The following is a 217,052-nucleotide window of genomic DNA, read 5'->3' on the forward strand; positions in this document are numbered from 1 at the left end:
CTACAACTTCACCGTAGTCCAGTTGTTCTCCACTGTGGGTAACTTCATCTCCAGGAGGCATTTAGCAACTTCTGGACATATTTTTGGTTGTCATAATAGGGGGAAGGTTGCTACAGTCATCTAGGTACTAGGGCCAGGGGTGCTACTCCACAGCCAAGCATGCACAGGGCTGTTCCCTATTCCAGGGAATTATCAGCCCAAACTCTCAACTTTGTTGAGGTTGAGAAACGCTTCGGTAACCTCTGAGGTTTATTGAGCAGCTGCCATGCACTGCGTGGGTGCTAAGAATAGAGTGGGAAGCGAAGCAGATCCATTCTCTGCTCACCCAGTGCCCATAGCAAGTGGCATCCTGATTCTTATCAGTGGCTCCCCTGAGCACCAAGATCTAAGAGCAGTGAAGGTAGGGGCTGCTGTACCCACAGGAGGGTCTCCAGGACAACCAGCCACCCAGGAGCCTGAGCAGGAGGAGCCTGTAGGAAGTCAGCTGAAAGTCAGGTTAAGAAAGTGGCAGAGGCTGCTCATAGGCACCAGCTTTGTCTCCATCTTCCTCCTTCGTCATGCAAAGTGCTTCTGTGAACTTCATGAGCATGGGGTTCTTAAGGCCCATTGGGTAGAGGCTTTAGGAACCCCATGATCGTGCTGCACCCAGCCAGGCTCCATCTCACAGACAGGTCCTTGGCATGGCCTATCTTGAGTCTGGTGTAGCTTTTTTTCAAAAATTGCCTTCTTATCTCCTCTCTCAGCTAATTGGTTCCTTCATTCACTTACTTATAACAAACATTTAATGAGAATACATATGTGTAAAGACCTAGATTTAGGTTTTAATTACGAGTAGTTCTTATTGGATGCATATTCCAGACCCATTTTAGAAATGGAAAATGTGAGATGAAATAACTTGTTACAGGTCACTTTTCTTTTACTCTGGAGCCCATAATCATTGCCCCTGTAGTGATTTCTCTCCTTCTCTTTCATGTACTCAACCAATATTTATGGAGGATCCACTGTGTGCTGGGCATGCACTGAGCACCAGGGCTATGATAGTGGACAAGACAGATTTCATTTCTGCTGTTATTACCTACATTGTATTAGTCTGTTCTCTTGCTGCTAATAAAGACATACCTGAGGCTGGGTAATTTATAAAGGAAAGAAATTTAATGGAATCACAGTTCCACATGGCTAGGGAGGGCTGCCAATCATGGCAGAAGGCAAATGAGGAGCAAAGTTATCTCTTACTTGACTGCAGGCAAGAGAGAGCTTGCGGAGGGGAACTACCCTTTATGAAATCATGAGATCTCATCAGACTTACTATCATGAGAACAGCATGGGAAACACCTGCCCCTCATGATTCAATTACCTCCCACTGGGTCCCTCTCATGATGTGTGGGAATTATGGGAGCTACAGTTCAAGATAAGATTTGGGTGGGGACACAGCCAAACCATATCACACATTTTCAACTACTTTATGGAAACTCCCCCTGGAGAGCCCACCTCAAGTTCTCCAGGTCCCAAGCCAGCCTTCTTCTAGAATCTTCTCCCCATCCCTCCCATTCTTCAGAGGGAGTCTCAAAAAGATTTTCTTGGTTATTGCTGCATGAAATATTTTTGAGTGAGACATTTCAAGGTGAGCATTGTACACAGCACATTATGCAAACCAACACATCAGAGGATGGCTGGTGTCATATCTGCTTGAAAGCTTTCAGCCCCAAACACTTTGGCATTCCTGCCATTTCTGCCAAAAACAACTTCGGAGAGAGGCTGGGGAAGGAGGCTAGGTGAGATATGTTGGATTCCAGAGATTCAAGTCAGCACTGATGTGACTGTGAGTTACCACACAGAGCTGGGGTGCCCGAAGGAAGAGACCCTCTTTCTGCCGAGATGTGGTTTTATAAGGAAAGAGAGACATTTCCACTTCTGAGTGGCTTTAGGGGGTATAGACATGCCAATCTTCAGCACATCTTACCTACCTAAAAATTTCCATCTTTTGCTGTCAAAACAAGTCATATCTTAAAGACCACACACACAGAGAAAGTTGGCTTCTCTACTTCATATCCAGAAAGTTCTCAGGGAGAAAATATGTAGCACTAAGGTGAATAGAAGTCAATGTAGCCAGGCACGGTGGCTCATGCCTGTAATCCCAGCATTCTGGGAGGCCAAGACGGGTGGATCACCTGAGGTCAAGAGTTCAAGACCAGCCTGGCCAACATGTTGAAACCCTGTCTCTACTGAAAATACAAAAATTAGCTGCGCGTGGTGGCAGGTGCCCGTAATCCCAGCTATTCAGGAGGCTGAGATAGGAGAATCGATTGAACCTGGGAGGCAGAGGTTGCAGTGAGCTGAGATCGCACCACTGCACTCCAGCCTGGGTGACAAGAGTGAAACTCCGTCTCAAAAAAAAAAAAAGGAAAAGAAAAAGAAAAAAAGGTAAAAAAAGAAAGTCAATGTAAATCTGTGGAGCCTCTATTTACATATTTCTTTTTACTGTGTTCTTAAAACATCCCCTCAGCATATGACTATGATCAGAGGCTGAGTGTAATGGAAGTGTTCACTTCTAGAACTTTCTCTCTGTAAGGACAGGAAGAGAATATATATGTGGAATGGACTGATGGATATTGTTCATTGTCAAGTTTGGCCTACATCCAGAGACCATAAATGTCACTCTTCTATCACTGAGTGAAGAAAATCATGCACTTCAGAGGCAGAAAGGGCTTGGGACCTCCAGGCCAGGGATTCCCATTATAGACTCTGCCATTTCATAACTTCATAACCCTGGGAAGGTTCCTCGGCTTCTCTCAGCCTCACTTTCCTCATCTAGAAAATGAAGGTGAGACTCCTACCAGATGGAGTTGTGGGGTATTCACGAGACAATGGAGCAAAACCACTGGCACATAGTGGGTGATCCATAATGGTGGCTCCTGGCCACTTGTACTACAGACACAAACAAACAAAACCAAAAACCTTCCACAGTTAGAGAGTTTTCACTGGGAATTTTGACTTCCCTCTACAATTCAGTCTCCTGCTGTGGACTTTAAGTGGTCAGTGGTGTTGAACAACTATTATCTAACTATTGGCATAGTATTAAGAGATTCAGAGATATTGACCAACGTCAGTGTTTCAGGACCCTTAATAATGGGTGGGTTTCATGATTCCATTGTCAAGATGAGCTCATTTCTGCTCAGAAGATTAAATAATTGGCCCTGAGACTGGTTATCTATCAGCAGAGGCAAACTTTGTGCTGAGATCCAGGTCACTCTTCCATGGTAGAGGCAAAACTCCTTCCAGTTCTGCCAGTGACCACAGGCCAGGAGTGAACTCAAACCAGCAACTATGGGCCTGGAGGAGTTTAAGGAGGCTTTGGGTCTGTTCTCCAATGTTCTTGCCAACCCATAACAAACCTGATGACTGTTGAGTGACTCCTGGAGGAGATTATTAGTCTTTTTCTATCTCAGGGCTATGTTATATATGTGGAGGAGGGGGCCACAGGGCTGAGAACCTGTGTAGACCTTAACGGAAAATATCCTTTCTTTGCTGTGGCTTGAAGGAGCTTGGGGAGGGTCTGGAATGTTGCTTCAGTGCTCTTGGAGTTGGTGGTAAGGTTCACAGGTCAGGCCCCAGCCCCCATCCTACAATGACCCCACCCTCTTGGACATTTCTCTAACATGCCAAGCATGATCCCTGTCATGGGAATGGAAGTGCCATGAAGACAGGGATTTCTTTTTTCTCTTTCCTTCATTGCTATTTCTCACCTATGGTAGAGTTCCTGGCAAAAAGAAGGGACAAATAGGATTGAATAAATAGATTAACCATGATTTCAGGGCATATGTTCTGACTGGTCCCTCTGTTTGGAACATTCTTACCCAGGAGAGTTTCCTGGCTAAAAAGAGATTCCTCTTTTTAGGTCTAAGCTCAAAAGTAACCTCCACAGAGAGGCTTTTCCTCTCCACCCCATCTAAAGCTCATTACCCTTGATCACTTTATCCCCTTCCCTTGCTTTAATAGTCTTCTCTATCGTGTATCATGTATCATGAGCTCATCATCACTTTTCCCACTGTTCCATAAGGGCAGAACACTCGTCTCTTGTACATCCATTGCTGTATCTCTGGCACCTGGAACACAACCTGGCGTGAGTCAGTGCTCTGTAAGTTATGTGTTGAGTGAGTGAGTGAATGAATAAATCCACTATCCATGGGAAAAGCTTGGAACAGTGCTTGCTCATAGCAGGTAAGAGATAAGTGTTCGTTTTATTGATGATCATGATGACATCCAAATGTCACTCTGAGGCTGTGGCACTGTGGATTGGCCTCTGACATCCTCAGTGTGCCTCCCAGTAGGTTGGTGAATGTAAAAGGCTTTCCTTCCACCCCACCTGCCATTCCTCCCTGCCACCATCAGACATGCTAAAGAACAGTGCTTTCGTCAGCTTCTGCTCCTCCTTTCCCTGGTTGTGGAATTGTGACAAGGCATTGGAGACAGTTCATCCTCTCTCCCCCACTCTTAAAATACAACTTTCAGATCCTTCATACTAACATATAAATGAATAACGGCAGTCTCATCCCTGCATCCCATCCGATCCCAGACACCTGACCCTTCCCAGAATCTGAAACTTCGCACCTATTCACTTTCATTCATATTATCAAATGCCCAAAGTGCCTCCACTTTGCCCCATTTTATTCCTACAGATACTCTTTCCAAAATCCAGCTCCACTATTACCTCCCCTGTCACACTCAAGCCCAGATCTTACAGCAGTTTCTGCCTCCTCTCTCTGGTTTTCCTTGTAGCCCTCTCCCCCTTCCTTTACAGCCCTTATCTTGGGCCACTGTACTTAACTAGGCCTTTCTTCTCCAAGAATGAAGAATGAAGAAATGAAACTCATTTCTTCTCCAGAAATGAGCTTTGCAAGGCTGGGGTCCTTCGGGTAGGGGAGGGAATGGGCAGCTCTGACATGAATCAGTAGCGGAGGTTCCTCAACCCTGTAGACTCAGCTGTCAGAGCTCCTGGGTTCCAATCCTACCAGCCCTCTTACCATCTATGAGTCCCTGACAAATGATTTAATCACGCTATATACCAGGTGTCCCACCTGAAAACAGGGATCCTAGTTATTATACTTCAATAAGCACCAAACACCACTGACCAATGGATACAATTATAAAGAAGGATTCTGGAAAGAGATAACTTGGGAAGGGTGGGGAACTGGAAGTTCCTATTTAGATTGTTTTTCCATTGATATACGGGGACTACTTAATGAGTTTATTTGGGACCAGACACAGAGAAACCAAGTAATGTTTGAATGTATTTCTGAAAAACACCCAGAGTTTTATTACCATTAATTCAGCAGAAAGTTCGTTGCACTGAAATTATCACTCTGGCTCATTCAGCTCAAAGACTCTTCACTGCTCAAACACATAGCTGTGTGGGCCATGGAAATACATGCTGCAGGAAACAGCCTCTGAACATCACATCCAAGAAAAATAAGGCAAATTCCAAAAGACAAAAGCAAAAATTACAAAACCTGTTTAAATATTTCGTTACAGTCACTTAGCACAAAAGTTCATATTTTGGGGGGACTGTAGAGAGCTTTATAGTATACAGAGGGACTTACGACATGACATCTCTTAAAGGAACCCGTTCTCTTTTGACCTCATTAGCATGACGTGTCCTGCACTATGCTGAGGAAGAATGTGCAGAGAGAGCTCCAAGTCTCTCCACAGAACTCCAGGGCAGTCTTCCTCTGGTTTGCCATATCTGGGTCCTCCACACACTCGGGAGCTCTGGTGGCCATGGTCTGGGTCACTGCTAGGCTAGAGGGGGTGGTCTCTTTGCCCTTGATGTGCTCCCTGGGAGACATCTCTGTTTTCTCCTTCCTGGGCTTTGTGTTCCCAAACAGAGTGGAGCTGACTAGCTTAAGACTGGATTCTGGAAAATCCTTTCTGCACACTCTGGTTTTCACGGCTGTCTTGGAATATCTACAGATGTCTTTCTGTGAGCGCAGATTCCGGGCAACTTGTTTCCAATAGACTCTCTCATCCTTGAGCTTTAGGCATGAGGTTGGATTGCCAGCAAAGACACAGGAAAATTCATGGTCCAATCGAGTGCACTCAACCTTGAGAGAGATGCCCTCCTCCTGCTCAGTAGCAGCCCATCTGCAGTTGGCTTGGTCTTTGGTGACAAACTTGCCTTTGTTCCCGGGCCTGCTTTTCTGCTTAATCTGGGTGTTGCCCAGAGTGTCCTTTTGTTCTGAGACCACTTTGCTGTGAAGTCCATTCTTCACTTTTTTTTTCCCCTCCACCAGGAGCACCTGAGCAGCCAGTAGGAGGAAGGAGAGCAGGGTGAGGCTACGGATCCTCATGGCTGCAGCTGGGCGGGCACCTGTTTGACAAAAGGCAGGTGAGTCAGTGGCAGGCAGCAGTTCAGCTGTGCAGGACTACACACTGGCCTCCCCCTACCCTGACAGGTGCCTACCTGATTTCAGAGTAGACCAAGAACGCTTCTGGCTCCTGGAGTCACTAGACAAACAGCCTGTCTACTCACATTTCCACTTGACTTGAGTCTTGAGTGTCACAAAACTACCACTCTTTGGAGCCTCACAAACTCTCATTTATCATTTATTCACTTATTAACTCCTGCATCTGCTCACTCCTCACTCTTTCATTCACTCATTCAACAAGCATTTACTGAGCACCTACTATATGCCCCCCACCAGACTAGGTGTTGAAGAAATCACCATGATTGAGAAAGCCTCAGATTTGAAAGAGATTAGAGGCCACTCTTTGGGAGAATTTAAATAGCATTGATCAGGGAATCTATCCCATCATCTCTGTTTCTGATCTGAAACAAGTTACTGCTCCAAACTTTCTTTCAGCTCCAAAGGGCTGGATTTCTATCTCATGACTCCATATGGACACAGATGCCCAAAATGAGAAAAGACGTGACAGATGCCCAAAATGAGAAAGGACGTGGTAAGCATCATGAAAGGTGATGTTGACCCAGAGTTGAACATGCCTGGGGTTTGGGTGGGGTGGGTGGGGTTGTGGGGGTTGGGGGAGCTTTTTGTGGGGAAGTAAGAGTTTAAGGAAAGGTGTGAGGTGGGGTGGTTGTCTGATTTGCCTGGGTAAAGTGAATCAGGGTGGAGACAGGTGAATTTCAACCAGATAGTTCACACTGCAAGATCGAAGACAAGGATCATGAGAAATCATTGAATCAATAGGATGAACACCAACGTCACACTGAACTGCATGGATCTGATCACGTGCACAATAAAAACCCATGCTTAACAGAAGAAGAGAAGTCAATTTCTATATGACACCTCCTGTGTGCTAAGTACCGGTCTAGGGTTTGATTCCCACCTTGTGAAATCCACACAAGAGCCCTTCCAGGTAGCTATTAATATGTCATCCCAGGTGACAGCTCTGACTCTTAAGGCTCAGACAGGTAAGTAAATTGCTCAGGATCTCATAGTGGGCAAGTTCAAAGCTGGTATGGGTAGCCAGATCAATCTCCTTATTCCTTTCTGTCACCCTTGGTTGATCACTTTTTGCTTTTCACATTTACTCTGCCCTTTAAAAACATTGCCAAAGAATAAGAAAAACAACTATGAGCAATGACAATTTAGTTTGATATAACACATAATGATAAGATGATTTGTATTATTTGTGCTCCATTTAAAACAAAACACAGAATTTTTTATAAAAAGAGGCAGACCCAGGAAATGGTCCTGATCTGATTTCTACCCTAGAAGTTGGCCATCTTCTAGGGTTAAGGAGGAGAAAGACAATCACAAAAGGGCGGAGAACAGCAATAAATGGTGAAGAGGAGACTGGATATGCCAGAAAAACACCCAGTCATTTCTCACGGCCCTGGGGCTCAGCCCCCACCTGCCCATAATGGAATGCAGGCCCAAAGAACTCCAGGCCCTTGGTGGAGTGAGAAGTGGCAGCAGGTAATAAAGCTGTTAAAGGAGCGAGGCTCTTACCTTGTTCTGAGCACACGGATCCAGGGCAATCCCAGGCGGTGGGAGTGAATTGCAGGCTGCAGCTGTCTCAGGTAGAGTGCAAGGGGGGTAGACTATTCAACAGGAGCCAGGCTGACTGGGTTTTTATAACACTCACTGGGTTTTTACAACACTGTGGCACATTACTCACAGCTCCTCCCAGCCACGCCCCTCCGAGGGAGCCGGTTCCTGCAGGGAAAGTGCTGGATGTAATCCAGTGAAAAGGGGGGTTACCTGCATGCCATCAAACGCTTCCTCTAGGCCCTTCCCTGTCCACCATGTGGCCAGGATAGGAGGACAACTCAGCCTCACAATGACCCTCCTTGATGGGGAGAGGACCCCAGCAGTGATGTCTATGGAGGAGTAAAATAACTATAATGACATGATCCGAGCTGCCAAACTACCGAGCCCATTTTACCTGAGTTCTCCTTTTCCCTCATCACATCCACTCTAGTAGGGAGCGCAATGATTATTCCTCTTTTACAAAAGCAGGAATTGATTCTGGAGATATGTAATAGCTTGTCCAAGTTCACAGAGGCAGGAAAACGAAGATCTCAAAATTAAATGTGAGGTTCTCTACATCCATGTTCTCATCTCTTCCTGCCTGCCACTCTCAATAAATCTTTGTTGAATGGGTGACTGAAGTTGCCGAAGTTTTCTTAGTGTCTGAGCTCCTTTTTCCATCTGAAGTTACTACATAAGCAGAGGATACCCTAATTCCAGAGGCAGGGAAATTTACATTAAAAACTCCCTCTTTTTTATCAGGGAATTCTACCAGGCTCTGAGAGGCTGGTAAACAGGGAATTTTTAATATAAGATTACTGTTGTAAATACTTACCTTCAGGTCTCATTCAGAGAGCTCAGGCTGCCCTGCCTGCTACAGGCACAGTCCCACACCAGAATGACTCAGGTGGAATTCTGGCCACAGCATGTGTTTAGCTGAGTGCTATGCCCAAACCACTTAGCCTCTCCCATCATCCATTTGCAGTGTGCTGACAATAACAATGTCTCCTTTACAGCTGCATACTAAATTTTTACTGGGCTAAGCTGTTATCATAAAGTGGAGCAGAATCGTTTTGCCTCATGATAGGGTCTTAAGTTGTATTCTTTGAAAACAGACATTTGTTATTTACATATGCAGCATTTAAAAAGAAACTCACTTCTACAGGGAAGATGTGGCTCTCATTATATATTATCACCTCACCTTTCATAGATTTTCAGAAGAAGAAATTGTTCACTTTTCCTTAATTCAGCCATAAGAAAACTATTGTTTAGTGTGATATTAAATGGCAACTGACTTTTGGGTTTGAGATAAGGCAATAGGGAGTGATGGGGACTGTGGCAAACTAGAGAGTCTCTGCCTCCATAGAGGTCAACACTCATCTCCAATTGACTGAGAAAATGCAGGGATTAGGCTCAGTATTGTCACACTGTCTGATTTTTAAAGTGACATCCCCAAATCCAGATGTGTTTATATGAAATTGGTTGGCACCTAATTAAAATTTTCTAAAAATAAAGCTGTAGCTCAACACTATGCAGGCCAAAACTTGTAACTGTGTTTGGATTTTATGAACGATCCACCTGTTTGAGAATTCCTTGGTCATAGCTATAGATGTTGACCGATTTACTCAGAGGCTCAGTCTCTGCATGAATCTGTTGGAAGCAGCCATTTCTGAAGCTGTGTGCCTCTCTCCTAAAATTGCCTCACCCAGGGGTCCGTCCTCACTATCCTCACAAACACCCCGCTGAGGCCCTGACGTCCACGAACAGGCTCTCTCATGTGGTATTTTGGAGGATTATTTGGACATAGGCAAGGCAAAGCTGCTTTGCTCAACAAGGGGAGTCTCCTACGAAATGGAAAATTCTACTTGATCCTTGGGAAGCAGGCAGATTCTTTCTGGAGGCAGATTGCAGTTGGAACACAAAACATATTTACAAGGAAACATGCGGACTCTGGGGTCTTTCTGGGAAGTGCTTCTCTGAGCTTTGCCAGGTAACACTGCACATTCCCCACTGGCTCCTTGTGGCCCTTCCCCTTCCTGTGACTCCCATCCCAGCGTCTGCTTTGCTCTTTCCCTTCTAGACTCAGCAGCACAGCATCAGAGCAGGCTGTGGGGCAGTCACCTCCTTGGCTCATCCTGCCATTCCAACCTCATTTCCAGGTACTCACACGCAGACACATAAATACACATACACACTGACACACATACAAAGACACACCCAAACACACACTGACACACCCAAACACACTCAAAGACACTACACTCATAGACACACAGAGACACACACATACTGACACATAGACACATTCACACACATACTCATAGGCACACACACAGAATCACACACAGTGACACTGACACACACACAGAGACAGACACACACACACATGCACACACACTGCAGTCTGGCCACACTGAAACCCTGTCCCACCATTTGCAGATATTCCATGCATGCGCCCACTTCCTGCCTTTGCCTCTGCTGTTCCCTGCACTTGGGATCCCCTTCCCTTCCTTCTCTGCCTGGCACACACCGCCTCATCCTTCAAGGCCAGGCTCCAATGTGAGCCCCTCTCTGTTGGTGTCATTGGCTCCTGACGCCCTGCATGCCACCCACATCTTTATGAATGTCCACGGGGAGAAATGCACACTTCCCCCAATGAGCTTACAGCGTGCCAGGCACTGTGCTAAGGCTGTTTCCCAAGCTTCCTTCACATCTCCATGAACTAAGGAAACGATGTCCTTTTCCAGTGGCTCTGGGGAGACTGCAGAGGACATGGAGCCCCAGCCACGCAGTGCATAGAAGGTTCCAATAACTTCAGGCCCCTCCACCTCCCCATGCTCCCAGCACTGAGGGGCTCTGTAACTCTTGGGGATGAATACATAAAGGCCCATTTCACAAGAACCCCAGGAGGAAAGTCGGCCCAGGTCCTCATGGGACAGATGTGGAGGCAAGGCTTAGGGGGACTAAGCACAGTGTCTGACACACAATTAGAGAAGAATTGTCTGGAGGCCGCTGCTATTATTCTAAACGCAAATGAGGCAATGTACGCATACATTGATAAATTGTGGAATTCTCCTCTCTTTGCCCCTTCATACCTTCCCTTTAAATTTTTTTTTTAAAGTTTTAGAATAATTTTAGGTTTACAGAGAATTGCAAAGATAGTTATCATTCCAATTCTCACCTGGGTTCCCTGTTTACCTGTTACATTACTATGGTACGTTTGTCACAACTAACAAATATTGATACATTATTGTCAATTGAAGTCCATACTTTATTCAGACTTGCTTAGGATTTACCTGTTGTTCTAGTTTTTATTATTATTATTATTATTGACAGACTTTATTTTTTAGAGTAGTTTTATGCTCATAGCACAATTGGGTGGAAAGTATCAAAAGTCCCATGTACCCCTCCCCACACGCAGGCACAGTCTCCCCCACCTTCAACATCATGAACCAGGGTAGTACATTTGCTGTAAGCAATAAACCTACATTAACATGTCATTAACACCCAATGTCCATCGTTTCCATTAGGTTCACTCTAAGTGCTGTACATTCTTTGGGTTTTGAGAAATGTATAATGACATGCATAATATCAATTAACTAAGAAAGGTGTAATGACGGTACCCACCATTATGGTATCATACACGATAGTTTAGCTGCCCTAAAAATTCTCTGTGTTCTGCCTACTTACCACTCCATCCCCTACAACCCCAGGCAACTGCTCCTCCTTTTACTGTCTCCTCAGTTTTGCCTTTTTAAGAATTTCATATAGTTGGAATCACACAGTATGTAACCTTTTTATATTGACTTTTTTACCTAGTAATATGCACTTAAGGTTTCTCTATGTTTTTCATAACTTGATAGCACATTTCTCTTAAGTGCTGATAAAATTCCAATGATTGGATATATCCAAGTCCCTTTATTCATTCACCTACTACTAAAATTCCATTATTGGATGTACCCGAGTTCATTTGTTCATTCATCTAGGACATTTTGGATGCCTCTAAATTTTGACAATGATGAATAGAGCTGCTAATAAACATGCATGTGCAGGTTTGGTGTAGACTTAAATTTTCAGCTCCTAATGTTCTTTTTCTGTCCAGGATCCCAACATAACACCAGGTTGCATTTAGTGATCGTGACTTTTTGGGTTCTTCTTGGCTATGGCTGTTTCTCAGATGTTGCTTGTTTTTGATGACTATGGCAGTTTGCAGAAGAATTGGTTAGGTGTTTTGAGAATGTCCTTAATTTGGAAATTGTCTGGCATGTTCTGGTTAGATTGGGATCATGTTATTCTTCTCATGATCACACAAAACTTAAATGATGAATGCTTTCTTTGGGATTGTGAAAGGAAGTCTGAACACAATTGGTAAAAACACACTGGCTAAGGCTGGTAATTGAATGCATGTCTGGTCACCCGCTGGGGATTTGAAGTTCAGAAGCTGATTTTACTCTCATGCCTGTTACTAGCACATAGCTTCTTGACCTAGAGGCCTGGCCCTACTTATGCAGTCACCAGAGATTATTCATATAATGGGTGCAATTTGGTTCTGAGGTAAGTCTTAACTGTGCCAAACTTATTGCCAGGCCAAAGTTGTCAAAAATCAACCCTTCCTTCAAAGGTTACTTTACAAACAGACATAGCAAATGCTGAGCTGCTGCACTAAAGCAATATTAATTTGTTGGGCAAATAATGTGCATTAAAATACATTTATTATCAGAAAATAAGGAAATTGGGCTAAGCAAACATCAGTAAAATCTAATTCGTCTGGCAAAAAGCATTAATCTTAGAACTACTCAAGAATATTTGCTTCTGGGAGGCCAGGGCAGGCGGATCATGAGGTCAGGAGATCGAGACCATCCTGGCTAACATGGTGAAACCCTGTCTCTACTAAAAACACACACACACACACAAAATTAGCTAGGCATGGTGGCGGGTGCCTGTAGTCCCAGCTACTCAGGAGGCTGAGGCAGGAGAATGGCGTGAACCCAGGAAGCGGAGCTTGCAGTGAGCCGAGATGTGCCACTGCACTCCAACCTGAGCAACAAAGTGAGACAAAAAAAAAAAAAGAATATTTGCATTCCAAATTTAAAGTGCTCATTCATCATGAGATTTCAGGATTCCTGTTCAGGACAATGAAAGTTTTATTTCTTTAGAAAATGAAGAGATAGCAGAGTGTGGATTCAATAGTATTGGGTATGATTGCAAGGTGAAAACCTATTAAGTTTATTTACTTTAGAAAGAATGTTGTTATTAACCACATAATATTAACACATTTCTTAACTTTTATTTTAGGTTCAGAGGGTACATGTGTAGATTTGTTACGTGGGTAAATTGCATGTCACTGAGGTTTGCTGTACAAATGATCTTGTCACTCAGGTAGTGAGCATAGTACCCAGTAGGTAGCTTTTCTAACCTTGCCCCCCTCCCTTTCTCCCCACTCTAGTAGTCTCCAGCCCTATTTTTGCCATCTTTATGTCCACGCTTACCTAATATTTAGCTCCTTCTCTTTTTTTTTTCTTTCCGAGACAAAGTCTTGCTCTGTCACCCAGGCTAGAGTGCAGTGGCACGATCTTGGCTCACTGCAACCTCCACCTTCTGGCTTCAAGCAGTTCTCCTGCCTCAGCCTTCCGAGCAGCTGGGATTACAGGCACCTGCCACCATGCCTGGCTAATTTTTTTATTTTTAGTAGACACGGGGTTTCACCATGGTGGCCAGGCTGCTCTCGAACTCATGATCCGCCTGCCTCGGCCTCCCAAAGTGTTGGGATTATAGTCGTGAGCCACTGTGCCCGGCCTAGCTCCTTCTCTTATAAGTGAGAACATGCAGTATTTGGTTTTCTATTCTTGTATTAATTTGTTTAGGATAATAGCCTCCAGCTGCATCCATGTTACTGCAAAGGACACAATTCATTATTTTTTTGTGGCTGCATAGATAGTATCCCATGATGTATATGTACCACATTTTCTTTTATCAATTCACCTTTGATGGGCATCCAGGTTGATTCCATGTTTTTGCTGTTGTGAATAGTACCACAATGAACATATGAGTGCATATTGTTTTTTTAAAATTTTTATTTATTTACTTTTTTGTAGAATGATTTTCATTTGGGTATATACCCGGCAGTGGAATCGTATCAACATGTTTTTAGAAACAATGTTTAATGGTTGGTTCTGATTCTCAGCACATTTGAAACCTAACTACAATTTTTGTGTTAGGTTAAATCATACGAAACTACTATTTGCAGTATGTCAAAAATGCTAGAATATCAGCCATTTGAATGAAACCACTTAATAATAATAGGTATTTTTTCTCAAGTAATAGGGCTATTTCAAAGCCTTTTACAGTGTTTTCTTTTGTAAAAGTTTCTTTTTTTAGCTCTTCTATAATCAATTGCCCCTACAAATCAAGTTTTTTGATCACTTCTTTGCTTTTTGGATCTTTGTTTTTAAGTAAATCATTCTTAAACAGTCAAACACCCTTTAAAGAGGTCTGTGTCTTTTGGAAAACATTTTTCAAGGTGCCCCCACATACATGCACGTAAGAAAGCACTCATATATACACACCCATTCCCACACACATGCTCACACATCACAAAACCCCACACAAGTGCACATTTCTATATGCCACCTCTACTTCCCTTCCTATCTTGGAGAAAAAGAAGGACCTAGAGAGTCTCCCTTTTGGATTTTCAGCCTCTAGTCCATGTGTGCTACAAAGAGCAACAGTTGCTCCCTTGGAAAGCTGAAAAAGGGAGAAGGTAAGCTGCCCTTTCTTAGTGTTAAGGCTGCGAGTCACGAGGCACATTGGCTTATGACCACATCCCTTTCTTCACATGAAGAGATGACAATATTTAGAAAAACCAAACCAGAAAAGCACCTCTGAAAAGACCTGTAAGGGCATTCAGCGCTGAAGGATACCAAATTTGATTCCAAATTTGGAATCAAATGGGTGAGTATCTTCAGAGGGTCCTAATGCTCAGGGTCCTAATGCTCAGGGGCCCAACAGTCAATGTCAACCCGTGATGGACTGATCAAGGAGGACCTCACCTCAAAGAAGGATACCTTTCTGTGCTGAATGCCCTTACACAAAGAGCAAAAGGACTCACACATGTGGCATGCTGCTTAGGAGAAGACAAGAATGAGCAGGGGAATGAGACTCTGCAAGGCTGGACCCTAATGCGACCTCATTTCTACTACCTCTCAGTCATTTTTTCATTCATCCTAAAAGCACGCATGAAGCACCTACTATATCCAGGCCCTCAGTGTTAATGATTGCCTGGAAGTGCAGTCAAGAAAAATGGTCCTTACCCTTGAGGAGTTAGCAGACAATAGGGGAAAAGTCAAGGGTATCAGTCATGACCATACAGAGGTTAATGACTATGTTGGAGGGAAAGCTGTGGTGCTTTGAATTGGGACATCTAACCTACCAGAGGCAGACAAGAATTTCTCTAGAGCCTGCAATTATGCAAACACAGCTCAACAGTGGGGGAAAGGGGATGTTATCTCTTCAGTCATTATCCAGTAACCACTTTCAGCAAGGTGAAATATCAGACACTCAAGGGAAGATAAGATGAACATGGTTTGGCTCCTTTTCCTAGACCTGACCAGGTGAGTCTATGGCTCACACTTTGATGATTGCTGTAGTGGTGATACCTCATCACTCCGACGTTTTGACATCAAATTAAGGGTGATGTTGTCTGGGGTGGTGTTATTTTTGTGATAAACTTCTGAGTAAGGGCCATGTCCACTTGGAAGGCCATATCTTTCCCTACTAAGTACCCAATGGAGTTGATGTGAGTCTTACCATTGGCCATGTTTGGTTAAAGCAATGGCTTATTAGGAGGGTGTGAGCCATTGGATCATAAATTAATGAAAGAACCCAGACTGACTTCTTAGTACATTTTCTGTTGCTATAACTGAATACTTGAGACCAAGTAGTTATAAAGAAAAGGACTTTATTCGACTCACTGTTCTGGATGGTGGGAAGTTTAAGATCGGGCAGCTGCATCTGGGAAGGGCTTCATGCTGCAACATAGCATGGTGGATAGCATCAAGTGGTGAGAATGCCTGTGAGAACAGTGAACAGGCATGTGCAAAGGAAACCAAACACAAATGGGACCTAGCCTTATAACAACCCACTCTTGTGTTAACTAATCTACTCTCATGAGAGTGAGAAGTCATTCCCACAAGACAACATTAATCCTTTAATGAAGACAGATCCCTCATGACCCAAATGCCTGTAATTGTCCCACCACCTCTCAGCATCATTACACTGGGGACCATGCCTCTATATGAGTTTTGTTGGGAAGGCACAGACCAAGAGTAATAAAATCAAAAGTCAACAGAATGGTGTGCAGGATGACACTAGGTAGCTTCAATTATGATAGAAGAAATCAGTCTCATATCTGCCTAGCCCTTGGGACAATTTATGGTAATTGATACCTGTAGAGTTTGGGCCCTATATTTGGCCTCCTCCCCTTATGTGATGGAGGCAAGATGGAATTTTTATAAAGACACCTTAAGTCCTGGGCAAAAAAGAAACTCATTTAGGTGTTTATCTGATGGCCTGAAATTTTAAAAGAAGTTGTTTGAGGAGGCCATTATGTATCTCAACAACACCAGTTTTCTGAGACCTATAATCTCCTGTAGCACAATGACATCTACCAGGTGACTGAGAATGAACAAAGCTACAACCCTATAGAGATAGAATATGCCCAAGGACCCAGTATTGGCACCATCCCGTCTAAGATGGCCTCAGTAGCTGTGTGAAGCTTGTGGGTACTGTACTTATGACCCAAAACATAATGAGTATAGAGGGTCATGGGCTCAGGTCACAATAGCAGCAAGGCCAGTAACAACAAAGAGATTTGCCCATATAGCAATATTTAAGATTTCTAGGAGTCACAGTTTTCCACAGGGAGACACCCTACACCCCGCCGCCAACCATTAGAGATGGGCCTGTCTAAATTTGGAATCAAATGGGTGAGTATCTTCACAGAGTCCCAATGCTCAGGGGCCCAACAGTCAACGTCAACCCGTGATGGACTGTTTAAGGAGGACCTCACTTGTCCAGGACTTTGTCCACCAGAGTAAGAGAAGATTTGTTACAAGAAGGGAGTTGTGCCTGGGCCTGAATGCCCAGCTCCTGAATGCTCTGTGGTGAGCCCTGTGTACGGTCTTGGCAGGCAGGTCATCAGTCTCGGTGCCCTCAAAGCACCCTAGGGGCAGCCACTCCCTGCTCCTCCTCTCTCCAGGAAGCGTTTACTGTACTAATTACCCAAATTGCCTGCTTAACCTCACATCTGCCTGGTCACTTGGTCCAATAAGGTGTGCACTGGGGACCTCTCTCACTCCCAATGGTACTACTCTACCTGTGTAAAGCAAGATCTGAGTTCCTTCCCTTGCCACAGTTTAGACTAGAAAACTGTGAAAGGTCACAGCAGAGGTAGCACAAGGCAATGGCAGCCAAAGCACAGGCACCCCACCGGCCAGCAGTGCCCTCCCAGGTAGAGCTAATTCCTCCCTGGATTAGCTAATTCCTAAACATAATACTGTATATGTGGTTGGCACAGTCAGCTAACGAGCCAAGAGCAGCAGGAGGCACGGTCCTTGTGGAACACTGAGTCACCTTGCCAGCTGCTCAACTGTCCCAAAATGTACCTGTGGGATTTTAACTCATGAACGTGACTGAATGATGACACAAAGAGGCTGGTGCCATTGAAAAAATAATTTACTACAGTTACCTCCTCCCCGCACCCCCGTATCTACAGGTTTCACATTTGTGGATTCAATCAACTGCAGATCAAAAATATTTTTTAAAAAATTGAAAAAAAACCGTGAAAAATAATGCAAATAAATAATACACTATAACAATGACTTACATAGCACTTATGTTGTATTAGGTATTGTAAGTAATCTAGAGATGACTTAAAGTATACAGGAAGATGTGCATAGGTTATATGCAAATACTATGCCATTTTATAGAGGGGACTTGAGCATCTGCAAATTTGAGTACCCATGGAGGTCCTGGAACTAATCCTCCTTAAATACCCAGGCATGACTGTATTCACCTTTCCAAAGAGAAGGAGCATGCCACAGCACACAGGGCTTCAGCAGGAGAAACATGAGGTTTGGGTCAGGTGGTGAAAGCAGGAGTGAGGGAACACCTAGGCCAGAGCCCTTATCATCGTTTCCGAGGGAAAGTTGAGGCTGGATGGAGAATATGGTCTCGGATGTGCTGGTTTTAATAATTCCAGCAGGCTCTGGGGCACGTGGTGTGTCTGTCTGGTCCTATCTCCAGGTAGATTTAGGGTAAGGGTTAATACTGGCTTGGTATGTGAGAGTTAGATAAAGGGAATGGTTGGTTTACATGTGACAGGCGTGATCCCAAACATACTGTGTCATCTTTAGGAATTAGCTAACCCAGGGAGGGTCTGTCTCTCCCTGAATTTATCAGGTTCCCAAAGGTATCAAAACAGCATGAGTTGAAAAAATTAAAGCCCATGATTAATACGACCACCCAGTCTCATAGATTAAGGAACCTGAATGTCACCATCATGCTTGGTTTTGTATCACCTCAGCTTTTCTCCGCATTTGTACTTTGTTTTCTCAGACTAATTTTCTCTACTTCGTGGGAAACACGGGTGTCACCAGTTCCAAGCCAAGCAGAAGCGCGAACAATCCCAGGCAGAGATATGATAGGTTGGTCTTGAGTCGCATTCCTGCCATTGGACTTGTCAACCATGGCCAAAGAGCAGGATTCTATGATGAATGGCCCAGGCCTCTGAAACATGCAGTTGGGTTTGGAGGAGGAGCAACTATTCTCCCAGAAGGAGAGCGCTGTTCCCAGAAGGGAGAGAACCTATAATGTAAATGCCTGCGCTGGAAGAAAGCTACGGATAAGGTCAACAAAGAGGTTTGCGGGGGAACATTCAAGGTTTCACCTTAGGCTTCATCCAGACCAGGGGCTGTCAACCTTGCCAAGGATGAGGATCCTCTTACAACATCCACACTCTGTGCAGACCTGCCCGTCGCAGCACTCAATCACAAACTGTGACTGAGAAACAATGTGATGGTAAGAGTGACAGCAGCTACCACTTGAGCTATTACTCCTTGGAATTTGTGTGGATAATCTCATGTAATCCTTGAATCATGCTTAGGAGACAGGTACTGTTATTATTCACATTATGGAGAGGAGAAAATAAAAGATCACTCAAAACCAGACAGCTAGTGAACGGTGGGCCAGAGTCCAAAACAGGTCATTGATTCAAAAAAATGTATTCACTTAACCTATGTTATCAAAAACTGCCACATGGCCGGGCGCGGTGGCTCATGCCTGTAATCCCAACACTTTGGGAAGCCGAGGCAGGTGGATCACCTGAAGTCAGGAGTTAGAAACCAGCCTGGCAAACATAGTGAAACCCCGTCTCTCCTGAAAATACAAAAATTAGCCTGACCTGATGGTGGGCACCTGTATTCCCAGCTACTTAGGAGGCTGAGGCAGGAGAATCGCTTGAACCCAGGAGACAGAGGTTGCACTGAGCCAAGATTGCACCACTGCACCCCAGCCTGGGCAGCAAAGTGAGACTCTATCAAAAAAAGAAAAAAGAAAAAAAAAAGTGGCACAATAGTACATGGGATTGGTAATGCCTTTAAATACAGTTGCATTTCATTTACCACAATGCTATCTACGATCATTTGAAAATGAATTGTACGTTTGTTTACAATAAATGTTACTAATTTTTATTTTTTCTTTTAAAATATTTTTTAGGCCTGGTACGGTGGCTCATGCCTGTAATCCCTGCGCTTTGGGAGGCTGAGGCAGGGAGATCACTTGAGGCCAGGAGTTTGAGACCGGCCTGGCCAACATGGAAAAACTTTCTCTTTAATAAAAATACAAAAATTAGCTGGTAGGGATGGTGGTGAGCCCCTGTAACCCAGCTACTTGGGAGGCTGAGTCTTGAGAATCACTTAAACCTGAGAGGCAGAGATTGCAGTCAGCCAAGATCACACCACTGCACTCCAGCCTGGAAAGACTCCATCTCTAAATAAATAAATAAATAAATAAATAAATAAATAAATAAATAAATATTTTTTAGAGACAGGGTCTCACTCTATCACCTAGGCCAGCATGCAGTGGCACAATTATGGCTCACTGCAGCCTTGAATTCCTGGGCTCCTGTGATTCTTCCACCTCAGCCTCCCAAGTAGTTAGGACTGCAGGCACACACCATCACACCCAGCTAAGTTTAAAGTTTTTTTTGTAGAGACAGGGTCTCATTTTGTTGCCCAGACTTGTCTTGAACTCCTGGACTCAGGTGATCCTCCTGCTTTGGCCTCCAAAGCACTGAGATTATAGCCACTGTGCCTGGCAATATGTTGCTAATTTAATGGCCTCATGAATCCCTACATCTCCCCCTTCTAGCCCAATGTCTTCTATTCTCCCTACCCCAAGCCAGGCCCTGCTCTGGAGCCCTTTGGGGTCACTACTTGGAAAACTCTGAGATAACACAGGCTGCCGCTCCTGAATGACCAAGGGGAAGAAATTCCACTGGGGCACTGGGAGAGGAAAAACAGCATAGGCATCCCATAACCAGCTCATCCTGAGAACTTGTACACCATTTCAAACATGGCAGAGACAAACCCTACAGAAGGACGGTGTCATCTGAGTGTGACAAAGGGAGGGATAGAGAATTAGACTCCGGCCCATGGGGCAGGTTTGATTTAGTAACGTGGTCCCCCTTCTTTCAATGTAAATGATCTGAAAACAAAAAACGGGCCAGAAACCTGTTTCACTCTCCCTTTAAAACAATTATCTGAATAAATTCAACAACTTAATTTGTCTTAGGCTTAGAACTTACACTAACAAAATGTTGTGACAAATTTTCATATTTAGCAGTGATGTGATTTCATATTTTGCAGTGATCAGGCTGATTTTGGCTCATGTCTTTCCCAGATTTGGTTGCAAGACTCCTATTTCCAGTTTTCAGAAGCATCTGTGACTCCATTGAGATAGCATGTGGCAACCTTATCCAGGAAGACCAGTCTGATGTATGAAGAGTTTTTCCTTCCTGTTTCATCAAGTTTATCTGTCCACCTGATTTATAATCATACTATGCATCTGCATAGCACAATATCATTGTCAAAGCCCTTCACTGTGTATTATTACTATATTAGATCTTTTTAAAATTATTTTATTTATTTGTTTGTTTGTTTATTTATTTTTGCAGAGACAGCATCTTGCTATTTTGCTCAGGCTGGTCCTGAACTCCTGGACTCCAGCAATCCTCCTGTGTTGGCCTCCCAAAGTCCTGGGATTACAGGCATGAGCCACTGCTCCCAGCCCCATCTGATCTCGATAGTGCTCAATAAGGAGTAGCCATTATTATCACCTGAAATAAAGATGAGGAAACTGACTTCTTCAGTGACTTCCCTCAAGTTTGTTGAAGTGTTTCATTTCAACAAGTACTTGTTTGCTAAAGTTAGGCCCAGCTCTCCCATTCTAGTAGAGAAAATACAGTATTTTTTTCTTACTCTGGTGGAAAAAGATGAAAAGTGATACCACAATCCAAAACTAAATCTGGCAGTAACTGATGCATGCTTCTAGGAAGAGTCCAGCAGAAAGCTGCACAGGGGAAATCTTGGTACCTCTTCAGTTCACAGCCTGACCTGGTTTGGCTTCGAGAAGCAGAGAGGACCACAGAAAAGGAGAGAAAGAAAGGGAACAGATACTTCCAGGGAGGTGTGAGACAAAGGGTGAGTAATTCAAAGGCTAGAGAGGGATGGAGAATATGTGCTCACATAAAACAGGTCACTCTCATTTAATAGGTCTAAAGACTTTCTCAGCTCTAATTTCTAGGGTGTCAATAGCTAATGACTTCATGGTAAGGTAAGAAAGATGTTGTTTAAGGAACAGCTACAAAACCTCCCAGCTGCCTACAGAAAGGCATTAGGCTTGATCTAGAGGCAAAATATGTCCTTTAAGAGTTCCTCTGTGCTGATTATTAACTGTAATCATTGTGGGGCACAAAAATATGTTACATATTAGTAGTTAGAAACACAACAAAGGATTTTTAGTTTTTTTTTATTTCTATAGATTTTTGGAAAACCGGTGGTATTTGGTTACATGAATAAGTTTTTTAGTGGTGATTTGTGAGATTTTGGTGCACCCATCTCACAAGCAGAATACACTGAACCCAGTTTGTACTCTTTTATCCCTCACCCCCTCCCAACCCTTTCCCCCTGAGTCCCCAGAGTCCACTGTGTCATTCTTATGCCTGGTGTATTAGTTTGTTTTCATGCTGCTGATAAAGACATACCTGAGACTGGGAAGAAAAAGAGGTTTAATTGGACTTACAGTTCCACATGGCTGGGGAGGCCTCAGAATCATGACAGGAGGCAAAAGGCACTTCTTACATGGTGGCAGTAAGAGAAAATGGGGAAGAAGCAGAAGCCAAAATCCCTGATAAACCCATCACATCTCATGAAACTTATTAACTACCGTGAGAATAGCATGGGAAAGACCATCCCCCATGATTCAATTACCTTCCCCTGGGTCCCTCCCACAACACATGGGAATTCTGGGAGATACAATTCAAGTTGAGATTTCAGTGGGAACACAGCTGAATCTTATTATTCTGCCACTGCCCCCTCTAAATCTCATGTCCTTGAATTTCAAAACCAATCATGCCTTCCAAACAGTCCCCCAAAGTCTTAACTCATTTCAGCATTAACCCAAAAGTTGACAGTATGAAGTCTCATCTGAGACAAGGCAAGTCCCTTTTGCCTATGAGCCTGTAAAAGCAAGCTAGTTACTTCCTAGATACAATGGGGGTATAGGTATTGGGTAAATACAGCTGTTCCAAATGGGAGAAATTGACCAAAAGAAAGGGGTTACAGGGCCCATGCAAGTCCAAAATCCAGCCAGGCAGTCAAATTTTAAAGCTCCAAAATGATCTCCTTTGACTCCAGGTCTCACATCCAGATCACACTGACACAAGAGGTAGGTTCTCATGGTCTTGGGCAGCTCTGTCCCTGTGGCTTTGTAGAGTACAGCCTCCCTCCTGGCTGCTTTCATGGGCTGACGCTGAGTGTCTGCAGCTTTTCCAGGCACACAACAGTGCAAGCTGTTGGTGGATCTACCATTCTGGGGTCTGTAGGACAGTGGCCCTCTTCTCACAGCTCCACTAGGCAGTGCCCTAGTAGGGACTATGTGTGGGGGCTCCAACCCCACATTTCCCTTCTGCACTGCCCCAGCAAAAGTTCTCCAAGAAGGCCCCACTCCTACAGCAAACTTTTGCCTGGGCATCCAGGCATTTCCATACATCTTCAGAAATCTAGGTGGAGGTTCCCAAACCTCAGCTCTTGACTTCTGTGCATCTGCAGGCTCAACACTGTAGGAGATCAGTCAGAGTGGTGGGAGAAATTATAGGCAAAGGGCACAAACCTTCTGAAAGGTCAGAAGGCTCTGCAAAGCTTTGGGGAGAATAAGATAAAGGCAGCTGTTCTCTTACCCTGAGGCAGAGGGTGAGAAGTAGGTACAAGGGAGTGCAGGGGAATTTATCTAAATAGGCTTGTTTACTCATTTTGACCAGAAAAAGACCTTTGATCATCCACGCATGTGACCTGTTCCCTAAAAGGAGAATAATAAATGTTAATTACCCACAGACTGTGTTTGCTCCAGGCTTTCGGCATTATGCCTCTACTAAATAAAAGCAAGCAGCTCCAGCTTATCGAGGCTGCTCTTTTCTTTGGTCCCTAGTGCCAGCAGCCCCCTAGCTGCTCTTATACTGCATGCCTGTGTCTGAGTACTCCTTTCATCTGTCGCTTGGCCAGGGTCTGCGGGATGGACCCAGCAGCTGGTGCCCCTGTGAGACTCAAAGCTTCCAAGGCTTGAGGCTTTCACCCTCTGAAGCCACAGCCTGAGCTTTACATTGGCCCCTTTCAGCCATGGCTGGAGCAGCTGGAATACAGGTCACCAAGTCCCAAGGCTGCACACAGCATGGGGACCCTGGGCCTGGCCCTTTAAACCACTTTTTCCTTCTGGACCTCTGGGCCTGTGATGGGAGGGGCTGCCCTGAAGGTCTCTGACATGGCCTGGAGACATGTTCCCCACGGCCTTGGGAATTAACATTAGGCTCCTTGCTACTTATGCAAATTTCTGCAGCTGGCTTGAATTTCTCCCCAGAAAATGGGTTTTTATTTTCTATCGTATAGTCAGGCTGCAAACTTTCCAAACTTGCATGCTCTGCTTCTCTTTTAAAACTGAATGCCTTTAACAGTACCCGAGTCACCTCTTGAATGCTTTGCTGCTTAGAAATTTCTTCCACCAGATTCCCTAAATCATCTTTCTCAAGTTCAATCTCTAGGGCAGGGGCAAAATGCCACCAGTCTCTTTGCTAAAACATAACAAGAGTCACCTTTGCTCCAGTTCCCAACAAGTTCCTCATTTCCATCTGAGACCACCTCAGCCTGGATTTATTGTCCATATTGCTACCAGCATTTTGGACAAAGCCATTCAACAAGTCTCTAGGAAGTGACAAACTTTCCCACATTTTCCTGTCTTCTTCTGAGTCCTCCAAACTGTTCCAACCTCTTCCTGTTACCCAGTTCCAAAGTCGCTTCCACATTTTTGGGTATCTTTTCAGCAACGCTCCACTGTACTGGTACCAATTTACTGTATTAGTCGATTTTCACACTGCTGATAAAGACATACTTGAGACTGGGAAGGAAAAGAGGTTTAATTGAACTTACAGTTCCACATGGCTGGGGAGGCCTTAGAATCATGGTGGGAGGTGAAAGGCACTTCTTACATGGTGGTGGCAAGAGAAAATGAGGAAGAAGCAAAAGCAGAAACCCCTGATAAATCCATCAGATTTCATGAGACTTATTAAACATCATGAGAATAGTACGGAAAAAAGACTGGGCCCCATGATTCAATTACCTCCCCCTGGGTCCCTCCTGCAACACATTGGGAATTCTGGAAGATACAATTCAAGTTGAGATTTGGGTGGGGATAGGGCCAAACTGTGTCACCTAGCAAAGGATTTTTATGCTCATATTTTTCTTAGCCATTTTATTCAAAGCAGTTAGATGCCATAATTTATGCATCATCTGGAATCACTTAAATTCTTTCTGCAGAAGGTGTGATTGATAATTGTGAAAAATGTCAATAATTGTCCTAGTGTCCAAAATGCCCCCCAAATCCAATAACCTTTGAATTGCTGAATGTAAGTGCAGGAATGTATAGTGGAGATCATGTAGGTCAATGCCACCAGTTTAAATCCATCCATTTGATTAATTGGACAAATATTTGCCTTATTTGTAAAAACTAAAGCCCCACCTGTCAGGGTCCCCTCAAGTACTAAGGGCAGAATTGAAAATGCACAGATTTCTCATATTAAATGGAAGTGGAACACTTCATAGGGCAAGTCTGGTCTCATAGATAATTCTCCTTACACAAGTAAGTTGAGACCTCACCTTTAGGGTCTTCTTGTCCCTGTCTTGATTACTCACAGGGACAGCTTTTGACTACCTGGAGACCACTCCCAGGAAGTCTGTGAGGATGCTGGGGCTTGGTTTACTGAAGACTAAAAGTGCTGGTGTCCACCTGGTGGCAGCAGCCATCTAGCCCTAGAGACAACTCTGGAAGAGCTACTGCAGGAGGAGCCCATAGCCCAATGAGCTATATGGAAAGCCATCACCTTTGCCTTATTCAGTGCTCGTAAGAACCAGACATGCCTTTTTCACCTACTCTTGGTTACAGCCAGCAAGCTGTCTGGTTGGTGACAACTGGCTGGTATATTAAGGACACTCCTCTATGGGGCTATAAGCTATTGATAGCCACTACTGCAGCCTCAGGAGACATTTTTGTAACCCTTGTGGATGCCATGGAAAGGATGCATATGAGGTGAGACAACATGAAACCAAGTGGGTGACTGGACCCTCCAGCCCTGGTGGCCAGCATCACTGCCTCAATCCATTATTGGACTGGAGATGGTAATCTTGCCACTAACACAATAGGCTCAAAAGTTAAACCTCATCTGAGTGCCACAGAGAATAAAATGGCCTACTGGGACTGTGGTTCCTCTGGTTCCTCTCCACAATTTAGCTCTGGGGGTGGGGCCTGACTTTGTCTGGCAAATACAAAACATTGGTCCTCTGCTGTCACCTGGTGGCCATTACTGGTATGCAGTGGTAATTGACAACTGTCATCATGGAGTTGCCATTCTGTGAAGCTGGCAGATTCCGGCCACACCATAGTGGCACTGGAGACTATTCTCTGCTTGGCTTTGTATCCGGTTCACTTGTAGTTAGACGATGCCGTACTGTTCACAGCAATGGTGCCCCCAGTAGTGGGCTAATGGACAAAACATTCAATGCACATTTCATGTCCTTGGTCTCAGGTTGGCGTCATTTTTAAGTGGTAAGATAGACTTTGGAAGATGTGACTGAGAAAATTGCTAGACAGATGATGTTATCTGCACTGTGGCCTACACGTCTTTAGCAGACAATGTGAGCATTACATGCAGCTGCTCCTCAGAGGAAACATTCCCCTTGGAGGAGGTGTTTGGAGAAAATCAGGACAGAAAAGGCAGGGATTCAGGGAGATCGGTTCTCTCTGTCTATGATTTCACTATAAAATCTCTCAACCACTGCTCTTTTTCTTTTTCTTTTTTTTTAAATTGACCCTACCACCTGGGAATCTTCACTGGTTTCATCATTATTTGACACCATCAGTGACAACACAAAGAGGGTGACTCCAATCTGTTGCTTCTACCACCCCCTGGTTTGGCTTATTGAATACGGAAGATCATATGATTAATTGCTAGAATTTGTGCACCGTAATGAACTCTTTCAGTGGCTGAGATCTACTACTGTGCCCAGCCCTCATGACTGGTGACCCATCGATGAGGAAGGCCTGGGTGTGGGTGAGTACTTGATTAATAAAGATGGATGTAGCAGTTACTGAATTAGAACAAATAGATTATGTCACTGTCGAAGGAAAGGAGCACCCCCAGTATTAGGGAGAAACCACCCTTTACATTTCAGTGTATAAACCAATTTCAGTTCATTTTTTTGTATCAAGTAATAGTAGATATTCATATTTTTGTTATGGATATGCTGTTATTTCAGTACCTTTTGGTGAAAAGAATTTCCTTTTCTTTTTTAAAATTTCTTTATAAAATTCAAATAAAATACGTATATCATAAAATATGCCATCTTAACAATTTGAAGCGTATAATTTGGTAGTACTAATTACATTTGTTATGCAACCATCACTGCTGTCCACTTCAAGAACTCTTTTAATCTTATAAAACTAAAACTCTATAAACATTAAACTAACTTCCCATTCTCACCTCACCATAGTCTCTGGCAGCCAACATTCTACTTTTGGTATCTGTGATTTTTGACTAGTCTAGGTACCTCATATCAGTGGAATCGTGCAGTATTTGTCTTTTGTGACTGGCTTATTTTATCTGGCATAATGTACTCATGGTTCGTCCATATTGTAGCCTATGTCAGAATTATCTGCTTTAAGGTTTAACAAAGACTTTCCTTTTAGGATGACTGAAATATTGCTTGGCCAATGTTACTCTGCATAGAACACATGGAAATGTTGAAATACACATTTCTGGGCCTCACCCCAGATACTCTGGTTCAGTTTGTCTGTGGTGGGGCCTGAGAATTAGCATTTTTTTTGAGATGGAGTCCTGTTCTGTCGCTCAGGCTGGAGTGCAGGGGCATGATTTTGGCTCATTGCAACCTCCGCCTCCCTGGTTCAAGTGATTTTCCTGCCTCAGCCTCCTGAGTAGCTGGGATTACAGGCACCTACCGCCACGCCCAGCTATTTTTTGTATTTTTTAGTAGAGATAGGGTTTCGCCATGTTGGCCAGGTTTGTCTCAAACTCTTGGCCTAAGGTCATCTGCCCTCCTCGGCCTCTCAAAGGGCTGGGATTACAGGCACGAGCCACCGCCCCCGGCCAAGAATTAGCATTTCTAAAGCTCCCCAGCAGAAGCAGATGCCTCTGGCCCACCTGTCACCCTTTGGGTAGCACAGATTTTTCATCTTTAAAATCACTGGTCAGCTATATGGTGATGTTAGTTCAAAATGTTGGTGAAAAATGGTCTGTGACAAATCCCAGCCTATCCTGTGATGTTTACAAATTGAACGCCATGAGCGTTAGAATTGGGTGAACCTGGATTTCTCTGCTGTCCTGACTCTTAACAAGCTGTGTACAACTCCCCTCTCCAGACTTTCAAGTCCCTTGGTTTATAATTGGGAATAAAACTACTTACCTCCTAGGGATGTAGTGAGAGCTACATGAGGGGGTGAGTGAAAGGCTCAGAGCCCTTATAAGAAATAGACTTGGTATGTCACAGTAGATGCTTGATGTATATATATTTTAGAAACTCAACCCCAGCAAACGTCCCCTGGCTGCCCCCACCCACCGCCTTCTGTGTCATCTCCAACACTCATCAATGTGTTGTCTTGGTTTCCACTACTTCACTGCACTTCTAAGATGTGAAACCTAGTTGGTTAGTTCATGTCTCCCCTATCCAATGTGTTGCACAGTGCCTGGGACATAGTTGATGATGAATAAATATTTCTTAATTGTGTGAACTACGTATAGAGGCCATATTAGTAGTCTTCAACTCAGGTTACACATAGAATTGCCTGGAAATTACTTAGGATACACCCCAGAGATTCTAATTCAATTACTTAAGGGCGGTGTTTCTCAAACTTGGCTGCATATTAGAGTCACCAGGTGAAATGTAAAATTGCACATGCTCAGGCCCCATCCCTGGCCAGTTACACCATAACCTCTGGTGCTGACGTCCAAGCACCAGTGTTTTTGAAAAGTTGCCCCAGGTGACTCCATTATGTAGCTAGGGTTGGGCACTGCTGGGCTAGATGGGGAAACAATTTAAGTACATCAAGAGTGGACTAGTGGGCCAGGTACAGTGGCTCATGCCTGTAATCCCAGCACTTTGGGAGGTCGAGGCGGGCGGATCACCTGAGGTCAGGAGTTCGAGACCAGCCTGGCCAACATGGTGAAACCTTGTCTCTACTAAAAATACAAAAATTAGCTGGGCATGGTGGCACATGCCCGTAATCCCAGCTACTCGGGAGGCTAAGGCAGGAGAATCACTTGAACCCGGGAGGCGGAGGTTGCAGTGAGCCGAGATTGCACCACTGCCCTCCAGCCTGGGTGACAGAGCGAGACCCATCTCGAATAAATAAATAGCCATTAAAAAAAAAGAGAGAGAGTAGACTATTAATGTGTTCTTAGGTAAGACAAATACGAAATTAAGAAGAGAGTGAGTCACTTTTCGCATATGTCTAATAAAATCTAATTTTCTTCCTTTCCAACTCTGTTGATTAATTTAATTGCTGAGTGTACAGGGTTGTTCTCTTTCAGGTTCACTTCTCTATCTTTTTAGCTAGTTGCTATTGCTGCATGATGGCTGTGCTGGGTTGAATAGTGCCCACCAAAAATTTATGTCCATTCGGAATCTGTGAATATGATCTTATTTGGGAATCGGGTGTTTGCAGACATGATGGAGTTAAGATAAGGTCTTTCTTGATTAGGATGGACCCTAACCCAATGGCCCTTATCAGGAGAGGGAAATTTGACACACACGCAAGGGAAAATTCCATGTGAAGACAGAGGCAGGGATTAGAGTGATATGTCTATAAGCCAAGGAATGTCAGGATTCCAGCAACTTTAAGAAACTGAGAGAGAGGCATTGAACAGATTTTCCCTGAGACCCTCCAGGAGAAACTAACTTTGGTGACATCTTGAGGCACCTCTTGCCTCCATCACTGTGAGAGAACACGCTTCTGTTGCTCTAAGCCACCTAGTCTGTGTAATGCACGATGGCACCCTGAATAAAATAATAGTGACGTCATGGGTATACATGATCTCTATAGCATCTAGGTATCGCGCTCATTAAGAAGACTGAAGTCGTATTTCTGAAATCATTCTTTTATTTTGCACACACATACCTGCTATTTACTGAACTTTCTCTAACTCCAAGTCCATGTTACCATGCAATGAAATGTGACAAATTCACGTCCTGCTCAGAAGGCTAAACTGGAAATTCATGAATGCATTACGTATTTAAACTTTCATAGAAGGCTCAGATCAACAAAGCAAAACTTCTACAGATAATAAGTAGATGTGTATGCTTGTCACTCTTGCGCCCATCAGCACCTGTTCCCTATCATATTGCTGAACTCTGCAAACGCCAGAAAGGAAGCTTTCTTTTCCAAACTTCAGAGAAGCTGCAGATCAAGAATTTGGGCAGTTGCATCTGATTAGAAACTCTCTTCTTCCAGTGTGAGAACGTTGGACTGAAAGCGGCATAATATAAAAAGAGATGGTTCTCTGTCAGGGAGAGGTCAGCTCTAAAAAAAAAAAAAAAAGGAAGGGACGAGAAATTCTTTGTTAGTTGTTACGGGTTGAATTGTTTGAATTGTGTCCCTCCCAAAACCTAAAAACCGTAGACTTAAGTCCTAACCTCCAGTACCTCAGGGAGCGTTTGTATTTAAAGATAGGGGCCATTAAAGAGGTGGTTAAGGTAAAATGGGGCTGTTTGGGTGGGACTTCACTCAGTGTGAATGGTATCTTAACAAAAAGAGATGAGGACACAGATCCACGCAGAGGAATGACAGCGAGAAGGCTGCCATCTATGAGTCAAGGAGAGAGTCCTCAGAAGACACCAATCCTGCTGACACCTTGATCTTGGAATTTCTGTCTCCAATTGTGAGAAAATATATTTCTGCTGTTTAAGCCACCCATTCTGTGGTATTTTGCTATGGCAGCCCTAGCAAGCTAATACAGTGGTCCTATGCAGCTTATCTGCAGGATCAAGATATTGTTTTAAGCTTTAGCGCCTGTATGCATCTGTATATACGCTGTACATCTGTCAGTATAAATAGTCATAGATGGATGTCTAAATGGGTACTCTTCTGTTGACATTGTTTATCTCTGTGTGGTGGGATTATGGATGAAGTTTTAAAATTCTTTGTATTTTTCTGTTGTGTTTGAATTTTTCAAATGATTTGTATGTCTTATTTGTAGAAAGACTAAAAAAATCACTTTTAAAAGAAAAAAAAAAGGACCTCCCCTCAATAGTAACTTGTTTTGGCTTAAGTGTCCCCTTTTCTCCTCTGGGACAGATCTGAAATATTAAACAAGCAGAAAACCTCCAGCCCAGAACAGCAGACACCAAAACAACTTTGTTGTGAACCAACATTTCTTGCTGCCTGGGTGCTTGTAGAAAGAGCCTTATGTGTTTGGTGGTATTCATTATCAAAGTGCTATTTATCAGGAAATCTGCTGTGTTCCTATTTTTCTTACATAGATAATATGAAAAAACCTCAGAAACTCTCCTTTTAAACTCAAAGTGCACAAATAAGACTGGAATCCCATGTAAATGAACTCTTTGCTGGTGTGCAAAATTAATGAAAGCTGCTACATTTAAGGACAGAGATCAGTAATAAGCCTTATTTCCACAAGAAAAAGTTTGGTCTTTTAAAAGCAATACTTGGAGTTGATTAAATCTGTTATTATTAATTAGATTTTCTCCTCTGGGATGAACAAAAAACAATTAAAGGCTTTGAGAGCTGTGAGAAAGACTTTGAAGATTATTTGACTCAAACTTTCCTCAGTGCACAACACTCCCCACCCTAACTTGACTGTAGGAGAAAAAACTGAGAACAAGACGGGGTGTGGCGACACGTCCACCATGACAAAGCACCTCGGCCACAAACGGCTGCAGCAAAGGCTTGGTTCATTAGGAAACGTTACCCGGCAGAATTCCAAAGGCCTCAGTTTAACAGTGATGTGGTCCCATCACAAGAAGATTCTCAACCTTGGCTGCACATTCAAATCACTTGGGGGGGAGTTTTAAAAGTCCACATTCCTGCGCTACTATGTTGGAGACATAGATGGAACGGTCTGGCGAGGGGCCTGGGCATCAGCATTTTTAGAGCTCCTTGTAGGTGATTCCTATGCAACTCCAGGGTCAAGTGCCACTCCAGATGAACCACCTCATCTACTCTACTCTGCAACAGACAGCCTCAAACCCACCCCCAAACACACGCTGAGACTCTGATGTGGTCGCAGCAGCTGTGAAAGTGCTAAGTGCCTCTCACGTAGTCTCTGTATATAAGTATATATACGTAGTCTCTGTATATAAAAGTAAAGGAAAGGGTGTTACCTGTAGGGGTCTTTCACCTGTCACCCTCGGAAGAAGCTGATGAGAAAGGCGCACAGGGCCTGGAAGGGTTTCCAACAATGCTCCCAGGCCTTCTTCTTTGCTTCCTCATTCCCTCCGGGCCTGGGTCCAGGCTGGGTAGGTTTGGCTGTGGGTCGGGTGGTGGGTTTGGCTTTTCCCAGCTCTTCCATCGAGTCCTTTCCCAGCTGTGTTGCTTCTGTGAGTTTCACTGTGGCCTTGGGCCTCAGAGATGGCGTTCCAGCCTCAGGCTGCTGGTTGGGCTCTGGGCTGCCCTTGAGGCTGGAAGTCACCCGCTGCATGTGGGCCTGGGGCCCAGCCTCCCTACACACGGATGGCCTCAGCACCGGGGCCCCCTTGCACGCATGGTGAAGGCGCCTCAGCTCCTGCAGGGCTTGATTCCAGTAAGGTTTGGGGTCAGCAGCAAAAGCCTGGCACATGCTGGGCTGCCCCCTGTACTCACACCAGTATGTCTGGTCTGTGTTGCGGCAGTCGACGCGAAGCCAGACTTCTCCAGCACCTTGCCCCAAGCTGCTGGGGCGCATAGTGCAGGAATCTCTCCCTCCAGTCTGGAAATGGAATTCCTCCCCAATGCTTCCTTGCTTTTGCCTCGGGGCCTGACCCAAAGTCCCCAGGCAGGACAAGGTCACCAGCAGGAGGCAGGGGATGAACTTCATGGCGATACTCCGATAAACTTGCATGCAACCCTGCACCAGGAGAGAGAACACAAGTGGGACGAGTCACCCTTTAAAGGGTGCTGCACAAAAGACTCTTTCTCTGCAAGGGTGGGGAGGATGTTTTGCAGCAAATGAGAAACATGCCCACAGACCTTAGACACGTAACACTTGGCAAGGGCAGAGCAGCCACCAGGGGCCGCCCACCACAAGCAAAGGGAATGGTTTTCCTGAGTGCCTCAGAGAGATCTGTCCCAGCCCTGTCACGCACAAAGCACTACACACAGCTTTGGGGCTGAGGGTTTTACAGTTTTCCAACCACAGGGAGCTTGCTCTAAAATTGGCCCTTGTACGGGAACAGCCTTCTTTGTCAACACTTGGTATATGCCAAGGTGTGGCAGTGGAATTCTGGAAATTGAGGTTTGCAGCTGGGAGTCTGGGCTGCCTAGAGGCTCCCTCCTGCTCCCTGGAATCCCCATCTTGGGGGGACCATGGGTTTACTTAATCCAAAGGAAGCCAGAATTTAATGAGCCTAGGTGTTATGAGATGGCCTAGCAAATGCAAAAAAGACTATGTGAGGTTGTGTGAGGATGTGTGTGCCAGAGGGACACAGAGACACTCCCCCTCCCACCCACCGAGCTGAGAGTCACCTGGTGTGGCCTCTGTGGGGCTGTCCCGCCATCACCGTGGCCACAGGCCACAGTGCTGCAATGTTCACTTCCCTTCTTATTGCATGCCTTACAATTGCACCAACTGAATGATGACGAGGAAGGCATGCAAATATATGTTCACACTGGGATTCAGTCTGTTTCAGACCATGAATTCTATTTCAAATTCAATTGAAATAACACAGTTTTAATTATATCACAGGAAAATATGATTTTAAATATTATTATTATTGTTCTAAAATAGAAAAAAATAAATTGAAAATAACTTTTGATTCTGTGTCAAGAATCATAGTTTGGTATGGTCATAACTGTCTTTTGATGACCCTTCCAGAGGGCACTGTGGAGTGGACTAAAGGTGGCAATTTGCTGCTAGGAATAGGGTTGACGGATGTTGGGGGACTAGTTTGAATGTGAGGGATTTATCTTGGCGATCCCACGTAGGGTAGTTGGTACCTGGCACAGCCTTCCTTCCACCTGGATATCCTGAGTCCTGAGAAGACCTAGTAGGGCTGGAACTAAAGCCAGGCTGAGCTTCGGCAGCCACTGTGTGTGTAGCAGTGAGAGCCTTCCAGAAGAGGGCATCACCCCAGGTGGGGAGCAGAGGAAGCTTCCAAGAAGTGGTGCCAAACCTTCAAGACAAGTCAGTCAATTTGTCAGGTTGAGAAAGGGTAAAGGGCAGGTGTTATGTTTATTTGTTTGTTTGTTTTGGCCTCATTCTGTCACCTAGACCGGATTGCACTGGTGTAATTATAGCTCACTGTAGCCTCCAACTCCTGGGCTCAATTACTTCTCCTGCCTCAGCCTCTCAAGTAACTGGGACTACAGGCATGGGCTGCCACACCCAGCTACACTTTAAATTTTAAATTTTTAGGGACAGGGTCTCACTCTGTTGTCCAGGCCGATCTCAAACTCCAGGCCTCAAGCAATCCTCCTGCTTCCTTGTCCTCTGCAGTCACTGGAATTACAGCTGTGAACCACCACAACCAGCTAAAGGTAGGTTTTTTTTTTTTTTTTTCACACAGTCTTACTTTGCCACCCAGGCTGGAGTGCAGTGGCACAATCTTGGCTCACTGCAACCTCCACCTCCCAGGTTCAAGCAATTGTCCTGCCTCAGCCACCTGAGTAGTTGGGATTACAGGCGCCTACCACCACGCCAGGCTAATTTTTGTGTTTTTAGCAGAGATGGGGTTTCACGACATTGGCCAGCCTGGCCTCAAACTCCTAACAAGTGATCCGCCCACTTCAGCCTCCCTAAGTGCTGAGATTACAGGCACGAGCCACTGTGTCTGGCCAAGGGCAGATTCTTAAGGCAGGATAATGCTTCCTGTAAAGGAGTGATCCTGGAGTGCAGGTTTATGGACTGCTGAAATGTCAAGGGCAAGGAGGCAGTGGTGAGAATCAGGCTGGAGAGGTGACTCAGGGTGGGGTCCGCAGCCCCCATACCAATCCACAGGGCCAGTTCTAAGACAGAGGCTTGCCCTTTGTGTGCTTCCAACTCAGGAGCCCCTGGAGTCAACAGCACTCCAAGCCAGGCTCCATGTCGTGGCCACAGGAAGGCAGGTGTTCAGCTCCAACCTCCTTTCCCCCACCCACCACAGTGTTGCAGGGAACAGCTTGCTAGACCCATCTAGCCGCCCTGAGGTTATGGCCAGCCCTTTTCAATGCCCTAGTGAGGCTGAGTTTACCCTGCAATGGGAACTTATAAGAGCTCTAATCACGCTCTTCCTCTTTTTGCTTTTGGGACAAGCCAAACCTCAAGACCTTTGCACTAGTGCCCACTGCCTGAATATCTTTTCCTTGAACATCGCATGCCTGCCTTCTCCCTGCCACCTTCACAGAGGCCTTCCCTCGCTATACAATGTAAATGAGCTCTTCTGTTCCTCTATCACTTCATCCTGCTTTAATCCTCTTGAAGGCAGTGATTTCTCTCTTTTTTTTGAGACGGAGTTTTGCTCTGTCTCCCAGGCTGGAGTGCAATGGCATGATCTCGGCTCACTGCAACCTCCGCCTCCTGGGTTCAAGCAATTCTCCTGTCTCAGCCTCCCGAGTAGCTGGGACTATAGGCACATGCCACCACACCTGGCTAATTTTTGTATTTTTAGTAGAGACAAGGTTTCACCATATTGGTCAGGCTGGTCTTGAACTCCTGACCTCGGATTATCCACCTGCCTTGGCCTCCCAAAGTGCTGGGATTACAGGCGTGAGCCACCATGCCCAGCCCAATTTCTCTTCTTTCTTATTTGCTTGTTCATCTTTTAAGTGTGGAGTGTCATGATCAGATTTGCACTGTAAGAGACTGCTGTGTTGAGAAAGGATTGGTGGACAGGGGGACTGTGCACAGGGAGGGTAGTGGGCAAGCTGGCTCTGTATGGGCTGAGTTGCTGTAACAAAAAGACCTTCTCTATTATGAACCAGTCTTCCAGGTTCATGCCTGGAAGTTCTTCAAATTTAACACATGCCTTCCAAGGTTTGTTTGATTGCTGCCATTTCCAGTGGAACAAGTCCAGGATCTGCAGTTTTGTCTTAGTAGACACTTCACTTACTTACTGCTGGCCTAAGCCTAGTCACTCAGCCACATCTAGCTGCAAGGGAGGCTGGGAAATACAGTCCCCACCAGGTAGCCTATGTCTAGCCAAAACTCAGGGGGCTGGAAGCCTAAAAGAAAGAGGGGAATGCCTCGCTAGCCAAGAGACATTATGAAAACTGTAAGAGGATCTCATCAGTGGGGATGGAGAGGAAGGCTTGGTGACCAAGGGTGGATGGAAGGGAGGGGGAAAGCAGACTTAAGAGATTCCTACAGCTCCAGTGATAGGGTGAAGGTGGAGAAATTCAAGAAAGGGAACATGGTGGGGAGAACCTGTAGCGATGTGCAGGTCAGGACAGTGGTTTAAGGCAGGGGCCACAAACTGTGGCCCATGTGGCCTGCTTTTGTAATTTTTGAAGAACACGGCAATATCTATTCACTTACGTATTGCCTATGGCTACTTTTGTGCTACAACAGAGTTGAGGAGACATAGGCCACATGGCCCAGAAAGCAAAATATATTCACTGACCCTTTTCAGAGAAAGGTTGCCAACCTCTGGTTTAAGGTGCATCTGGGTGGAGACATGTCATGAACACAGGGTTGGCTGGAGCTCTATGTGACGAGAGAACCAAAGGGAGCAGGTGAGGTGATGAGTGAATGAAATTACCCAAGGAGAGAGTGAGGGGCGGACCAGGAGAGAACCTGCCAATGCCACCTAAATTTAAGAACTGGAGAGATGAGTGTTGGAAGGAGACTGAGGAATAGACAGCCATGCCCCAAGAGGACACTAGAGAGGGCTCTTTTGGGAGCCTGAAGGGAGATCTTTGTAAAGGGGATGTGTTCACAAAAGTCAAGTCCTCGGTGACCCCGACAGGAGCCCTTCAGGAGTGGTGGGGACAGAAGGCAGGTCACAGGAGTTGAAGAACCAATGGAAATGAGAAAGTGGACATAGAGATGTGTCGAGAGTTCTTTCAAGGAAATTATTTCCAAAGAGAGAGGGAAAAAAGAAAACATCTTGTACTACCAGGCTGAGTGTGCAGTGGGGTTGAGGAAAGGCTGATTTGTTTTTTTTCTTTTTTGAGACAGAGTCTCGCTCTCTCAGCAGGCTGGAGTGCAGTGGCGTGATCTCAGCCCACTGCAACCTCTGCCTTCCAGGTTCAAGCGATTCTCCTGCCTCAGCTTCCCGAGTAGCTGGGACTACAGGTGCCCGCCACCACGCCCAGCTAATTTTTGTATTTTTAGTAGAGATGGGGTTTCATTGTGTTAGCCAGGATGGTCTCGATCCCCTGACCTCATGATCCACCCCCCTCGGCCTCCCAAAGTGTTGGGATTACAGGCGTGAGCCACTGTGCCCGGCCAGGCTGATTTATTTTATTTTTTTTTTTTTAGCAAAGATAAGAACTTTAGGACCATATCCTTCCATTGTGTTTGGTGATTTGAGATACTGAAAAATAAATAAATAAAAGTTGCAAGAGTGACACTAGGAGTATTAAGTTGGCTTGAATAACTTGAATTAATATTTAAATGGGTGATACAAAAATCAGGTTTTCAAAAAATGGGAAGTTAAGAGATAATTTCCTCCAGAAGAATTATACACTATATAGTCTTGTTTAAATTGCAAGCCTCTTGTGTGTTGTTTTAAAAAAATTCATTTTTACTGGTGTATGTTTAGGATTACATCAGGCAAAGTAGAGTTTGCCTATAGTTGGTATCCAATTGTGTATATTGTGACCTGGACAGTTCCCTAAGAAATGATGACTTCAGATCTGAAGAAGATCTAAAATATAGCCCACTTTGACCTTGACCTTGAATTACTTCTGTATAATGGGCCCTTTAATAATAATTAATGGAATTCACAAATAACATATGCTCAAATTTCATCATCTAAGTTGTGAGTCGCTGGATCTACTCAAGGAAGTAACATACAGACCATGTTTTCCAAGTTCCTTTTTATTGAAATGAATCAGAACTGCAATCTGCACATGAAAAGACCTGGGGGGAATGCCTACATCTGGAATTTCATTACGTCAACGTTAAATTTTGTCCGACCAGTTTTTCATTGCTGATCACTTTTGATAATGACAGATCCAACATGAAACTCCTGAAGCAAATGAATATTTACCTTGTGCTTTCATGTAAATTTAGGGACCAAACTCAAAGGTTTCATCCATGCTGGACACCAGATCTAAGAATTGTGACAGGATCTTCTCATATTTCATTTTAGAACACTTGATACTAGTCTGATGATACTCATGTTAGCTGCACTCCAATTAATGTTTATCCTAATGCAACAGAAAACTCTGTTAAACTGTACACCGTAATTGGCATCTGTTAAAACAACTCCACTTTTGAACGAACAGCATTTCTTTCTCTCAAGATCTCTCTCTCTCTTTTGAATTTGCCAGATGTAGTTATGCAGGTTTCTCTATGATTGCTTTTGCATGCCATTTCCAAGTGGAACATGGCCAATCTCTGATAAAGTATAATAGATGAAAATCTCTGCGCGAAGGATATGCTGTAGGTTTCACACACTTTTAGTGAAAATGGATTATTTTCAACAGCACCAAGAAGTCAATGGTGACTTATTTAGCTCATTTAGAAGAAAGTCCTATAATACTCATTTGTTTAAAAAATTCTGTGGTAACAAAAGGTATATACACCATTTACTGTACACAAAATGCATCTTTCCTGTAAACTGGTGTGTGTTTAGCACACTCCACACATGGCAATATGTTAGAACCTAGCCATCACATTTGATAGAGTTTTGATAGAAATGCATCCAATGGGAACAAACACCCCATATGTTGTAGTGTCTAAATAGAAACTCAGTGTAAAAAAGTAAAAAACAAAAATAGACAGGAAGGGAGGGAGTCATCCTTGAATAGTGATGGACCATGGACTATAACGTGATTGTGTTCATTCTTAAAGCACTACCCAGAGACCAATGGTGCCGTTTCCTTGGTGCCCGCCTGAGTCACTACGTTGCCACTGGCGTTGCTCCTGGATTTGGAAAGTCCTTGTAGACCCAGAAACTACCAAAAATCTGTGATCCTTTCCACTTTGAGAATCCTGATGCTGAAATGAAAGTTAAACACAATTTTAGAAATTGCTTTTGAATTAATAAAGAGAAAACCAGGAATGCATAATCCTAAAATGGTCCCCACCAGGAGCCTAAGAACTAAGGAAAATATAAACTCGTTCAAGAGGCACAGCAATATGTTTGTTGCAAAGCAATCTGTTAAAATATAGCAATATAGAAAAAATCTTTGTGGTGTTTATTTATTTTATTTTATTTTATTTTATTTTTTGAGAGGGAGTCTCACTCTGTCGCCCAGGCTGGAGTGCAATGGCGCGATCTCGGCTCACTGCAACCTCCATCTCCCGGGTTTAAGCCTCAGCCTCCCAAGTAGCTGGGACTATAGGCACCTGCCACCATGCCTGGCTAATTTTTATATTTTTTAGTAGAGATGGGGTTTCTCCATGTTGGCCAGGCTGGTCTCGAACTCCTAACCCCAAGTGATCTGCCCACCTCAGCTTCCCAAAGGGCTGGGATTACAGGCATGGGCCACCACGCCCAGCCAGAAAAAAATTTTAAGTCCATAATACTCAAGGTACGTGGTTGGTACACAGATTTCTATATTTTTGTTTGTTTGTTTTTTTAGAGATAGGGTTTCACTACATTTTCCAAGCTGGAGTGCATGAGTGTGTTGGCTATTCACAGGTATAATCATGGTTCACTGCATTTTGAACTCCTGGGCTCAAGCAATCCTTCTACCACAGCCTCCCACCCCAGTAGCTGGGACTACAGGCAGGTACCACCATGCCTGGCTTATTTTTTTACTCTAAAAACACACTTTCTTTTCTTTTTTTTTTTGTAATGGAGTCTCACTCTGTTGCCCACGCTGGAGTGCAGTGGTGTGATCTCGGCTCACTGCAACCTCTGCCTCCCAGGTTGAAGCGATTCTCCTGCCTTGGCCTCCTGAGTAGCTGAGATTACAGGCAGGATTACAGGGGCCCCCCACCACACCCGGCTAACTTTTTTTAGTAGAGACAGGGTTTCACCATGTTGGCCAGGTTGGTTTTGAATTCCTGACCTCAAGCGATCTGCCCGCCTCGGCCTCCCATAGTGCTGGGATTACAGGCGTGAGCCACCGCACCAGCCCTTATTTTTTTACTTAAAAAATCTTATCTTTTTAAGTAAAAAAATTTTATTTTTTTAATATACACACACATACTCACTGTGTGTGGTTATATATATATATATAAATACACACACATTTATATAGCAATGCATATATATACAGAGAGGGTCATTGTATTGTATGTATACATGCAGTCGTCCCTCTGGATCCATGTGGGATTGGTTCCAGGACCCCTACACACATCCTCCTACATACTGTATATCATCTCTAGATTACTCAAAATACCTAATACAATGTAAGTGTTATGTAAGTAGCTGTTACACTGTATTGTTTTTATTATTTTATTTTTGTACTGTTATTTAAAAAAAATTTTTTTAGAGTATTTTTGATCCACAGTTGGTTGAATCGGTGGATGTGGAACCTGCAGGTACAGAGGGTGGACTGGAAATATAAAATATCTTGTCTAATATACTGATCTAGATTTCCTACTTAATGTGGCAATGTATTAGGAATAGCTATGTTTTGATGTTCTAAAAACTAAAAACTATATTCCTGTAGATTCTCTTCAATGAAAGCATCAAACTTACCTCAAGCAGTTTCAACATCAGCTATCAATGCTGTGATGGGCTAAAAAACAAAAAAATAAAGAAATATAATACCCCCAACAAAGCTGCGGGTGGTTTCATCACCTCTGTGCTAAGAAGCAGGCATGTGACTAAAGGTACAACGAATATAAACCACACCTCATAAAGTTTATCAAGAAGAATGTGTCAGACAAAACCCTGGTTACTCTAGCTTCTGTTTGTATTGCTTTTAAAAACAGCATAGAAGATAAAGAGGATAAACAGACTATGACAAGTAAGAATTGTGAATGTTCACAATCTAAGGTTAAAAGTGTTAAGAGTCACTAAGAATACGTGTTGAAGACATTAGACCAGCGGCAACACAGCAGTACACATGTCTACCACAAGAGTCTTTCTAAAGTTTGCTTCTAGGACAGAAGACAGAAGCAAATGGAAGTTCCGCAGGGACCTTGTTACAACTACAAATTTCTGGGTGTAAGATCAGGCAGTGCACATGGCCTCTAAGTGGCTCTCTGGGTGAACCATCAACAGTAGCCCTAGTGTCCTCTAAAGTGACTCTGCGATAATGGCCTTGACAACCAAAAAGGTATACGCCAGGGGGAGACTAGTGAACTCCATCTGGAAGGTCGGCAGTTTCAACTCTGGCACACCCTGCCCGACTGTGACTTCAGGTGGATCACAACCCCTCTGAACCTGCAGGATCCACCCTGCCTCACTGCAGTGCTGCATCAGACACATGAGGTTGGGGGAGGACAGCACGGAGGACGTCAGGGCACCTGCCAGGCAAGACATTCCTTCTAAAGTTTCTCACTTTAGAAAGTGCACATGCTTGGTTCTGTGTGCCTCTTCTTGCACTACCCTTTATGCTTTTGGTAAAGAAACAAACTCTTTATTGAAAGGGCTCAAAGGGCCCCTGGAAAAGGGTGCAAGCAGGGGCTGGCTCAATCTCTTGTTACTGTCCACCTCACCAGGACCTGGAGCTGAACATTATGAAGGACTGTAGGCTCTGGCAATCATTTCTAAAGAACATCTACATTTGCGTTATTGAGCAGAGGGATGCTGGGCACACTAACAGGATCACTGGTTCTTCTCCTGCCTAGCATTGCCTCTCCTCCAGACAGTATATCCATCCTATCCTGGAAGAGAGGGAACTCTGGAGACCTCAGAAGCAGGAAATGAGCAAAACAAGCCAATTTAAGCACTGTCTTAGTATGTTTTCTGCTGCTATAACAGAATATCAGAGACTGGGTAACTTACAAAGAAAAAAATATGTTTTTCACAGTTCTGAAGGCCACGAAGTCCAAGAGCCTGGTGCTGGCATCTGGTGAGGGCTTTCATGATGCATCATCCCATAATGGAAGGGCAAATGAGTGCAAGAGACAGACAGGGAATGGGGTCGAGCTTCCTCCTTTTATCAGGAGCCCACTCCCATGATAATGGCATTAATCCATTTATGAAGGCAGAGCTCTCATGACCTAACCACCTGTCCAAGGTCTCACCTGTTAATATAGTCACAATGTCAATTAAATCTCAACATGAGTTTAGGAGGGGACAATGAAACTATAGCAAGTAACTAAAACTAATCCTGGAAGCTCCTGATGGAAGAGAAACAAAGGGCCTTAGGTGAGACCATAACTGGAGGATACATTTCTTCAGGCCATTAGGATTTGGGCTCTGAATGATAACTTCCTGGGTGCCCAACACAATAAAGTAATAAAATAAAGAGGGCCAATACATGACATCTGAGACTCTCCTGTCTCCAGAGTAGACATCACACACTGATGACAGCACTTTTGAGTCAGTCTGGATTAAACCTCCAGATTTCAATCAACACAACACAACAGGGCTCTGGGCAACCTGACAACAGAGAGAAGTTGGCCCAGGAGGTGGACTCTGTTTGTCAATGATGCACTATCCCCTTCACAGAAAAAGGAAGGTCCTGGCCCCCGAAGAAACTGAAACATCACACAAGGGAAGGGGCTCCAAGCACCCTCTACAAGACCTATGCAGCCAGAACCTACACAGGTGAGGGTCAGCTGCTGTTTATGTAGCATTCCCCGGGATCCACCTGCTTCCTCCTCTAGGCTGCAGAGGTGCAGCCATGCGGACCCCTCCTACTTCTATCTAAGAATCTGGCCAAGCGCGGTGGCTCATGCCTGTAATCTAGCAATTTGGGTAGGTCACTTGAGGTCAGGAGTTCAAGACCAGCCTGGCCAATATAGTGAGACTCCATCTCTACTAATAACAGAAAAATTAGCTGAGCACGGTGGTGTGTGCCTGTAATCCCGGCTACTCAGTAGGCTGAAGCACAAGAATCGCTTGAACCCAGGAGGTGGAGGTTGCAGTGAGCCGAGATCACACCACTGCATTCCAGCCTGTGTGACAGAGTGGAATCTGTGTCTCAAACAACAACAACAGCAAAGAATCTACAGAGCATACACAATGAACACCATCTACAGCCGAACTAGCAAGAAGGTGGTTCACAGACATATTTTGTTGGGCCCCCATGGTGTTTTTCCTCCACATTGTTTGCTAACATTGAAAAGGGTAATTTCATATGAAAATCAGATTTCTCTCCTTTTCAGATAGAGTTTCTAGCAACATTTGCCTCTTATTTGTTCCCCTTTCTGCCAATTTGATAGTCTTCAGAGTGAAGACTGGGAAAAATAATCAAATTTTTCTGTGGTCTTTCCACCCGTTTTGGGAACTTTTATTTGCCCACCTGCCCTTTGGGAGAATAGGAGAAATAGCTCAAATCATAGCTTGGCCCTGGCTAGCTGTAGAGACCTGGGCATGGCCTACACGTCCCTGAGTCTATCTCCAAAAGACAGACAACAGGGCGGTGACGACAGCCATAGAGGGCCGATGTGGGGACTGCGCAGGATGAGGCAGGGTGGTCATCCTGCCCGGTTCCTAGGGCTGCTGGACCAACACTGGTGTTTGTTTGCTCTCAAGCCTTTGTGATCTCACAGGAAGCAACTTTCTCTCCTGATCTCTGATCTCAGAGCTAGAAAGAGTAAGTTTACACACACACATACAGACACACACACACACTCTCTCTCTCTTTTTCTCTCTCTCTCTCTAAAGAACTCCCTAGCAGCCGAAAGATCGCAATCCGAGTGACCTCTAGTGATCCATGAAAGGCCAGGAAGAAGGTTCAGAAACGAGTCACCCAATATTTCCTGAAATGAAAATGCCTCCACTTGCTCCGCAGACTGTGGGAGACAGAAGCATCGTTGGAAAAAAAAATCCAGGCTTATGTAGGTTTATATGAAAGTCTATTAACTTTTCCTTCAAACAAAAGCAAACAGCCACAGACTGTATAATGGACTAATTACAGTGTGTGTGTGTTTAAGAAATAAATAGAAATAAAAGAAAAAGAGACCAAAAAAAAAAAACTAGTTTATGAAACTGAGTTTGCCACTCAGAAGCAGCCCACTTCATGGTTCTTATTTAAGAGAATTCTCCTGGGAAACGCTCCATGAAGCAATATTAGTTGTCAAACTGCTCCTCACTTGGTAAGTACTAGTGTCCTGGTTTGCAGAAGGCTTTTCTTTCGTTCTTACATTAAATAAATTTTTTTCTTCATTTATAAACACAGAGTCTTGCTGTGTTGCCCAGGCTGGTTTTGAACTCCTGGGCTCAAGTGATCCTCCATCCTCAGGCTCCCAAAGTGCTGGGATTAAAGGCGTGAGCCACCGCATCAGCCAGAAGGCTTTTCTAAAATAGCCAAGCACCTTCTCTTTGCACTGATCATTTTCCTCCTAAACCTAGCTTTGTCCTGAAATGCAGGCAACACCTGAAAACTGTTGGCGATAAACATTGGGGGAAATCACAGTCTCAAGCTGTGTGAAGGAGGCACCAATTCGGGCTCATTTGTACAGAAGGTATCACGAGGTGTCGGCTAATATCCAGAGCCCAGCTGGTGTCATCAATGGAAGCTAAGTGGAGCTGGCTCAGCTAACAGACTAGAGCCACACTTAGTTATCTTCTGAATCACCTTTGGGTTCCTTCCATTGGAAATGTCAAGGTAATAAGAAAAGATTATGGTTATTATAGTGAACCACAAACCCTTAAATAAGGGTTTACAATGGTCAAAGGGTGAATGTTTTGCCTTGTTACCTCATTGAACCCTCACAACCCTATGCAAACAAGGCTCTTATTTTTATTTATTTATTGAGACGGAGTCTCACTCTGTCATCCTGGATGGAGTGCGGTGGTGCAATCTCAGCTCACTGCAACCTCCGCCTCCCGGGTTCAAGTGATTCTCCTGCCTCAGCCTCCCAAGTAGCTGGTATTACAGGTGCCCGCCACTACGCCCAGCTAATTTTTTGTATTTTTAGTAGAGATGAGGTTTCACCATGTTGGCCAGGCTGGTCTCAAACTCCTGACATTGTGATTTGCCTGCCTTGGCCTCCCAAAGTGCTGGGATTACAGGCGTGAGCCACCACACCCAGCCTCAAAGCTCTTATTATTCCCTCCTTCTACAAGTGAGAAAACTGAGGCTCAAGGACATTACATTAGCACTTCCACAATGACACATGGAGGCAGAGCTAGAATCCACTCCAACTCAGACCCCTGGGACCTCTAGGAGGGTCTGGGTGGAAAAGAAAGGTGTCCCAATGTCCCTAGAGTTTCTGGGATGTCATTTCCTAACCTTCTGCAAATAAACCAAATCAAAACTATGATTCTTCACTGACTGCCTGTAGACGGGCTGAACATCCAGGAGACTTGCCAGGGTTCCCACTGGAGGTGGGTGTGCAGGAATGAAAACAAGTCTCGATTTAATTGTTACCATGAAAGATGCTTCAGCGAAACTCACATAAGGTGTCACTCAGTCTTTGGGATTCTTCTCTTACTGAAACAAAACACTTCAACCCACCCTTGGAGCTCTACTATAGAACACAGAATATAGAAAGTAGAAAAAAATTCAAATGTGCTGTGGACCGTTAAGGAATGACGTCCAACATTAGTATATCCCTAGCCCCAGGCTTCACAGGTGTATGAAGTGCTAGGCCCTTCACAAAGACAAGTCCTTCCAATGTCTGTTGTAAGCAGAATGACCATAGAATCATCCTAAAGCTTCATTTATGTATTTAATAGAACAATGGCATTTAATCTAGTTTGAATTTCAACACTAACAGCCCAAGATGAAATGTTCATTAGCAAGTGAGATGAGTGGCATTTCTCAACACCGACTAGGGCTGTTTTCTAACATTTTCCTGTTTTCCATCATTATCATGTCTTTTTTCTTGTACAGCAAGTTAAATCCAAGAGTTATCAAGTCTTATGCTGTTCCAGCAATGTGGGTAAAAACTAGTAAAAAAGGAGAGCTACGACAAGCTTCTTGAGCCTAGAGAATTAAGTCTCCGACGCTACACGCAGGACATCTGTGGCACTAATAGGTGCTCGGTTATTCTCTTATTGATGCTAGAACTGGAAGTCTACCCTCCTTTGTGGGAAAGGTCTCATGTGGTGGCATAAGACAGAAGACAGCTGACGCCTGCCTATTTCCAGCACTCAGATCTGAAGCTGGGAATTAGCCAGAGTCCAGCTGGCTGTGATGATCATGCCTAAGTGACAAAGGTCTGTGGCAGTACTGGTGTGCTGAGAGGACCCTGGCATCTCAAAGGCTGTCTTGTCAACTTGCACACTGACACCTCCCTTTCAATTGCAGGAGGACTTATTGGATGCAGCACATTCTTCCAGGCCTACCAGTGCATCTGCTTCTCAGGGAGCCGCGGAGTTGTGCCTTCTAGATTCCCTTTTAGGAATGACTTGCCTCCAGCTGGGGGCAGCATGGTCAGCAGAGAGCCTCCAGCTGTCAGAGCCTACCACTCTGACAGCAGAGCCTACAGCTCTACGGCAGTGCTGCTCCAGCCCTGGGAGCAGTGACTGGGGGAGGAGGGGCTGCAAAGACTTAGCTAATCTGTAATGATTAGCCCAGTGTGGGCAACTCCCTACAGGCCATGCTTGATCCAGAGCTCCTGCCTAGTCGGGCCAAGGCTTTGGCAGGCCAACCTTGACTTCTCCCCCTTTCTTTCACAACCATGGCTCCTCATAAACATCCTGCACTCCAAACTCCGTTTGAGCACTGCTTCCAGAAAGCCTGCCTGTGGCAGCCTCCACCCAGGCTTGCGTCTCTCTCTCTAGCATCTTCCAGGCAGCCTGGATGACTCTTCTTAGAACAGAGAGTACTTTCAGTGCCTTCACAACCAACAGGCAAACACCAGGAAGCAATTCTACAAATTCAAAGCAGTCCTAGAAGATCCAATGTTAGGGCAACATAGGTAATTGAGAACAGCTGTCCTCTGATCTTGAAAATTTCAGTCCATATATATAAGACACCCTCCAAGCATGCTATACCACAAAAAGGAAGGCCAGGACATTATGCAGGCAGCCGTACTGTCTACTCTCCCCAGAGCACACCTGGCTAATTGATACTTAAATCGATCTTCACCTCTGTCACAACACAGCACTCTAGCCACCAAGCCTTGCATACTGGAAGTATCAGATGAGATGAAGTCAATTTGCCATTTCATGACTTTATTCATTTATTTAGAGACGGAGTCTCCCTCTGTCACCCAGGCTGGAATGCAGTGGCATGATCTCAGCTCACTGCAACCTCTGCCTCCCGGGTTCAAGTGATTCTCCTGCCTCAGCCTCCCAAGTAGCAGGGACTACAGGTGTGTGCCACCATACCTGGCTAATTTTTTGTATTTTTAGTAGAGACAAGGTTTCACCGTGTTAGCCAGGATGGTCTTGATCTCCTGACCTCGCGATCCACCCGCCTTGGCTTCCCAATGTGCTGGGATTACAGGCATGAGCCACCGCGCCTGGCCAAGAACTTGATTTTTTTAATCATCACCATTTCTGCTCTGATCATACATTGACGTCGTAATCACGGTGACGCTTTAGGTCATGAAGGCAAAGCCCTCATTAGTCTCTCATTAACGCCCTTAGAGAATAGACCCCAAGGAGCCAGCTTGCCCTTTCCGCCATGTGAGGATTTGGCAAGACAACGCCACCTATGAGAAAGTGGTCCTTCACTGGACACCGAATCTGATGGCAACTTGATCTTGTATTCCAGCCTCCAGAACTGTGAGAAATAAACCCTGATGGTTATAAGCTACCCAGTTTAAGGCATTTCATTATAGCAGCTGGAAATTGCACTCAGATAACTTCTCTTCACCTAAATGGAAAATTATAATGAAAAGTTCTGATTTTTTTACAATGTTCAAAGTTTTAAGTTCAGGAAGCCATTTACCTCTTGAAAGGACAAATTTTAATGACTTTCTGGTTCTGTTCATCTTGAAATCTGACCAAGGTGGAGCATCAACTGCTACTAGGTAATATTGCTTAAGATAAGGATGTGCCTGACTGGTAAGCAGCTTCTGGCCTGGGAGGCTCTAAATATAAATACCTGGTGTGAAGCCAAAGCTGTGGGCTTCCCTGAATGTGGGCACTTTTAACTGGATGCCTCCCATGTGGAGCGTGGGCCTTCTAAGATGGATCTCCCCCATGCACCAACGTTAGACTCACCCTTTTGCATCTGAGACATCACTGTGGGGAGCGGGCTCGGGGGAGCACTGGCGGGCCAGCTGTATGGGTGTGGGAAGGATCACGCCCACTGAAGAGGACAGCCCACTGCTGCCCTGCTGCCCTGCACACTATGTCTCCACCTCTTATAAGCAGATAGGTCCCTGGCTGACGTGTGGGTCTGAATTCTTAGTAGAGCCTCAGAAGAGGACTGACCTCTGGCAAGCAAAGCTCAGAGTTACCTGACATATGATATATCCAGAACCACAGAAGCTCCTTAATTCTAAGGATTAGAATTCATAAAGATTTTGGAGGAATAATTGAGGTTCTTTTTCTGGTTGGTTACAGTTAATTTATTGGAAGGAAGGAAAAAAGGAAGGAAGGAAGGAAGGAAGGAAGGAAAGAAGGAAGGAAGGAAAAGCTTTGAAAACTGTAACTACTCAGTTTATTTGGTGCAGAGAAATTCTAAATGCAAGGTATGCATGCATTTATTCTGTAATGATCTACAGCCATACATAGCATTTTAAGATGACACCAAATTTTAGTTGCTGAATAATTCCATTGTTTAGAAATCGACTGCACATTTAAACTCATAGCATCATGGAACACTATGTAGAGCATGATTGGAGACTAGCATTGATAAAGTATCATACAGAGAGAAGTGAAGGCATCAGCAGCATGCAGAAAATTCAGTGCTGATCTATAGGAGATGAGACAGTTTATCACAGGGCGGGCATGCACTTCCAGACTTTGCTTTACCTTGTCATAACAGGATTGTGAATACCATATACATGATCTTTATGATAACCATTATTACCATTTTCCATACTGCAACAGAAATAAATACACCAAAAACACCATGTTATCTCTAAGATGAAGTATTTACATCATGGATTACAAAGACAATGTAATGGTCATGAAAAGTATGTAACAATTTGTTTAAAAAAAAGACAAACGAGTAATTGACATTTTGCTCCTTTTAAACTTCAAAGACCAAATGACTACTTTATAGATGAATAAACTTAACATATAAAATTTCATTAATTAATCAAGTATTTCTTGAGCACCTTCTATGTGCCAACCCTCTTTTTAAGACCACTGCAATTTATTTTTGCCTGGACAGATCTCCTGTTTCTACATAATTTTAAGATGTTAATAACTTAATTTTTAAAGCCCATTACATAATAATATCAACCTCCCCCATCCCATCTAGGAATATAGTTTTTTTAAAAAGGCTTACTTTTTCATGGGTATAGTTTCAACACTATAAAATACAAAAAAGGGAGATAAAATTAATTTTTTTAATTATTATGAAAGCTCAGCAACTACATCCCCCAAATATTTACTCTAACACGGATACTGACAGTGCAAATTCAGGAAAGACCCATGTTGAAAGATGAGTGAAGTGAAAAATGAGGCATACACATTCACCAGACACAGAATGAGGGGCAGACTACAGAGCCAAAATGGAAAGTGTAAAAACAGTTATCATAAAGTGAAATGCCAGGTCCCCGAGAGAGAGGAACTGCAAACAAGAAATAAAAAGGCTGGTTAGGGAAGCTGAGAGGATTAAGCAAGAGGAAAAAAGTAGTTAAAACAAGTATAGAAAAATCAGTACCAAGAAAAAAAAAAATTCACCTGAACAGAAGTGACCCAACTACTACTAAAAAAAAAAAAAAAAAAAAAAAAAGAAATCAACTTTAACCTCATCAGAACTCATCTTTAGCAACTCTTTGAAGACAGCACCACCTAGAAAATGACCCCCACATCTGTGGAAGCCCTTATACTTACTCATCATACACATCCTCCGAATCCATTCGACGATAGTACTTAGCCAGTTTTACCGCAAAAATTAGAGCCGGAAGTAAAAATACAGTAGCTTTTCCTATGCCAAACCAAAACAAATTCTAGGAAAAAAAAAATCAGAAGAATTAAATGTTTGAAGATAAGAAATGGGAAAAACAGTTGTTCGGGGGAATTTTTTTTTTTTTTTTTTGGAATTTTTAAAAATGAGTTGTCATTTTGTTCTTTAAAACAATTTGAGAATGTCATGTGGACCAGGCACTGTGTGAAGTGCTATGCACATTGTTAGGATTCATTTCATCTTTCTAAAAACCTTGAGTAGATCCTATTATTATGTTTATTTTACAAACGAGGAGCAGAAACAGCAAGTGGTAAAGCCAGGATGCGAATCTAGGCCACTCCAACCCAACTTCTAACCACCCCAAACAGATTCCCTTTGTTGCCCGACCATCCAGTAATCAGAGCATGGATGGCCAGCAGGTTTGAGTTTCAGTCCCTCTTATGAGTTGTTATTTATTTATTTATTTATTTATTTATTTATTTATTTATTATTTTAGACAGAATCTCACTCTGTCCCCCAGGCTAGAGTGCAGTGGTGCGATCTCGGCTCACTGCAAGCTCCGCCTCCTGGGTTCATGCATTCTCCTGCCTCAGCCTCCTGAGTAGCTGGGGCTACAGGCGTCCGCCACCATGCCTAGCTAATTTTTTGTATTTTTAGTAGAGACGGGGTTTCACCGGGTTAGCCAGGATGGTCTCGATCCCCTGAACTCATTATCTGCCCACCTCGGCCTCCCGAAGTGCTGAGATTACAGGCGTGAGCCACCGCGCCCGGCTGAGTTGTTTGTTATTAAGATGACAAATTAGCCAGGTGTGGTGGCTCATTCCTGTAATCTCAGCACTTTGGGAGGCCGAGGCAGGCGGATCACGAGGTTAGGAGATCGAGACCATTCTGGCCAACATAGTGAAACCCCGTCTCTACTAAAAATAGACAAAAAATTAGCCAGGCATGGTGGTGTGTGCCTGTAATCCCAGCTACTCGGGAGGCTGAGGCAGGAGAATCAGGTGAACCCAGGAGGCAGAGGTTGCAGTGAACCGAGATCGCACCACCGCACTCCAGCCTGGGCAACAGAACGAGACTCCATCTCAAAAAAAAGAAAAAAAAAAAAAAGATGACAAATTAACCCTTCTGGCTTTGTTCTGCATCTGAGCAGCTGAGATGCTTGCATCTTCATTCCATAACATTACTGTGTCAAGAAGTTAGAAACAACGCTTACTGCATGCTAGGGTCTCAATCAATGTTCCACGTTTAATTTAACCAATCTTGAAGGTATATAGAAGGTAGATGACCATGTTTTGTCTAAAGAGCATGTTAAAGTATCCTTTTTTAAATAGTTGCCAACATTTTAAAGTCAGATTTCACATGTAAACCTGGATTTACATCCTTTCTTGAAAATTCTAAAGTTCCATCTCTTAACAATGAACCCTTATTCCCACAAAGCAAGAGTCTGGAAGTGGTTCTTCCTTCAAGGGGACATTTGTCCTCAGTGGTGACACAGTCTATACCACTCACATCTGCAAGGTGATATTCCAAATGATGTAACCTTATGGACCAATCACGACAAACACACAATGTATAGATGTCACGGGCTGAATGCCACTCTGGCCAGCATCCTACACTTGGCCTGCTATGTAAATCTACAACCTGCCAACTTCCTACGTAAGTTCGAGTCTGACAATATCCCTGCCTTAGGATAATGCTGTCAGTAACACTAGAACGACTCTCCCCAGCCCACCACGAGGCCAAATGCCACTTGGAAATAACACCTGCTTCACCCTCACAGCTTGACCCTGCATTTCTGCTTTGCTCCTGGCTGAGTTCAGAATTACAGAGGTGGCACCACCTCTTGGCTCCTAACTTCCAGTCAATTTGTTCCCCCTTCCCTCTATGTTCTGTTAGATTTCTGTTTTCAACCTTGTCTTGAGAAGCTTTATAACTTTATAACAACCTTATCTTTTTTCTGGAAGCTGCCTCAATCCTTTTGGGGACAATTGAGATACAAAATAAACATGTTAGCTAGCCCACAGTCTATCTTATTGACTAAATGGATGCCCAGAGCTCTTCCTTACGATGTAAACCCTCTGCTACACAGCTCCAGCCTATGATCTTCCTGAGCAGCCTCTAGGCCTCCCCTCTGTCCCTGGTGATCTGTGGAAAGGCATCTGGTGGCTATGTGGTTCGACTGAATGTGGTGGGTGGTGGAGGCTGGACATAGAGAGACGTCAATTCAGAATCAAGCAGGTTGGCTCTGGACTCCCCTAATGAAGGCTTCAGCCAAAGCTGGCGGCAGGGGCCACCAAGCACAGGACAAGAAAAGTAGTTGCAAGAAGAAGTAAGCATCCAGGAAGCAGGGCCTAGGGTCTGCATGGTTGGGTCGGAGGCAGAATCCTTTTCACTCAGGCATGAAAGACCCTCCAGCAGACAGATGGACAAGTGAACGAGGGAGGTGGACAGACAGGGCAATAGGGATGAACTGTGACAGAGAGCTACCTGACAATGCATCAGTGATACTCTGTGCCAGGTATTATGCCAGACAACAGGGACACAGCCTTGAATGCACTGGTGACTCATGGAGTGGAGAGTCTAGAGTGTGCTGGAGAGACAGGTCTTAATCAAAGAAACATATAAATATGTAACTGAAACAGCAATAACATCTCTAAAGGAAAAGCATAGAGTTCTACAGGAATGAGGAAAACGGAGCTCAGCCTAGTTTTGGGGATCAGAAAAGGCTTCCTGGAAAAAAGACATGTTTGAGCTAAGACCTGAAGGCGGAACAACAATAGTAGTGAATATTCATTGAGTGCTGATGTTCCAACAGCGTGAAGGGCTTCACATGTGACCTCTCATTGAATCATCAAAACAGCCCATGTAGGCGAGGAACTCAGAAAATTTCAGGAATTTTTCAAAGTCACAGAGTTCTGAAAATGTAGAAGTGGAATTTTCATTCAGAGTTCATGTTCTCCACCATTGTGTTACCAGACCTGGAGGAGTTAGGTCTTAAAGTGGGGAGTGGGTAGGTGGGAAGCGGAAGAGGAGAGAGAAAGAGAAAGGTGGCGTGTGCCCATCTCCAGTCCAGGCAGAAGAAACGGCATGTGCATGGGCCCTAAGGTGGGGAAATCGAGATTTACTTGATGAAGTGAAAGAAGATGAGTATGTCTGGAGCACAGAAAGAAAGGCGGGCAGGCAGAGAGCACACAGTGACATCTGGAATGGGGAGGCTCAGCCATGCAGAGCCTAGTATGGGTTATGAGGAATCCTGATCTTTAGATAGCAATGGGAAGCCACTGAGGTGCTTTCAGCAGAGGGAGAGGATCCACTCACAGAGAGTCAGCATCTGTTGAGGAGGGAACAGAGCTGAGGATTAAGCCTGATTAACTGGAACTTACCATTCCAATAGTCACATTTCTAAGGGCTTTTTAATGACAAATGAAATTTGGTGCAACTTTGGGGTTGTATATGTAGTTGTACTGAGTATTCTTTTGAAGATGAGAAATCTGCACACCCGTGACTGTCTTTCTGATTATTCTGAACTAATAGGAGTTTTCTCCCTGCAGGTCTCCTGACTCATAAATATAATCCTAGTGAGGAAAGAAGATAACCGCCCAGAACTTTGACTTTTCTAGTCTATTAGCATCTTAATACACTGATCAAAATATTACATTTTAGGTTTTGGATTCTCTCAAGCAGAAAACAAATATTATAATGTATATCATAATCCAGAAAAACAACCAAAGATGATGGATTCATTGTGTCTTCTTTTGAAAGATGAAATCTTACCAGGGGGTCGATAATGTAGCTACACAGAAAGACATCAACAGCAGTATCTAGAGCGGTGGCCACAGGTTTGCACGATGCCACTTTCTCACTGATCTAGGGGGGTGGAAACACAGGGAAACTTTGAGCCGCATCCACAAAAACCCACGGGAATGAGACGTGCCATTTACTTTTGACTTGGTGTCACAAAAAGGATCTCCATGTCCTCTAAGACAGGGATCCCCAACTCCCGGGTCACAGATGGATACCAGCTAGTACCGGTCCACGGCCTGTTAGGAACTGGGCTCCACAGCAGGAGGTGAGTGGCGGGTGAGCAAGCAAAGCTTCACCTGTATTTACAGCTGCTCCTCATCTCTTATGTTACTGCCTGAGCTCCGCCTCCTGTCGGAGCAGCAGCAGCACTAGATTCTCATAGGAGCATGAACCCTATTGTGGAACTGCACATGCGAGGAATCTCAATTGTGCTCCTTATGAGAATCTAATGCCTGATGATCTGTCACTGTCTCCCATTACTCCCAGATAGGACCATCTAGTTGCAGGAAAACAAGCACAGGTCTCCCACTGATTCTACACTATGGTGAGTTGCATAATTATTTCATTATATATTACAATGTATTAATAATAGAAATAAAGTGCACTATAAATGTAATACCCTTGAATCATCCTGAAACTACCTCCACCCTCGGCCTGTGGAAAAACTGCCTTCCACTAAACCAGTCCCTGGTGCCAAAAAGGTTGGGGACTGCTGCTCTAAGACATGGAACTGACAGCTGATGTGCATGGATGAGTTCTGCACATACAGTTACAGTCAGCCCTCCATATCCCTGAATTCTGCATCCATGGATTCAACCAATCATAGATTAAAACATATTCAGAAAACAATGGATAGTTGCATCTTTACTGAACATGTACAGACTTTTTTAAATACAGTATACCAACTATTTACATAGCATGTACATTGTATTAGGTATTATAAGTAATCTAAAGAGATTTAAAGCACACAGGAGGATGTGCATAGGTTATGTGCAAATAACTATATCTTTTATATAAGGGACTTGAGCACCCAAGGATTTTGGTATCTGCACGGGACTCCGGAACAAATAACCCACGGATACTGAGGGACAATTGTATATATTTTAAAGCAAGATCCTTATTCTCTCTGAGCCTTGGTTTTCAGTTTCCTCATTTGTTTTGGAACAGTGAGACCCAACCTACAGGACTCTGAGAGAATTAAAAAGTTCTCGTGCCCAGCATAGTGTTTTAGTTCAAATTTGTTACCTGGCCCCTTTGTTACCTGAAAAAGGGGGTGGGAAGCAAATGGAAGAACTGCATATGGCAAAGGTGAGCAAAGGGGACCAGGAGGTGGCTATCCTCTGACCTGGTGGGAAGCCCCAGAAGTCTTGGTCCTGCACATCAATGTCCTTTCACTTACTTCCTACCAAATTATGGGAAATTTAATTTTATTTCTTCCAGATTTTACCCTAGAAAATGGCTATCCTGAAACTTGACCCCCCTTAACATTCATAAAAGATAAACTACTTACAGAGAACTCGATCCACTGCAGATAATGTTCAAAATATCCTATTATTGTTCTCCCATACTTCTTAGTTTCCTGGAAAGAAACAAAAGATGAGTAGAAGCATTAAAATGATGACAGCATACTTAAACATTATAAATATTTAATCTGTAACATTCAAGTGCCCACTTATGGACATGCTTACTTTAAAAAAGAAGGCTCACCTCAATAATAACAGAGGAAGTATTGTTTGTGATGAAGTTCTGAGCAAAATCCAGAGAAGCTAGAATCCTAGTTACTCTCTCCTGAAAGACACAGCCACAGTTATCAGGGTATCAAGTCATAGAAAGTTTTAATTAGACAATTTGCATATTGATTCAAGTGCTGTAACTCAGCTCTGCAACACCATGACCTGGACCTGCTAGTTAAGAGGAAGACAGAACCCACCCAGCCCCCTGAGGGCAGGGAAGGAGATGAGCTGAAAGTGAGCATTTACTCTAGCCCAGACACTGGGCTAGTCCTTGATAGGAATGGCCTTGCTGGACTTGCTGGAAATTCACAAAGAGGCAGGAAGGAAGGTACTGTTTGTTAGGTTCCCTTCACAAATGAGGCAGTTCATCCTCTTCAAGGTCACCATGCTGGGGAAACATACGACAATGCTGGGATTTGCACCGAACTTTTTTTTTTTTCACTGCAAAACCCATAGTCTTTGCACCACAACACAAGCAAAGACGAGTCCTCTGCCAACCCACATGGCAGCTTGGTGCAAATTGGAAATGGGGCCTTTTCTGCCCAGGGACCTCAGGGCACAGAGCCTGGCGACTGAGTCAATGGCCAGTTTCTGCCCTCAACTAACCCCCTTTGCTGGGCCCCTCATGAAAGGCCTTGCACCACTGCACACCCTCGCCCTGTTCACAGAGGTAGCAAAGCACCTGCACGTAGTCACTGGTGTGTTTCCAGGTTCCCCTGGCTTGAGACACACACCTGTGAAATGGCAAATGTGATCAGAGGCATAGCGAGGGTCCTGGAGCAGAGTAAATCTAAACAGCTTCAAAGGAGCTGAGCCATGATGTTGGTCTCACTGAGAAAAGTGGAAGGAGGAACATTTAGTTTTATCCTGTGGGGCTGATACCCAAAACCTCTCATGTACAGACTATTCCGTTCAATGAAAAAATATCTTCTGAGTTGCCCATTGGTACTGTGGATACAAGATGAATACAACCCAGCCTTGCAGCTCTGTGTCTGCTGAGGGAATGCTTGCAGCCCACACATGGCCCCTGTGGTAGGTAGATTGCATTAGCTGTTCAGGATTATTGATATGCTCCTTGGATGGCTTCCCAGAGCGTGGAGTATACTTCCCCAGCCAGACGACGATGGGTGTGACCCTGTGACTTGCTTTGGCCAATGGAACGCTGGTGAAGGGGCAGGGTGCCCATTCTGAGCTTAAAGGACAACCTGTGCCTCCACTCATCCCCTGAACTCCTGTCCTCCACTATGAGGACATGAGGTGCCCCAGACAGGAGCTGCTCCTTCAGGCTGGGTCTCTCAATGGGAAGATGTGTAGAGAAGCCTGTTGTCAAACCAGCAGGGAAAATGAACATTTATACTTAGAAGGCACTGAGGTTTGGGATTGTGTGTTAGGCAGCATTATCTCTGTGAAAGGGACCAATGTACCTTCTAAGCTTGCATCCTACACATCAAAACATAGATTTCACCTATGTATCTAATAGCCTGCTAAGATGAGGTCTGCACTTAGAGAAGTACTTGTAGAAAGGAAATAGCAGGAAAGCCCAATTTGCTATTTAAAATAGGTAGATAACTGAGGCTTTTTTTTTTTAACTTAAAGTACCTACAAAAATCCACATTTCTAGCATTCTTTGTGTGGTATTTTATAACAAAACCCCATGACAGAAAACAAAGTAAACCCTTACCAACAATCCATTCCCTGTGCGTTGAAGTATCTTGACACTTTGGTATAGAGTGCTCTGGCAAGAAACATAGATAATATTTCCAAAATTATTACATGAAGCAGCAAGATCACATACCTTGTGTCCTCCCTTCCCACAAGATAGCCATCAAATCTGTCTTTACACCGTAATGGTTTCATTCTAGAAAAAATAACCAACACAATTAACAATGTGTACTTTCTTTTTTTTTTTTTTTTTGAGATGGAGTCTAGCTCTGTCACCAGGCTGGAGTGCAGTGGCACGATCTCGGCTCACTGCAAGCTCCGCTTCCTGGGTTCATGCCATTCTCCTGCCTCAGCCTCCTGAGTAGCTGGGACTACAGGCGTCCGCCACCACGCCCGGCTAATTTTTTGTATTTTTAGTAGAGACGGGGTTTCACCGTGTTAGCCAAGATGGTCTCGATCTCCTGACCTGGTGATCCACCTGCCTGGGCCTCCCAAAGTGCTGGGATTATAGGCGTGAGCCACCGTGCCTGGCCAACAATGTGTACTTTCTATGCCTCTGGTGTAAGAAAACCTGAAGAAAACATTGGATACATATCCTAAAGCTGTGAAGAACAGCAAATCACATGCGAGGCATCCAAGAAATCCCTTTGAATTAGGTTTGATCAAAGTGGAAGGCATTATTTAAAGCAGAGCCTGCCCCGCAAGAGTGGTTAACCTGAATGGTTTAGACTGGAGGTTGACAAACTTTATCTGTAAAAGACCAGAGTAAACACTTTAGGTTTTATCTGCCATAGTCCCAACTACTCAACTTTGTCCTTGTAATCAAAAGCAGCCACAGAGAGTTTGCAAATGAGTGGGTGTGGCCATATTCCAATAAAATTTTATTTACAGAAACTGCTGGTAGGCTGAATTTAGCCTGCAGGCTGTAGTTTGCAGGGTCCCTAGTTTGCCAACCCCTGGTTTAGATCATAGGTCTCAGGTAGGAAGCACTTTGCCTATTTGTGGACAGGTTGCCCTAGCTCTGAAAAGGCCAAAGGGTCCTGTGTACTTGGACAAAAAGCATTTAAAAAAATGCAAAACCAGCTTAAAATGTTAACAAATTTGTGTTAGGCATAAACCAGTTACAGAAAATTGTAAATAGCACTGGACACAAATTAAGAAAATTCAGTGACAGGACTTTGTGAATAATCTAATAAATTAGGAAATCAAGAGAAAAAAAAGAGTATTGGAAACTAGTTCTGGGAAGTTCAGTGGTTGGGATGTTTGGATGTTTGGATGTTGGAGCTAAGTGGATTTACTTGCTTGTCCAAACCTGAGCAAGCTGATTCAGTAACCCAGTTTCCACACACTTCTCTCCTTGATGGCTACAAATACGGCCCACACACAAGCATAATATAATAATTCCTCCTCTTTACTGAGATCCTCTGAGGTCAGGTCCTTCATTTCCATGAACAGGTAAGAGCAAGGCAGTTATTGATCCCAACATTTTTAGATGAGGAAACTGAGAAGCTACAATAGTTTGGAGAGCCAGAAGCAGAATTTAAAACCAGGTCTGTCTAACTCCAAAGCCCACATTCTTTCTTTGTTAGAAACTGCCTTTATTGCATTAAGAAAAGAAGCCAGAAGGTGGTGAGAAGCAAATGGAAAGGATGGAAGAGAGGAGAGACGAAGCAACGCCCATCGAGACAGCAGACAGGGCTAAGTGGATCTACACAGAGAAGCACTTAACCTCACCTTCACATATTTCTAGACAAAGCTTGGAGAAAAAGAATCAAGTGAGTCCACAGCATTGTAGCTAAATGCGGGACATAGGAGGGCCTGCTCACAGCAATGGAAACTAGAGCAAGGTGGAAGAGACAGCCACAGATTTTATCTAACTGTTCACACTCAAATGAAAAACGGAATGGAATAAGCAGAAGAGGGAGGTGCAATTATTTTGTCTAAAGGCCAGCTCAACTTCTGGGGCTGAAGCCAGTCAGCTGGGACCTATGAGAGATGAGCAAGTGTCATGAGGCTAAATGAGAGCCAACTAGCTGCAGTAGATTTTGCTCAGGTCACAGTGAAATACAATACGTTGTTGACTGTTACCAGTGATTGTTCTATAGGAAGGACTCGTTGCTGGTGAATCGTTTTAATAGTTTGTGCATCTCTTTTCAGGGAGTTCCTCAAATTTCCTGGGGGCTACAAAAAGAATAAAAAACAAAGATCAACACCATCTTTCCAGACTCAAAGCACTCTCGCTATCCTCAGGGGCCCTGTGTAGCCAGGAGGGCTGCCATGACATAAGCATGCAATGATGGCTGTGAGTGGGCATGGGGGCTGGTGTGAGGGACAGTGCCAAGACACCCTCCTTCAAAGCACAGAACCATGGACTCTCAGCAATAACCCACACCCAAGAGACCTTCCTGAGTGCCAGAGACTGTGTTCTTTCCACCTCACCATGATACAGCCACTCTCAGTTTCCCATTTTACAGGTGAGAAAACCAAGGACCCACAGAGAAATTTTTATTTAACCCACACTCAATGAGTGTTTAATTTATTAATGAATAACAATCCTATAAGGTAGATACCATTACCCCATTTTACAGATGAGGAAACTAAGGCAGAAAGGAGAAGTAACTTGCCTAAGCTCCTATCCCGAGTCAAGACTTAGACCCAGGTCTTCTTCAAGAGCCCAGGTTCCTCGTCACCATGGCATGCTGCTTCTTGGATGGGGCTGGTTAAGGCCAAGTAGTCACCAACCAGCAGAGGAGTTGAAAGGGGAAGCTTATGGGGCTGGGGTGGTACCTCTGCCTTCCCTCATCACTTACTATTGGTAATTCAAAGCAACACATGAAATCTTCCTCCCACAGCCCCAGGTACTATTTCCTACAGCAGGAAAACAACCTGTGTGCATGGGCGGGTGTGTTTAGAAGTGGAGGGGTTAACAGAGGTGGAAACAGATCCAGAGCTAAAGTAGTGAGGGTGCCCGGACTCAGAGCAGAGGGTGGAAGGCTGCAGTCATCTTGAGATAGAAGGCAGGTGGGACTCCAAACCAGATTGAAGACGGGCAGAAACCAGAAAGAGGAGCCCAAAGCACCTCGCCCTGTCCATCACCATAAGGCATGCCCGCCAGCGCCATGACAGCTAACCATTGCCATGGCAACACTGGGAAGTTACCACTCATTTTCTAGCTATTTCTGAACAACCTGCCACTTAATTAGCATTCCATTGAAAGTGATTATAAATAAGACTACAAAACTGTCCCTAGGCTGCTACTTTTTGCACACCGCCTATGGGGTAGCCCCCCTCCAGAAGAGCAGTCTCTGAGCTGTAACCCTGCCACTGCCTCAATAAAGCAGGTTTCACCTGCCCTGCATCAACCCGACACCATCCTGGCAACATTCAAGGCTCAGAGGGGTTTGAGCCACATGGCAATGGCTGTGGACAGAAATGTAATGACACGCACAAGAGAGGCGTTTATGAACAAGGGATTACTCACAGTGTGAGGAACGTCTCCAGCAGCTTCCCTAAGAATGGTACTGACATTTGACATCTACAACTACTACAGTATTTAACCGGACGATTTGAACTCACCAAACTGTTTGCTTTTGCTTCTAGATCATATGCAAATGATAAAAGATTCACTCCTGCGGGGGATTTACCAGTCTACAATAGAAGTGAAAAAAATTGTCTTATGGATATGGGATCTTTAAGCCTTCACACAACATCTAGTAGGCAACAGATAAAACATGGATTCATAATCATAAAGTAATCATGTGAGGTCAGAAACTCTTAAACAGGTGGCAACATTTGCATCCTTATTTATACATATAAAGCCATATTTTTATTCAATCATATTATTCAACTATGAAAAGGAATGAAGTGCTGATAATGTTATAACATGGATGAACAGCAAAAACATGCTCAGTGAAAGAAGCCAGACACAAAAGATTATGTGTTATATAATCTTTTTTTTTTTTTTTTTAATACCCAGACTAGGTAAATCCATCTAAAGAGACCACAGATGAGCCAGGCACGGAGGTTCACGCCTGTAATTCCAGCACTTTGGGAGGCCGAGGTGGGCGGATCACAAGGTCAAGGGATCGAGACTATCCTGGCAAACATGGTGAAACCCCGTCTCTACTAAAAATACAAAAAAAGTTAGCTGGGCGTGGTGGCAGGCGCCTGTAGTCCCAGCTACTCGGGAGGCTGAGGTAGGAGAATCACTTGAACCCAGGAGGTGGAGGTTGCAGTGAGCCGAGATTGCACCACTGCACTCCAGCCTGGTGACAGAGCGAGACTCCGTCTCAAAAAAAAAAAAAAAAAAAAAAAAAAAAAAAAATACCACAGATGGGTGGTTGGGTGGTTGCCAAGGGTTTGGGGAGGAGGAAATGGGGGCAACTGCTTTGGGGTTTGCTTTAGGGTGATGAAAATGTCTTGAAACTACAGGAACTACAGAAGTAGTTGTGCAGCACTGTGAATGTACTCAATGCCACCGAATTGCTCACTTTAAAATAGTCTTACATTATGTGAATCTCATCTTAATAAAAAATCAAAGGCAAAACAGAAATACACATCTGACACTTTAATTTCTCCTAAAGGATCAAGCATGAACACATGTGTCATACCTGAGCCAAGTAGCTGTCATAATTCATTCTGTCTATTCCACAAGCAGCAAAATCCTGAAGGTTTTTTCTTCCTGCTGCACCCAACAGAAAGATATTAAGATTTACCTTCAGACTTTCCAATTCACTGCTTATGCTTCCAGTATGCTGCGAAAAAAGGAAGTTACAAATCAGTCCCTTATTCTCCAAGAATGTCACAAACCAAATGCTTTAAAAGAGCAATAAAAGCTGGATGTGGTGGCTCATGCCTGCAATCCTAGCACTTTGGGAGGCTGAGGTGGGAGGATCGCTTGAGCTCGGGAGTTCAAAACCAGCCAGGGCAACATAAAGAGACCTTGTCTCTATTTAAAAAAAAATTTTAAACATAAATTTAAAAAATAAATAAAAAATAAAGAGCAATCAAACCACAAAAGACAAAAAAAAATGTGCAAGCACTTGACTGGCATCTCTTCCTGGTACTTCCCATCTTGTTCATTTTCCATCTCTTTCTCTATGGGTCCCATGGCTTCTAAGCCTCCAGCTTTGACAAACAGAGAAGCTGAAAGGGACAGGGTAGGCTGGCATTCCAGGGAAGGGACGAGTACACACAACAGCTGGGAGTAGGAAGAAATGGGAGATATCATTTGGGGAACGGTGTTCAGTTACTTGGGCAAAGATTATGGAAACACGGTCGTTGATTCAGGGTTGTACTGATAGTCAGCAGTTTCCAGCAGCATGGAGTGCCTGCACGTCCCAGGCAACCTCTCCAACTGCCATCCACCATAGCACACAGAGAAGTGACCCACAGCTCGACGGGCATCTATTTAGGGTTTGGTTACAAAATTATGTCTGCTTAATGTATATGTATGGACTATTTAGGGAAGATAATAAACATTTCATATACAGCTTTCAAATAGAGCTTTTCGCATTTGAAAACCATCAAGCCATCATGGCCTCATGGTAACTCTAGCAGCAGTGGGCAAGCTGTGGGGGCTTGGGAATAGCCTCTTCCCTTGGGATCCCTTTGTTTCTGCCCTCATTCTGGAAACCCAAAAGAGAGATGACAGTCTAGATTCTTTCTGGCAGAACGTCAGAAGAGGCCTCCAGGTACGGGGAGTGGGGTTGGTCTAGGTTAACGGCACCCTAGGCCTGGGCAGCTGAAACTCTTGCTCTTTCTTCAGGCCAGTGTGCTCTGGAATGGTCTTTCCTCCAAATCTTAAGACTCAAGACTGGGGTGTGGGCTCTGGCAAAAGAAAAGAGGAGGTTCTGTCGGCTTCCATCCTCTGCTTTAGTTCACACTGGAGTCCTGGGGCCACCTTGTGACTCATAAGGAAGGAGGACGGTATGGACCATGCTCCTCCACACTGAGCGCCCAATTTCAGGGACTGGCAGAAAAGGAGGCTGGTCTTGGAGTGAGAGGCTTCCTGAGGAACAAATAGGGATTGTTCCCACAAAAACGTCTATACTCAGCAAAATGACTTCTTTCCCTGTGAAGTGTCCACAGTGAGACCCCTCTAGAGGCTCTCGCATAATCCACTAGGAAAACTCAAACCACAAGAAAGACTGGTCGGGCAGTGAGAAAACGTTTTGGAACCAAATAGAGGTGAAGGTTACACAGCCATGTAAATATACCAAACATCACTTTTAAATAGATAATTTTATCTTATGCAAATTTCATCTCAATTTCCAGAAAAGAAAGAAAGACACCTAGATTTGGTGAAGGAATGTGTTATGTTGATTCCATGATGAGTTCTAATTACCTCATTAATGTTGAGACGTTCACTGATATTGAAGCTGTTCTGCAGGTGAAGAGTGCCGTAAGTGCCTCTATTTTTTTTGCAGTCACTGTGGGAATGAACAGAGAAATTAGGACCTAGAAAAGCTGTTGCAGCTACCTGTGTCCACCACTGAAGATGAGGAGAAAGGCTCACTGTTTCTCCTTGTTTAATCTGTGAACACAGAAGTGGGGCTGCGTGCCCCCAGTGGCCACACAAATCCCCCAGCACCCACCACTTCTGACTTCTTGCCTTGCTTTACTAACAGTCCTGTTCTTGGAAGAGATGCAATAGGATTGATGAATATATCTTTCCATCTGTCTCCTACATGCTCTAGTTCTGCGGTGGACCACAAGGTTACAGATTGGGAAGAAATAAATTCTCATTAAAAAGAAAAACAATACTTGCTAGAAAGAGATGCACTGCAGAGTAGATTATGAACTTCATTAAATGATTCAATGAAGCTCCTGCCAAGAACATTTCTCCTCTGTATTTCCAGGCCCGAGCGGCACTGACTAAATATACGCTTAGATGTATATCCTCATGGTGAGGACAGAGATAGGGAGGAGACACAGACATCTCGATGGTCAGCACAGTTTGGCTGTAACCCAAGTCAGCCCCCTGGGTGAAATGGCCTCACCTCACCATGCCTCAATCATATCTCTAAAATAGGAAAATTTGACTTTTTTAGACTTGACTGAGCTAAGAAGGGTAGGCCTCATTGGATGTGTATTCCTGCCACAAAAATAGCGGCATCCAGGAATGTGGCATCTCTTCCTTGCCACAGCAGCCAGGGCCCTCTAGGCCTGAGGGATGCCTGGAAGAAGCAACTTTCCCACATCCCTAGGAGGTGTGATCCTTCCCTCCAGAGAACAAGCGGGTTGGTGTTGTTGGAACTTAGAGCCTGATGCATGAACAACCAGAGGTAAAACTAGAGGGCTCTGCAGGAGCCAGAATCACAAGGAGCTAGCATGCCAGGCTGAGACACTTGGCTTTGTCCTCTCAGCCTAGGGGTGGTGAACAGGTTTAACTGTACAGAGAAAAGCCAATGGATTGCTAATGTATGCCTAGAGCACGCTGTCCAGAAGGAGCCTGAGGCTCCCTGGGCTAAGCAGAAGACCTCAGTTGACTATCAATGTCTACCCTGAGTATGGGGGATGGGCACTGGATACTTGTTAGCTGCCTCTGCCAGAGGCAATGGAGAAACTTAGGTAGGAAGTGACACATGTGGTTGGGTCACATCACATCATGCTTGGAGGTTTGGAGGATGGAATGGGAACAAGGAGACCAGTTGGAAGGAGAGAGAGAGAGAGAGAAAGAAGACGATGAAGAAGATGAAGAAGAAGGAGGAGGAGGAGGAGAAGAAGAAGATTTAGGAAAGATTTAGAAGACAAAGCCTACGAGTAACATTTATAAGTTCATTCTGAGTGTTGTCTCAGGGCTCCAGAAGCTCAATTTTCACTGCCATGGGCTGAATAATGGAAACGAGGACTTTTCTCTGTCCTTTAACTTTGTATTTGGCCCCAAAGTGGTAGTGGGATTTTTGAAAGCTCCCGAAGAGTAGCCTACTGCCCCTACCTCCCTGCCTTTGTCTGTGTCCCTTGGCCTGGGTACCTTTTTCCTTCTTGGTCCAGCCAGTCCCCACTAACCTACTAAGATCAGCTTAGGTGCCATTTCCCTCAGGTAGTCCTTCCTAATCCCTCCATTCCCACACTGCATAAGACACCCTCCTTGGGGCTTCTAGAGTAGCCTCAATACATTTCTGTCACCTGTAAGTATCACTGTATTCTAGAACACTTCTTTACAGATCTAACTCCCTGCTAGGTTTTCCTTGACAGTAGGACCAGAGTCTAATTCAATTTTGTATAATATCTCAGGTATACCATTACCACAGGTGCTCATATAATAATAAAAGCAGTTGTTAGTATGGTACTTAGCTCGCTTTACACCAGGTGCTCATAAAATAATAAAAGTAGTTAGTATGGTACCTAGCTCACAGAGTGGTGTGGATATTAAAGAAGTTTACACATCCGAGGTGTTTCCATCAGTCTTGGCATACAGAAAGCACCATGCAGGTGCTAGCTCTTAGCATTTTGTTAAATTACCACTATCACCACTTAGCATAATATTTATTAGGTAATAGAAATAAACAGTAATGGCCGGGCTTGGGGCTCACGCCTGTAATCCCAACACTTTGGGAGGCCGAGGTGGGTGAATCACCTGAGGTCAAGAGTTTGAGACCAGCCTGACCAACATGGTGAAACCCCATCTCTACTAAAAATACAAAAATTAGCCAGGCGTGGTGACAGACACCTGTCCCAGCTACTCAGGAGGCTGAGGCAGGAGAATCGCTTGAACCCAGGAGGCAGAGGTTGCAGTGAGCTGAGATGGTGCCATTACACTCCAGCCCGGGTGATAGAGCAAGACTCCATCTCAGAAAATAAATAAATACATAAATAAATAAATACTTAGTAATGACACAGCTATATTTGTTTTAAAATAACTTCTGTGGTTTGGCTACAGCAACTAATGATCATTGATTAATTAAATGTGTGCATATTTCAAAATATTTTTAAAAAGTACAAAAAGAACCTTGCAATACCTAAAAGTATAACAAATTCACAAAATGCTTAAGAAGTCTCTTGAGATGGCGAATACTACTAAGCTATATAATAACGCTAGGCATAGGGTTAATACTTGCTTAAAATTGCATAAAGGAACTCTGAGAGAGTAATAAGAACACTAAGAATGGTGGTTCACATGTAGGGCATGGAAGGGCTTCTGTGTCTATGACTTATGAAGTGTTCTGCTCTCAATGTGAGTCACTATCGCCCTGTTATTTTTAGTTTCATTCACTATGAACACACCATGTTAACACACACATCCTCCGGCCCTTTGGTCTCACAGTGGGAGAAATAAGTGTCACCAGTGTTTAAAAAGCATCCTGTGAACTGATTTCAAATACTCTTAAAGTGACTCCCTTCCCTACGGCTCATAGCATAGAGCTGCCCATGGGTTCACACCTAAGATCAGACACCTACGACTACCAGCCATCAGACTAGGAGCCCATTTCACCACTGAGCAAAAGCAGTCACTACACAGCGAGCTAAGAGAAATGCATTTCAATGAAACATATATATATATATGAAATGCAAACATATATATATATATGAAATGCATTTCTCTTAGCTCACTGTGTAGTGTCTGCTTTTGCCCAGTGGTGAAATGGGCTCCTAGTCTGATGGCCGGTAGTATACATCACCTGAGGTCAGGAGTTGTTATATATATAGAGAGAGAGTTTTTTTGTTTTCTTTTTTCCTGAGAGAAAGTCTCACTCTGTTGCCCGGCTGGAGTGCAGTGGCACGATCTTGGCTCACTGCAACCTGCGTCTCCCTGGTTCAAGCAATTCTCTTGTCTCAGCCTCCTGAGTAGCTGAGTCTACAGGTACATGCCACCATGACCGGCTCATTTTTGTATTTCATTTTTAGTAGAGATGGGGTTTCACCATATTGGTCAGTCTGGTCTCGAACTCCTGACCTCAGGTGATCCACCTGCCTCAGCCTCCCAAAGTGCTGGGATTACAGGCATGAGCCACTATGGCCAGCCTAGATGAACAATATTAAGAACAGGTATTGTTTATCAAGTCCAAATGATGTGTCAGGCACCGTTCGAATCTCATGTATCTTACTTAACCCTAAAACAACCCCAGGGTCAGATTCCTATGACCATGACCCCCGTGGAACAGAGATGTGGAATTGCCCAGGGCACAGAGCCTCCAGGAGGGGGCCGGGGTCAGAGCCCAGGAGTCCTGACAGCAGACAGCTCTCCAACTGCATTGCCTTCCTCCTATCAGTGATCCAAATCACTGAATCACCTGTTCACTATTCTTGTTGGATGGCTTTTACTTAGAGCAATGTGGTTCTTGAACAAGATCTCTCATGGGGTCCCGTTAGTGCATCGTAGGGTCACCTTAACTAGTGAGTTCCAGAGATTACTGGAGAGCAAGACCTTGAAACATCACCATTCCAAGGTCTCAAAGGCTTTCAGTAGAAGGAATATATTTTTGATCTAATTTCTACTGTGTCTTTAAAATACTACAGGACAGCTTATCTCTGAAACAGGAAAGTCATATAATTAAGATTTAAAAACACTTCAAATGCAAAATTCTCATTCCAGAAAAAGAACATCTTAAATAGCAAAATGTATAATGCAAATATTGATACCTGTAAACTTGTTCAAAAGTGAGCTTCATTTTTGATTTATTAAATAGCTTCCCAGAGAGATAGTATTCCCAGTCTTCATTTAGTAAGTAGGGTGTATCCAAAACCTAGAACACATTAGGAAGTATTTTCGAAAAATCAGTTTTACACTAACATACATACTAATATAATAAAATTAATATTCTGTTGAATATATTTTGGAAATTTTTCATAACATTATTTTTCTGGTTGATTTCCAACTTATAACCAGAAAATAATAGTATAATTGGAATAAATCAATTTATTATATTTATTGATGGGTAGCATCAATCAAAATTATTAAAATTACTTTTTTTGAGAACTTTTTTTTTTTGAGACAGAGTCTTGCTCTGTTGCCCAGGCTGGAGCGCAGTGGCGCGATCTTGGCTCACTGCAACCCCCCCCTTCCGGGTTAAAATGATTCTCCTGTCTCAGCCTCCCGAGTAGTTAGGACTACAGGCGCCACCACTGCCTGGCTAGTTTTGTAGTTTTAGTAGAAACGGCATTTCTAGTAGAAACGGCATTTCACCATGTTGGCCAGGCTGATCTTGAATTCCTGACCTCAGGTGATCCACCCACCTCAGCATCCCAAAGTGCTGGGATTACAGGCGTGAGCCACCACGCCGAGAACTCTTTAATCTTTATCTTAATAAAACAAACATATAAATAGAAGCAGAGTAGACCATTTGATCAGAATAGCTAATATACAGCCATTAAGTGGTATACCCAGTGCTGCGCTATTTCTCTCTCTGGACAAAATGTATTAAAATTCACACACTTGGCCGGGCACGGTGGCTCATGCCTGTAATCCCAGCACTTTGGGAGGCCAAGGTGGGCAGATCACGAGGTCAGGAGATCGAGACCATCCTGGCTAACGTGGTGAAACCCCGTCTCTACTAAAAATACAAAAAATTAGCCGCGCGTGGTGGCGGGCACCTGTAGTTCCAGCTACTCGGGAGGCTGAGGCATGAGAATGGCACGAAACCGGGAAGCGGAGCTGGCAGTGAGCCTAGATAGCACCACTGCACTCCAGCCTGGGTGACAGAGTGAGACTCCGTCTTAAAAAAAAAAAAAAATTCACACACTCTCTGCCTCTGCATCATACATATTTAAGATGGGCAAATCAATGCATGACTGTATGCGCTTGAGAAGTAGAAATGGTTTTGAAATATCCCGTACTTAAGAAAAATTATCTTTGAATGATTCGACACTCTACAGGAGATAATGATGCCTGGCTTGATGTCTTTCTTTTATCAAAAGGCCAAATGGAGATCATTTGACCTGCTGGTGATCTCAACTTAATCTCCCTCGACCAGTGAAATAACTAAAATACTGTGACAACAGTATTCTCCTGATTTCATAACAGATCTTAGGCAGAAAAATGTATATACAATGAAAGAGTGAAATAGAAATATATTTTAAAAATCAGAATCTGGAGGAAAAAAAAACACAGAAAAGCCACAATTAGAAGCCAGACACTTACAACAAAATTTCGTCATTAATGAAGAAAGCAAAACTGCCAACTGGTCCCCCAGAGTCGGTGGGAGTTGGACTGAGAGGGAGAAAGCAAAGCTTGAATTCATTTCCTGGTGGCACTACCAGACGTGTGCCAGGTCAGCCCTCTGCCACGAGTCATCCGCTTATCAGTCTCTTTCCCTTAAAATTTAGGGCTCATCTGTGTGGACACCTCTGTCACCTGGGAATCTCCCAGGGTGTGTGGGAGGAACCTGGGAACTGATCTTCTGATGTTCCCAGCCACATTTGGAAACTACTGCTGAGGAAAATTCTTTTCTCCCCAAATACTGCAATCCACATTGAGCGGCAGGACTTTAACTCCTGGCCCTGATTTCGCTTATGATCAGAAAATAAGGACGCTCCCATATTTTTTTTTCTCTTACAAATAGAAAGGATCTACTGAATTTATTGAATATTTGAAAATTTATTGAATTTAATAATTTCAAGAAATTTACTGAATTTAAACCAAACTGCTTATAAGTTTGCACTGCTCTTAAAGTAACGCACAATATATGAAGAAATCCAAGTTTCTGTTCAAGTCCTTTCATAATGGGTAGAAAATCATATTTACCCGGAATAATTCCTTGCTCGTGTAAGGTTCACAGATCAGTTTTTCCACATTTGCACCAAAGACAAAGGTAAGAACCACAATGATCATCAATATCCAGCAAAAGAGGAAACTTAATCCAACTCCACTGGAAAAAAATATAAAGTTAGTAATTCAACAAAGAATGATTCAATATTACCTGTTGATACTTACTAAATCTACCTATACTCTATAAAATAGCCCTGGGGTCTTCAGCGTTATTCAGGTGAAACAGATCATCCACCTAGGAGTGACACAGGGCTTGGGGACCTGGAGAGGGGCAGCTCCAGGACAGGCAAGGCTACACTGGATGGGGGCCCGGGGACCTGGGGAGGGGCAGCTCCAGAGCAGGCGGGGGATCACTGGATAGGGGCCTGGGGACCTGGGGAGGGACAGCTCCAGGGCAGGCGGGGATGTACTGTATAGGGGCCTGGGGACCCACGAGGGGTAGCCAATAAGGGGCTGAAAGCACACGAGGAGCACAACCCGACTTCTCTCTGAACGCAAGCACTCTTGGCACAGTGTAAAGGATAGACTGGACAGGTGCCAACGTGGATGGGACATCATTGCAGAGGCTGTTATCATGGCCCATGAGGGTGGCCTAAGGGGGCAGGATTGGTGGAGAGTTGGTGGATGATGGAGATGTAATATAGGAGACACAGGAGGCATAATGTAGGAGGCAGCAGGACTCGGAAAGCGCTGAACACGAGAGGTAGAGGCAAGGAAGGGCTCCAAGGGCAGTGCCAGGGAGCGCTGATGCTCTGGAAGGAAAGAGAAGATGGGCTGGATGTTGGTCTTGTTGCCAGAGACACTGAATGGAAAGACTGTGTAGGAGTCAGTATGTTTGGAGCTCAGGTATCTGGGTTTCGGATGTACCTTAGGGAGCCAGCAGCTTAGCCATGGTCATTTATCCCCAGGGCTGGCTTGGAGAGAGGAACAGCCTACGGCTGGGTCTGGAAGACTTCAGCATTTACAAAGATGGGTGGTGGAAGGAGGGGCCAGCAAACCAGACCAAGATGAGGAGGCAGAGAAGTAGGAAGGCAACTATGTGGGTGTGATGCCACCTAGGGGACAAAAGGAGTGTTTGCAGGAGGAAGGAATGGTCGGCTGTCACCAACCAATGTGCTGTCTGCATTGCACAGAGAGGTCACTGCCAACTTGAAACAAGTGCAGTCATGGGGGAGGAAACCACATCGGAGTGGAGCGGAGAGTCAGCAGGAGAGGAGGGCACAGGCAGCAAGCGCAGATCACTCCTCTGAGAGCCTGTGTGGGGGAAGGAAAGCTATAGGGAAGAGGCAGTGTGGGTAAAGAGTTTCTGCTTTTATTTCTGAAGAAGGGAGAGAACAGAGCCTGGTTAAGTGTTGAGTGAAAGTCAAGGAGACAGGAAGAGAACAAAGACATGGAAAAGAAAGGGGATGATCCATTTTATCAGGATCAGGGAAAGGAATGGAATTGAGAAAATAGCTGGCGGGATCAACCTGAGCAGGCAGGAATCCCTCTGCTTCTGGCACTGCAGAGAAGGGATGGATGTGTTTGAGAGCAGGTGTGTTTGGAAGTTTGATGATGGGAAGTTGCATGATGGCTTCTATTTTCTCCGAGAAGAAGGAGGTAAAGCCATCTGCTGAGAGAGGGGTGAAGTAGAGGAAGATGGATGTATCAGAGTGAAAAGACTGTTGCAGGAAAGTGTGGGGGGTGTTGAAAAAGAAAAAAAAGAGAAAGAGATGGAACTATGGCAAGTCCATTTGAGACAGGAGATCCTAAGTTTGTAGGGATACCCAATGTAGCCGGTGCGTAGCTTTTCTCTAGCAGTGCTTAGCTGTCTAGATGTAGACATAGAGAGAGAACAAACTCTTAAATCGATCTAGGTGCAGTTGCCAAATCAAGTACCATCACTGGTGCACACTAGGAAGGAGCCTCAGAAGGGTGTGGGCTGATGCTCGCAATCACCACAGCATCCCCTCCTAAGGGCACGATTCTCCCCTTTGCCTGCAGATGCCAAAGCCATAATTACAATATTTGTGTATCTTCACTAAAATAAATAGCAAGTAATGTTCATTGGAAAGGCCTAGGTCAGCCTGACTTTCTCTGACCTACAAGGCTTCTGAGTCTGGGAGAGCACAAAGAAGAAGTGAGTGAGGGCCGCGCCAGGATCCCTGTCTGAGCATGTGTGTCTGTGTGTTGGAGTTAAACAACTCATATAAACCAAGACAGCTGTCTAAAAAGAGCACCATGACTCTTACTCTAAATCGCATACAGTCACTATCTCCAGCCTTTATTTTCTAAATATGCACATTCCTAGATCAGGGGTAGGGGAACCACTGCCCAAGGTCTGTTTTTCTAAGGTTAGTGAGATAATGGCTAATGTGTACTGAAAATATTGAAAAGGAGGAAGAGGAGGGGGAGAAGAAGAGTAAGATGAAAGAGCAAAAGAAGGTGAAAAAGAACAAGAATATGCGACAAAGACTGTGTATGGCCAACAGAACCTAAAATATTTATTACTTGGCCCTTCTTGGGAAAAGCTTGCTGACTAACCCCTGATTTGCACAGTTAGGATAATACATGCATCATTTTCTGACCCCCTTTCAAATGCATTATCTTAGAAACTTTTGTCAACAAATCAGGACTGTCACCTAGTTATCACTTCAGGGGCCATGTGATCTTCCACACATGGATGTGTCATAACTCACTTGGCCACTCTTCTACAGCTGGACATGTAGGCTGTTTCCAGTGCTTCACTATCATAACTAATACTGCAAAACACCTCCCTCTTCATGATGATTTCTTCACAGTTTGGCTTACTTCCTTCACCTAGATTTCCCAAAATGGAAATTATTGGGCAAAGAGCATCATGGTCTTTTTACAGCCCTTGCTATATAGCCTGACAAACTGCTTTCCATAACCTCAGAAACTGCCACCAGCCATAGGAATGTGCCCAGTTTGTGATACCTGTGGCTGCTCTTGGCATTGTTGTCAATACCTAAAATGGGAAGTTTTATGATGGGCTTCAAATCACGAGATGCTTATGCCTCTGTTAGATCTCCTTATCTCTGGAGAGGCCTCCTACGCCCCCCTGCAACAGATAATACATTCACCACTGCATCTATTCAGCTGCTGAAATGCTCCTGGGGCCAGGGGTAGCGGCTCACACCTGTAATCCCAACACATTGGGAGGCTGAGGTCGGAGGATCTCTTGAGACCAGGAATTCAAGACCAATCTGGGCAACAAAGCGAGACTGTCTCCACGAAAATAAAATTAAAATAAAATGCTTCTGGGACCATCTGAAGATAAAAGATCAGAGCAGAGCCAGGGCTCTCTGACTTTCCTCCTTCCAGATCTTTCACTGGTATCCTTTTGGGAGGTAAGAATTCCTGCTTGGTTTTGAAAGAGACCATGCTCTTGATTGGATGCTGTCACCATTTTTAAAGAGCAGGTGGTGTTTTGGTTGCAACAAAACTACACATACTCTTTCTGGTTTCTACAAGCAAGTAAACAGTTTTAAAAAAAGAAACTGCATTCTTCTAATTAGTCTGATTAGACTGACGACGCTTGTATCATCTCCTCCTTTTGCAATTATCCAGTTGTTTACCAGATACCTCAAGAAGTAGAGAATTCTGCCAAGCACAGCAAAGCGTGCCATGCTGACTGGTGGCATTCAACAATAAAGAAATCATAGCCACCCTAAGTCTGCAGACTCCTTGAAATGAATCGAACAACATCTGACAGTTACCAGCCTTCTTCCTGCTGCTGAGATGAATCCTATGGCCTCCATGCCACAGGTCTCCATGTCTATAGAATTAGCTACTAAGGTAGCTTTTAGCCTCCATCAATTTGTTGATGATTTCTCTGTTTTATTTTTTCTTTCTTTGAAGCTTGATATCACATTTTTGGTTGTATCCCTTTAAAAAGTGTGAATAAAATTTCGATGAGGGGTGCACCATTTTTCAGAGCAATTTACCCTACCTTTCAAGTAGTTAAAAAAGATGGAAATATATGTATATACACACACCCCACCAAAACACTAACAAACAACCAAGTATCAGGGTTGTTAAATTTGTAACATTAAACTAAAAATCAATTAAACATTAAAAGTAATGGCAAAAACTGCAATTACTTTTACACCAACCTAATCTTCTGTTTAATGTATTTTTGTGTATCTGTGTACATTTGAACAAGAAGGGAAGACAAATTCGTTTTTCCTTGTGGATGTGATTTCTCCTTTTTTTCTTCTCTGTCCAGAGGTACTTGCAGCTAATCTTTCTTTCTTTCTTTCTTTTTCTTTCTTTCTTCCTTCCTTCCTTTCTCTTTCTTTTTTTCTTTCTTTCTTTATTTCTTGCTCTCTCTTTTCTTTTTTTTGACAGAGTCTCACTCTGTCGCCCAGGTTGGAGTGCAGTTGGCACAATCTCGGCTCACTGTAACCTTTGCCTCCTGGGTTCAGGTGATTCTCGTGCCTCAGCTTCCCAAGTAGCTGGGATTACAGGTGTGCACCATCATGCCCGGCTAATTTTTGTATTTTTAGTAGACATGGGGTTTCACCATGTTGGTCAGGCTGGTCTCAAACTCCTGGCCTCAAGTGATCTGCCTGTCTCGGCCTCCCAAAGTGTTGGGATTACAGGCGTGAGCCATCGTGCCCAAACAAATATAATTTCTTAAGCTTTGGCCTGTGAGCATCTAGGCTTCTGTTTGTGTGGAGTTCTTTGTCCAGCCCTGGTAGACCTCAGATCATTAGCTCTAAGGTGATTTTAAGACTCTAGTTTGTAAAGGCCTATACCATACTGGAGCCTAATTATTGTAGGGAAAGGATTTAGAATCATAGCTTGTAAGAAGCCTGATTTATTGTTCCAGTAACCCAAAGTTTTTTGTTTGTTTGTTTGGGGTGTGTGTGTGTGTGAAAATTTGGTTTGAAGACCCAAAGTTTTAAAAAACAAATTAATCAAATTAATGTACAGCACCTGCTCTCCAGCCCGCTCACTCACAGCCCCGTGCTAGTGACTTAAGTGGATAAATGAGAGAACACGACTCAGGTTTTGGTTCTTCACTCCCCAAAGGAATTGTTTCAAACCTTAACCACTGACCTAGAGCCCCATCTCACTCCCTACTGCTGATTCTTCATGATCTTATCAAAAAGAGAATATTGACTTAGAACCCACACAGCTCTCTCTCTGCAGAGCATTCAAAGCCATTACACCACATCCTAGCTTACATTTCTGGCTCTGGCCCCAGTTGCACCTGGCTCATGCCTGCTATGCTTTGTCGTACCCATAGAGTCAAAGGTTTTTCAAAGACACTAACTTGGAGGTGAATGTCTTTAAAGCAGGGACAGTCGCTCCAGTCTTCTGCCGCAGGCGTACCTCTCCCTGCTGCCTCACACCTGTTCTCACGCCTAATCTAGGCTACTTGTCTAAATCCTAAGGGTTCTGCCTTGGCAGCCTTAGTTCTAAATCAAGTTTCTAGAGTTTCAAGCTAGCAATACTGCTGACCAATACTGCTGTCCCACAAGAGATTGGCTCAGCCTCTGGTGAGTGAATGAATGAATGAATGAATGACAAATAAAAAGAAGGAACAATAGAAATCAAGAAAGCAAGTCTAGCTGCTTTTAAAAGGAGCCTGCCATATATAAATAGCGTGCTTAAGCTGGTCTATCAAAATGCAAGTAATTTAGTGTTGTTGTTGTTGTTGTTTGTTTTTAATGTTTAGGCTTGACAGAAGTACCCAAATCAAGGAAGGTCCCATCACAGCAGGATCTCTCCTCCTCGCGACCTGGGAGCTGGAACCCCGCGTACGTGGCCCAGAGGGCACTGGGTTCATGTAACACCAGAGTCAGCACACAGTCTCTCTCCTGCATTCCCACTCCCACATGACAGAGAGGAGCAGACACTCACACCATGAGGAAGACGCCTCCGGTGTTGGAGACACAGCCTCGGGTGGTCGGGGTGGCATGCCTGTCATAGCCGCACACGCCACACAGTAAGCCCAGGTAGTAAAAAATCACGATGAGGGTCAGCAGAGAGCAGATGACCAGGCCACCCAGCCACCTGGAGAGGCAAGCACAGTGTTAGTATACATGACACAGGTGACGCCACCCTAACACAAAAGCTGCTGGACTAAGGCTGGAGCCGATGAGTTATTCTTGGCTTCTAAAATCAGAGTCTTCTATCAATTCCTCAGAGGACAATAATGTTGAGTGAAAAGATCCCTTCACACCCTTTGTCTTCCAATTCAACCAGCGGAGAAACTTTTATTTTGATTCTAGGTTTGCATTGTTCCTGGTGGTCATGGGATCATTGCTTCCTTCCTTTGCCTTGATTCCCACGGGTGTCACACAGGGTTCATAAGCACGGCACACTGAGCTGCTCCAAGGCTACTGATGAAAACACCCTTAAGATTTTTATGTTCTTTTAAGGCCTCTGATGTTCTAAGTGCCTATTATAATAATGAAGGCATATGGCTAGATCATGATTAGACTACAGATAAAGAAATACTGGATTCTTTTCCCTGGCCTTTTTCTAAAATATTTTGTGGTTGCAGAAATATTTGGGGCCACTGTGTTCTTTACTGAACCAGATTACATGGCAGATGCATGGGGTATTTAGAATTTTATGAGCATCCTAAATCAAATGCCTGCAGAATGCAAATCTCAATTTCATAATGGTCCTGCGAGACATTTTAGGATAATAGATCCTCAATTAGGCCTTACTGGCATTCCCGGAAGGTAGAACAACCTTTCCCGGCAGCAAGAGGCATTCAAGGGTAGTAATGCTTCCCAACATTTAAGACACTAAAAAACAAAGAATTTACTTCTGCTTGGTGCCTCTTGACAAAAGTCACCACTGAAGCTTTTCATTCAATTAAGAGCAATCTCAGTAATTATAGTAATAGCCACAGGCAGCCATTCTGGGGAGGTTTGTTGCAGACAGTGAGGGCACAAAATTAAATAAGCCATGGAGGCTGGCCTCAGAAAACTTTTAGAGTTAAAGGAGCATCTGCTTAGTTAATTTTCTTTTTAAGATAAGCTCATGGTGTCAGGGCAGGGGGAAAAGGAAGGGAGATGGATGGCAGTCAGGTAGACAGGTAATGGTACTATTCTTTCTCGTTTGTGAAGCTCTGATCTCTAATGAGATTATAAGTTCACTGAGAAAGGGTCTGCCTTCTGTTTGTTCTGAGACTTGCTGGGGTGGCCTAGCCCCACAAGGGAATCATGGCAGGTGCTCCCCGGAGCTTGTTGTTTGTGGGGCGATGACAAAAAGCAGAGCCAGATGGAGCTTCAAAACCTACCTCTGCCGTATGCTAGCTGGCCTTAAGGAAGTCACTTCACTTCCCTGAGCCCGTCTCCTTGTCTAGAAAACAGGGTTGTAAATGGAACACAGGCCAGGGGATTTTTGTGAGTATTAAAAGAAATGTGCAGAAAGTGCTTGGTGGGCACACTGAAACTGTCCCATAAATGGTAGCAACTGCTATAATTTTAATTACGTATCTTGTGGTCTTGTATAAGAAATAATCCACATGATAATGAGTCTCTGGACTCCCCATGGGCTTGGGAGATATAAAGGGTTGCTGAGCTCTTCAGAGAGAGAAGTGCATCTTACATAATAGATGATCCTCTAAATTTCTTGAGCCTCCAAGTCCTTCCCTCCCCAGGGCTCTGACTGGGATGTCCACCACCCTCACCCCGGGCCAAACCCCACCACTCGCATTTTCTAATGGGACAACCAGTGGGCACCACAGCCACTCACCTAAGCTCTGGGAGCAATTCACTGGTTTCAAGGCATAGCTAAGAAAAGGATGCTCTTTCAGTAAGAACCAACCTCTGCATATTTATTTTATAAACCAATGTTTATATTGGTTTATAAAATAGAAAAGAATATTTCCCAGATGTCCTTCTTAATTACTTTTAAGCTTTAAAATCTCATTACATGCCTGGTTTGATAATTATAACTAGTATTCCAGAAACCACTAATGACATCAAAGTTGCAAATTATCAAGTATTTGGCTCACGAAGGTCCAGTCTTCAACTTAAAAATAAACGTGGACTGCTTTACAAATTTGCATATCATCTGTACACAGGAGTCATGCGAAACTTCTATGCGTTGTTCCAATTTTAGTATATGTGCTGCCTGGTCTAAGCGAGCACTTCAAATTCTAATGAACATAAACTGCGGTTGACATATATCAGGTCATGGCCTCCTTGTACAATTTGCTCTCATAAGATTATCCTGGTGCTAATGTCAGATTTTTATCTCGTTCTCTACAAAGCTCACTCTCGTAGTTCACCAGCTCCAAGGAGACACTCACCAGTATGAATCATACTCTTCCAATGTAGGTAAATTTCTGTGGATGTAACTTTCAGTGTTATTAACATAAACAGAGAATTCTGAGAGTATATCCTGAATAGGAAGACGCTGAGTTACATTGTCGATATCTGAACCAATGGAATTCAAGACCCTTTTGATACCTGAAAACAAAGATACCTTTTGTTATGCATTTGCAAACATGGAGGAAATAGAAACTTTGTTTTGGAACCAAACAGAAAAGCCTGAACCACCTTTAGTTTTTCTCATGTTATGTATGTGTTTAAAATATGGTAAGATTCTTCAACAAGCATGAATATAGCCAAGACCATCGAAAAGCAATTACTTAACAAAACAGCAAGCTGTGAGCACTGACTTTAATGAGATGGTACTGAAGTCAAGCCAGTTTCCTTCTTCCACTTACTTTACTTAAAGTAGATCAAGTGATTAAAATGCATGGTGTGCAGACTATGTGCCAGGCACTTTTATAAATAGTAACTCATTTATTTCACTGAGGTAGATATTCTCATTCCCCATTTTACTAACAGCGACCTGGAGGCTCACAGAGATTCAATTAATTGCCCAGGGGTCTTTTAGAGAAAGCTCTGGTAACAGGATTGAAATTCGGGGGTATCTGACTCTAAAGTCCCCCTTACATGCTTTTGGGAAAATAAATAATAATTTCTCCCTCTAAGAAATGGTATTCAGGGCCGGGCACAGTGGCTCACACCCGTAATCCCAGCACTTTGGGAGTCTGAGGTGGGAGGATCACCTGAGGTCAGAAGTTCGAGACCAGCCTGACCAACATGGCAAAACCCCATCTCTACTAAAAATACAAAAATTACCCAGTTGTGGTGGCGCATGCCTGTAACTCGGGAGGCTGAGGCAGAAGAATCACTTGAACCTGGGAGGCAGAGGTTTCAGTGAGCCAAGATTGCGCCATTCATTGTACTCCAGCCTGGGTGACACAGCAAGACCCGCTCTCAAAAAAAAAAAAAAAAGTCTTCAGGAACAGACTAATTCTCAAGGCCCATTTAAAAAACAAACAAACAGAAAAACACAAGTGACTCTGGGTGATATTTTTGTTAAAATTTTACCTGACTGATACAAATTGAGACATCTTAGGAAGTACATCTGTGTCTTTTCTATGCAAAAACCAATAGTAGTCTCAGTGGCCAGTTTCTTTTGCTCAGTCGTAATTTCTCAGACAGAAGTTAAGTTCAAAGAAAACCAGCTTTCTGGAGAGTGTCCATCACAACAGGTCCTAAAATCAACTCACCTTGGGTGCAGGATTTCACCTGAACCAATGCTCACATGAGTTCTGAAGGTGGCTGTATCCAAGTGATTCTTGACACGGACATACTAAGAACACACTAATCAGTTAAAAGTCCACTGATCCTGCAAGAGAGGTAAATCTCTTTGCAGCAGCAGAGAGACAAGATTAGCAGTTCTCAAAATATTATCCTGAGGCTCCCGGTGAACTTCAGGTAGAGAATAGAATGGTAGCTTGGTCCAAAACGTAATCACATAAAAATGGCAAGAAACTTTTTGTTTTCTTTTTGAGACAGGATCTCTCTGTATTGCCCAGGCTGGAGTGCAGTGGCATGATCATGGCTCACTGCAGCCTCAACCTCTTGGGCTCAAGGATCCTCCCACCTCAGCCTCCCAAGTAGCTGGGACTACAGGTGTGTACCACCATGTTCAGCTAATTTTTTATGATTTTACTTTTTGTAGAGATGGGAAGATGGAATCTCACCATGTTGCTCCTGGGCTCAAGATATCCTCCTGCCTCAGCCTCCCAAAGTGCTGGGATTATAGCAGTGAGCCACCACACCCGGCCCTGGAAACTTTTTTAAAGTTTGTTTTTCACATAGCTATGACATCTAGAAATCAAAGACACAGAAGCGAGCAACAGAGTGTCAGGTGTTTGGGTGTGACTCGTTAAGAAAGGACTGTTACTCCTTGGGGGCTCATTGCCTTCTCCAAATAGCTCGTGTGTGAAAACACCTGAGGATCCTTGGCCAAAAATGACTCAGTGGGTCTCTTGGTTACTTCTGAGATTTTGAGAGATGGGGAATGCAGCCTTCCCATGTTCTAGGAGCAGCTCCTAGGGCCCCTGCCTGCTTCTCAGCCTGGCTTGCCCTCACGCACGACATGGCTCCGTGACTTTGCTGCTCTGACGACTGTCTATGTGGCTGGTGTCCTCTCTTGGCATATACCCTCTTCAAACCTCTCTCGATGTCCCCTTTTCCAGGCAGCCTCCCACTAGCCTCTCCTCACCTTGTTTTCCTGACACAAACCTGGTCATGGTGCCAGAGTGTGACAACAAGTTTGTGTACACATGGCTGGCTAAAGGACAAGCAGGACTCATGGCTTATGCATCTCACAGCCCAGTGCCTGGCAGAGCCTGGCACAGAGTTGGCACTAAATAATTTGTTCAGGTTGGGATGAGACAACCTAAACACGAGAGCAAAGGACATGAAACTGAACACCTGCTATCCAGGCTGACAGAGCGGCACTGGCCCGGCTCTAGGAAGACACTGGCTTGTGCTCAGGCAATGGCACCATGCACCATGGGCCGCACTCAATGCACGCAGCACAATTTGCTGTGTCAGACTTACAAGGAAGGGCTGCATGTACGGGAAGGAGAGGTCCAGAGAGGGGAAACCAAAAAATTAAACACAGAGATTAGTGAGCAGGTGGCTGTCAGACATACAGCATGCATCAGCCTTCAGAGGTTAGCACATGAAAGTCTGAACCCTGTCCTTAATATCTTAATATTTTCAAGTAGAATCTTATATTATGCAAAAGGAAACCCACAACACATCTAAAGTGTTATGTAGCAAGATAAAACACTTTTCTACTCAAACTCTTCATGGGTCAAAAAAACACTGTTAGGGAAAAATAATCAAGTATCTCTAACATAATATTTAAAAACCACTTACTCAACAGTTAAAAGCAGCACTAAAATGATTTTTAAAAGAAATAGAAGATAGCTTTACATAGCTTCAGAGATTTCTTTTCTTTTCTTTCTTTTTTGTTTGTTTGTTTTTGTTTTTTTTTTGAGAGAGAGTCGCCCAGGCTGGAGTGCAGTGGCGCGATCTCGGCTCACTGCAACCTCCTCCTCCTGGGTTCAAGTGACTCTCCTGCCTCAGCCTCCCGAGTAGCTGGGGTTACAGGGGTGCACAACCACGCCTGGCTAATTTTTGTATTTTTAGTAGAGATAGGGTTTCACCATGTTGGCCAGGCTGATCTCGAACTCCTGACCTCAGGTGATCTACCCGCCTTGGCCTCCCAAAGTGCTGGGATTGCAGGCGTGAGCCACTGCGCCCAGCCCAGAGATTACTTCTCCAAGCAAATAATCCAGGTTTGTCTCTAACCTTGCACAAAGAACTGCTTCCACTGCATTCTCTCCCTCTGTACGTTCACCCCAAATCCCATAACCCAAATACAGCATGATTCAGTAATTTGGGTAGAATCCTCTCTACATTGATTCTGTCTCTCCAAAATTGTAAGCAACCTTAGGAGACTAAAATACTACTGCCTCAGCATCAGCGGACAGACTAAAATCTTCCTAATAGACAAAATAAATTCTTTTACACAGTATTCCTTTAAAAAGTTTGATTTTGGCCAGGCGTGGTGGCTCACGCCTATAATCCCAGCACTTTGGGAGGCCGAGGCGGGTGGATCACGAGGTCAGGAGATCGAGACCATCCTGGCTAACACAGTGAAACCCCATCTCTACTAAAAATACAAAAAAATTAGCCGGGTGTGGTGGCGGGCACCTGTAGTCCCAGCTACTCAGGAGGCTGAGGCAGGAGAATGGCGTGAACCCGGGAGGCGGAGCTTGCAGTGAGCCGAGATTGTGCCACTGCACTCCAGCCTGGGCGACAGAGCAAGACTCCGTCTCAAAAAAAAAAAAAAAAAAAAAAAAAAACTTTGATCTTAAGTTTGTTTAGAAAATATAATAATCTACAGTTTTTCTCTTCAGTGAAAATCAGAATGAGTTTCCAAACTGTGGCTGCTGTAAGATCTGAAGGCGCACACTCTGGGGACCTGGATCACACTGTGGCTGTCAACCATGTGGCAGCTGCTGGCTGGGCTGGATGATGTTTATCAGTGTTCAATAACAGGTTTGTTCTTGTTTTTAAATCTCCGAATGACACAATTGTAAAACTCTGATATTTGTTTAGTTTTGACAGTTTTAATGAGAAACTGTTTTTTTTAAGAGGAAAAGAACAATGCAATACTTGGCAACACATTTCTCTGTACTGACCTTCCAATCACAAAATCACCTCAAACTGTGAATCTCACCTGCTACGACAGTTGTGGTTTGGCGTTGTACTCTGTCAGGTATATCATTAAGGGATTGATAGCCCTGAAAAATATTTCAAAATAAAAGGATGTACACAGTTAAGTCAAAGACTAGTTGACTAGTCACTCATTTTGCAACTTAGTACGAGTAGAGAGGCAAAATAAAAATATAACATTCATCTTAAGGGTGAAATGATCATTATATGGTCATCAAGAGTCTAAAAAAATCCCCTTTAGAGAGCATTGTCTTTAAATTATATCAATCAAAGGTCGTGTTAGAAGTTTTTCATATAGGGGGTCCCCATAATTTTAAAGTCAACATATTTACACAGAGCCTAGGTACTATTATGGGTACACACATTTATACCAGTGGTTCTCAACTGGGAGAAATTTTGTTCTCAACTAGGGTATGTTTGGCAAAGTCTGGAGACATTTTGGTTATCACAGTTGTGGGGTGCTGCTGGGATTGTGTGGGGAGAGGCCAGGGATGCTAATAAATACCCAACCATGCACAGGAGAGCCCCCGCCGCTAACAGCCATGCACAGTGTCACCAGTGCTGAGGTTAAGAGACCCTGATCGGTACAATATCCCATGGGCAGACAGAAAGTGAATTTCTAAAAACAGAATCTTACTTTCTAATTAAAAATAAAATTAGAAATATACTCTAACCGAAAAAAAAAATGTCCTAAAGCATGGCTTACAGAGGATACAACTGTGGTGAGGATAAAACAAAAACAAAAAACAACCGTGCCAAGCGATAGGGCTTTGGGGCTAAACCCCCCATGAGAGGGAAATATCATTATTTCCAAATAATTCAACTAAACGTGCAGCCTTTCCTCTGGAAGAGGTTTAGTGGGTGTTTCTTCACTGTCTGCTGGTGTACTTAGCCGTCTGCCAGGGAAAAGTACAGCACTTTCAACCTTCATAAGATTTATGGTGCCAGCCAGTTTCCACCTTAGCCTAGCTACATCAGATGTCACAAAATGAACATCCATGACTTCCGTTTCCTCCAAGGAGACTAAGCTACTCAGCACACCAGTGCTTGTGTTGGTTTTCTATATGCCTGACTCCTTGACATTCATCTGTGTCTGGACTTGCAGATGTCATGGGGGGTTTCATAGCTGGAAGGTGTCTTACAGATCTCCCGGTTCAATGCCTTCTTTAACAAATGAAGTAACACCAGAGTGCAAAGACCAAGAAATTTTGAATAACTTGTTTAAGGGACCACTTACTTTGTCAGTAAGTAAGCATCTGGTAAACACATGTAGACAAGTGTTTAATCCATTTATGCTGAAGGTTGCAAATATTTTTTGTGAAAAATCAGAACCTGATGATGACATTTGGCAGTAGGATATAAATAACTCCCACAAGCTTAGCGTTCCAATAATGGAACACTAGGCATAAATGGGTTAATAGAGATTTGAGACTTTTTACATCCATCCTAAAAGACAGAGTTAAAAATAAAACTATTCTCTCATTTTCCCATAGGCCCAGGCACTCTTCTGAACAATAATCTAAAAAGAAATATTTATTGCATACTCAGTATCTATTAGTTGAATAAACAGCAAGATTTGGTAAGCTACTGGGGAAATCAGGGAATTCCAGACCAATGCTGTCCCTGCGTTTTTGGGGGTTTACAGTCCAGTGGTGGGAAGGGAGACATTAAAGAAATAATTACAGTTATGAGGAAATTAACAGAGAATATTTGCAATGCTGCAAGAATGTATTAAAAAGGGTTTGACCTAGTCAAGAAGCCCAGGAAAGGCCTGTTAAGAAGGTGATATATGGACTGGGCGTGATGGCTCATGCCTGTAATCCCAGCACTTTGGGAGGCCGAGGCGGGTGGATCACCTGAGGTCAGGAATTCGAGACCAGCCTGGCCAACATGGCAAAACCCCATCTCTACTAAAAGTACAAAAATTAGCAGGGTGTGGTGGCGCGTGCCTGTTATCCCAGCTACTCGGGAGGCTGAGGCATGAGAATCGCTTGAACCTGGGAGGCAGAGGTTGCAGTGACCTAAGATCATGCCACTGCACTCCAGCCTGGGCAACAGCACAAGACTCCATCTCAAAAAAAAAAAAAAAAAAAAGAAGTAGAAGGTGATATATGAAGCTTAAAAAACTAAGTAGCGGCCGGGTGTGGTGGCTCATGCCTGTAATCCCAGCACTTTGGAAGGCCAAGGGGGGCAGATCACTTGAGGTCAGGAGTTCGAGGCCAGCCTGGCCAACATGGTGAAACCTCATCTCCACTAAAAATACAAAACTCAGCCAGGCATGGTGGCGCACAGCTGTGATCCCAGCTACTCAACAGGCTGAGGCAGGAGAATCGCTTGAACCCGGGAGGCAGAGGTTGCGGTGAGCCGAGATCGCACCACTGTACTCCATCCTGGGTGACAGAGGGGGATTCCACCTCAAAAAACAAAACAAAACAAAACAAAAAAACAACTAAGTAGCTAGCTACTTGGAGGGGGGAAAAGAAGAGAGTGCCAAGCAGAGGGAAGAGCATGTGCAAATGCGTGAAGGTGGGTAAGAGCAAAAAGAAAACCAGTATAGCTGACTCACTGGCAGAGGGGGACAGCATTTTGTATCAGAATCAGTGTGGGGTTCAGCATTACACCCACTAAATTCTGAGGCCTAGGAAAGCAGAGGTCATGTTCTTCTTGATCTCTCATGGTCTTAGCATGCCACTTTACACATCACAGATGCTTAACAAAAATTCTGGGGACTGGAAGGATGAACACAATTGCCTGGAAGATAATAGCTATCACCCTTCTTGGCAACCTTTCTCTAGAATTTCACTGCTTTTTTGCTATTTCCTATTTTCTTATGTACTAGTCCGCCCTTTAAAATGATATAAAATCAGTGATTGTATTTTTTCCAAAAGCATACCTGTTGGACCAGGCCATCCAAATCTGTCCTAAGAACGTTATTAACGTTGTCAAGTTCTGCATCCACGGGTGGAAGCTGAAAATTTATAAAACAAAATATAAGACAAGGTTGTTACCTTCAAAACAATTCCTCATGAAGAAAGAAGTCATTGTATATCCAAGTCCCAAAGCATCTATACTACAGGGTACAATCGCAGTTTCTTTTGAACAATAGAGTTTTATTTGGGAAAAACACAGCTCAGACCCTCCTTGACAAGCACTAATTTTTTGATGTCTGGAGGTCTCTTGCTGTAATCAGCTAAAAAAAAGAGGCAAAGAAATGTAACACAAATGTAATATATATGACTTCACAATTTCAAATACTAAAGATGGTTCAATAAAATGGTAAACAACCTTTTTAAAGTCACTTTTAAAAGCAATGTAGTCAGTGGTTATATTAGTGAGTAATCTGGAATCGTTTTTCCACTTACAGTATTATATATGGATTTGAAGTGCTCTAGCTCCTACCAATACCGGGACGAACATCATATGCCTCTCACATGATGTCCAAGAACATAATATCACTACTGTGATATTTCCCTGGCAAATATGAGTAACTTTAATCCCAAGAAAACATCAAACAACCCTAAACTGAAGACCATTCTACAAAGTAAATGGCCTGTTCAAAAATGTCTGTGTCACAAAAGAAAAGACATACTTAGAAACTGTTCCAGATTAACAGGAATGAAAGAGACATGACAATAAATGACAATGTGTGATCCTGGCCTGGACCCGGGACTGGAAAAAGAGAAGATAGTTATAAAAGGCATTTCTGGAAAGATCAACATTTGAATGGACACTGTGGATTAAGTGGTAGTGTCGGGTCAATGTTATCCTAATTTTGATCATTATATAATGATTATGTAAAGTTAGGAAGGACAATAAAATATTTAGGGGTAAAAAGGCATGATGATGTCTATAACTTATCCCCAACTTACCTTTTGAGAAAAGAACAAAATGCATATTATTTTATGCATGTATATATTAAATGATATGAACAGACAGATAAACTGATAAAATATGATAAAGCAAATGGTGCAAAATCGTGACCCTTGAAGAATGTGGCCAAAGGGTGTGAACAGGGATCCATGCATTCATCTTGCAAGTTTTCCACATGTTTGACACATATTAAAAATAAAAAGTGCACCCCAAAAGGATCTATCTCAAACAACTCAGTTGCAACTAAGCTCTAAAAAACTGTTCAATCAAAAATGATTATAGTGATATCCAGACACAGATGTTGCAGGTGAAATGTCTGAAAAACAATGGAATGAAATGTAAAAGTGAGAAAAATGTATCTATACTAAAATGTTATTTTATATAAAATGTGAGGTGTCCGGGCGTGGTGGCTCATGCCTGTAATCCCAGAACTTTGGGAGGCTGAGGCAGGCAGATAACTTGAGGTCAGGAGTTTGAGACCAGCCTGGCCAACATGGCGTAACCCTGTCTCTACTAAAAATACGAAAATTAGCCAGGCATGGTGGCGGGTGCCTGTAATCTCAGCTACTCAGGAGGCTGAGGCAAGAGAATCACTTGAACACGAGAGGTTGGAGGTTGCAGTGGGCTGAGATCGTGCCACTGCACTCCAGCCTGGGCAACAGAGTGAGACTCCATCTCAAAAAAAAAAGTGAGGTGTGTATGTAACTAAATAAGTTAGACATCATTAATAGACATGGTCATTTTACCTGTATCTCAGAACTTCATGTAATCCAAGTTGTTCCAAATTCTTTTTAAAAAATCTTTTCTTTGGAAAAATGGAATTTTCTTCTATTTCAGTATACATGGCTAATAGACTACGCACATATTTAAAATTTTTTTAATTCCTAAAGGTCTACATGAATATATTCTGTTTCCTTTTTTCTTTGTAAAGTTGAATTAATTCTGATATGTTTCATTCAATGGCAGAGAACTCTCATGAAGCGGTTCCCTTTTACTCCTTTGCTCCTGCTGTGGTCATTCCAATATGGTGATCAAATGACACAAGAAGGCTGACAGAGGCCAGGGGCTAACTGTTCTCCAAGTCAGGCCACCATGCACTGGATAGGTCACCCACGCTTAGCCTTGCCCGGCAATCCCCAGCATGCAGCCCTTGACCATGGCAAGCTCATGCCTGCTCACCTGCCTCAGTTCAGGGTTGCTATTCAGCTGGCTTAGAGACAATCTGATGCTGTTGCAGGTTTCACTTGATGGACGCACCAAGCACAGAGGGTCATTGAGAGATGACCGCAGGCTAGTTTTCACACTGGTCAGACTGCTGCTAAGCTGTGTACTTTGTTGGTGCAAGCTCTTCAAGGTGCTGTTCATGTTCTCCAACGCCTCTTTGGTCTCCTTGATCGCTATGGAAACACAGCCCGCTTCAGAACACACATGCCAACTCCCTCCTCATCTACAAAAGTGTGTCTAAAGGGACTTGGGATGGACTGGTAAATGACTTTAGATGGCAGTGAGAGGGACACACTGCAAGGGGCAGTCTGAGAGGGGAATACAGGAGCATCGCTAGGCTGCTCTAACAGCTGCTCCAACTAGGTCCACTCTTCCACTTGGGGTCTCTTTCCAACAAGAAGCAGGGGGCAAGCACCAACCCAGGAGCATGATGGGGACACCTCAATGCAGCATTAACTGGCCAGCAGTGGCCAGCAAAGTTGTCACCACCCAGCCTCGAAGGGCTCAGTCCAAACAAGTCAATCCCAGCAGTGTAAATGCACATCAAAATGGATTACGCCCAGATATATTTTAGCTCTATTTATTCTAAGAGTTGGAATCAAAACTAGCACAGTAGTTAAGAGCACGGTTTTAGATTCAGGCAGGTCTAGGCATGGATCTCAGCTTTGCTATTTGCTGTGTGACTAAAAATAGGCTCCTGAACCACTCTGAGCCAATTTCCTCATCTTCAAGTACTGAAACACCACCACATTCATCATGCAACATGGAGGTTAGATCAGTCAGATGAAAATACCTCAAAGGCAGTGGTCTGTTTAATTTTGGAAGCCCTACCCCCTAGGACACATTCTCATACAGAGAGTACCCAACTAACAATAGTTCAATTTATGATGTCTCAACTTTATGTTAGTGGAAAGCTATATGCATTCAGTTAAAATCGTACTTCGAATTTTGAATTTTGAACTTTCCCAGGCTAGTGATATGTGACAGGGTACTCTCTTGCAGTGGCAGCGAGCCACAGCTCTCAGTCAGCCATGCAATCAAGAGGGCAAACAATGCATATTCTACAGTGTATTAAAAGCATTTTCCACTTACAATGTTTTCAGTTCACCATGGGTTTATTGGGATGTAACCCCCACTGTGTATGTGGAGGGGCATCTAGTACTAGGAAACCCAGAAGAATTGTTTGCTATCCTGATCTATCTGGATGGTGGAGCTACCTATACATGACTAGGGAGGTAGGGAATTACAACTTTTTTCTACAGTGGCTTAAAGCCACAGCAGTAAAAGATGTGAAATTTAAATTAGAGGGCATTGCTCTTCTTCTAAGCAAATAAATCTTCTTGGTCAGGTCTTTGCTCTGTGGTTCACAGAACAGATGGTGGAGGATCAAGCTGCAATTGGGTGTTTCAAGGAAAAGAATGAATGCCCTTAAAAACTGGCTTCCCCACCCTTTCCTGGCAGCCACATAACAGAAAATACTTGAGTGTTAAAACTACACACACACACACACACACATTTTAAAAATGTTTCTGTGTTGAGTCTAGCCAAAAGTAGCCCGAGGTTGCATCCCAGTTCTGCTTCTACCCTGCTATAGCACATCTGGCAAACTCTCACTTCTCAGGACCTCGGTCTCATCTATAAATTAGGGAGTGTGTTGGGTCACCTCCTGGTTACTAGAAGAGTCTGATTCCAGGTTGTGCCCTAATAGCTTGTGGGGCTGAGCTCTTAGGAGATGGTCTCCCCCATGCTCACTAGGTCTGGTTAGATACTGCAACCTAGCTTTGAGGATGTACCCAGAGACCTGGGGAGGCTTCCAGAATTGAACTATATCCTCCTTGGTCTCAAATTTCTATCACTTTACCTGAATAGAAAACCTTAAACTCTGCTTCAAACAGCATTTTCTCTTGAATTTCAGTCTAATCATAGCTTAACAATATTTAAGGTTGTAATAATATTCAGGACTATCGAAGAGCACCCTGGGTATCAGTTTTTCATCTCTCCCACCTATCATCCAGTATTGTCGGTGAAGCATGAAGTCTGGTGTCTGGCTCATAGCAGAAGCTCAATAAATATTAACCACAGCAAAACAAAAAAGAACTCAGCTGCAACCAGAAATACACAGAAGTACATCAGAAATACACTGAAATACCCAGAAATACACAGAAGAACACAGAAGAGCAGGCTAAAACACACTTCATGTTTTAATGTTCTGTGGTTTACTCCTCACAGCCCTTTTCACTTTGACTTCAAGATAAGTTATCTTAAGGCAAGAACCACCACCACCACCACCACCACCACCACCACCACCACCACCACCACCAACAACAACAACAGAGAATGACAGGTGATAAAATAAATGCGTGGCCCAGGAAATGTGTATTAAGCACTGTTCATAGCCATTCTAGCCTATGGATAATATTCTGTCATGTCACAGGGAGAACTCAGAAGTAATAAATACATGTTTTCCAAAAGCTTCAAAGTATTTTATGTCTATAAACTATTAACTGGGTTGTAACTCTGGGAGTCAGTCCAGGCCCACCAGGATCATACATGTTATGTATCTGAAATAAGTGGAAAAGATATCTAAGGTTCTCAATTTTAGTTAATTACCATTTTGCCAGCCCATAGTATATTTCCTTTATAGGTCCTGATCTGCAGTCCAAATGTGATTTGCACACCAAAACAACTGCATGCTTCTGCTCTCTCCAAAACCCACTAAACACATAGGGCTGCAAATCATTTTTAGCAAAAAAAAAAAAAAAAAAAAAAAAATTGCTGGAGTAGTTTATTAAGCATGTCTTAAGAAGTTCTGGCAACACCAGAGGCTAAATTTTAACTTATTCCAGCTGAATTAAAAAAACAAAAAAAAGAACTTTAATAATAACACAGGAGGCACTGAAGAGAAAAAGAGAATCTTTGAGTTATCTTTTACCTAAAAAGTACTATAATTCAGTTACTAAAAATTGCAAGAACATTGGGCAAAAAGTAAAGGTATGCATCAACCACAGTCCATCATTCATATACTTTTGCCCAGCCTTCACTGTTACTTAATTTGGGGCTGGAAGAGACCTTGGATCTCTTCAATATTGCGAACATAATATATGTGATCTCTTCAACATTGCAGTCACATAATATATGTGAGCTTGGTGGGCCTGGAATGACTCCCAGAGTTACAACCCAGTTAATATGTTATAGACATAAAATACTTTGAAGCTTTTGGAAAACAAAAAGATCTTGTTCAATATTGCAAACGCACTGCTGCACGAGGGATCCAGGCTGCAGTGTTGCCTGGCATCATCTGGGGCCATGTGAGCACTGGAATCCCAGATTTCCAATTCTCCCTCCAGAGGTGCACGTGTTGCCTCCTTGTGGATGTCACCACAACACCCTCCATCTTAACACTCTTCAAGGTACTAAGTCCCATCTAGGGTGGTCCAGGTAACACGGGCTCTTGCTAGAACGGGGTCTGAATCCCAACTCCACCACTTCCCCCAGCTACCCAATTGCTATGGACTGAAGTATGTCTCCCCCAGATTCGTATGTTGAAGCCCTAACCACTGATGTGAAGTTTAGGGAGGTAACTAACGTTAAATAAGGTCATAAGGGTGGGTCCCTAATCCAACAGAACTGATGTTCTTACAAGAAGAGGAAGGGACATCAGAGATGAGTGTCCCAGACAGGAAATGAGACTGGAATGATGGACAGGGGCCAGGTGTGCAAGGAAGAAAGGAGTAGGGGAGAGAGGGAAGGAGAAAGGAAGGAAGGAGGGAAGGAGGGAAGAAGGGAAGGAGAGAAAGAAAGAAAGGGAGGGAGGGAGGGAGGGTGGAAGGAAAGAAAGAAGGAATGGAGAAGCCACGTGGAAAAAACCAGGACAGGAAGGCAGGAGGCAATGGTCTCTGAGGTCATATCCCTTCTCTGGGCCTCCGTTTCCTTGCCTGGAAAGAAAATGGTTGGTAATGAAGAGAACAGATGTCTAGAGAAATCTAAGCCATAAACAACAGAGGATGTTGTTCGTGATGTTATTGTCGATGTTGAGAATGTTGTTGTTGGCTGGACCCTTTGCAGGGTCAAGGAGAAAGGGAAGGAAAGGCCTTTCAATTAGTTAGGACTCATCTTAACAACTCCTGGCCTGTTCTGCACGTCCTCCAGTTTCTGCACATTTGTCTCAGTTGTTGAACTATAAGGCATGCCAAAAGGAACTGGAATAATTTTCCAATTTCCACGCAATTCTCTTCTTTATGGACTATGTTCTCAGGGATGCTAGCTCATGAAAGTAAAATTCATATTGGCAAAATGAGTGTTTTACATAGATGTAATTGTCCTCTCTATCAAGTACCTAGCAAGGACATTTTTCTCAACATTAGGAAGGGCCTAGGAGGTCTTTTTTCATTACAGTGGAGCATGCAGTTTATTAAAATCAGTATATCTGTCACTTATACCATTGACCATGGAGGCTTAAGATATATATGTATATTTCTTGCTTCTAAGTTTCTCTTTCAGGAAGGAAAAAGGAATCAATTTCCCTCTGATTGACCTAAATGTCTATAGGTTCCTCGTCTTCTGTATCAGGGTCAACAAATTTTTCTATAAAAGGCCAGATAGATGGTAAATATTTTAGGCTTTGTGGGTTACACTATGTCTCTTCCAACGACTCAACTCTGCCATCATAGCACGAAAACGGCCACAGATGGTATCTAAACAAATGCGTATGGCTGTGTTCCGATAAAACTGTGTTTAAAAAACAGGTGGTGGGCCCCTAACAAATTCTGCCCCTATCATCTGAAATGGCAACAGCTTTGGCACAAGCTTTAATAAAGAGCACCACCAAGCTATTGCAACACAGTGTCTTGACCTGAACTGTCTGCATGGCCACGGACGGTGGCTCTCCCCAAGCCAGCTCTCAGGGAACAAGAAAAGAGTGAGCGAGCCTGCCAAGCCCAGGGACTCCTGGATGGAACTTTCTTTGGTCATTTTTGCCCACTGCTTACCTGTTGCCATGGACTTAATCTCATCAAGAACGGGGATGATGTTGGGTCTCAGTCGGTCAAGAATTCCGCCTCCTAGCACTGAACTGATACCTACATGCAAATAAGCACAAAGATGGTGAGGGTGGCCTCTGCTCATCTCTCCACCCCTCCCTCATTCTCTCCACACTGCCTCAAGCCCCTCCTGCCGCAAAACCCATTTGCATCCTGGACCCTGTCTAGGGGTCAGACTCGTGTATGGAGATTTCTCTTCAGGGTCTCCGCACCAACTGTTCCCCAGTGAAAAATTAATCACTACAGACTCACAGACCTGGTATTTACTTATACCAGGAGCATGGTGTTATCATCTTGACCTGTGTGTAACTCTCTGTGTATCTAATCTCTTCAGCTAGACGGGAGTTCGCACCCAGACTGCACTCTGGTGGGGGCTGTTGTGAGCGTTACGGGACGCTTAGAGGCATCCCTGGCTTTGACACACTAGATGTTGGTAGCACTGTCCCCACCCCACCTTCACCTCATTGTGACAACCCAAAATGTCTCCAGATGTCACCAAATGTGCCAAACATCACCCCCCGGTTGAGAAGCACTAAGCTAAACCGTGGCGTGCAGGGTTGAGCCCTCTCCATCCAGCCATTTCTGAAGCCACCGGTTTCTCTGAGGAGCTGGCTGCGTCTGTGCAGGGCACCTGGCAGGAAAACAATCTTTCCCTCACGAAGGAAATGGAGAATGAGCGCTTGCGACTGCAAGAATGCTAAAGCTTTCCAGTAAGTGTAAAATGAAAAAACAAAAGGTCCTGCTGCCTGTGAAACAGATGCCTTCGATGAGGGCTAGATTCTAATCGCTGAGTAACAAATGACACATTGGCAATAAGGCTAGGGAATCATCTTTCTGTCTTCCCCCAACTTTCACGTACATCATTTCTTAGTCCATGTTTTATGGGAGATGAGTCAAAACAAAGAAAAAAAAATGTGAAGCAACTTTAAATTTTACTCACTGTTCAGATCTGTGAACGCCTTGTCCTTGGTAGTGTTGTACTGGGCCAATATATATTTGATTTGCTGAAAAAAGAACATTCTGTGAAACCTCCCATTCTAAGGTCCAAAGGCAATAAAAGGGCAAAAAGAGATTTAATATACAAAAGTTTTCCTGAATCAGGACATTTTCAGGTAACCAGCAAGTTCCTAGAAACCTTTCTGCTTTCTGACAAGTTGGAACCCATGAGCATCACACATTTAGGCTGCTTCCTGCCCAGACACTTTTTAAAACGATGTTCTGAATAGGTAATTCCTCAACATACTTCTGGAATACAGAAGAAAGGGGACTTCCTCTCCCATCCCCACCCTTCAACCATCCCATTGCCCTTCTCTAAAGACAATTTGTGTGTCCGTGAGTATGTGTACGTGTGTGTGTGTGTGTGTGATAGAGACTGTGCTTGTGTGTCCTTCCCAAGGAATTCGATATACCTATGCAGACATTAGCAAATGGATGTTTATAAAGCTGGATGGTTTCATTACAAGAGTAACTTTGTGCAAGTGATGGAAAGTTAACTATACTGCCAAAAAGAAAGGATAATAAGGCCCAAAAACTTTTATTTTTAAAAAAATCATAAGAACCTTAAAAGTGTTAAGTCCTTCTATAATACGTACTGTAATGTTAAGTTATATCTCAATAAAATAAAAACACCAATTCTGAAATTCGGCTTTTGTACTCTTGAAAATCACTTTCCAGGGCTTTATTTATTCATCCAGGACATTAACAGATAACACCAGTCTACGCTGATTCACTGTGTTTCTAGAAGGTCTGAATGAGATTCCAAATATACACAGGAACTCCAAAAAACCAAAAATATAAAGCATCGCGGTACATAGAGATGATGGTTTTTACCTCTGGAGTTTCATTCAAGAGAGTTCGCAAGTCCTTGAAATTGCTATCTGCCAGTTTCCGACTCCTTTTGATCCGGGTTCTTACCTGGTGATTTGCCACAAAACCATAGAAGATGCCAATGCTGCAGGAAAAGGCAGAGAGAAGAAAGAGCATTTACTCTGTGGTCCATGGTTCTTTGTTCAGGTCCAGGCAGCAGAGCAGGAGTCAGGGAGGAGCCCGCAGAAGGACTGGCCTTTCCTCTCCCGCTGCCCTCTCCTCCCACATCCTTCCCACCGCCATCCCACAGTCAAACCACCACCCACGTAGGGGCTACAAAACAGGACTCAGTCCTCTCAGAGGAGGCAAATTTCCATTCTGTTCAAAATGACTCTCGTCAATGGAACAATGTTCACAACAAATTGTGGAGGAAATAGGTGCAAAAAGGTTATGAGGCAGCATGCATGGTCCAGTCCCATTCCTGTCCTCATGTGAATGTGTGTACACACCCTCCTGTGTGAACATATGCATGTGTGTGAACACACACACACACACACACACACACACTTCTGCTCCCTGACCCCCCAAAGAAGGCTATAGAAAAAAACATCAAAATGGTCAGAGTACTTGGGCTTCTAAGGCTTTTGGTTTCTCTAATTGTCTGTTAGTGCCTGTATTGTCCAGGTTGGAAAGTAACATGAGTTACTTTAGCATTAAAATGCTATGTGAGAAGCCACATACAACAGAGCATCTATGTGTTATTTCATCTACAGAAAGTGCAAAAACCAGTGAAACGGTGGTGCTGGAAGTCAGTGGTTATGCCCAGAGCAGGGGTGGAATGGCAGAGTACTCTGTTCGTGGGTGGATTCACTTCATGGACACTTACGCATATGTACTTGTGAAAAGGACACTTTCCTCCATGTGAAATATACTTCAAAAAAAGCTGCAAAAACGCCATATGAAAGGCATCTTACAGGAAAGCCTTCTCTATGCGAAAAAACCAAAACGTCTTTTTTCAAGCCATCTAAAATGTCTAATGTAATAATTTTTAAGGGCTCTTACTGTTGACTAGTTACTAATAATCCTTTGACTTAAAATAATTTGACCAATTGGCCTGTTTTTGTGGCAAAAAACGTTCAATTAGAAGGTGCTAATTGCCAAGGGTCTGTTGAATTTGGCCACTAGATGGCAGTAAGGAATTACATAAACATAGCCGAACTTTTTTTTTTTTTTTTTTTTTTTTTTTTTTACTTGCAGAAGCTAGTAACAAACTTGTTAGTTTGTAATCATCCAGTGGAAGATGTAGATATGGTTTTAGAACTAAGTTTTGCAAATAATAGGCAAACTTTAAAAACATATCAGATGCAGAAAATCAATACACTGCCTCTTCAGCAAAAGCAATGTCTTGAGGCTTTATCTGTGCATATAATTACGGGTAGGATGACCAAACATCCCATTTTTTGTACCTAAAATCCCATGTCCCGTTTCTCCATCCTGGGTAAATGCGGACAGTTATTCACCCCACTTATAGTATAAATACATTCCAAGGAGCATTGGTTCATTACTGGTTTCAAAACATACTTTTCCATTGCAGTATAACATAGGTCCATTAGGTTTCCCAAAATGCTCCAAAAAAGTCTATATAATATAACGTTGAGGAATATTTCCTATGGTTAACAAGTTGCAGTGTACTAAATACTAGACTAGGGGCACAAGATTTGGGTTCTGGGTCCTGTCCTGCCACCACCGTACTGTACAAGCCAAAGAAAATCACTTTCTTTCTGTGGACTCCAGTTAGTACCTCCAAACTGAAAAGATCAGTTTAGATCTTTAGGTGTAATTAGATAAATTAGATCCAATCTAACTTAGATTAGATAAGTGCTTCTCAAGCTGTAAAGGAGAGTAGTACTGGATGTACACGTTCTCTAAGATTTTTAAGTTTGGGTTAATTCTGATGGTAATCTTATAAAATAAATATTAACAATATTCTGTCCCATTTGGAATGACTGCCTTATAATTTGTCCTAAATTTGCATTGGTATTTTGGGAGTCAATGCACTATAGCAATAAGAGTTATGAAATCAGGCACTCATGCCAAAGAGGTCAAATGACTCAAAATAATGATTTTGGAGTTTTGTGAAGAAGAAACACACACACACACACACACACACACAAAAGTTGAGTCAGCAATGCACCTGGAGCTTGCTGCCATGCCAAATTCAAAACATTCTAGACCATGACGAGTCAGGCTCACCACCTGAACATACCTGATGTTCACAATGGGGACTCTTGCTCTCTCTTCCCAGCATGTCCAGATTATTTTATTCACTCGTCAGATTCCAGATATAAGAAGTCAAAGTGAACTTGGGAGAAAAGCACCAGTCCAAGTCCACTTTCACTTGACCCTCACTGACCCCTCCACCCATCCCCAAGAGGGAGAAGAACCTCCTTGCCTTGAACTCCCAGAGGCTCTCCCTTTAATTCTGATGGGATATGTCTCACTTCACACTCTAATTTGTCTTTATTCTTATCTATGTTTAATTTTCCTAAAAAGAGGTGGAAACTACTTCTTTGTTAACTTTGTATAATGCAGTCTTGTCTACACCGGGTGCTCCATGAAGGTGAGTTTAGGGGTCAAGCTTTGGTTTCATTTGGGCTATTTAGAAGACTGGCTGTATGTCTAAGTGTGAGTCAGAAACTGTCTTTGTGCCTTTATTGAATAAATGTCCTTACTCACAAGATCATCAGTCAGTGAATGAATTGCAATACAACATTTCACTACAACACTCGATTTCAATGCTACATATTTTAGACCTACATTTCCACTAATCGATAATAGATCTAATTAAAATTAAAGCATTGATAATTTTTTTAAAAAACTCTACTAAGCTGGGTGTGGTGGCACACGCCTGTAATCCTAGCTACTCGGGACACCGAGATGGGATAATCACTTGAGCCCAGGAGTTCCAAGTCCAGCATGGGCAATATAGCAAGACCCCATTATTAAAGAGAAAAAGAAAAAAAATCTCTACAAGTATAATTATAGAGTAGAAGTTAGTGATTTTCAAAGCTGATTTTCAGACTAATGCACAAAGTAAATTTTGTATTTAAATTCTAATGCCTGGGTAAGCAGGCAGAAAGCATTAAGGAAAAATTGGGTAGCATGGGGTCATGCGAGCTAGGAGATCAAAAATGGGCTGGAGGGGCAGCTAAATCTGCAGGTCTCAAAAGCACCACCATGATGGCAGATAAATATTACTGTATCTTCCCATTATCCACAAAAATCTGGGAATCTGGATTCTTATGTGAAATCTCCCAATTTTTAAATATTAGCAACTAACAAAAAAAATTTAAATACTATGCAGACCAACGGATGGTCTCCATGTGCAATCTCAAATTTAAACCTATTCAAACACAAATAAAGAACAAAGAAATTATGCTTTGAGGTATTGATTTAGACACTCCCTGTTGTTCAGTGTATTTTTTGAGCAAAAAGAAAAGTATGTGAATAAATATTTTTATTTGAACAACCTCCAGTCAATTATTAGAATATAAGGATACTAAGAGACATTTACCTAACACAAAAAGGAAATCATATTTCAGTGAATATCAGTTCTCTGGCATTTGACATAAATGCCTTTAAACAATCTAAAACATATGCTTTTAAGTAGTACAACAAAATCTCTTGGAATTTTTAGCAGAAGATAGGAATTTTTATTTTTATGGCCTTACATCTTCCATATTTTATTATGGAAAAACCAATTTTCTCACATATACACTTACAAGTAAATAAGCTTTTTACAGAGTAAGGCTAAACCTTACTTTTAAACCTTTTCTTTAAAACTTGTAACTGTATTGCTCTTATCAATTTCTACTGATTTAATAAAATTAGCCAAAGAAAGCCAAACAAATGCTTTCAGTCTATAACAGATCTCTTATTAAAAAACAGAAAAATTACATTTAAACTGTAGTAACCAGACCTCATTCACATGAAGAAAGTTTCATGATTTTCAGGACTGCTACATCTAGCTCAATCTTTTTTCCACAACCTTGTAGCCTCCCATTCAGGAACTGGCAATCACATCCTAGTATAAAATGAACTTTGAAAATAGCCAGCTTCCTGAAAATGCCTGGAATTCAATTCACCATGGGAATTATTAGCAAGACTGGCTTATCATACTCAGAAACTTAGAAACATACAAAGGAAGTCAAGTCATGGTTTTTTTTTTCCTTCCATAACCTTTATGAGAAATGCAGCGGTGACAAGCAAAAAGAAAGAAAGGAGAAGAAACTTGGCTTTTTCTGGAGTAAGACACATCTGCTTAACAGTCTACAGTGAGAGGTGGAAATTCGATCTTGTGCTGATGGTCAAACAGACTGCATAAACATATGTCACTGTCTACGGAATTCTCACATTCCACAGCTGCCTCTGGGAACCCTCAGAGAAAGAACATGCCCACGTAGATTGCACATCTGCTAGGGCATCTTTCTCCTTAACACCTATGTCTTCCCTTCACCCCCTAAAGAAAAGATTTACATTTTTTAAAATAAAAAAGGATGCTCAAAACTAACTTGAAAACCAACTGCATTTAATTTTAACATTTTGAGCCACAAAATGAAATTGAGTCCAATAAAAGGCAGGTGGACTGCTCTGGGTTTCTGAAAGAATTTTTTAAAAATCATATGCAAAGATTATTTCTCAATAGTGTCCCATCTCCACTGAAGTCAATGTCAGCTAGAGGCCCTGCATTAAACAAGAGAGAGTCCACTCTCCTATCTTTCCCTCCACTTCCTTTCTTTCCCTTTCTGCCTTCCAATTTTGTTGACATTCTTTTCCTTCTTATTTTTATCTAATCTTCTGGTTTTGTTGACATTCTTTCTTCTCCTGTCTAGCTACTCATAATAGAGAAATCTTAACTTTCCCCAGGTCTTTAATCCTCCTGCCTAGCTTGGATTACTTGCAAACAATATGTAGGTATTATGCAACTCATGATGTTTAAGGTATTTGCAAACCAGTGGGGGTTTCAAAAGGAAGCCATTAAAATAGCTACCGTAAATCAAAAAGTTCAAGGCAAAGAAGCTTAAATTCTCATCAGAATTTAAAGTGAGAAAAAAAAAATTCACATACTACTCTTATTTAAGCCTATTTATAATTTATATATAAATTCAATGTGCTATATGAAATCATATTAGTTTTAGTTTTGTCACAATCTCAGCTGATCAATTTTGGTTTAATTATATTGAAATCTAAAATTACAATTTTCACATTAATGTTTTACTTGGGTGGGGAAAAAAATTGTTTTAACTGAATGTGTAGGAGGGTATAGAATCACAGCATGCATTTTTAAAAAGAATTTTCTAAATTAAAATATACTTAGAAAAAAACATATATTGATTTGATAGGTCTGAGTTCTCAAGAATTAACAAAACGGTAGCTTTCATTTTATATATAAATGGAAGCCAAGTTTATTTTTTACTTTGTAGCTTTATTGTTGATATATTTTGGCATTTTCAACATAATGTAAATAACTCAATCAGCTGAGAGTGAACTATAACATGCATAACACATAACTATATGTAATGCAAATAAAAGTTCAATTTTGAAAAAGAAACCCATTGTAGTGGCTAGGCACGGTGGCTCACGCCTATAATCCTAGCACTTTGGGAGGTCGAGGAGGGCAGATCATTTGAGGCCAGGAGTTTGAGACCAGCCTGGCCAACATGGTGAAACCCCGTCTCTACTAAAAATACAAAAATTTGCCGGGCCTGGTGGCGCATGCTTGTAATCCCAGCTACTAGGAAGGCTGAGGCACAAGAATGACTTGAACCCGGGAGGCGGAGGTTGGAGTGAGCCGTGATAGCGCCACTGCACTCCAGCCTGGGTGACACAGCGAGATTCTGTCTCAAAAAAAGAAAGAAACCCAATATATTGGAAACTGATTATTACACATGTAAACACTTATTCAGGTAAATAAATAACTACATTCAATAAAGAATTTTCCTGAAATTATACTATATGTATTGACATCAAGTGAAAATTATTAACTTGTTAAAGAAGTAATCATTCTAACTAGAAGCCCTAAGGGCAATATTTTCAGATGATGCTTTCACATCCGAGTTTCATCTTTGAGGTCCAGGGTGTATGGAGCGGGTAAACATGGCTGTGCAAGTGTCCAGACAAATGCGGCGTGTAAGTTTCAGGCTTACAGAAAACACACCAGGGATCCCCGGTGGGTTTGACAGGTTTCAGGGCTGTAACTGAGATTCTTCTGGTAGCTGAAAAGGAGGTAACTACCCCTATAACTAGGAGTCTGTGCATTCCTTAGAGTATATCAAATACAAAGCAGAGAGAGACAGGGACATCTGGAATGACCACTACTGACCTGATCCCAAACTGCCTCTCAAAATCAAATGTGAAAAAAACAGTAAGGATCAAATGATTTTTGGAGACACAGAGGAAGAGACAGACAGTGACAGAAAAATACAGAGAGGCAAGGAGAGACAGAAAAGAGAAAAGGGAAGAAAAGAAAGAGAGAGAGAGAGACTGACAGGCAGAGATGCCCACACCCCAATGTCATGGAGACAAAACAAGTAACTCTCAGGCTAACCAACAATGCATGAAGTCAGCTAACACATTCACTTGGGTCTTGTTTACACACATATATAGTTAAGGTCGATTATTCCACTATTATGAGCAAAAGTATGTCTTTGCTTAAATAGTCACTGCCCTGGAGTAAGTGGTAATGCATTGGCCTTTGTCCGTTGTGAAGATTTTTTTGTCACTGTTCAAGTTTTAGTTAAGTTAATTCAATAGGTAATACCCGAGCCTGGTACATAACCAAAAGAGACAAAAAGCCCAGCTACAGCAAGAAATGAGTTTCCTTCCTTCCCCTCCACAACCCTCAATTTCCTTTCCAGAGGCAACCACTGTTGCCAGTTTCTTGTCAACCCTTTCACATCCCATCTGCTCTAAAATATGACCCAGTGCTTGTGTCTCCTTCCTGATCTTTTTTTTTTTTTTTTTAACATAGTTACCATGTTCTACACATGGTCTGCAACGTGCTTTTTTCACTTCATCTGTCATGGTGACTGGTATCAACAAATCCAGAGCTGCCCAGTCCTCTTCAATGGGGTACACTGCATTCCGATGAGTGGTCACCCTAAGCCATACACATCTTATCAGACCCCTGCTGGTGGCCACACTTAAAGGCTTTCCTTCTTGGGTTTGCAGCTAGAACTCCAACTCACAGGACTTACTGTTTTCTGCTAAAATTCCTGAATATCACTTCCTTACTAAAACTTGAAAAAAATCTTACGGTTACTGAGCACATGTGGTGTTTGGAGAAACAACAAAGAGAATGCTGTTGGCCAACCCTTGCTGTGCCTTCGTGTCATAGGCACATTTATTTCTGCTGCTGCATGAAACAGTGGCGGAATGAATGAGGAAATGTGGAACAATAACCAAGCAACATAACAAGGGAACACCGTTGTGGCGCACGTTCTTCAGACGAGCAATCTAATTTGGATTCGAAAAAATGTCATCTTACAAGCAATGTATTTCTGATCTGCCAGTCAACCGGAAAACTTTTGAAAGCAGCAGACACTGCAGCAGGAACACCCTAAATCGTGAAGTGTGTTCCAGACTTAAGGGAGGGTAGCGGATTAACAGCACATAAAAGAAAACTGAGTTTATTATTAGAAAGTCAGTTGCATTCTACAATATTTTCAAATTTCCAAATTCAGGGACTGCATCTGTCCATCAAGATTCCTTTGGACTCAACTAGCAAATCAACTTGCAGATCCATCTCTCTTTTCTGCATGCTGCCTGTCTGCAAATAGCTAATTAAGAGGAGTCTGCTGTGCTGGGAGGTCAATCCTTTCTGCAGTCCAAGATTTCTCAGGATACCTTCAAGAGGAAAAAAATACCAAAGGGCTGGCTCATCAGCTCAGCTGGGGCAGCTTCATTACAACGCTAATGTCTGATGATAATGAGATCCTTTCGAATCACTCTAGACAAGCACTTGTGTTCTCTCTTTTCTGTTTGGTGGGTTTTTTTTTTTCATTGTTGCTATTTTGTTTAGTTTTAAACTCATGGTTTAACCACAAAAATATGAGACACTCTTCATCAGCCTAAAACACAATCAGTTGTTGTCCAAGATTGTACTTGCCTTATTATTATACAAATCACCAAGAGGGAGATTGCAAAGCATTTCCTCAGGAAGGGCCCATTTTCCTTCTGTCGCTGGTGCATTTCTCCACCACATTTGTTACAGCAACGACACATACAAAAGAAATACCCCACCAGAGGCATCAGAATAATAAACAGCAGCCCCAGGACACAGCATAGAATAATCCCTGCTTCATAGTAGACAATCTGCAATTCAAACAAAAGAAACAGCACATATTGTAACACAAAATAACAAGTAGAACATTCCATGGTGTACAAAGTTCTTTTTTTTTTTTTTTTTGAGACAGGGTCTCGCTCTGTTGCCCAGGCTGGAGTGCAGTGGCACGATCTCGGCTCACTGCAACCTCTGCCTCCTGGGTTCAAGCAATTCTTGGGCCTCAGCCTCCCGAGTACTGTATTTTTAGTAGAGACAGGGTTTCACCATGTTGTCCAGGCTGGTCTTGTCTTGAACTCCTGGCCTCAAGCAATCTACCTGCCTCAGCCTCCCAAAGTGCTGGGATTACAGGTGTAAGCCACTGCACCTGGCCATGTTTCATTTTTTTAACCTATCTGCCATCATTAGTTGAATCTGAATGTGTACATATATATATATATATATATATATATATATATGGTTTTTTTCCATTTTGAAGCTCCTTTTTGAAACAGAGGAAGCAGAGAATTGAGTTATTAAATACATGGCCAAGTTCTTACTGGAAGATGTCTTTCAACCCCTAGGAAGATGTCTAAATGCTAGTTTGAGCTGCAAATGGTTTAATTTTAACCCCAAAGGTATTTTGTTTGTTTTTAAATGGATCAATAAATCTTGGCAGGAGTACTTGCATAACAATCTACATATAAGGTGCTTTACACACTGCACAAATAGAAGTTAAAGATTCAAAGCACTTTGGATTGGCTGGCAAACAATTACTCAAGAATCTGGAATGTATCTTAATTTAGAAAAAAGGCTCAGACTCTAAGTCAGGCACGTTAAACACAGGCCAGTCACAAGGTTCCTCCTCTGATACACTGGAAATAATAATACGTACCTTGTCAAGTCATTGTGAAAATTAGAGATAATGCATGATTAGAAATAATGTGACAAAGGACCAAGTACTGAGTAGACACTTAACAAAGGTGCCTCTCATGCCACGCCCAGGAGCCAGATCCACAGTGAAGGACCGCCCTTGGCAGTCCGTGTCTCAGACAGTTCCTGAGTTCCTAGGAACAGCACAATTTCTAGATACAATCATGTGACCTAAACATATTTTCATAATCACTGCTGACTTTATTCCGGGATAAACGAAAATTAATGCAACTAGATGATGAAACTTGATGTCATTCCAATTCATGCATGTAGCTGCTTATATTTCTAAAGAATGGCAGAAAATTGCAAGTTGGCAGTTTGCAACTAAATGGACAATCTAGACAGCTGCGAATTCTGAAGCCAAGCTGAGCAAAGGAAAATAAAACACGAGTCTTGTTCCTGGGAGCAAATGTGATGTCTTGGAGGAGAGACCTGCTTTACATCTCAGCAGGGGGCTTCCAGGTCCCTAAAGTGGATGGTGTCACATTAGCATTAACTTCATAAACATATTGTGAGGGACAAATAACTAAATGACTGAATGTGAAAACAACTAGCCAAGTGTCCAGCACACAGTAGATATTCAATAAATGGTAGTTAACTCTATGAGCAAATGCTCAAGACTAGTAAATCTGGTGCATCTGGCACTTGAATATTATCTACTTCCATATTAAAATTAAATTGCTTAAAAAAAAAAGTGGCTGAATCTTGCTGCGTTCATCAAGTATGTGCTCACGCTTAAGCTAACCCCCATCCCATGTCCACGAAGAGGCATTATTAGGGGACTTAACCCTTCCTCGAGGACCAATATCACTTGTCAGTTAAGAAACCAGCCCAGACATTCCAAATTCTTACTTACGTATTCTTCCATCATTTCTCAGCAAATATTCTAAATTGTTTACTAAAGAAATGTAAATTCTATCTGAATTCCAGGAGACACTGAACCAAAACCCAGGAGAGAAGATATATTGAAATGTTTTAAATGCACTAATTTTAGCTTTAAATACAACTTGTACATTTGATAACACAGCCTTTCTAATGTTACTGACTAAATATCAGGCAGTATCAGGAACAAGATAGGGCATTTCAAGAGTTCACTTCTAGGCCGACTAGACGAAGGCCTGTCACTACTTAAACTGTTTTTTGATACACCAAGATCTTCCAGTGCTTTGTTGACATTAGATGTCAACATCTAAATATTACAGAGATATCTTTCTTAAAAGAGAAGGTTAAAAGTGATGGCAAAAACAGAAATGAAACGGATCATTTAAAAATCTTCACAGTGAGGATGACAGTGAAGAACAGAAAGGCTTTCCAAGAGCAACTTGAAATAGCAGACAAGGACTTTACCTTTAGACCTAAGATTACAGTTTCTGGCTGTAGAAGTCAACGCAGGTGAGGAATTTTGGCAGAGGCAGCATGCATCAAGAAAACAGACAGAAAAAGTTATGAGTGATCAACCATAACCAAGAACATTCATATCCCACAAGGAGGAAATCGGGTGATAGAAGGATAAACATGAGAAAGGAATATAAAACTTGAGTGTGAATTCAAGAAACAGTGTTTTAAGTTGCTTTGAGTTCTGAAATTTACATTTGCATTTACATTTGGATTTCCCAAAAGGTTCTTAATCCGTATGCTAATCGGTTACGCAAAGGAGAATTAGAGGGGAAGTTACAAATGCGTAACACACTAACCATGTGATCTTCATAAAATAGAGAATCAGATCTGAGAACTCCAGAACCAACGGCAGCATCTTCCCAAGTGCCCTTTTCTAAAATAAAAATCTGATGGTGTTATTCCCATGCTTAAAGCGATCAACAGATTCCCACCATTTTTATTCCAAACATCTCAATGTTTGATTTTAAATGTCCTTTTGTGGCAAAATAAAATTAGGTGGCTCTATGTCATTTTCTAGATCACTTTTTTGAAATATTCTGGTCCAGGAAATCTAAAAGTGTAGAAACTATTGCCTCAGCTGGCAGATCTTCACAGATCTGAGGGAACACCATTTGTGATGGGAATCACTTTTAAATGAGGCATCCAAAATACTGGGACTCGGGGGCAGTTCAGATATACCTGCCTCTGGGGTCACACAGGGCATTTTAAATGATCCCGGTCTCCCTTTCTTGGGGAAGGGGCATGCAGGCTTGTTACCAACCAGGGCACAAGCTCCCAAGCTCACCAGACATAAAGAAGCACCTCACAGTGTGTGTTAAAGAAAAACACTGACTCCCGGGCTCCTCTGCTACAGCACATGAGTCAGAAGATATGGGTAAGACCAGGAATCTGTGTTCCCTGAGCCTCCCAAATAAACGACTTGCCCTGGAGTCATTGGTGTAGGGTCTGCTTCAGGGGGAACCAACCCAACACACTCAGCCTTTATCAGACTAAATCTAGTCAGAAAGCCCTCCTCTAGATGTGGCCTGGATCCTTTGGTGCCTTTGTTTAATTAACCTCTTTCTTTGGATAATGGTAGAAAGCATGGTCCAGTTCCACATCTAGAGTAGGATTCAGCTCATTCATGTGGGCTCAGTTCTGCATCTTCATTCCACTGCACCCCCACCCAGAGTTTTTATTCATTTGCAAAGGCAAGGAAAGAGAGCAGGAGCCAGGGGTATAAACCAAGGTTATGGGACTGCCAAATCTAATACCAAGTCAAGCACAAAGACCCTGCCAGGGACGGTGGCAGCCCAGCTCCAGCTCAGACTCACAAGTTCCTCAAGGCCACCTAAGGGTCTCAGGACCTAGTTCTCCAAGTCCCGGATCCCACTGAAGCACTGCCCCTACTCCCATTCCTTGGTTGGCATTCGGGCTGGCTAAGCATGTTATGCTAATTTTGAATATAAATATAAAAGCAACTGTCATTTTCTTCCCCCCAGAGATGCAGGCCGACGTGGCAATCACGTTTGGGAGATATAAATGAAGCCTGTGGCACTGAGGAATGAAAATGCTTTCCACGGTGCTGGGGAAGGCTGTGAGCCCTGGGAACAGCTCAGTTCATCTTCCACACAGTCTTCCCTTGCTGAACGTAAACAGCCTCTAGATAAGGCTTTCCTCTTCAGCTTCTGCATTTACTTTTCTCTGGAGTATAATTTTCTTGCAAGTTAAGAATATGATAAGGCCATTTGTAACTACCGTATCTGAGGTAACAATTCACTGGGCAAAAGGGAACTGCCTTCTCCCATGCAGGAAACACTAGCATTCAGATTTGTTGTGCAGGCCAGTAAAAAACGTCCACCTATACATCTGCTTACTGGTAGCCTGATAACCGCCTTCAAACCAGGAAAGGAAGGAACAAAGTGCTTTACTTACCGAGAACGACTGAGAACCTGGCCAACACATTTAACTAATTTTTATTACCTTACATTCAGTGCTACACACTTTTGTCTGTTTGCTTCATGGGCAACCTACACTCATAACACACCAAAATCGAAAGACCATTCTCCTGTTTAGGTAGGCAGTCGCAGAGGAGTGCATTGGCAGCAACTTGGGTAATAAGCAGAAAAATGCAAGGAGCCTTGATACTTTCTGAAAATACTATGGATTCACTCAAGAGAGGCGTTCAAGGCCCTCCCAGGATCAGGCCCCAACTTACCTTTTTTTCTCTCCCTCTGGCCAGGGGCCTGCTTCTTTCATACCTTGACCTCTTTGTTCACATGGTTCTGAAGCCTAGAATGTAAGCAGAGCACCCACCCATCCCACCAGCTCTGCCCTTGTATGATCCTTGTTACATTAACTAGATAAGGTCCCTGCTATCTGTCTTCTAGCCTCTTGAGACCAAAGGCTATCATCCTTATCTCCACCTTCCTTCATTTCTAGCCATGTCCTCACACAGCAGGAGCTTCATACACCTTATACAAATGCAAAGCTACTTTTTAACAAATGATGTTTTATAACAGAGTACACAGTCACCATCTCTAGGAATTTTCAAACAATTCTACTTAATGAGGGAGTTCTCATCCCTCAGCTAAAAGAAAAGTAGCGTAATATTTCTTTTTGAAGAAATTTTAGTTTTTATTTATTTATTTGTTTATTTATTTTGAGATGGAGTCTCACTCTGTCACCCAGGCTGGAGTACAATGGCACCATCTCGGCTCACTGCAACCTCTGCCTCCTGGGTTCAAGCAATTCTCCTGCCTCAGCCTCCCAAGTACCTGGGACTACAGGCGAGTGCCACCACGCCCGGCTAATTTTTGTATTTTTAGTAGGGACGGAGTTTTACCATATTGGCCAGGCTGGTCTCGAACTCCTGACCTGGTGATCTGCCCGCCTCAGCCTACCAAAGTGCTGGGATTACAGGCGTGAGCCACCACGCCCAGCCTTAGTTTTTAATTTTTAAGTAACATACAACTTGAAAGGTTTTCTTCGAATGCCACTTTTGAACTTTCTGCTATGATTCAAATGGGATTTGTAAGGTGGTTCAATATTCCATGAAAGTTCTTAGTCAAAAAAGGTTACTAAAATTGCAGATTGAATAACTGGTTATTTAAAGATTTACTTTCAAGTCAGCCAAAATTTTTCTCATACTTCGTATTTTTAATAATAAATACACCAATGAAAAATTACCTTGTCATAATCAATTTTGGATTCATATGCCTTCTGTATGACTTTTCTCAAAGTATCTGGAAAAAAAGCCACAAAATAGCAATATTATTTTTTCAGTAAAATTATAAAATGCATATTTAGAAAAAGGTCTTTATATGCTTACAAATTATTATACCTATATTTCTATTGTTCTTATAATTTTATTCTTATTTCTTAATGTAGGTAAATAATTAATGACCTCTAGCCAGAAGCCAAGAATAGAAGACAAATACTTCTGATTTACTATTTTGTCAGTGACAGAATTAGAGAGTTGTTATTTTTAAGTTAGTAATTTATCATAATACACCTTAATATTTACCAGCAAACTGCATACAGCTTATTAATAATCACTTATAAAAATTTTGCTGAAATTGCTAATTCTTAATTATCTGGAAACACAAATGAAATTTATTGTTCAATAATTCCACATTTGCCTAATATTAATATTTTACAAAGGAATGGCTGAAAGGAATCTTAAAATTAACTCAACCTGGCAGGACGCCGTGGCTCACACCTGTAATCCCAGCACTTTGGGACACAGAGGCAGGCGGATCACCCGAGGCCAGGAGTTCAAGACAAGCCTGCTCAACATGGTGAAACTCCGTCTCTACTAAAAATACAAAAATTAGCCAGGCGTGGTGGCGCATGCCTGTAATCCCAGCTACTTGGGAGGCTGAGATGGGAGGATCACTTGAACCCGGGAGGTGGAGGTTGCAGTGAGCCGAAATCGCGCCACTGCACTCCAGACTCTGTCAAAAAAAAAAAAAATTAACCCAACTCGAGTTCTTAACATGGGAAATCCTTCTCTTCCTGTCTCCAAGCAGTGCACAAAAACCTATGCAATGCAAACTGGAACTTTTCCATAAATACCCATTTAGAGTATTTGCAAATTCTCACATAGGCCTGGGACCAAAAAAGATTAAGAGCCACCTCTTAACCCTGAGCAGCCATCTAAGAATGATATGAGACAACCGAGACATGGACAGAGAGGGTGACATAGTGATTCGTGAGGAGGCCAGACCAAGGCTCAGGTCTTCCTTCTCCTGTGCGGGTGCCTTCCCGCCACCTGTACACTCTCTCTCACTCCAGGAAGGAGCTTCTGCAGTGCTATCGCTATATCCATCACGCCTGAAATGTACTAATGCGGGGGCAAACGAAACCCTACATCAACTCCTTTTTTGATGCCAAAAAGTTCAGATTAACATACAGGAAAACAAAGCAAGCCACTTTCCCACAAGGCTTTCCGCAAAACAACTATATGGGCTGATGTTTAAAGATTATGCTGCAGAAACAGAGATTTTCAAACTGATATGTACCCAGGGAACCCGAATAGTTTCTTCACAGTACCTCGCGGGCTGCCCAAGGACCAGAGGGACACTGAGGCTGTCTAATCCCCTTCCGATAACACAGGCTACCTCCCCCTTCAACCAGTCAGCATTGCTTTGGTCTGTTTTACAGATCAGGCTTTAAAATTTCATTGTTTAAAATTTCATTGAATGAAAGAGTCTACTGTTGATTTAAAAACTGAGAAATCATCTATTTATTAAAATATACTTAGCTGCACAGCATAATATGTTGCAATTTGGGATCTTGATCTAGTAACGACGTAGAAGGGAATCCAAGCTCCACCACTTAACTGGGTGTCTAATCTTAGGTGAATAACTGCTACTAACATGCTCATGTGCAAAATAAGATGTCTCTACTCTCAAAGGACCACTTAGGGTGAAGTGAGAAAACATTTATAAATAAAACAGCACCGGGCCTGGCACACAGTGGGCACATGGTATATACCTGCTATTGTTATATGAACGAATTTAGGGCATGGAGATTACAGAACAGTATCCATGGTAAGTGCAGTGTGGAAGATTGTTATTTTGGCCATCCAATATCCATTCACTTTTTTTTTTCCCTTACAAAACAAAGCAAACAAACAAAAACAAAATGAAAAACTTTGGATTTCTTTTGGGGAACTGCTTCTTCCATCCTCTCAGGCCACGTGGACTGGGGAAGCTGTGAGCCCAGCACCTCAAAGGTAGATCCTCACGGGTCTGAAGCAGCAGTCTCCAAGCATGGGCTGTGGGAATCCCCAAGACATGTTCAGGGTGTCCATGAGGTCAAAACACAAGATGTTAATTGCTTTTTTTGTTGTGTTGACATTTGCACTAGGGTGCAAAGGTGGTGGTAGATAAGAATGCAGGTGATTTGGCACAAATCAAGATTGCAGCTGATACTCATTATATTCTCTGCCATCAGGCATTCATGTTCAATAGTCAGTTACACTTCAGAAGGCTCTTGATAAAGCATTAAAAATTATTTTTATTAAATTTCAACCTATGAGTACAGCTCTTTTTATTATCCTGTGTAAAAAAAAAAAGGTAACTACACATAAAGCTCTTTCATACACATCAAAGTATAATGTGCAAAAAGCATTTGTGCAAGTGTTTTAAGTTGTGAGCTCAACTAGCCACAGTTTTCATGGAACACCATCTTTACTTGGAAGAAAAGTTGATGGCCAGGCACGGTGGCTCACACCTGTCATCCTAGCACGGTGGGAGGCCAAGGACAGAGGATTGCTTGAGCCCAGGAGTTTGAGACCAGCCTGGGCAACTGGGTAACATAGTGAGACCCCACATTAGTCAAGTGTGGGGGCATGGACCTGTAGTGGGAGGCTGAAGTAGAAGGATCATTTGAGCCCAGGAGTTCAAGTAAGCCACAGTTATGCCACTGCACTCCAGCTCGGGTGACAGATCGAGACCCTGCCTCAAATAAATAAATAAATAAATAAATAAATATATAAAAATAAGAAAGGCTGAGAGACAAATTGTGACTATTCAGACTTAGATATACCCAATCTCAGCCCTTAATCGTGGTTCACTGCAGGCTCGAACTCCTGGACTCAAGTTATCCTCCCCTCTCCCCTCAGCCTCCTGCATAGCTAGGACTACAAGTGCACGCCACCATGCACATATAACTTTTTAATTTGCTTTTTTGTAGAGATGGTGTCTCACAATGTTGCCCAGGCTAGTCTTAAACCCCCGGCTTCAAACGATCCTCTCACCTTGGCCTCCCAAAGCACTGGGGTTACAGGCGTGAGCCACCGTGCCTGGCCAGCATTTTCTCTGAAATGAAAGAAGTGGAGCTTGCAAGTTTAAGAAGCCACTGACAGGATTTGTTGCCAATGATAAAACTACAGCTTTCAAGCAAAAATCAGAATTTTGCAAAGCGCGTATCCACCACCATGAGCTTGACAGCATTCCAGTACTTATGCCTTTCTAACGTGATCAGTAAGGATATTAAAGAATTTTTGATACTATAAAATGAAATATGTCCACAATTGGGAGATGTGCAAAACTCAGTGAACGAATATTTTCCAAAAGATTCATGCATCATGTCACAAAATCCTGCGTGGAAAAAGATCCATTCAAAGTGGAAGACAAGGAGGTGGGAGGAGGGTAGATGATTAAAAATTACTTAATGGGTACGGTGTACGTTATTCAGGTGACGGATACTCTAGAAGCCCTGACTTCACAACTATGTGCTCTATCCACATCACAAAATTACACTTGTACCCCATAAATTTATACAAATTTAAATTTTTTTAATAAATAAATACAGTGGAAGACAGACCAGTGGCTGTTAATAGATCAAACTATAAAAAATTAATTCACATGGTTCCAGATTCCACATTGCAAATAACCTTTAAAAACTAGCACTTGCACAGTTTTAGTGTGGTATTAAAGAAAAATATCCACAATTATCTGAAAAGACTACTAAAGTACTTCTCTCTTTTACAACTACCTATCTCAGTGAGAGCAGACGTTCACTCTATACATCAACGGAGCTAACACCCAGTACCTCAACAGGACCAACCCAGATACAGATATGAAAATCCAGCTGACTTGCACTAAGCCAGATGTTCAAGAGATTTGCAAAAATGCAAAAACCAATGCCACTCTTCTCATGATTTTTGCTTTTGGAAACTATAGTTATTTTTAACAAAATTAAGTTATTTATGGAAAGGGTTTATTATCGTTCTTTTTAAATGAATTGACAAATATATGTTAAGGTGCTCTCCATTTTATCTTCAAATATGATAAATATTGATAAACAAAATCTCTCTGGGGCCCTGAATAATTTTTAAGAGTTAAAGAGGATCTGAGACCCACAGTGTGTGAGTGAGACCTTCTGGTCTGAGCCAAGTAACATATCCACCAAACCCTATAACTTGGTTTAGGAGTCAACAGATAATCCAGCTGCAGCCAGTGAGAGACAGACTCAACAGACTCAAGTCTTGGCTTTTCTTGCTTTTTGTTTGTTTTGTTTGCTTCATAGAGATGGGATCTCATTCTGTCACCCAGGCTGGAGTGCAGTGGTGCCATCATAGCTCACTGCAGCCTCAAACTCCTGGCCTCAGCCTCCAGAGTAGCTGGGACCACAGGCATGCACACCACACCCAGCTAAGCCTTGGCTTTTTTGGGGGAGAAATGCTCACTAACACCGCCCTTCACCAGGCCCCTGCCGGAAAGGACGTTGGTCTGGAGTCACTGCCACAGTCCTCCAAGCGGAAGGCAAGAGACTGAGAATTGAAGCCCCACATGAGAACCAGCCCTGGCAGCACCACGGGAGCCCCACTTTGAATGGATATTTTTCTGGACTGCACGTGCTGAGAAGGTGGCAGGGATGCGTACTGTAGCCCAAAAGTACAGAAAACAAGGGGAGCCTGCTCTTGAGAGCACACGGGTTGCCCCATGACGCTGTCTGGGATGTGGTTCTGCGCCTCTCCATCCATTGCTCTGTCCATAGCTCTGACTGCCAGCCTCTCCAGGGTGTGTGGCCTGGGAGTGAGCAGCCCTGTGAACTTCAGTATGGACCTTCAGTGGCCAGCAGCCAAGTCTGCAGAAATGAGTTCTGGAACTCAGGGCCTCTCTGTCTGTCTCCCTCTCACACACCCCCCAGGTCAGGGGACAGCGCTGGCAGGATGTCTTAGCTTCGTGGGATTCTCTTGCACTTTCTCACTACACTTCAACAGGACATGCAGCAGGAGCTTCTCCAACAGGCTGCGTGCGTATGTGTGCAGCACATTTATGAGTTTTGTGATGTCTGAGCCACGGAAGTAAGCTAAAATAAGAAACGTGCCTTGTGCAGGACCCATATATTATAACAGATCCGTCTTCTTTATGTGAGTCAAAACTCATCTTTGACTAAGATATTTCTGTTCCCAAACTGGCTTCTCTGAATACATATGTAGATTCTGGCCCAAGCTGGGCCTAGTGAAATTCCATCCCTATAATGTTCTCTTGTAAAATGAATAGAGAACTTAAAATCCCCTGTTGTTTGCAGTAGATTTATCAGATTTGTGCCAAGCTTAAGTGCTCTTGGAAAGATTTTGCTGATAGTGTCTGTAAGTCAGCTTGCTTGGGCACTTGTGTTTACTTAGAAATGTGATTAATTAAGAGCATAAATAGTGTTAAGTGCCTCTCTGCGGAGAGACCACAGGGTCCCTCTTTTGCCTTTGGTGGCCCCATCTTAAACACACATAGTTCAGGGGGTCTCGCACGTGGCTCTGTGCTAAGAAGGATTTAATATGTTAACCCATACACTAAAACAACACTGTTCAAGTGAAAGAGATTATTCATATTTTCCAAAAAGACACAGAATAAAATAATATTCAATTTAGAGACTTGCAGAAACTAGGTTTGTACATGCATCATTTTTGTAAATTAAATACTAATTAAAATGCAACTATAATTGTTTCTTTCCCGGCACGTAAGACTTTCTGCAGGCACTTCCAAATAAATTTCACAACTTGCCCCTATCTAGACAAAATTCCTGAGGGGACAGGGGGAAGTAGGCAAACCAAGTAGAACTGACAAGCCCAGAAAAAACACAAATCTACACGGTTCAAAAAGTGGTAAGTCTCTGGCTGTGCTGGCAGTACACAGGCTATGGAAGATCGAGAGGCATCTTGCCCCAAGAAAAGTGTCCAGCGCAGTGCCTGGTATATAATATACGGAGCACTACAGATGCTAAGAGACATGTTAGCCTCTCCCACCTCTACTCTGGGATCCCACGGCCTTCAACACTCCACTCTTCCCTGCCGGCCCTCAGCAAGTGGCACAGAATGAAAGTGTCCCGTGCCATCTGTGTGTTGCCTCTTCCTCCTTGACCCACAGCCCGACTCTATTCCCCAGCTCTTTTGCAGCTAAGAGGGATCAGGGGACTTGAGTTCTGGCCAGCGGAACACAGATGGACACACACTCACACCACTTCCAGGCCTGGCCTCTGAAACCTCCCCAAAGACCCTGCATGTTTGCCCTCTTTATTCTTCTCTCAGCCAAATACAGAGGATCCAGTGGAGAATTCCGAAGCCCAAGCGGCTGGCAGAACCGTTAGGTAGAGCGAGCCGCAGTCCCCAGACCACACCACCCAACTCACGGCAGCCTCTATGTTGGACTGAGCAGTGAACCACAAACATTTTGTACTGAGATTTGGGCTTGTTTCTCTTAGCAAAGGGTGTTACTTACCCTAATAAAACACACCTTACCGAATTAAGACCCCCAACGTTTTCTAGCTACGCGCCTCCTCTACCAGTAGCCTATCCTGTCAGCTTTGACTAAACAAAGAATGAGAAAAAACAAAACAAAACTTTTTTTTCAGCAGAAAGTAAACATACACATGACACATGTAGAGACTCACTGAAGCTTATAGACCAGCCCCCACATACACTGAGATTTTTAAAACATCTTCACTGAAATATATGAATTCCTGTATTCATAAAAGAGAATGCATGAAAAGGTACTTGCACTCATAAAAATCATGACCAAACACAGTGGAGTATAGCTCAGATGAATCACTCTTCCCGCCTGCTTCTCATTCATGGTCTACAAAGCTTGGAGAGTCATCCCAGGCCTGAGACACATCCAATAAGCCTACCAACTGAATTGTCCTGATCTACAAAACACATGTTCATAACCAGTTTAAACCACCAATTCAAACAAGTCTCTACTGCCAAAATACTTAAGGAATATGTTCTCAGGTAACAGTGCTATCCTGGGAATAGCGCATCAGATAGGGGTCAAGGCTAAGTTGGCTTAAGATCTCGGTAGAATCTCTAAGAGTTATGAGTACAAATGGCTGGTAAAATGAGCTGGGAGCACCAGCTTCTGGGTCCAGCCTGCCCTTTCTGGAGGAGAATGCAGATTTAACTCAAGAGGCAGAGCCAGTTGGTGAAAATATAAACATTTACATGGTTTATATGTGGCCACCAGCACTTTCTCCAGGGTTCCCATATGGAAGGGATCTTAAATTACAAACAGAGGTAACTCTCCCTCTGAGTCTTGTCTTCCCTCATTGGGCTAGGCCCGCTGGGTTTTGTTTTTATGCTTTAGAACTTCCTGATTCCATTTTCCAAAATGAAAATTTGTCTTCTTTAGATAGGAAAATACCTCATGACTTTAAACAAATTCAGAAATGTCTAGTTATTTGCATAGCTTGACTCAATTTACCTTTCATCAAGGAAAACAATGTTTAAGGAGCCAATTCGTTGCCTGAAAATGTTTAAATCTACATTGAATCAGCGTAGGAGATATAATCACTTCTGTTAGGTTGATTGGAAAAGAAAAAGAAGGAAAACAACCCTTAGATATTTTATTTTAACTTATTTAAGACATACAAATACACATGCATTTGCCTCTTATCTGGTGCAAAGCCAGTCACTTCAGCTCCAAATCACAAGCTCGAGGGAGACAAGAATGACCCCATCGACTCACGGAATCACACTGTCTACACAGAGTGGGTACTTCAGAGACAGCACTCAGTCATCACAGACTCTGCCTCAAGACACAGGTGACCTTGCTCATTTGATTCTTCAGTGACTAGAATAGGCAGAGGGCTAGGCCCTCATCCAACCACGCACTCCTTCCCACCCTCATTCCCAAACACTGGGAATAACTGCCTGTGTCTGTCATGGTTCCCTAGAGAGACAGAGCCAATAGGAGACAGTAATATAGATATTCAGAGACTTATTCTAAGGAATTGTGGGACCTCGCAAGTCTGAGATCTGTAGAACAGGCTGGCAGGCTGTAAACTCAGGTAGGAGTGGACGCTACAGTCTTGAGGCAGGATTTCTTCCTCCTCAGGAAACCTCAGTTTTTCCTCTTGAGGCCTTTCAACTGATTGGATGAGGCCCACCCACTTTATCAAGGGTACTGCCTTTCTTTTTTTGAGAGAGAGAGAGTCTCTGTCGCCCAGGCTAGAGTACAGTGGGGCAATCTCAGCTCACTGTAACCTCTGCCTCCTGGATTCAAGGGATTCTCCTGCCTCAGCCTCCCAAGTAACTGGGATTACAGGTGCATGCCACCACACCTGGCTGATTTTTGTATTTTCAGTAGGGATGGGATTTCACCATGTTAGCCAGGCTAGTCTAGAACTCCTGACTTCAAGTGATCTGCCTGCCTCAGCCTCCCAAAGTGCTGGAATTACAGGTATGAGCCACCATGCCCGGCAGGTACTTACAGTGTCCGGCCGGTACTGCCGTTCATTTAAAGGTTGCAATTAGTTTCATCGCAATTAGTTTTGTTACAATTAGTTTCGTTAAACTAGTTGTAGATGTTAACAACATCTATAAAATACTTTTAGCAGCAACACTAGATTAAGGTTTGTTTGTGTCATCATCTACTATAGCCTGGCCTAACTCCACCCCAGCCAGCTATTGCTCCTGCTGGATGGTTATACCTCATAGGTGCTGGAGCGGAACATCTCTGAGCAGCTGTGTTTCAGAGCAGGTAGAGGAACTATCATTAATGACAACTGCCGACAACCTGAGCCCCCTACCACGCAAAGGGCAGCAATCGGGGCCCAGTGAGCACAAGGGCAAGAGGCCACACATAGTCTCTGAGGACAAGGATCTTGAATGCGGATCCTTAACCATCCCCCCTAAAAAGTTGATTTATATTTGGTGTGCACTCAATTCAAAGGCCTGAGTTCAAATAAATGTCTTTTGAAAAGACTTCCATGGAAAATACTAGAGCCAAAGAAGTTTGTCACTTGAAGGGTTAAGTGTGGCTTCTCTGAAAAATATACTTATCAACTCCACCTTCCAGCACTCGCATTTGGTTAAATGTGTTCATTATTTATAATGAAGTGAACACAATCTGTCCGCTCCTGGGCTCACATTTTCCCATGGCTGGTATGGGTGAAACTGAGACCAAATAAGTGATTCTGGGGGTACCCAAACAGTACGATGGCCTCGGGTCCTGGAGTTCACCAAATTTCCTGACTGAGCCTATTTCCTTATGCTATGGCTGAGCTGCGCCTGTCTGAATTTAGTACCTGAGTGATATGCATTGAAAAACCATTTTCTGCTACAACAGGGCTGTACTTTTCAGTTTCTCAGAGCACTTTCATTAAACCCTTCAAATCCTCACATCCACATGACTAAACTGTTCAGTTTGGTTTTTGATAAAAGGATTGAAGCTTCAGACTTTTAGAAGCCAAGCCGTATTTATTAGACGTGTCAAATGTATCCCCGGTGCCTCCACAAATATAACAAAGTACCCTGGAGAGGGAGGTCTCCCTTTTTTTTATTTAAAATGCAAGTTGAACACCTTTAGGGTACTTTTTTCCTATATCAGTTCCTCTCCTTTAGCTGACTGGAGTGGCTTCTCCCTGCAGGACTGACACACGTTGGCTTTTACTAGAATTAATGGTGGCACGAACTCACTCTGCAAGTAAGGAGCTCAGAAAACATGCTGCCCGGGAAGCTATTCCTGTGAAAACATCTGGACCAGTCTGGCCTGTGTAGCTTCCTGGCAGCCATGTGCTCACAGCCATGTGTGGACTGTGATTTTACTTTACCTGGATGTAGCATGTGGTACAGCCCAGCTCGTAACTGGGAAGATTATCATTTCCAGTTCCTTTAGAGGAAGCGAGTACTCAGGTTGCACAGGGTGAAGGGACGCTCCAGGGATCTCCTGGAGCCTGATATCCTGACCATTGCAGTGCAGCCACCCTGATGATGGGGCGGCTGGGCTGGGGCTCCCCCCACAGTGCGATGGGCCATGGGCCGGGGTCCTGAGCTGCCGCCCCTGGCGAATCCAGAGAGTGGGGGTTAAGGATCACTGCCAAAATATTTGTGGATTCCGACAGCATTTCTTTCCCTAAGACATTCCTGGAAAGCATAATTCCATTTACAGCCTTTGTCCCTGCTGTTCCTGGGGGAAGGATTACTGGGAGGACCTTTGAAAGGAATGTTATTTGAATCACATTTTTTGGGCTGTGTGGAGGTCCATGTGAGATCACAAACACTGCCGTGAGAATGTGAATCAGCCAAACCCTGTTTTGTTCTACATGGAAAAAGGCTCAGATGTCAACAATGGCTTCCCCAGGCCAGGCAGTATGATTAGAAGCAGTTGTGAAGGGGAAATTATTTTCCTTATATATAGTTTGAGCTCACGTAAATGTGTTTTAATTAAATGTTTAAAATAAAATAATTTTATTAATCTGGTACTCTATCTCCTTCTTCCCCCACCCACAAATAAGAAATACACACTTCTTGACAAAACAAAGTTAAAAATGATGGTTCCTGTAAATCAGATCTCACCATATTCTTATGTAGGATATGTGACCTAGAACCATTTTTACAGTATTTCAGCATGTAGTGTTTGTCATAAGAAACTTACCAACTACCAGTCATAATTGTACTGAATAAGAGGGCTCTGATCTCCTTAAATTTATATATGTATATGATATGTATATATAGTTTATTATTATATTCAATAGGACATGAACAAGATGATGAATTTTTTCTTGTGAATTGATGTGGATGGTCTGCCACTGCAGGCTTCAGCTTCAGCATTGTCTCATTCCTTCTTAAAATGAGTTACCCATTTGCAAACTGTGATTTCTTTGAGGCATTGTCCCCACACAATATGTGTAAAGCATCCATTATTTCACTATTCTTCCACCCAAGCTTCACCATAAATTTGATGTTTGGGCAGGGCACGGTGGCTCACACTTGTAATCCCAGCACTTCGAGAGGCCAAGGTGGGCAGATCACGAGGTCAGGAGTTCGAGACCAGCCTGGCCAACATGGTTAAACCCCATCTCTACTAAAAATACAAAAATTAGCTGGGCGCGGTGGCGGGCACCTATAATCCCAGCTACTCGGGAGGCTGAGGCAGGAGAATCCCTTGAACCCGGGAGTCAGAGGTTGCAGTGAGCCGAGATCATGCCACTGAACTCCAGCCTGGGTGACAGAGCAAGACTGTCTCAAAAAAAAAAAAAAAAAAAAACCACACACACACAAAAAAACTGATGTTTGTTCTTGCTTCAGTTTTAGAATTCATGTTGCACTGATACAGGGTGTTTGTTTGGTTTTTGTTTTCTTTGAGACAGGGTCTCAGTCTGTTGCCCGTGCTGGAGTGCAGTGGCACGATCATGGCTCACCGCATACATGATCTCCTGGACTCAGGTGATTCTCCCGCCTCAGCCTCCTGAGTAGCTGGGACTACCGTCATGTGCCACCACATCCAGCTAATTTTTGTATTTTCTGAAGAGATGAGATTTCGTCATGTTGCCCAGGGTGGTCTCGAACTCCTGGGCTCAAGTGATTTCCCCACCTCGGCCTCCCAAAGTGCTGAGATTTTAGGTGTGAGCCACCATGCCCAGCCTAATCCAGGCTATTTTAAAACTGATGTCTTATCCTTCTTAGTGAACCAAACTAGTACCTATTCAGATATCTTAGAAGAAGTTAATATAAGTTTATTTTGATGCAAAAAAATTTTGAAATCCATGCATAGTTTTTTCCATATACACATTTTCCATGAACGTTTTGAAATCCCTTCATATATTTAATGGCATGGTCAGACTATAGTCCCAAAAATGCTTAATAGGCACAAATACATTTCAGAGTCTGTACTGCATTCTAAGGATACAAGGATGAAAAGATGCAATCCATGCTGTTAATAGGCTCACTGCCTACTGGGAAGACAGATAGTAAACAAAATAAAGTAGGTGTGCTGTGTGGGGAGATGCAGGCATATAAGGCTCAGCATCAGCTGGCTAGGTTGGGAGAGTTATGAGGAGTAAAGACTTACTAGAGCAGATAATATGTGAGCTGCGTCTTAAAAGAAGAGTAGAAATATCCAACTACTAAGTGAAGGGAAAAAACTCCAGGGACAGGGAACAGCATGTTCAAAGTTATTCAGACATGAGACAACACGACAGGCTGAAGGAAATGCAAGTAACTGGCACTGCTTAAATAAAAATGCCAGGATGGGAGATGAGGAAAGACAGGCAATTACCATAGCAGTTAGGAGCAGAGAACTCCAGCCCTGCTATTTAATGGCTGTGTGGCCTTGGGCAGGTGGCTTAGCCACTCTGTGCCTTCGTTTCCTCTTCTATAAATGTTATGCCATTATTATCACTAACAACGTTCTGAGTGCTGAGAAACATTAACAAATGATCAGCTGTGAACTCTCTAACCACTCTAAATATCCATCGTCCTGTGAGGTGAAGAAGGCACCTATTGTGTGCCAAGCCCTCTCTGAGCACGGAATGAGTTGATTTTACGCTACAAGATGCTGAGTGTGGGGTTTTGGCCACAGGTTGAGTGGAACATGTAAGGCCTCATCAGGATGTGCTTTGTGAGTTCAGACTGTAAAGTGTCTTCCCCTTTGTGCCCAACAGCAGAGCCACTGTGGCTGCCTGGTCAGGTGGTCAAGACCCAGACTGTCTTTGGACACGGAATGGTTTTTCTCCCAGCTGAGCAAACTGGAACCAGGTTTCTCACCCTGGTTTAATGAGCCCGGCATTTTAACAGAGTCTTCCAATTATTCATCACAGCTGAGAGCAGAGTCAGAAACTCCAAATGAGACTGGGATTTGTAAGAACTCGGTAGCCCTCCAAGAAACTTCCTAGAATCCAATACAAACATGACATCTTCTAATTTGCTTTGAATCTCTCCTACATAAAGGTCTATATAATGTCCGAAAACAAAACCCCAAATGAAAAGGGAGGGAATGAAATGCCCAAAGGCTACCTTCTTTCAATCTAAACACAAAACAAACCAGCTTCTCTGTGGGATCTATATCTATGCCTGTTTATGAGCTATGGGATTGGAAACCCGCAGCCAACGTGGAGATGAAAAGGAATGCTTTGTGAGAGCTGAGCCTGAACGCTCGTGAACCTCCACTGAGAATGCCAGGCTAAATCAAGCCTCCTTGGCAACTGAAGAAGTACCCAGCCTTTCCGACTGCTTCTACATCTCCACGTCTCCAGCCTTACTCACTGCACTCCCACAGAATCCACAGCCCTGAGCTCTGTTCTGGCCACTCACAAAATCACCATCAGGTCCTTGGGAGATACTGAAATAAGCAGGTTTCCCCATTTCTACAACATGGTATCAGAATGCTCCCAACACAGCAGAATGCCCCCTAATAAATGGAAAAGAAGTGACAGAACACCACCACTTTACAGCACCATAGTAAATCCTTTATTTTTTATTTCTTGAGACAGAGTCTTACTTGGTCACTCAGGCTGGAGTGCAGTGATGTGATCTCGGCTCACTGCAGCCTTAACCTCCCTGGGCTCAGGTGATCCTCCCACCTCAGTCTCCTGAGTAGCTGGGACTACAGGTGCACAACATCAACATGCCTGGCTAATGTTTGTATTTTTTCTAGAAACGAGGCTTTGCCGTGTTGCCTAGGTTGGTGTCAAACTCTTGGGCTCAAGTGATCCACCTACTTCAGCTTCCCAAAGTGCTGGGATTACAGGTGTGAGCCACAGGGCCTGGCGGTAAATGATTTATTAAGGCAAGAATAACCTATGAATGCTAAAAGTCCTAGGCAAATGATTGTTGGGGAACAGGATAGTATATGGAAAAATCTGGAAGACACTACCTTAACCACATTGTTAATTTCACCAGTAATGAGACAAACTGACATCATGAGCCTCCTACTGTGATAACAGTGAAAGGGCATGTCATTTATGTAGTACCACAGACAAAATATTTAATTTGAATAAAAGCTACAAAAAAATTAATGTAAATATTTGAGAAATGTAAATATCAACTGTTTGGGAGACAAAAGTGTCATAACAATGCGAAATGTCCTGCATGTCATATTTGCATGTGGTTATGTAAGAAAATGACCTGAGGTGCATGCTGAAGTATTTCACTGTGCGGCAAAATATTAACAACTGTTGAATCCAGGTAGAGAATAAGCAGGTGTTCATCTATACTACTTTTGCAATGTTTTTCAGGTTTGAGGTTATTCAAAATAAAAGTCTGAAATGAAAAAAGTTGTTGGACCTCTTTCTATTTTTCTCTACAATCACTTTCCCTTTTCCAAACTCCACTTGCCAGTTAGCCAGCTAACTAATTTTCCTCGTTTATCAAGCTCAAAACTTTTTGACTCAGTTTTGGAGAAAAACCACAATGTTTAAGAGTTTCTTTCTCCCTTGTTGTGATTCCGATTCAAGGGAAGGAAAGAAACAGTAAAAAAGATAACTGAGAAAATATGGGCACTAAACTTAATGATGATACTTAAGAGTAAAATAATTAGAATTCTTATTAACTTTGGTAATTTGGTAATGACACTATGGATAGTCAATATTCTTTAGAAACGCACGCTGTGATGGGAGGGAAAATGACGTTATGTTTGGGTTTGCTTTAAATGCTTCAGCAAAGAAAAATGGAAAGAAAAGACAAGGAAAAGATAAATAAAGCAAATATGATAAAACCAAATAATTTTTTATCTGGGCCACTGGCATATGGGGATTCACTGTATTCTTTCTGGTTTTGAGTAGGTGTGGAATTTTTCATTATAGACAATTTATAAGGCCGGGCACAGTGGCTCACGCCTATAATCCCAGCACTCCGGGAGGCCAACGCTGGTAGATCACTTGAGGTCAGGAGATCGAGACCAGTGTGGCCAACATGATGAAACCCCTACTCTACTAAAATACAAAGTTAGCCAGGTGTGGTGGCGAGCACTTGTCATCCCAGTTACTTGGGAGGCCAAGGCAGGAGAATCGCTTGAACCTGGGAGGTGGAGGTTGCAGTGAGCCGAGATTGTGCCAGTGCACTCCAGCCTGGGTGACAGTGCAAGACTCTGTCTTGAACAAAACAAAACAAACTAATTTATAAGACGTCTTACCTCCCTTGCATTCCATCATCCAGTTCAGATCTCCATCACATCTACCCTACTTTTAATGAAGTCACTCACTAATTATTCTTTTGGCCTCTCATCTCTCTTCTACTCCATTCCATTCTATACAGCGCTATCAAGTTAATCAGTCTATCTAACCCCTTTTACGCGGCCTCCATCAATTGTCTTTAAAGCTACCCACAATGTAACCCTACCCTTCCAATTCAAATCAAAGTGAAATCAGGCTTTGGAGTCAGAGTGACCAAACACATATCTTGATTTGCCCAGACAGCCCTGGTTTACATCTGCTGTTCTAGCATAATCATTACCAGCACTCTCTTTTATTCTCAAAAGGTGCCGGTTTAAATGACAAATATATGGTCACCATAAATCAAGTGATCCTGAGTTCAAATTCCAGGTCAGAAACTTAATGCTGTGTAACGTTAGCAAATTATTTAAACTCCCTGGGCCTCAATTTTCTGATCTGTAAAATGAAGGTAATAATACTCATCATTAAAAAATAATGTGTGAAAATCTTAGCAAGATGCCCAATACATATTGAGCAATTAATAGAGTTGCTATAATTATGTCTCCCTTCAAATGAGACCCCTTCAATCCAGCCAGATCCCCGACCTCCCAAAGCATGCCTTTGTTCATGCCCCCTCTGAGGTCTGCTGACGCTATTTCCCCACCTATCAAAACCCTCCCTATAATGGTCAGTACTCGAGTTCCAGGGGGGGGGAAAAAATCATCCCTATCCTCAAAGTTAAAATGTGAGGTCCTCAGCTGATTTCCCTCATCACTAAATCCCTGCAACTCGTAACTCACTTGTGACATTTAATGATCCACTGGCTTACATGTTCCCTGGACTATTTATTCTATGTAAATACATTTGTCTACTCCGCTAGAGAGACTGTTCATTCCTTAAAGCAGAAAATGTTCTCTCTGCCACACAAATCCTGTAACTCCTAACCCAGTGCTGTCCACCTGTAGCAATTGCTCAGTAAAACTTGCATGCCCCAAATAAGACATCTAAATGAGATCTAAGAACCTAGCATTCTCCTAGGCAAGACTATTTTCCTTGGAGAAACAAAATGTGGATTCATAATCCCAGTACCATTCTTGATAAATTATGCTGGTCATGGTGGCTTATGTCTACAGTTCCAGCTACTCAGGAGGCTGAGGCAGGAGGATCACTTGTATGCTGAGATAACCTCCCAGGCAAAAATTCCCCTTGTCCTCTTTCTGGCTTCGTTATCCTACCAGCTCTCATTTGGCTGCAGGGTCTTAAATGAGCAGGCTTCTTCTATCTGGGCCTTTGTGTTCTCATCTACAAAATGGAAGTAGGGAATTGAATAATTATTTCTGATCAGAAGATCTCCCCAAACTCACAAATTCCCTAGAACCAAATAGCCTAATACCAATTCACGGTAAACAGCCTAGGGAAAGGGTTTTCGTCTGAAGAGAGGCTGTCACGGAATCAATAATAAAAAGACTAAGACTCTGCTACATAGCTAGGCAGAGGCATTTCACAGACAAACCCCTTAGAAAGGAAACAGATGTGAAAACGGTCAACCTTGACGGTAATGAGAAATATATATTTTTAAAAATGCAATGTCATAGCCTTTACAATTCCATTTTCTAAATACCCAACACATTACTAGTGGTGGCATAAACATCACAGACCTTCTGGTGGATTGGTAATTCTTTCAAAAACTTGGAAATTAATCATATCTTTTGGCTAAGACTGTTCTGGGAAAAGAATCCTAAACACAAACAAAAACATTTCCTGCATATCTAACCCTAGTAGAAATCTGGAAGTCAAAACAGGGAGGGGTGAGTGAGTCTGCAAGTGACTCCATCCATATTCTCCATGAAGAGTAAGGTCTCTAGCTGGCAGAGGAGAGTTCAGGGTAGAGATTTGAGAAGAGAAGAGGACGTGTGCAAGCAGGGGGTTAGGAAAGAGGATTGACTGAGAAACAGGTCAGAGCTGTCAGGAGTACGAGCATCCTCGTGGGGGCTGTGGATATTCATTTAAGAGAGTCCAGCTGGCACAGTCGCAATTGTTTCTAGGAGCAGTCGGCCGCTTGGGTGTAGGCCTGAGGAAATGGAGTAACCAGAAAACGCTGCAACCAGATTTAGGATTCCACCAAACAACAACCATGGTGGGAGAGGAGGGCAAGAGGATCTTTATAACACAGGACTGTGGGTGCTCACAAAGGGAAGAGGAGGGGGCCCTGAGAGGGTACACAAGAGTGTATCCGCTCATGCACGCAACAATTATGGGGTACTTGCTGCGTTGTGGGCACCACTCCAGATTCTGGGGCTATTGTATGGAGGAGTGAACAAAATCAATAGTGTTCCCCTCTTCAAGATGTTTAGAGTCTATCAAGTGAGATAAACAAATATTTATTGTAATACCAGAATAAATGCTATAAAGAAAAATGAAGCAAGGTGAGGGGTGTTGGGGTGGAAGACGATCTGTCCCTCTGAGATGACATTTGAGCAAAGGCTGGAAAGAAACAAGCCATGCAAAAAAAAAAAAAGAAAGAAAGAAAGAAAGAAAGAAGAAAAAAAAGAAACGAGCCATGCAGAAGAGTCATCCAGGCAAAGGGAATGGCAGAGAAGCAAAGGGTCTGAGGCTGAGGAGCGTTTGGCATGTTCCAGGGAGTCGGCTGGCCTAGCTATTACAGGGGTTTGGGGCTACTACTGCAAGCTGCTGCCCATTCTCTATGCCCATTAGGAGGCCCTGGCCATGGTCCAGGGGACTGGCAGCCTCAGCTGGGAGAGGGCAGTCCTGGTGGTCAGAAGGGGACAGATTTGAAATACACTCTCACATGAGAGCATGTGATTTCCATGTGAGCAAATTAGTCTTCAGGAAGACTGGCCTGCTCCTGTTTTTGCAATACAACACTTAGGAAGCTGTCATTTCTGAAGTCAGGGAGCTATTTACTTGAATTTCAGAAGGAGATACTCATTTCTTCTCAGTTTTATTTCTATGCACAAGTTATATTTGGAATGGCTCTTTAAAGAAACACAATTCCTTGCCAGGCAGGCATCCGGGTAGTCAGTCATTTGTACACAGATCTGGCACATAAAACTCAGCATGTCACAATCAATCACCCTTCTGGAAGCCTGCTGTCCAAATCTCATTAGGCTGAGCTTCTGGGTCAGCCAGTTTCCAAGAGGATATAAAAACGTATACAACCTCCTCTTTCCCAGGATGCAGTCAGGTTCAAAGAGAGCCTTCATCTCAATTAGTAAACATGTCCTAATTTCATCAGTGACAGCATCAGATTGAAACATTTCAAATCATAATTCAGGAACTTAGAGACTCCTACATGAAGTAATCAACGCTAAGGAAAAACCAAATGTGAATAGTCACGTCACCACCTTCTGGCTCCCAGGGTGGGCTAAGAAGCTTCTTCTCCACAGGCTTCTTGAACAGAATCTTTGTCTCTCCAGCCATTTTCTGTAAACTAATCACCACTCTCCTTGCAAGGCTAAAGAAACTTCTTTCATCCAGGCTGATGGGGAAAACAGATCTTCTCTATTTCCCTTCTCTAGTTTTAAATTATCGACTCTTCTTATTTTAATCCCACTCAAGAAAGATTAGGATTTTTATTTTTATTTATATCTACCTAGGTTTACAGAGATACATATAGAATTATGATAACATAAATAAGAAGAAAGAAAAAGAAAGAAAAGCAAGCCCGGGGACCTAAGAGGAAACAGGAGCTCCACAGAGTCAGATGCTCTCTGACTGATGGTTCCATCCCCCACAGCATTCATTCCTTACCTGTTTGCTGAACAAGGAACATACGAAGCAAAAGGTACAGCAGAGTCCTATACCTGTGGCGAAGGGTGATTCACTGTTTCAAAACTTCCCAGTAGCAGCCACCTGAAACTGTCCAGGCCAATTGTTCAGGAAAAAAAGACTAGAAAGAAGGTTTTTTTCCAAGGGCTCTCACAAAGAGGAAACTGGGACATAATCAACAAATGCCTCAACAACTGTAATGGAAGGAACAGGTTTCATTGTGCAGTTCCAGAAAACAATGAGGAGAGAGTGAAGAGGCCTTATGAATCGCTCTAGGCATCCGGCTCACAGCTCAGGACAAAGCCCAGTGGACTTCAGAACACAACCATTGAAGGCTTTAACATTTTTTACTGAACTAACTATAACAACTCATACTTTTTAAAAAATCACTGCTTTTCAAAAAGATAAAATTCATTCAATATCATTAGCCAAATGAGTAAAGAGGGGAATCAAAACTCAAATGATAAACTATCAGAAATGAAAAATGATGCCAACGCAGGTGGATCACCTGAGGTCAGGAGTTCAACACCAGCCTGGACAACATGGTAAAACCCCATCTCTACAAAAATACAAAAATTAGCCAGGCGTGGTGGTGCATGCCTGTAATCCCAGCTACTGAGGAGGCTAAGGCAGGAGAATTGCCTGAACCCAGGAGGCAGAGGTTGCAGCGAGCCAAGATCACGCCACTGCACTCTAGTCTGGGCGACAGAATAAGACTCCATCTCCGGGAAAAAAAAAAAAAAAATGAGAACACCGCATTTAAAAACTTAGAGGAGGAAGCCAAAACTGTCCTCAGGAGTAATTTTACAGACTTAAATGCATTTATTAGAAAATAAGCATAAAAATAAAATAATTTACCTCAAAAGGCTAAAAAAAAGTAAACAAGCTTCCAAAAATAGAAGAATTACTAAAAATAAACTAAACAAAACAAAGATAATTTTTCAGTTAAAAGGCACATTAGGAGGCAATAAAGCCCAGCTCTTAACTCTGGAGCCTAGTCATGTTGCAGCCACACCTGGAAAACAAGCAGTACAGTGTCCAAAAAGGTACCTTGGGAATGGGCTAAACTCCACTGAGTAATACCTGGACAGAACCTTTATATCAAATGTTCAGAATCACTCCACTTGTTTTTCCTTTCTAGACATCTAGGAAGTACTGGAACTTACAAAGCATTTTCATGGAATGCATTGCTCAGCCCTCCTAAATGTATTATGTAATAGCCTAGTCTAAGAGGATAATGAAAAAAACAAGATTCTGAAATCAGTCAGATATGAGTTCAAATTCCTGCTCTGCCCACTCACAAGCTATGTGACCCTTGGCTCAGTGAGTTACCCTCTCCGAGCCTCCATTTCCATGTACATAAAATAGAAATGTCCACCCCACAAGACAGTAGACAAAATTCAGTGAGCTGTTTCTGCATTTTTCTGATGTATAGGTAAACTGGTTCGACATTTATGGAGTGCCATTAGGTGATATCTATCAAAAGTGCAAACTGGCCAGGCTCAGAAGCTCACATCTATAATCCCAGCACTTTGGGAGGCCAAGGCAGGAGGATGGCTTGAGCCCAGGAGTTCGAGACCAGCCTGGGCAACATGGGGAGATCCTGTCTCTCTAAAAAATAAAAAAAATTAGTCGGGTGGGGTGGTGCATGCCTGTGTTCCAGCTACTGGAGAGGCTAAGGTGGGAGGATCGCTTAAGCCCAGGAGGTGGAGGCTGCAGTGAGCTACGATTGTGTCCCTGCAGTCCAGCCTCAGTGAAAAGTCACTCAGTGCAAATTCATGAAATTATAAACTGACCTGGCAATTCTATTTCTAGGAGTTTACCCCATATATATACTTACATATTTGTGAAATAACTAAAATAATTTATAACAATGTATATAACAGCAAAATGGTTGAAATTAATTGATAAATAATAAACTACCTCACAGCAATTAAAAAAAATGGTAGTAAGACTGTTAGGGGTAGATCTAAAAAAATAAGGATGAGAGGGCTCTCTATGTGCTCATATAAAATAATAATCAAGCTGTATGTTTAAAAAGAAAGCAAGGTGCCAAGTAATATATACAGTATTTTTTCACTGATGGAGACAAGACCATATACACATGTTGGCTTCTACATGCATAAAATAGGTCTGAAGAGACACAGACACACACAAACGCTGATAACAATGGTTGCCTATAAAGGGAGGCGGGTGGCTGAGAATCAGGAATGGGACTGAAGCTTCACACTGCATATTCCTTTGTACTTCTGAATTTTCAGTCATATAAATAGGTTATTCCTGCATTTTTTTTTCCAAATTAAAGAGAAACGCATGACTAGAATTATCTACCAGATATATTAAGTTTTAAAAGCAAGGAGCAGAAGAGCATGTCAAATAATTCCTTTTTTTTTTTTTTCCTTTGGGACAGGGTCTTACTCTGTTGCCCAGGCCAGAGTGCAGTGGTGCAATCTCGGCTCACTGCAACCTCCACCTACCTCCCAGGCTCAAGCAATCCTCCCACTTCAGCCTCCCAAGTAGCTGGGACTACAGGCACATGCTACCACGCCCGGCTAATTTTTGCATTTTTTTGTAGAGATGGGGTTTCGCCATGTTGCCCAGCTGGTCTCAAACTCCTGGGCTCTCAAATAATTCCTCTTGAAAAAAAAATATGTGTGTGTGTGTACATGTGTGTCTAAAACATTTTGTGGATGTTTATTTCCCAGAGCCTAAAACAGAGCCTGGCACTCAATAAGCATCTACCAAACAAATGAATGAATGGTGGCATACAAAACTCGGTGATCATTAATTACCTCTGGAGAGTGAAGTAGGGTTATTTTACTTTTCCTTTTTCATCCTTTAAGTGATATTTGCATTTTTCCCAACATATATATACATTGTTTTAAAATTTAGAATAAGCTTAGTTTGAAATTATTTTAGCAAATATTGAACACGAAAGCAACATATATAATTGAGCCCATTCGATGATTCGGATTTAATTTAACACTATGTCTTCTCATTTCGGGTATACCCAGGAGCCCTTGTCACCTTTGGTCTGCATCACACAAAGTGTTCCTCATGTCACAGTTGTCCCTTGCCCCTGAGCTCTTTGCAGATATTTAATTACTGTTAAGTAGTTACTGTTAAGCTGGGGACTCCTGTTGGCTTAAGTATTATAAACTTGAATTTTCCCATGGAAGTAACAAGCAGTTATCTTGGAAACAAATTGTTAAGTCCCTGAAATAGAAACAGCCATCACAAAATCCAGGCACTTTTAATTCTACAGAAAAAATGGAGCCCCCCACTGGAACTCATCCAGAGACTTAAATGAATCATTAGGATTTTAAGAAAGGAGTGATGCATTATCAGCTGACTACAGAGAAACAACAACAACAGAATGTCAACCCTGAGAGTAAGGGCTTCTTCTAGAATACTATGTGATCTAGCTGTAGAACAGTAGGAAGAATCATGTGTACTATTTAAGCTATTTCACTTTTTCCTTTTCAGCACATGGAGTTGAATCTTCATGATTAAATAGATAATGTGATTCAAATGTATGTATAGACAATAGAATATGTAAAATAGAGATCCCAGGAGCTAAAGCCCACTTTCTCGGCTGACCAGATGACATGGACATCAGTTCCGTCCCTCAGAACACATGCCTGTGCTCTGTCCCTCCCCATGAGGTGACCACTCTGTCGGATGCTCCTGGCCCTCTGCGAATACAGCTCATTTATCCACTTACGGGGTGAATTAGTTTTCTGGTGCTGTTGTAACAAAGTACCACAATGGACTGGCAATGTATTGTCTCACAGTTCTGAAGGCTAGCAATCCAAGATCCATGGCCTGTGTCAACAGGGCCATGGTCCTTCTGAAGCCTTTAAAGAAGGATCTGTTAGAGATCTCTCCTGGCTTCTGGTGGTTCCTTGAGTTGTAGCAGTGTGATCATCCCTTGGCATTCTCCCTGTGTGTGTGTGTTTACAAATTTCCTTTTTTTTTGAGACGGAGTCTCGCTCTGTCGCCCAGGCTGGAGTGCGGTGGCGCGATCTTGACTCACTGCAAGCTCCACCTCCCGGGTTCACACCATTCTCCTGCCTCAGCCCCCGGAGTAGCTGGGACTACAGGCGCCCGCCACCACGCCCGGCTAATTTTTTTGTATTTTCAGTAGAGACGGGGTTTCACCGTGTTGGCCAGGCTGGTCTCGATCTCCTGACCTCGTGACCACCCGCCTCGGCACCCCAAAGTGCTGGGATTACAGGCGTGAGCCACCGCACCCGGCCACAAATTTCCCTTTTAAGAAGACACCAGTCATATTGGATTAAGGACCCAGCCTGCCCCAGTATGACCTAAAAGTAACTAATTTCATCTGCGACAACCTTGTTTCTAAATAAGGTCACATCCTGAGGTACTTCGGGTTAGAAATTCCACATAATTTTCGGGTGACACAATTCAACCCATAACATTGGGTTTGCTCCCAGGCCCCTTTCTGTATAGTAAGCACAATTGTTAATGAATAATAAATAAATACTACACTAACTAACGACCCATGAACATAAAGAGAAGGAGCATTAAAAACCTAAGTCAAATGTCCTATAAAGACTTATTAAAGGCCAGTCATTTGAATGAAATTACATGTGAGTAAATTTTAAAAGTCTGGGGAGACAAACAACAAACTAAAAATCTAGAACTCTGAACTCTAAGTGTTTTAGTTTTTGCTATACTTCAAAGAAACCAAAACAAAGAAACCACAAATTATAAAGGATGCATTTTGAGTATGATTTATATCAGAAACACTAAATTTGAAACTTCTAACAATTAACGCCTAACAAAAAACAAATTTTAAGCCTTGGCTCTACATCAAAAGATTGGTGAATGTTTTAAGTTCTTGACTTAAAAAACTTTCTTAATTTAGGCAACACACTATTAGGAACAGACATGGAAAGATGCCCGTGATATAATGTTAAGTAAAAAGTTTAAGTTACAAAATATGCAAAGTATCCCCCCTTTTCCCCTAAAAGTTGCAATATATTTGAGAGCATGTTTGTGAATGATTTTGAAAGAATTGGGCCCATTATGAATGAATAAATCTAGACAGTGATCATCATCACTGCCAACGTCACAAAAGATACAACCAGAAACTATCCACCTCCTGATGTAAATGTACGACACTATCTATAAAGGTGTTTTTCCCCCAAAATGAACCTGAATCTGATCTCTATAAGTACTAGTTTACAGGAAATGCAGTAGACAGAGGAACATGATAAAGAACACCATAAAGGTGCAACCAGCAAAATGCAGCCTAAGGGAAATAGTGTAGGAAAAGCAACTTGGTTCTTCAACAAATAAATTGCAAGAGGGAAAAAGACATAAAGGTGCACCTTATAAATCAAAAATAGATGTAAGGAGGCTGGGCGCAGTGGCTCACGACTGTAATCCCCCACTCTGGGAGGCCGAGGCAGGGGATCACTTGAGGTCAGGAGTTCGAGACCAGCCTGGCCAACATGGTAAAACCCTGCTTCTACCAAAAATACAAAAATTAGCCAAGCATGGTGGCACATGCCTGTAGTCCCAGCTACTCGGGAGGCCGAAGCAGGAGAATCGCTTGAACCTGGGAGGCAGAGGTTGCACTGAGTCCAGATCTTGCCAGTGTACCCCAGCCTGGGTGACAGAGTGAGATTCCATCTCAAACAAAATAATAATAATAAATAGATGTAAGGAGATATATCAACCAATTGCAATGTATGGACGTTATTTGTATCCTGATTCAAACAAAAAAACTTTTAAAAATGCATCTATGAGAAAATCAATAAAACTGAACATTTCCTGAATGTTTGATTATAACGAAGATATACTGTTAACTTCCACAGCATATAATAGCATTGTTCTTATTTTTGGAGACACATTCTGAAATACTTACAGATGAAATGACAGAACAACTGGGATTTGCTTCAATGTAAAAGAAGGGAGTAGGAGGAGTGAATAGAGGTAGAACCAGAGTAAGACTGGTAATGAGTTGAAAGTTGTTGGAGCTGAGTGATGGATAAATAGGGACTCATTAGACTCTCCTCCTACTTTTATACATATTTGAAATTCTCCATAATAATGTTTTTAAAAAATTTGCTTGGCATATGCACTTGGGAAAACTTTTTGGCAGTATAACTAGAGATGAAAAAAATGCATACCCCATCGTGCAGCAATTCATTCCTAGATATATGCCCGGTAGAAATGTGTACATATAGTCACTAAAACACACAGGAAAAATCTTCATAGCAGGACTAAGCATAATGGCCCCAACCAAAAACCTCTCAAATGCCAATGCGGTAGGGGGGATCAACACACAATGGTATATTCACATAATAGAATAGTATACAACAATGAGAATGAAGATTTACAACTACACATAACAATATGGATAAATTTCACAAAATGTTGAGCAAAAGAAGCCAGAAACCAAAGAGTATATATCGTGTGATCCCACCAGGAATAATTAATCTATACTATGGAAAGTCAGGCGGGCGTTACCCTTGGGAGGAGGCAGGAGACAGTGACCAGGTAACAAGAGGCAGTTCTTCCATGGGATGGTTCTTTTTCACGATCTGAGTACTAGTTACACGGATGCGATTTGTGAAAACTCATCAAGTTGTAAGCTTACACGTACTTTTTCTGTAAGCATATTATACTTTAACATTGATATTTTAAATATTTTTTAAATAAAAAAAAAACAGAAAATTAGCACTTTGGGAGGCCGAGGTGGGCTAATCACCTGAGGTCACGAGTTCGAGACCAGCCTAGCCAACATGGTGAAACCCTGTCTCTACTAAAAATACAAAAATTATCCAGGCATGGTGGCGGGCGCCTGTAATCCCTGCTACTCTGGAAGCAGAGGCAAGAGAATCACTTGAACCTGGGAGGCAGAGGTTGCAGTGAGCCGAGACTACGCCATTGCACTCCAGCCTGGGTGACAAGAGAGAAACACCATCTCAAAAAAAAGAAAAGAAAAGAAAATTCTGATTGAGTTAAGTGTGGGATGGGTCCCAAGAATCTGCATTTATAAAAAGCTCCCTGGTGATGCTGATGCTGTTGGCACCAAAGGCCACACTTTGAATAGGACTGAGCTAAGCCACTAGTGTCCAAATACACACAAGAATTTCCAGAAACAAACTCAGTGGCCAATCCATGCTCCCCATGGCCTCCTTCATGTTGCTTTGGCAGGGTTAGAGGTTTTCTTCTGAGTGATGCTCAATCTCCACTGTCTGCAGCACCCTGACGGCATGACATTCCAGAGCCTGCATGCCATATGCCTCCAAGCTACTCCCCAGCCCATGTCCTCACAACCTTCCAGACATGCAGGGAACCAGCCTCACTGCTCCCCAGGCCATGTCCTATGAGCCTGTCTCAACTTGCATCATTCAGGCCTCAGTTCCCTCCACCTGGAATGTTCTCTGTGTCTTGAACTCTTCCACACACTCATAGCTTAGTTTGAATGCTACTTCCTCCAGGAAGCCTTCTCTGATTGCCCCCACCATGACCAATCCCTCCTCTACACAGCTGTGAACACTATTCATACCTCATAGTAAGCACGGACTAGCCTGCCCTGTGCTACAGCTGATTGTGGAGGTGGAGGTCTCCTCAGCTGAATGTCAGCTTTTTGAGAGCAAGGGAACCCAGTCTACACCATCTGCCAAACAGCGTCAGGCTTGGTGCCCAGTAGATGCTTGCTACACATCTGCAGAAGTGAAATAAGCACTTGGAATCAGACAGTCAGGTTTCAATCTGATTCTGTCTTTCTCAAGAAATATGACCTTGGGTGCATTGCTTAATATCTCTGAGCAGCACAAAGTTACTTGAAAAACTAAATAAGAATATAGCAGGAGTAGCAGGCTGAATGGTGTTCCCCAAAATGACAGATCCAAGTCCTAACCCCAAGACCTGTGAACATGACTTTACCTGGAAAAAAGTTCTTTGCAGACATAATTAAGTATCTTGAGATGAGATCATCCTGGACTTGGGGTAGGCCCTAAATCCAGTGCCAGGTGTCCCTAGAAAGGAAGAGACTCAGAGATGGTCCTGTGAAGACAGGCAGAGATGAGAGTGATCCTGGCCAGGCCAAGGAACACCTGGAGCCATCAGAAGCTAGAAGAGGCAAGGAAGATTGTCCTCCAGAGCCTTCAGATGGAGCGTGGCCCTGCCCACACCTAGATTTTAGACTTCCTGCCTACAGAACCACAAAAGAGTACACTTCTGCCATTTTAAGCTACCTGGTTTGTGATAATGTGTTATGGTTGCCCTAGGAAACCAATAAAGCAAAGATCAAATAAATACTTCTTTTTTGTCCATGTCATCACCAAGACCTGAGATTAATTTCAAAGCTTTTAATAAATATGGATTTTATACATTCATATTTTATTTGACAAACACTTAGTATCTACCAAGCGCTATTCTAAATGCTTTATAAATATAATTTACCTAAACAAATATTAAGATGACCTGAAAAGCAGGTACTATTATTATCATTTCCACTTTAGAGAGGGAAAACTGATGAATAGAGATTATTAAGTAACTTTGGCAATGCAGAGCTAGTGGACGTCAGAGTTGGGATTCAAATCTAGGCAGTGACTCCAGGGCCACTGAGTTTGGGGCTCCTTTCTGAATCTTGATCCCAGGCACAGGCCATCTGTGTCATCTCTCCTGGAAAAGGCATCCTGCTCTAGGCTCTGACCTGGCACCACCCTGCAGACCACACTTTCCCGCCACTTCTCTAGGGGTAAATCTCAAGACTTCATTTCTGCTCAAGCCCAGTGGACAAATGCTATTTAATACCATGGTGGCTTCATGCAGCAGCTGCTGGGCGGCCTCTCTGTATTTACATTCACACTTAATCTCCCCTTTCCTGCATGTATTGAAGGTCTCCTGAAAGGACGTCGTCGCTGAAGACCAGCAGAGCAGGAAGCTTTGCTTCTGGTGTCTTTTGCCAGATATTTCCCAGCTGTGCATAGCCTGCCTCGATTATTTATGTAGGGCAAGATAGGACCCTATTTCAGAGGGACTTTGTAGGCTAGATAATAGGCTAAAAGTCTACAGGATGAGTTTTTCAGTTTGGTTACAAAAGACTGTCCTATGAAAGTGAAGACACACAAGGAAGATTAGAAGTATCTATTATAATCTGCAGACATGTCACCTCCCACTCAAACCCCCCCACTCACAGGTCGCTGGGGACGTCAAATGAAATCTATACAACAGATCTCCTCCTCCATGGAGGGAACAGGGTGCAGCACGGAGGGAAGAGCCTACGTTTGGAGGGCACAGGGTCCCAGGTCTAACCTTGGCTGGGCCTCTTAGCCATCAGGGTGTGTGACCCTAGACACTCCTTAGCCTCTGAGTCTCACTTTCCTCATCAGCGAAAGAAAAGTGGGAATTATGACTTGCCTCTGAAGCCTGCCTGGATTCAAACCCTGCCTCTGCCACTGACCAGCTCTAGCACCTGGGGCAAGTTATTTGATCTCTGAGCCGCGACTTCCTCTTCTGTAAAATGAGATAACAGCAGTTAGCTCCTGGTGCTGTTGACTCGCCTAAATCCCTGAAAGCGGGTACACGGTGGTGCTTGCCATTCTGACTGTTAGGATGGCAGCTGTAAGTTGCCCAGCAGAGTGACTGACATGGAGGAGGAAGGATCAATAGATATCAGTTCTTTCCTCTGTGTGTGACCTAATTTGTGGCTAGGCCTATTGCCAGCATGAGTCACATGTTCTAAAGGCGACAATGCTGGCTTTGTCTGAATTAAGTAAGGACACGCAGATGTTGGAGCCTGATCCTACGTGGACATGGGCATAGACACGTCGATTTGGCTATTCGCTCGGCCGCCCCTTTCCTGGGCACCGCTTCTCTCTGCCTCTGAGGCCATGGTGACAGTGAGGGCCCACAGCAGCCAGGCTCACACAGATGACCCTGGCCACGTGACTCAATGGCTCCACGGTTTATGATTGGTTCGGGTGAGCCAGAAGCCCTCCCTGGGAATTGAGAATTGGGATAGAAAAAGAAAGAACTCCCAGCCACTCTCCAAGAAGCTGGCCTGAAACCTATGATGCTGACAAGCTGGTTCTCCACCATGAGGACTGCAGGGGTGCAGGAAGCCAGAGGGAGAGGGTAGGGGAGGAGGCAGAGTAGATGTACAGAGAAGCCAAGATAGGAGGCAGAGAGAATCCAGGTGAGGGCTGGTCCCTGGTGGCTCATATGTCACTGAGTGCCCTGGGAGAACCCGGAGTCCTGATGAGAAACTCCCTGTTTTTGGTTACCTTGGCTATCTTAAATAAAAATGATAGGAGGCCACTGTTTGGGACTAGGCTCCTGTACTAGGCCCCAACAGAGCAGAATAAAAATCAAAATGGAGTCACCCATGCTAAAGTTCCGCATTACCAAATGGAAACTGAGTTGTTACCTGGCTTTCCAAGAAATCAGGAGAGACAGATAGCAGCCTATTTCCCAAACAGGCCAGTTGCTATTGGCATGATAACGAAGCTCCCTCCACTTCAATCCTTAACCTGAAGTCACTTGATGTAACCAGTTATTTCTCTATTGCTCTGTCTCCATGTCCCTGTCTTACAAGGAAAGTAACTTTGAAGTGACCAATTCACTTTGTGTTCTTTGTTTCTGCTTTCTTCAGCCCTTTTTCTGAATATTAAGCTAGGCTCTGCTGGACTCACTGCGACATTTATTCAGTTTTGTGGAATAAAGTGTCGCTCAATTCTAGAATTGCAAATATAGCCAATTGAGATCTTTCAACTAAATTTGTTATAATTTTGTACTTACAGCTAATAGGATTCTGTTACCTGTAATGGAGGGAGCTCTTATACTCACTATAACATCCTGATGGCCTCTCAAATTCCACGGAAACAAGGCTTAACTCCCCACCTTCCTCACTTCTACCAACTCACCCAACTCCACTCCCACACACACCAAATCCCGCGAGCAAATCAGAATCACCTAAAATATTTTTACAAATAGGCCAACCATCCTAAAATCTAAATTTAAAAACATACGAATGCTGGGCATGGTGGCTCATGCCTGTAATCCTAGCACTTTGCGAGGCCAAGGCATGCGGATCACCTGAGGTTAGGAGTTCAAGACCAGCCTAGCCAACATGGCAAAACTCCATCTCTACTAAAAATACAAAAATTAGCTAAGTATGGTGGCGCATGACTGTTATCCCAGCTACGCAGGAGGCTGAGGCAGGAGAATCACTTGAACCCGGGAGGCAGAGGTTGCAGTGAGCCGAGATCGTGCCACTGCACTCCAGTATGGGCAACAAAGCAAGACTCTGCCTCAAAAAAAACAAAAAACAAAAACCAAAACAAAACAGGGCAGAGAATAATTTTAGAGAATTTATAGGAAACTAACAACAGAGGGGACGTATTTCCTTGTTTGTTCCATTAGAATAGCTCAGATCTGGTCAGAACTTATGCCAAGTTCATCATGGCCACATAAAATTGGAAGTGGCACTACTCATCATCCACATCAGACAATCTTTTACAATGCACACTTTTAACGTGCAAAAATTACTATTTTCCATACTAACCCATGGTCATTTTAAAAGCATCACAGTAAAATAAAAGAAAAATACACACAAGGCAGCTGTGTTTTATAGGAGATAAAACTAGTCCTAGAGATGGGAGTTTCTCAATATGCCACAAGCTAGTGTGTGCCTTGAACATGTAACCTCTTTCTGACTTAGTTTTCCAATCTGTTGAGGAGATTGTAAGAAATAATATCACCACCTACCACCATCATCTACCTTCCAAAGTTATTGGAAGTATTCAGGGAAAAACTTTAGACAAATTAGATTTAATAGCATTTAACTGAGCAAAGAATGATTCATGAATCAGGCAGCCCTTGGAATCAGAATACATTCAGAACGACTCTGGGTCATATGACATTTATGGACAGATAAAGGAAAGTGATATGCAGAAAACACAACTGAGGTACAGGAACAGCTAGATGGGATACTGCTGGGTGTTTGCTTTATTTGAACAGGATTTGAACTAGTGGCCACCTGCGATTGGCTGAAACTCAGCTAATGCGATTGGGTAAGACTCAGCTACTTGTTATAAGAGTAGGTCGCAAGTCTGTTCACAAATGTGTTTAGGTCACAGTTTACTATGTATGGAGAAACATTTAGGCCAAACTTAAAATATGTAAGGAGGCAGCTTTAGGCTACATTTAATTTTTTAACAATTTCCCCCCTTTAGATCAACCTCTCAAGATTGAGAGGTTGGTAAATTTGGCAACTTTGAGAGGCTGACCAAAACTTTAGGCATTGAAGTCACTCTGTCTCCATCGTTAACGGACTTATTTCATCACAAATCCCACCGGAAAACAGCAGAACAGTGGGTTTTGTAAGGTGGAAACAAGGACACAGAAATAGAAAAAAATAACCTGACTGATTATTTCAGGTTACTTGTTTTTTAGTGGAGTTTAGAGCAGAGGGGACTTCGTTATTATGATGCAATCTCCTGTTTTCAAGAGTTTAAAAAAAAATTTGGTCTGTTTTGGGATCTCTCTGCTTCCTTAAAGTTTCAGTTTGATTACATCGCAGTTAGCATGATTGAGTCCATTTTGATTTGGACTGGTCTGTTGGGGCCAGTCTAGAACAAAGACCTCCCATAATTTTGTTTAACAAAAGAATCAAATGAGCAAACACTTAGCAAAGTAAGTCTTACAGCAGATACTGAGAACTGCAGAAAAGAACAAAGAAACCAAGAAAACAAGAGCCTGTCAGATGTAGATATTTTTGCAGAGAAGCAAAGACCAATCAGTAAACTAGCATCACATCCAAACCTTGGCTTCTAGACCCTGTTCCGCTACTGTCAGGCTTGCCAAGGGAACACGGCCCACTTAACCTCAAAAGTGAAGGGACTGTTTCTTACGAGGCAATGCCATGTAGAATGTTCCTAAGGGAACAGTAGCAAGGACAGTTCAATGATCCCTCCTGGAGACACCTTCTGATTCCTAAGTCTCCTCCCTACATCAATCGTGGCATCAAATTGATTGTAACTGTAATCCACTTTATGTCTAAGAGAAAAAAGGGTCTGAAAGTTAGACAACTTAGCCAAGATCATTCAGCAGTTAACAGGCAAGAGCTAGGATTTAAACCAAGTTCCTGGGACATGGAATGGACACTGCATCCATTTCCCCTATTCCCTTTTGTTTCATTTTGAATTCATTATTACCTCCCTCCAGACCACTACAAAAGCCTCCACCTCCCTGTGCTCTAACCTATCAGCTGTTGATGGGTCCTCTTCCTCAAACTGAATTCCACGTACACCCTGGCTGACAGCATCCAGCAAGGTGCACCGCAGAACGCAGGGACTTTCAATAAATGCTTGTCCAACAAATGAAACCTCTGCTGGAAGGCTTCCTCACCTTCCTTCTCTCTCTAAAACTCCCTGGAGATCAAGGTCCTCCAGCTCTGGTTCTCCCTAACTTTGGTCAATTTATTCCATGAATACCTATTTCACCCTCCGTCATGTCCTGAATGTCTGTGTCCCCAGACATTTCTGTGTTGAAGCCCTAACCCCTGACATGATGGTGTTTGGAGGTGGGGATTCTGGGAGAGGTAATTAGGTTTAAATTAGGTCATAAGGGTGAGACCTTCATGATGGAATTAGTGCCTGATGGGATTAGAGAAAGAGAAGATCTCTTTTCACCCTCTCTCCAGGAGCCTGCACCCAGGAAAGAGCATGTGAGCACACAGCGAGAAGGTGGCTGTTCACAAGCCAGAAAGTGAGCCTTCCCTAGACAGCAAATCTGCCAGCACCTTTATCTTAGACATCCCAGCCTCCAGCAGTCTGAGAAATAAATGCCTGTTGTTTAAGTTACCTAGTCTATGGTATTATTCCAAGAAACTGAATGGAGTAGGACACTCATATTGGAACCACAGTCTCCTACATGCCCTAGACATGCCCTACTCTCTACCTGGAACACCCTGTCCCTAACTTCCTCTGATCACCCTGCCACCAATATCCTTTCAGGTTTGAATGAATGAACAAGAGACTCTTCTCAAAGGTAAGGCACAGCTCTCTTCTTAATGAGCCTAAGCCCCCTGTGTAGAGTATTCCTTTTGCAGCTTCAGGCCAAGGCAAGCATTTATGAAATACCCACAGCAGGTTCTAGAATACATTCTGCCATGTCAACACAGGGGTGGTTACCTGTGTTCCTTGTCTAATTTAAACTAATCTCTTCTGCCCAGGAAGTAAGGCTTTGTCTCAAGTCCCAGCTGAATAAGACCTTCCCATTTTATGTTTATTAAGCTGGAACTTGAGAAAAAGCCTTACTTCCTGGGGATACAAGAAGGGTTTCTCTTAGAGTTTCAAATGCAAAATTTGGCAAACCAATTGATTGGACACAGAATATAAAAGTGAAAAACTTTCCAGTCAGATGGTAAGAAAAGAGGAAGCACAGGCTCCAGGGCTGTCCCTATCTCTTCTATTCCTTGACCTGTACTGGAACTTTGCATTCAAAGCACCACTACTCTTGAAATCACCTTTGCAAAAATTATAACTGAGAAAATTATTACAGTGAAAGAGATCTGACCTAACCAACTCCATCTTGCTTCTAACCTCCAACCTATCCTTATTCATTCCTGGCCATAGGCCCAACTAACTTTGGGAGGAACTTAGTTTATAGTTTAACTTTGAAACAAAGACAGTAACAGACCTTTCCCAAGACAAACCGCTTCTTGACGGGTGACTACCCTGCTCTTGCAGGACTAAAAAATTAGCCACAAGATTAGAAATTATGGTTTAGGAGTTATACAGCTAGAGGTCACAAAGTTCTAAACCTCCCAGTTGCTCCTAGGGACATCATCACTGTTGTAAAGCCTAAAATCAGTGCTTGAGATACTTTGCAGATACTTTGCAGAGTACTTTGCAGACCCTGTGTTTTGAGACATCAGCTGATGCCACCCAGATAGACAAACTGGCTCATCTGGTCTTGTGACCCCCACCCAGGAACTGACAGTGCAAGAGGACAGCTTCTATTCCCTATGATTTCATCTTCTACCCGACCAATCAGCACTCCCCACTTTCTAATCCCCTACCCACCAAATTATACTTAAAAACCCCAATCCCTGAATTTTGGGGGAGACTGCTTTGAGTAATAAAACTCCAGCCTCCCATTCAGCTGGCTCTGCTTGAATTAAACTCTTTCTCCACTGCAATTCCTCTAAATTGATAGATATACCAGCTGTATCTGGCCAGCAGGCACGAAGAGCCCACTGGCCAGTTGCATGCTTTCAAATGAAAGGATATATCTATGGGAGAATAGCTTCTATGAAGATATTACTCCACAGACAACCTGTCCTGAAGTCTTGTGTTTGGTTAATGTACTAAGGTATTAAACTAATAAACAATATATAGGAATCAATCATGCACATGCTCTCACTCTTTCTGTTTTGTTTTTTGCATCTTCAATTATGAGGGCATCTATTTATGACTTGGTACTTGTGAAATGCGCTGGCCCCAAATGGAAAAATCATGATTATCTTATATGTGTCCTCTACACTGCAAAGCACCCAGTGGGCACTTTAAGACCACTAGGAAATGTAGTAACTAGGTGAAAGAATACAAACAAATAGGATGATGGAAGAAAACCAACACCCCAAGATTCATCTGTTAAACTCAATATTATATTATTTAAGCAATCTAATAATTTTCCCTCCCGAAGAGGTAACGCTGGTCTGCCCTGGTCTACTGTTGAAAGTTGAGAATTTCCTTCTCCAAGGTAATAAGTATTGATGAAGGTCAAGAGACAAACTAGGCTAATACCCTCAGATTACATTAGGATTACAATTCTTCAGTTCCCTCCTTCGGTCTAACAATGTTGTTGCAGTTCAAAACCTTGTAATGCATTGGAAGTTGTGTAAGCTAAAAGACATCTTCAAACTTGATCACCAGAATGAAGACCTTAAAATATATTGCTTTTCCTTATTAAAAAAAAAGTATGAGGAAACCTTCCAATCAAATCTAAAGGGACCAAAATAGAGCAACATATGGAAACAGATTATGGGATTAACTAATTACATGATATGCCTTAGAATGAGACACGGGAAGCTTTCCAGTCTTTTTGAGGAAATGATTGTAAATTCATATTCGACAACTGAATTCTATGCCTTTTATATTAAAACAAAACCAAGAAGCAAAGACTAAAAACATTAGTAGGAAACTAGTTTAAAAGAATGAATAAGACCTAGTATCTGATAGCACAACAGGATGACTACAGTCAATAGTAATGTAATTGTACATTTTGAAATAACTAAAAGAGTAATTGGATTGTTTGTAACACAAAGAATAAATGTTTGAGGAGATAGATACACCACTTTATATGATGTGATTATTACACATTGCATGTCTGTATCAAAATATCTCTTGTACCCCGTGAATATATACACCTACTAGGTACCAACAAAAATTAAAGTGTTTTTTTAAATAAAAATGTTAGTAGGTTATTTTATTCAGTAACACCTATTAAGTCTCCAAATAAGCCAAGAGATGTCTATTCAGAAGAGTGAATTTGCATCCAATGTTAAGAAATAAACTCTAATTTTCTACTTCTGTCTTTGGAATTTCCAAAGTTAGTATTTTAACAGCAACACAAACAGTAAGTAGCATTTGTTCAGGATTCTCTTCAATGACAATAACCATTCAAAGAGATTTGTTTTGGTGAACTGAAATTTAAATTAGCAAAAATTGACAACTATACTTCAAGCTGTTTTAATTGCCCTAAGACAAATAAGTGTTAAAAAACCAATACAAATGTATTTTAATGAAAATATATAAACTCCCCATAATATAAACAAGTGATGATATTCACTAAATACATCCTGTCTCTCTTCCTCCCTCTCTCTCACACACAGGCATGTACACACACCAGTAGGACTCTTACAAACAGTAGCTGAACAGCTAAGGAAAATGATAAGAAAGATTACAGCGAATTCTATAATCAATGATTGTAATCAAATCTTTGTAACTAAAAGAACAGGCTTAGGATGGACTTACTGTTAAGCCAATCAAAAATTTAGGTGCCAAACCCTAGTAGCAGATATTTCCCACAGGCTATTTTTACTTTCATAATCCCTTTTCTATGAACACATACCCTGAATTCAGAAGAGTATGGAAAACAACAAACATTAAGAAGGCGAAAATGACAAACAGCACTGTGTGTGATGAATAACAGCACTATGGCATGACAGTTCTGGAAAGTGCCAATCCTCTTTCTCACACCCAAGCTCTTAGAAATGAAGAAAACAGCTGATCAAGTAAACATGTTTGTCCTTACCCTAAGCAATGTCAAAATTTGCATATTGTGGTGGGCAGAAAAGAGTTAAATTTTTCAGCGATGAGGTGGCCATCAGTTGCTAGTTATTCGTTTCTCCTTTGATGACACACAATTTGCATTTTTACCCTAACTTTACTCTAACTTTTACCTTTGGTAAGTGCCTTAGAATAATTCATTGCTCTAACACAAACAAAGCAAAACCAAGCAAAACAAAAGGTAAAGAAGTGGAAAACCAACATAGCAACATCGTTTGCTTCCATTTCTTATAATAACATTCCTCGCAACCTATGTAACCTGGTACAAGTCTTCTTAACTTCTGTCTAAATGCTTTCTGCTTCTGTGCAAAGCAATCGCTAAAATACTGAATATATTATATATTGATTGCATTGACATTAAAAAACAATATTGTGGGTGCGTTTGGAGATAAATCCTATCTTTCCCTGCCATCAGCACTTACCTTCTGGGAAATCACGCGGCTGTACCACATAGAGAAAGATATGCACTAGTTCAAAGAGAATGCCAATGGGTCCAGCTTTATGGGAGTCTTGGGTCTCATATTTTGTTGCAGGCAATTCATAATTCCAAGCCTTAGGAGCATCTGTGGATGAAGGCTGCCCTCCTGAAAAGGAGTTCCCGCACAGCCCCAGCAGCAACAGGGAGCCGAGTACGAGGGCCATAGCTAGCAAGATCCTCCAAACATGAGGTAGAACTTGGTGTCTCCTGCCTCAGAGCTTCTGGAAGCCTTGGGGAAGGCAAGCGTGTTCCTGGGCAGAAGAGGAGCAGGAAGCACTGGATCTGCTGAATCTTCAGTTTTCTGTCTGAGGCTGGCTTGAGGTGAGGGATGCGGAAGAATGTCCTCCAATGGGGTCATTCACTCAAGGCACCATCCCTGGCAGGGAGAGAAACAGCAGCAGAGTCATCAATGCGTGTAACCTGCCTGCACCTGGAGCTGCCCGGAGAGGAGGCTGCAAAGCTTTAGAGCAAGGCCTCCAGCCTAATCCGGATGGGTGGGTGGAAACCAAGCACACAACCTGCTCCAGAGCCACAGGGCAGGCGCTGGCATCAAAGCCAAGACTCACAGAAGGTCCCTTCTCAGGAGGGCCAGACTCAGAACACAGACCCTTTATGGGTTCGGGAAATACTAGATATTGTAGAGAAAGCTTGAGATCTTGGAAACTAACATTTATTGAGCACTTACTATCTTCCAGGCACTGTTCTCCATGCTTCATAGATAGAAACAAGGTCCTCCTTGTTTAAGGCATTATTCCATTTTGCAGATGAGGAAACTGACACAGAGAGGATTCTGGTGACTTGCCCAAGGTCACAGGTGATTAACCATGTGGCCAAGAGTCAAACCCACTAGTTTGCCTTCAAAGTCCAAGATCTAACTATGACATCAAGACACTGTCCCTTCAGTGCCCTCCCTAATGTGGGGAAAAGAAAGAGAGATCAGATTGTTACTGTGTCTGTGTAGAAAGAAGTAGACATAGGAGACTCCATTTTGTTCTGTACTAAGAGAAATTCTTCACCTTGAGATGCTGTTAATCTATAACCTTACCCCCAACCCCGTGCTCTCTGAAACGTGCTGTGTCCACTCACTGTTAAATGGATTAAGGGCTGTGCAAGATGTGCTTTGTTAAACAGATGCTTGAAGGCAGCACGCTCGTTAAGAGTCATCACCACTCCCTAATCTCAACTACCCAGGGACACAAACACTGCGGAAGGCCGCAGGGACCTCTGCCTAGGAAAGCCAGGTATTATCCAAGGTTTCTCCCCATGTGATAGTCTGAAATATGGCCTCGTGGGAAGGGAAAGACCTGACCGTCCCCCAGCCCGACACCCCAGCCCGACACCCGTAAAGGGTCTGTGCTGAGGAGGATTAGTATAAGAGGAAGGCATGCCTCTTGCAGTTGAGACAAGAGGAAGGCATCTGTCTCCTGCCCGTCCCTGGGCAATGGAATGTCTCGGTATAAAACCCGATTGTATGTTCCATCTACTGAGATAGGGGAAAACCGCCTTAGGGCTGGAGGTGGGCCATGCGGGCAACAATGCTGCTCTGTAAGGCATTGAGATGTTTATGTGTATGCATATCTAAAGCACAGCACTTAATTCTTTACCTTGTCTATGATGCAGAGACCTTTGTCCACGTGTTTATCTGCTGACCTTCTCTCCACTATTATCCTGTGACCCTGCCACATCCCCCTCTCTGAGAAACACCCAAGAATGATCAATAAATACTAAGGGAAGTCAGAGGCCGGGGTGGATCCTCCGTACGCTGAACGCTGGTCCCCTGGGCCCCCTTATTTCTTTCTCTATACTTTGTCTCTGTGTCTTTTTCTTTTCCAAGTCTCTCGTTCCACCTAACGAGAAACACCCACAGGTGTGGAGGGGCAACCCACCCCTTCAATTAACCACGCGGCCAAGAGTCAAACCCACTAGTTTGCCTTCAAAGTCCAAGATCTAACTATGACATCAAGACACTGTCCCTTCAGTGCCCTCCCTCTCAGGCTCTAGTACGAGCCACTGGGGCCCCAGCAATCCAGTATATGCTTATACGCTTATTTCTTCTCCAAGTGTGTGTTGTTCTCTTTGCCGCTGGAGATATATCTTACTCTGCCTTATATTCTACTTATTTACTCACTAATCTCATTTCAAACATCCCCCTCTCCACCTCACCCCGAATCCAAAGTAGAAGGGCATGGCCTCAAGTCTAGGGACCACACCGTTTGAGGCTGGACACATGTGCGACACTGGAATCTGTCTTTCTAATAAGCTTACCAAGTAAACCTGATGGAAATCTTCACCCTAAGTCACCACCTCGACAACTAGGGGTCTCAGAGATGAAAGCCAGGGCAGAGGGAGACTCTTACCTACCCCTTGGGAGATGGAGAAAGACACAAGAATCCTAAAAGCAGCTGTGGCTCCAGCATCTGGGAAGGGAATGGGACAGAAAGTGCCTCCAAGATGGACTCTGTCCTACTCTTCTTTCAATCCCCAGACCTTAACACTGAGCATGGCACGTAGTCGGTGTTTAGTAAGTGCCTGCTGAGCAGCTTGTTTCACTCATGGCGCCATCCCTGGCAGGGAAAGAAATAGCAGCAGAGTCACCAATGCATGTAACCTGCCTGCAGCAAGAAGTGCCCCGGACAGGAGGCTGCAAAGCTTTAGAGCAGGGCCTTCAGCCTAATCCAGGTAGGTGGGTGGAAACCAAACACAGCCTGCTCCAGAGCTACAGGGCAAGTGCTGGCGTAGAAGCCAAAATATGTTATTTCCTTGTGCGGTTTCATGAGACTAGGCAAATCAGCACAGAACCTGGAAGGATCCCAAGTGTACCACTCTTCCTCTCTGTATTAAGTGTCCTGGAGCAAGAGCAAGATGCTGTCACTTTGTGAGCTAGATACATACTTACTAACTTTCAAGATAAGTACAGGGTGCTCCTGAAACACATACTCTAAGAAAGGGAAGGGGGATGATGAAGAAGGTGACATACTTTGCAAGAGGCCAGAGGACCCACTACCAATATTCCAAGTCAAAGAAAGCTTTGGACAAGAGATGGGATTTCTTGGGCTATTTGAACAAAGATGTTAATTCATATCTAATCCCTCCATTGCCTCATCTTCTAAGTCCTGTCCCACTCCAATTACTCCTGCACAAAGCTACCAATACAAGGGCCCCAAATTCTTCCTTTGTCAAATCATGGGCTGCTCAGATCCCAAGTGGCTGCCAGTACTAACCTCAGGCCCACGCTTCAGGTTACGCCCTCCGTCACATCCACAATAGACACCTTGACCCTGTTGTTTCCAAAGGGCTCCCTTCGAACATCTACTGCAAGCACAACACACCACATGTACACTTTATCTTGGTTTTTTTTTGCTAAAGGACAGGCAGAGAGCTAAGCCTCCAGCACAGCAGCTGGAAGGATTAAAGGCTCAGATGCTGAGAAGGCCCACTTTCTGGTAATTCCACCAAGCCTCAGCCCAGGACAGAGAGAAACTGCCCAGGGAAGAACTATGAACAAACAGGCTCTCCAACTCCCTCAGTGACAAAGCAGGGGAAGGGAAATTCCCAGTGAAGTGAAACATAACTGCTCACTGCAGCAAAGATGGGAGACAATGACTTGAGATAGACAGCAACTGCAGTTGCACTTCCAGATTTCTTTACATCTTGCTCCAAAATGTAGGTCCCTCTGAAGTTTTAAAGTACATTTTAAGAAAGTATTAATATCTCACTAACTATGAAATACTAGAAACTGATTAAAGTCAAGTCAAAGAGGAAGAGTTTTTTATCTCGGGTTTAATAGGTTGTGCCAAAAACAGAAGCTCTGAGTATTTACCAGCTAAACCCCACTAGGTCCGAGAGCCACTGAGAGCAGCATCTGTCTCGGGATAAAATGGGGTGTTTAGTTGAAATGCAGACTATTAATGGACCTAATTTCTGGGATGAAACCCATTAATCTGCATTTTTAACAAGCTTTCCTGGGGACTGATCCTTCAAACAAAGTTTGAGAACAGTTCTGTTCCTGGAGTACTCTGATCCTGGAGTACCCGCCTAGTCAATTCATGTCACTTTCCAAGGACACTTCAGGCTTCCCAAACACATTGGAAAATAACAGATGTAAGGTGAAAGCTCCCCAAATGCCCTTTTCATATTGCTTTGAATTGATCTACCTCAGCTGCTGTGCAGGTCCCTGGCTTATTTCTGTATCCCCAGAGCCTGGAACACAGTTGGTACTCAATGAAGAATTGCTACCAGCCTGGGCAACATAGAGATGCCCTGTCTCTACAAAAAAAAAAAAAAAAAATTTAAATTAGCAAACGTAGTGGTGCACAACTGTAGTCCCAGCTACTCGGAAGTCTGAAGCAGGAGGATTACTTGAGTCCAGGAAGCTGAGCCTGTAGTGAGCCATAATCATACCACTGCACTCCAGCCTGGGCGACCTTACATGATTTTGAGCCTGGAGTCCAGAGAACTGCATTTCAATACTGGTTTAAAAGCAAATATGGCCCGGGCGTGGTGGCTCAAGCCTGTAATCCCAGCATTTTGGGAGGCCGAGGCAGGCGGATCACGAGGTCAGGAGATCGAGACCATCCTGGCTAACATGGTGAAACCCTGTCTCTACTAAAAACACAAAAAAAATTAGCCAGTTGTGGTGGTGCACACCTGTAGTCCCAGCTACTCGAGAGGCTGAGGCAGGAGAATCACTTGAAACCGGGAGGCGGAGGTTGCAGTGACCTGAGATCACGCCACTGCACTCCAGCCTGGGTGACAAGAGACTCCATCTCAAAAAAAAAAATTAAAAATGAAAAAGCAAATATGGTGATCAATCACCTTCGTTTCTTCTTTTCTTCTTTTGATGGAACTTCTCAGAATCTTTCTTTTTAAAGAAGAGCTTTGTAGTGGATTTTTGTCATCTGGAGTGCTTTTGGCGGGGGCATGGGGGATACCCAACTTCTGAGACCACGTTTGTGAGCTGGGTGGGAGGCAGCCCTGCCTTGCATTGTGAGGTCAGCTGAGGTGCCCAAACTGTGTCCTGGTGGAGCTGAGCCATGCTGGGCCAATCAGAAGCTTTCTTCTGGGCCTGGGCCTGCGCACTCTGAAGCAGGACAGTATCTAATTCATTCCAGCAATGATGGCAGCAATGCCAGCAGCCACATCCAGGGTCCTGTTCTGGCAGCCACAGCCACCCACCCATCAGGGGTCCTGTGGCATGTCCTGGATTCCTAAGCCTGGCTAGCCAGCCTTGCTGCCACTTACCTAAGCCACCCAGGGACATCCCTTCAAGAAGTCCTTTTATATATACATATACATATATATATGTATATGTATACATATTTTTTTATTATACTTTAAGTTCTAGGGTACATGTGCACAATGTGCATGTTTGTTACATATGTATACATGTGCCATGTTGGTGTGCTGCACCTATTAACTTGTCATTTACATTAGGTATATCTCCTAATGCTATCCCTCCCCCCTCCCACCACCCCACAACAGGTCCCGGTGTGTGATGTTCCCCTTCCTGTGTCCAAGTGTTTTCATTGTTCAATTCCCAACAAATGGTGCTGGGAAACCTGGCTAGCCATATGTAGAAAGCTGAAACTGGATCCCTTCCTTACACCTTATACAAAAATTAATTCAAGATGGATTAAAAACTTAAATGTTAGACCTAAAACCATAAAATCCCTAGAAGAAAACCTAGGCAATACCATTCAGGACATAGGCATGGGCAAGGACCTCATGTCTAAAACACCAAAAGCAATGGCAACAAAAGCCAAAATTGACAAATGGGATCTAATTAAACTAAAAAGCTTCTGCAGAGCAAAAGAAACTACCATCAGAGTGAACAGGCAACTTACAGAATCCAAGAAGTCCTTTATCTGATAAAAACTACCCCCGACTCAGCTTCCACTGTTTTAACAAAGTATCCTGACCCTTAACAAATCTCAGAAATAGCTCTTTGCTCCCTGAAAAACCTATTTCCTTTATATTTTAAACAGTACCAACTTGGTTTAAAGTTTTCAGCTTGTCCTCTGATGCATTTGTTTACCTCATTGTACTAAAACACAAAGAAACTGTCTCGTATAAAAATCAGAAGGAAGTTTAGAAATCAGAAAGAAGTTTAGAAAAGTTTTGAAATCAGAAGTTTAGAAATCAGAAGGAAGTTTAGAAAAAAATTATGGAACACATGAAAAAAAACAAGAATAAACTAAAGGGCACTGTTGAATAGACAGACAACAGCAACAGTAAGGGGGCTCTGGTCCCCCTTACTAACTCTGCCAAGATGACAGTTGTTTGAATTCTCCAACCCTTCTTCTGCTCCTCTGTCAAAGGAGGATTTCGCATAGGGTTCGCAGGCTAGCCATCTAATAGGTAAAGCACCTGGCACGCAGCTGGAAGGCTATCTGGGGTCTGTCTGCTTCTGCTAGCATCAATACTCTGAGCTCAACTCCACCGGGGCTCCTAGGATAACCGGGACAGAGAGGACGGTGAGAAAAGAAAAATGAGTAACATCACACAAGTTGAATCCTATGAGGTTGACGATATTCACATCTTCCATCCAAAAAACCGACAATTTCTTATGATTCAACCCAACATATCGCAGCGGTTGTTCGTGTCGCGTGAGTCTCGGGGGGCACTCAAGAACTACGATCGTGCACTTGCTTTCTTAACAAAGAACAGCTGCCGCCCTCAGGAACTCCAGCAAACCTTTCTCCAGAAAGGTCAGTCGCCTCAGCGGGCTCCAGGAGCAACCTGTTGCAGAATGAAGCCTGGGGCGCCGGCTTCCCCGCCCTTTACCTCCAAACCACCTCCAGGCCAAGCCCCCTCCTGGCCTAGCTCCCTTCTGGGCGGAAGCCTCTCGCGAGCTGCGGGACACAAAAGAATGAGCGGCGGGGCGGGCGCGGGAAGCCAAGAGACTCCAGGAATTCGCAGCCGCGCAGGGGAGGGGGTTGCCGGAGTAACTTGGCTGCTCTGAGCGCGTCGGCGCCAGTTCCCCGCCGCGGCCCCTGTTGGGCACCGATCGGGGGCGATCTTGCCAGAGAGAAGGGGTTCTGGAGCTACTTCCTCCCTCCGATCCGACTCCCTGCCCCTCCAGACAGGGGCTTTCGGGGAAACTGATCCCGAGCCTCTGACTTTCCACAGCCGTGAAGCTCCTGGTCTGTCCACGCTCCTCTTTGTTGTCCGGTCGGCACGTTCTGGCAGGATGAGCCTTGAGCACCCCAGTTCTCCATCTAGCGATAGCCGCGGGTCCCCGCGCATGCAAGCAGAAGGGCCGTGGAGCGAGAGGCTGGGAGGGTGCTTCAAGCCAGGGGTGCATGCTTTCTCCCACGGACGCGGGGAGATGGCCTCGCTTTGTACCCCCATATCCCTACTCCGGCTGTGGTCGGCTGCACAGTGTTGGCCCATTTCCGCACTCAGCCAGGGAAGCTCAGCGCCTCACGTCCCCGGGGCCATCCCTAGAGTTTCCTTTACCGCAGATTCGTTCCCAAGACCCTGGCGAGTCTCACCTCGGTCACCGTTCTCCCCGAGAGCGAGTCCGAAGTCTCTGGGGCCCCGGTCCAGTTCGCACACTCACCTCCGACTCCCGCTCCGGAACCACGGCCGCCGGCTACCCCCACTCCCGCCCCCATCCCCAGTGGATGGAAAGAAGACCCAAGCGGGGCGTCGCGGGCCACCACTCAGACTAAAAAGTTTGGGTTGGCCGGGCACCGGGACCACCACGCTCTCCCCGCAGTCCCTCTGGCCCCCAGCCGCTGTCCGGGCCCGCACCACCTGCTGAGGGGCCAGGGAGGCGGCGCAGATGGCTAGGGTAAGGGGGGCGCAGAGCGAACCCGTCCACTCCTCACTGTACAACCCCAGTACAGTGGAAGGAGTGCGCTCAGCCCCGCGCCTGGTCAGCAGATGCCTCTCTCGCTCCGGGATGAGGACCCAGCTACTCACCGTGCACCCGGCTCCCGCTCCTGCTCCCGCCCTAGTCACCGCTGCCGCCGCCCTTCCCTTAGCTCGCCAGGCCCTGGCTCGTGAATTATTTATGACCCGGCTTCGGGGACCACCGCGACGGCTTTCGGAGAGCCCGCCCCCCACCGCCGGACGCGGAGGGGCTCAGGCGGCGCTGCGGCCGGACCCTCGGACGTGGCGGGAGGCAGGAGAAAGGCCCGGGTGCCCGGGGGGACCTGTTGCGGCTTCCTCTGTCCCGGACGGGGACCTAGGTATGGAGCCGCCGTAATGGGAAGGATTCCTTAAACATACTCACCGCGGCGGGAGAGCTGAGAGCATGGCCAGGTGCCGCGTGGGGATCTGCCTCAGTCACTTAAAGATCGCGAAGCCCGAGCCCTGGACGCACTCTGATTGGACCGGCTGAGCTGCTTCGCCACGTAGCCCTGGGGCGCCCACCAGCACCTGGACAGCATCCATTTCCTGTAGAGGTGCCTGCTCAACCCCCTGCACTCCCTTCTTGCAACGCTTGCGCCTCTTTTACCCCAGCAGAGTCCCTTACTTAGAATGCAGCTACCCTCCTAAAAACTCTCCTGTCTCATCCCGGCCGCATTAGACCCTTCTGTTGCCTAATCCCAATGCAATTTAAAAAAAACAAAAACAAAAAACAAAAAAACAAAATCATTTGGATCCTTAGTGTGCAGCAGTACCAATGCTAGTGGCTGAAGCGGTTGAAAAACAGCATAAAGCCATATTCGCTCCCAAGTGTACACACAGGCATCTGCTATAACGTGAAGCCACTGCAACTTCTTTTCTCACTGCCTATTGGTCTTCCCGCTCTGTGAGTTACAACTCACCCTCGGAGTCTTCACCTTGCTATTTAGCTGAGTGGTGGAAACCTGTCAGAAGTAATCACTCGGTGTCTAAGTGTCCTGACCAATTTGCACTTCACTCTTATTCACCACTTCTTATCTTGAATTGAGAATACTGTACTCTCCGGCAGGCAAAAAAAAGACTTAGGGAAGAAATGCACCTTCAGGATGGTGTCTAGCATACAGCAGGTGTTTAATACATGTTTGTGATATGGATAGACAGATGAAAGGATGGATGCACAAGCTACAAATGAATGATAGACAGGAACATTAAGTCAGTACCTTTTTCTTTTTACCCCAGAATCTAACATAAAACAGGTACTGGAAAATAAGCATTTTTTGTTTTTAATAGTTATATTGATCTTGAGTGTGTATATTTCTAGACAAGAAATGTTAGTTCAGAAAACTTCCAAAAAGTACACTAGGACATGGCAAGCTTAGATGGTTTGGCTCTGTGTCCCCATCCAAATCTCATATTGAATTATAATTCACTGGGAGAGGGACCTAGTGGGAGGTGATTGGATTATGAGGGCGGATTTCTCCCTTGCTGTTCTCATGATAGTGAGTGAGTTCTCAGGATATCTGATGATTTAAAAGTGTGTGGCACTTCCCCTTTGCTCGCTCTGTCTCTCCTGCTGCCATGTGAAGATGTGCTTGCTTTCCCTTCTTCCACCATAATTGTAAGTTTCCTGAAGCCTCTCTGGCCATGCCTACCGTACAGCCTCTGAAACCCAGTCTCAGGTAGTTCTTTATAGCAATGTGAGATCAAACTAATATGGGTGGAAAACAAATCTTCTAATCAGGGCAGATTTCCCCTCTGCAGCCCCTGCAGGTCAGAAGTTTCTGGTTGAACATCTGCTGGGGTCCCATAAACCTGCTCCTAGATAGCACTTTTAGGCTGGAGCTAGCAAAAGAGGTGAGTTCTCAAAGGAGTGGGTCCTGATCTCCGTCAAAGTTTGGTCCCGCCTCTTTTAATCACTGTGACTTTGGCTGCTTAATATTTCTCTGAGCCTCAGTTTCCTGGTCTGCAAAATGAAGACAATTATAACTCACAGGGCTCATTTTCATTCCTAATCATATCAACAACAATAGTATCAGTAGAAAGGGATGAAGCAAGATGGTCAAATAGAAGGTTTCACCACCCACCCCCCACCCCGGCCAGGAACACAATTTAACTGCTATCTACACACACAAAAAGCACCTTTATAAGAACCAAAAATCAGGTGAGTAACCACAATACCTGGTTTTAATTTCATATCACTGAAAGAGGCACTGAAGAAGCCAGGAAAGACAGTTTTGATTTGCCAATGCCGCCAGTCCTCCATCCCCCAGCAGCAGCAGCCTTGTGGCTTGGGAAAGGGAGAGTGCAGTGATTGTGAGACTTTGAATTGAACTCAGTACTGCTCTGTCATAGCAGAAAGCAAAACTAGGCTGAACTCAGCCAATTTCCCTCAGAGGAAATAGCCCATACCAGTGGTGAAAACTTGAGTTTCAGTAAAGTGCTCTGGGGCCCTAAATAACCTTAAAGGCAGCCTAGGCCACAAGGACAGCAACTCCTAAGCAAGCCCAAATGCTGAGCTCAGAGCCAGTAGACTTGGAGGGCATGCGACTTACTGAGACACCAGACAGGGGAGCTAAGGGAGTGCTTGTGACACCCCTACCCCAACCCCAGGTAGTGCTGTTAGTGGCTCTTCATCACTGCATGCCCTTTTCTAGCACTCATGCCTCTTTTACCCCAGCAGAGCTCTCTACTTGGAATGCAGCTACCCTCCTAAAAATGCTCCTCTCTCAAAAACTCTCAGCCACATTAGACCCTTCTGTTGCCTAATCCCAATGCAGTTAAAAACAAAAATAATAATTTGGATCCTTAGTGTCTGCATCAGTCCCAATGCTAGTGGCTGGAGTGATTAAAAACAGCACGAAGAGACCCACTCCTTCTGCTTGAAGAGAAGAGGGGGAAGAGTAAAGAGGACTTTGTTATCTTGAATATCAGTTTAGCTACAGTAGGACAGGGCATCAGTCAGAGTCATCAGACCCCCATCCCAGGTCCTAACTTGTGGATAACATTTCTAGACACATCCTGGGCCAGAAGGGAAACTGCTGCCTTGAAGCGAAAGAAACAGTCTGGGCAGGACCCATCACCTGTTGGCTAAAGAGCCCTTGGGTTCTCAATAGCCAGAAGCAATACCCAGGTAGTACACTGTGGTTCTTGGGTGTGACTCTGAGATCTGCTGGTTTCAGGTGAGACCCAGTATATTCCCAACTGTAGTGGCTAATGTGAGAGACTCCTTCTGCTTTTCAGCAGAAGGAAAAGTAAAGAGGATGTTTTCCTTCCCCTTAGGTACCAGCTCAGCCACAGGGAGGTAGAGTACTAAGCAGGCTCCTGGGGTGGTCTTCAATGCCCAGACACAAATGAATATCCAAAAGCTTCCAGACCACCCAGGAAAACATGACCTCACCAAACAAACTAAATAAGTCCCCAGGGAACAACCCTGGAGAAATAGAGATATGTGATCTTTCAGACAGAGAATTCAAAATCAATATCTTGAAGAAACTCAGAGAAAATTAAGATAACACAGAGAAAGAATTCAGAATTCTATCAGATAAATTTAACAAAGATATTGAAATAATTTTAAAGAATCAAATAGAAATTCTCAAGTTTAAAAATGCAACTGACATACTGAAGAATGCATCAGAGTCTTTCAATAGCAGAATTGATTAAGGAGAAGAAATAGTGCACTTTTAAAGACAGGCTATTCGAAAATACAGTCAGAGAAGACAAAGAAAAAAGAATAAAAAATAATGAAGCATGCCTACAAGATCTAGAAAATTACCTAAAAAAGCAAATCTAAGAGTTACTGGCCTTAAAGACAAGGTCGAGAAAGAGATGGGGTAGAAAGATTATTCAAAGGGATAATATCAGAGAACCACTCAAACCTATAGAAAAGTATCAATATCCAAATACAAGAATTGTATAGAACACCTAGCAGATAAACCCAAAGATGACTACTCCAAGGCATGCAATAATCAAATTCCCACAGGTCTAGGATAAGAGGATCCTAAAAGCAGCAAAAGAAAAGAAAGAATTAACAAACAATGGAGCTACAATACATCTGGCAGCAGACTATTCAGTGGAAACCAGACAGCCCAGGAGAGAGTGGCGTGACATACTTAAGCTGCTGGAGGGAAAAAACTTTTACCCTAGAATAATATGTACAGCAAAAATATTCTTCAAACATGAAGGAGAAATAAAGACTTTCTCAGACAAACAAAAGCGGAGGGATTTCATCAACACCAGACCTGTCCTACAAGAAATGCTACAAGGAGTTATTCAATCTGAAAGAAAAGGATGTTAATAAGCAATAAGAAATCATCTGAAGATATAAAACTCCCTGGTAATCGTAAGTACACAGAAAAACACCGAATGTTATAACACTGTAACTGTGGTGTGTAAACTACTCTTATCTTAAGTAGAAAGACTAAATGATGAACCAATCAAAAATAATAACTACGACAACTTGTCAAGACATAGACAGCACAATAAAATATAAGGAGAAACAACAAAGAGTTTAGAAGCAAGGGGAGGAAGTTAAGGTGTAGAGCTCTTATTAGTTTTCTTTGTTTATGTAATCAGTGTTAAGTAATTACTAACATAAAATAGTGGGTTATAAGAAGATAGTATTTGCAAGGCTCACGAGAACTTCAAGTCAAAGAAACACAATGAATACACAAAAATAAAAAGCAAGCTATTAAATCATACCACCAGAGAAAATTACCTTTGCTAAAAGGAAGACAGGGAGAAATGAAAGAAGGAAGAGAAGACCCCAAAACAACCAAAAAGCAAATAAAGAGCAGGAGTAAGTCCTTACTTATCAATAATAATATTGAATTAAATGGACTAAACTCTGCAATCAAAAGACATAGAGTGGGCGAATGGATTAAAAAATAAGACCCATTGGTCTATTGCCTACAATAAACATATGTGACCTATAATGACACAAATAGACTGAAAATAAGGAACATAAAAAGATATTCCAAGCCAATGGAAACCAAAAAAAGAGCAGGAGTAGCTATATTTATATCAGACAAAACAGACTTCAAAACAAAAACTATAAGAAGAGACAAAGGTCATCATATAATGAGAAAAGGCTCAATTCAGTAAGAGGATCTAACAATTGTAAATGTATATGCACCAAACCCTTGAGCATCTAGACATATAAGGCAAATATTATTAGAGCTAAAGAGACTGATAGACCTCAACACAATAACAGCTGGAGAGTTCAACATCCCACTTTCAGCTTTGGACAGATCTTCTAGACAGAAAATCAACAAAGAAACATCAGACTTAATCTGCACTGTAGAATGAGCCTCATAGATATTTACAGAACATTTCATCTGATGCCTGCAGAATAGACATTCTTTTCTGCAACACATGGATCATTCTCAAGGATAAACCATATGTTAGGTCAAATCAAGTCTTAAGACATTTTTTAAAAACCTGAAATAGCATCAAGCATCTTCCCTGACTACAGTGGAATAAAACTAGAAATCAATAACAAGAATGATTTTGGGGACAGATACCACATTTACCCTTATGCCTTATTACACATTGCATGCCTGTACCAAAATATCTCACATAACCCATAAATATATGCACCTACTCTGTATTCACAAAAATTTTAAATTAAAAAAAAAAACGGAAGTAGTGAGAGTAACACCCACACTTAATGAGCATTTACTATGAATGAGGCGCTGGGCCCAGTGCTTTAAATGAATTACTTTATGTAACCTTAGCAACAACAGCAGTTTGAGATCATATTATCTCTATCATAAAGATAAGGCTAAAATAGGTTCAGTAACCTGAGGTCACCAAGGGAGTAAGTCAAGCGCTAAATTTGAACTCAGATCTGGCCCATGATCACCAATGCACCAGAAGATAACATAAAACCTTTTCAGGCCACTGCCACATTGGATTGAAATGGGTGGCTATCTGCCTTACGGTAGGGCACCGAACGCTTCAACTGTTTTCACCCATTTCCATACCATATCCCAACATCTCCACCTGGACCACTGTGGTTGTTCAATAAGTGAGTGAATTAATAATAAACATAGAACACAATATTATGACCTAGTCTGGGCAGCCTTTTGCAGGCAGTGACAAGACCTAATTATTTGTTCCATTCAATTTCACTTGGAACTCTCATTCTACAATCCAGCAATTTAGCTCAACTGAATGCCTATGTCATTTGTTACATGCAAGGCTAGAGGGTGAGATGTTTATTCCGATACACACACTCAGAGTCATTAGATGCAAAAGCTTAGATGTCCCTTTCTGAAATTACTGCTCATTTTTCCTGCCCAGATGAAATCTAATCATGAAATAGCATGATGTTCTAGAAAGAGAACTGGACTGAGAGCCAGGAGATTCATTCAGGCTCCATCAGCTGCCAACATGGGCCGTGGTAAGTCAGTAACCTTCCTGAGCCTTACACTCCTCATCAGCACAATAGCCGTGCTCAGTGACCACATGGGCTAGTGGCTGAGGAAAGGTTTTAGTTTTTTTTCTCTGAGTCACTAAGACTAAAACAAAATAGGTTTGTGCTCAAATTATTCCAATTAACCTAATAATTTCTACCATGAATAACCATGCTTTAAAAAAAAATTATGTGTTTGTATAACCAACAAACATGGCAGCATATGACCCTGAAAGAAAGAGAGCTGTGTCATCTCATCACATGCTGCTGTGTTCTCTTAAGCCTGAAATTTGTGTACGAGATAGTCAAGGAGAGAGGGAGAAGAAAGGAGAAGAGGAAGGAGAAAGAGAGAGAGGGGGATTGAATAGCTTCATGCAAGCCACAGTTGTCCTGTAAATATTTAACTTCATGAGTTCCTGTTCCTCTGGTCTTTTTGTTTTTTTTTTTCCTCCCTTGCTCTGCACTTGGATACCAAAATAGCATTGCTGGTGTTTAATAACCAAAAGCCACGAAAACATTCTTCTTGTACTTCAAGCACCTTCAGGTATGATTCGTAACTTGTCATCAAGCCCATTCCACACTAACTCAAAGGCAGAGGAAGAAAACTTCAATCCAGCTTGAACAAAGAGGAGGAAAGGGCAAGATGGAGCCTCAGAGCTTGGATTCGGAATGTGAAAGCTGGGGAGCAGTTGGAAAACTCAGTCACACGTTGGTGGGGGCTGTGAAGAGTAGTTTTATCTTCCACGAGTCAAAATCTGGTTTTCAATGATCATTTCAAATAAAGTTCTCATCTCTAGAGCCAGCTTTCATCTGGGCGTTTCCCTCTGACATCATTTTTAATATGCGCCGACTCCAATGGGACTTTGTAACTTACCTTTAGTAACCATGTGGAAAAAAGGAGAGCAGCACAAAAAGCATCCGGGTACTTTCTCTCACTTGCTCCAGGAAGGGGAGATTCCATCCACCGAAGTGCTATGGAGGGATTGCTGAAGGGGGCAGCCAGAATTCCATAATTTCTGATTCTATAGTTGTCAATTTTTATCATAATCCATAAAAGGTTCACCCAACAACTTAAAATTTATAGAACAGCAAAACATATGTCAATGATAAGCAATGTTTTACCTTTCTGGGAATAATTACTATGACTAGCTTTCTCTAAAGACTTATTAATTTGCCCTTATTCCCATCATCATCTGAAAGTACGTATCAAGCATCTGTTAGTCATTCCATCAGTAATATTCACTCTGCACCTATTATAGGTCGGAGTTAGGGACTCTAGTTACTGAAATGACCTCTGGCCCAGAACGTACATATGAAAATAAACTTTTTATCAAATGTTGTCTTTTTTTCATACTGACCCCTTGCGTATTTACCCCATGTGAAACATTTTTCTTAAAAGCAGTCTCTGCAAAATTCTCTTCTGCTTCATATTTTATCTGCTACCTGAGCTACAATCAGATAATTATTTTAAACCCAGAAAATCTCATGCTAATTCAAGCACTATTCCTTTTTGCCAGAGCAATCAAAGTGTTAAATTATAGTGCCAGCCAGCCACTTACATAGAGAAGGGAAAAAGAATAGCAATTTTTATATAGTGGGAAAACCATGGGATGTGAAGGTCAAACAAACCTGGGAATGGGTCCTAGCTCTGCTATTCCATTCATTCTCTCATTCATTCACTTACTCATGCATTCAACAGATGTTGATTGTGTCATTTCTGCAGGACAGACTGAGCAAAGAGATATGGCAGAGAAGAAAACAAAGCCCCCTGCCCTCCCAGAGATTATCATCTTACAGAGGAGAGCACTAAACCAGCCACCAAATCTATAGGCATGTCACTGTATAGCCTTAAATAAGTTCACCTTAAATACTTCACCTCTCTGAATTTCAGTCTCCTCACCTATAAAATAGAGGTCTTGCAAAGATTAAATGAGGTTATATATGTGTAATACCTGGCACACAGTAGGCAATAAACGGTAGCTATTATTTCTGCTCTATTTCTTTGTCAAACTCTCTGTCACTCCCACCACATCCCCTTTTTAAAAATTTTTCCAGTTTCCTAAATTAATAGTACAGGGCTATTGAATCCACAAGCTAAATCTTCATTTCACAAATATTTACATATTACATCTTGAGGATTTGGAAGGTTCCAGGCTAGAAAGATCTAAGGAGCTGGAAATATGCTGTAAGCCTGTAAGCGGGACCATCTAAGGGAATTACTCTCTATAATTACCCTCTAGGAATTACTGGAGTCTCGAAAGGTGAGTGCCTTGATTGTATTTCGATTGGCTAGGCTATATTTCAATTGGCTAGGCTATATTACAATTCTGCAAGAGTAGAAGTTAAATTTTAGAAGACCGATAGCAATGCTAATGAATGTTCTCCAGGAGGTATCAATTCATCTCTACCCTGTAGAAAAGACCCCAAACATAGAATTTTATTGCCCTATAGGATACTGAAAAGTTTTACATCTATTAGAAAATATTCATTTCAGGGGGCGGAGCAAGATGATCACATAGAAACCTCCACTGATCACCACGGGAACACCGCATTTTAACAACTATCTGCATATGGAAAAGCACCTTCATGAGAACCAAAAATCAGGTAAGCAATCACAGTGCCTGGTTTTAACTACCTATCACTAAAAGAGGCACTGAAGAGGGTAGTAAAGACATCTTGAATCACTTATGCCACCCCTCAACATCCCTCAGAAGCAGCCATGTAGCATGGAGAGAGAATCTGTACATGGGGGAGAGAGAGCACAGTGGCTGGGGGCTTTGCATTGATCTCAGTGCTGCAAAGAGCAAGAGCGGAGAGGAAAACCATGCTGAACTCAGCCTGCGCCTACCCACAGAGGGAGAATTTGGATCAGACCTAGTCAGAGGGGAAGTGCCCATCCCAGCAGTTGGAAATTGAGTTTCTAGGAGAGCATTGCTACTGCAGGCTAAAGTGCTCTGGGGTTCCACGTGAACTTGAAAGGCAGTCTAGGGCACAAGGACTGCAATTTTTAGGCAAGTCCTGATGCTGTGCTGGACTTAGAGACAGTGGACTAGGGTAGAGCATGACCTAGTGAGACACCAGGTAGAGTGGCAGGGGGAGTGCTTGCTCCACCCCTCTCTCAATCCCAGGCAGCATAGCTCACAGCAACAAAAGTGACTCTCCTTCTGTTTGAGGACAGGAGAGTGAAGAGTAAAGAGGATTTTGTCTTGGATCTTGGATACCAACTCAGCCACAGTAGGACAGGGCAGTGGGCAGAGTTGTGAGGCCCCCATATCAGGCTCTAGCTCCCACAGGACTTTTCTAGAAACACCCTGAGCCAGGAGGGAACATGCTGCCTTGAGGGGAAGAATCCAGCCCTGGCAGGATTCCTCACCTGTTGATTAAAGAACTCATGGGCCCTTAATAACCAACAGCGATATACAGGTAGAAAACTTGCTTCTTGTGTGAGACTCTGAGATGTCCTGGCTTCAGGTATCAGCTAGGTCACAGTAGAGGAGAGCACCAAACAGGCTCTTTGGGTACCTGAGTCCAGGCCCAGGCACTTGGACAGCATTTATAGACCTGCCATGGGCCAGATGAAAGCCCACTGCCCTAATGGGCAGTATTCACCACAAGCTGAATGAAAAGCCCTGGGCCTTAAGTGAACATCACTGGTGGCCTGGCAGAGCTCCTTGTGGGCCAGTGGTGGTGGTGGCCACAAGGAGAGGTTGATCTGCCTCTGAAAACAGGAAGGAAGAGGGAGAAGGACTTTGTCTCATGGTTTGAGTACCAGTTTAGCTACATTAGAATAGAGCACCAGATAGATTACTAAGGTTTTTGATCCAATCCCTGGCTCCAAGACAGTATCTGTGGACCCACCCAGGGCCTGAGGGAGCTCGTTGCCCTGAAGTAAAGGACACAAACAAGGCTAACTTCACCAGCTCCTGATTGTAGAGCCCTACGGCCTTGATTAAACATAGATGGTAGCCAGGTAGTGGTTACATTAGGCAGTGGACAAGACCCAGTGCAGTCTCAGTGGTGGTGGCCACAGGAGTGCTTGTGTCACACCATCCCCAATATCCAGGCAGGTCAGCACAGAGAGAGAGAGAGAGAGAAAGAAAGAGACTCCATTTGCTTGGGAAAAAGTAAGGAAAGAGAACAAGAGTCCCTGCATGGTAATCCAGAGAATTCTTCCAGATCTTATACAAGACTACCAAGGTGGTACCTCTACAAGTCTGCAAGAATCATAACATTACTGGGCATGAGACCCAAGTCACTTTGAATAACTGGAAAGCATTCCCAAGAAGGATGGGCACAAACAAGCCCAGAATATGAGGACTACAATAAAAACCTAACTCTTTGATTTTCAGACACCAGTGAACATCCACAAGCATCCAGACCATCTAGGAAAACATGACCTCATTAAACAAACTAAATAAGGCCTCAGGGAACAACCCTGGAGATACAGAGATATGTGACCTTTCAGACAGAGAATTCAAAATAACTGTCTTGAGGAAACTCAAAGAAAATTAAGATAACGTGGAGAAGGAGTTCAGAATTCTATCAGATAAATTTAAGAAAGACATTGAAATAATTTAAAAGAATCAAGCAGAAATTTTCAGTTTAAAAATGCAATTGTCATACCAAAGAATGCATCAGAGTCTTTCCACAGCAGAATTGATCAAGGAGAAGAAAGAAATCGTGAACTTGAAGACAGGCTATTTGAAAACACACAGAGGAGACAAAAGAATAAAGAATAAAAAACAATGTGTAACTGCCCAAATTTGTAACCACCCAAGGGGTTCACCTTGCCTGCTACCTAGATAGAACTGATTTATCAAGACAGGGGAATTGCAATAAAGAGTAATTCACAGAGAGCTGGCTGTGCTAGAGTCTGGAGTTCTATTACTACTCAAATTAGTCTCTCCAAGCACTTGAGGATCCAAATTTTTAAGGATAATTTCATGAGTAGGGGCCAGTGAGTTGAGAGTGCTGATTGATTGGGTCAGATATGAAATCATAGAGAGTCAAAGCTGTCCTCTTGCATGGAGTCAGTTCCTGGGTGGGGACCACCAGATCAGATGAGCACTTATATTGATCTGGCTGGGTGGTACCAGCTGATCCATCAAGTGCAGGGTCCGCAAAATATCTCCAGCACTGATCTTAAGTTTTACAACAGTAATATGATCCCCAGGAGCAATCTGAGGAGAGTCAGAATCTTTTTTTTTTTTTTTTTGAGACAGAGTCTCGCTCTGTCACCCAGGATGGAATGCAGTGGTGTGATCTCAGCTCACTGCAACCCCCGCCTCCTGGATTCAAGCAATTCTCCTGCCTCAGCCTCCTGAGTAGCTGGGATTACAGACGTGTGCCACCATGCTGGGCTAATTTTTGTATTTTTATTAGAGACGGGGTTTCACCATGTTGGTCAGGCAGGAGGCTCAGAATCTTTTAGCCTCCAGATACATGACTGCTAAACCATAATTGCTAATCTTTTGGCTAATTTGTTGTCCTACAAGGTCAGTATAGTCCCCAGGCAAGAAGGGTTTGGTTTTGGGAAAGGGTTGTTATTGTCTCTGTTTCAAAATATAAACTAAGTTTCTCCCAAAGTTAGTTCGGCCTATGCCCAGGAATGAACAAAGACAACTTGGAGGTTAAAAGCAAGATGGAGTTAGGTCAGATCTCTTTCACTGTCTCAGTTATAATTTTGCAATGGTGGTTTTAAATGAAGTATGCCTACAAGATCTAGAAAATTACCTAAAAAAGACAACCTAAGAGTTATTGGCCTTAAAGAGGAGGTAGAGAAAGAAATAGGGGTAGAAAGATTATTCAGAGGGATAATATCAGAGAACTATCCAAACCTATAAAAAGGTATCAGTATCAAAGTGTAAGAATGTTAGAGAACACCAAGCAGATTTAACCCTGAGAAGAGTCCCTCAAGGCATAATCAAACTCCCAAAGGCCAAGGACAAAGAATCCTAAAAGCAGTAAGAGAAAAGAAACAAATAACAGACAATGAAGTTCCAATACATCTGGCAGCAAGCTTTTCAGTGGAAACCGGACAGGCCAGGAGAGAATGGCATGACATATTTAAAGTGGTGAAAGTAAAAAACTTATACTCTAGAACAGTATACACAGCAAAAATATTCTTACAGCATGAAGGAGTAATAAAGACTTTCCCAGGCAAACAAGTGCTGAGGAATTTCATCAACATCAGATCTGTCCTACAATAAATGCTAAAGACTTCAATCTGAAAGAAAAGGACATTAATGAGCAATAAGAAAAATCATCTGAAGATACCAAACTCACTGGTAATAGTAAGTGCACAAATAACACGGAATATTATAACACTGTAACTGTGGTATATTAAGTACTCTTAAGTAGAAAGACTAAATGATGACTAAATAAAAAATAATAACTACCACAACTTTTCAAGACATAGACAGACAATGAGATATAAAGAGAAACAAAAACTTATAAAGCAGGGGGATGAAGTTAAGGTGTAGAGTTTTTATTAATTTTCTTTCTGCCTGTTTGTTTGTTTATACAATCAGTGTTAAATTGTCACTAGTTTAAAATAATGGGTAATAAGACAGTATTTGCAAGCCTCGTGGTAACTTCAAATCAAAAAACATACAACAGATTCACAAAAAATAAAAAGAAAGGAATTAAATCACTAGAGAAAACTGTCTTCACTAAAAGGAAGACAGAAAGGAAGGAAAGAAGGAAGAACGACCAAAAAAACAAAAAACAAAACAAAACAAAACAACAGACAGCAAATAAGAAAATTGCAGGAGTAAGTCCTTACTTATCAACAATAATGTTGAATGTAAATTGAGTAAAATCTCCAATAAAAAGTTATAGAATGGCTAAATGGATTTTTTAAAAAGATCCAAGAGTCTGTTACCTATGAGAAACACACTTGACTTATAAAGATACTCATAGACTGAAAATAAAGGGATAAAAAAAGGTATTCCATGCCAATGCAAACCAAAAAAGAGCAAGAGTAGCTATACTCATAGCAGACAAAATAGGTTTCAAGACAAATACTATAAGAAGAGACAAAGAAGGTCACTATATAATGATAAAGGAATCAATTCAGCAAAGGATAAGACAATTATAAATATATCTGTATGTACCCAACACTGGAGCACTGAGATATATAAAGTGAATATTATTAGAGCCATAGACCTCAATACTATAATAGCTGGAGACTACAACATCCCACTTTCAGCACTGGACACATCTGCCAGACGGAATATCGACAAAAAAACCATCGTACTTAATCTGCACTAGAGAACAAATGAACTTTATAGATATTTACAGAACATTTCATGCAATGGCTGAAGAATATACATTTTTTCCTCAGCATATGGATCATTCTCAAGGATAAATCATATGTTAGGTTACAAAACAAATCTTAAAACACTAAAAAAAAAAACCCTTGAAATAATATCAAGCATCATCTCTGACCACAGTGGAATAAAACTAGCAATCAATAACAAAAAGACTTTTGGAAACTATACAAACACATGGAAATTAAACAATATGCTCTGGAATGGCCAGTGGGTCCATGAAGAAATTAAGAAGGAAGTTGAAAATTTTTTTGAAACAAATGACAATGGAAACACAACATACCAAAACCTATGGGATACAGTGAAAGCAGTACTAAGAGGGAAATTTATTGCCATAAGTGTCTATATCAAAAAAAGAAGAAAAACTTCAAATAACCTAACAATGCCTCTTAGCTAGAAAAGCAAGAGCAAACCAAACCCAACATTAGCAGAAGAAAATCAGTAATAAAGATTACAGCAGAAATAAATATAATTGAAATGAAGAAAACAATACAAAAGATCAACAAAAATAAAAAGTTGGCTTTTTGAAAAGATAATCAAAATGAACAAATCTTTAGCCAGACTAAGAAAAAAAAGAGAAGACTGAAATACATAAAATCAGAGACGAAAAAGGAGACATTACAACTGATACTGCAGAAATTCTAAAGATCATTAGTTGCTGCTATAAGCAACTATATGCCAATAAATTGGAAAACCTAGAGGAAATGAACAAATTCCTAGACACATAAAACTTATCAACATTAAGCCAGGAAGAAATCCAAAGCCTGAAAAGACCAATAACAAGTAACAAGACAGAAGCTGTAATAAAAACTCGCCCAGTAAAGAAAAGCCCAGGACCCAGTGGCTTCACTGCCAAACATTTAAATAACTAATACTAATCCCACTCAGGCTATTCTGAAAAGTAGATGAGGAGGGAATACTTTCTTTTTTTTTTTTTGAAATCTCAAATTCGAATTTATTAAATTGGGTCAAAAATTGATGCCCTAATGTAGTCTACAGATTTTTTTTTCTGTGTTTGACCATTACAGCATTAACTTATGAAGAATAAGAATGAGAATTAAGGGGAGGTTGGGAGAGGAGCAGAAGGTGGAGGAGAAAAGAATTAGAAGAAAAGGAAGTTAGAATAGATTTAGGCATTGTCAAGTTTACCACATACCACAGGCCCCACTATTGTCCTAAGTGTGGACTCTACCTATTACTGGCTACCTCAAGGCATTTGAATTACCCATTCTCTGTACTTACTATACTCTGTAATAGAAGGGGATAAACCATAAACTAATTTGTTCCCTCATTTCGTTGGTACTTTTTTTTTTTTTTTTTTTTTTTATCGATCATTCTTGGGTGTTTCTCGCAGAGGGGGATTTGGCAGGGTCATAGGATAATAGTGGAGGGAAGGTCAGCAGATAAACAAGTGAACAAAGTTCTCTGGTTTTCCTAGGCAGAGGACCCTGCGGCCTTCTGCAGTGTTTGTGTCCCTGGGTACTTGAGATTAGGGAGTGGTGATGACTCTTAACGAGCATGCTGCCTTCAAGCATCTGTTTAACAAAGCACATCTTGCACCGCCCTTAATCCATTCAACCCTGAGTGGATACAGCACATGTTTCAGAGAGCACAGGGTTGGGGGTAAGGTCACAGATCAACAGGATCCCAAGGCAGAAGAATTTTTCTTAGTACAGAACAAAATGAGAAGTCTCCCATGTCTACCTCTTTCTACACAGACACGGCAACCATCCGATTTCTCAATCTTTTCCCCACCTTTCCCCCCTTTCTATTCCACAAAACCGCCATTGTCATCATGGCCCGTTCTGGTGTTGGGGTCATGGTGTTGGGTACACCTCCCAGACGGGGTGGTGGCCAGGCAGAGGGGCTCCTCACTTCCCAGTAGGGGCGGCCGGGCAGAGGCGCCCCTCACCTCCCGGACAGGGCGGCTGGCCGGGCGGGGGGCTGACCCCCCCACCTCCCTCCCAGACGGGGCGGCTGGCCTGGCGGGGGCTGACCCCCCCACCTCCCTCCCGGACGAGGTGGCTGCCGGGTGGAGACGCTCCTCACTTCCCAGACGGGGTGGCTGCCGGGCAGAGGGGCTCCTCACTTCTCAGACGGGGCGGTTGCCAGGCAGAGGGTCTCCTCACTTCTCAGACGGGGCAGCCGGGCAGAGACGCTCCTCACATCCCGGACGGGGCGGCAGGGCAGAGGTGCTCCCCACATCTCAGACGATGGGCGGCCGGGCAGAGACGCTCCTCACTTCCGAGATGTGATGGCGGCCGGGAAGAGGCGCTCCTTACTTCCCAGATGGGATGGCGGCCGGGCAGAGACGCTCCTCACTTTCCAGACTGGGCAGCCAGGCAGAGGGGCTCCTCACATCCCAGACGATGGGCAGCCAGGCGGAGATGCTCCTCACTTCCCAGACGGGGTGGCGGCCGGGCAGAGGCTGCAATCTCGGCACTTTGGGAGACCAAGGCAGGCGGCTGGGAGGTGGTTGTAGCGAGCTGAGATCACGCCACTGCACTCCAGCCTGGGCGCCATTGAGCACTGAGTTAACGAGACTCCGTCTGCAATCCCAGCACCTCGGGAGGCTGAGGCTGGCAGATCACTCGCGGTTAGGAGCTGGAGACCAGCCCGGCTGACACAGCGAAACCCCGTCTCCACCAAAAAATACGAAAACCAGTCAGGCGTGGTGGCGCGCGCCTGCAATCGCAGGCACTCTGCAGGCTGAGGCAGGAGAATCAGGCAGGGAGGTTGCAGCGAGCTGAGATGGCAGCAGTACAGTCCAGCTTCCGCTCGGCTTCAGAGGGAGACCGTGGAAAGAGAGGGAGAGGGAGACCGTGGGGAGAGGGAGAGGGAGAGGGAGAGGGAGAGGGAGACGGAGAGGGAGAGGGAGAGGGAGAGGGAGAGGGGAATACTTTCAAACTCATTCTATGAGGCCAGTATTATTCTGATACCAAAACCAGACAAAGACACATCAAAAAAGAAAACTACAGGCCAATATTATTGGCAAATATTGATGCACAAATTCTCAACAAAATACTAACAAACCAAATTCAACAATACATTAAAAAGATCATTTATCATGACCAAGTGTGATTTATCCCAGAGTTGCAAGAATAATTCAACATACACGAATCATTCAATGTGATACATCATCATATCAACAGAATGAAAGACAAAAACCACATGATCATTTCAATTGCTGATGAAAATCATTTGATAAAATTCAACACTGTTTTGTGATTTTAAAAAAAACCTTTAAAAAACTGGAAATAGAAGAAACATACCTTAACATAATAAAAGCCATATACAACAGACCCACAACTAGTGTCAGACTGAATGGGGATAAACTGAAAGCTTTTCCTCTAAGATCTGGAACAAAAGAAGGATGTATATTTTCACCACTGTTATTCAACATAGTACTGGAAGTCCTAGCTAGATTAATCAGACAAGAGAAAGAAATAAAGGGCATCCAAATTGGAAAGGAAGAAGTCAAGTTATCTGATTTTCAGATGATAGGATCTTTGGAAAAACCTAAAGACTCCACTAAAAAACTATTAGAACAGATAAACAAATTCAGTAAAGTTGCAAAACAAAATCAACGTACAAAAATTAGTCACATTTCTATATACTAATACTGAACAATCTGAAAAGGAAATTCAAAAAATGATTCTATTTACAACAGCCAGAAACAAAAATTAAATTCCTAGGAATTAACAAAAGAAGTAAAGGCTCTCTACAGTGAAAACTATAAAACACTGATTAAGAAGTGGAAAATAGCACACAAAAAATGGAAGATAATCCATGTTCATGGATTGAAAGAATCAATATTGTTAAAATGTTCATGCTACCCAAAGCAATCTACAGATCCAATGCAATCTCTATTAAAATATGAATTACATTCTTCAAAGAAATAGAAAAAAAATCCTAAAATTTATATGGAACCACAAAAGACTCAGAATAGCCAAAACTAGCCTGAGCAAAAAGAACAAAACTGGAGGCATTACATTACCTGATTTCAAATTATACTACAGAGATATAGTAACCAAAATGGCATGGTACTGGCACAAAAATGGACACACAGACCACTGAAACAGAATAGAGAATTTAGAAACAAGCCCATATACCTAAAGTGAACTTGTTTTTAACAAAGATTCCAAGAACAGACACTGCAGAAACGACAGTCCCTTCAATAAATGGTGCTGAAAAAACTAGATATCCATATGCGGAAGAATGAAACTAAACCCATATCTCTGGCCATACACAAAAATCAAATAAAAATAAATTAAATACGTAAATCTAAGACCTCAAGCTATTAAACTACTATAAGAAAACATTGGAGAAACTCTCCAGGATATGGGATTAGGCAAAGATTTCTTCTTCTTTTTTTTTTCTGAGACAGTGTCTTGCTCTGTCACCCAGGTTGGAGTGCAGTAGCGCGATCTCGGCTCACTGCAAGCTCCGCCTCCCGGGTTCACGCCATTCTGCCTCAGCCTCCGGGGTAGCTGGGACTACAGGCGCCCGCCACGACGCCCGGCTAATGTTTTGTACAAATGTTGACAAAATATCCATCCTCAGAATTTAAATAGAACTCCCCTGCCCATGAAGATCAAGACCAGGGAGCATTAAGGCAGGTTTGGCTGGATGGAGTATATTCGCAGAAGCTGTGCTTGGAGAGTGAATAAAATAGTGAGATTGCCTAATGCTTTCCAACCTGGGTTTAATAGCATCCCTAGATTCAACCCCATGAGTGGCAACATCTCTCACTCCCGACTGTGACAACCAAATATGTTCAAAACCTAGGGTTTGATTTTTCATCGGGCGGATGGAAGAGTTGAGGTACAGAGAATACGTGATTTGCCCATAGTCACGGAAGGGGCAGACCAGTGCTCAAAGCTCTCAGAATCCTCATCGGGACCCTTCCTACTACAACACAGAAGAGAAGGTTTGTACTGCCCAAGAAGGTTTGTACTGTACAGAGAGAAAGAAAAGGCTTTTGTGGGAAACTTGGACTTCACTATGGTGGGTAATTAAGCTTCTAATCATACAGACCTCTTAGTTGTACACCCTGACAGCCAAGACAGCAAGAGTAAGAAGTTGATAACGACGACGCTGGGGAGTTCTCACATTTATGCCGTATCACCCCCAGTGACAGCTTGCCCCAGAACAATTACAAAGTGAACTGTTTCAGGGATTGTACTCGCCTCCTTGTATTCCTCACTTGGACGTTTGCAGCACACGGGGCTGGATGCTTGTTACGAATGTAGCCCAGCACTTGCCAAAACTCCAAATTTTACTCATAAGTTTGATTGAGCATAGAAGCACTTAGAAAAAAGAACAGAAGGACTATTAATAAAATATCCTATGGACTGAATGAGAAATTGCTTAGCAGATGATAGCCTTCAATAAATCCCAGAGGAAAGCAGAGGCAATAAAGTGAAATTATAAGCTCTTTAAGCAGACAAATAAATGTAGCAACAGCAAAAGTTGTCTAAAAGATAAATGAAATATATCCACGGGGCAGTTTTTTGTCCTTGTTGCTGCCATTTGTCGACTATCTACCATTTCTCAGGCATGGCGTGAAGTAGTTTCCATACATCCTGTTATTTAATTAAACCCTCATAGGGTGCTGTTTTTATCCCCATTTTCCAGAGAAAGAAATTGAAGTTTGCAGAGCCAGGCTCTACACTGTTATTTCTATAGTAAGAGGAGCAGTAGAGCAGTTACCCTTTGTCCAGGAAACCATTGCTCTAGTCACCTTACACACACATTTCATTTAATGTTTAAGATAATCCTAGGAAGCAGGTACTATCCAGCAAACTAAATAGAAGCACACTGAGTAACTGTTATGCACCAGGATGGTGCAAGGTGGTGGGAATACACCAGTAAACAGTCCCTGCCCTCACAGAACTCACAGTTTGGAAAGAAAAGTAGGCATTAACAAACACTTTCAGATGCGGTGAGTGTTACATACGCGGGCGTATCCATAAATGTTATGAAACTATATAAAATGATGTCTGTATTCATTTCCTGGGGCTGCCATAACAAAGTACCACAGACTGGGGGGTTTAAACAACAGAAATGTATTGTCTCACCGTCTGGAGGCCAAAATCAAAGTGTTAGCAGTGCTGGCTCCTCCTCAAAGTGGTGAGGGAGAATCTGCTCCAGGATTCTCTCCTAGCTTTTCGTAGCCCCAGATGTTCCTTGGTTTTTAGATGGAATTCTCCCTATGTCTGGCCATCGTCTTCCTTGTGTACATGTCTGTCTCTGTATCCATGTTTCCCTCTTTATAAAAGCACACCAGTCAGAATAGATTAGGGTCCACCCTCATGACCTCATCTTAACTTGCTCATCTGCAATGACCCTATTTCCAAATAAAGTCACATTCACAGGTACTGGCATTGGGACTCTAATATCTTTTAGGGATACATAATTCAACCAGTAACAGTGTCATTATTATAGATGGAGTAACTGATGCTCGGAGAAATTGACCTGTCTAAGGTCACCCAGCTGACAAGTGGTAGAAGTGCAATTCTGACTTGGGTCTGACCAGTCCTGGAGGCCAAACCTTTAACAACTATGCTAAACCAGCTATCAAGAAGACAAGTCTTAAAGTGCTTCAGAAATTCTTGCTCAGTGATTACCTCTGTGAGACACAAAATCATTCATTCTTTCATTCATCCAACAGTTATGGAGCATCTACAGTGTGCCCATGCCAGGCTTGGTGCTAGCATTTGGGACCTATCCATGAAAAAAACAATAATCCCTGACCTCAACATTTACACACAGTCGCTAGAAGTTGATAAGTGCTCTAAAAATAGAGAAGAAAAGAATGAAGGAGAGAGCCTTGGAAGCATTACAGCAGGGCTCACTGAGAAAGGATTTTGGGTTGAGTCCTGCACGGGATGAGGAGTGAGCCAGGTGGTGAGGACAGAGGACAACCAAAGCCAGGCCCTAAGGCAGGAGCAGGCCTGGCCTGTTCAAAGAGCTCCCAAGAGGCCAGATGAAGTAACTGAGTGTGGATAACTGGCAGAAAAGACCTGCTTGCTCAAAGTCAAAGCCAATCAATGGCTAATGTGTTTTCAAATCCCACCTCCTGCTTCCAAGATGGAAGGCCTTACCGTGAAAATACAGATGGTGATGTTCAGACCTAGGGCTGGAAGTAAAGACATTTTCTCGAGGAGCTTTCAGTGAGCATTTGGTCTGTGACAGCCTGGCTCTCTCCTTGACACTTACGGACATAGAGGTGACTTCAACCCCAGCCCCAGAAACTTTTTGTTTGGACCTGGCTGCTTACACACTGTAGGTACTCAATTAAACTCTATTAAATGGCAAATAATGATAGTGGTTAGCAAAATGCAAAAGGAACAACAACAAAAGAAACCTGGATCTATCTGAATGTGACAAAGTAATGATCATAAGCCTAAGGAAACAAGGCCTTGGAAAACTGAGCTGAGGTTAGAGGATTTTAGAGATTAACTGAGTTACAAATTTGCAGAAGGTTAACATTTTTATGCATGTCATTCTGCATGTTTCAGGAGCCATTTAATACTGCCAAGAAGTACTAAAATGCATAGACCTAAAAAAAAGGATTTGTTCCTTTCAGAGATACCTAATTTGAAGATGGGTTAAAAAAAGAAAACAAAGTAAGTAAAATTAACATTGAATTCTAAGGAAAAATTCCCTGGTAAGGAGACCTAGAGATGGAAGGAATGCTAATGAACATTGTAAGGGTACACTGAAGTCAAATTTAAGTCAGTAAAATTATTAAAGCTGGGTAATAGGTATCAGGGGTCTGTTTGGTGCAGGTTTGAAATTTCCCATCATAAAAAGGTAAAAAGAAAAGGGAAGAAAAAAAGTTAATGGCTGGAATGCTGGAAAATGGAGGTGGCACCAGAGCCCCTTGTATTAGTCCATTTTCCTACTGCTATGAAGAAATACCTAAGACTGCGCGATTTATAAAGAAAAAGAGGTTTAGTGGACTCACAATTCCACATGGCTAGGGAAGCAAAGGTATGTCTTACATGGCAGCAGGCAAGAAAGCGTGTTCAGAACTGGCCTGCATAAAACCATCAGATCTCATGAGACTCATTCACTATCATGAGAACAGCACAGGAAAAACCCATCCCCATGATTCAATTATCTCCCTTCAGATCCCTCTTATGACAAGAGGGAATTATGGGATCTACAATTCAAGATGAGATTTGGGTGGGGACACAGCCAAACCATATCACTTCTCAACAAGCTGTAGGGAGGGTGTGCTGGAAGCAGGGTGCAAACCCAAGGGCTGGGTGAATCCAGAGTAAAGACCAGAGTCAGCAAGCAAGCAGAGTGTTGTCATTGATATGCTCAGCCATTTTCATCACATGAAGTCTTATGGAAGGAAAATGTCAAATACTCAAAGGCTTAATAAATAAGGGACGGCTTTTATTGGCCAGACAGCAACAGGGTCTCTGGGGTAGACCAACTTGGGTTCAAATCTGATTCTGACACATCTAACTCCATATGTCATCTTGAACTTCTTATACTTAACCTTCTACGAGCCTCCATTTCCTCACCTGTAAAGTAGAACTAATAATGGTAGCACTGCTGGGTGGGTGTCATGAGTCTCACATGAGACAAGGCATGCATGGCACCTGCACAGCAGAGGGTTCCAGTAAGAGTTGGTGCTCTCCTCCTGACCACTCAACCTCTGATTGTATTTAGGGCAGCACAAGGATCCTTCCTTAGAAGGATCATTGCTCCCTGCCATCCTACAGGTCTATAACTGGTTAGAGAAACCAGATAATGTAATATCATAAAGATGCTAGAGGCACGGATCATAGCGCAGCTCTGACTCCACCCCAATCCCACCCCTGAGAGAGGCAGCTCTTTGGTAAAATTGTGCAGGGAAGTACAAAAGGGCCTCAGTCTCCCCACAGCTTGTCCTCACAATAAAACACAGTCCAAATGCATCCTAGATGGGGCCAAATACATTCCTAAAAGTGAAACCAATTTAGTATTTTCCTTCTGCCATTTAAAAAAAATACAAGTTTGTTCCTTCTCCAGAGTTCTCTATTTTAATTAATAACTTCAGTCTCCCAAGAGGAAAATTCAGCCTCATCTATGGTATTCGTCATGTGGATCCAACCATGCAACCTCTTTTCTTGCTGGGGGCCCCCCATTTGTGTAGAGTAGCAGTGGGACACAGCTACTCACTTTTCACCGCAAAAACCTAACAATCGTCGTTCCATGCACCTGTCACACACCCAAGCATGACCCTTTCAAGGCCTGGCTCGTTGGCCACTTCTGCCTGGGACTTTGTCCCTGGAGTGTGTGATGCAGGACATGAGGCCAATCAGACATCAGAGTAGCGGCAGGGGTGGTGGTGTGGGTGGTGCCAGGTGCCAGCAGTGGTGTCCTGATCAGGCTGTACCTGACATGGAGTGCTGATTCCAAACTGCAGCCTCCTGACAGGGCCAGGAGCCATCCAATACCCTTTGAATATATTCCTCTTCTGAGTATGATTAGCCAGAGTTGGCTGCTGGTGATCCCTGATTGATTAACACATCACCTTCAACATTGCCCTCATCTTCCTTTTGTAATCCATCCCCTCCTCTACAGTCTCATGGTGGCAGTGCTAACTCAGCCACTCATGTACTGTGTGGACTCATCATACTCCGTGTACTGTGTAAAGTCCCCCAAAGTCCCAGCTCATTGCTCACTCACTGGGATTAAGGGGAGGCAAGTGATTTGCCATGCAAGTACAGGTTCAGATCCTGCCTGTATGTTAAATTCGAGGCATGTGTATCATGGAGCTTGAGGCATAAATACGGATTTTTAAAATATTGCATTAAGTATTATTTACTATAATTAATGAGCTGTTTGGGAATGCCCTTAAATTTTGTGTTGGCCCTTGAGTGACTATGCAATACTGACCAAGACCATAGCTCATCCACACGCTTCCCTTCCTTCACTAAACAAACTCTTCAGAGCATTGCTTTGCATCCAACTGTACTAGGCTGTAAGGATGCAGAGGTAATTAACACCAAGTCAGGCCTTCAAGAATGTCATTTGTCTAGTGGGGGGGAACAAATCAATGCCACTTTGAATTCTACATGCACCAATAAAGGGAGAGTACAAGATAAGCATGCCCATAAGGCAGGAAGTCTCAGTTCAACCCCATATGAAACCTTCCAGAAAATGTTTCCCAGGGCTGTGATGCTCCAGCTAACTCATTAGAATGAAAAGTGTGTCCGATGAAGAACAAGGCTAAGAGGAGAGGTGCCCTGGGCAGAGGAGTTAGCACACACAGGCGTGTCCAGATTCAGTCAGTGGTATGGTGGGGCTGGATCGTGTGGGCTGGGACATAATGTTGGTAAAACATGAATAATGGTAGAGGAATCTAGAGCAGTAAGTTGGAGGGGCTTGGGATGTGGAGGCACTCACATGCCATGCTGAGGAATTAGGACCATCTGAAGGCAATGGGGAGACATTGAGGATTGTAGAGGAAGAAATGCTTGACATTAGCTGTAAGAAGATTACCCCAGAAGGAGGGTTGGGGAGGAGAAAGGTGTGGGGAGAGAGGAGCCTGACAGGAGTCACCCAGATGGGTACTCAGGGCTGGTTCATGGGCTTGGCATTTTGGAATAATCCATTAGGTTTAACCTCTTCTTGTGCTGCTTCTTTCCCCCTAGTTGCTGGCAAGCAAAGTGCAACTATTATATGTAGCAACTGTCCACTGGCCTCAACAACCTGGGTCTACAAAATAAGGTCTCTTTTACATTTACATCCCAGCTAGAAAGACGCCACGCCCTGCCCTCCTCCTGCCTCAGCAGGAAATCAAGTGCCTCTTACAGCACCTATGCAGCATTTCTGGGGGTCCCCCACCACTCAGGGCCTGACATGTTCTTAGGCTCTAGCTCTGATGGTCATGGCCAACAAAGCCACCTGATGAGGCCCCTCCACTGCCCCTGCTGACCGAGCCCATCCTGAGACACCAACCTCCCTGCCACTGCTATCTTCAGATTCTTCCAGAGCCCTCAAAACTTGGAGCTCCAGGGACTGCTGCATAGATCTTGGGAGAACGGCCTTCTCCCCCAAGCGGGGCTGTAATTCGGACTTCAAAATGGCTATGCACATTCCTAGAAATTCCTAAGAGTCCCAGGAAGTGTTTCATTAACTTCAAGATCTTACCCCTCAGATGAGAAGGATGCTAATATTCGCATCTCCCATGGGAGTGGCGGGGCAAAGCCTCTGCCCCATCTCCTCCATTGTCTTCCAGGACCCATGCCCGAGTTTTCGTCTCCGTCCAACTGAGAGCTAGATTTTCCCAACAGTGTTCAGAGCATGTTTGCTTCTTGGAGCCATGGTCTCAAATGCTTCCACCTCAGAAGACCTCTAGTGTTCATTTGCATAGCTGGAGGCTCACTGGGGTGGGCAAGATTTTCAGAAAAACAATGGGACAATCTGAATATATCCAAATGTCCACTTCTTCCAGAGACATGCTCAGCTTTAAGTTGCTCTCCCCACTAGGTTTCCAAGAGCCAGGCCCAGCACGGGTGAAGGCTGTGTGTTTCCCCAGTGCCCTAAATGTTGTCTGCCAGAGGGAAGCTTCCATGAAGCCTGAGACAGACATGGTAGGAAGCTCAGCCCAACGTGGTGGCCCCGAAAGGTCCATCTCTTGGGTGTTTCATTTTGGGCCGTTCCCCTTTCCTCTGATCCACATCACTGAAATTTTAGATTCCCACGAAATGTAAATTCTGCAAGGGCAGGTGTCTTGATCTGTTTTGTTGACTAAAATATCCCAGGAGCCTAGAAGTGTGCCTGGCACAGAGTTGGAGCACAATAAATATGCATTGAATGAGTGAGTGCCTATTCTCAGTAAGCAGGTTGTGTAGTGAAAAGAATATGGGATAAGCATCTAACCCTGGATTCAAATCTGGCTCTGCTACATGTTAGTTGAGTAGTCACTTTAAACCCATCACTTTACCTCTCTGCACCTAAGTTTCCTCATCGGAAATGGGGACTATAGCTGTATTTTAGAAAGAACTGAGGTATAGGCTGGGCTTGATGGCTCACGCCTGTAATCCTAGCACTTTGGGAGGCTGAAGAAGGCGGGTTGCTTGAGTTCGGGAGTTCAAGACCAGCCTGGGCAACATGCCAAAACCCTGACTCTACCAAAAATACAAAAATTAGCTGGGCGTAGTGATGCACTCCTGAAGTCCCAGTTACTCGAAAGCCTGATGTGAGAGGATCACCTGAGCCCAGGAGGTCAAGGCTGCAGTGAGCCATGATTGTACCACTGCACTCCAGCCTGGGTGACAGAGCCAGACTCTGTCAAGGAAGGAAGGAAGGAAGGAGGAGGAAGGAGGAAGGAGGAAGAAGGAGGAAGGAGGAGGAAGGACGAAGGAGGAGGAAGGAGGAAGGAAGGAAGGAAGGAGGTAGGGAGGGAGGGAGGGAGGAAGGAAGAAAGGAAGGGAAAGGAAAGGAGGGAAATAAAAGTGAGACATACATTAACACACAAAGAAAATGAAATGTGACTGTAGTGTGCAGTATATTGTAGGTGCTAACAGATATTTCTGCCCCTGTTTCCTCCTTCCCTTTCTTCTACAAATATTATTGAACACCTTCTATGTGTGTAGGCATCAAGCCAAGTGTTCAGGACACAGCAAGACCAAGATAGTGGAGGGAAAAGTTTACTGTCTAGTTTGGGAGATGGATAAAAAAATCTGGAAACAAATAAACCAAACAAATCATTTCAAAAAGTGCTCAGAACTGTCTGCCCATGTCCAGATTTTAATTGAAGTGGAAATCTCTTTTGTTCCTGACCCATGGGCCAATGCTGGGTGCTAACTGGGGTCAGGGGCTGGAGGTTCTAGGCCTGACTCGGCCCTTGACCAGAGATACACAGACTTGGGGAACTACCTAACACTTCCAGGCCTCAGCTTCCTCATCCAAGAGCAGAATCTCTGAGATTCTTCTCATGGTCCAGTGGTCTGTGATTCATTTTTTTTCCCCAGGGTCAGCACTATATTAGAGTAAGTTTGTGATTTGTAGGGAGCTTAATATTTTAATTTACAAAAGGACCATTAAATTCCTTGCTAATAGACACTGTCATGCTGCTCAGCAGCTTCGTTAGCCAATCCATCCTGAGTCTTAAATTAAAGCCAGGAAACCCCAGGGTGTCACTCAGTGTTAATGTCTTGAAAGTATTAAGAGGTTTATAGGAGCTTATACTAAGCTTCCCAGCCACCTTCCTTCTTGAGTCAGCTTCCATTCTGCTCCAGCTTTCTAGATGCCACTCAGAGCAGCCCATGCTGGCAATGACTTTGATGGTGGTGTTTCAAAGACATTTTAAGTACAGTCATGTGTTGCTAAGTGATGGGGATATGTTCTGAGAAATGCATTGAAGGCTATTTTGTTGTGCAAACATCACAGAGTGCACTTACTCAAACGTAGATGGTCTAGCTTACTACACACCTATGTATATGGTATAGGCTATTGCTCCTAGACTACAAACTTGGACCGCATGTCACCGTACTGAATACTGTAGGCCACTGTAACACATGGGCAAGTATTTGTGTATCTAAACATAGAAAAGGTAGGGTAAAAATATGGTATTATAATCTTATGGGATGACCAAGGTGTGTATATGTGGTCCGTTGTTGACTAAAATATTGTTATGTGGCACACGACTGTAACTGTGCACTGTAGAAGGCATTGCTCTGCAACAGCATGTCCTAGACGTTTTCGTGACATGACAAGTACGTTATCCACAGGGTCAGCTCTAGACAAAAATGTGGAGTATGCATAGGAGGAAGAACATGGACTTTGGAGCCAAACAGACGTAAGTTGAAGCCTATGTCCGCAGTATCTTGTGTGATCTTGGACATGTTTTTTCATCATTCAGAATTCCAATTTCATCATTGACAAAGTGGGAATAACAGCACCTATTTTACGTGGTCATTGTAAGGATTTTATGGAAAGGACAGAGTTGGTGCTCAGTAGGTTGGGGGCCTCTTAGAAGCTGCACCTCCATGTCACTCTCTGGAGTCTCTGCTCCCATCTGCTTTCCCCACTGTCCACCCTGGGTATGCAATCTCTGCCTCTTCCTCATTTTCCTGTGTCAGACATGAGCCTTTGAGGTATTCCTCATTTTCCTATGTCAGACGTGAGCCTTTGAGGTATTCAGAGATTTGGGGAAACTTTTCTCTCTCCTTAGCCCCAATCCTAGCACTGGAAATGACTTAGGCTCAAGCATCACCCCATCCTACCAGCCACCTGCACATGAGAAAAAGGAGATTCCAGGAAGTTGTGTGCATGGAGTGTTTTATATCAGAGGAGTTAAAAGCGTGTGTTCTGGAGGTAGATTGGCTGTGATTTACGGTCTATGTCCCCTTGATGAGTTATCTGACTTCTCTGTATTTCAGTGCCATCATCTGTATATTGTGGCTAGCACCTAATACAGCATAACACTGTGAGGATCAAATGAGTTAATACACACAGAGCTTTGCCCAGCAACTAACATGTATTATTTCCAACAAGTATTTATTGAGTGTCTGCCCCATGATGGCTGGTGTCTTTTCTAATGTCACCGTGTCAGTCAGTGGGGAACAAGTAATTAAATCCCAGGTCTCTGACTCAAAACTGACCCTCTTCCTAGAGTATGCACGTTTCCTCCTTCTTCCCTCCCCATCTTTCAAGCAGGAAAATGGGGAAGAAGGAAGGAAGGAAGAAAGGAAGAAAGGAAGGAAGGAAGGGAGGGGAGGGGAGGGTGGAGGAGAGGGGAGGAGGGAGGGGAGGAGGGAGGGAAGAAGGGAGGGGAGGGAGGGAGGGAGGGAGGAAAGGAACAGGTATAGGATTTAAACCTGCCGAGCATGCTCTCCCTCCTCCTCTGGGGTCAACTGAGCCTGAGCTCACTTCCATTGAGTGGAAGACAATGGATTCTATGGGGGTTTCTATATTTGATGTTCATGTCTACCTTTATCACATAGTGTGTGTAGACTCACACTCTCCCCTCAACCACAGATTCTTCATTCAGAATGGTCCAGTTCCAGTTACTGCACAGCTGATAGAGACAGTGAGGCTGGGAGGAAACAGGACAGATTTCACATCCAGGGCAGAGCAAATGATTTCCTCCCTCTCATTCATTTGCCCGTTCTTTCATTTAAGAAATACTGACTGACTCTGTGTCATATACTGTGTAGTATTTCATCTAACCCTCATGAATCACACAATGATGGAGGCATCATCCCATTTGCCAGATGAGAAAGCTGAGGTTCTAGAGGTAAGGAAATGGCAGAATGAGAATAAGTCTCTCTCCCTTGATCTAGCACTGGATCATTATTGATCAAGCACTGATTATTATTATTATTATTATTATTATTTTAAGAAACAGGGTCCTGCACTGTCACCTAGGCCAGTGTGCAGTGGTATAATCATAGCTCACTGCAGCCTCAAACCCTTGGGCTCAAGTGGTCTTCCCTCCTCAGCCTCTCAAGTAACTGGGACTACAGGAATGCACCACCACATCCAGCAAATTTTTAAAAATTTTGTAAAGATGGGGGGTTTATTATGTTGCCCAAGCTGGTCTTGAACTCCTGGCCTCAAGTGATCTTCCCACCTTGGCCTGCCAAAGTGCTGGGAGTACAGGCATGAGCCACTGCACCCAGCCCATTGATTATTTTTTAAGTCATCAAACATATTTTCACTTGACTAGTGGGAAATTGTCTAATGTATTCCATAAATTTACCCCAACAAGGCAGAGAATGAAAAAGTCTGAAAAGTGCCCTATTCCTAGATCATAGTGATAAGAAGGTGGGGTTAGTCGATCAGTTACCCCTATCTGAGGGTGCCAACTCCCTGCCACGCACTACTCTTGGGGCGGGTCATCACTTATGTGGTGTTCTTGGAGCACCTTTTGCTCCAGTGTAGGCACCACAGTTTTCTGTGCAGAAGCAACATTGCCCTGATGCACTCTTGTGTTTCAGAAGGAAAAATACCAGCCAGGGATGCAGAGAGCTGGGTCTGGTTCCACCTCTACCACCTACCAGATGTGTGACTTCAGATAAGCGGATTAACCTCTCTGAGCTTCTGCCTCTCCTTTCAGGAGCTCTGAGAGTGTCCTCATCTCTGCTTGTGCTCCTTTTGAGTGTTCCTTAATTTGCACTTGGTCAAAGTTTGTCAGGGCAGAGCTATTTACAGTTGTCCAGGAAGCGGAACTTTCCGTCAAAGTTCTGGAGACTTCCATTCATCCCTCAAAATAATTCGCATAAATAACTATCAGGCTGAGATGCAAAGTTTCTTTTTATAATAGAGACGAGACATTTGAGAAGGAACTGTTGCTGTGCTGAAATAGCCACTACAATCATGTTTTTGCCTCCTCTTTGACCTTTCTGTTCTGGGAAGCTCCTTTGGGAAGGAGTCCCTCAGAAATGTATTTCCAAAACTTATTTGGTGATAAGATTCACCTGGGACCCTTGAATAAACAAACAAATAAACAGAACGAGAATCCCAAGTTCATCTTCTGGAGCTGTGATTCTGCAGGTTCAGGTGAGTATTCTTACAAGTGTCCCCGGGCCTGGGTAATTCTTGTGGTCAGATGGACTGGGGGAGCATTTGGAGATCCTGGAGCCCTGGAAATGAACTCAGCATCCAACCCTGTCATTTAATAGTTGGGAAAACCGAGACCCAGAAAAACTGAATGTATTACTCACCAGCTGTCACCAGCTGAGGCTAAACTGAGCCTTGAGTTAAGGTCCAGGGGCCAGGAAGAAGTTGGAAGCAGGAGTTTGATCCTTGATCTGCCCGCTTAGTAGCTGTGTGATGTTGGCAAGTATTCTGTTCACCTCACAAAGTATTCCTTGTCAAGGGTCCAAATATTCCGGACGGTCGTGGTGCCATCAGGTTTTTGGGATTGTGCACTTGGCTTAAGTGCTGACAGGTGAACAAGAGAGAAGTTGACCTGGCCTTGGTGACTGGAGCCCAAAGAAAGAGACCAAAAAGAGCAGGTACTCCCAAAAGTGAGCAGTGTGACCAAAGTAGAGGGGGGATCCCTAGGCTGTACGAAGCCCTACCCAGGCTGGTCTGCGAGAGGCAGGAGTGGCTTCCCTGAGAAACAGAAGGTTGAAGATGGTTAAGGTGACCAGGTCTTAGCCAGATAAAGAAGTGGAGGAGAACACCGCAGGCATCAGGGAAATGCACACGGGCCAGGTAAGTACCAGAAACACGGTCTTGGGTGGAATCACCAAGTAAGAGAGAGAGAGAACAGAAGGCAACTCCATGGTAGCAAGGCAATGCAGAGGGAGGCTGGTGCAGATGGTGCAGGACCTCGTGGGTGCCCGTGTATATGTTCCATTTAAAGGCAGAGCGAAGTCACCCGAGGATCCAGGAGAGGGTCATGGTGCCATCAGATTTTGGAGGCACATTTGTGAGCTGAGAATCATCATCTGAATATGGCGGGGGGTGGGGAGTTCCTGATTTGCCTCCTGCTTTCTGACCCCTCTGTGGTCTAATTCTCCACCCAGTGTCCCTAGCAATGCTTTCATAATGGAAGCCAAATCCTGTCACGTCTTTGCTCAACTGCCCTGACGGTTCCCATCTGATACAGTTTGGATGTTTGTCCCCTCCAAATCTCATGTTGAAATGTGATTCCCAATGTTGAAGGTGGGGCCTACTGGGAGGTGTTTGGGTCATGGTATGGATCATTCATGCATAGTTTGCTGCCCTCCCAGCAGTAAGGAATTCATGTGAGATCTGGTTGTTAGAAAGAGTCTGGGACCTCTCCACTTCTCTCTTGCTCCCTCTCTCACCTTGTGACATGCTTGCTCTCCCTTCTTCCACCATGATTTTAAGCTCCTGAGTCCTCACCAGAAGCAGACACTGGTGCCGTGCTTCCTGTACAGCCTGCAGAACTATGAACCAAATAAACCTTTATAAATTACCCAGTCTCAGGTATTTCTTTAGAGCAACACAATACAGATTAACACACTATCTCATTCCTTACTCAGCACAATGTGCAAAGTGCCCAGTGTGGCCTGTAACTATCTGTCCTAAGCCCCAACACCCACACCTTCCCCTTTCTAACTGGACACCAGTCGCGCTGGCCTCCCTCAACATCAGGCAGCCTGCCTCTCGAGACCTTTGCACTGACTGCTCCCCATGCCTGGGGGCAGAGGGGTAAGCCCCAGACACCTCCACAGCTCCCTCACTCCCCAGGCCTTTCTCGACTGCCTGCCACTCCCTGACCCAGCAGCTCAGCTTTCCTTTGGTGCACTCACACCTGTCATCACTTACACGCATTTGCCCAATTCTTTCCTGAATGCTTGCCCATTAGAAGGTAAGCTCCATGGCAGCAGGAACTTGGGTCAGTTTGCTTCTGCTCTCCCCATGGTCTGGCACAGAGCCACCAGCCAATAATATTGGTGGGTCAATGGCTGAACAATACCTATCTTGAATGTTTATTGAAAAGCTTGAGCAATAGAATTACTATACACATAGCACTAGTTGCAGTACGTGGTCAGTGAGTAGAAGCTTCCTCATTTCTTTCTGTTGCATCCTTCCTTCCAGGCTTACAATTAGAAGTTATTTGCAGGACATCAGTCACCCCTGGGTCCCCAGCTGACTGCACTAAACCCTCTGCCCTGCCTGCCAGCCCCTGGCTCTGTCCTTGACTGAGCTTGTCGTTTGCATTTCTCTTGTGTTAGCTTAGCTGTGTCCCTAGGGAAGGAGATGGCGGGGGGATGGGGGAGTGGCAGGGCGGGGGGTGTGCAGTTACTGTACAGCGCGTTGGGATGGTTGGGAAGCTGGTGCCTCTCAGATCCAATCATTGCTCTGGTTCCTCTGGACCCTGTGTGATCAGAACCTAGAGGTGGTCATCACACCCATGTGACACCAACTGCATGCCAGGGCACGTAATGAATCAGGACCATTGTGCAGGGTCAGAAAAAACAAAGCCTTCCTTGAGCCTTGACTAATAGGTTCTTCTCCACTGACCCCAGCACAAATAGACTGTGCTCATCTGGATGTCGCTGGCAGTGTGGACTTGGGATCATTCGCAGAAGCCTACTTTCCTCCCCACTTCCTATAGCATGGCTTGAGATTCCCAGAGTTAGCAAGGCTGTTTGTAGTAGAAAGGCCCAGATGACCATCTGAGAGGGCTTTCTCCTCATTCTTTCTTTACTTACAACTCACATTGACTCAAATAATAAATGGAGACATTTGCAAGCTTCTTTGAGAAGGCAGCATTGCAAACTGTCAAGGAGTCTGATACCTAGTTCAGGATGTTTAACCTGAGAGGCTCCTGGATCGCTAAGGGATTTGGATGTGGGCCCTGAACTTGTATGCAAAGCGTGGGTCTATTGTGGATATTTGTGGAAAGAGGGTCCGCTGCTTTTCTCACATTCTGAGAACCAACCTGTGAAAACGTCTGGCCTAGAGATGAGAAATGACTCACCTGACTCACAGCATCACTGGCCGCCCAGCCTCCACCTCCATGTCTGCTGCTATCCACAACCTGTGTCTGCGAGGTCACTGGCACTGTTTAGAACAAATGATGAGCAAATAAATAACAGCAAAGCCAAGGACTATGAAAACCAAGCTCAGGGAAAAGAAAATACATCAACACGTTAACCATGATTGCCTCTATGAGCAGTGGGGCAAAAATCTTTTTTTTCTTCTCTATTTAATTTTTGTGTATTTTCCAGATTTTCTATGAAAAAACATTTAAATTTAATTATCAAGAGGAAAACTTTAAGAAAAACAAATAACTGTAAATATATAAATGTAGCTCCATCCAGCCCTTCTTTATATAGTTTTTTAGAGTTTTTAAAAGGGTTGCTATTGTTCAAAGTTTATAGGTTAGATATTTTGGGAATCAGCTTTTCTGGGGAAAAAAAGCATGAAAGTTTTAGAATGCATTCGTTTTCACTCTGGAAGCATTTAGTTGAAGAAGGAGTTAGTGGACATGCTTTAAAGGACAATTTTCATGCTCTGATACGTTCTATTAAACGGCAAGCTGCATCCATTGGAAAGATGCCTTTTTACGATTAGTTTTGATATGGCAAAGATTTTGGTTCACTTAACTATTGTAAAGTTTTACTTCTTTAGGGACCAAGCTAAATTCAGTGAGCTACATTTGCCCTGAGATACCACACCAGGGTAGCCCTCTATTTTTCTACATTTTAGCTTCAATGGAGGTTTTCAAATATGAATTCTAAACTGTTGCTTCAGCTGATGAACTCAAAGTGACAGCTATTAAACTCAGTATTTATAAGATTTCCTAGAATAAATTTAATTGTCATAGGAATACTTGCAGTCAGCTGTCACTGTTGCTATAAATATCTCTCTTGCCTTCTCAAGTCCCAAGTGAGCCAACACTAGCTCTGGCCTCAAGAAAAAAAGTTAACTAGGTATCACCAATTTACGTGACCTCACCGTAGTCAATTGTTTTGATTCACCTGGGGTAGTTCTCTGTGTAGTTTAGACTCTCTCCACACAAAAAGACTATATAAAAGTATTCTCATCCTCATGGAGAAAGGACACATGGCTTTTATTTACCCTTTGGCATGTTAAAACCAGGCTTCCAAATCTATGCCTGATGTGTAGCTATGCTGCCTACTAGAATCCCATCTTGAATTTGTAGGGATAAAAATAATTTTAATGAGTTTAAGCCATTTTGTCTTTAAATATATAAATCTGACTTCAAACCCTGGTTCTGCCTGTCAGTAGCCGTGTAACCCTGGGCAGCTCACATAACTTCTCTGACCATCCTCTGCAAAACAGGGATGGTAATATACTTCAGTAAGACTGCTGGGAGGGTTTTTGGAAATAAAGTATATTATCGCATTATTACCACAGTGTATAGCATACAGCACACATTCAAATTCATTTCATTTTCCCCACCTAATTCTCAGAGAATAATGTCAATTTTATTCAATTAAGCAAACATTAATTGGGCATTTGTTATGTGCAAATTACTAGAGATACCAGCACTTCATTCATGCCTGTAAGAATCCTAGCCAGGTGCTGTGGCTTGCACCTGTAATCCCAGGGAGGCTGAGGCGGGAGGATCGTTTGAGGCCAGGAGATCAAGACAAGCCTGGGCAACATATGGAGACCTTGTCTCTGTTAAAAAAATAAGAAAAAACTTAGACAGGCTTGTGCCTGTAGTCCCAGCTACTCAGGAGGCTAAGTAGGGATGATGCTGGAGCCCATAATTTGAGACTGCAGTGAGCTGTCATCATGCCACTTTACTCCAGCCCGGGTGACAGAGTGACAGAGTGAGACCCTGTCTCAAAAAAAGAAAACAAAAGCAAAAACAAACAAACCAAAAAACCTCCCTATCTTCCAGGGAGGATAGAGCCTTTGTCCTTTTTTATGCGTTAATTACATCAGATTGTAAAAATGCCTTAATCAAACTATCAAGAAAAGGTTCTGGGATCCAAGGAAAAGGAATATTAGTTTCACCTGGTATGATTTTACAAACAAGGTTACAGAGACTCCAGTTAGCCCTTGAAGGATGAATAAGTTCTGGCCTTAAAGAGGAGTAAGATTTTAGAAAGCTGAGAATGAAGAGGGAACAGTAAGATGCAACAGCAAGAGCACAGGCAAGGAAGAATAAATGTATGGAGTGGAGTCAAAGAATCCTCTGAAGGGACAGATCTTGGGAGAAATGACCAAGTAACAGAAAGATAGTGGGACAGATAGGAGAAAGGGCCAGGTGGAAATAATCGTGGCTTTTCACCATTGCTTCTGGAGTGTCCCCACTTGTTGAAGCAAAAGTCTTAGAACTGTAGTAGAAGCTAAGTTGACACCTGTTGTCTTCATTCACTCAACAAATATTGATTGAAACTTCTATGTGACAGGTCCTATTTGAGGTGCTTGGAAGTCAACAGTGGTCAAGACACAGTTCCTGTTGTCATGGTGCTTACACTCCACTGTGGCAAACAGACAATAAAGAGAGAAACAAATAAACATACTGTAGAATATAATTGCAGGAAATTAGTGTTGTGTAGTAAGAGAATGTGTAAGGGATAGGTAAGAGTTGTTCTTTTCCATGGGGTGGTCAGAGACCTCTCTCTCAGATATTTGAGAGAACTTGAGTAAAGTGAATACCCAAGGGAAGCACATTCCAGGCAAAGTACAGTGCAAAGGCTGGGAAAAAGGGGCCGGCTTCATGCGCTCAGGCAACAGCAAAGATGCCTGGATGGGTCCAGCGCAGGGCTAGGAAATGAGATCAAAGAGATATGGAAGAGCACTGATAAGGTTTCCCAGCCCCAAGTTCTGTAACCCACTCTCTGCTCCTGCTCTGACTCTTGGAGTCTGGAGTTTAAACCTAGGCTTTCTGGGACAGATTCTCTTGGCTCCCTGCTGGCTCCCTCTGTCCTTACAAACACCCCTGACCCTCGGCACACAATCCTTGACCAGTCTTTGGGCAGAAAACCCACTGAGAAGGGCTTCAGTCACTGGGGTGGCTCTGCCTCCCTCACTGGCATCCTGATCAAATGCTCCCCTCGATTCTCCAAGGTTGGCAGCAGCCAGGGAGATTCTCCACCATGGGAGGGCCTTTCCCTCGGGGACCTCACTAGTGTCATCGTATCCCTGGCATGGTGAGGCTTGCCTGTTCTTTAAACTCTGATCTATACCTGAACACAGACTCTTCCCTCAATTTGCCCCAACCCAAATGAGATCAAACCCGATTGTTTAGCAAGATTTTAGAGAAGACCTAAACATAAACAGAGTAACTGACAACTGCCCACTGCTGCCCACGGCTGCTCTCAGAACCCTCAAGGCTGCCCATAGCTGTCCCCTGCCTGGCTCAGCCTCCTCCAGGGCCGTGGCCACCACCTCCATCACCCCCATCACCTGGCACCCCTCCTCTGTATGCCTGGGAACTCCTGGGGTCCAGATCCAGGAGAAACGAGCCCACAGAGAAGAAAGCAGCAACTTCTACCAGCCTAAGGCCCACCTCCAAGCTACTTCCTGTCCCAGCATTCTACCCTTCCTGCCTGATTGACATTGGGAACAGCCTCTCTCTGGGGAGACACTGCCCAGCACCCTGGAAGCTTGGAATCCCCCTCAGTCTCATCAGAGCATCAGAGCAGTGTCCTCTCAGGGTCATTCCTGAGATCACAGATATCCCCGCAGGAGGGTTTCTCATGGCCCCATTTGGTGCACTTGGATTTGGTCTGTCCCTGCCCTGAGCTGCTTAGGGTGGGAACTTCCACCTAGTCTGGCTCCTCAAAGATCAGCTCAGCTCATCAGCACCATGCAGCACTGGCAGTCAGGAGCCTGGCAAGGCAGCCTTCCTGCCCACACTCTGCCAGGACAGATGCTGCATCTTTGGGAGGCAGCTTGGGGGCAGAGTGGGCTCACAGAGGGTTTCTTGAAGACCCGCTCGACTCAGGGTGGGGACGTGGTTCCTTTTACCCATCGGGATCTGGCTGAGGAACTCTGACCCTATTTACAAGACAGATTCTAAAGTCAGTGGTGCAGAGTAGTGCAAATTCAAGTGGCATGTGAAGGGAATGGAGCCTGAATGAGTTGCCAGGAGAACAGAGACAGAGAGAGGTCATACTGCATTACATAGTTGTACACACCAATATTGAGTATATGTAAACTTGGTAAAGAAGATACAAGAGCAAACTTTAATCCAGACATAGAGGCTGTGATTAATTCTGATTTCCAAGATGAAGGGCCATTGCTGAGGAATGGAGGTCGGGGGTTGAAATGCAGATTGGCTGACTCTGGGCCTGGGAGTTTGGTTACTTCAACAGACTGCTTGTGAAGTGAAGAGGTCTGAAGCATGAGGAAGAGAAAACAGGGTCTAGAAGAATTCACCCAGCCGGGGTGCCCCTATGACATTTTATGCTGAGTTGGGACCACTATGACATTTTATGCTGAGTTTATGGCACGTGTCCCTCACAGAGTGTACAGTGGAATCATCTGCAGTAGGGTAGGGAGTCACCCAGCAAAAATCCTATGTGAGTTGCTTCTATAACCCAGGCAAGATGAGGACAAAAAATGTCCCTGAAAGGAAGCCTCTCTTTCCTCTAGGAGAGTGACATATATGAATGCTTACCCATCCCTGATTTCCTGTCATCATTGCAGCTACCCTGTTACGGGCTAACTGGTGTGCCCCAAAACACTCATACATTGAAGTCCCAATCCCCAATACCACAGAATGTGACCTTATTTGGAGACAGGGTGTTTATAGAGGTAATTTGTTTAGTTAAAATGAACTCATTATGGTGAACCCGAATCCATTATGGCTGGTGTCTTTTTAAAAAGGGAAAATTTGGACACAGAGACAGACATGCAAAGAAGGAAGACAATGTGAAGAGACACAGGGAGAAGGCCACCTACAAGCCAAGGAGAGAGGCCTGGGACACATCCTCCCTCAGAGCCCTCAGAAGGAACTGTTGCAATCTAATCACTCCTTAGTTCAGCTAGGTCCAAGTTCTTGACATGCAACCAAGAAGAGTAAGGCACGTGGCCACCAGAGAGTGAGTAGAGCAGAAGAGAGTTTTATTAAGCAACAGAAAATATCTCAGCAATGAGAGAGAATCCAAGGAGAGTTAACAAAAATGGGGATGAGTTCCGGGTCTTTATGTGGCAAAGACAAGGAAGTCTTCTGTGGGTTCTGCCCACGTGGGAGGGGTAAAGTTCCCCCTTGGGGATGTTGCATCTGTGCAGGCCAAGATGAAAACATTTTTATTGTCCTCATCTTTCCTGGGTGGTAGAAGCAACTCATGAAGGATTTTTGCTGGGTGGCTCACTACCCTATTGCACGTTATCCCACCATACTTTCTATGAGGGGTTGGCTATAGTGACTTCATCTTGGTTATCACTCATGAGTGCCTAAGTGAAACCTACATCAGGGGAGAGGGGAGGGGGAGGGCTAAAACATAATGCTAATGGCATGTCAATGACATTATAATGAGCTGGGTTAAGTTAAGGACTTTTAGGTTGATTCATTGCGCCTGCACCTAGGTTGGCACAGTCCCTTCTGAGCAACATCCTGGCATTAGAGGAAATTCTTAACCACATTTCTTTCCACCAGCAACAGGGGTAGCGCAGGTGCTGTCCCACGGGTATTTTTCCACTCCTGAGACCTGCCCTCCCTATCTGGCTAACCAGCCTCTAACTGCCTTCTCTCTCAGAACCAACCCTGCAACATCTTGATCTCAGACTTCTGGGACAATACATATCTTGTTTAAGCTACTTGGTCTGTGGTACTTTGTTACAGCAGCCCTCAAAAACGAATCCACACTCTGTGAGAGAGGAGTTATTATCTGTTTTGTGGGTGAGGACACTGAGGCTCAGAGAGGTTGGATGTTCCCCTCAAAGGCCCTCATATCCAGTAAGAGGCAGGGATTTTGGCTTCCATGAAATTTTCCACTGCACTGAGCTGCTCCTCTCGAGGCAGTGAGAGGTTTGGGGTCCCTGGGGTTTTCCCACACCTGACACAGCTGCACTCTCGCGCTGTAAACAGAGAAGGCTCTGTAATTAGGATTATTCTCCACTCTTCTGTGGTTAGGTAACAATGCTGCCAATTATCTCCCTGGTGCTTACATGGGACAGAGCACCTGCCTCTCTGAGGGGGTGCCAGGATCCCATTCCTGGCAGCCAAGAGGATGAAAGGCCCAGCAGTGTGTTTCCTTGTTTACACTGCAAAGCTGAAGAAAGCCTTGGTTGTGAGGCACCAGCTCTTTCAACCCGAGGAGCCCTTCACCCACCTCAGCCTCTCACACCTCTGGGAGCCAGAGGCTGGGCTTTTATTTCCCCCTTTCACAGACAAGGAAACCCAAGCTCAAGGAAGCAGAAAAACTCACCCAAAGTCACCCAGCTAGTTACTGGCAGAGCTGAGAGGCAAACACAACCTTTCGTTGTCTCTCCATAGAATTCATCCAGTAACCATTACTGAGCACTTGCTGTTTGCACTGAGGAAGGCGTGGAAGAATGAAATCATGAACCAGCCTTTCTACACCATCTGGAGGTGTCTCCTCTGAGTGTCCTTAAGGCTGCCTTACCAATTTGGTTTCTCAAAAGTGTTGAAACGGAATCAGGGTGCTCCTATGTCAGATGCCCCAAGACCCACATGCCCTGAGGCTACAAGGCAAGTCTGATGCGACCACAGTACCTTGCCAGCTTGTGCGGAACAGGCTTTTCCCAAGAGGCAGCAAAGCAAGGAGAAAATTCCAGGTCAGAAGATTGCTCCGGACATCCAGGTTCTATTCCCTATTTCAATTTCAATAATGCCGTGAGAGCAGCTTTCCAATTTTTTGCTCAGTGAGGGTCGGGAGTAGCAGGTTTGAAAGATGGAGGGGGTTTAAGGGGGGAAATGATTCACCTTTAATGTCCACATTACAGGTAAAGAATTTAATGATTATGTTCAGAAACAGGCACATTTATTCATTCCCCCATCCTGCTGGGCCCTGAAGGGACTGTTGCCAGGATGAAGACAGGATTCTGGGCTCTAAGCCATCAGTGGAGTGGAGGATGGAGGTAAAAGGCAGGTCCAAGAAAAGGGCTGCAAGGCGCCAAGGGGCCTGATGAGTGCCTCCTCCTCCTCAGGGGTTGTGGGACCACGGACTGAGGGTCCGGCCCCTCCCAGAGGGTCAGGGAAAGCTTCAGCAGGGGAAGTTCTCAAATGAACCTTCTCCCTGGAGGAGGATGAAAAGGAAAGTTATTTCCAGTGCATCAAGTCACTGAATAGGAATTAGCTACCTGCATGACCCCACCCCCCTCTCTTTTTATTTTTATTTTTTTTACATTGAGGTGAAATTCACATAACGAAAAATTAACCATTTAGAAGTGAACAATTCAGCGGCATTTGGCATATTCACAGTGTCGTGCAACCACCACCAGTATCTAGTTGCAAACTTTTCATCCTCCCAAAAGGAAACCTGTTCCCCTCAAGCAGTTGCTTCCCATTCCCCCGCCAATTCCTTGACAATCACCAGTCCGCTTTCTGCCTCTGTGGATTTACCTCTCCCGGGTATTTCAAATAAATGGAATCATTCAACACCCCCTTCTTAACAGCATGCAGAGCATCAGGCTAAGGGCTGGACTGGGGTTTCTGTTTTTGTATATTTTAACCACTATTGAGACCATTTTGTGTGTGATAATCAAAGTTACACATTCTGTGGTAGAAAACCTGGAAATGGAGAAAAGTCCAAAGATGAAACTTAAAATGACAAATTTCACTCTTTTATTATTTTATTTATAGAAAGATAGAGCATATTAACTATGCTAATACTTCAGAGACACACCTTCCATCTTCCCCCTTGTGCAAAGGTGGATGGGCAAATAGGCTGCTGTGTGCCCTGGACTGGTTTCTTAAACTGTCTGTATCTCATTCCCTCACCTGTAAAATGAAGATGTGAATTGTACCCACTTCATGGGTTTATTGGGAGGATAGAATGGGTGAAAATGGTGTGAGCCACAGAGCAGTGCAGCACACATCAGTTATCATGTTGTTCTGTGCAACTCAATGACACGAGGCTTGTTTTATCTCCAGAGGAAGAAATTGAGGAGTCAGGAAGGTGTGAAGTAACTTGCCAAATGACAAAAGAAAGCAAAAATTCTTTTCTGAGTACCTCTGTGTGCTAGGTCATTACTGTTGGCCCATTTACCAGAGAAGGAAATTGAGGCACTGAGAGGTTGAGAGTGTCCCAAGTCACTCAGCTGTTTCAGGGCAGAGCTGATTGACATGGCAGGCTTTGTATGTTCCTCCATCCCGCCCCACTGCCTTTTCCTGTGTGACAATGCCCCTTGTCTGTGACTAAGAGTCACCCGGCCAGGGCCTCTCACCTCTGAGTGGTTCCAAGCATCTGCTTCTGCCTTCCTGCTTGCCCAAGGTTGCTGTTTACCTCTTCTCTGGCTTCTCACTGTGGTCATCTCCCGGCTATAACTGCAGGCACTCTTGCAGTGCTTCCAGGAAGCAGAGGCAGGGGCCAGCTCTGTGGAAACAGGTGTGTTGGTCCCTGAGTTTCTGTCCTCAGAGTGTTTCAGGCACTGCTCTGAAGCTTCACAGGGCCCTCAGGCGATCCCAGGCCAAGAGACACTGTCAGTGTCAGATACTGAGCCTGCCCTTCCAGAAACCTCTTATATAAGCCTCCCAACTCTGCCCTGGGAGAAGGGTTAGGCCCTCAGAAACACAGGAAAAAAGGCTCGAGGCCTTGTTGAGCAAGGAAGACACTGTCTATCTCAGGTCTGGCTTCTCATCCAGAGATGCCAAGAGCTCAGGGTGGTTGGTATTTGGTCCTGTAACCAAGACAATGTGATCAGCCTGTAGGGCATTCCCCGAGATTCCACAGGAGGGCCACGAGACTGCAGCATTTTCCCAGGATGCTAATTAAAAACACTGAGACCAATATAGCATCATAAATAATTCAACTTGGAGAGCCCCAGGGACCAAGAGTCCATGCTATTGCTCAAATCCCTCCAGAGCAGGCTGGTTCTTGCAGTTCTTCATCTTTCTAAAGAGCTTTTAGAGATGAGGGCACTTCCTGGTAGGCAGCTGCTCCCCAGTCCCTGGGAACCCCAGGACTAGAGGCCCATATAGCTGCCTGGGTCCCGGCATCCCCAGGGACATGAGAACGTTCACTGACTAAGCCCACCCTGGTGGCACCACCAGGTTGGCCTGTAACTTGTCAAGTGGGAGTTGAGTCTGGAGGCAAAATTCCCTCTCCTCAGTGAAATTTCACAGCATCCACTTGGCATGATATTGGGCAGGCCATCTGCTTTCTGAGCTCTCAGCAGGTCCACAGGTAAATCCTGTATGAGACCAGCTTCCTGTTGTCATCTATGATCTTCTGGGACTCAGCTGGCATTGCTGGTGGGCTGCACACCCTGTTACTCCCATCAGCTGAAACTGTTAAGTTGCCATTGCATCTGCCTGAGATCATGGTTTTCAGAGGTACTGGAAACAGGTGTCAGGATAGACCTTAGTACTGTTTGTTCTGCATTCTCTAGCAGCATCATCTTCACCTTTGTCCAAGGCAAACATTTATTGAGTACCATTCTGCTAAATAAGCTGAGCCCTTTATAAGCAAAATAGCATTTCATCCTCCCCCACACTCATGAGGTATATGCTGTCATGATCCCCATCTCACGGAGACCCACTGGGGTTCACAGAGCTTAAATGCACTGCCCAAGGTCACACCTGGTTGGTTAGTAGCGGGTCAGGGGTCAAGATCAGGCAGGCTGACTCCAATCCCACAGTCCTGACAAAGGCTGCTAAGATCTACCAGTCATGGTATGGTCTGTAGGATTAATAATCTGTGGTAGGAAGAAGAAGATATTTACAGACTGTGAGGATGAGACAGGATGTTTAGTTCCAAAGCAAAAACCTTCTCAACTAAAAAGAAGAATGTGAAGGAGGAACGGCAGATAACAGCAGACACCGTGGGGAGACTGACAACAGGGCTCAGCTTCCCAGTGTGAGAGCTTCTTAACTGTAGACGGGTCAAGGGGTGACTTTGATGCACACTCGATGTACTCACCTGGGTCCCCTCTTCTGCCTCTTCCTCCCCTCAAACTAGATATAAGGTAGATCCCTGGTATCTATAAATTTCACAATCCATGTATTAACCTGCCATTTTCCTGAGCTAAGAATTTGAATGACAAACAATCATGGGTGAAATCAGCCTCCCAATCAAAATAGTTTTATGTCATATAACCCAAAAGTTAAAGAGTACACAAATACTGACTCCTTTCCTTTTCAGATGCTTGCCTAAACCTTTCCCTTGTTTATTGTTTATCTCTCTTTATTTTCAAAATGTACGTTTACATCTCTTTTCTGATGTATACTTTACCCTGTTTCCTATTATTCCATCTGATTTCAATGTATATACTTATGATGCTCGTCAAACGTGCATTGCATGCTTATTTACTTGTAAGCACCAGGACCTGCCTCCAGATGTATCTCAAAACACAAAACAAGAAACTTTCTGGAAAGGTGCATGTGTAGGGTGGGTGGAATCCTGGGTTTCACTCATGTATAAAACAGAACCTACAACCCGAGAGGACCAGTCACTTGCCTTCTGGCTGCTGGATAAAAAGCCCACACTTCTTCCAGCATGCACAATTTTTGTGAGACAGCTAAAGTGTTATCTCAAAACATTTTATGTCAGTGATTGTTCCACAATAACTCCACGGGGCTATTGTACAGAGTCATTGACAAGTGAGTGTGCTGAGCTGCCTGCCCAGCGCCCACATCTCGACTTAGGTGCTTATTCCTTAGCATACTTGTTGTCACTGATGTGAAATATACTTGGTGCAGTTTAGAGGAAATGTACATGCTGTAGTGGTATTCATGAATTTAGGAATTACAGATACCTCGGAAGCTATCCCTTGAGATGTCAGGTATCCACTAGGTGATGAGATAACTGGCATGTGTAGAACTACTGTTCTGTGCCAAATCGATAAGGAAACCCTGTTGGTGTTATGGGTATGGCCTTGACAATGGAGAAGATTTGGAGCTCCCACACCAGGTAGACCTGTGAAACATGTGATGTTTCCTGCGGCCTCTGAGAGGAGTGAACCCCTGCCCACCCAATCCCTTTCCTAGGCCTTTCTGAGCCAACAAAAAAACTCACCTGAAACACCTTGAAACATCTCTGTTATTCGTGACCCATGACGCTGGTGCTGGTCCAGGCCTCAAACTTTGAGTAGCTGTGGCTCAAACTAATTTTAGTTGCATGCTTTATTACTTGCATCCAAAAGCATCCTATCCAATCAGTGCTTTTGGTGGGTATGTGACAAACAATATTTTTACTTTATATTTACAAAGCTCTGATACAAATATTAGTTCACTTGATCCTCACAACAGAACTGGGAGGTAGCCTATTTTGCAGAAGAGCAAACTAAGACTTAGAGAATTGCATTTGTCAGAATACTTCTTCTTGCAAGTGACAGATAACTAACTCCAAAGAAATTTAAACACAAAAGAGAAGCTGACTTAGGTATCCAGAAAGAATAGGGGCAAGCCTCTGGCACAGCTGCATCCAGTGACTCAAGTTATTTTTCTAGGGCTTTGTTAATTTTATTCTTCTCTACTACCAACCAGCTTTCTTCAAGAAGTAGAGAACCTGACCATTAGCAACCCAAGGCTGCTATCTCGTCCCATAGGATTCAGACTCCAGAGGAGAGTATTTTCACCTGCCCAGTGTCCACATACAAAACCCCTTGAACCATTTACAGAGGGTAAGAATGGATTGGACACAGTGTGAATGATTTGGAAAGGCCCTTGATAGACAGGCATGAGATTACGTGGCTTACATTAAGGTGGAAGAGGGGGAGGTTATAGAAAGCAGTTGGATGTGCGTAAGTTGGGATATTTTCATGTAAATATATTTTAAAATCAGAAGAAAAATACTTTATCAGAATTCTTATTGCAGGGTCTGAGCCAGAAAATGGGATCCCTGTGGCTGTAGCACTTATTTGATCCTACAGCTTGTAAATGTACATTATTACCTCCTCCACCAGATTACAGGGACACTGACAACAGGAAACATTTCTTTCATGTATTCATTTACTCAACAAATATTTGTTGCCCTGCTGTGGGCCTGGCTCAGGGAATGTCACTGATAAGGCTGAGTCTGTTTTGATTAGGAGGTCTTATCCGAACAGCTGGCCTTTCTGTGTGCCTGGTGTCCTAGGAGAGGCAGCCTTACAGCTGAAAGAACCACTTCATCACATTCTCCTAAAATAGAAATGTATGTGATCACAGTTTTGCTAAATTCACACACACACACACACACACACACACACACACACACACACACACACAATCAGTTAAAGAGTTTGACTGCAAATACCTTAAACAGATATTGAGAAGGAAAGAAAAGGAGAAAAGATGCTGAGAAGGCCACTAGCTGTGTCTGCCATGATATATATTTGTAATAAGATGTTCTGATATTGAACCTAATGTTTTTGAAACCTCAATACAGAGAATTGGAAACACATTAGTATTTTTACATACAGGCAGATAAGGCAGACTTTATCTTTGGGCAAAGACGATACATTGATTTTTGTTGTTGTTGTTGTTGTTTTTGAGACAGGGTCTCACTCTGTCTCCCAGGCTGGAGTGCAATGGCATGATCACAGCTCACTGCAGCCTCAATCTCCCAGGCTCAACTGATCCTTCCATCTCAGCCTCCTGAATAGCTGGGACCACAGCTACTGTCAGCGTGTTGTCAAGCCCAGCTAATGTTTTTAACTTTTTTGTAGAAACAGGATCTTACCATCTTGCCCAGGCTGATCTCAAACTTCTGGGCTCAAGGGATCCTCTTGTCTCAGCCTCCCAAAGTACTGGGATTACAAGCATGAGCCACCATGCCCGGATGACACATTGATTATGTGAAGACACCGTAAAAAGACTCCTATAATCTAACACAAAGACCAAGACCTCTTCTGAACTGAAGAAATTCTGAATGAAGTTTTGCTAACCATAGGCTGCAAAATGATACAGGTGGATGTGTTCATTGATAGAGAGTTGCATTGCTTTGAGGATCGGGTTTGATCTGTCTCTTTGGGGTCCAGGACTAAAAATATCTGAATCTGGCAAGGAGAAATGGCAAAAGACTGTCATCTTGTTTGGAGACCAAGTAGGTGAGAGGTAGGTGTGGGGCTGAGGAGAGCCCATCTGAGAGGGATTGGTCCCTCAAGGCGGGACTCAGCCTCTGGATCTGGGAGCCATGATACTTTGTGTCCTGTTTAAGTGGTTTGTCTTCTTTTTCTATTTTTAATTACCTTCTGAGGATATTGCTTACAGGGATATTTTATTAACTCTTCCAGTCTTGAGTCCACTGTGGTCTGGGGATTAGGGAGGCAGGATCCATGCATGGGAAAGCTTCTGCTGTGAAGTATTGAGAGAACATCTGCAGGGAGTGAGCAAGGCCTGAAGGAAGGTTGTTATTGAGGTGACAATACACATGAAAGACATATTTTGGAACATGTTGGTGTCCCTCTGGGACCCCTCGGAGAGACTCTGTTAAAACTCTGTATTTTCTGCTAATCAAATAAATGATCCGGGGCTTGGGCCTACACTGGTTGTTTTTTTGTTTTGTTTTGTTCCGTTTTGTTTTGTTTTGTTTTTGAGACAGAGTCTCGCTCTGTCGCCCAGGCTGGAGTACAGTGGCTTACTGCAACCTCTGCTGAGTGGAGTACCTGGCTTGAACCGCCTCCCAGGTTCAAGCAATTCTCCTGCCTCAGCTTCTCAAGTAGCTGGGACTACAGGCATGCGCTACCATGCCCAGCTAAATTTTTTTGTATTTTTAGTAGCGATGGGGTTTTACCATATTGGTCAGGCTGGTCTCGAACTCCTGACCTCAAATGATCCGTCCACCTTGGCCTCCCAAAGTGCTGGGGTTATAGGCATGAACAACCATGTCTGGCCCACTGGTTGTTTAAAGGAAGTGTTTCTCATAGGTTAGAGAACTTGGGAATAGCCAGGCGTATACTAGGGGTTCATAGAAGTTTGACTTTGGTCTCGGTGTTTTTCCAGATATACAGTTGGATTTAACCTTGGCCTTTGGAAGGCTCAATAGCCAAATGCCCACCTCAATGTCATATCTGGCACCTTTGAGCTATTATAAACATTCCTCTTATACTTCTACTCCAGGGAAAGGCTGAAATTTGTGTGCATGCAATGAAAACTGAGATGCACTAGAAATTTTGGTGGGATCTTACTGTCTTGAAAACCAATTACCTAGCTTTATTACCACATATCTAGATCCAAAATTTAAGGACACATTTGTCTCAAAGCATCGTATAAAGTATCAAGTCCATGCAAAAGTATAGGAAATTTAAAACTGCAAGAAAGGGCAACAATCTTAAGAGCACATTTTCTTTTTCTTTTTCTTTTTCTTTTTCTTTTTCTTTTTCTTTTTTTTGTGACAGAGTCTCGCTTTGTCGCCCAAGGCTGGAGTGCAATGGCGCGATCTTGGCTCACTGCAACCTCTGACTCCCAGGTTCAAGGGATTCTTGTGCCTCAGCTTCCCGAGTAGCTGGGATTATAGGTGCCTGCCACCACAGCTGGCTAATTTTTGTATTTTTATTAGAGATGGGGTTTCACCATGTTGGCCAGGCTGGTCTCAAACTCCTGACCTCAAGTGATCTGCCCGCCTCGGCCTCCCAAAGTGTTGAGATTACAGGCATGAGCCATTGTGCCTGGCACTTTATAAAATATTCAAGAAGTATTTTCTTTCTTCCTTTCCAATCTGTATGCCTTTCCTTTCCTTTTCTTGTCCCATTGCTAGGTCTTCCAGTATGACATAGGAGTGAAGAAAAGGTGTCTTTGTCTTATTTTCAATCTTAAAGAGAAACCATTCAGTCTTTTACCATAGTATGCTGTTAGCTGTAGGATTTTTAAAGAAAATATTACCTTTACTGTGTTAAGGAAGTTCTTTTCTAATCCTAAATATTTGAGAATTCCCATCATGATGTGACTATATGGGTTTTCTTATTCCATCTGCTAAAAATTACATCCACTGATTTTTAAATGTTGAACTAGCCTTGCATTTCTGTAACCATATATATATTTATGTATATATGGTTTTGATTTTGCCCATATTTTGTTAAGGGTTTTTGCATCTATATTCATGGAGAAATATTTGGTCTGTAGTTGTTATTTCTTGTACTGTTTTTATCTGGTTTTGATAGTAGGATAATATAGCCCTCTTACAATGAGTTAGGGAAGCATTTCCTCTGCTTCTGTTTTCTGGAAGACATTGTGGAGAATTGGTATTTTTTTCTTCAAATGTTTTGCGGAATTCACCACTGAAATTCTAGTGCTTTACTTTTTTTAAATTTTAATTATCCATTTGATTTTTCAATAACTATAGGTCTATTGAGATTATCTATTTCTCCCATGTTAGTTCTTATAGTCTCTTTCAATGAATTAGTTTATTTTATCTAAGTTATCAAAGTTATGTGGAAGTATCTTCTTCAAGTGCTCAAAACATTAGTTTATGAAATTGCTTCCATGAAATTGCATCAGCGTCATGAACCAAATTTTCCTGTCAAGGAGGTGAGGAGGCAGTAAGTCATGACCTTAGTTGCTTACTAAAAACGAAAGGCGTTTGAGGAAAGCCTGATAATTCATTGACAACATTACCATCAGCCACACCTTATCATTCCTAGCAGAGCTGGCCAAACGGATCTTCCTCTATCAATAGCGGGAAGTGGGTATCTATTTGGTATTAACAAACATGCAATTTAGTGATTTAGGAGCCACACAGCCCCTGATGATGAAGACACATGATTCCTACACTATAATTTCAAGATGTAACATTGAATACTAAGTTGTTTTAACAATAACAAATTTTAAATTAATATATTTGGGATAAAATATCAGATTTATTTTTTCATTGCATAACATCAATCTATGATTATAATATTCACTTTTTGCCTTGGCTTTGACCAGAGACAGATTTTACCATTTGCCAATTTGGAATCTGGTCAAATGCATATTTACCGGGCACCTCTAGAATATACATGCATGGACACACACACACTCCTCATAATCTCAATGTCTCCAAGCCTCACCAGGCTGTATTTATAATCACATTGAGAATAATGCCTGTGGCTTGCAAGTAGTTCTTCTGTTTATATACTAGGCCCTTTTCATCCCAAAGTGCATGTTAGTTGGGTCACAGTGGATTTATAAACACAACCTCACAGAGCATTTTCAGATCCCCAGTGCTCCTGTGTGGTCCCCAATCTTGAATCTGACTTGTTTTCTCAAAATCCCACTTCTCTTTTGAATTCTCTTGCAGGGTGCCCACAGCACTCTTGGTAGCTGTGTAAATTCATTCATCTCTCAGTTCGTAGAAAGACAAGAGAATCACAGTTGAAGTTTGTCTGCAATGTTTGGGACTCATTTCACATCTGTATCATTCAGGGCTTATAATTAGCTTTCTTGCATCTAAGCAAACACTAAACAGTGGCTTAAACAAAATCGATGTTTATCTTTATCTTATGTAAATGGAGTCTGGAGGCGGACTGCTCAGGGCAGAATGATGACTCCATAGCCATTGTGGCTTTGGTTTCTATTTTTTTGCTTCCTCATTCTGTTGTATCCTCAAGGTCACTACCCCATCCAAGAAGGCTGTTGGGGCTTCACAATATCTGCACTGGGGGTCATGCTACTGTCTGAATGTTAGTGTCCCCTCCAAACTACATGTTGAAATTCTAGCTCCAAAGGTAATGGACCTCCTAAAGACTCCACCTCCTAATACCATTACCCTGGGGGTTAGGAGCCATCATGAATGGGATTAGTGCCCTGATTAGGTCGTGGGGGGCAGAGCTACCATAAACAGGATTAATGCCCTGATAAGAGAGACCCCAGGGAACTTGCTCACCCCTTCCACCATGTGAGACACAGCTAGAAGGCACCACATGACAGCAATATGGAGGCAGAAAAGAAGTTAAGACCAATTAAGATGGAAGGCTGATGGTCACATAGGTAGAATCAGGAGGTCCATGGGGTAGATAGATGTGGCCCTGCTGATGATAGTAGGTGTGGACTTGCTGCGATATCCACGTGGTACAGCCACAGCTGGTCAGAACAGCCACCTTAGAAGCCTCAGCTGAAAAGTACTGCTTGAAGGCACAAGAGAAATCCGGCATGTCTAGAGAGGAGAAAAGACACAGAAGAAAACTCTCCCTGGGGGTACATCCAGGTTTGAAGGGCAGAGGGGAAGTATAGCAAATGGAACCAGCGAAGAAGACAAAGAAACAGCAGCTGGAGAAATAGGGGCAAAGCAGGGCAGTGTAGAATGGCCAAGATCCAGGGAGGAGCATGGCTGGAGGGAAAGGGAGAGAGAAATGGAGCGGAAGCACTGAGAGCTCGAAGTCGAATGGAGCAGACAACGGCAGAGCAGACCAGTGGGTCTAGTGTTTAGAAAGCCACTGGCGCCCAAAGAGGGTGTTGTTTTTTGAGGTATTACCAGTGGGACAGATGGTAGTGTCTTTAAGTCTAAGTCAAAATGTGTAATTTAAAAAAAAAAGAGTCAGCTGTGAAAGTAATTTTGAAGGTTATAGCCAGCCCTTGCATTTGCATGATGCTTGGTGCTTTCCCAGCAGGACAAGCTCCATAATTTGCAGGGCCCGATACAAATCAAAATGTGGGACTCTTACTGAAAAATTAAGTATTTCAAGACAGTATTTCAAGTATTTAACAGAACATTAAAATAAGGGCAGAGTCATTCTGAGTCTGGGGCCCCATGCAACTGCATAGATTCCACACACCCATGAAACCCACCTGCTTCCAAGCAGTTTTCCTCTACTCTTTAATTTCAGAGATGAGTTCTGGAGATGGAAAAATCCATATGATTCATTTGGGATAAATATCTTTCTTGACTTCTCAGCATGGAACACCCTTCTTACTTCGGGGTTAGAGGGATTTCCCATTGTGTTCATCCAGGTGAGAGGCATGGTTCCCTCTACCAGGCAAATCCTCTCCCAACCCCGAGCAACCAGGTTTAGCTAATTAGGTGCTTCTTCCCAGGATTTTGAGTCTTGAGGGAGAAGTGCAAAGATGCAGGATTATTAGAGACAATTTCCTGTGGCGGTGGCAGAATGGAGAGGCCATGGCAGAGGTGAGGGTAGGGCAGGAACAGCAGTGAGTGTCCAGTGGAACCCAGGGGTAGTGTCCCATCCCATATTTCCCTGGGACCTGCTTGGGCATTCTCTGCTGCTGAGCCTTTCTTGACTGTTGCCCATTCTCCACATACAAGTTTATGTTGGGAAAAGGGTCCCTAAGATCACTCTTGAGCTTAGTAATTCACTAGAAGGATCACAGAACTCAGCAAAGCTGTCATGCTTACAGTTTTGATTATTACAGTGAAAGGACACAGACTAAAATCAGCAACAAGAAGAGGCACGCAAGGCAGGGTCCAGGGATAAGCCTCCAATTGCGCTCTCCCAGTGGCATATGTGGACAGTGATTACCTCTTTCAACAATGATGTGTGGTAACACAATGTTGGCAATGCTGATGTGTAGCAACACAAGTATTGCCAACCAGTGAAGCTCACCAGAGCCTTGGTGTCCAGAGTTTTTGCTGGAGGTCAGCCATGTAGACACAGCTGACAACCCACATGACTGAGATTAGTATCCAGTCTCTCCAGAGGTTGAACTGTGGTCCCAGGGCCCCACCATAAATCACAATTCTAGCATACCTATATGACATAGTCCAAGACCCCCAGATAAACAAAGACACTCCAACTCGGCAAAACATTTCAAGGGCTTAGGGTTTACCCCTCAGAAGTAGGGATAGAAGCCACACCTTTCTTTGGGCAAGATAAATCCTTCACTGCACGCCAAGCCCTCTTCACCTGCTTTCTCATCCAAGCCCTGGGTTCTCCAAACCCTTTCTTAGGAAGCCCTTCCAAAGAGTACCTGGATACTCTCAGTACCTCCTGAGGTGGGCACAGCAGATACTGTGATCTCTATTTTTCCAATGAGCCAACAGAGGCCCATAGAGATCTAGGAACTTTCCTGAAGTCACATAAGTTGATGTAGGGCTCACATGTTCCGAAACCTACCCCAATGTCCTTTTGATTCCACCCAGCTGTCAGGGATGTAATTGCTCTAACAGGCTAGCAGCTGCCCAGGAGGAATTGGAGTCACTGGAAAGGTCAGAAGACTGAGGTTGGCTGAACTTCATCTCAAATATTTGGGGATCTGAATTTTTTAAATTCCTCATAAGCCTGATGAAATTAACCCAGGGTTTGCCCTCCAACAGTATTCTAAGGAGTTTTGTAGATAAATAGGGCTTTCTGTAGATTTTTTCAAATGTCCAATGTTAAGACATTTCTCTATGTTAGGAAGCTGGCCAGACTTTCCAGGAAACATGGCAAAACCAAAGGGCATCCCTACATCCATGGAATGGAAAACAAGCCTTTATAACCAATAGGTGTCATCCCTAAGCGATTATCCCCCACCATGACCCAGAAGTAAAAGTCCTTTGTGGTGGGCAAGGCTTGTCTCCTAGCCAGGGAACAACTTACCCCAGCCCTACTGCCAGCTGGTCCCATCTGCTGCCAGGAGCCCTGGGAAAGAGATGGTCACTAAGGTAACTACAAGACACTGAGGGGTGAGCAGACACAGACACACAGCAGCTGCCACTGCTGGGCACACAGCCCGTGCCCTGCTCTGGAGGGACCCCGGGGGCCTTCTGCCAGCTGAGGCCTCAGACCTGGGGCACACAGGGCTGCCTAGAGAGAGGTGCTTTGAGAACCTTCTTGGTCTCCGTAGTGTTTCTGCAGATCATAGATCATGGAGACATCTCTTCCAACTGGGGAGACTGAGGCCAGGAGCAGGAACTGACATTTAATAGCAGAGCTCAGACTTAAACTCAATGGTCCTGACACCAACTTGAGAGCTCCCCACTTTAGAGGTGACCTCTTGATGCAATGAGCTCTCCAGGATCCCAAAGAAAGGGGTTGAATACGGCTGCAAGGGATGATGCAGGAATACCTCATTCACTCACTCAGCAAACATTTACCAACTGGAATCAGTGTGTTGACAGGGACAGGACTGTGGCCCCTGTATTGAGAAGATCTAGTGGGAATCTCTTCTTGCCTCTTCTGGCTTCTGGTGGCTTCAGGCAGCTACAGGCATCCTTGGTTTGTGGCTGTGTAACTCCAAACTGCCTCTGACCTCACATAGTCTTCTCCTCTGTGTCTCCCCACATTCTCTTCTCTCAGGAGGACACTTGTCATTAGATTTAGGACCCAGCTTAATCCAGAATAATCTCAACTCAAGATCCTTAACTTCATTATATCTTCAAAGACCCTTTCCCCAAATAAAGTCAGATGCACAGATTTTAATGGATGTATATTTTGGTGAAGGGGCACCATCCAACCCCCTGCCCCCACCCTGTGTTAGGCTGTTTTAAACCCTGGGTGCTACAGAAAACACAGCAGACGGGGCCTGGTTCTCTGAAGTTTATAATCCAATGAAGAAAAGACAATCTACAGATGGTCACCAACTTATGATGGTTCAATTTAGAATTTTTTACCCATAAGAGGATCCAAAAGCAATATGCATTTAGTAGAAACAGTACTTCAAGTACCCATACAACCATTCTGTATTCACTTTCAGTACAGCATTCAATACATTACATAAGATATTTAGCACTGGATTACTAAATAAGCTTTGTGTTAGATGATTTGCCTAACTGTAGGCTAGTGTAAGTGTTCTGAGCATATTTAACATAGGCTAAGCTGAGCTATGATATTTGGTGGGTTAGGTGTATTAAATGCATTTTCAGTTTACAATATTTTTAACTTATGATGGGTTTATGGAGATGTAACTGTGGGCATCTGTATAATTTAATGTAGTTTCATGTAGTGATAACTACTCAGAAGAACAGTTACAAAGGGCAAAGCAAGACTGGGCATGGAGTGGGTTCTCTTTTAGATGAAATGGTCACAAAAGCTCTCTTGGAAGGGGTTTCGGATGGCTCAGCTCACTTGCACATGCACCAGTTTCCACCTATCCAAGTTCAGGGACCTGGGAGACAACAGCATAGTACCGAGGAAAGAGCAGAAACTTGGTAGCTTGTCTTTCGTTGCGCTTGCATTGGAGGGGCATGACATTTCCTGCAGTCCTTGCGGCTGTAAGCTGAAAATGCATTTACTACACATAACCCACCAGATACCATAGCTTAGCCTCGCCTACCCACGCTCAGAACACTTACATTAGCCCACGGGGGGCAAATCATCTAAGCCTATTTGGTAATCAAGTGCTAAATATCTTATGTAATGTATTGAATGCTATAACTGAAAGTGAAAACAGAATGGTTGTATGGGTACTTGAAGTACTGTTTCAACTAAATGCATATGGCTTTTGCAACATCTTAAAGGTGAAAAATCCTAATATCTGCCAGTAGCATGCATGAAAGGAAATGGCAGCACTTTGGAACTGCAGTCATTGGAACCTGGACTTTCAAGACTGCCATTTACCAAGGGTTTTCTATGAACGAGGCACCTCATCCACCAACCAGGATGCTGAATGGAACTTCTCCATTGAGATTTCCTGAGTCCCCAGAAGTGAAGACAATGGGTTCTCACACATTTTAAAAGGAGGCGTTAGACACGTGACCACAGAAATGCCCAAATCTGCAAAAACCTGTGACCCTTGCTCACCGCTCACTTCCAACCTACACAAGAGATAAGAAATCCAGAGAAGATTGATCAGAGAAAGCTATCCTTTAAAGCAAATGCACAGATGTGGAGCTTGTGACAGTGTTTGTCCTCTCTTCTTTTTATTATTTTTAGAGGCAGAGTCTCGCTGTGTCACCCAGGCTGGAATGCAGTGGCACAATCATAGCTCACTGCAGCCTTGAACTCCTGGGCCCAAGGGATCCTCACAGCTCAGCCTCTTGAGGAGCTGGGGCTACAGACCCACACCATTGTGCCTAACTTGTTTCTCCTTCTTTTCTGAGAGGAAAGAGAAAAGCCAGGGCTCCTCATCCTAAATGAGGGGAAGGGGCAGGAGAATCTCTGGGGAGGGGAAGGGGTGTCCATGGGCCAGTCTGGTTTCTGACTACGTGCTGAATGTCTCTTAAGCTGCTGAACTGTGCACCCAGGGCCACTACAAGGCCAGAGCAGAGTGCAGTGACAATGCTGGGTGACACCTTGGCCTCCTGAACTTTGGAGGTCACATGCTAGAGTCAGCTTTTTTCCTGAAGATGTCCAGGATGCATGAGGAGGATGGTCAGGCAGCCTGGGGAGCAGCCTGCACCCACAGAGACTGGCTGGGCAGAAGGAACACCAAGGAAGGGGCCGGACTAGAGCCACCCTGGAAACAACCCTGCCCGAGCAGGCTGCCTGGCAGAACTCCAGGGCGGGCCCCTGGGGCGGGAGATGAAGAGATGAGAAGGAGCTGGGAGAGGTCAGACCAGAGGGTGCATCTACCATGCCAGCAGGCCCCAGGTGGGGGCAGGGGTGGAAGTGAGGCTAGTGGATATCTCTGAAGAACCCACAAAAGGTACCTCCTGGGAGAGAGAAAAGAAGGAGGGCTGTTATGGGTTGAACTGTGTCCCTCAAAAAGATGTGTTGAATGAATTCCTCACCCCTAGAACCTGTGAAGGTGACCTTATTTGGGAATAGGGTTGGGGCTGATGTAATCAGTTAGAATGAGGTTGTAGTGGACCAGGGTGGGCCCTTAATCCAATATGACTGTTGTACTTATCAGAAAAGGGAAATTTGGAAACAGACACAGAGAAGAGAGCACCATTTGAATAGATGCAAAGATTGGAGTCATGGTATCACTATCTAAGGATAGTGCTTCGGGGGCTGCCAGAAGCTGGAAGAGGCAAAACATGACCCTGCTCCAGGGGTTTCAGAGGGAGGCTGGTCCTGCCAACACCTTGATTTTGGACTTCTAGCTTTCAGAACTGTGAGAGAATAAATTTCTATTGATGTAGGACACCCAGTTTGAGATATGCTGCTATGGCAACCCTAGCAAACTAATATAAGGGCCAACCTTTGGTCATCTGCCACATAGAAGACCCATGGCCAGATACTCCAAGAGTCAGGTGAGGAAGCCTTGAGTTCACATCTCCCCTCCGCCACCCACCCCCTCCTCCAGCTCCAGGTGCAACAGGGCATATGAGGGACACACTGGGTCCTATTCCTGGGGCTGTCCTTGCCTAAGCTGGGGAAAAGGCAACTGCTTTGAATGGGACGTGAGATAGAAAAAAAAAAAAGCAAAACAGAAGATCTGAGTGGCTTAAATTGGACTTCAATCTTTTTACTACTAGAACATGCTATAGGATCTACCTATACTGTGAGAAGTTTCCCCAAAGAGTCCACAGGAAACATATAGGTAGGAATATCTGATGGGCTCTGGCCCAAAACTTTCCTCTAAGCCTCAAGGAGAGCCAAAGCACTACTCTGAAAATGTTGGAGGCAGAAGAAAGTTTTCTCAGATTCCCTGCCATCTCCTGGGCTTCTCCATAAATGGAAAGAAGGCTCAGTTCAGCTTCACTGAAGTCTTGGATTCTTGTTCCCCAGGGACTGAAACCAAACCTGGAGCCCAGGTCACTACAGAGAAATGATCCAGACCTCAAGGAATTTCAAAACACTTACTCAGGCAACAGCTTTACCTGGAGGCTGGCCAACAAAGGTCATATAATGGACAGAGCAACATTCTGTGGTTGGGGAAATGCTTTCAGAGAGGCAAGCCTTTGGGACTGTAGATTAGGATCTAAATACCAGTGTAAATAGAGTAGAGCTTCCTGTTAGAGGGCTTGGTTGCTCAAGGTGAACAGTGTGTGTCTTTGTCCATGGTCAGCTCCACAGTCCGGAGTAAGTTACTCTATCATCAGAGTTAATGGCAGGAAACAGAAAGTCCCCTAGTGGGTTTTAGGTATACAGAGAATTAATACAGTTAATTAGGTGCTTCCAGAAATCATCTGAAAGCTGTCAGGAAGTTGGGTGGCTCTAGACTGGGTCTCTAGGAGTGTTTAAAAGGCATCCCAAATTTGTTTTAAGCTGTTATGGTGAGACATGAAAGTGACTGTCATGAAGAAGTTTGCTACTCACAGGTCCCTAGAAGCAGGGCTTGCAGGGCCACATGGAGAAGCACCCATGTTAGTCCTTTACTGAGGTTTCCACAGGGAGGAACAGGTGAGGTAGTGTCAGCAGCTTTAGGATTGTCTAATTTGAATAATCTTAGCAGGCTCTTGGGCACAGGGGCTGCCCCTGGTTGTCTGTCCCTAATTGTCTTTCCCTAGGGCTGGCCCCGGTTGTCTGGCCCTGGGGTGATTAGAGCAGGCAGACAGTGGCCTGGAGTATGAGAACAGATATAGGAGGTGGTTGGGGTATGGCTCTGGATTGGTTGGTTTGCATATGAAAGGCACATTGGCTCACACACCAGACGTTTGCTATTCCTAGGAATTCGCTAGTCCAGTAAGGGGTGGTCCCTCCAGGGTCAGCAAAGCCCCAAGATGTCAAAGCATCAAAAATACAGAATAAAAACACAAACTGGGCAAGGAATTGCTTCTGCAACATTTGAGAAGGCAAGGAAATGGGGCTACAAGGAAGCTCATGAGTGCCAGAGGATTAAGATAGTGTCTGTAAACCACTAGCAGAGTTAAAGGCATTAAATCCTCAATTAATAGCGACTGCTACAATTCTTAGCATTGCTTTCAGTTCTGTAACTTGGGCTACACAGACAATGATCACATTATTAGGTTTGCACTTAAAAAGAAAAAAAAGTCCCGTCATTTGACTATCTCTGAGACATCTGGAGTTTGAGACTCTCCGGGAGCACAGTACTAATCACATGTACACTCCAGCAATACTGGATGCACTAAGCTAAACTGGTGACCTGGAGCATATTTGAGGTGCGTAGTTCTGAACCTTACCTTTTGATAAAGGTTTGGTCCTTGCTGGGGGCTGACATTGCCTATAAGAGGACCTAACAAAGCTCAGTGCTCTTTCCAGCATCTTCCTGTAATACCCTTAGAGGTCTTCTAATCGTGTAGTGCTTTCTGTTGCCCACTAGCCAAGGAGCAGAGTGAAGTGAGACCCAAACCAGAAAGTAAACCTGAAATGCAGGCAGAGAGGGCCAATCCCCACATGCACAGAGCAGAAGTGCAGAAAAGGGGGGCAGAGGACACAACTCTTGTGAGCACCCTGGACAGCTGTTTTGCATTTAGCCATCGGCAATGCCATGAGGCTGAGATGTGTCTCAGTTTTATAGAGGATGGCAAAGCTCAAGAGGTTATGCACTAGCAGAGGTCCCACAGCAGGGTTCACACCCAGGTCTACCTAACTCTGCAGGCCAGGAGGCTTCCAACCACACTACACAGCCTGGAGAAAGAACTGCACATGAAGAATGAGCTATGGAGGAGGCTGCCATCGCCATGCCCATAGAGGGCAGCCAGGTGGGGTTGGGGAAACTGTGGAGTGAGGTCAGAGCCTCAGAGAACAGCAATAGAGGCAGGCTGCAAAGACTTCCCCCCATGTCCCTGTTCTCCCACAGATGCCCACCCAACTTCCCAAACTGGAACTGCATTTCTGTGCACTTCTAATGGAAATCCCAGCAGAGGACTTTGTGACTTTTATGGTTTGTTTTAATAACACACCCCTCACGATTACTAACGTAATACACATCATTGTAAAACAGAGAAATGGACCTTGCATGAAAACAAGCCACCACACCCACTAGGATGGCTGTCATAAAAAAGACAGATAATAGCAGGGTTGGTAAGGGTGGGAGATATTGGAACCCTCATAGTCTGCTGGCTTCTGGTACAGCTACTTTACAAAACAGATTGGCAGGTCCTTAGAAAGTTAGACAGGGTTACCATGTGACTCAGCAATTCCACTCCTGGGGATATGCCCAAGAGAAATGAAATTATAGGTCTACAGAAGAGTGTGTACATGAATGTTCACAACAGCATCTAAAGGTGGAAGCAATCTAAATGTCCACTAATTAATGTGTAGGCAAAGAAAATATGGTGTATCTATACAATAAATGTTATTCAGCAATACAAAGGAATGAAGTGCTGATATGTGCTGTGACATGGATAAACCTTAAAAATGTTATGCTAAGTAAAAGCAGCCAGTCACAAAAGACCACCTGTTGTATGATTCCACTTTCATGAAATGTCCAGAGTTCGTAAATCTATAGATAGACAGTAGGTTAGTGATTTCCTAAGGCTGGGGTGGGTGGGTGGCTACTAGTGAGTATAGGGTTTCTTTGGAGGGTTACAAAAGTGTTCTAACATTGATCATGGTGATGGTTGTACAACTCTGTGAATATACTAGAAATTATTGACTTGTACACTTTAAATGGTTGAATTTTATGATATATGAATTACATGTCAATAAAGATGCTATAAAAATTATAAAAACTTGCATGTGGACATTTATAGCAGCTTTATTCATAATCTCCAAGATTTAAAAGCACCAAGATGTCCTTCAACAGATGAATGAGTAAATACACTGTGGGACATCCAGAATACGAAATATTATTCAATGCTTAAATGAGCTGCCAAGCCATGAAAAGATGTGAAGGAAGCTTAAATGCGTATTTCTATGTGAAAGGAGCCAGTGTGAAAAGCTACACACTGTATAATTCCAAATGCTGTATATGACATTCTGAAAAAGGTAAAATTATAGAGACAGTAAAAAGTTCAGTTGTTGCTAGGGATTGTGGGGAAGGAAGGATGAAGAGGCAGAGCACAGAGGATATCTAGTGCAGTGAAACTATTCCATATGATACTATGATGGTGGATCCATGTCATTTCTCATTTGTCAAAGCTCAAAGAATGTACAGCACCAAGAGTGAACCCTAACGAAAACTATGAACTTTGGGTGATAATGATGTGTCAATGTAGAATTGTCATCAGTTCTAACAAATGCACCACCCTGGTGGGGGACGTTGATAGTGGGGGTGGCTGCGAGTGTGGTGGGTGGAGAACATATGGGAACTCAGTGCATTACACTCAATTTTTATGTGAACCTAAAACTGGTTTAAAAAATAAATACATGCAAAAATACAGTTAGGTAGAAGGAATAAATCCTATGATTTTATAGTATAGTAGGGAAATTATAGCTAACAATAATTTATTGTACATTTCAATACAGCGGGAAGAATTGTAATGTTCCCAATACAAATAAAAGATAAATGTTTGAGGTGATGGATATACCAATTGCTCTGATTTGATCATTATGCCTTTTACACATGTGTCAAAATATCACATGTGTTGCGGGAAGTCAGGGACCCCGAATGGAGGGACTGGCTGGAGCCGCAGCAGAGGAACATAAATTTTGAAGATTTCATGGGCATTTATCAGTTCCCAAATAATACTTTTATAATTTCTTAAGCCTGTCTTTACTTTAATCTCTTAATCCTGTTATCTTCGTAAGCTGAGGGCGTACATCACCTCAGGACCACTGTGATAATTGTGTTAACTCTACAAATTGATTGTAAAACATGTGTGTTTGAACAATATGAAATCAGTGCACCTTGAACAAAAACAGAATAACAGTGATTTTTAGGGAACAAGGGAAGACAACCATAAGGTCTGACTGCCTGCGGGGTCGGGCAAAAAGAGCCTTATTTTTCTTCTTGCAGAGAGCCTATAAACAGACATGCAAGTGGGAGAGATATCGCTGAATTCTCTTCCTAGCAAGGAATACTAATACTAATACCCTGGGAAAGGAATGCGTTCCTGGGGGGAGGTCTATAAACGGCCGCTCTGGGAGTGTCTGTCTTACGCGGTTGAGATAAGGACTGAGATACGCCCTGGTCTCCTGTGTACCCTCAGGCTTACTAGGGTGGTGAAAAAACTCTGCCCTGGTAAATTCGTGGTCAGACCAGTTCTCTGCTCTCGAACCCTGTTTTCTGTTGTTTAAGATGTTTATCAAGACAATACGTGCGCCACTGAACATAGACCCTTATCAGTGGTTCTACTTTTGCCCTTTGCCTTGTGATCTTTGTTGGACCCTTATTAGTAGTTCTGCTTTTTGCCGTTTGAAGCATGTGATCTACTCCCTGTTCTCACACCCCCTCCCCTTTTGGAACCCTTAATAAAAAACTTGCTGATTTGAGGCTCAGGTGGGCTTGACGGTCCTACTGATATGTGATGTCACCCCCAGTGGCCCAGCTGTAAAATTCCTCTCTTTGTACTCTTTCTCTTTATTGCTCAGCTGGCTGACACTTATGGAAAATAGAAAGAACCTACATTGAAATATCGGGGGGCAGGTTCCCCCAATAACATGTACCTACCAAATATGTACAACTATGATATATCAATAAAAAAACACAAAAGCCTATTTTAAAAAAATCACATAATGAAAAAAAACACGTGGGAGTCTGACCACACACACAAATATGATAATCACTCAACAGTTCAACCAATGTTCTTGGCTCTTTGTAAAGACTTAAAAATATAGTTTCCTATTATAGTTTTTCGCCTGTTTCTCCTTTGCTAGGGTGAAAGGAAAATAAATCTTGGGGCCCCAAAATCACTAAGCTAAAGGGAAAAGTCAAACTGGGAACTGCTTAGGGCCAATCTGCCTCCCATTCCATTCAAAATCATCCCTCTGTTCACTGAGATAAATGCATATCTGATTGCTTCCTTTGGAAAGGTTTATCAGAAACTCAAAAGAATGCAACCATTTGTCTCTTATCTACCTATGATCTGGAAGCCTTCCTCGCTGTTTTGAGTTGTCCCGCTTTTGCTTCAAGTTGTCCTGCTTTTCTGGACAGAACCAATGTTCAACTTACATATGTTGATTGATGTCTCATGTCTCCCTAAAATGTATTAAACCAAGCTGTTCTCCAGCCACCTTTGGAGCATGTCATCAGGCCCTCCTGAGGCTGTGTCATAGGCACACATCCTTAACCTTGGCAAAATAAACTTTCTAAATTGACTGGACCTGTCTCAGATATTTAGGGTTCACACTAGCGATATGATAGAAGCATTTTTCTATGTCAATAAAGATGTTATATTTTAAAATATCTCCATGGAAATGTATTATGTGGATGAACTATAATTAATTTAAACACCACATTTTTTAGACATCATCATAACTTGTGTTATTATAAAGAACATTGTGAACAAATCACATGTTCCTAAAATAGATTCTTAATGACAATAAAACAGTGAATATTTGTTGAGCGCTTACTAAAAGTCAATGACTAAGTGAAGTGCCTTGCAAATGTTGCTGCAATTAATATTCAGAGAAACTCATGGTGGCAGGTGCCTGTAGTCCCAGCTACTTGGGAGGCTGAGGCGGGAGAATGGCGTGAACCCAGGAGGAGGAGTTTGCAGTGAGCTGAGATCATGCCACTGCACTACAGACTGGGCAACAGAGTGAGACTCCATCTAAAAAAAGAAAAAAAGCATTCAGAGAAACTTAGGAAGCGGGCACTAAAATTAATCCCATTTTACAGATAAAATAACTGAGACTTGGAGATTCAGTGACTTTCCTAAAGTTAAGCAGCTATGAACAGCAAATACTGTGATCAAACTTAGTTTATCTGAATCTAGAACTTGAGCTGTTAATCATTCTGAACCCCAAAATATACTGAGTTTATGTATCTTTTAATTCTTTTGATACCTTCTGTCAAATAGCTCTGGGCCCAGAAAAGTCATATTAATTTATAGTTTCTACCAAAAATGCAGAAAAGTGCTCATGATCCCAATCAGCATTGGTTTTATAGTTCTTCATTATCTTGTATTAATTTAATATGCAAAAACTAGTCTCTTGTTCTTGTTGCAACTTGTAATTTTTAAGTTACTTGAGAGATTGCATATTTTTATGCTTACTGGCTGTATGCATTTAATTTTTTCTGGAATCAGTTTTGCATATCCCTTTCTTCTCTTCCATTGAGCTCTCTTTTTTCTTATTGATTTTTTTATGGCAATATCACCTTTGTCATATAATTTCCAAATATGTTTCATGCTTTATGATTTTTTGGGGCAGGGGTGAGGACGGGGTCTCGCTCTGTTGCCCAGGTTGGAGTGCAGTGGCGCAATCTCAGCTCACTGCAACCTGCGCCTCCTGAGTTCAAGCAATTCTCCTGCCTCAGCCTCCCGAGTAGCTGGGACTACAGGTGCATGCCACCACACCCGGCTAATTTTTTTGTATTTTAGTAGAGACAGGGTTTCACCATGTTGCCCAGGCCAGTGCTGAACTCCTGAGCTCAGGCAATCCACCTGCCTCAGTCTCCCAAAGTGCTAGGATTACAGGTGTGAGCCACCACACCCAGCCACGATTTTTTCTTGTAATTTGACATTCCATTATTTTTTATTGACTATTGATTTTAGACTAAAATCAAGTGTGGGCTCCAGTTAGAAACCTTGGACATAGAGAGGGGTGGCAAAGCACAGGAGAATGGTTTTCAATTGTTTTAAAGCAGTAGAAAACTTTTTGTCTGATAAAATTTTATTCAGAACCTAGCGTGAGATACAAAATATTTTGCAACCCAAAGGCATAGGCACCAATTGGAATAGACTCAGGCCTTAGCCATGCCAGGTGTTGTCCTTTGAATGGGGTGAATCTTGGGACATAGCAAGTGTGCAGGTGTCCTCCAGGAGTGGGCCTCTGAGAACTTGCTCTTTCAGGGGTCTGCCTTATTACTCCAAGGTGGAGTGGGAAAAGGGATATTTAGGGAACTTGGCTTCCTGGGCTGTCCCGCCAGCTTCGGTAGCTCTCCTGGCCTCCA

At 43.5% G+C, this 217,052-nt stretch overlaps 3 protein-coding genes and 1 non-coding gene across 23 annotated transcripts; all 4 read right to left on the reverse strand.

Annotated features, from left to right (window-relative positions):
* Positions 1-5,275: 5,275 nt before the first annotated feature.
* Positions 5,276-8,456, reverse strand: FGFBP1 (fibroblast growth factor binding protein 1). The gene is made up of 2 exons (XM_055385694.2): positions 7,968-8,456; positions 5,276-6,364 (listed from the first exon to the last, which is right to left on the reverse strand). Exon 2 carries the CDS (start codon positions 6,342-6,344, stop codon positions 5,640-5,642), a length of 705 nt encoding a protein of 234 aa, XP_055241669.1. The 5' UTR covers positions 6,345-6,364; positions 7,968-8,456; the 3' UTR covers positions 5,276-5,639.
* A 21,510-nt stretch (positions 8,457-29,966) lies between these two features.
* On the reverse strand, positions 29,967-33,029 carry FGFBP2 (fibroblast growth factor binding protein 2). The gene is made up of 2 exons (XM_004038474.5): positions 32,219-33,029; positions 29,967-30,401 (listed from the first exon to the last, which is right to left on the reverse strand). The coding sequence occupies exon 1, from the start codon at positions 32,932-32,934 to the stop codon at positions 32,239-32,241; it is 696 nt and encodes a 231-aa protein (XP_004038522.5). The 5' UTR covers positions 32,935-33,029; the 3' UTR covers positions 29,967-30,401; positions 32,219-32,238.
* A 5,000-nt stretch (positions 33,030-38,029) lies between these two features.
* Positions 38,030-189,831, reverse strand: PROM1 (prominin 1). Of its 20 annotated transcripts, XM_055385696.2 has the most exons (30): positions 189,710-189,831; positions 186,300-186,382; positions 184,657-184,758; positions 145,227-145,658; positions 108,482-108,537; positions 105,263-105,289; positions 102,830-103,035; positions 94,687-94,807; positions 93,797-93,860; positions 92,806-92,895; positions 87,773-87,990; positions 85,617-85,691; positions 82,728-82,791; positions 78,418-78,577; positions 76,008-76,160; positions 70,113-70,236; positions 68,012-68,115; positions 63,774-63,858; positions 62,038-62,181; positions 61,004-61,075; positions 59,516-59,608; positions 57,447-57,500; positions 55,740-55,820; positions 55,543-55,611; positions 54,003-54,095; positions 50,156-50,271; positions 49,605-49,628; positions 49,124-49,192; positions 40,829-40,868; positions 38,030-39,174 (listed from the first exon to the last, which is right to left on the reverse strand). In XM_055385696.2, the coding sequence occupies exons 4-29, from the start codon at positions 145,444-145,446 to the stop codon at positions 40,853-40,855; spliced, it is 2,598 nt and encodes an 865-aa protein (XP_055241671.2). In that variant the 5' UTR covers positions 145,447-145,658; positions 184,657-184,758; positions 186,300-186,382; positions 189,710-189,831; the 3' UTR covers positions 38,030-39,174; positions 40,829-40,852. The 20 variants fall into 20 exon arrangements, with proteins under 20 accessions (XP_055241671.2, XP_055241683.2, XP_030866188.2 ...); XM_055385708.2 differs by lacking the exons at positions 49,124-49,192; positions 49,605-49,628; XM_031010328.3 differs by lacking the exons at positions 184,657-184,758; positions 186,300-186,382; positions 189,710-189,831 and adding an exon at positions 153,522-154,020.
* On the reverse strand, positions 78,145-78,256 carry LOC115934427 (U6 spliceosomal RNA). The gene has a single exon (XR_004070230.2). It is a non-coding gene; the product is annotated as a U6 spliceosomal RNA (small nuclear RNA).
* Positions 189,832-217,052: the final 27,221 nt, after the last annotated feature.

The sequence above is a fragment of the Gorilla gorilla genome, chromosome 3, assembly GCF_029281585.2.
Source record: "Gorilla gorilla gorilla isolate KB3781 chromosome 3, NHGRI_mGorGor1-v2.1_pri, whole genome shotgun sequence".
NCBI classification, from domain to species: Eukaryota; Metazoa; Chordata; class Mammalia; order Primates; family Hominidae; genus Gorilla; species Gorilla gorilla.

Excerpts from the sequence above, each read along its gene's own strand:
- FGFBP1 (XM_055385694.2), bottom strand. The coding sequence starts at position 6,344 with ATGAGGATCCGTAGCCTCACCCTGCTCTCCTTCCTCCTACTGGCTGCT.
- FGFBP2 (XM_004038474.5), bottom strand. The coding sequence starts at position 32,934 with ATGCAAGTTTATCGGAGTATCGCCATGAAGTTCATCCCCTGCCTCCTG.
- PROM1 (XM_055385696.2), bottom strand. The coding sequence starts at position 145,446 with ATGGCCCTCGTACTCGGCTCCCTGTTGCTGCTGGGGCTGTGCGGGAAC. Across the intron at positions 57,501-59,515 it reads TTCCTATAGAACAATCACTG|AGCACTCTATACCAAAGTGT; the intron begins GTAACAGTCAAC and ends GTTTCTTGCCAG. Across the intron at positions 54,096-55,542 it reads TGCAGTGGATCGAGTTCTCT|ATCAGTGAGAAAGTGGCATC; the intron begins GTAAGTAGTTTA and ends CCACCCCCCTAG.